At 38.5% G+C, this 288,358-nt stretch overlaps 2 long non-coding RNA genes across 2 annotated transcripts; both read left to right on the top strand.

Annotated features, from left to right (window-relative positions):
- The first annotated feature begins 89,663 nt into the window (after window positions 1-89,663).
- Window positions 89,664-90,409, top strand: LOC119772949. The gene is made up of 3 exons (XR_005279320.1): window positions 89,664-89,679; window positions 90,097-90,123; window positions 90,229-90,409. It is a non-coding gene; the product is annotated as an uncharacterized LOC119772949 (long non-coding RNA).
- A 20,703-nt stretch (window positions 90,410-111,112) lies between these two features.
- LOC119772947 lies at window positions 111,113-272,303 on the top strand. Its single transcript, XR_005279319.1, has 3 exons — window positions 111,113-111,547; window positions 188,450-188,534; window positions 272,187-272,303. It is a non-coding gene; the product is annotated as an uncharacterized LOC119772947 (long non-coding RNA).
- Window positions 272,304-288,358: the final 16,055 nt, after the last annotated feature.

Genomic DNA, 288,358 nt, shown 5'->3' with positions numbered 1-288,358 from the left:
GTGGGTTCCAAGGAAGGAGAATGAAACTGAGGTGTTGCTTATTCACAGAGTGGAGGAGGAGGAAGAAGTTAATGACTATTTGCCCTCAGTAACATCCTCTGTGCTGGACCTAAGCCATCTCACAAGCGAGCAACAGTCTCAGGTAACACCTCTTATTACTTCTGACATATTTCAAGAGTGTCCAGGTCGCACCACTCTGGTAGAGCACAGCATTGTTCTACAACCAGATGCTGCCATAAAGCGTATGAGTTACAGGATACCCGAACGCTTCCGGGTGGAGCTGAAGGAGGAGATGGACCTCATGCTGTCTCTAGGAATCATCCAACCTTCAACAAGTGAGTGGTGCAACCCTGTTGTGTTGGTTCCGAAAAAGGATGGCAAAATAAAATTTTGCATCGACTTCAGGTACCTCAACTCTATATCAAAATTTGACTCTTACCCAATGCCACGTATTGATGACCTCATTGAGCACCTGGGGGCAGCAAGATACTTAACAACTATTGATCTGTCTAAGGGGTACTGGCAGGTGCCTCTCACTAAACAGTCCCAGGAGCTGACAGCTTTTCGCACCCCCTGGGGATTGTTCGAGTTCACAGTCCTGCCATTCGGTCTCCATGGTGCCCCAGCAACATTTCAAAGACTAATGGATCAGGTACTCTCTGGGCTCTCAGCATTCACCTGTGCATACCTTGATGATGTTGTGGTTTTCAGTGCAACTTGGGAAGAGCATGTTCACCATCTAAAGGAGGTCCTGGATCGGCTGCGTTTAGCAGGCCTTACCATCAATCCAGCAAAGTGTGCTCTTGCCAGGACAGAAATGCAGTACCTGGGGTACACCATTGGAGGTGGTACTCTGAAACCTCAAGTTGATAAAATCAATGCGATAGCATCCTGTCCACTCCCACAAACCAGGAAACAGCTGCGGTCTTTTCTTGGCATGGCTGCATTCTACCACAGATTCATTCCTAGTTTTTCAGCTAGAGCAGCATTCCTAACAGACATGACGGGCTCCAGAAGTCCCAGTAAAATTCAGTGGACAGCAGAGGCTATTGCAGCATTTAAGGACATTAGCCAATCTCTGAGTAAGAATCCAGTTTTGCACTCACCTGATTTTGCAAAAGACTTTGTGTTGCAGACTGATGCTTCTGAAAGAGGCCTTGGGGCAGTGCTTCTGCAGGGACCACCGGAGGACCAACATCCAGTTGCCTACATCAGCCGCAAGCTGCTGCCAAGAGAGGGGCGCTATGCAACCGTGGAGAAGGAAGCCTTGGCTATTAAATGGGCCCTTGACTCATTCAAATATTATTTGCTAGGAAGAGAATTCACACTTCAGACTGATCACAGAGCCCTCCAGTGGCTAGAAAGAATGAAGGACACTAATGGGAGAATCACCAGATGGTACCTTGCTATGCAGCCATTTCGGTTTAAGGTTCACTACATCCCCGGCAAGGACAACACCACTGCTGATTACCTTTCTCGGAGCCAGAGGGAAGTTCAGGAAGTGGGGGAGTGTGTGATGGCCAAATCCATGGCCACACTCTGAAGTTGACAAAAGATGGGGGGGCCAGGGCTCAGCAAATTTGGATGCTGATTGGACTGCACCACTGGTCCTTGCTGGCGGGGGAATGTGTAGTTTCTTTCTTTAGATGAGTTTTTGCATTTAGGTGAATATTGGTATTTGGACTTTAATGGTTTTGATTTTCATTTTGTGAGTCTTTAGTTTAGTCAAACTTAGCTGTACTGTTATTTGTTTTGTTTGTAATTGTATTCTGTTTAGTTACCCCTATTGTGTCTAAATTGGTCTGATCAGCCAGTATATATACCCCTGTCTGTCATTTCTTTGTAGGTCAGTTATGTTTGTTTGTACAGCCAGTATGTTTACATTTTTGCCTGAGTTCAGTTTTGTTTCTTTGACCTCTTTTATGAGCTCAGTTTATCTTTTGTCATCTATTTTTGGGTTAAAATAAAAAAAAACTATTTTTCTAATTAATATCCTGTGACTCCTCCTGTTTTTTTTAACTCGGTCCATCACACATAACATACACAAAAAGAGGAAAGATGAAGTTATGAAATTCAACAAGACCACTTAACTGATATATTTGGGTTGAGAGTTTCCTGTCTAAATGACAGGCCTTTGGATTAAAATAATGTGAATTAGAATATAGAGGTTAGTTTTATATAACCCCAAAAAGTCGATAGCCTCCACCAGGTCAGTTTTCATTCTCTAATTTAAGCAGAGGTGACCACATTCCCTGGAATGTAGTTGTTTTTTAAGATGTTTCTTTTTTTGACAAAAATAAAAGCTTACTTAAATAGCTTTTAAAGTTAAAAACCCTGAATCAAGAGGCACTGTTCAAGCAGAATTTTGCTGCTGGTCTTAAGGGTAACTATGGTATAAGGTGTCAAGCTAAAGTCAAATTTGCAAAGAAGCCTGAAGAAAAGGGAAAGAGCTAAGCAAATTATGTATCACCATGTTTGCTGTCAGGTTTTATAAAGAGAGCTAAAAAAGACAAAAAAGACCTGCATACAACTGCACTATTTAAACCTGAAGATGGAAAAACAAGAGGAACATGAGCAGCCTTTTTCCCAGGCTGAAAGAGACATCTCTGACTTCCCGAGGTGTTATATCTCTTGTAATCAAATTAAGAAATGTGTTTACCTCTGCCAATTATAGAGTCCAACGGAATCCTATGTCCCACATGCTTTTGAGTCTATTTGGACTTAATGGTAAACTGTAAAGAGGTATCAAATCCTTGAATTATCCAAGCCTGTAGTTATTTATTTTGACATTCAGGAAAGGTATCCTTTGTGTTAGTAAGGGTGTTGTCAAGTAAATGAACAAGCTCTAAAAGAGTGGCTGTTAAGATAGAGACCAAGATTTTATTATTGCCCCTTAACAATTTATCCCTTCTCTTACATTTGGAGTTTTAACACAAGCTCTCCTAACGCCGGGAATTCATAAACATGTTGTGTGGCTTTATTAGAGTGGTAATTCATTGTGCATATTCAGAAAACAAATGTGCAATTATAGGTTGACCCTGTTTAACTCATATGTCTAATTTAACTTTTGAGACTGAAAGTTAGGCAAAAAAACTAATTTAGTTGAAATTCTGCCCTAAGAATCAATAAACTTCTTAAGAATATATAGATGTATATAGACACCTTCACAATGAAGTCTTTAGCAAAGGAAATAAGCTACTTTCATGCTTCATCAGCTCTTACTGGTTACTTGCCAGATCAAATCTCATTCCATAATCATCTGAAGTCTGATACTAATGATGCCAGAAGAAAAAATAATATTTAGTCTGGACGCTGTTAATGAAGGAAGGAGAATCAAAGCTATTTTAACTTTCAAGTGTTTAAAATGCAGTCAGAGAAAACATTGAGTAGGTCTAAAACCCCATATACAGTATGGGATTCCCTTCAATTCAATTTAGTTTATTTGTATATAAAACGCCAATTCAAAACCCTGCATGGACACATTTTTCAGCATCATCCCTGGACAGGATCATTTTAATTTTTGCAGTATTCCACAGATGAAATAAGGAAATTCTAGAAACCTCTTTGATATGGGATTTAATTTACTTGTCCTGATCCTTCAGGCAGGTCATTCAGCTCTGAAAGATTGAAACAGCAGATAACTGTTAGGAATTAATAGCATGGAGCAAAAGTACTCTTTATTTTGTTATTACTCTTGTTAGGATAATTATCATTGATGATGTGTGAGTTTATTACACCTTGGTATTGGCTGCCTGATGCATGGCAGAACTGATGCTTTCCACAATAGTTAATCTTATTAAGACTGTCTGGATATACAGTTCTTATCTTCATTCTGTGCGTGGTAAAGATTTGGAAATGGAATGAGAGCGGTGTCCTTCAGCTAAGAACAAAGTGTAATGTTTGGATAAGGCTGGAGCCATGGATGTCTATTCATCTGCTAACATTTATGATGTAAAATATGATGATGTGGCAGACTGGAGACGTATATAATGCCTTTTTAACTGTTAATCGGGGCTAATACTGAGAGGTGAGCCGAGAGGTGAGCAGCTGCCATTCTGTAAACTCTAAGCAACTTCTCTGATCTGAGTAAGATTACAATCCTATACGAATCTTTTGTCATGTCTCCTGGTTATTTAATACATATAAGTTATGAGGTGTTATTTAAATAGTTTGCCCTGAGTGATCTCTTTTTTGGGAAAAGAACCGGAGAGACAGAGCATCAAGGTTCAGCCTCTGTCACAAAAAAGCTTGATTTTGAAATAAAGATGACTTTTGGAAATCTCAGGGTTGTGGGAAATATCTATACGTACATCCTAGAATCAGGAATTTTAGAATGATAATAGTGTTTTTCGTTAATATCAAATGCGAGAACATTTGAAAGTAACTTTGCAGATGAATTTTTTTTTGTTTTTGTAATTCAAATTTTATTGATTTCTTGCATATTGTCAAAAAAAATACAAACATGAACAGTAATGAACAGAAAAAGGCTGGTGCACCCCCCCACCCCTCCCGATAAAGTGATTGTCTTTATCTTCTTATATTATACTTGCTTAAGACAAATCTGAATTTGCAAAAAAAAAAAAAAAAAACACAGGTATTTGGCTTCCTCTCTAGGTATCTCATCTGAAACAGAAGATATTATTCACCAAAATGTCTTGCACACCACGTGTAACAATCAAAGATTCAGGGAAAGAGTGGGCAGTGACAAAGAGGATCTAGTGTTAAATCTGAAGGCAGATCAATGCCCCACTGAATTTGATTATAAGGACCCCAAAAACCAAATACCAGAACATTTTACACCATTAACTGTCCACCCACCTGATGCAAAAATTATAGTTTAATTTAATCAGAGTAAATTCGCATTGACTTATAAAATCTCTAATGTAATGATGAATCCTAATCTCTCACAAACTTTTTGCTACTTTCTCAATTAGCCTTTTTGCCCCCTCAATAGTAATTTCTGCGCTAGTATGAATTTGAGAAGTGATTGTCGAGTGCTGGAGGATACATGGTTAAACATAATTAAAGTTTATCTTTAAAAATCATAAATAATAGAACCCAATTTAATAACACATATAATCTTATCATATTTGCTCTGACCATTCTGGTTGTCAAATGTTAGTCTGTTGAACAGTCCTTTTATAAACCTTTCAGTTGAAAGGCCCATTTTTGTCTGTTATTTTCTGATCAGGTCACAGAGGCATAAGGTTTAGAAGAAAATCCTCTCTCCCTTGCAACATTCTCAAGGTCATTCCCAGAGATCAGAAGCTCATCACCTGATTCCTTAATGGGGATGACCACAAGTCCTACACGGACTTCTAATGACATAATAGAGGTTTCATTCCCTATCATCTGTAAAGCCACCTTCCAGAGGAATGTTATGTAAATCAATTGTATCTTGTTAATTATCTCATGAATGCTAATAGGCGAGGGTCGAAATGTAGCTGGATTCGTACATGAGTAGTTCTCAGTTTCATCTGTGCTTTTCTTTGCTACAACAGATTGGAGTTACAACAGAACACTGACAAACAAGGGACTAGAATATTTACTGTAAGCATCTCAGTTTAATGCAGACTAAACCCCCAGAGCAAACAATCCATCTTCTTTGGTTGAGATGCATGCCCTCAGACTTACAGGGGTTTAAGTAGCTTTGCATCATGTTGTTTTTGTCTTAAGAGCAACTCCAGCTCTGTATAATCAATCCATCTTGCCGAAGGAGATTTACACAAACAGCGACAAATTAAGTGATTTAAAAGAAGAGATCAAACTTTTTTGATTATAAGGAATACAAAATGAAATGTGATGTAATCAATCAGTTATGTTTGGTTGAATATGCTGTGACGAAGATCAGGCTAGACGGAAAAAAAATGTAATCTGTAAATTTAAAGCTTGATTATGTTATATTTCTGTTACCAGATGATGTATATAGCTTTATGTTTATTTTGTTAATTCAATTATTTTGTAGGTTTTTAAAAGAAGCAGTAGTGACTAAACCTTGAAGATTTATATACTGTAGTCTTGCAGATGCCAGTGATCAAACCAGTTCTTTGGCATTGTTCAAAGCTTATGCAGAAATATCTCTCTGATGATAGTCACTTATGGACAGCTAGAATTACCTTAAATTGATTTCACCCTCCTAACAGTGCTCGACAAAGACAGGAAACTCTCTACCAGGATGTGGTAAAGCAGTTTTGAAGGGGGAAAAAAACAAATCACAGAATTCAGATTAACACCTGCTGATCTTTATCCATTGCTTTAGTCTGGAACTGTGATTGAAGCAGCTTTAAATGCAAATATGCAATTCAAGTCATTTTGACTCAACAAGTCCCCTTTAATGTTTGTTGTTTTTAAGACAAATAGATAATTAATTTTTTGTTAAAATCTCTTTCATAATGGGTAGTTGACCCTTTATGTTGATATAAAAAGTACCCAAACCTATGCTGAAATAAGCTGTTTTATATTTTCCAATATGCCAATATATATATATATATATATATATATATATATATATATATATATATATATATATATATATATATATATATATATATATATATATATATATATATATATATATATATATAATATAATATAATATATATGCCAATAAGGTGAAGACAAAAAAACTTGCAATTTAGATGTGACATCAAAAACCTTAATTTCAGTATGTGTGTATATATATATATATATATATATATATATATATATATATATATATATATATATATATATATATATATATATATATATATATATTCTATATATTTATATAAATATATTCTATATATATATAAATATATTTTATATTCATATATATATATATTCAATTCCTGGCCCAGGGTCTTTCTGCATGGAGTTTGCATGTTCTCCCTGACTGTGGCGAGAAGCGGGGTACACCCTGGACAGGTCGCCAGTCCATCGCAGGGCAACACAGAGACAAACAGCCATTCGCACAAACACTCACACCTAAGGAGAATTTAGAGAAGCCAACAGTCATGTTTTTGGACTGTGGGAGGAAGCCGGAGTACCCGAAGAAAAGGTACTCCGTATACAGCTGGAGATAGGCACTAGCACCCCTCGTGACCCCACTTGGGATAAAGAGTGTTGAAAAATGGATGGATGGATATATATATATATATATATATATATATATATATATATATATATATATATATATATATATATATATATATATATATATATATGTAGGGTATCCTTGCTGTTCCTTGAAATGCACTTTTGTGGTGCATTTCCAAGAATATTCCATAATTCCATGTTCCAAAATGTCTGATGTATTTCAAGGGATCTGCTGTAACCACTCCTCCAGTTTGGGGGTTACTGAACCAAGTGCCCCAATGACCACGGGCACCACTGATGCCTTGGCCTTACTCTTCTATCAGCCCCTGGTATTTCTCTAGTTTCTCATGTTCCTATTTCCTGATGTTGCAGTCAATTAGTATTTTTATGTCAACCACAACAGCTTTTCTGTGCTCTTTGTCCACCACCACAATGTCCGGTTGGTTAGCCATTATCATTATGTCTTTCTCTATCTGGAAGTCCCACAGGATCTTAGCCCCTTCATTCTCTACCATCTTTGGAGGTGTTTCTCACTTTTACTCTTGGGTTTTCAAACACATACTCTGCACAGATTTTCCTGTACACTATGCCAGCCACTTTGTAATGGTACTCCATGTAAGCTTTCCCTGCTAGTATCTTACAACACACAGTTATGTGCTGGATTGTCTAATGGGCTTCTTTGCACATTCTACAACTAGGGTTGTACCTCAGGTCAGAGGGGAGTTAACATTGACTTCCCCACTAGAGACTGGGTACCAAGCCCCAATAAGTGCAACCATGCTCAGTGAGCCAGCGACTGACTTGAAAAATAAGATCTATGCAAAAATGTCCATCAGGCAACCCTGAAGCCAACTACAGAGATTAAGTGAAGTTACATCAGAAAGTCTCCTAGCAGACGTGAATGAAGCTGTGTAAGCAATTCCTACACAATCCTACAATTCCTATATATATATTTTTTTTTTTTTTTCCAAAAGATCCAGCTCGTTAGCTCAAGTCATTTTGAGTGGCTTGCACGCAAGAGGCCTGGTTTCCCAGCTGGGGCCTAGGGGTTAGGTGCCAGTGTGGGTCCTTAGGCAAGACCCTTCACACTAATGCCTACCTCGTACAATGGTGAGATACAATGTTCAGGTCGCCTCTGACCTGAATATCTTTATTAATCAATAAGGTAATAATCTCGTCCATCCAAAGAATTGTCTTGCCCTATGATGATAGAGACAAAGAATAGGAGTCTTTTGGCCACCTTGATGACTTCAGCCTGATGAGCGAATTGGGCAGCTCATCTCTTCTCTTACCAAGGATGGTGTGTCAGCCAGATTCAGAACATCCTGAAGGTGTTGTACGTCTCATGATTTTCTTTTAGTGTCCCAACATTTTGCCTACATGATTATACATAACTTTTATGTGCTAAATTTGTCATTTTACTGGAATGCCTAAAATAATGTCACTAAATGTATTTGTAGTGTAACAGTTTTATTGCTATCAATTTATTGCTATCAATCACCCTGAAAATTGTTGGTAATGAGTAGAGGTCCTTTTTGTTAGCTTAATGGAACTTTTATAAAAATATTTGAGAGTTAAGTCATCATTTAGCAGGGGAAATATCCACAAGTCTTAAGGAATATTCATAAGGAATATTTTATTCCATATTGTTGTTAAAAAATGTATTACAGGAACAAGAAATCTTGATTGTTCAAATTTAACTAAGTTATACAATGAAGGGAATTAAATTTTAATATCAAACAGAAGATTAGTAAATCTGTATATTTTAAGAGTACTTTGGCAATGAAAAGTGATTAGCTGTATTACTGCCAGAGAGGTCCATGCTAAACAGCAAACAAAAAAATACTAAGTAAAGGCACTGAAAGTAAGTGAAGGAGATCAGTTAGAACAACATTGGGACTCACAACTGGCAAGAAGCAGTCTTCAGGTAAGCCTTAAAAAAGCTTAAGCATAATCGATAGGGACAGATAACTTTCTGGTTTACAAGCAGAAGAAGACTGACAGGCTGAAAGCGAGTGTAAGCAGGAAACCTGTGGGAGGATGCTGGCAGAGTATAGCATGCAGAATAAGGAGGAACAGCATAATGAACACACATTTAAGTAATCGTCTAGGAGATTTTCTGGCTGCACTCCTCAACTCAAGAAATAAGGAGCAGCTGGGGACTCATCAAAAAAGATGCAGCAGAGCTTGTGCAATCCAGGCATAATCAAAACGCAATGGCTATAGGTCTCATTGGCATTCATAATGCCTTTGTTCAAAGAAGAGGAAACTTGCAGAACTGTAGGATGTGTTGCATCATCTACTTATAGCAGTAGAGCCTTAATCACATACAGAATAATATGCCTTATATGGAATAAACAAGCAAAACCTATGCACAATGTAATTATAATTAACAGCATATATGATGATGTAGAATACAAATTTCGATGAAGCTATGTGTAGTGTAATTAGTTCAGAGAAAATAAAAAATTAAGTTTCTTTCTTTTAAGTTTCTTTAAAGGTTTAAGCTATGTTAAATAAAAGTATATAAAAATGGTTTATATATATATATAATTTACAGATTGTACACTTTATGTTTTTTAGTCTGTTGGCTGATGTTAAGGTCAGTCTCCTCTGAATAACCACACCTAAGAAAACCTAGGAGATCTAGAAGTAATGTTTTTTAATCAGAGGGCCAACTTTTGAGCGTCCCAAGACTGGGGTGCTGAAAGTCTAATAACTAGACTGGTTATTACGCTGCACTGCTTGGGTGCTTTGATCAGCACCCCGAGACAAAAAACCATCATCTGTTTGTGAAAGTTCAATGATTAATGAATGAATGTTTTTGGTAAAATTTTTGATTTATGCTCAATTTTGAAGCGTGGTCTGGGCTATGTTATTCCACTCCACAATGCAAGAAGAACAATCACGAGCTAGCTGTGTGTCTAGATACGGCAGAGGCGGTGAGGAAGTGGGGACAGGTTTGTCCTACAACCGAGGGACAGGAGGGCAAAAAAGAGCGGAGATCCAGGTGGAAAAAGGGTCCAAGCGTTCTCGCGCACCCCTCTCTTCTAGCTGGTCCAACTTCACAAGTCGTTTTTCGCAATGGAGGTCATACTACTGGACTTTGCACAGAACAGATATATTCATGGATGTGCCATAATTTTCTCTGACTGCGGACCAGTCCTCATTATTTTGGGGTAAAAGTAAAAAAAAAAAAAAAAAAAAAAACACATTGTTTAGAACTGTTAGAGTTGAACATTCAACTGAGGTATCATTAATTGTGCTCCAACCGTTTTATTTGCTTTATCTGCAAATATTTGTTTTATATGCTTTTATCCTGGTTTAATCTTTACTTTCTTTCACTCTGCTTTTACATTCCTTCTATTTTAATGTTGAATTTATGTAAAGCACTTTGAATTGTCTTTTTACTGAACTGTGCTATACAAATAATCTTGCCTTGCCTGTGCCCAGTTTACATTGCTGTAATATACTTTAGTGTCATGCATTGGACTTAGATACAATCCAAATTAAATGCCTGGCTTTTATCAGAGGGAAATCATTGGGATTACCATCTGTACCTAATAACCAAAACCCTCTTAAAATAAAACCCCCTGCTGCACAGCATGTCTTTAAAATCATCAGTTCATATAATAATCCAAACCTAGAAAGAGTGGGTTTGTTTCTTCATGTTTCCCAGTGGAATACTGTCCTGTCTGCAGAACACAACATCACACAATCCAATGGTTTTATAGAGATTTTAAAGGGGTGAGTAAATCAGAACAGAAGCTATTAAATGCATTTCGCCTCTTCAGGAGGTCCAAGCTGTAGGCAAAGGTTCGATTAAGTGAGTAACACCCATAAAAAAGCAAGTTCACTAAATAAAACTAATGAAAATGTCTTCTTACTTTACTTATCAAAATAGGGAACCAAGCGCCTTTCATTAAGTTTTATGTAATCTGTATATACATATATATATAAGAAGCTGTGTCCAAATCTTTGGTCTGTACTATATATATATATATATTATAGAAGTCAGCCTTCTGCTCTAAAATTTTTCTTTTTTTTTAAATAACACTTAGTTTATACTGGGAAGGTTTAAGGCAATTCTGATCCATTTATTGTTAAAATAGAACTCCTTGAGCAGACCATTTGTGGGAGACCATTCACTTATATTTGTAGTACCATTTTAAAAGAAACCTCAGCATTTGGATGTCAATTGTAACCTGACTGCAGGGAAAAAGAAAGAAGTAGATGCTTCCCTTGCAATGATACAGAAAAGCTATAAAAACTGATTTGGATATCCACATTCTAGAAACAGCTAGAATATAGGGAAGAATATGTTTTGACTCTAGTGGTGGTGATATTTTATATTGCTAGCTTATCTAACACACATTAACCTCACATATGTCACAATTTGCTGAATAATACTGTACTTATCCATCAGAGTCAAACCAAGGACGCTAATGTGTTAGCGAAGCTTACATTTACTGTAGATCTAACAACATGTGGGAAATGTGAAGCTCAACTCTGCTTTGACACATGAAATAAAACATGCTACACAAATCAGTTTTACAAAAGAAAAAAAAAAATATTTAAAATATGTCTTAAATGGACCCTGTCAGTAAGGAGTCTTACTAACTTGATTTCCTTGAAAGTGGAATCATGTGGTAATCATATCCTACAACCCATAACTTTATACCTGATATTTTCATTTTAAAATTTAGACTTATAGAAGGATGATATCAGATAATGCTTTAAGGTATAGTTCATGTTTTGGGACTTAAAATTGCGTGAAGCAGTTTAGGCCTGTAGCTGAGATGTATCAGTATTCCTACCATTGTAGGTACCAGATCTGCTCGGGCGGTCAGATTTGCTCAGGGCACTGCCCCTTATTCCGACGTCAATATATGACAACTGCACTCGGACAAACTGTATTGCACCCATTTGTTAAGGACCGAATCTCTTTTGGAGTCTCAAAATATTATTATCTGTACTTGCTATTATTTCACGTATCATTGGCGATCTAAAGTAGCCGAAAGTAGAAAACAATCATCCTGAGTCTTGAAGGAAAGTACTGCCTTCTAAGACTGAGCTCTGCAATTTAACAAGGTGACAAAAAAGTCTCAGCTTATTTTATTCTTTTTATTAAGATCTGAGGCATCTGCGGACTCGTCCCCGCTGCTCCAGGCGGCTCCGGCATTTCGGTGGCTGAAGGACTTCCTCGGGGCTGTCTCTACTCCTCCCTTGGTGGGGGTTGAACTCCCTGCATCTCTAGTTGCCATCTGGAGGATAAAGGTGAAAGCAGCAGGCAAACAAAAAAAAAAAACAACAAGGAGAAACCAAAACCCAGTTTCCAACACTCAGGTCCTTCCAAAAAATAGGCAAAGTAGGCAAATTAATTCCCCTTAAGATCCCTATTGATGCTGGTTTATGCTCAGAAACCAGGTCATCTGAATGTGTGTCACAGTTAACGCAGATATGCCCCTTTCACATACACTCTGGTGCACCTCAATCTACATCCGCTCTACACTTTGCGTATTTCCTGTTTGGTACCTTACCGGCTTGTTTGGTTTGTTTGACGGCCATCGTGGAAAACGAAGATGGACCAGCTAGAAGAGCGAGGTGGGCGAGAACACTGTGACCCTGTTTCCACCTGTATCCCCGCTCTTTTTCGCCCTCATATCCCTCAATTTTTGCACAAACTTGCAGCTTCCATTTTTCCTCTTCCTCACCGCTTCAGCCTTATCTAGACCCACCGCTAGTTCGTGATTGTCCCTCTTGCGTTGTGGAGTGAAATAACAGCACAGTCCACGCTTCAAAATTGGGCATAAATCAAAATTATCTGCATCATACCTGCGACACACTGCTGTGAGAGTAAAACCAGCCCTTTACCCAGGTAAAACAAATCCAGGTGCTTTAAATCCCAGGGCTTTCTGTAGAAAAGTTGCTAATTTATATTGAGACAAAAGAAACATCATCAGACAGTGGGTGGGATAATCCTTTGTAGCTATAACAGCATGGAAAAATATGTTTAGTTAGTGAGCATACTGCCACATTTGAACATGTCATTGTGGCCATGGACATTCAACAGACTTTACTTTCTATAAGGTTAGATGCAAAACAATTAACCACATGTTATAAAATCTGCTTATTTTCAGGCTGTATGATGATTGAAGAGTAAAATAGACCAGAGTCAAAGAGTTAAATTGATTTCCATGGTGAGGCAGGTGTAAAAAAAAAAGGGCAAGAGGAGGAACAGGGGCAGAGATAGATTTCAGTCCTTAGTCCTCAGTCCTCAGTGCATTGTTGACTCTGGTTAGATGACCCTTGAGAAATGAAGGATATGAAGGGAGGGTCACAGAGGGAAGATATGTTGGTGTGACAGCGAGAGACATAGCAACACATTTGATGTGGACCCCAGGTGTTATGTTTGGTTGTACTCACGGTGACGAATAACCTGTGGGCCACTGCAGTGCAGGTATTCTATGAACTCACATACAAGCCTCGGCAGCAGAGATGACACATAGGGTATGTGTGCACAAAGTGCATCACCACCAAGTGAAGGATTCCCAGCAACAAATACAGATTCAATGTCAAACATAAAGAAACTCGCTGATTAAAAAATAAAGTCTCTCACAATTAACTTTTATTTAATGATGACTGCAAAAACAGTCTCTAATAGAGAACTATAATGACATCTTTTTTTTAATAATTGTGTTTTAACATAGTACAGTAAAGGGAAGCCAAGACAGTCAGACATTCAATGCTACTGTTCAGTCCATTGGCTGAAATGCAAGTGAATGATCACTACCTAATCAGAAGGTGCAGGGATGCAAATGTCTTATCCACTGGTGTCCATCCATCCATCCATCCATCCATCTTCCTCCGCTTATCCGGGGTCGGGTCGCGGGGGCAGCAGCTTAAGAAGGGAGGCCCAGACTTCCCTCTCCCCAGCCACTTCTTCCAGCTCTTCAGGAGGAACCCCAAGGCGTTCCCAGGCCAGCCGAGAAACATAGTCTCTCCAGCATGTCCTGGGTCTTCCCCGGGGCCTCCCCCCGGTGGGACGTGCCCGGAACACCTCACCAGGGAGGCGTCCAGGAGGCATCCTAAACAGATGTCCAAGCCACCTCAACTGGCTCCTCTCGACGTGGAGGAGCAGCGGCTCTACTCTGAGTCCCTCCCGGATGACCGAGTTTCTCACCCTATCTCTAAGGGAGAGCCCAACCACCCTACGGAGGAAACCCATTTCGGCCGCTTGTATCCGCGATCTCGTTCTTTCGGTCATGACCCAGAGTTCATGACCATAGATGAGGGTAGGAACGTAGATCGACCGGTAAATCAAGAGCTTCGCTTTTTGACTCAGCTCTCTCTTCACCACGACGGACCGGTACAGTGCCCGCTTCACGGCAGACGCTGCACCAATCCGCCTGTCGATCTCCCGCTCCCTTCTTCCCTCATTCGTGAACAAGATCCCAAGATACTTAAACTCCTCCACTTGGGGCAGGACACCCCCCCTGACCCGGAGAAGGCACTCTACCCTTTTCCGGCTCAAGACCATGGTCTCGGATTTGGAGGCACTGATCCCCATCCCGGCCGCTTCACACTCGGCTGCGAACCGATCCAGCGAGAGCTGCAGATCACGACTTGATGAAGCCAACAGGACCACATCATCTGCAAAAAGCAGAGACGCAATCCTAAGGCCACCAAAACGGATCCCCTCAACACCTTGGCTGCGCCTAGAAATTCTGTCCATGAAGGTAATGAACAGAATCGGTGACAAAGGGCAGCCCTGGCGGAGTCCAACTCTCACTGGAAACGAGCCCGACTTACTGCCGGCAATGCGGACCAGACTCTGACACCGGTCATACAGGGACCTGACAGCCCGTATCAAAGGGCCCAGCACCCCGTACTCCCGGAGAACCCCCCACAGGGCCCCCCGAGGGACACGGTCGAACGCCTTCTCCAAGTCCACAAAGCACATGTAGACTGGTTGGGCGAACTCCCATGCACCCTCCAGGACCCTGCTGAGGGTGTAGAGCTGGTCCAGCGTTCCACGACCAGGACGGAAACCACACTGCTCTTCCTGAATCCGAGGTTCGACTATCCGACGGACCCTCCTCTCCAGCACCCCCCGAATAGACCTTGCCGGGGAGGCTTAAGAGTGTGACTCCCCTGTAATTGGAGCACACCCTCCGGTCCCCCTTTTTGAATAGGGGGACCACCACCCCAGTCTGCCAATCCAGGGGACTGCCCCCGATGTCCATGCAATGTTGAAGAGTTGTGTCAGCCAACACAACCCCACAACATCCAGGACCTTGAGGAACTCCGGGCGGATCTCATCCACCCCCGGGGCCCTGCCACCGAGGAGCTTTTTAACCACCTCGGCGACCTCGCCCACAGAGATTGGAGAGCCCAGCCCAGAGTCCCCAGGCCCAGCTTCCTCAATGGAAGACATGTTGGTGGGATTGAGGAGGTCTTCGAAGTATTCCGCCCACCGACCCACAACGTCCCGAGTCGAGGTCAGCAGCACACCATCCCCACTATAAACAGTGTTGGTGCTGCACCGCTTCCCCCTCCTGAGACGCCGGATGGCGGACCAGAATCGCTTCGGAGCCGTGCGGAAGTCTTTCTCCATGGCCTTTCCAAACTCCTCCCACACCCGAGTTTTTGCCTCAGCAACCATCCGAGCCGCATGACGCTTCACCCGCCGGTACCCATCAGCTGATTCCGGAGTCCCACAGGCCAAAAAGCATAGCTGTCTGGGGCTTTATGCCCCAGACAGCTTATCCACTGGTGTTAACATAAAAAGGCTGAGCTCAGGGACAATAGAAAAACCCAGCTCAGCCCACCACTCTAGAGTAGAAGAGAGTGCAATGTCACTTAAGAATCAGGGTATCAGAGCCTAGGCTGTGCATTAGGTGAAACTGGCTATTACTATGCCTGATCTCTACTCCTGCACAGGTTCACACTTCTTCCCCTTGTGAGTTAACCGTCCAAACCCCTAACCCCTAGAACTCTACGGACCCACCGGTGGGTCCAGCTGCTACGTGACCTTGTAATTTTATGGATAAATGTGCCAAAATGGCCTCTCCGCCTAAGAAATTTCTCACTAATACCATTCTAAAATAAATATGATTCATCTGATTGAGTCCAAATTTGGTATATTTTTACACAACATTTAGATTTAAAAGTCTGTACTACTTTGTGCTATAAATAATATTTTGGTAGTGTTTTGCAATGTTTATTTCAAAGAAAATTTTGGCGAGGTTCAAAAACTGCAAAATATTTTGTATTTTGTCCCTAATATTTCAGGCAGGGTCAAAGCTACAATGGTGCTGACACCAGAAAACCATTCTATGACATCTTACCTTTACAGACGTACCAAAAGTTTCTTCTTAAATCTAATAGCTGTGAGGCTATAAGTGATTTACTTTTGTGTGTTTTTGTCAGGCAGAAATTTATTTATACCCCCTTAGGGTGTAAGAGGCTAACTTTAATTGTCATACCATCTTTGTACCAGTCCCTCATGGTTCCACCAGCAGTTGGTGGGCCCCCAACTCCACTTGTCTGACATTTTACCCAGAGCTTTTTTAACATGGGAGACCCTACAGGGGGTATTTAGTAATTAGACCTGAAGGACACTGCCCCTTTTGTCATTCCAGCACTCCGAACCCTCAAGCACATGAAGCTTATTTTTCAAAAAGGGGCACAAAGTAAACTGAATACTTACAATTATACTCTAAATAGTTATGATGCACCTTTAAGTCACAGCTCAATAACCACGTATTGAGATGTAAGAAAAGAAATCATACTTGCAATGTTTTAAGACTATATTTCAAAGAGCTAAAGCAGAAAAAACTAAAACCTCTAAAATGTATGAAAACTACACAGTAATGAAAGGAGAAACACACACCCCTAACTAATGTGAGATGAAGCAAAGCATCCCAATGAAGACAAGTGCAATTACTTCATTTATTAAAATGATGGTTAATGGTTAATATTCTTCTTTTTAGGCAGCATACTATTTCACTGGGTTGGCAATATAATTCAAAAGATAAAGCAGCACGGTATAACAACTGTGGCCAAACTTAGTCATTAGATTCTAAATAGAGGGTATGTTGAATTGCTGCTCTTTTACAGAGGCATACTATTGTTTTCCATCTAGATAGTTTGTGTTTGCTTGAAAGCAGGAATTCCTCTTTTTTTCTCTTCTTTCAGAAGACTATGCACAGCTGTTGTATTGCGAGACAGTTATGCAAAAAACTGTCCAGAAAATGGTGACAAGGAAGAGAATCTAAGACACTCTATGACAGCCGCATCATTAGAAAGGCAGCACAAAAAGAGGCCATAAAATGCACTGCTGTGAAACTATTAAAGCCCCGGAAATATGATGGCGAGACACACAAGGGGAGGATTGGCCATTTTGAGGAAGCAATAATGTCAGAAAGAAAGAAAGAAAGAAAGAAAGAAAGAAAGAAAGAAAGAAAGAAAGAAAGAAAGAAAGAAAGAAAGAAAGAAAGAAAGAAAGAAAGAAAGAAAGAAAGAAAGAAAGAAAGAAAGAAAGAAAGAAAGAAAGAAAGAAAGAAAGAAAGAAAGAAAGAAAGAAACCTCCACAATCGATTTTTTTTTTATCTAAATTATACATTTTCAGATGCATTATATTCTAAAATTACTCTTGTTCTAACAGTACTCATGAAGAGCTTTACACAGTTAGGGTTTTGCTAATCATCAAGGTTATATTTTCTGCTCAAATAAATTGCCATTTTAGCTTGACCAAGGAAAAGATAAGTCCTTTTTCTTTCTTTTGTCATATTAAAATCCCAAAATAAAAGATTGCTTTGTAAACTTTCTCCAAATAATTACTCAATGTCACTTAGCAGTGTGAATAAATCCATCAATTGAAACCATTGTACAAAACAATAAAAAAGTATTTTCTTTTAGCAAACGAAAAAGACATATATCTTAAATGACCGAATTTATGATATATGCAACTTTAAATATATCTTTTAACTTCACCTTGTTTAAAGCCTTTACACATCTCTTATGTGCCTAGTTTTTGTTCACAGATGACACCATCGGTGTCCCTAGACTTTTCTCCTTTTCAAAAAAAGGAACCCTCAGCTCTGGCATGATGTACAATTTAAAAGAAAGGCATGTTTTATTAGGTGTTAAAAACACTGAGCCATACATGTATCAGCCTTTTATTGTCTTCAGATAACACTTGCAATCCTCCAGTCTTCCTGCGGAGGAGGCAGGAAGACTTGTTAACATTTTCAGAAATTTAAAGTTCTATTTCATTTTCTATGTGGCCACACAGCTCTATTTATCTGGTAAGCTTAACTCCAATCTCTCTCCCTCATCCATGTACCCCCTGCCTTGCTAAGACTGAAGACTGGTTAACTTTCTGAAGCTAAAATGTAACAAAGCAGAAAGGAAGCAAATCGGGTTTTATGCAAGACTGACTATTTGTTTCTCTCAATTGAAAGTTCTATCCCTCTCCTAAGGTAAAGACTTTGGATGTCATCTTCAATAGCACTTTCTCATTCACCTCCCACAAAACAAGAAAACATTCACCTTTTTGGTTCCTTTCTTTACCTATGCTCTGCTTCTGCTGTTACTATCCATAGCCTTGTCTCTTTCTATACTGATTTCAGCAACTCTCACTTTTCTGGTCCTACTCGGAAATCCCTCAATAAGCATCATTTGATACAGAATTCAGAGGCTTGTTTCATTACTGAAATCCCCTCCCTTCATCACATCAACCCAGTCATTCTTAGTGACTCCCTCTCAATTTCAGAATTCAGTTTAAAAAGGTCACTCATAATCTTGCTCCCTAATACCTCTCAGATTTCCTTTAGATCACTGAACACACCCGAATCCTTGGATTTTTTTTAAATTCATGCCCAACTGGTATTTGCAATCCATATACTTTACCTGTTTCCTGTTTAAATCAAAGCTAAAAACTGTACAATGTGTTCAAAATGAAAGTTTAAGAAAATTAATCTATAGTATTAGCATTAGGGTATTTGAATAAGTGCCCATAGCCAGAGCCTAAAGAAGTAATGTGTATTGATTTCAACAACAAAGTAATTGGATATCAAGTGTAGGGTTACATTCAGCTTCACCAGTAAAGATGTTGGATTTACCCAGGCTGTAACATTCCATTATAGCCCTGCCTACCACAACGCTTCATACTCATAAGTGACAGATATCTACTTAAAGGAATAGTACACCCAAAGCATGATTAGCCTTCATTTTCTACTCACCCCCATGCTGAACAACACTCTGGAGTACTTTTTTGATATCTCAAATGCATCTGGAGATCTGGGAGGCTTCTTGCTGTCTGCTGACATTCAAATAATGGAGGTCCATGGCGCCCGAGACAGAAAGGTCCATAAAAGTCCACAAAAAACGTGTCAATATTCCTCCATACTGCTCGTCCAATGTAATCCAAGTGTCCTGAGTGGGTAGCATCCAGAATTTCCTCGAAACGAAGTCATTTAGAATGTTTTTAGAGCATAAACAGTAGTGTATAGGATTTCCTAATAGCGCCCCCATGCGCGCTCACGATTCTACAGAAGCCGGCAGACCAAACCGGAAGAAAGTGCGCATTCAGTGTCTGGTCTGCCGATAATGCAAGCGTAGAAGAAGAAATGTGCTGTTTACCTGTGCAAAGAAAGAAACAACGAAAGAAAAATGTCTGAGGACTTCAGTGTTGAGGAAGAGCATGAGTTCTTTGCCGAGCTGAATGCGCTGGTTTGGTCTGCCGGCTTCCGTAGAATCGTGAGCGCGCATGGGGGCGCTATTAGGAAATCCTATACACTACTGTTTAGGCTCTAAAAACATTCTAAATGACTTCGTTTCGAGTAAATTCTGGATGCTACCCACTCAGGACACTTGGATTACATTGGACGACCAGTATGGAGGAATATTGACAAGTTTTTGTGGACTTTTGTGGACCTTTCTGTCTCGGGCGCCATAGACCTCCATTATTTGAATGTCAGCAGACAGCAAGAAGCCTCCCAGATCTCCAGATGCATTTGAGATATCAAAAAAGTACTCCAGAGTTTTGTTCAGCATGGGGGTGAGTAGAAAATGAAGGCTAATCATGTTTTGGGTGTACTATTCCTTTAAGGCTGGAGGAGGAGCAAACCCAATTTTAAACATAGTACTTTTCTGAGTATAAAATACAGAGCGGGTTTATCTCTATGAGGTTTTTGTGATTATTACCTTGTGATAGGTTTATTTTAATTAATTGGCATTGAATCTAGCCTTCCTCAATGCGGTTCTTTGAAAATGGCAGAGGGTTGTAAGAGAAAAAGGGTCTATAAAGTGTATGAGAACAAGAGAAAGGCCTAAGAAGAAAGAAACAAGACCAGAGTGTTTTTGGGAGATTCGTTCACACAATGGTGTACACTGAAAGCACAGGTCGGGCCTCCCACTGATGCCACGGTTGTGAAGTTTCTACTCGACAGGTTAAGTTTGGCATGTTATTTGGAGATATCCATTTCACATTACTGCTGGTCAAAAGCTATACCTCTTTCCAGGGAAGATAAATCTATTTATTTTGTAATTTGCATTGTTAGTACGGTAGTTATTCTGTGGCCACAGATGTTTAATAGGCGTACCCTCTTTACAAACATTTGCAAAAATCCTTCACAGTTTCTTTAAAATTTTGTGAAATTTACTGAAAAGAAGTACTTTGTCAAGATTGTCAACGCTACAACAAAATTACAATTTAGAAAAAGAAAAATATATTAAACTGAAAGAATAAATTTTAGAACCCAGTGATAAAGTTCGAATAATCTCTCAAAAATACTCTATGCCAAGCAGATCCTCTATTTGAAAGCTCCATGAGGCCTTGCTGCTTGTCATAGAAATCCAAACAGATTATAATGAGAAAAAAGATCTGGAGAAAGAACTGACTAAAAGTATCTCTAATATAAGAGGACTGTAAGCTGGTGGGTAACCTGAAAAACTAGAGTAATAATGTGTGGAACTCAGATTTGTTCTACACATCATTCATCTGGGAATCCTCTGATCAAATCTATTCTGGCAAAGGAGTGAGTTTCAGCAAAATCATTCAAGCTGATTAGGGAAAGTGTCAACTAATGCCTGCATACCAAAGTATACCCTGCCCTAAAATCAATACATTATAATGATGTCAGAAAGAAAATTAAGCTGACTTACAATTAACCATAGTTCAGGAAAAATCAGAAAGTCGGAAACAAATTATACTAATTTAATATCCTAAATACCGCAGTAAAAATACATTTCTCTGGAAAAACTCCAACATAAACTGTATATTTATATTAGATATTTTACAAAGTTCTTATAGAGGGGGGAAGTGCTGTGATCCAATGAATAAGTAAGTAATCATATTCCTGCAATGAAGCACACCAAGAATTAATTTAAACTTTCAGTCATCCATCAAAGTCAAAAGGGGGTATTATAGCATCTACCTTAGAAACCTTTACATCTGATTGGCTGCTTCTTACCGAAAAAGATAGGACAACATCTTCCTGGTTTTCTTTGACTCTGAAGTCAGCATTTAAATACTTTTCCAAAACAGGTTGCTATTTATTAACAGTATAGTGGGTAAGATATTCCAACACCTGTATCTATAGTTTTATCTCTAAAAAGTGACTATATTTTCAGTGGGCAGGGCTAATTAAGATTCTGCTGAAGTCTGTGGCAGGTCTCGCCATCCTAGACAACACCAAGTTCTCCTGTTAGATTATTAGATATATTTCAGACTGAACCAGGTATATAAAGGCTAGAGTTGGTCACCCAGTGTGCTGTACAAAAAATCTTTCTGAAAATCTTTTCAACTTTTTCAGAGAACATTTTTATTTATTTATTTATTTATTTTTTAAGATTGTATTTCTTTGAACATAAACCAGGGGAGAGTGTATACACAGTCTTGACTTTACAGTAAAAGAATACCAGAAGGAAAGTTCCAGAAGGAGAACATATTAAGCTGTTAAATTCATTGGGGAATAAAACAAAACAATAAAAAAATAAAATAAAAAAACTTTTGCCTGGAGTGTGTTGTGCCAACTCTCAATAAAAACAAGGTCTCTTGAACTTCAGTTCCTACCACCCCATTTCCCAGCTCTGTTGACTTAAATATGTGAATAATCTGTCGTTGTCTTTGCCCTTATGAGTAGCAGTTTCATTTACTCCTGTTCATTTGTCTAATTGGCCCAGCGGCTCATTAACGCTTATTGTTTCCACCTGGTCCCCTCCGCTATTTACAAGGTTCCTTTGCCTACCATCAGCGACAGATTATTTGAGCTGTTGTGTGAGATTAGCTCTAGTTTTAAGCAAGTATTCTGTGATTCTGATTCTGATCCATTTTCTACCTCTGGATATTCAAGTTTTGGCCTTGCCCTTGTCTGCTCGGTCAGTTTTATTTTTGCACTGAATTCCTGGATTCTGCTGGTTTACCAAACTTGGACTGTGTTACTGACTGTGTTAACCAAGATCAAACTTAGTTGTATGTTTAAACAAAGAATAAAACCTTTAAAAGTTATATTAACGGAAATAAATGTTTTCCTGCCACAAATCAAGTTGCTTAGGCCAACAAATATGACTGAACTTCTTGTTTTGATGTGTTTCAAAGTCAATTTCTGACTTCTCTCTGATCTTAATAGACATTAATCATGAAAAAATGAATGTACTATATTTTTTGTTTTATCTAATTATTATTATTATTATATTTAAAACATGCATTAGAAATGGTTTCTAATAAAAAAAAAATGGCAATGTGGTTCACATTACGGAGGCAAGATATAAAGGTAGACACATTTAACCAAGTTTAGTGATAAAATAGAGGCTGCAATTTTAGTAAAAAGCATTGTATTAAATCTATATAAGCAACAAAAGAATTGTATACTAAGTTTGATGGAAGTCAGAAGATCCAGTGGTACCAGACTATGGCAGCCTTGCTTCTGTCAGTTAGCCCCAGGGCAACTGTGGCTGTAATGAAGCTTGCCACTATAAGTGTGCAAGTGTGAATGGGTCAATGGGTGACTCAATGTAGTTTAGAGCACTTTTGTCAAGTCTCCTGACATTAAAATGCACTATTTACAGGCCGTTTACCGATGCGTATGTGTTTAAAATAATTAGATATAATTAGGAAAAGAGAATCTGGCCCCCATCAATGGAAGAGAGGCTGAGATATATATAAACTGGGAGCTTATCTGGTCATTTTTTTAAAACCTTTTTTCATCTTCAATAACAAAATTGCTAGCATATCAATTCTACATATGGGTTATTTTTTTCTCCTTGGGAAGAAATTACTCATTTTCACATAGGAAGCAAGTTAATATTTGCTTTTTAGGGCTATTCAAGGGTACAATCTGCCCATGTGTCATGTCTCGAAATGTTTTTAAACATCTTACTTTGGGAATTTATCCCATTTGTGCTCTGATATTTCTGAAACAACAACAAAAAAGTCCCCTGTTACAAACTGAGTGTGTACAGATGTTTTTGCCCTTGTTTTCCGCAAAACTTGCTGAAAAACAAATATTCACAGTTCAACTGTTGAAATCCCTTTCTGTAAATTAACCTAGATGAATATAGATACAATAATTATAGATGTATACATGTATTATCAATATGGTTTATTTTGGTATGCTAAATGAGGCAGCTCAGTAGAAAGATTTAGACTTTCCAATCCCAACATACCTTTTTACTGTATAAATGGCAACCATTTCAAAGATGAAATTCAAAGGAGTTTTTTCCAAGATCTTGAACAACACTAAAAACCAAAAGCTTGGCTCACTAAACAGCTTTTGCGGTTTAAGTTTTATTGATTGAGCAAACCATGGGTCACTCATTGAGGGATTCCTTCATACATTTGTTTTTCAAACAACACTAACCATTTTACAGAACATTGAGCAGATTAAGAAAAACTGATTGTTTGTTTTTGTTTTTTTTTTCTGTTATTTTTAAATAACTTTTGAAAATAGCCAGAAATCTATTCCCCCCCCATTTAGTCACAAACACACCATTTAAAATGCAGCTGCCACCTTTTTGTTATTAAATCTGCTAAAAACCACCTCAGCTTCTGTTTCTACATTTGGGTTTTACACATAGTTTATACATTTTTTAAAATAATGGCTAGGGATTCCATGCAGGTATGACATACAGTCCATGGGAGAGAACTAAATCACAAATTCATTCCAACCATTAGTAACAAAAAAAAAAAAAAACTGCCTAACAAATTTCTTAACAAATAGGCTAATTAAAATGTCTATTTTCTCAAGAAGTGAGAGAAATGGAAATAATAATAAATGTCTTCTTAAAATCTGACTGGGCCTAACAAAATTACCCAAAAAACAATTCATACCAGAGGTGAAAAAAAACAAAAACATGTAAAGCATTAAACACTTTACTTACCTTAGTAAAAAAGGTTGAAAAGGACACCTATTACAACCAGTCGATAATCTTCACTAACCAAAGACAACATGTTGATAAATCGTTAAATTGTGTTGTACATTAAAAGATCCCCCCAAAAAAAAGTAAAAAATAGACCACTGGACATTGATTTTTCGAAGTTTGAATACATTTCGCTTTCCATCCAGAAAACTTTCTTAATTCAAAATGTCTGCAGTAGCCTTGAGTTCCAGGCTTTATAGAGGAGCCCAACAAAAGTCTTGCTATTGCTTAGAAAACAGGTGCACCCATTTGTAATGGTGAGTCGTTGAGGTTGTTGTCTGCCTGCAAATTAACCCAAAACTGGCCCATACCTCACTAAAGAGGAGTCGTTAGGGTCTTTGTTTGCCTGGCTAAACAGGCGCAATGTTTTGACTATCTGCATGGTGATGGGGATTGAGATGATATTGGGAAGGAATCTAACTTTAACGCTGCGATATAAGTTCTCGAGAGCTGAAACCTGATTCCATACCCTCTGTTTTATGTTGGTTTTTCTCTCTTAACGTAAATGGCTTACTTTCCACCCCTTTCAAACCACCTGTCTTCTTTGTCCAAAATGTGAACGTTTTGGTCCTCAAGCAAATGTCCTTTGTCTTTAAGGTGTAGGAAGACAGCAGAGTCTTTTCCAGAGGAGGTAGACCGCCTGTGTTAAGCCATGCATCTGTGGAGAGGTCATTTGGTTTCTCCAATATAAAGGTCAGAGCATTCCTCACTGCACTGAACTGCATAGACCACTCCACTCATATTAGTTTTGGGGGGTTTTGTCCTTAGGGTGCAACAGCCTTTTTCTATGATTCTTTTTGGTTGGAATGTACTGGGATTTTGTGTTTGGAGAAAATCCTCTTTAGTTTTTTAGAGATTCCAGCAACATATCGGTTAGAGATGTTTTTGCATTTGATCTCCTCACCCTTATGTTCTGAAGAGCGTCTTTTGGTTTTCCACGCTTATTTGACTAAGGCCAATTTAGGGCATCCACGGGTTGGGAATTCATCTTTAATGTGTTTCTGTGTTGCTTCTCTTCTTTTTTAGTAGGGAGATGCTTGACCTGGTGTTGTAAGGTTCTGACGAGAGGAAGTTTGTGCTCCAGCGCATGGTGTGAGTCCAAAAGTTGGGTGAGCATGTAAGGAGATGGAAACCTCTTACCTCTTACCTAGTTACCCAGTCTAATTTTAAATCGTCAGTATACTGTAGTTGCTTCAATGAATAAAAATAAAAAAAAAGGCTTTTGCTGCTTCTCATCTGGGATAATTCTTGTAGTGAGAATCTTTACTGTTAATCTGCAACCACCCAGTTACATATCAAGCTGTCAGGTAGAGTAATGTTCATGGGTCATTGTTGATGTTTTGTTCTTGACTTTAGTGGTTTCTCTTCCCAAAGGTGTCTATAATCTAAAACAGAGTGGAGCCTCGGGCTCTCTCTGCCTCTGGGAAGCACATAATTCTCAAAAGGTCAAATAAGGCCTGAAAAAAACATTATGCAGCAGTTTTACAACATCAGCAAATGTGCAAACACATACTAATTCATGCCTTACAAATGCAAAGGCTTGCAGTGCTAAACTTCATTAGGCTTTCTGAACTATTTTGTCCATAAATTTACTTTCAAGCAGTGGGCCATTGAATTACCACTTACAAAATTTTAATGTGAATGGACTAAGAACATGATGATTTATTAAATGTAGAATATGGTCTAAAAACCAATAAAATGTTGCTTACCTTTAGCAGGCATGTTTTAGTTCTCATTTCAGTATAGTTTTGATTGCAAAATATACCTTACGATGCAACACAACGTCTTTTAATCCCCTCCACCTTTATTCCTGCACTGCTGATGTATCAGCTACAAGTCATACATCCAGAAAACAACAATTTAGAAAGGCCAGAAGGACTCCCATTCTCTACCAGTTGGGCCATACTTTTTCTTACCATATTAACCCTTTTTGCTTAATTGTATCAAAATCTTTTTTTTTAATACCTCATTTATGTTTAGTCCTTTTAGTCCTCAAACATCATAAGCAAAACAGATCATACGCAAACTGATTTTATTAAGAAAATGTAAATATCAGACAGGACAGTAAATAAACAAATGAAAAAAATCAGAAATAGAATATTAGCATGTTAAGAAAAGTCACACAGATCGCAATACAATTCAGTTGCAGGTGGTAACAACAAATTTATCTAGCTGCTTTTTAAAGATTCATATTTTTAAGAAATTGCCTGTTTAAAGACAGTTGCTGTATGGTTAAAGCCACATCCAAAAAGGTGAACTTTCTTACATTACCTATAATTATTTCTCCCTGCATAGAATAACACTTTTTGATCATTTATTATTGGGGCAAATAGCCTAGCTATGAGCTCAGTAAGTTAGACTTTATTCTCTTGCTTAAAAATTAGCTCTTGTTTTACACATAAAAAGAATGGAATATTAAGTGTCATTGCTTAAACTAGTGTTATACTAGTATAAGCAATGCTATACTTGATCTGAACAGTTTATGTTCAAATGAGATTTAACATAGAATGACTGAAAAAAAAGTGGTTGGGGGATAGGGGACAGCTCTGACAAATCCAAAAGGCTAATCCAAACAAGATCAAAATCAGGGCTACTTAACAATGCACTTATTTTGGGAATTATTATTTCAAGCGATCTAATTTTTTGTGTTTTTCCAGTGAAAAGGTTTTGGGATTTTCAGACTTGACTCAAACCTCACATTTGACACCCACATCTACTACTTCTGTAATGTATTCTTCCTCCACCTCAAAAACATTGCGAAACTCTGCCCATCCCTCTCCCAATCGGATGCTAAGAAGTTGATCCACACCGTTATCTCTTACAGGTTGGACTACTGTAATGCCCCGTTTGTCAGGATCCCTGGAAGAAGCCTGTAAAAGATGAGGAGGCGCAAATACGATCATATCACGCTGGTCTGGAAATCCCTCCACTGGTTACTCATTCAACACACAGTCCAGTACAAGATCTGTCTCCTCTCTCACCAGTGCCACTGCCTACATCAGAGAACTCCTCACCCCACACGCCTACTCCCAAAATCTCAGATTGACCACCACCTTCTGCTTCCACCATTCACAGACTAAACCTTTCCATATTGGAGTAAGGGCCTTCCAGGCAGTCACCCCACTACTCTGGATTGCCCTTCAACATCACCTAAGCACCTTAGCTTTATCAGTCTTTTATTGTCTGGTGTTTTATTTATTTTTTATATTTTGGAAAAGTGTTTAAATTCCTCTTATTGTAGCACTTTGAGAAATTCTTTAAAAAGTAAAGTGCATCACTGTGAAGGACCAAGCAGTAAGTCAGGCACAGCTGTATTTCCAAAAAATAGGGTTCTTTTATTTAAGCCAAAAAGATAAAATGTACCAAGTTCAGAAAGGATCCAGAAAAGAGGTCAAAGAAACAAAAACTACTCAAAAAACCAGTAACAGAACTAACTCACACAAACACCTCCTTTATTGATAGTGATGTTATGATATGAGCCAAGGCTTTGAGGAGTGTGTCAAGAAACGGTTGGGGCATTTCCTCGATGTGTGTGTCGAGGCATGATTCATTTAGGGGAGGGGCCAAATTGATTACATCCGAAGCCTCTCTACCATGATACCATGTGATTGCTTCAGGAAGTTTTGTGGTCAGTTGAGTGTAGAGTTTGGAGAGAATTTAAAGATAATTGAGAGGATAGGTATGGAGCCAGCAAGAAAGAGGAGGATGTCCTCCTGTATGTGGGAGCATTTCGACCTGATTACTCCCTCTAAGGTAAGCTAAACCTATTAAATCGAACCTATTCATTAGATTTTTTTTTTCAAAAGTTGTTTATTTTCATTGACTCCTAATGTATTTATAGGTGAAGTGTTTATTGTGTTCCAAGGAGTTGGGATACAAAAACAACACCTCCTCCATGCTGAGGCAATACTTTGCCCTGCAAGAGAATAAAGAGGCAACTGGAGCCACGCCCAGCAATGATAAGTTATTAGAATAGCATACATACACAACCAACATTTTTGTTTATTCTTTATTCGTTGAGTAAATGAATAGCTTGAACAAATAATGGGCACTGTATTTATTTCTTTTTAACCAGCCACAAGGAAGCAATAGCTGAATAAACTCCTGGCCAGCCTTGTAATGAATGATACACAACCCTTTTTTTTTTTTTTTTTTTTTATTTTCACAGATCAAAATAAAAACTCAGAATACACCAATAGAATAAAATAAAAAAAATGTGATGGAGTGTGACAGAAACCCTTTAGGGCTTATACCAAGGCCACACCCGTAAACCAACAAAATATCAGGCAGCTCACATTATGAAAGTCCTTTCAGAGAAAACAAAATAGACATTAGCATTCAGATTTCAGGGGGTCAAATTTTTGTAAAATCATACATCACTGTCTTTTTTGGATAACAGTATTTTTTTCAAAGACTTTCTACCATTTATTTCTGAAGATTCCAAATATTTTCCATATTCATTCCATAATTTTGCACCACGATGCCGAAAAGAAAATTGCACTTGAGTTTTAATACTTAACGGTAAATGAAAAGACAAAGCTTGTCTAGTATTATAAGAATGCACTTGGCAGTTCTTAACAAAATATTTCTTAAAAGTATCAGGAGACTGACCTTGTTTTATCATAAAAATAAAGGTACATGTTTGATAAATATTAATTTCAAAAATATTCAACAGCTGTAATTTGGAAAAAAGAGGAGGACTAGCTGCATCAACTTTAGAGAATGTTGCTAAGCGAACAAAAGCTTTTTGCAAAAGTAGTATTTTTTTAAGATAACTAGGAAATGTACTTGCCCAAACAATATTACAGTATGACAGGTATGGATAGATTAGATGGTGTTAATGCATTAGTGTCCTTGGACTCTACATATGGGAACACACAATGTTAAATTGTTTAGGAGAAAGCTGGCCGTGACTGAGTGGATGTGCTCTCTTCGTCCTCTGGCATGGGAGCTGGCTCGGAGCTCGTCTGCCTGGCTGTGTGTTACCAGCTGCTTTTTGTGTCTCTGCTTCTATCTCCTTGAACCCCAGTCGGCCTCAGCAGTTGGCCGCTCACACTGAGCCTGGTTCTGCTGGAGGTTTCATCCTGTTAAAAGGGAGTTTTTCCTCTCCACTGTCGCTAGCATGCTTAGTGTGAGGGATTGTATTTGAGTCGATGAGTCAATGCAATCAACTGGTTTTCCTTAGATAGTGTCAGGGTTTGGTTGAGGTTTGGAGGACCCAAATGCAGAGGCAGACAGGCTGAGGAGATTTCTGGGTAGTTTAATGGGGCAAAAACAGCAACAAAGGCAGGAATGCAAAAATCCAACTAATAATCAAGCAAACCAAAACAGTGGAGACATCTGGGGAAAACCAAACACGAGGAGCCAGGGAGAGACGAGGAACGTGGACAACAGCATGGGAGGACAGCAAAGACAAGGAACCAACAAAGAGTGAGAGCAGAGGGAGAGCATATATAGGAGAGAGAGACAAAGGGAGGGCTAATGAGCAGACAAGGAACAGGTGTGAGAGGAGACAACGAGGGAGCCAAGGGGAAAGGAACATACACACACAAGAGGGCAAAAGGGGACAACAGAAAAACATGAGAACTAATATAAATCTAGAAATACAACAAAACTGGAATTAAACCAATAAATCTAGAAAACAAGGAGCAAAGTAAAGAACAGCAGAACCAAGACCATGACAGTGCCCCCCACTTAAGGGCGGATCCCAGACGCCCTAAAATGTCCAGAAACAAAAAATAAAATAAAAAATAACCCACCCTGGGTGGGCGGAGGGGGAACCAGGAAGGAGGGCACGAAATACAAAACCGAACGCAGAGTCCAAACAAAAACCAAAACAACCCACCCAAGGTAGGCGAGGGCAAACAAAGTCTCTGGAGGACGGCCGTGGGGCCGGAGGCGAGGACGAAGGTGGGCCTCTGAAGGAGGAGGGTCTCTGGAGGTCGCCGACGCCGTCTCTGACGAAGGAGGAGGGTCTCTGGAGGTCGCCGACGCCGTCTCTGACGAAGGAGGAGGGTCTCTGGAGGTCGCCGACGCCGTCTCTGACGAAGGAGGAGGGTCTCTGGAGGTCGCCGACGCCGTCTCTGACGAAGGAGGAGGGTCTCTGGAGGTCGCCGACGCCGTCTCTGACGAAGGAGGAGGGTCTCTGGAGGTCGCCGACGCCGTCTCTGACGAAGGAGGAGGGTCTCTGGAGGTCGCCGACGCCGTCTCTGACGAAGGAGGAGGGTCTCTGGAGGTCGCCGACGCCGTCTCTGACGAAGGAGGAGGGTCTCTGGAGGTCGCCGACGCCGTCTCTGACGAAGGAGGAGGGTCTCTGGAGGTCGCCGACGCCGTCTCTGACGAAGGAGGAGGGTCTCTGGAGGTCGCCGACGCCGTCTCTGACGAAGGAGGAGGGTCTCTGGAGGTCGCCGACGCCGTCTCTGACGAAGGAGGGTCTCTGGAGGTCGCCGACGCCGTCTCTGACGAAGGAGGGTCTCTGGAGGTCGCCGACGCCGTCTCTGACGAAGGAGGAGGGTCTCTGGAGGTCGCCGACGCCGTCTCTGACGAAGGAGGAGGGTCTCTGGAGGTCGCCGACGCCGTCTCTGACGAAGGAGGAGGGTCTCTGGAGGTCGCCGACGCCGTCTCTGACGAAGGAGGAGGGTCTCTGGAGGTCGCCGACGCCGTCTCTGACGAAGGAGGAGGGTCTCTGGAGGTCGCCGACGCCGTCTCTGACGAAGGAGGAGGGTCTCTGGAGGTCGCCGACGCCGTCTCTGACGAAGGAGGAGGGTCTCTGGAGGTCGCCGACGCCGTCTCTGACGAAGGAGGAGGGTCTCTGGAGGTCGCCGACGCCGTCTCTGACGAAGGAGGAGGGTCTCTGGAGGTCGCCGACGCCGTCTCTGACGAAGGAGGAGGGTCTCTGGAGGTCGCCGACGCCGTCTCTGACGAAGGAGGAGGGTCTCTGGAGGTCGCCGACGCCGTCTCTGACGAAGGAGGAGGGTCTCTGGAGGTCGCCGACGCCGTCTCTGACGAAGGAGGAGGGTCTCTGGAGGTCGCCGACGCCGTCTCTGACGAAGGAGGAGGGTCTCTGGAGGTCGCCGACGCCGTCTCTGACGAAGGAGGAGGGTCTCTGGAGGTCGCCGACGCCGTCTCTGACGAAGGAGGAGGGTCTCTGGAGGTCGCCGACGCCGTCTCTGACGAAGGAGGAGGGTCTCTGGAGGTCGCCGACGCCGTCTCTGACGAAGGAGGAGGGTCTCTGGAGGTCGCCGACGCCGTCTCTGACGAAGGAGGAGGGTCTCTGGAGGTCGCCGACGCCGTCTCTGACGAAGGAGGAGGGTCTCTGGAGGTCGCCGACGCCGTCTCTGACGAAGGAGGAGGGTCTCTGGAGGTCGCCGACGCCGTCTCTGACGAAGGAGGAGGGTCTCTGGAGGTCGCCGACGCCGTCTCTGACGAAGGAGGAGGGTCTCTGGAGGTCGCCGACGCCGTCTCTGACGAAGGAGGAGGGTCTCTGGAGGTCGCCGACGCCGTCTCTGACGAAGGAGGAGGGTCTCTGGAGGTCGCCGACGCCGTCTCTGACGAAGGAGGAGGGTCTCTGGAGGTCGCCGACGCCGTCTCTGACGAAGGAGGAGGGTCTCTGGAGGTCGCCGACGCCGTCTCTGACGAAGGAGGAGGGTCTCTGGAGGTCGCCGACGCCGTCTCTGACGAAGGAGGAGGGTCTCTGGAGGTCGCCGACGCCGTCTCTGACGAAGGAGGAGGGTCTCTGGAGGTCGCCGACGCCGTCTCTGACGAAGGAGGAGGGTCTCTGGAGGTCGCCGACGCCGTCTCTGACGAAGGAGGAGGGTCTCTGGAGGTCGCCGACGCCGTCTCTGACGAAGGAGGAGGGTCTCTGGAGGTCGCCGACGCCGTCTCTGACGAAGGAGGAGGGTCTCTGGAGGTCGCCGACGCCGTCTCTGACGAAGGAGGAGGGTCTCTGGAGGTCGCCGACGCCGTCTCTGACGAAGGAGGAGGGTCTCTGGAGGTCGCCGACGCCGTCTCTGACGAAGGAGGAGGGTCTCTGGAGGTCGCCGACGCCGTCTCTGACGAAGAAGGAGGGTCTCTGGTGGTCGCCGGCGGCGACGCCGTCTCTGACGCAGCTGCAGGAACCTTGGGGGACCCCTTCTCAGACGCAGCTGCAGGAACCTTGGGGGACCCCTTCTCAGACGCAGCTGCAGGAACCTTGGGGGACCCCTTCTCAGACGCAGCTGCAGGAACCTTGGGGGACGCCGTCTCAGACGCAGCTGCAGGAACCTTGGGGGACGCCGACTGCGGCACAGGAACAGCCTCAGAGGGGGCTTGGAGCGCCCGCTGAGGGGCCGTGGAGGCTTGGAGCGCCCGCTGAGGGGCCGTGGAGGCTCGGAGCGCCCGCTGAGGGGCCGTGGAGGCTCGGAGCGCCCGCTGAGGGGCCGTGGAGGCTCGGAGCGCCCGCTGAGGGGCCGTGGAGGCTCGGAGCGCCCGCTGAGGGGCCGTGGAGGCTCGGAGCGCCCGCTGAGGGGCCGTGGAGGCTCGGAGCGCCCGCTGAGCTTTATTTTAGAGAGCCTTTTACTTGTGTGCTCAGGAATATCAGGATGACTCTGAGCGGGCTCAGGGGTCCCAGGCGCTAGGCTAAACGGCCCGCTAATCGCCACAGGAGCCTCTGGCGCTAGGTTAAACGGCCCGCTAATGGCCACAGGAGTCTCTGGCGCTAGGCAAAACGGCCCGCTAATGGGCTCAGGAGACTCTGGCGCTAGGCAAAACGGCCCGCTAATGGGCTCAGGAGTCTCTGGCGCTAGGCAAAACGGCCCGCTAATGGGCTCAGGAGTCTCTGGCGCTAGGCAAAACGGCCCGCTAATGGGCTCAGGCACTGGGGAAGCTGCCCCGCTAATGGGCTCAGGCACTGGGGAAGCTGCCCCGCTAATGGGCTCAGGCACTGGGGAAGCTGCCCCGCTAATGGGCTCAGGCACTGGGGAAGCTGCCCCGCTAATGGGCTCAGGCACTGGGGAAGCTGCCCCGCTAATGGGCTCAGGCACTGGGGAAGCTGCCCCGCTAATGGGCTCAGGCACTGGGGAAGCTGCCCCGCTAATGGGCTCAGGCACTGGGGAAGCTGCCCCGCTAATGGGCACTGGGGAAGCTGGAGCTAGGGAAACAGGACCGCTAATGGGGACTGGAGCTAGGGAAACAGGACCGCTAATGGGGACTGGAGCTAGGGAAACAGGACCGCTAACGGGGACTGGAGCTAGGGAAACAGGACCGCTAACGGGGACTGGAGCTAGGGAAACAGGACCGCTAAGGGGGACTGGAGCTAGGGAAACAGGACCGCTAAGGGGGACTGGAGCTAGGGAAACTGGACCGCTAAGGGGGACTGGAGCTAGGGAAACTGGACCGCTAAGGGGGACTGGAGCTAGGGAAACTGGACCGCTAAGGGGGACTGGAGCTAGGGAAACTGGCCCTCTAATGGGCTCTGGAGCTAGGGAAACTGGCCCTCTAATGGGCTCTGGAGCTAGGGAAACTGGCCCTCTAATGGGCTCTGGAGCTAGGGAAACTGGCCCTCTAATGGGCTCTGGAGCTAGGGAAACTGGCCCTCTAATGGGCTCTGGAGCTAGGGAAACTGGCCCTCTAATGGGCTCTGGAGCTAGGGAAACTGGCCCTCTAATGGGCTCTGGAGCTAGGGAAACTGGCCCTCTAATGGGCTCTGGAGCTAGGGAAACTGGCCCTCTAATGGGCTCTGGAGCTAGGGAAACTGGCCCTCTAATGGGCTCTGGAGCTAGGGAAACTGGCCCTCTAATGGGCTCTGGAGCTAGGGAAACTGGCCCTCTAATGGGCTCTGGAGCTAGGGAATCTGGCCCTCTACTGGGCACTGGAGCTAGGGAATCTGGCCCTCTACTGGGCACTGGAGCTAGGGAATCTGGCCCTCTACTGGGCACTGGGGCTAGGGAATCTGACCCTCTACTGGGCACTGGAGCTAGGGAATCTGGCCCTCTACTGGGCACTGGAGCTAGGGAATCTGGCCCTCTACTGGGCACTGGAGCTAGGGAATCTGGCCCTCTACTGGGCACTGGAGCTAGGGAATCTGGCCCTCTACTGGGCAATGGAGCTGATGGAAGTGGCAGGGAAAGGAAAAGATCTTCCCTCTCCCCATAAAAGAAGGTCCATAATTGAGACTCCTCAATATGGGGAGCACTGACTGTAGGGGGTGTAATAATGAGTTTCTTTAAGGATGGGGCTAGCTGTTGGTCATGGAGGTGACGACTGAGATTTAGGGAGAAACTGACCTGGTTATGAGGGGAGCTAAGACTGGCAGCTGGCTGACCCACCGGTGAAGGAGTGGTGGCGTGAGGCTGACCCGCCGGTGAAGGAGTGGTGGCGTGAGGCTGACCCGCCGGAGAAGGAGTGGTGGCGTGAGGCTGACCCGCCGGAGAAGGAGTGGTGGCGTCAGGCTGACCCGCCGGAGAAGGAGTGGTGGCGTCAGGCTGACCCGCCGGAGAAGGAGTGGTGGCGTCAGGCTGACCCGCCGGAGAGGGAGTGGAGGCGTCAGGCTGACCCGCCGGAGAGGGAGTGGAGGCGTCAGGCTGACCCGCCGGAGAGGGAGTGGATTTCTTCCCCCGGCGGCGCTTACGCCTGGAGGAGGCAGACGGCATGGGGGGACCAACAGCTGGTGAAGGTGGTGGAACTGGACCGGAGGCGATTGACTGCAGGGTAGGGAGGAGATGAAGAGATGGTTTGGGTGGTGGAGGTCTGCTGAGGAGCTGGGCGCTGGCTGCTTGGTAGTTCCACTCCAACTCTTCAAACAGTTCAGATAATACTGGGGGAGAAATGAGTGTGGAGTTTGAGAGGAGAATCTGTTTAAGTTGGCTAGTTGCACTCACCCTCTTCCAAGGAGGTGTAAGGTTGGATATTGAGTCCAGAGTATTGCCTAGATTGAGGAAAAAGTCCCTTAGGGTGTCCAGACTGGGCTCTGCTGGGTCCATTGTGGTTGGTTCCTAATGTCAGGGTTTGGTTGAGGTTTGGAGGACCCAAATGCAGAGGCAGACAGGCTGAGGAGATTTCTGGGTAGTTTAATGGGGCAAAAACAGCAACAAAGGCAGGAATGCAAAAATCCAACTAATAATCAAGCAAACCAAAACAGTGGAGACATCTGGGGAAAACCAAACACGAGGAGCCAGGGAGAGACGAGGAACGTGGACAACAGCATGGGAGGACAGCAAAGACAAGGAACCAACAAAGAGTGAGAGCAGAGGGAGAGCATATATAGGAGAGAGAGACAAAGGGAGGGCTAATGAGCAGACAAGGAACAGGTGTGAGAGGAGACAACGAGGGAGCCAAGGGGAAAGGAACATACACACACAAGAGGGCAAAAGGGGACAACAGAAAAACATGAGAACTAATATAAATCTAGAAATACAACAAAACTGGAATTAAACCAATAAATCTAGAAAACAAGGAGCAAAGTAAAGAACAGCAGAACCAAGACCATGACAGATAGAAAACTTTGTATCAATTTGACTGTATGATCTGGTTGAACTGTAAAGTGCCTTGAGATGACATGTGTTGTGAATTTGGCGCTATATAAATAAACTGAATTGAATTGAAAGAAAACCTGAGTTCTCAGGAGAGAAACCACTCAAAGAGGGGGCAAACGTTGGAGCTAAACACAAAAAGACGTCAGTGAACGTAAATATGAAGTTATAAAAAAACAGTAATACAGTTAGCTAGCAGTTTGCATTTATTAAGCCCTGAACACACCGAGCATGATTTTGCTTCCGACCCAACAGAAAACGGTGTCTAATGAGGTTGTGGTGAAGAGCATATCATATTATAAATTGCTCAGACTATCATACCCAGGAAAATCTAATAGGAGGATATTCTGGAAGTCAGGCCAAAAATCTTAATTCTCTTTTACCATGGCTTATCAACCAGCCACACCAGAGAGACCTCATGAATGGATGTCCATGCTGGTCATAGCAATCAGGACCTTCCGACTATCATAAGTGAAGTGGGCCTGACTGTAATTTCAGAATCAGATTCTGCAAACAGACTTTCTACAAAAAAAGAAAATTCTCTCTGAGTTTGCAGGAGTTTCTTGGATGGGCAAAGACTGAAACCAGACAGGGACAAAAGACAAAGGCCTAATGGTTAGGCCATCTAAACAGACTCATCCAACATACGCTTGACTAAGCTTTCCTGGACTTTGGAGATGCTTCATCTTTCTACAATGGAAATATACAGAGGTTGCAGGTCTGGCAAAGTTAGGGGAAAAGTGTTCAGCTATACAATTTGGTTTTTGATCATGTCATATTTTTAAGGTAAAACAAGCTTAAAGTGAGACAACAAGAAGCTAAAGGTGACCACATGGTACCCCATGCTGACATGTCTTGAGCTGTTGTTTATAAAGCTAAAACAAAATTATTTCACTGAGGGGTAAAACACTAGCATTATAATGATATTTAATGTGTTTCATCATATGGTGATTACGTTTGACTAACAAAGGATGAAAAGAGCCCTTTCAAATCAGTCCCTTAAAATCCCCAAAATAATAACATTTTCCAACTCATATCCTGAAAATCTAACACCCGATATTCAAGCTAGTTTAGGAGGACAATATAACTTATTATTTTCCTAGATTTTCAAAATATAGAAAATTGGACAAAAAAAAACAAAAAAAAAAAAACGTACAAAACGTAACTCAGATTATATAAAAATTTGATGTATTTGACTTCCAAATTAATCTGATTGCTTGCCCAAATTGTTGCAGGTCATTTGTGGTTTTTATAACTACATTTTATAATTTAACTCCACAGTAACAGTTAAAAATGTACTTCTGTTCCAAAAAAGGGTTGGACACCTCAATTTTAACATAAATCTTTTGCATAATAATCTGATACGACATGAGGTCCAAACCCACCTAAACAAAAGGGAGTGGACTCAAGACAAATTGCTAAAATCCATTAAAGAAAGGTGAAGCATGAAGCTAAATTCTTATAAATCCTTAAAAGTAAGGCTTTTAGCCAGACTGTTAAATCCTCCAAGACCTGTTAAGCATGGGCTAAAAGGTCAACAAATCCATAAACAAAGTTGTAGCATCTTTAAAACTGAAAGAATAGCATTTCTTTTTTTTCAGTTTGAAAGATAACCTTACCCTTTGTGAAGAAAAAAATAACTAAATAATTGCTTTAATTCAAAATCCAAATAAAACATTGTGATAACAGATGTAGTGAGGGTCAGCTTACCCTGATGTAACAGCATAAATCTGAAAACTGAACAGTACGGTCAGTTAAAGGTCAAACACAAGATAAACCTAAACAGAGTGAATGCTAAAAAGCTATGATGAGATAAGAGGAAGATGGAAAAGATCAAAGACCTCGATACCCAGGATGTAAATTAGAATACATTTCAAAAACAGAGTAAGGGCCCCAGTTTTGTAAATTTAAAGTTATTGCATTACAACTTTGTAAACTACAGATTAGTTCTACTTCATTACTCATCTGTCCTGTAACTGGATCCTGAAACATAATCACTGTCCAGATGAATGCTCATCCAAAGATGCTCTGTGGCAGCTGAAAAACTGCAAGCAGCTGACCCTCTTCTGCATGACCATAGTTGAATATGTTATATGCACATTGATCAAGGCATGATTTGGCCCAACAACAACAAAAAGACCCTAACCCTAACAAAAAGATTGGTTCACAGTAAAGATCAGTGAGACTGCCTTCCCACTAATGTGCTTGATGGGAAGGTCTAGGGCCAAAAAAAGGACAAATAACAGTCAACCCCATGCACCCTGGTGAATTTAAGTGTTTCACATTCAAATCAGCGCTACAAAGTAGTAAAGGGCACAAATAAGCCAAAAAAGATAGTTTTTACCCCCCGGTTGTCTTTTTAAGTAACACAATTAACAAATCTCAGCCAGTGTTATTCAGCTAGTCTGTTGAAACAAATTATATTTTAACTCTTCCTTCCCCCTTCTTTCAAAAAACCGACATAGAGGAGGAGGACTGTGCACCCGAACTCTTACATTATCGGAGGTGTCAAGTAATAAGTACAAATACTTCATTACTGTACTTAAGTACACGTTTTAGGTATCTGTACCTTACTCCATTACTTATTTTTCTTCCTACTTCTGACTTCTACTCATTACATTTTCACACAAGTATCTGTACTTTCTATTCCTTACATTTTAAAAACAAACATTACTCATTATTCTTGGCTTTGGTTTAATGTTCATAAATATTTATTTCACGTCATGTGCGCCATCCAATGCAGATCATTGGTGCCATCCACATCTAGTGAAAACTAATGTTATTGGATGAGTCATATCACTCATACACTCACTGGTTAGCTAAAGGAAATCATCAGAAGCAAACGGGTGTTCTTCAAACTGCAAATGCGAATTGTCTATGCCATGCTACAATGTCGGATTCAGAAAAAGATGTTGAAATGTCTGAAAGGTCGGACACATGTAACCCAGAGGTTAACAGAGCCACCAAAGGGTTAATAAAAACAACAATAAATGCTTAAAATAAAACGTCAATAAATTAGTGGTAAAATATATCTAAAGATATCTAAAAAGTTTTATTTCATTTTACTGTATATTATTTGATTAAAAAAACAAACAAACAAACAATTATTTACATTATTAAATGGTTGAAACCCATGTACATTTCTATTAGGAAGGGCATTTTGTTCTAAAGCCGTTGCGGGAATTCCCCATGTTGGTGAGACACACGCAAAGTGCTGCAGTAAAATTAGCAGAGGAGCAAGTGGAGAAATTGAGTCTAAACCTGAAAAGTACATTTTGGTACTCCAAAGAAGGTATTTTTGTTTTCACTCCAGAGAAGATATTTTTTTGTTTTCCGGTTTTGAGCTACTGGTGTTTTGCAAAGCAACCGGACTCTGTCTACTTTTAAGGCTAGGCTTAAAACTTTCCTTTTTTTTTTTTAAACTTTCCTTTTTGATAAAGCTTATAGTTAGGGTGGCTCAGGTTATCCTGAGCTATCTCTATAGTTATGCTGCTATAGGCTTAGACTTTTGGAGGATATAGGGACCCCCATTTCATCATTCTGCTTCATTCTCTCTCTGTTCTCCTATTCTGCAGAATCTGTTAGTTCAATCTCTAACCTTCTGCTCTCTCTGCTTTTCCTCAGAGTAGCTTTGCCTCGTCTGTTCCTGTTTGGCTGTGACGTCATCCTGGAAAGAAACATCAGCTGTGCTGCTTCCATCAACACCCTTGTTTATAGATGTTGGAGATCGGCCTGTTTTCCAGTGTGGTCCTGTTTCTCTGACCGTGACTGAGTGGATGTGCTCTCTTCGTCCTCTGGAATGGGAGCTGGCTCGGAGCTCGTCTGCCTGGCTGTTTGTTTCCTGGATGGGGCCGCCTTTTACAGTTGCTTTTTGTGTCTCTGCTTCCGTCTCCTTGAACCCCAGTCGGCCTCGGCAGATGGCCGCTCACACTGAGCCTGGTTCTGCTGGAGGTTTCTTCCTGTTAAAAGGGAGTTTTTCCTCTCCACTGTCGCTACAAGCATGCTTAGTGTGAGGGATTGTATTTGAGTCAATGAGTCAATGCAATCAACTGGTTTTCCTTAGACAGAAAACTTTGTATCAATTTGACTGTATGATCTGGTTGAACTGTAAAGTGCCTTGAGAATGACATGTGTTGTGAATTTGGCGCTATATAAATAAACTGAATTGAATTGAATTGAATTGAATTGTATTGATGGTTTGTGGAGTAAACGGGACTTGGCCAACTTAGGTTGGGATGAAGGATTGTTGATTAGACAATGGATTTGGAAATTGGAAGATTCAAGATGGCGAGCCACCCTATGGACACAGTGTGAACCGTGCATGAGCCAGGATTGCACCCCCTGCTGGATGTTTCATGGTTTACATCTGAACTGGTAGGATCTTTTCACCTTCCACCAAAACTAGTGGATCCAGGTGGATAACATTGGACTGATAATTCAGAGAAAAAGTAAAACAAGCAGAATCGGAAGGAAGAGACTTTATTCTGTGGAATACAGACTTGTTCAGCCTTTTGCTGAATATTTTGAGTTTTGTAACAGTTTGACTGTATTTTATTTTCTTTATTCATTGTTTGGTTCCAAATGCTAAAACAACATTTTGTCTAAATTCAATGATACCTATACGAAACTAAAAGAGTTGAGATAAATAGAACTAAACTCATTAATAAAAGAGTTAAATAGAGAAATACCTTGAACTACCTTGAACTGAAGATTAAAATAGCTAAAGGTTGCAACCTATATTGATAGGACCAAAAAGGAATTAAATATCCTAAAATTAAACTAAAGAGGTTTAATACAATAAGGGATTTATTCCACAATAAATGTTAAATGTAAGTCATTGTCTTTTGTCCATATGTTCAATAACAAGCCGGCATTTAAACTTTACTCCCTGGTCTGTGTCTCTTATTTATCTTAAGTTTTATCTTACTCCTCTTAATTGAGTCTAGGTTTCTGATCTTGGTCCACAGAACATACTTTTTCACTTTTACTTGAGTAAAGAAGTCAAATTGATACTTCAACTTTTAGCAGAGTGTTTTTAAACTGCAGTATCTATACTTCTTCTTAAGCAACAAAAGTGTCTACTTTTGACACCATTGCACATTATGCTTCTGGCCTTCTTCATTCCTACAAAGCCTTTTTTTCTTCCATATTGTGGTTTGTTGTTTAGCTTTTAATTACCAAGTGAGCAATGGAAAAACAAAATCAAATCCCTCATTTGTGCCTGCAGATCTGGCCAATAAATTAAATTTGAACTCTCAAAGGTATAGATGGCTGATTTACTTACATGTAAGTAGACGTTTTCAGTACAGAGTTGTCAAAACTACCTCACATGTATTTTTTATTTGTTAGAAGTGGTGTATAACAATTTCTTTCACAATTGTTATACACTTTCTAACTCTTTTGATGCAACACTGTGGTTTTGCCACATACATTTCAAACTGTCAAATACTCAGCTGATTTTGGACTGTATTTAAACATGTTATTTAGGTTGTCATAAAAAATCTGATAAAGCTTGCATATTCATAAGAATATAACTGTATACAAAAATAAAACGATTCCATGTTCAAACTGGCATCAGTTTGACTGTACTGCGACACTGACAATGACTGACTAATTCGTACATCACTTGTAAAACACTCTAACAGTCTATTTAGATTGTAGAGGGGTTTCGAGATTGCTAATGGGATATTTCCTCATCCACAGAAACTAAAAAGCTATTAAATAGTAATTTCATATTCAAAAACCTTAGGATAGACAAAAACATCTTTTTTTTTATTCGTGTCTCTTACAAAGCTTTGTTGGGTCTATTAGATTCTATTCTATTTCACATTTATTTTCTTTATTCATGGTCTTCACATGAACTAATATCCAACTCTGTGTCCCAAACTCACAATGCCTCAAAAACATCCCTTTAAAATTTTATTTTTTTTTTTCTAATTACATTTTTGGGAAACCTCTTAAATTTTAAATTTTCCCCTTTTTTTAAAAAAAATTTTCCCAAACAAAGGATTTTTTTTTAAAAAAAATTTAAAGAAGGGTTTTGCTCTGGTTTTTGGGAAACTGTTTTTGGGGAAATTTTGGCAAAGAAAAATTTTTAATTTTTTTGTGAGTTTTAAAATTTTTTTAAAAAACTTCCCAAATTTAATCTTTTTTTTATATACATTTTTCTTTTTAACGTCAGGGTTTTTTTTTCTCTTTAATTTTTTCCCTTTTTGAGTGTTAACGATTTTATTTCCATTTTGTGTTATTCTATTTTTTTTTTGGTTGTATTTGAGTTTTATTTTTTTAAATTCTGAAAACCTCACCCCGAAGAGTTTAAGACAATTGGAAAAAATTTTAAAATTGATACAATTACTTGGTCTTTGGGGGTTCAGACCTCGGCGGGAAAAAATTTGCACTGATTTTTGATAGTTTACTGTATGCATAAATTAGGAAAAAAGAATAGGGCTTTTTCCCCCCCCAAGGCCTGAAAAGGGTGGTGGAGTAAAAGAAAGATGAAGTTTGGGAGTGGGTTTTGGGGGATGCTGGTTAGCGCGGGGGAAAGCTGAGCTTTATGGTGAGACCCCAGTGGATTGCTTGAGCTGATACTAGAGCTTCACTCGGGGACCTGGAATTTAAAAAAAGTCCATTTTGGGGAAAACACAGGTTGGAAGAAAACCCTTTATAAATATGAGCAAGCATGAAGTGACATGGAAGGAAAAACCCCCCTTTGGGGAAAAAAAAAAACCTCGGGAGAACCAGGCTCAAAAGGGCCCCTTCTGAAAGGGAAAAGGCGGGTAAGAGGGGGGGAGAAATTGAAACCTGACTAATTTTTTAGCACGTTTGGTGGAGGGGGAGCCGGGAAAGGTGGGAAGAAACGGGGTTTTTAAAAAATGAAGTCAACCCCGTCAATTCCTGCCGCCTGCAAACAAGGAGCAGACAAAAGTTGTAGATCGGGGCCTTTAAGATGAATTTTTGGGGGGAGGGCGACTGGCTTTCGGGGAGGTGGGGCTCAAAGGTATTGGCTGTATCGTGGGTGGATTTTAGGAAAACAATCATTTTTTTCGGGCTGAATTCCCCCCTAGAACCCCATTTTTTTGTTTCCCTTTGGGTTCCCCTTTTTGTGTCAGACTCCTCCCCCTTCTAGATTTTTCAGTCCACACCTGCTCCTCACCTGCTAATTAGTCCTCCCATTTTTTGTTTCCCATATATACACCACCTCTTCAGTTACTATTTGCTGATTCCTCGTTGTTTCTTAGCTCGACATGTGTGTTTTCCCCGACGTCTCCTGGGTTTTGTTTTTTTCTGTAGTTTGTCAGAAACTTAGTCACTTTGTGTTTCTCTTTGAGTCTTACTTTCCTAATTACTGTCCTCTTCTGTGGTTTTGTTGCCCATTATTTATGAGAAAGTCTGTTTTCCCGACTTTGCTCTACACACACAGTCACATCTAACTCTAACCTCTTGCTCGTTCCCTTCATCTGCCTTGGCCCGTGGCTTACCTTTGGGCATAGAAAGACACACAAGTTTATTTATAACTATACTCATTAACTTTAATGCAGCTTTGAGTCTGCTCGAACCTGAACTTGTAGTAATATAGGAGTGCCCTATCTGCTTGATTTTAGGGTCTATATCAATAAATATTATTCGTTAGACATTCAGCATGTGAACAAATCAGTAACACTATATTGCCTAAAGAACAGGGTCCCTCAGCAATTTCAATGAATACAAGGCTTTTGGGTCACAAAAACTTGAAATCTTTAAACGTTTTAGTTCTTCTCATATTTTATTCAAATAATTTACAAACAAACTGTTAAAACTATTTAACATTTTTTGTACAACTTAATTGAAATCCAATAGGAAGCTTAGAGGGAAACATAAGAAATACAGAGAATCGCAAGGCTGCAATAAATGGATTTTATTCACACACCCTTAAACTACCACTTTGTGGAAGAATTTTTAACTCATTTGCAGAATTCAGTCCTTTTGAAGAAGCAACTTTCATCAATTAAAATCAGTGTTTTGTTTTACATTTTAAGATATCTTTCAATATAATTTGAGTAAATTTGAACAACAACGAAAGGATTTTCTAGGATGACATCTGCTTATTTACATCCTTTAGATAAATACATGACTTATAGACAGCTACATAAGATTAAAATCATCTAAATACAAGAAAGCTTAAGTCAGGAGAAGGAGGATAATTCCTGCACATTTTATACCAGTAAACTGAAGGCATGAGATAGAAAGTAAAACATATTAGTATTATTATGCACAAGTCTCTGTCAGTGATCCACAGTATGTCTGTGTGGGACAGATGTCACACATTTTAAGTTTTTAAGACAATGCAGTGTTTATTTGATTAACAATCTAATTTGATTTGACATATGTTTTTCCACATTTTTCTGCCTTATTCTGAAATGCATTAATCCAGCACTGTCAAAGCATCACACAAAATTTGAGGGTCGGGGTTTTTTTGTGGTTAGTTTAAAGGGGAAAATTTAAATACAAGAAAAGTAATAAAGGGGAACCCAGAAAAGAGGGGAAAGAGGCCCACCAGTGAAAAATGAGGTAGGAAAAAACAATTTAAAAATTTTATATTTAATAAAAGAAATAAAAAGAAAATCATCCTAAGGCAAAAATTTTTAAAAATTTAAAAGGGGAAAAAAAAAAAAAATTTTGGAGGGTTTTAAATTTTTTTTAAAAAATTAAATTTAAGGGTAAACCCCACCTACTCATTTTAAATTTTTTTTAGAACCTTATTTTTTCCCGAAAGGGATTTTCTTGTATCCATGCTCATCAATCTTCCCATCAACCTTAATCAGTTTTGCTGTCCCTGCTGAAAATACACATAGCCACAGAATTATGTATGTAAACACAAGGACTTAGTTTCCACTACTCAAAGCATTTTGAAGGCTATCTCATCTGACATAGCACCCCACAAAGCACTTAAAGTACTTATACAGCTAAGCAGTGGATCTTTGCAGCTGCTCCTCGGTTACAATGGCTCCTTGAATGTTTCTGATAAATGCTTTCTTTCCCAAATATGCTTGTGATGTCTAAAAGCCATGTTTTGGTAATTTTACAGATGAGCATGCCTGTGTAAATTCTCAGTCGGGTGGGTCATTTGGGAAAAAAAAAAAAGAAAGCTTAAATTGGGCATAGGGGCATCCTGCTAAGCACAACAAAAATAGATCAGGGGGCGGTTATTTGCATCTGCCTTGGAATGTGCTTGCAAGGATGGAGCCCCATGCTGCTTAAATAAGAACAAGAGATTGCTCTAGTGTGAGCTGAAAGAAGACTCCTAGATAGTTGTTGAAATGTCTTTTAAAAAACTGAGCAAAAGTTTAGTTGAAAGTCCTCCTGAAAAATCCCTTAATATATGTCACATTAAGCTAATACTTGGGTCACAATTACGCACCGTTGCGTTAAAAACAATTGTATTTACCTCCAGAGTAATCAAATGCTATTGATAAAGTTCAAAGGTTTACTCAGATTTTCTAGATGTTTATATGGGAAGGAAGAATTGCAAGTAGCAGTCTGTCTAACAGTAGATCTGAAGAAACCTCTAACTGAAAACACTGTAGTTGAACATTCTCACGAAGAGAATCCTCAGGGATGTTCATTGTGTTTTTGTTATATGAAACACAAAATCTGCTTAATTTACAGAAGTTTTAGAGCTGCTACCCCATACAGGTAAAGGCAAAAACAAAAAGTCTACATGATTGTCTGATTTGTAAAGAACAGGTACTGCTTTCCAGTCATTGCTAACTAGATTGGGGTGTGCAGGTGGCGCAGTGGTTAGTGCGCAGGACCCATGTATGGAGGCCCTAGTCCTTGACGCAGTTGACCCGGGTTTGAATACCGCCTGTGGTCCTTTGCCACATGTCTCTCCCCCTCTCTCATACCCCCTTTTCCTGTCAGCCAAAACGAGCCACTAGTGCTGTAAAAAAACTAAAAAAAAAGATATGTTGCTACTATTTGTATAATTATAATACAATGGAACTTTATTGATCTCATATTGGGGAAATGTACCTCTGCATGTAACCCATCCCCTTAGGGAGCAGTGGGCTGTCATTGTGGGACGCCCGGGGAGCAGTGTGGGGTTAAGGGTCTTACTCAGATACCCAGAGTGGCAGTCTATGGGAGTGGGGATCAAACTCAGAACCTCAGGATTCCAAGCTCTATGCCCTAACCACTAGGTCCCTACTCCCCCTTGTTTGATTTGTTCCACATCATTAGGTTTCTCTGGATCAGAGGATGCAAAATGGAAGCCCTTTAAAGTAGCAGGAGACAAGTAACCAAATTATTTTGGTGTATACCTACTTGGTCTGTCTGATATAAACAATCCAAATTTAGCCTATATTTTTTACAGGTCTGAGCGCTACATGTATTAAAGTTACTGTTACATTCAAAACAGCAATTATCAAACCACCGGTGGAAAACCGAAACTTTAACAAATTAATCCCTCAGAACAACAGGCCTGTCTTAAACATCCTGTTCATCTGTAAAATTATTGAAAGTAATTGCATTTTAACAGTTAAATAACTTCTAAACAATGAACAGCTGCGTTGATGTCTTCATATCAGGTTTATGCTGCATAAAGAAGCACAGTCCTGCCATTATTGGACCTCAGTGCGCTTTTGGGGGAAAGTTTATGACTTCCAAATTTTTTTTAAACTTCTTGAAAAAATGAGTTGGCCTTTCTGGTTTTCCAAAATGGGCTGGGTTTAAAAACCTACTGGAAGGAAAGGGGGGCTTCATTTGAATTTTTTTAAAATTTTTAGAAAACTTGCTACTTAAAATTTGGGTACCTGTTGGATTCCCCTTTGGGTAACTTAATCCTTCAATTTTTGGAACAGAGTTTTTTTTTTTCTTTTTCCCAAAAATTTAAATTTTCCCCTTTTGGGGGTTAATGAATTTTAATTTTTTGATTTAGCTTTTAAATTTAATTTTTTAGAAGTGAAGTTAAATCAGAGACCCCGAAAAAAAAAAAAACCCCTGCAGGTATTTTAAAGGCTCCATGATGGGGCCCCCCCAAACAACATTTAAAACGTTTTCCCATAACTTTTTTAGACGACACACAGCTTTACTCACCAAAATTTAGCAGGTGACTATTTAACCCACCCAAGGGGTTTTGGGTAGAAATTTCAGTATGGAGAAATTTAAAAATTTGGCTCAAAGCTTTTAGTTGCAAAAGTTGAAACCCCTGATTATGGCTAAAAACTTGGTTTTGATTATTTTACTTAGATTGAACCTTCGAGGCACAAAGGGAGTTAAATCAGCCTTTTACCACCTGCAGAACATTACTAGGATTTTAGTACTAATGTCCAAGTAGGATCTTGACAAATTCATGAATGGATTTAGTAGAATTGATTGCTGCAACAGTGTCTACATAGGTTTGCCTAAAACTTTCATCAGATAGCTGCAGCTGATCCAAAATGCTGCTGCCTGTTTTCTCACTGGAACTAAGAAAATAGAGCACATAAACTATTTTCTGAAGTCAGAGAAGCAGCATTTAGTTTCTATGCTCAACTGATCTGTTTCAAACTTTCTGAAGACCGTAAAAGTGCTGGAAACTTGAGTTCTTTTGAGTCAAAATTAAAAACCCAATTATTTAGAACTGTTCACTATTCATTAATTTAAGCTTGTGGTCCAACTGTTCTTTTTGTTTTACAGTACTAATGTTTTTATATCTACTTGCTTTTATTATGTTTTTTTCCCTCTATTTTATGTTTAAATTAATGCAAAGCACTTTGAATTGTCATTGTACCAAATTTTGCTATACAAATAAACGGGTTATGTCATTTTTAAATGTAATATACATTTCTAAGGCACTGCAAACATAAAAATAGACAATAATAAATGACTTAAATATGTATGATATATTACATTTCTGTCAGTTAATACCTGCAATTATTACACACTTTAAGCTAAAGTATGAAGGATTCAGAGACATTTCTTATGATGATACCACTTTATACTGTAGAAAAATGTAATACTTATATCAATATGTTTTGTTTGTTTGTGTTACATTAAAACTAACATCTGTTTTCAATTATAATCTTCTCAATGCAAAGATAATTTTATTTCTAAATTCTGTTCAGATAACTTCAGGCAGTAGGGGGTTAAAGCAAAAAACTTCCCCGTGATTTGCAGTATCTGCCTTTTATTTAAACAGTAATATGGGCTCACCATTATATTCAGCTTTTGTGCAATCCCATATCTCTTACGGACTGACTATCATCTGACTATCATTTGGTAAATCCCATACACCGAGCCATCACTCAGATCCCACAAGATCTGGCTATTGAGCTTATAAAGATGATTGTCTCAGTAAATTTTTTCTTCTACTATTTCTTCATATTTTGAAAAAAATTGTCTGCCTATGAATTGCCACGTGTCTCATTCAGATAATTATCATGGAGATGAGACAACTACCTCTCCTTCAGAGAGCTTGATTGTGACTCATATTTTGACTTTTGCAAGTCTGACTTTGATTGATGATAGCTTCTTTTCCTCATTACTCTAATCTGTCTGTGGTTGGTCAGTGGGATTTGATCTGAGAAGCCCCATCAGTAGATTAGCAGCAATCATATAAATGCTGCATACACCAGTGATTTTCTGCTCTGTCATTAGGCTGTGTTGAGTTTCCCTGCGTCATTGCAGACAGGGGGATATGGCCAGCCTTGGAGAGAAAGCTGCAAGCATTCTAGAATAATGCAATCATTTCATATCTGTAGCAAAGACTTTAAGGGTATATAAATAGTGTTTATGTGGTACATAATACCTGCAGTCACATCAAGTAACGGTCTGCCAGTTTTGCTGGTGTGTTCTCTTCCAAACTCTGTATAGAATATCAGATGTTCATTCTTTGTTTTTACCTCTGGCACTGAATTTAAACAATAAGCTCAAAGCCAAACGAGTTTGTCCTTTTATAATCATAATGGCATTATTTGCAAAGAAGCTTTAATTTAAGGTTACTAACTCAAAGTTGCATTTAACCAATAGCAGCCTAGATTAGTACTGCTAAATGTATTTGTTTTCATTTCATTTCGTGAGTTCTTTGTTTTGTGTAGTAAAACTTTAAAGCAGTGGCGGTTGGCCGATAGAGGGCGCAAGGGTGCGGCCCCACCCACCCAATTACCCTTATTAAGACAAAAAATTTTTTTTTATTATTATTATTAAATTTTAGATTACATTTTTAAACATTTCAAAATAGCTCAAGTCTGATTAAAAAGTGAAATGGTTCAGCTGTCGAAAGCCCAGAACAAAATGAGACGTCTGCCACAACTGGACAGTCCCCAAAGGCAAAAATTCCAAATAGGAAGGTCGAGGCAACATGAATTCACCTGATTTCTGCAATCCAGGTTGAAATTTCCTGCTTTCATTGTTTTTATCAGTTCTTCATTATGTATGTGACATTAAAGGAATAATACACCCAAAACATGATTAGCCTTCATTTTCTACTCACCCCCATGCTGAACAACACTCTGGAGTACTTTTTTGATATCTCAAATGCATCTGGAGATCTGGGAGGCTTCTTGCTGTCTGCTGACATTCAAATAATGGAGGTCTATTGTGCCCGAGACAGAAAGGTCCATAAAAGTCCACAAAAAACGTGTCAATATTCCTCCATACTGCTCGTCCAATGTATTCCAAGTGCCCTGAGTGGGTAGCATCCAGAATTTACTCGAAACGAAGTCATTTAGAATGTTTTTAGAGCATAAACAGTAGTGTATAGGATTTCCTGAAAGCGCGCGCCGGCGCGTTCATGACGCTACGGAAACCGCGGCAGACCAAGCCAGATGAAAGTGCGCATTCAGCTCGGCAAAGAACTCATGCTCTTCCTCAACACTGAAGTCCTCAGACATTTTTCTTTCGTTGTTTCTTTCTTTGCACAGGTAAACAGCACATTTCTTCTTCTACGCTTGCATTATTGGCAGAGCAGACGCTGAAGCGCACTTTCATCTGGTTTGCTCTGCCGGCTTCCGTAGCTTCATGAACGCGCCGGCGCGCGCTTTCAGTAAATCCTATACACTACTGTTTATGCTCTAAAAACATTCTAAATGACTTCGTTTCGAGTAAATTCTGGATGCTACCCACTCAGGACACTTGGAATACATTGGACGAGCAGTATGGAGGAATATTGAAACGTTTTTTGTGGACTTTTATGGACCTTTCTGCCTCGGGCGCCATGGACCTCCATTATTTGAATGTCAGCAGACAGCAAGAAGCCTCCCAGATCTCCAGATGCATTTGAGATATCAAAAAAGTACTCCAGAGTGTTGTTCAGCATGGGGGTGAGTAGAAAATGAAGGCTAATCATGTTTTGGGTGTACTATCCCTTTAAGCCAATTGTTACATTTTAGTCCTTATAAGGCTGTTTCACAATTTTTATATTTGTTTACAGCTATTTTCCAGCGTTCTATCTCCAAGCACTTCAAATGTCTCTGAAATTATCTGTAAATTTATATTGTCTACCTGCAGCCCTAATTCAGACACAATAACCCTGGTCAAATGTTGTCTTATTATTCTTCTCCCAAAACATATTCTCCAACTCAACCTTAGATCTAGAAAAACATGATTAATCTCCATGCCAAAATTCCAATCGACCTTTCATCTTCAATGTAATACGAAAAACAGTTGCCTCTCAGCGCTCCCATTTAATCTATAATGACCTCTTACAATTTTAGTCTGTCTTCCATCCCTTCTACTACACTGAAACTGCTCTCATAAAGATATTTAAGGACCTCCTAATGGCAGATATTTCTGATTTCATTTCTCTTCTCATTCTACTGTACCTGAGTTTTGTCCTCGCTACTTAGAAGCTTGTCCATGCCTTTGTCTCCCAGAAGACTGGTTGCGCCCAGGACATACCTTTAAACGATGAAACCTTTAAGGCCACGGCTCCCTGTGTATGGAACGCTCTACTGGACCAGACCCACTAGATGATGGATGTTTTTAGGAAAGTACTTACAATTTTTTATTCATAAAGGCATATTCTGCCAGTTTTCTTTTCTTTTTTTACATGCAGTTATTTGTCATTTGAATGTAAAATACATCACAAATAAAATGTATAATGGGTATTATTCAATTTGCATTACTGACAACCTCCTTGACAGTTTTTTTTTTTTCTGTGGAAGATTAATTTCTTTTTCGTTTTCTTGTTAAAACTACTCATTCTATATATCTGTTCACTTTCTAAGTCAGCTTGAATGGTATTCCAATGATGACGAGAGACGTTCTACTATTACCTTATGTGGTAATGGTGCAGTGTGGAGGAAAATGCAGGGTACTGACTCTTCAGACTTTGGGAAAGGCACCTCATGGTTGGGTGTGGCCTTTATGGATAAATTGCAAAACATTCAGTAGTTCTGGGCAATTTAATTTGTTCAAACAGCTATATAAGACTTCCTCTGCAATTTCAGCTTATATCAATGATTTTGTTAAAAATGACTGGATTACATTCTGTTAATACTTAAAGATGTTTTCTATGAGGTGCCCCCAGGGACATAAATCAGAATTAACTTGCATATACACATATTAAATTACACTCTTCCATATAATATACTGAAAACCTCACACAAACACTAGTAAAAAGCTCTCACATAAACTAGTGAAAACATTTACCTCTTATATAATCTACTCAAAAGCTCTCATACAAAGTAGTGAGAACTGTTCATATAAACTGGTGAAAAGCTTTACCTTTCATACACACTACTAGAAAGCTTTCATATACACTATTAAAAAGCTCTCATATACAGCTTTCCAGTAGTGTGTTTGAGAGCTTTCTAGTAGCGTGTATGAGAGCGTTCTAGTAGTGTATATGAGAGCTTTCTAATAGTGTATATGAGAGCGTTCTAGTAGTGTATATGAGAGCTTTCTAATAGTGTATATGAGAGCGTTCTAGTAGTGTATATGAGAGCTTTCTAATAGTGTATATGAGAGCGTTCTAATAGTGTATATGAGAGCTTTCTAATAGTGTATATGAGAGCATTCTAATAGTATATATGAGAGCGTTCTAATAGTGTATATGAGAGCTTTCTAATAGTGTATATGAGAGCGTTCTAATAGTGTATATGAGAGCTTTCTAATAGTGTATATGAGAGCGTTCTAATAGTGTATATGAGAGCTTTCTAATAGTGTATATGAGAGCGTTCTAATAGTGTATATGAGAGCTTTCTAATAGTGTGTATGAGAGCGTTCTAATAGTGTATATGAGAGCTTTCTAATAGTGTATATGAGAGCTTTCTAGTAGCGTGTATGAGAGCGTTCTAATAGTGTATATGAGAGCGTTCTAATAGTGTTTATGAGAGCGTTCTAATAGTGTATATGAGAGCATTCTAATAGTGTATATGAGAGCGTTCTAATAGTGTATATGAGAGCTTTCTAATAGTGTATATGAGAGCTTTCTAATAGTGTATATGAGAGCGTTCTAGTAGTGTATATGAGAGCTTTTTAATAGTGTATATGAAAGCTTTCTAGTAGTGTGTATGAAAGGTAAAGCTTTTCACCAGTTTATATGAACAGTTCTCACTACTTTGTATGAGAGCTTTTGAGTAGATTATATAAGAGGTCAATGTTTTCACTAGTTTATGTGAGAGCTTTTTACTAGTGTTTGTGTGAGGTTTTCAGTATATTATATGGAAGAGTGTAATTTAATATGTGTATATGCAAGTTAATTCTGATTTATGTCCCTGGGGGCACCTCATAGTTTTCTTCTTTCTGTACACTATCTGAAAAACATTTCTCCCCAGATTTGGACCAGGTGATCAAATGATGATCGAACAATTCTTATCTCTCTAGTCATACTCATTTATTTAAAGTACTTCAGTTCTTATCCACCCCTTTCTTAAAGGGGAACACAATTTTTTTTTTTTCATTGGCCCCTTGATTTTACGTTAATACATCATGTTCTACTCACCCTTAGTTTTGTGTAATTTGGAGCTTTTCTGAAGATATTCGGTTTTGTTATATCGAAGTAATGTCGTCCTATGGGCAACGAGTTGAAGGCACAAACTAAACTTTTCATAATGTATTCTTTATGGTACGCCAGCATTCATAACATGTAGGCGAATCACTGTCCCCCAGACATCCGCGGTTATATTTTTTATATAAATATTTCTTTAAAAACAAAGCGGAGTGTGTATGACGTCATCAGACTCACAGGCTCTTACCAGCAGTCTGCTTTGCAGCAATCTGGTTCTGAATTAGGGATGTAAGATATGACGATATTAGATAGTAAAGAATTAGTGTAGACAATCCACCAAAGTGAAGAGATGGAACAATCAATTAGGTCACATTCCTTCAATTGCAGTTTTGTGATGATCCACCTCACATGTTACATAGTCAACCTGACTGATCAACCATAGTCAATAACCAGTAGAGACGCACTGTCTTACCTGCCTCCTTGTTTTGTGTTTGTAGGAGTAGCCGCATGGAGAGCCATGACTGAGACCCAGACAAAGGACTCAAAACAAAACCCTGCTTCTATTATATGGAACTGGTGCGGCTTTTCCCAAAATGCACAAACAAAAGTAATTATCAACGTTTGTTCAGACAGGGTTCGAATGTCGGATGACAACAAATCCTTGAAAGGATTTTGTTGCTTTATTGTTCTGATAATGTGTGATGATGTAAAAATGTGCCGTTTACATACAATTCATATTTAATCAGAGATGGCAAAAGTACTCACTTTCCGTACTTGAGTAAAAGTACAGATACTTGTGTTAAAAAATACTCTGGTAAAAGTGGAAGTACTGATTAAACATCTTTACTCAAGTAAAAGTAACAAAGTACAGGCTTGTAAATTTACTTAAAGTATAAAAGTAAAAGTAGAAACCACTTTTTTCATGCCGTTGCCTACATTTTAAATGGATGTCTGCCAATAGGACTAGATCTCCGTTGTGTTCATTTTCAACCAAGCTGCAATGATTTGCCGCCAATGAATACCGCCGATTCTGTCGATTCATCTTGTAGTGGTGCGTCAAATGCAACTTAGATTCCCATCCAATTAGATTGAATTTGGTATTGATGACGTGAAAAATAATAACGGTAACTCCATTGAAATGATTCAAATCTAAAGCAACGAGCCAATTTTTAAAAATGTAAGCAGTAGAAAGTACAGATATTTGTGTAAAAATGTAAGGAGTAGAAGTAAAAAGTCGCCATAAAAATAAGTAGTAAAGTAAAGTAAAAATATCAGAAAAATTTACTTGAGTACAGTAACAAAGTATTTGTACTTCGTTACTTCCCATCTCTGTATTTAATCATAAGTAAAGTGTCATTACAGCTGATGTTTATTGCTTTGAATATTTTTTTAGATTGGAAAGGTAAAGCTAGGCCTTTAAAAAGTGGTATTGTCTTACTGTAAGCTATAACACTCCACCTTGAAAGTCAAAAAAGGAAGGAAAAGAAACACCAACTAAAAAGCATTTGAATGTCTACATTTGATTTGAAAAAATCACATTGAGAATTTTGGTAAATTAATCCGTTTTGAACCCCTCTCTTGACTTTATGAGGTAGAAAATAAGTATTGAAAAACTAAAATTTTTCCTGCTAAGAAAGTATTAGGCCAACAGCCATATCTTGCAAGTGGAAAGCTCCAACTCATTCTACCATACAATAGTGTTTACAAATCCGAAAGTGGTATGTAACCTAAAATATGATTCTATCAAGTTACCTAAAACTGCACTGAACCTTCAGTGACAAGATAGAGGACTGAATCACTTTCTGGCCACCAAAAATCATTATTATACTATTATTTTACCTGTAGATGGACAGGGGTGAGTGAGTCTAACATGGCATTATAAAACATGAGCCAAATGGTTTGGTTACACTTACCAAGAACTTGCAAATTAGTCTCAAAACTTCACACAAGATGGTGGTTAAACTAAAATTGTGATATAATAATAAAAAAAAATGTTATATGGCATTTTTGCCATATAGCCCATCTCTATTCTGAATACTGAGCAAAAGCTGAAGAATAAAGTCAATTTAGCCATGTCTGTGCCCTCCTAGATGTAGCACCTCTCTGGAATCCCACGAGTAAACAAGAAGTAAGTGTGTCTATAAGCAAATCCCTTTTGTCCCAAATACAGTGCAGGATCACATGCTTCTGTTGTCTTCATGAGGCAAACAGACTTCTAGTTTTATACTTTGCCAAAGGACAACTCTCCAAAGTTACTGTCCTGGTTAGACAGTCCTTGAATGTTCACAATCACTAAGATCTGGGGGCATTGATCATCTCGAGTGCAGCTACTGTACTTTAAAAAAATAGCATTTTAAAAGTAATCTTTACTTCAATCAGAAAGATCACTGCATTGTCAGATGATGTGGTGAAGAACAGTTGGTGCACTTTCAGCAAACTGCCTTTTTATTCACAGGTGTTAAATCCATTACTGATGCCACTGGTGATCCTCTAATCACAGGAGGTCTGCACTGTGTCCAAATGGATAATTAGCCCCCACCATTAACAGAAGTTTTAAATAGAACATGCTTAAAAAATAAAATAAAATTGCAGCAAACAACTGAGCAAGGAGAACAGCCAGAGTAAGGTAAAAACAAAACAGGGCGAGTACACCACATTATTTGTTGATGTTGTTAGTTGAACTTGAACCCATTAGAACCTCACACTGGTAGATATAGCAAAAAAGATTTTATTGTCAGCCAGATGGGGATCTTCAACTTAAAACAATTAGTTGAAACCTATTGTCGATTTGTAGGTAAAAGCTGAATACCAAAGAAATTACTGAACTAGTGGTTTTCTGTATGAGATGAATAAGCAAACTGATTGAAGGAAACCAGTCCTATACTGTCACTGTCATCTTAAATATTTCTTAGATGTTTGTGATTTTGAAAGAGTTTTCTAGAAACTGTGACATATCCAAAGTTGCTATGAACACTATAGGGATGTATTTGGAATTTAAATAACTCTTAGGCTTTAAATTCCGAAAAACTTGACCTGGAACTTATTAAAAAATATTCTGTACTTTGCAAGTATTTCCATATGAACTCGGCACCCCTATCACAGACAAGGAGAGAAGCAGAAAAAACAATTTTACATATATTATAAGCATGCAAACATGCTCAGTAGAAATTTTAAGCCCTAACAGACTATTTACTGAGAAGTTTACCAACTTCACGAGCAAAAGTCATAGATGGTAACTGTTACGGGGTGGTCCTTATTTAGCCACTCTGTTGCTGGCTGTTTCTTTGAGCATGTACACAAGTAAACCAATTAAAGGAATCAGGTAACTATGTTCATATAAACAGAGTAATCTCAATACTTGAGAGAAAGTTATCTTTGCTAATGTGATTTTTGGCAATCAGAAAACCTGATCTTTCCTATTTTGCCCATCAAAATTAGCATTTTTTTCTGATGGCTTCAAAAAAAAAAAGAAAGTTCAATCACATTTCTGTGTGCATGTTCCACGGCTCACTGTTTGCTTATTTGGTGTCTTTATGTTAGTTTTCTTGTTTATTATGCTTTTTACATTCTTGCCATATTTGTATATGCCTATAGGTTTAGGATCTTGCTGATGTCTATGTCATTTTTCACCCCTGGATTTTTTCTAAATTTCCCCTGCAGTTCCTTTTTGCTTCGTGACTCTGCCTGTGCTTTGTTTGATTTTCCTCTTTATTAAATGACACTGATGATCATCTCATGTTCTTGTCTGCTCTTACGTCAAGATCAAAACTCATACTACATGACAGTTAGCCAAATAAAGGCTTTGTTATGAGAATAAATAACCACTGTTTTTTGAAGAAGGGGAACATGTGTAATGGATTAGGATGGACCCAAAGACAACCCGCAAACAGGTCAGTGAAACTTTAACAGTCTGTATTAAAGTGAGAGGGTGACTCCTGGGAAGTGCAGTCAGGTTCAGCGACTGGCAGCTCCTACAGACAGAGTTGTGGTTAGTGACCAGTGGAGGCAGGCAGATGTGTGAGTAAGGAACTTGGTCACTGACCTGGCCACGGGAAGACTCGGTTGGGCACAGTCTGGTTACAGGAAAGGACGGAGTCCGTGCTGGGGTAATCCAAGGTTCTTTGTCCAGGTTCGGTCCGGGTCTTGACGACGGGGGGGGTCCGTTAATCCAGCTGAGGTATCCAAGGGAGAATCCAGGGGAGGTTCCAAGTCCAGATCCAGTTCCAAAATCCAAAAAGCAAAGACAGTTCAAAGGGCAGGCAATCTCCGTTACTCACAGGCAGGCTGGGTCAGAAACACGGGTAGACAGTCCAGATCACTGAGGCTGATGAGCAGGGCTCAGGCGGGCAGACAAAAATCCAGAAAGGGGTCAGGCTGGCTCAAAAACAGGGGCAAAAACAGGTTGAGGTTCAGACAGGCAGAGGGACGTACAGAAAAGGCTGGAAGTTCTCACCGTTAGGCTAGAGACGTTCTGGCACTGGAGGCTGGAGGGACGGAGCCTTTTAGCAGGAGGGGTGGAGTGAGAACAGGTGCACTGATTGCAATTAGCAGCTCCAGTGCCAGGAACGTTAAAACATGACCTGAAAAAACATCGGCAGAGGCGGATATTGAAACTTTTTTCAGTAGGTATGAAGGATTTAAAAAGAAACTGGACATTTGTGAGGCAGGAGAAGGGCAGAAATAAGAAATGGTCAAATGAAAATAAAGCCCTTGATGATTTTTTCCCTGTCTGGTGTAACAGTTATATATAGATGTCTGTATCAATACAAGCAAAAAGAAAACGGTGTGACCCTCTGGTTGAACAAGAAAACTCTCACACTTATGGTGCAACAATCAGTGGCCCCAGTGGGTCATTGAGTGGTGATGCGTGGCAGGCGCATGACATGTTATTGCCCCACCCATGAGTGGCTCCACATTTACTCTGACAGAGATGCATGTCCATTTTTCTTTTCTATTCGTGTTGGAGTATGTTTTGTGCAGCAAGCAGCAAAGAATTGAAATGCACCCAGAGAGAGAAAGCACCAAAGAGCAATTACCACGAATGGCTGCAAGGTGAGACGGGGAGCAAGAGGTTGAGTAGAAAGAAATCAAAGGGAGATAAACTGATAAAAACGAAACAAAAGAAAAACGAAGAAACTGAACAAATGGGTAGAGATGACAGGGTAAACCAGGAAGGAAAAAAAGAAAATAGAAATCAAGTTCAAAATCAAACTTAAAACAGACTTAATTTCAGGGAAAAGAAAAAAAGAGTTTGAAGCTACATTGGGAGAAGTAAATCCATCTGTCTGTTCCCTTCTATGGACAACAACTCTCACCCTCCTAAGTCCAGCTTTTCCCCTTTCCTCCCCCATCTCTTGTGATCTTCTGTATCTTCAGCATTATTTCCACTCCCCTGTCTTTTTTACTGTCCCTTTCCTTTCCCCTAGCTTGGTTCCCCTGATAAGGATGTGAGTCAGACCATGAAGAAGTCTGAATGAAAGGAGCCAGGATCAAAACTTTAGGGGATATTTTCTTTTTTATTTTGCCAAAGTGTAACTGCTAAGAATTGATTAGATTTTTTGTACAAGCAGACCCCAGAGAAAGATGAAAAAAGCAATAAAATATTCATTATGCTTATGATGTTCAATTTACAAGATTATTTGTTTTTTGTTTAGTTTTTTTTTCCTCTGGGAGGAGGTACTTTTTCTATTCATGTGATATAATGAGAAATGCCCGGTCAGATTCATTCATCTATAAGATATCTGCAAGCTACAGAAACACATACAAACACTACAGGCATCAATACTGGCATTTTGCCTGAGCTATTGGCCTTTGTGACAGATGTATTACGTTGAAATCAGTGCGGTCATGTATTAAATTTGTAAAATGTCATACAGAGGTCCCTGCAAAATAGGTTCAACCCTGCTGACTTTTGCTCTATCCTGATGTTTTCTCTCATCAATCCAATGGCCTCTAAACAGAGGTTGAGCAGAGTTTTTCCCTGTAACAGTAAGGGTAAGCGAATGCTTTCTCTCTCGTGCTCTCTCTCTCTCTCTCTTGCGCTCTCTCTTTATCTATATATCTATATATTTAGATAGATATATATACATATCTATCTGTATATATCTCCTGGTTCTTCTCTTCTTATCTTTGGTCTGAGATGCTGCCATAAACACAGTGAAGCTGATTCCTAACTACCTCTAGGTTTCAGAGTGAAGGATCTATCAACTCTTACCTTATATTTTCTAATATATTGTCAGAAGCTTGGAACCTTAGACCAAATATTCAAGCAGACAGATCTGGATGATTAATCAGGTGGTTTTCCTTCGATAGAAAACTTTGAACCAATCTCATTGTGTGATTGGTTAAATTGTCTCTCTAAAGCCGGGAATACACTGTGAGATTTTCGGGGCGATTTTCCAGTTGTACAAGAATCTTTCGATCGGGCCGACTTTCAGCCTGATAGTGTGTCGTGAGTCGTGTAGTGTACAGGGGGTAACGAGGGGCGATCAGCCTCTCACGACCACCTCCCGATCAGGAATCGTGAGGTCAGGAGAAAATCAAACATGTTTGATTTTGCCCAACTGTCATAGGCAAATCGCTCAGGGCGCATGCGCAAAAGATGTTTTTTGTTTTTATTCTTCCTCTCAGATGTAAAATGAGAGCATTGGGCCGAACATAAATCGTGAGCTGTGAACACTGTACAACCCTGTAAACCCTGTGGTTTAGTCGTACAGTGTGAGCAGTAGCTGTGTGCAACAATTGAAAAAAATGCCTTGAGATGACTGTGTTGTGAATTGGCGCTATATAAATAAACTGAACTGAACTGAATCCCAATTCCCAAATATAACTGAGGCTTTCATAGGAGCCAGTACCTACATAATTCTGGTATTAAATTACGTTAATGCCGATTAGAATATGACATTTTTTTAAAGTCAGATTTTTTCTGTATTACGTCTTAACAAAATACAATTATAAAAATACAATTATCTTTTTCTCATTGACTTTAAATTTACAGTCAGTGCACAAGTAGTTTACATACAAAATTACCTTCATACAGCAGAGTCTATTTTTTGTAAATCCGGTTATCTTCTCTTTGAAATAAATATATTCAAAGGTATAAAATTATTGTACTTGAAATGAACTGATATATTCCAAGGCTTTTAAGCCATTTTTTATCTGGAATACCAAAAGTGGTGAGGGCACTGTATGTGCAGCTGTCTTAGTAGGCCTTCTCAACTCTGCATTCTGGATCTTAAGTGGTTAGTACAGAACCTGCCTGCTAAATGTGTCATTTATCCAACAGCAATGAAGAGGGCATTTCTCTGTACTTTCCATGTCACTACTATCCGATGAAGCGGCTCAATAAAGTCATATGCACAAGGTTTTAAGGTTTTTAACCATTCTCCAATGAGCTTTGACCATTTTTATTTCGCTTACAAATTATATTATATTGCAGTTTTCTTGACCTTCTAACAAGAGATGTCAGGCTCAGAGCAGAAGTACTTGAGCACTACAGTTATACTGTAAGTTTGTGGTAAAAATCCTTGTCGAAAATGTCTAATCTGTTAACTAAAGGAATATTAATTTAAATGTTCTCATAAAATATTCTGCATCTAAGTACAAAGATTCTATCCTAAAGGGTATGCTCATTATTTTTAATTTGATTGAGCACACACCCTGTTGCTATTTAATGACAAGCATACACATGGGGTTCAGATAGTAACTTCAAACTAAAACCAAAAAAAAAAAGAAACAGTTTCCAAAAATGAAACTCTAAGCATAACAAAACTGACTTATTTAAGAGAGCTTGTTTTTCTTAGGATTAATATTATAAAATAAATAATAGTTCTACTGTGGTTTCATTGTTCTTATTTCATTAACGTAACCCCTCTGAGTTAAAATGTAGAGCTGTGAATCTCCCTTCTGCTCCTCTTTCATGTTGCCTCAAGAACTGCCACATATAAATGTCTACATCTTGTTCATTCTGTGAAGATAGCATTCCTAAATAAAATGCACATTTATCAGAAAGTTATTGGTTGTGTTTGACATCTGGGACTGGATTTCAGGCATGTAGTGAAATTTACAAGTGTGTATTTTTTGTGGCAACACTGTGGAAGCTGTAGTACATCAGAAACTACTCAAGGGAAGTTGCTTTAGCACAGGGGTTATACACCTACATAAGGAGTCTTTTTTTAAGCAAGCTAACACATTTTTAAACCTCTCTCTTATGATCTCTTGTAAAAATATGTCAACCATGCATTGCTAGCACAAACATACATTGATTTTTTTCAGTTTACAAGTTGTATCATGCCATGAAAACAAAACAAATTAATTTTATTAGGTGTTCTTTGTAAAACTTTCTCCACAGACCTTTATCAGTTTGTTGAGTTGCTTCTAGTAATTTGTTGCTACTGTAACAGAGGCAGAGAAGATCAAACTCTCTACAACACACCCATACAAGATATAAGCCAAATTGCTGCAAAAACTCTACTGTCCAGGTGAACACTAGACTCGTATTTCACCACCACACCCACTTTTTCTCCCATGATGATAACATTCAACTGTAATGAGACAGAGACTGGATCCAAATAAACCCAGACAAGTTAGTGACGTTTAGAAGATTTATTGAGAGGGTTAATCAGAAAGCGGGGCTGGATCTGTGTGGGCAAGCAGGCTGCAGGAAGACAGGCGGGCAGATTGAGGGAGGTTTACCAGTTTTATCCAGGACGGAGAGGCAGGCAGTTAGGCGGAGCTTTTCAGAGTCAGAGATCCAGAGAGAGGGAAGCAGGCAGGCTCGGAGTCAGGAGGCAGATCGGGTCAGAAACCGAAAGTCAGTCAGCTTCTTCTTTTGATGCTGGATTATTTGTAGCGGGTTGGCTTGAGATAATCTGGCACAGAGGACAGATCTGATGGGGTTTTTAAAGTGCTGGAAACAGGTGACTCCAGTCAGAGCTGATTGCAGATGAGTGGAGCAGAGCAGGTGCATGGACTGAGTGATCAGGCCAGAATCAGTGCAGAAACCATTACATCAACTTGTTTGTGAATCTGAAAACATCTCTTTTGTTTCATTAACATTCAGGATGAGATGATTGTTTCGATACCACAACACAAATGGTCCATTGGCTTTATGTTCTCATGTTCTTGTACATCTCTGTTATACCCAACAACTAATTGATTTAAATACTCTCCAGATTACAGTCAGTTAAAGGGACTCTGTCTTGTACTGACAGTCAGATGTCTACAGAGTAAAAATAAGTGGTGAGGGTATTGTCCCCTGTGTTGCTCCTGTGCTGCTGACTACTTGATTCAATCCCTTCAATCTAACAAACTGTGGTCTGTTTATCAGGAAGTCCAACCGTTTCGGATGTGATCAACCATTAAATGGCCATTTTTAGCAGTTATCAGTTCCATAGAATGGCCTCAGACTGTAGCTCCTCTACCTTCTGGTACAAACATCCCTAAAGTTTGTCCTCTAGGGCCACTGTCCTGCAGGTCTTAGATGTTTCCCTGCTCCAGCATAGCTGATTTACATTGATAGTTATTAACACGCTTTTGTTGAACTGCAATCATCAGAATCAGTTTTTAGAAACCTCTAAAGGCTGCAAGACAGCGGCTCTCGAGACAGACTTGGGGATGCCTGTCCAAGTAGGTTTCTTATGAAAAAAGTGTAATGTAAATCCATTTATTGTCCCACACAATGGCAGTGATACATGAATGTAATTTTTAAACTGCCAAATCCTCTAAAATCAGTATCCAATGATATACTGTAATTATTTTATTTTTATTTTACAGAAATTGACAACTCGTTTTCCTTTTAAATGCTATCAAATCTAATGTGGCAAAATATGAAAAAAAGAATCAGGCTTAACCACTTTTGTATGGTAATGTAAACTATGGAGAGTAAATTGCATCAACACATGTATCCTAAAGATTTTCCAATATATTTTAGTTATTTTCAACTATTTAAATTTGCAGGAAAAAATGTTGATATGAATGTTATCCAAATTAAAATCAGATCAAGTGTCATAAAACTCTAATTTTCTGCCTGTAATAAATAAACTGGTAACCAACATTTTAAAAAATTACTAAATGTCTCAAACTAAATTCAATACTTCATATGTCAAATTAATATTTACAGTGATTTTCAATTTGCAAATTGATGTCTGAACCATATTTTCTCCCTCGGGTTCAGTATTCCTTAACTAAACCTCTCAGCTGGTATTAACCTGTGTGTCTTTGAGAAACTCTTCTTCCTCTAGAGTTTCATCCAGTCAGAAGGGCTGCTGCTAAGCTGAGCTTGAGCTTTCCAGTTACTAAAGGTGAACACATGAAGGGACAGCAGCAGCAGTAGCACAATATTTAGTGAACTGAGAGCGCTGAGTGAGATTACTCAGGAGGAAATTTTGACACTAGCTGCGTTGAAGAATTATGACTAGAGGGATGACCAGGAGCTTCCCTTCACCCTGTTCTTACTCATTTCCTAAAATGTTCTATTGTGTTTGTGAAGGTGTAGTTGCTTTTTCTTCACGACACAAAGAGGGGATGGTCCTCACAGAATAATTCCTGTGCCTGTGGGAATACAAGAAAGAAAAACAACATGCTAGTATATTTCCCTCAATGTCAAACAAGGCTTTTTAATCCAATCAGCACCAAAACACGGTAACAAAAATGCACACATTCAATTCAGTGAAGCATGAAATAAGATGAAAGAGCATATTCATGGAAATCGATTTCTCTGTTGACCTTATAGTTTTATTAGATCTCACTGGACACATGGAGTTATTTCTTTCTTTCCTTGTATTGATGTATAGAACAGATATGACAGACACTGATTTAATTTCATCAGTGTTTCATCTAGTGTATCTTGGATGGATGGATGGATGGATGGATGGATGGATGGATGGATGGATGGATGGATGGATGGATGGATGGATGGATGGATGGATGGATGGATGGATGGATGGATGGATGGATGGATGGATGGATGGATGGATGGATGGATGGACGGACGGATGAAAGAACGGACAAATGGATGGACAGACAGAAGGACATATCATGCCCTTCTTATCTGTGGTACTTCACTGATCAGCCAAGCAAAATTGAAGGAAGGTTATGATGATGCCGCCTAGATCAAAGTTGAAAAACTGTAACACGATAGGTGGCAATGATGTAACACAGAATTGAAATCATCCTTCTTAGCCATGTCAGATTCCATGCAGAGTTAGATGAACCGACTTTTTGAGATTTGTTGATGGAGAGGATAAACATCTTTCTTGGTTGTCAAACTTAAGTCTGGTCAAGGCTTCTTTAAATCTTTCATCAGCTTCATGATCACTATTCCATTAGCAGCACTCAGCACTCCCACAATGCGTACTGCGGGAGGGTGTCATGATCAGGTCAGTAGGTTGCTGCCTTTTTGCCTTTGTGAGAGGCACCAGTACATCCAGAGATGTCCAGTAGACATCCAGTGGCTTGCATTTGGTTTCTTTTTACCAACTTTATATTCTTAATGTGACGGCTTTTTTTGCAATGATAGGATACAAGCAGAATGCCACCCATTTATATTTCTGATTTTCTTCTCTAATAATGTCAAAACAGACATTTTCTCTGTGTGATTCTAAAGGAAAAATCTGATGAAAACACCCTTTATTTTTCAGATATACACTGACTGGCTGACTGCTGTCAGTAAAAGGCAAATCTAACCTAACCACTCCCAGTGAAAACTCCCATTATTTTTAAATTAAGGATTTTTCCATTGTTAGCCTGTAGTATCTGAAACCTATCTATGATTCTGAAGGTCGGTCGTTAAAGGGGGGGATTGTTGTTAAAGGGGGGGATTGTCTAACCTGACAACAGTCAGATGCATCTCAAACCACCTATTTTCTTTATCCAGAATGTGAACATTCTGGTCCTCAAAAGAATGTCCTTTGTCCACAAGGTGTAGATGTACTCTGTAGTCTTGTCCAGAGGAGGCCGCTCTTGTGTGTTGGGCCATGCTTCTGTGGATAGGTTGTTTGGTTTCTCCAATATAAAGATCAGAGCATTCCTCGCTGCACTGAACAGCATGTTTCCAAGCAATACAAGGCCTTGTCTATATAAAGACTTAAACTCACTGCAGATCCAGACATTTGAATTGAGAAAGCTTCCTAGAGAGGTTGCAAAACATCTTCAAATCTTGGAAACCAAGTCCAGTGGATATTTTTTGAACTTTTACGGAATGACAATGACCTGGATGACTGAGAATCTTCATCAGCACTTTGAGAACAAAGTAACCAAATCCTGAGGAAGCGAGAATTAAAGACAGCTGATATAGAAAAGTATCTCAATTTCATGTAGTAGAAATATATGCTAAGCTTTTATATGTTAAAGCACACTATTATAATTCTCAACTGTTTTACTTTCTGTACTGTTTTCCAATTTAATAAAATGTTTTAAATTTGATTAAAAAAAAAACAGATCACATAACAGATAACAATTACAGTATAGTCCTAATCCTCTGTGCCTCATCACAGCAGTAACAGTCATAACACTCATCTTTGCCATTGTATAATAAAAAACTCCCCCTGAACCACTATCCCATAAGGGGGATTGCACTAGTGGCAGATGCAGTGACACAGTTGGGGGGGAAATGGCTGAACTGATGAGTTGGGAAACTTATCACACCTCTGCACAAAACCTTTTGACCTGAGGATGCCATTCAGGGCTTAACTCGGCTTGAGCTAAAACAAGATATTGAACTGCTCTGATCTTCTCTCTTCCTCCTCTTACAAGTGATTTTGTTTTCCCGGTATGAAAGCTTTTCATTAAAGAGGGATGACAGGTTGAAGGCAATGCTAAAAAAGTCAACATTCTGGTGTAAAAGAAAAATTTATATTTTGTCTCAACATATTAAATATGACTTATGAAGGATGTCATTTTGAATTGGAAATTTCATCCTCTCTTAAATAGCACTTTTAGAGTACAGGTGACAGCCTTTTAGTGAATGTGATTTAGACCTCTAGAAAGAGTGGCTATAGACCACAGGATTTATGCCATTGGCCTTGTGTATTCACTTTATATGACTGCTTAAAGGATAGAATTCAGTGCTGCACTTTGCACAAATGATTTATATGTCCTCTGTGATCAGAACTTTCAAAGCTCATAGTAAATTATGTACAATTTCTTTCCATTTCCTAAAAGAAGGGGGGCATTGTGAATTTTATCCACTGCAGGTGATGAATAAGTAAACAACATTGTTTTTCTTGGACAGTTTCATTTTTCTTCTCTATGATTATGCTGCCTATATATAATATTTAAAACTTGTCTTTGTTTACATGATTTTATTTCTGTAATAATGTATTGCACATGTATGCAGTATAGTTAAATTAAACAGTTTGATGACAGAGTAAAAAAAAAGCCAGACAAAAAGAAAGGCACTAAAAGATTGGTGTATGTAGCATGAGAAGAACACTGGAATGGATGACATAAAAAGCTTATAGCATGGTAATCGAAGGGTACACTCCAAAAAAACAAAAGACAAAAAGAAGAACTGGTGAGTGTATATATATATATATATATATATATATATATATATATATATATATATATATATATATATATATATATATATATATATATATATATATATATATATATATATATATATACATATATATATATATACATATATTTACAAATGCTCTTTTTCGGGTGAAAAATACATAAATAAAAATAAACGGGTACGCGGGGTCGGGCGGATATTTTTTTTAGTGCGGGCGGGTAGTTGGTGATTTTTTTTTTATGCGTGTGTGTGGTTATGGGCATCAGAAATGTTATATTAATCAGGCACTGGGGTCACCCTTGTTGTAGCTTAAAGCCCTGCCGGCAGTGTGGGCTTCCCTCCAAAAAGGCCACAGTCACTGCATGCACGTCTGCTGCAGTGTTAATGGCGCTGTTCTGGAGCGCAACGTACTATAGCCTATTACTTGATGTGTTAACGGGTCGGGTTAAATATCAACGGGTCGGGTCGGGTTCGGATTTGAATTGAAGATATCCGCGGGTGACGGGTCGGGTTCGGTAGTCATCCTAACGAATTCAGGCGGGTGCGGGTTGGTAAAACTCGACCTGTGTAGGACTCTACTCTACGGTATAACTTAAAGGAATAGTACACCCAAAACATGATTAGCCTTCATTTTCTACTCACCCCCATGCTGAACAACACTCTGGAGTACTTTTTTGATATCTCAAATGCATCTGGAGATCTGGGAGGCTTCTTGCTGTCTGCTGACATTCAAATAATGGAGGTCTATGGTGCCCGAGGCAGAAAGGTCCATAAAAGTCCACAAAAAACGTGTCAATATTCCTCCATACTGCTCGTCTAATGTATTCCAAGTGTCCTGAGTGGGTAGCGTCCATAATTTACTCGAAACAAAGTAATTTAGAATGTTTTTAGATCATAAACAGTAGTGTATAGGATTTCCTAAAAGAGTCTACGGAAACCGCGGCAGACCAAACCAGATGAAAGTGCGCATTCAGCTCGGCAAAGAACTCATGCTCTTCCTCAACACTGAAGTCCTCAGACATTTTTCTTTCGTTGTTTCTTTCTTTGCACAGGTAAACAGCACATTTCTTCTTCTACGCTTGCATTATCGGCAGAGCAGACGCACTTTCATCTGGTTTGGTCTGCCGCGGTTTCCGTAGACTCGTGAACGCGCTTTTAGGAAATCCTATACACTACTGTTTATGATCTAAAAACATTCTAATCTCCAGATGCATTTGAGATATCAAAAAAGTACTCCAGAGTGTTGTTCAGCATGGGGGTGAGTAGAAAATGAACAGTGTTGGGCAAGCTACTTGTCCATTGTAGTGAGCTAAGCTATCAGTTACTCAACAATAAATTAAGCTTCACTACACCAAAGCTACCACCTAAAGAATTATAGCAAGCTAAGTTACACTAATGTGTTAAAAGTAGCTTAACTACATCAGAAGCTAGTTAACGTTGTACCAACCTAATGTCAATTCAAAATGAGTCTGATGCACTGGTTAAAATATTTATTAAAGATCAGCCAATGACATAACACAGTGTAAACATTGCTTTATGATCAGCATATTAAAATAAAAACTAAAGTAATTACTAGTAGACAAACTAGTAAACAATCTGCTGTTATTAGAACCAAATTAAAGTTACTGTGTAGTGTTCTACACATGGAGACATGGCTATGAGTTTGCATTCAATGGACATCTCTAGGGAAAACAAAACCCTACAAAAGGCATCTTATTTCTTTAGGTTGTCCCTTAGAGAAAACTTCTTCAGACCTCAATTAAACAGTCGATTCAAGTAACAAATGAAACTGTTTACAAAAAAGGTGAAAAAATAAAGAAGCTAATTAAGAGATACATATATATATATATGTCTCACCATATAATTTAATTTCTACCTACATATTTATTGCTTGTATTTTTGGAGGCAATAATTAAATGCTTATTTATTTATTTATTTATTGAGCATTTATTTATTTATGTATTTATTTTATATACGGTAGAGCTGTTCCTCCATAAAAAATGTTATCTGTGCACAGCCTAAAAACAGATTTATGTAAACATCCTGTCAGGTAAACTAGGCCATGAAAATACAATATCGAAGTTTCACTACTGCTCTCTAATTACAGTATCTTAGTGGCACATATGGGAGAATTATCCTGCCATAATGCAAGAGCACATAACTTCAATTAGAGAAAAGAATTTCATCTTCTTGCTCTCAAAACTTATAATGCTCACACTCCAAACATGCGCTCTCTCTCAAATCTTTTCTCTTCTCCCTCAAATCTTTGTTTCTTCTCTCAGATTTAATGCTTCTTGCACAGATATTTTCTCCTCTCGCTTGCTTCCTTCTCTTCGCGCACAAACCGCGCTCTGTTTGAGTCTCAGATATGCTCGCAAACCTGTAGACTCTGCTCTCTACTGCAGTTGGATCGTCGCCTAGCAACCTTTCCAGCCAATAGAACGACAGCCTCGGAAAGGGTGCGCTTGTTTAACCCTACGGAGTGTGCCTGTGCTACTACGCCGCTTATAAGAGCGTCAGCTGAAACTGCTATTTACAGTAGTTTTGTGGCTGATTGTTGTTTAGAAATAGAAAACCTGGTTTCATTACTTAGTTTTGCCCTGGATTTTGTAGCGTTTGTGGACGCTACGTCGCTACTTGATCAAAACAATAACGTCGCTACAGGAAAGTTACTTGATAAATAAAGCAGCGACGCTACGCTCAAGCTACTGGAAAATGTAGTTAAACTAATAGCTTCGCTACATGTAGCGGCGCTACTGCCCATCACTGAAAATGAAGGCTAATCATGTTTTGGGTGTACTATTCCTTTAATACTAAAAAAATGCAAGGGAATATTTCTTCTCTGAGAGCATTAGCAAAATCATTGTGCCATCAACAATACAAAGTAAGTGGTCTTACTAATTCTCAATCATGGTGATATGTTTACATAAGGCCGTCCTATGTGCTCGTCAACATTTTCATTTACCGGTGGTGAGTTGGACAATGGAAAAACTGACAATCTTCTTCTGGAAAGTAAGCTTGTATGAGCGTGCACAAGGAGAAATGGGCTTGTAGATATGCTCTCACACACATTTAATAGGCGTTTTTATTTGGGAGTGGGTACACGGTTTTGCATGTGCTTTTTTTTCTTTAAAGTTGAGAGGCAGGTCTTCTTTAAAAAAAAAAAAGAGTAAATCCTCCACTATACCTTTAACAAACCCTCCTGTAGCTATAGCATCTGAACTCCACTATACTAGGACTTTCAGAAAATTAGCTAACTTCTTCACTGAGAAAACAATAACATATAACAGAAGCAGTATTTACATCCATATCAAATCCAAAAATCAAGTGTCTAACAACAATTGATCTTGTTAAAATTTCAGAATTTCCAGCCTAGCTAGCGAGACTGTGGGGCATATCTGTCTGGAAAGGAGCTGATAGAGTCTAGTTTCAAAGGTGTGCCTCACAGAATTGGCAGAAACAGGTTAGAACTAGTCCGACAATTACAGTGATGTGACGCAGGAACACTTTTAAAAGAAAACCCCTTACAGCAGACAGCTTTTGAAATGTAAAAGATATATCTTTCAGGGTTTTGGTTGAAGACCCAAATGCAGAGGCAGCGAGGCTGAGGTGATTTCTTTGTGTTTTAATGGTAACACAAACAATAGAGGCAAAATCCAAAAATCCAACTAAAAATGTACACAGACCAGAACCATGGAGACATCAGGGGAAAACAAGCACGGGGAGCCAGGGAGAGACAAGGTGAGAAGACAACAGCGACGACAGGACCAGCAACAACAAGGAACCAACCAAGAGTGAAAGGGAGAGTATATATAGCTGACTGAGACAAAGGCAGGGCTAACGAGCAAATAAGGAGCAGGTGTGAGAGGACGCAACAAGGAAGCCAAGGGAAAAGGAACACACACACACGAGGGCAACAGAGGACAACTAAGAAAAACCTGAGAACTAAAATACATCCAGAAAGTACAACAAAATAGGAATTAAACCAATAAAACTAAAAAACATGGAGCAAAGTAAAGCATAACAGAACCAAGACCATGACAATATCCTACTCAATGGGGATATTATAAAGGTCATCACTAAGACATCGCTCTGTCGCGGCTGCCATCTTGACTGTACTATTATAGAAAAGTTCTGTAGGTAATTCTGTCACTCTAGCAGAGCGTGCTCTGTTTGGTCTAGTCTGTTTTAGACCTGAAAGTCTGAACCTTACCATACTGACTTATGCCCTATGTAAGTCAGTCCGGCTGACCAGGCTACAGAATCTCAATAAATAAACTAGAAAACTTAGAAGAAATTGCTCACCAGCTAAGCTCTTCTTCCAACTGTCTTGATGTTTTACCAGTAGTTTTCCTCACTCCATTTTCTTAGAGCAATTGAAAAATATGGGTAGGCCTCTTGGGTACAAAGTGGACTGATTTAAATCCTACTTAAGGGACAGTGTCTATTTTTGTCAGTAGATAAAGACCACAACAATCACATGTGGTTTTCATGCCTTAACATCACTGCAATGTAATATAGTTTTCTTTTTCATCTGCAACACTGAATTGTCATGCTAGTAAAATGCACTGTATTGTTAACCTGCCTTGACTTTCCCCTCCTTATTATCTTGATTTTGCATTTTAGTCATCTAGATATTTCTAACTGTGAGGATCTCTCATGTGCATAGGCCCTTAATATATTTACACATGCTGTAAATTCAGTTTATTTTTTGAATACGGTTGACCTGAACTTCATTTCCATCTATGATATACTGTACAACTGCAGTTTGTTTTGATCTTTTCTTCAACTCAGTTTCGTTATCAAAAAGTAGTGTTTCGTCATGTTCAACTTTTTACTTATTTTAAAATATTCAAAGCTTACTTTATCCTGAAATATGACCATATGATATGGAAATCTTTAAAAGGACAGAAAAAAGCAATGACAGGAGTTTTTTTTTCTTGTTTTGTTGTTGTAGAAGTTCATAACTGAAAACCATGTTAGAACTAATAAACAGATTATCACAAAAAAATTATGTCAGCATAAATTAATAAAATTTAAATAGATAGGTCATAATAACTTCCTATCTTACCATTGTGTGTTGGTCTGTCAGTCTTGATAGCAGTATTTACATATAGACACATAGAAATGCTTAAATCCTATGTATTGCGTCACATTTATTTCAATATGCCCACGATCAAAATAAACATACTTGCATGTATGCTAAACCACTTCTGCGCATGGTTTATGTACCTACTTGCACGCCAGCTCCTGCCAGGCGTGATCTGTATCATGCTGGGAATCTCACCGCGCCCACGACTTTCTATCCAGCGGTCACACTCGAGGATGGGGGCGCTCTCGAAAGTGTCTCTGACCTGTTAGTCTGCCTTCAAAATGTCTACCTCAACTCCATTTATTTTCCTAAATTAGATGCACCTGTTTGAGGTCTTCAGCTGCCTACAGGCACCTGTCCACCCCATACAAATGTAATAATCAAACTATTAACATGATCAAAGAGCTGTCCAAATTGCCAAGCAGTTTGGCAAAAAATGGTCCACTGTTAGAGCAATCATTTGAAAATGGAAGAAGCTAAACATGACTGTCAATCTATGTGGGACTAGGGCTCCATGCAAGATCTGACTTCGTGAGGTCTCAATGATCCTAAGAAAGGTGAGAAATCTGCCCAGAACTACGCGAGAGGTACTGGTCAATGACCTGAAAAGAGCTGGGACCACTGTTTCCAAGTTTACTGTTGGTAATATACTAAGATGTCATGGTTTGAAAACATACATGGCACGGAAGGCTCCCTCTGCTTAAACCAGCACGTATCAAGGCATGTCTTACGTTTGCGAATGACCATTTGGATGATCCAGAGGAGTCATGTAAGAGTGGAAGTCATGTGGTCAAATGAGACTAAAACAGAACTTTTTGGTTATAATTCCACTAAAGACCTAAACCAATTGAGAATCTTTGGAGGGAGCTCAAACTGGGAAAAAGGAAGTCATCCAGCAAACTGGATTTTTCAGACCTTCTCTCCCTGGAAGGATCAACTGAGCTTCAAACTGAGCTGAGGATATTAACATTGACTTTCTTTAGATGTTCAAATACTTTTTTACAGCGATATCATTCATACAGTTAAAAAAAATAATACCTTGTGATGTTTTTTTTTTTTTTTTAGATTATGTCTCTCACAGTGGAAATGCACCTACAATGACAATTTTGGACCTCCTGTGAAGCTAATGTCATTAGATCAATGTCTCCCACCTGATATTTTACAAGTGGGAAAACTTACAAAATAGCAGAGTGCTCAAATTTTAATCACTGTTTGTGCAAGGCACATCTGAGCTTTATAGCCACAAAGTAAATCCAGAGAGCTCACTTCCAGGCTCATAGTGTCATAAGGAATTTTTAGACCAAGATTAGCCCTGAAATTTACAGCATACCATGAGGATCCCATTTTCATGTCTTTTAACGAAATGGGCATGTCATGTATTGGTTGGAATGCACCACCCCCTCACCCCGTATGATGGATCTAGACCCTGTTTATACTGGTCAACGGATTCTGGACTCATGCTACCCTGGCTGGAGTGATAGATATTTGGTGGACTGAGCCTGAAAACATTCTTAGGTACCATCTAATTGCTATCAGACTGTCAGGGTTAAGATCTGGAGAGCCGGATGCCGCCATGCTTTGGCTAGTTGCGAACAGGGAATGGACTTAAAGAGAGGTTTCACTACAATGCCATAAGCTCAGTTGCTTTCTGTGCGTCAATTCTGCACCTTCTTTGACATAATAGGTAAAGACCTTTTTCTTTCTGCCATCAATGTCTGGGTTATAATCCCTTTGACTCTACATTGTGTGCCTTATGAGTTACATGGGCACTCTTTTATAATGAGTACCATGAATTATATCACCGAATTATATCACTTCATTCATTCATTCCCTCCTTGACCTGTGTGTACCCTTTTGTTCTGGTTCCTGTTTTCGGTGATGAGTTATGTTTGGATTTATGCTTCATTTGCCACCATTATTAGATCAGTAAGAAACCATTTCAGTTTCTGTCGCTGCATTTGGGTCTTCTAAAAATATCCAAACAACCTGACAATTTCAGTGTTTACTTGTAAATCGTTTTCATATGCAATATTCAAACTTGCATACAAAAACAATTTAAATCTCAAGCCCAATGAGTGGCAATATTTGTCCCTGAGGGAGTTAAATGTAAGATGAAATTATTATTTTTTTCTTTTTTACATAGCAGTTTTCTCAAAGCCATTTGACAAATTTCCTTACACAATGTCTAGTATGCACAACTTTTGTTGGTAAACAAAATAGACCTTGTTAAAGCTTATGGAATTCTAAGGTTACTATTTGAAAAAAATTAATTAAGAAAAGGAAAACATTATAGGGGTATAAATTACCATTGTGTTCATTATTTCATCAATGTTAAATTTGAGTCAGATGTCAAGGTCAGCAACTCATACTGTATAAGGCAATAAATATAAATAACGCTCAGAAGAGGCTTCTTATATTTAACTTACACTGAGGTTAATGAAACAGATAACTAGCACTATCAAGTATAATGAATTTTATCAGGAATTCAAGGGCATGTTTGTCAGTTTTGATTCAGTGTGCTGGATGCAAATTACCTGACACTCACCACCTCACATCATTCATCTCAGCCCCCCCCTCAATGTCGCGCCTGGCATAACTTCAGCTGATATAAATTCATATCTGGTGTCATCCGCTCCATTCTTAAAATATTACCATAATTCACTGTGAAACGATGAAAGCTGTTACACCACAAATCACAGTGCACGTGTAAAAGCCCATTACCATAGCAATCATCTCCCACACACTCTCTTGTATTAGAATGTGAATGAAATTCATTTATTTAGGTGTTGATTTTCAGTGTGATTAAACATTCAGCATTGTTTTTCTTGCTGTTGCATATCTTTAAATCTGTACATTTTTAGGTGTTTAATAATTAAAACTAAGACAGTGTATTCTGGTTTTTGGAGCAGTTTTTGAACGCGGTCCTCTAAAACCCAGCAGAGAGCTAATGGAATTATACTAAATGTTAAAATAAACTGTATTTGACTTTCAGTGTGATGATCATCCTTTGTTTTTTAGAAGAAGAGCAAAACGTCTTAAACTACAAGAACTATACGTCTATTTTGGTTTTTAACCATTTTTGTATTTGCCATGGCCTGGATTATTGAAAACATTCACCAGCTCTCTTTCAAAAGGATATCTTAAGAGTAATTCTTAATTAAATGATTGACTTGAGCATCTTTTAGTATGAAAATAGCCAGTCCCAATGTTTGTATGACCTTCGGCCATTTGGGTGATTTGTGTGAGTGGTGAGGGGCCTATAAGTGTTCTAATAAGTATTGTTGTGTTAATTTGAAATATGTAAGCATGGTTGTTAAACTGATAAGAATTTTAGAAGGCCTGGACAAGACTGCACCAAAGAACAACAAAGGACAAGGAATTTGATTCAGAAAGACCATGGTAGGAACTGTTCATTAAATTCTCATCTGTTGAATTAGCAACCCTCTCTTTGTCTTTAAGGAAATTCATCAACACAATATCTCAATAAAATCCTAATTTGAATTGTACGTATTAAAACTTGTTATCACCAAGAAAACGATTCTCATAATCTGAAAATGAAGCTGAAATATCGACCTTTCACTCTGGTAAATTGACTATATATCCCTTAAACACATCACCAATTCATCTTTTTTGCCTTGTCCTCCTTCATTACATTTATTATCAGCTAATATCCAGTTAATTATTTAAAGGGAACATAAAGTTACAAACCATGAAAGTATATAGATTATTTACAAATAAGTAATAAGATCATGAAATGTAGTTCTTCAAGTTTTATAACTTTTATATCGTTGAGTTTTTCAGAGTAATGTTGGGATTGACATGTAAAAAAGATAGAAATGGGGAATTGGTTAGAGCAGGTCAATTCTCACAATACAAGAGAAATATATATATATATATATCTCAAAATGTTTGGGAGGCAAAAAGAGAGGGAAAAAATGTTAAGCTAGCTATGAAGAATGCTAAATTAAATGTGTTTTATTGATGGCAGAGAACACACTAAGGGGTTAAGGACAGTGGTAAGATTATTATAGAAAACCATGTAAAACATTTTGATATCAATTTCTTACAGTACATTAATCTCCTTTTGATACTGAAATTGAATTCAACAGACAGAAATGTCATGCCTCTTTTGTGACCCTCTAATAATTGGGTAATTAAACATACACGTTTTGTCTGAATACTTAAATTAATCAATTTAACTATGTCTGTTTCTTTCTATAGCATCTCTGGTGGCACATGTGATTATTTAAGAATTGGACCAGGGTAATCAACAGAAAAATTAAATCTTGCATTATTTTTCATGGAATAACATGGCAGAGAGGAACTGATCTGAATTATCCCACCGAGCAAAAATCTGTTAAAAAGACATTAAAAAGACCAAATTATTTATGTCCAAACAACATCTACATTTGGGTAACAAGTGAAAGGTGAAAAGAGGCAATTTTCAGATCCTTGAAAAGACGGTGGGGAAAAAAAACAGTTTATTGTCTACAATAGGAATAAAATGGGACAAAATCAGACCTAACAAACACAGCCCAACTTTCAACAACTGTTTTTGGACTAAATGAGGAATATATTGGACCGACCTGAATTAGCCTAAAAAACAATGCCTAGATCATGTCTGGTGTTTGGGGAGATAAGAAAATCGACCGTCTGGTTTGTGGATACTTATTCCAAATTTCACACAGGCCACAATGTACAGGTTAGTAGGAGCTACGGTCTTAATAAATTTGGCATATTTCAGAAGTTCCACTTGAGACCCAATCTGTTATAGATGCATTAGACATGTTAACTTTTGGTTATTTAGTTGTTTGTCACATAAACTTAAACAAAAAACAAGCAATCACTTTTGTAAGCAAGTAGATAAAAGTCTATTTTTAAGGCACCTTTTACAGACATTGAGCTTTACAAAACTACACAAATATACAATAAAATAAAAACAATTAAAACATCAGAGGAAAAAAATGAAACATAAACATCACAACAGAAGGAGGCTGAATAAAGACTCGCATCAGGTCTCCACTCTCTCCCAGGCAGTTAGCTCGTACCGGGGCTTAAATGCCAGGCGCACATCGATTTTGACGTAATGATAACGAAACAAATTAACAAGAAAATGTAAATAAACAGCAGAGTGGTAAAAACGTCTGCGGCTGAAAAATGCAGCACCCCAAAGTCTGGGTTTCAAAAAGGAAGGAGAAAGAGAAGAGAGGGAGAAGGCATCCAATACCATAACCCAGGTTTACTTAGTTAATCCACCTCAGTGTCGGAGGGGAATCATATGGAATCAGCTGGGTGCTGCCTTAAACTGAACATGATTGCCCCCCCCCCCCCCCCCCCCCCCCCTCCACCTCTCATTGACCGGTGAGCATCATTGTGTTCAGGGACAGGGCAGTTGGCATCAGTACAGAGTCTGTGGGATTTTCCCTCTTTATATATATTACTTTTTTACATAAAGATGTTGGTCAGCTGCTTAGAAAGCATTTAATAATCACATCAACTAAAATTATTTCCTACATTTACCCAAATTTGAATTGCAACAGTACATATCAAAGTGACTAACACGTGAGCAGAGCTGCAGACTTTGCTTTTAAGATGCTTGGATTTACCTATGGTAAATCAACAATCTTTTGTGCCTAATTTATTCCATTTCATTGCTACTCTCTGAGATCAGAGTTTGTTTGAAGCTGGCTAGACTCCAGACAAAATGATTAAACAGGCTGATAGTCATGAATAATAATCTAGATAACTTTACAGAGGGTTTAAATCAACAGTTTACTTTAGTGTTTAATGAACAGAGCTCTGTTTACCGATCCAGACTGGAGAATGAAGGGATGGTGTCTTAGGTTTGTATTAAAATAAAGGCACTATAAATAATCTGTGGTGCTAAAGGACATGCAAAACTGTAGTTTTGATGCTTGGCTAGGGCAATGAGCTTAAAATAGAATATAGGATTTAATCGCAGGACATCTTGGCAAGTCAGTGGTCTTATCCTATACTGCCCTATAGGTGGTGTTTGGAAATATAATGATAAAAACAAATAGTTTGACCTCCCTTGTTTTTCTTAGGGAATTGTTTTTATTTTATTTTTTTTTCTTTAGGAGGCAAATAACCAAGAAAAACAACCCCAATAATCTTGAATATAACCTTTTATGACATTTTTTTGATCCTGTCAGATGTATTTTGTGTTTTTTAATAAGTCACAGTAATTCATTTTATTAGAGTTAGACCATTTTCTCTTCCATACATGCTCCTCACTTGAGCTAAGTTGCACTAATTTAGTCTGTGTTAAGGTCAGCTTCATTCAATTTTTCAGCATTGCAAAAAGCAAGATTCTCTGGCCCTTTTATCCTGCACCATGCTATGAAAAGTAGACTCCAACAGTAATCAACTTAAAAATTAACTACTCATGATGCATACTGGAATTTTAATTAAAACACTTTACTAGACCAGCACACACACCTCCCGTTATATCTAATTCCCTCTTGGAAAGACATGCCTTACAGTGCAAGAGGAAACGAAGGAACATTTATTTATTTGCAATGAAGTAACAGCTGTTTATTCAATAATAATGTAAATCATTTTAGAGTGGAGAGCAATGAAAGTATAACCATTTGTTTGACAACTGTTAGGCAGAGGAAGCATGAAGCAATTTTGAAATGACAAAATTGTCAAATAAGATGAGCACTTTCTGTTTTTTTCAAAACATAAGTTCCAAGTGATATATATGATCCATTGATAAAGTAGACACAAATGGGAGAGGGGGCTTCTCTTTGAATGCCAGATTTTTTCTTCAGATTTGGAGGATAACAGCTAATATTTCATTTTAAAAATCAAAGATGTTCTAAATGCATTGTTTATTCATATAGTTGCCTGTAGATGACTTTAAAAGGCCCAAAAAAGCATGAAGTAGGACCTATGAAATTATGCAAAGCTTTGTTATTGTTATTTAATTGAAAGGCATCTCGAGAAAAAAGATCAAAGTTAGTGGTGTATTGTGATAAAATGCAAATCACATGGTAAATCAGATGATGTTTCTTACAGATAGTGTTCACTGACAGGAAAAGTAAGAAGCTGTGTGTTAAAAAGTCAACACATTAATGTCAAAATACAAAGAAAAAAGTAGCATCCAGCCTTTGTTCTGATGGAAAGTATGAGTCTTTGTAGCTGCTTGCTCATTAAAAACCTTTTTCTGTTGACATTTAGGGCAGCAAATTGCACAATAAATAAATCAGGCAAACAAAGGGAACATTCAAAAGCTGCCCTTTCAAATAAGAAAAAATGAATAAATACTATCTCAGATAATTTCAACAGTAATATGATGTAGGCAGAGCATATTTTACGTTATTTTCTATAGCATAGAGGAAAGAAGGTACCTCTCAAGCAATGGCTCACTTGGCTCATTTGGGTGGCATTGATGAGTCCGCTAAAAATGTTTTGAAGTTTTCATTTATCAGCATAGCTACAATGGAAAACTCTTTTTTATGTATATGTATATATGTATTCCTTGATTAGGTGTCCTTATCCAACTAAATAAATGTACAACTTGCTTTAGGAGTAAAAATTTTGAAAGAGCTCTTTTGGAGCCTCTCTGCTGCAAATAAATGTGTTCCATCTTGGAAAAGGCAGTGGAATTAGATCATATCCATTAATAAAAATAGCAGGTTCAAAGCAAGGATTAAATCCCACAGGCCTAGTAAAAGGTAGAGCACATGCACTGTGTGCAAAAAGCAATTTGCCATTCCACTCATTTTCTTCTCTTTTCTTCATGGACTACAAAGTCTCTCAGCACAGTGAAATTTATTGCTGCAGTACCCTGACTTGTATGATTTGTAACTGTTTGAGTTGGTAGGGATTAACCAGAATGCCTCATAAATCCTTCATATATGCAATGTTTCATTCAGGCCCCTTTCTCCTGTTTTCATATTCTTTGTACCCTGTTGTTATGTGTAAATTACCCCTTTTTGCTTATATTCAATCTTTAATCCAACATTCCTTTGCAAACAAAAAGTTTATCAAATGAATTTTGCTAATGTAATTTTGTCTTAAAGATTTGATAAAGGTTGTATCATGTTGCTAATTCATGGAGGTAGGTATTGATTTGGTTGGTTACCATGAAGACTAAGCTCATAAAAATGGATGAACATTGTTGTAGACCAAGGAACTACTATGAATTCAATACAGTTTAATTCAGTTTATTTAAGTAGCACCAATTAACAAATCATGTTATCTCAATGCACTTTACAGAGAATTCAACCAGATCACAAAATCAGATAGGTTTGTTTTCTATCCTAAGAAAATCAGCTGATTGCAAAAACTTAGGTTCTTACTTAAGTCTTTGTGCTTTTTGGCATCAAAAAATACCACAGAAAGTGCTCAGCATCGAGAGATGTTTGATCTACACCTTAAGGATTTTTATTTTAGATTTTTATCATATTGGTTTTTTATATATATAAAATAAGAATATCTCATTCACTGATTAATTAATTTGTTGTGAAACTGAAAAGAAATCACAGACTAAATCTAATGATGCATGTATCATTAGATATACCATGATGCATGGTATATCTGTATAGTCAGTTGGCTTGCAACTATACCCTGTGTAGCACCCAAATTTGTTTATTTAGATTTAGTGGTAAAAAAAAAATAAAAAATAAAAAAACAACAACAAAAAAAATATTTTTCAACTTTTTTTTTCGGAATTACTATTTTTTTAAAGCTCATTTGCATTATATCAAACCATAGCTTTGATTAATGCACTAATAAAAATCTACTTACTTCACTAAACCAAAGGTATTTTTTTATGGGTTTACATTTTTTCTGTCACATTTAATTATTTCAAAATCAAAATTTCAAAAAGTTAAGGTCAAATGCCCAAGGCTTTCTCCTCAACAAAACAGGTAATGGCAGTATTCAAAATAGTTATATAATTTTGCTACAAATATTACATCAATTGAAATGTTTTAGTGTCTTTTTAACAGCACACCATGACTTAAATTTGTCCATTTTGTGCACATCTCCTTCAGGAACTCTGGTGATTCCTGTACTAAAACATGTATCTTAGATCATATGGGTTAAACTAGGCAGACAGATGTAAAAAGTAAGAAAGGAACAGTAGGTCAGTAAGTATTAAGTGATAACTACTTAGGGAGGAAGTTAGTGTGGTATGTAATGGCTTGCAGTACTTTTAGAAATTAGGTATTTACCAGTTAATCTGGCATAAACCAGATTGATACGTGTAGTTCAACTTGAATTCTACACAGTATCCATCTGGAGAAAGTGTAAAAGGGAGGGAAATTTAGTAAAATTCTTCAAGCTAATTGGATACCTGCCTTCCAGCATTAGCAGCTGAGATGTATCTCATGGTTTTTTTCACAGCAAGCTTAGTTAACTGATAAAACAAACTCTAACAAAGTCTGGTCGGGAAGAACGTGGAATATCTTTCCTATACAAAAAGGCAAAAAGCGCTTCCTTTTGCTACTTTTTCAAATTAATATCAATGAATCATCTAATAGTAGCCAAGTAGCAGTAATTAGGTACACTACCGTTCAAAAGTTTGGGGTCACATTGAAATGTCCTTATTTTTGAAGGAAAAGCGCTGTACTTTTCAATGAAGATAACTCTAAACTAGTCTTAAATGCATTGCTAATGTGGTAAATGGCTATTCTAGCTGCAAATGTCTGGTTTTTGGTGCAATATCTACATAGGTTTATAGAGGCCCATTTCCAGCAACTATCACTCCAGTGTTCTAAGGGTACAATGTGTTTGCTTATTGGCTCAGAAGACTAATGACTGATTAGAAAACCCTTGTGCAATCATGTTTGCACATCTGAAAACAGTTTAGCTTGTTACAGAAGCTACAAAACTGACCTTCTTTTGAGCAGATTGAGTTTCTGGAGCCTCACATTTGTGGGGTCAATTAAACGCTCCAAATGGCCAGAAAAAGAGAATTTTTATCTGAAACTCGACAGTCTATTCTTGTTCTTAGAAATGAAGGCTATTCCATGTGAGAAATTGCTAAGAAATTGAAGATTTCCTACAACGGTGTGTACTACTCCCTTCAGAGGACAGCACAAACAGGCTCTAACCAGAGTAGAAAAAGAAGTGGGAGGCCGCATTGCACAACTGAGCAAGAAGATAAGTACATTAGAGTCTCTAGTTTGAGAAACAGACACCTCAGAGGTCCCCATCTTCATTATATAGTACCCGCAAAACACCAGTGTCAACATCTACAGTGAAGAGGCGGCTGCGGGATTCTGGGCTTCAGGGCAGAGTGGCAAAGAAAAAGCCATATCTGAGACTGGACAATAAAAGAAAATGATGGGAAAAAGAACACAGACATTGGACAGAGGAAGACTGAAAAAAGTGTTGTGGACGGATGAATCCGAGTTTGGATCACAAAAGGAACGTATGTGAGATGCAGAACAAATGAAAAGATGCTGGAAGAAGGCCCGACACCATATGTTAAGCATGATTGAGGTAATGTGATGGTCTGGGGTTCCTTTGGTGCAGGTAATGTGGGAGATTTGTACAGGGTAAAAGGGATTCTGAATAAGGAAGGCTATCACTCCATTTAGCAAGCCATGCCATACCCAGTGGACAGTACCCAGCTTGATTGGAGCCAATTTCATCTTACAACAGGACAATAACCATAAACACAGCCCCAAATTGTGAAATAACTATTTAGGGCAGAAGCAGGCAGCTGGTATTCTATCGGTAATGGAGTGGCCAGCGCAGTCACCAGATCTGAATCCCATTGAGCTGTTGTGGGAGCTGCTTGACCTTATGGTACGCAAGAAGTGCCCATCCAACCAATCCAACTTGTGGGAGCTGCTTCTGGAAGCATGGGGTGCAATTTCTCCAGATTACCTCAACAAATTAACAGCTAGAATGCCAAAGGTCTGCTGTAATTGCTGCAAATGGAGAATTCTTTGACGAAAGCGAAGTTTGATGTAGAAAAAAAAAATCTTATTTCGAATACAAAATCATCAATTTTAACCTTGTCGATGTCTTGACTCTATTTTCTATTCATTTCACAACTTACAGTGGTGAATAAGTGTGACTTTTCAGGAAAACACAAAATTGTTTGGTTGACCCCAACATTTTGAACGGTAGTGTATATCAGGTTACATTTTGTCATAAAAAGGGATAGATGGACCCAGTATTCCCAGACAGACATGCACAGGTGCAGACAGGCAGGTTCAGTGGTTGGGGGAAAGAGACAAGACTTGGTACCAGGATTACTGCAGAGCTTTAAACTGTACTCCACCTAAGAGCGAGGATTACAGGACTTTAAACAGGGACCGAAAGCAATCAGTGGGAAAGAGCCAGGACAAGATTAGGAGACGACAAGACAAACACCAAAATCTTTCAACACACTGGCCTCCTGGGATGGGGACACAAAACTTGGAGTAACTCAAACTAATGAAAAAACATACAACAATCAATGATCTGGCCTGATAAGTGGGCTGAGCCAATTATAAAGCAACAGAAACAGGTGGATAAGATAAGGAATTAGTTCTAGGTTGGAGTTCAATTCGACTTTGAGCTAATCATTTACTTAATTGGAGTCACTGGGACAATTGGGCTCATGTATCCTATGCTAATCAATTATCAATACATGTTCCACCTAAAACAGCTTCATACATCTAGGTGAAGTTACTCTGTTACCTCTGAGTCTGACCACAGAGTATGAGGTGTCATTGGATATTATTTAGATTAATTTAATTAATGGAATTTTTTGGACTCTACATGTAACTCCTGGAGCTTATTTTTTTTGTAAAATATCCAAGAATTTGTTTTAAATACCTGCTTTATAAAGTAGAATATTTTTAAACATAAAATTAGAGATTTTAACACAAGTTAATTGATGAAAGGCATTATGTCTGGTAGTAAAATTCAAATGGAACGAAATATGTCAAAACTATTAGGGCTCATAAATTTGCACCCTGAAGATACCAAGAATGTTATTGCTCACCGAACCTTAATGGAAAATAAAGCATGTTTGGAAACGGTTATATAAGTCACTTTTTTATAGCTTCAAATCCATCCAGAGTTACAACCATACAAAATTCTGATTATGGAAATGTGTTTAATACGCAGGCATTGCAAAAATAAAATAAATCCATGTCTGGAAGAGCAGTCCCTAAGATATCAATGTACAAGCTTGATACTTCTTAAGACAATAATGCCGTTTTGCCTTGTGTGACCTATTAAATGCATTAACTACAAGGTATTTTGAAATAAATGAAAAAAATCTGATGGCTTGCTGGTTTTTGCTATGCAGATGTTTTAGAACAATGAACTTAGAGATACACTTGTTCTAACATATTAATCTGGAAAGATTTATTATCTTATACAGACATAATAGAAAGTAAATCTTTCAAGAAAGAGTCAACAAAAGGCAATATTTAAGGCACTGGTTAATCTTTCAAAGAGTAGCTGTCCTTGTAAACTAATTCCATTTTAAGACTATGGAATGCTAAGAGGAATGAGAAAATAAGAATAAAAAACTGAGTTATATCTCTAACGGCTCAGTCCTCAGTTCTGATGCTATTAGGTTCATGACTGCACATAAAAGGCCAAAAATAAAGCTTTTAGGAATGACTGTCAAGACACACCCTCTTCTCTCAAGAAAGCATATAACATGGTCCGTGTTTACAAGCAGAATTAGCATGAGGCACAAGCCTTATGGAGATATGACTTTTGTAAAGATGTGAGACATTTCATACCAGTTGTTAATCATGGTGGCAGCTACAAAACAAGCCTATCACAACACTAAAAACAAGCCAATTATAAAAGTGGCTGGTTTTGTAGCCTCAAACCTTGTACAACACTGAGCATTTCTAATTATAGCCAAAGACATAAATTATGCCCAAAAATGAACATAAAGCTTTACAGTAATAGATTCCAAATTGTAATTGATTTACTTTGACATATTTATTTTTTTTTGTGATCGTTTAAGGTAGACCCCAGTAAACTACATAATTATAATCGTAGAACTGCAACATTTGAAGTTGGTTTAGGTTGCTTTAAATGTGTCATGGTTAATTGATGTTTGTTGAGGACCCAAATGCAGAGATAGAAGGCAGAAATCGGTTATTGCAGATTAAACACTGTGTAAGATGGTAAGAGAAGCATAAATAACTGACAGGGAACTCAGGAACCAAAACAAGGAGCCTCTTGTCACAAACATAGTTTGCATCTAATAATTTAGATAAACAGTCTTAGTTTTTGGAAATATAAAAGAATTATGCTCTAATTTGTCATTACCGATCTGTCATTATCATATTTAATTTGTCAAACCTCGTCTTCTCGACGTTCTTTTTCCTGTTTGGCGTGATTGCAAATGTGGACCTTTTCGTCTTCCATACAAACAGTTTCAATCTGGCTTCCGTCCTCTGTACAGTACTGAAACCGCACTCATCAAGATCTCTGATGACCTCCTTATGGCTTCTGACTCTGGACTACTTTCCATCCTCATTCTCCTGGACCTTACAGCAGCCTTCGACACCATCTCCCATGCCACTCTCCTCAGTTGACTATCATCCATCAGTATCAGCCGCACCTCTCTAACCTGGTTCACCTCATACCTCTCAGATAGGACACAGTTCATACAACTCAAATCTCATAAATCCATCTACTTCCCCGTTTCGGCTGGTGTGCCCCAAGGTTCTGTCCTGGGGCCCCTCCTGTTTATTATCGACATCCTCCCTCTTGGCTACATCCTCTGTAAGCATCATATCAAATTCCACTGCTACGCAGACGACACCCAGCTCTACCTTTCTACTCAACCATCTGCCTCACTCCCACCAATCTCCCTCACCCTCTGTCTCCAATAAACCCATTCTTGGTTCTCATCCAACTTCCTCAAACTGAATAGCTCTAAAACCGAAGTCCTCCTAGTAGGCACACCTCACACTCTCTCCAAAGCTAATAACTTCTTGATTACCATCAATGATTCAACTGTCCTCCCCTCCCCTCAGGTTAAGAGTGTCATGATGGGTTTCTGGATGCTAGCCTATATGCAGAACACAACTAAGAGACAGGGAAAAAGTTCAAAGGTTTCATTAAAGAAGAGGTGCAAAAACAGGTCAGGGGGGGTAATCAGGTCCAGGGCTGGTCACGGCTGGGTTACTGTCCTGGAGTTTGAGCAGAGCAGCAGAGGGGGAGAAAACCAGGAGGGTTCAGAGGCTGACGGCAGGCTGAGGGCTTGGTGGAGGCTTAGCTTGGCTAGAGCTTGTAGATCTCCAGGTTAGAGTTTCCCTTCCAGATTCTTCTGGGAGCAGGCTGGCTGATCTTTGACAGGTTAGGTTATCCAGGGTTCTTCTGAGGTCAGACAGACAGATTTCCACCAGAGAAACTCTTCAGGGGGTTTCTGGTTTCTGGCAGGTTCAACCTGGGAAACAGAGAAGACAAAACGGATCAGGTTCTGGTTCAGGTATCGTAGTCAGGCGACTAGACAGACAGGTTGGCTCAGGGTTTGTTGTACCGTAACTGACTAAACACTCTGGCACCGGAGTGAGGTTCCCAGCCCGCTTAAGTTCTGGTCTCCTGATGAGCAGATGAGGAACAGCTGGTGAAGTCAGCTCCAGCTTCAGGAGATCCAATGTGCCCTCTGGTGGAGGAAGGTAGACAGAACCCCAGATCCCAACAGTAACAAAAACCCCTAGGAAGGGATCCTCGACAGCACCCTCTCCTTCCAGTCCCACATTAACAACATCACCTGGTCTGCCTATTTCCATCTGCGTAACATCTCTCGTCTCCGTCCCTCCCTCACTCCCCAAACTACCGCCATTCTTGTTCACAGTCTCATCACTTCACGCATTGATTACTGTAATTCACTTCTTTTTGGCCTTCCAAACAAGTCCCTCCAGAAACTACAGCATCTAAAGATGGCAGAAACCTAGCCTAGTAAACTAGCCCCACCCACCAGCAGCCAAAATCATTTTTGCCTACGAGGGGCCTTTTCTCAACCAAAGCTCCAGGTCTTAGAACTGGCGGGCCAATCACAGCGCAGAGATGTGTTTTGAAGATTTGGATGCAAAGCGGGCGGGGTTTTGAGTGCGGAATGACAAAGCTGCATGACGCTAGAGAACGCACAACAAGGAAGATGGCAACAACTACTGAACAGTTCTCGTTTGACTCAGGTTTGGAATAAGTTTTGGAAGGATAACACTTGGGGTTTTTCGTTGAAACGTGAGAAGGAAGAGGCTCTACGCTCATTTATTTTTAAGAAGGACGTATTCGCCATTTTACAGACAGAAATACACAGAGACAGAAATGGTGTTTACACTCACCCACCAGCTTTCTGCCGCGCTTACTACCACAGTCAGTTGCGCTCATTGATCAGAGCGTTGGCCAATAGGCACAGACATGGTTTGATAGAAAACAGGTTGTTCCCATCATCAATATTCTGATGTCTCATTCATCAGGGCCTGACTAAATTACACATTTAATCTCATGTTTAGTCTGGTTTATCAGGCTAGCAGAAAACCATAAATAGGAAAAATTAAAGAACAAATTCAATGAATAATCCGAAATGCTGAAAAGCGATAACTAAAATAAACAGCCAGGTAGACTAAATGAAGAAGATTAACAGCAGAGAAGCAGATATGACAGAAAGCTGCTTTTCTTTAACTGCATTACAGACTTCACTAATGTACTGCAGGATATTCTGTGTTTGCATCAAACCCAAAGAAATAAGAGGTGAGGGAAAAAAATACTTTTGCTTGTAAAATAAATAGATTTTTTTTTTTTTTCAAAAAAAATTTTCCTTATTTGAACGGAAAGAGATTGACTTCATCTATGGATGAACATTTATTCACTATAGAGTTGTGTTCAGTCCAGTACGTCAGTTAGAAATTGTGCTGCTATGCTGATGGCCTTTTAAAACATTTCTTCTTTTCAACATATTGGATAGAATAGTATTGAATTGTCATCTTCACAAAAAAGTCTATTACCAAAGGCTCCAATGGCAATTGTTACCACTACATTTCTAAACTTTTGAATGCTGATGCCATTTCATTTCACCATAACAGACATTTATGTTGCGCCTTATACAATTTGTGACAGACTATAAACACATGTAATAAATGTAACATTAAATATTTTTTTCCTTTGTTCAGTGTCTCTCTTCTTGTATCACAGTTCAAATAGTTTGAGCCCTGGAGGGATACATACTGGAGAGAAAAAAAATGTATTCTGCAGTGGCATTTGTATGAACCTTTGATTAATGGGTGAATAGTCAGGTAGAGGATCCATTCTCTTTTCCCTTAAGCACAACTGCAAAATCAAAACAAGAATGTGTTTTATATCTCCCAATCTTTTTGTATGTTCTGTTTTAACATTGTTTTATGAATAAAACTATACTTTCATCATATATTAGTCATATAACTTGGAGTGAGTGAACCTACAGAGAAAAGGAATATTTGTGTTCATAAGCTTTAAAACAATTTTCTGAGTTGGAGAAGCCTTGACAGTAAACACAGATGATATACAGTTTTCCCAATACTAACAAAGTTAGGTCCTGTTGAAACAGTTTGATTTAAAATTTTATTTTTTAAAATCTTTTACTTTTGCAACTGATTACCTTGGCGAATTCTGAAAGAGGATATTGGCCAGACATTTGGTTTGAAACTCACAAGGGAGAACACTGCTTTTCAGTGCAAAGGAATGTGTTTTAAATTTTCAATGGCAAACTTAACAAAGCTCAAGAAAAATATTTTGATTGTGTCTTCATCTTTATTTGAAAAGGTCAAACGGGAGCTGTGTTTTGTAAAGAAAAAATACCTTGGCTTACAGTTTTAAGTGAAAATCATCACCTAGCATAGCCTTAAATGGCCTCAGTGGTCTCTTTGATATGCAGAAACACTGGACTGCAGCAGAAAGAGAGAAACATTCTTAGCAAGGAAGTGAGGACATAGTGTGACCTTTTAGCATAACCAATATTAAATGTGAAATCTTTTGAATGTTCCATGTTCTCCTGTTCTTTGTTTCAGCTTTGTTTTTGTGACTCTTGTTAAAACTATGTTAAATCCAAGGGGGGGTTCTGTGTGAGAACATCTGTGACTGATGATGAGATGAGCACTCATACCAGAGTCTAGCAGCAGTATGAAGTAAACTGCTTTAATAATAGGAATAAAAGGAAGCAGGCATTTGCACTCAATGGCAAAGAAATAACCATGAGGCTCTGCATTCAGGGTAAAATAATTAGAGAGAGAAAACACATATTTTTATATAGTTTAGATAGCATACTGAAATTAATTTAAATCCTAAGAGATTCAAAACTGTCCAGTGATTTAGAAATGCACACTATGTGCATATATATCCATGTATAATAAACAATATCATGGTATTTAGAGCAAATTCAAAAAACAGCAGGGATATAGCCACTTATTAAACTTTGGAGCAGTAATATTTTTAAGGCCGACAAGGTTTATTTATATAACACATTTCAGTATAAAGACAATTCAAAGTGCTTTACATCAATTAAACAATGAGGTGACTATCTTTTTTGCGGGCACTCAATTGACAGGCTAGAACATACCTTTTAACATCCTTATAGATTGAAGGCCACCAGAAATTTCATCAAAGGAGTGCAAGAGTTCGGGTTTTTTCCAGGATGAAAGGGGAATTTTGCCATGTGGGCATATTGAATGAGGCTGGACCTAATGAAAACAGAAACATAAACCTTGTTCAGAGGTTTATGTTTTTTTGAAGAGGCTGCTAGAGTTTGAAACTCAATGAGAAGGACCTCGCTGCAGCAAACAGAAAGGGGCGGGGACGGACCTTTCCGTCAGTCCCATACCTTATTTGGAAATGGGACTATTGCATTCCGGAAATGAAGGGGGCGCTATTTTCATAATCACTAGTATAAATGCCTTAAAGACGCGGGGTTAAGAGGAAAGGAAGAAGAAAGAAAGAAGTTTGAAAAGTTTTTGCACTGGTGTTCGGCACACGATCCATAATGCAAAACCCACAAAATCAACAAAAGGTAATTTTACCTTCTTAAAATTTTTTTCACATAGTAAATTAATACGCTTTTCTAGATTCAGTTTTTTAAGAAAACCTTCAATTTGTCCTTTTTAAAAGGTCCAGAGAAAAGGAGAGAAAGCGGAAAAAAGTTGATGAGAGGGCAAAATGTGAGGTAAGCTGTAGCTAAAATTCATCACTTTGTTGTTTTAAGTCATAGAATTTGTATTATGTCCATTCACAGTGTACTTTTGTTCTATGCTTATTTTTTTAAGTCTGAAAGAAAATCAAGATACAAGAATTAAAAGGGTTGAAGCAGTTTTGATGTTATTTGGACTTGCATTCATCTTTCACTTAGAACATATCTGTATTTTTACAGACTCTGTGTGCTGATGACCACACCTATGCCAAAGGAGCCATTGAGGTTAATTTTTTAAATTTACACATAACTAGTAATTTTGATTTGTGTATCTTTATGTGCAAATGAGACTAAAACCCTAAATGAACTTTTTTTTATATCATTAGAGATGAAAGGATAAGATACTGAGAGATATAAAGTATTAATTATTGTTTAATGCTCTTCACCATGCAGGTAGAAAGGATACCGCCAATCTTACAGGTAAGATTCATTCATAATCATATGTATCATTTATTCTTCCTGTATGACAGTCTTGCAATGCACCTGTTTTTTATTTTGTTTGTTTTTTTATTTTTTTATTTTCAGATGCGGAGGAGAGGAGAGTACCATCGTTACTACTGTGATGGCATACCTGGACTTTGCCCTGAGTGCCAACATTGAATTCAAAGAAAATATAAGTTGCTTTCCACAATCTGTCACATATTGTTAGTTTTTTTTGTGACATGCCATTTGAAATCGTTTCTGATAAAGAATATTTACCTTTTGACTTGTGCAGTCCTCCTTTTTCATAATGTGTTCTTTCAATATTATTTACATTTTTGAAAGTTCCTTTTGTTGTAGCTCAGTTGATTTACATCATTTAGTTTTCATAGAAATGGTGTCGTTTCCACAAAGTTACATTGTGGCTGTAATTTGTTGGAGAGACAGTAGAACCAATAAAGTAGTTGTAAATATATTGTAACAGCGTTGTTTAACAATTGGAAAATTTTAAATGCAAGCAAAGCTAATAACTTGCAATATACAATGTTTCCTATACATTTTTGGACAATGACTGGAATCAATACAAATTTTCTTTACAAACCTGACATACAGACAAGTTGTTTATGTTTTAACAGTTAGAATCAACTTGTTTTATGTAATAAAAAATAAGTTGCAGAAACATATTGTTCAGATACAAACATAAGATTAAACGAGCAAAGCGAAGGTGTAATCAGGGTGGAGGTGATGGAAGCTCAGGTGAGGAGCAGTTGCACACATCAAGCTGGACTTTATGAAGGGTGAAGGACTTGAGACCGGCGCCGTTAGGCTGGGAGGGAGGCACCTGAGCAGGTGATTGGCTGAGCAGGTGAGATGAAGACAGACTCTATTCAAAAAGGTTTTCATGTAGAAAAAAGATCATTCTCTCTGGTGGTTACCAGTACAGTGTCTACTGCCGGGATCAGAAAGTTGAAGATTATTGTCAAATGAACTTTCTAAGACCTACTTTCTGTGCGAGTCTTTCCAGGTTGAAGCTACATTTAAGGTTTTAATTAATCACTTTGGGTTTTGCTACAATTGGATATTCATGTTTTTGGAGTGCAGTTTATGAATTTATTGCAATTGATAAAATTAATATGGTATTTCTAAATGGAATAGTGGGACACCAGTCAGTTTACTAGTTGAGCTGGAGTCCTTATAGGAGACATTATGGTCAATAATGATAATAATTGAGCCAGGTCACCTGCAACCAAGTATATTCTATTTACCGAATGGCACTTGTTAAAAGTTCAAAAGTCCTTTGGTTTGTTTGTAAATTATATTCACAATGAGAATAATAAGAAAAAGTATTTGGCAAATAAACAACAAAAGTGCATCGTGAATGGACGTACTAAGTTGGCCAAAATTGTCGACTAAATGTTTTACAGACCAAACCTCTTTTCCATCTAGTTCTTATTAAATAAGCCAAAGGCTATTATATTTTAGATTTTAACTTATTTATTTTAAGAGTACCGTTCACAACATCCCTGTCGTCCCTGCTTTTTGCGGATGACGTAGTTCTGCTGGCTCCCTCCTGCCAAGACCTACAGCGTGCGCTGGGGCGGTTCGCAGCCGAGTGTGAAGCGGCCGGGATGAGAATCAGCTCCTCCAAATCCGAGGCCATGGTTCTCGACCGGAAAAAGGTGGCTTGTCCCCTTCGGGTTGGAGGGGAGTCCTTGCCTCAAGTGGAGGAGTTCAAGTATCTTGGAGTCCTGTTCACGAGTGAGGGAAGAATGGAGCGGGAGATCGATAGACGGATCGGTGCGGCTGCTGCAATAATGCGGACGCTGCACCGGTCTGTCCTGGTGAAGAGAGAGCTGAGCGAAAAGGCAAAGCTCTCAATTTACCGGTCGGTCTACGTTCCTACCCTCACCTATGGTCATGAAATTTGGATCATGACCGAAAGAACGAGATCCCGGATACAAGCGGCTGAAATGAGCTTTCTCCGCAGGGTGGCTGGGCTCTCCCTTAGAGATAGGGTGAGGAGCTCGGTCATTCGGGAGAGGCTCAGTGTAGAGCCGGTTCTCCTCCACATCGAGAGGAGTCAGTTGAGGTGGCTCGGACATCTTCTTCGGATGCCCCCTGGACGCCTCCCTCGGGAGGTGTTCCAGGCATGTCCCACCGGGAGGAGGCCCAGGGGACGACCCAGGACACGCTGGAGAGACTATGTCTCTCGGCTGGCCTGGGAGCGCCTAGGGCTTCCCCCAACAGAGCTGGAGGAGGTGTCTGCGGAGAGGGAAGTCTGGGAGTCTCTGCTTAGCCTGCTGCCCCCGCGACCCGGTTCCGGATAAAGCGGGAGACGACGAGTACGAGTACGTTCACAACATCAAAATATATTATTTGAACTTCAGCACCAGCATGTATTTGTTTATATCTGTTTTCTTAATCAGCGATGGACTGGGGATCTGTCCAGGGTCAGCAGCCTTCATGACCCCACTTGAGGATAATTCATAAAAATTAATGGATGGATAAATGTGCTCTTAATGTAATGTACATTTGTCTCCAAAATATTTATTTTATTTTATTTTTTATTACTTTTGTTAGAGTATATCTCTAGGGTGTAAGGATAGATAAATACATCTCCATAATGATTCCTTATTGTTGCTTATTTTAGATTGTTTGTTACTAAGATAATTTTAAATAAAGATTTCAAAATAAAAAAGGGACATACTACGTGACAGACATGCCACGTGACATATCACGTTTTGTAGCCATTTCTTTACTGTTTAATTAGTATTTTTAATGTTGAAAGTGTTCTTGGGTGTTTTGAAAGGCGTTGTCAAATAAAATACGTTATTATTATTATAATTATTATGAAACGGTCGGTACAGGAAATTCAATTTCAATTCAATTCAGTTTATTTATATAGCGCCAAATTCACAACACATGTCATCTCAAGGCACTTTACAGTTCAACCAGATCATACAGTCAAATTGATACAAACTTTTCTATCTAAGGAAAACCAGTTGATTGCATCGACTCAAATACAATCCCCCACACTAAGCATGCTTGTAGCGACAGTGGAGAGGAAAAACTCCCTTTTAACAGGAAGAAACCTCCAGCAGAACCAGGCTCAGTGTGAGCGGCCATCTGCCGAGGCCGACTGGGGTTCAAGGAGACAGAAGCAGAGATACAAAAAGCAGCTGTAAAAGGCGGCCCCGTCCAGGAAACACACAGCCAGGCAGACGAGCTCCAAGGCAGCTCCCATGCCAGAGGACGAAGAGAGCACATCCACTCAGTCACGGTCAGAGAAACAGGACCACACTGGAAAACAGGCCGATCTCCAACATCTATTAACAAGGGTGTTGATAGAAGCAGCACAGCTGATGTTTTTTCCAGGATGACGTCACAGCCAAACAGGAACAGACGAGGCAAAGCTACTCTGAGGAAAAGCAGAGAGAGCAGAAGGTTAGAGATTGAACTAACAGATTCTGCAGAATAGGAGAACAGAGAGAGAATGAAGCAGAATGATGAAATGGGGGTCCCTATGTCCTCCAAAAGTCTAAGCCTATAGCAGCATAACTATAGAGATAGCTCAGGATAACCTGAGCCACCCTAACTATAAGCTTTATCAAAAAGGAAAGTTTTAAGCCTAGCCTTAAAAGTAGACAGGGTGTCTGCCTCACGGACTAAAACTGGTAGTTGGTTCCACAGGAGAGGAGCCTGATAACTAAAAGATCTGCCTCCCATTCTACTTTTAGAAATTCTAGGAACCACTAGTAAACCTGCAGATTGAGAGCGAAGTGCTCTGTTAGGAACATAAGGAACAATCAGATCTCTGATATAAGATGGAGCTTGGCCATTTAAGGCTTTATATGTGAAATAGTGTCACTAGCGCCCCCGTCAGTTCCGGAATGAAATGGTCCCATTTCCATATAAGGTATGAGACTGACAGTGGTCCGTCCCCGCTCCTTTCTGTTTGCTGCAGCGAAGTGTACTTCAACGAAATAGCAAGGGGTATACTGGCTTGTTACCCTGTTTTGAATAGCAAAGCTTATGGGAAATGTAAGAAACTAACTCATTATAGCCAAATGCCTGTTTTAACTAAGAGATACAGTAGCAGCCATTCAAAATGGCTCTTCCTTGTTAAACGCCAGCCGAATGGCAGCCTACTCCCCTGCAACTCCCAGCAAAATGCACTCCAACTTCTAGCCACTGACCTCTTCCTGGGCGTGCATTTTGTTTTTTACTCTGACTCCCCATTTCACTGAATGACAGGGTCTGTCCAGGAGATAACACTTCTCTTTAAATCTTAATGTTCACAAATCATGACAGAAAGAATATTTTAGTACAAAGATTGATGTTTAAAAACGAATTATAGAGGTCCAGCCAAGGGCCCATCAAGGAAAGTGGGGACATTATGAGTTGCTACTACTGAAAACTGGGTAAAGGAAATTTGGAATTGAAGCTCACCCCCAAATCTTGCTTTAGCATACTAAAGGGCTCAACTTCTCAATAATCCAATCAGAAATGAGATTTGATCCTTATCAAATAAAAAACACATGGGGGATCGAGTGAAAACTAATTAACATTGTAACAGGAAGCCACAACGCCCTCCAGATTTTAACAGCATGAATGAAAATGAGAAGTTGCGAGAGGAGTTAGTTCAAGAACGGCAGTGGCTCCGGCTGTAGAGGGGGTAGACCCCGCAGGAGTAGTTCTGTTAAGCAGTTGCTGAAACATTTCCATCTGCTGATCTGAAAGTCTTTGCTGTGAAGCCTGGATTGACTGATCGTGGTGATGAAGTAATTCACATTCAGTGCAACAACCCAAGGGAGATTGTGCTGGGTCCGACAGCAAAATAATTCTTAAAGTTTTTCTTAGCAAAATAGAAGAAGATCCTGGAAGCAGAGAATTGTGGAAAATGAGTTTTCTGGTTGGTCTGAAGGGAGAAAACAGACTGATCAGAAAGGAGCTTTGGGAAGACAACCAATGACTGAATAATTTGCTTACTTGAGGGGTTAATTGGGGGGGTGACATGGATCTGTACGTAGCATGGATCTGACACAAATTGTATGACAAGAAAGAAAGGCCTCAGAAGAGGCAGATATATCCCAAAATGCATGGTGCAGAGAAATCTCCTCGCATTATGGGGTTGGCTGTCACAGCGGCCCGCTGTCGCCATAGGCTGTCGCTACCCGACAGGGCGACTAATAACAAAGATCGCAAGGGCACCGCGAGGTGGAGGAGGAGTTACGTGACGAACGGGGAGCAAAGAGCGAGATCTGTCCGAAAGGGTACGTTAACTGAATTCACCATAAAGTCCATTATATATCACCATAAAGTCCATTATATAGCCTCTGCTCTATATATAGAGAACATTTAATAGGCGCTCCCTCTTGGGAGCGGGTACAGGGTTGTCTATGTGCATTTTTTTTGTAGTGGATAAGGCGGGTCTTTTAAAAAATTGACGAAAATCCTCTACAATACCTCAAACTTGATGCTATAGGGTTGTAGCAGGTGACTTACTTGGAAAATGTACCATTCTGGAGCATTTTTACAATTTACTTAAATAACTTATAGTCCAGTATTGACTAGTAGTAATTAATCCTGTAGCAATGGCATGAAGTCAGCTTTGCCAGTCTTGCTTGAAAATTTCAAAAAACAAATCCATGTGTGAACATAGACCAGACATCCATCAATAAGCTCTGACTGCTGTCACCAAGCTTCAGTACACTGCATCTATCACCTTGACATGTTGCCATCAAAAAACAAAACAAAAAAACATTAAAGACCTCTCAATGTGATGCAGGATGTGCATGCTAAGGACAGAAACTCAACAGTAAAGAGGGGCCGACTGTTTAGCCCACACTGCAATTTACTTTTCATGTTGCCGTATTCAGGGTTTTTTTCATCTCTTTGTGCATTGCAAAATATTTGTGTCTGTTCACAAGTGTTTCAGGGCAACATGCTGGTCCCAGGTCATTAGTTTTACCTGTGGTCGATTCCTATTTTATTTTATCTCAATGGGTCACTTTATTGCTGATCTCCTTTTGACACAGTACTTGTTCGGTTGCTTTCTTTGGTCACATTTTCCTCTGTCAGCTATTTTCAGCGTCTGTTTTTAGTACTTTCTCCTTAATTATTTAACAGTGCATTTGTAAAAAGGTTTTATGCAACAGAAAGAGTCCAGAATCTTGGTAGTATATTTTTTACTGTGATGAATACATCTAACCCAGGGATACTGCTCTTGGTTCCTATTAGCACTCCAAAAGGAATCTAATTTGTTGAAAATGTATCTATTTTGAAGTAATGGTTGTGACCTTGAGGCTATCAACTTTTACCTATAAAGAATTATCTTATAATATAGTTCCTCATTCAGGAAAGAAAACAATGTGGTAGTTTTTCGCAAAAAGAAATCTATCTTTCATGAATGAGCTGCAAGGCTCAAATGTGGACTTTAGAGAGAATTGTGAAGGATGTGGGCTGGTAAGGGAGTAGGATTGCAGGTTCTGATTTTCTCTTTTACTAAGGAAAAACCTATTTTCTTAAAAAAAAAAACAGAAAAGTATAAAATACATTAATTGTAATAATGATAAAAATATATATATATATATATATATATATATATATATATATATATATATATATATATATATTAGTGCTGTCAATCGATTAAATTTTTTTAATAGCGATTAATCGCATCAATGCCTAAGTTAACTCGCGATTAATCGCATTTCAATCGCACATTTTTTTCCTGATTGAAAATCATTTAAATACTCTCGATGACATACAAAAAAATACATACAGGCTAGGTTTGTGGTTAAGGTTTTTTAAATGAGAACAGGTCACAGATACTGATTTATGCCATAGAAACATGGCAAGAAGATGGGGAGGCATGTAGCAAAAAATAACAAATATGTAGCCAAAAAAAAGCCCCTGAAAACAGGCTGATGTAAAAGACAGTCTTTACAGTTAATACAGTCTTTTGAACAAAGACAAGCATTTTACCCTACTGCTATAAAATAGGGTGACCATATTTTCATTTGGGAAAACCAGGACACCTTGGAGCAGGGCGGGGTTTGATTGAAAGAACAAATGTCTCATCATCGGGATTTGCTCCGTGATGAGAGGAAATGTTACTTGTTACTAGTTGTTTTAATGGTTATGGAGTCAGATATGTGGCGGTAATGTTTGGTTTATCTAAAGGTTTTTATCTGTCACTGTGTAAATGGGTTTGGCTGTAATTTAAGGACAGATTCTAATAAATCTGCAGAGTGGAAACTATAAATCTGATAGGAGTTTAATTTTTTTATTGTTGTTTTGCACAATATGCTTAACGAAGTATTTTTTGTTATTGAATATTAGAGATTTTGCAGATATATTTTGTAGATACATTGTTTAGATTTACTTATATATTTCTACCCCTTTTATAGAATAGAATAGAAAATCCCTTTATTTTCCCACAATGGGCAAATTTACAGCAGCAGAAAGATTATTGAAAATGGTCACACAAATGAGGACCTTAGAAAAATGTATAAGAATAACATAATAGGGAAGAGTTAAAATATAAAAAATAAAATTCTGTAAAGTGTTTTAACAATATAAAACTGGAGAATAAATAACCAATATGCAGCTATGGACATTTTTACAGGAATGGATATTTGAAAATAGCAGCAACATCAGAGATGTGCAGAATGACAGCAGCAGGTTATTTAACTGACTAAGGTTTCTATCATTACATTTGATTTTATTTGTTCCTGCTCCCGGTGGTTGGAACCTTTATTCCACTCTGGATTCTTGTGCGTGTAGTCTTTGTTCACTTTAACTTTTTAAAAAATAAATAAATAAACAAACAGTTTTGAAAACCTCGGTATTCATTCTTTTCCTGCTTTGTGTGTCAACTTTCACGGTTGCTAAGCAACAGAGCATACGGCGGTAAAACCCGCTGAAGGGAGGACCTGTTGGAATTTACAGCCAAAACTCTTCCGGCCTCCTTATTTTCAAGGACTTCGAAGGATCCAGTCTAGGTAGACCGCGTCCTTGGAGGATGCAGCCCAGGTTTTCGAACAGAGCCTCTGATTAAGAACAGGGCTGCCTGCACTGACGCGGCTCAGGGATTACATCACACGGAGCGTCGTGCGCAGTGAAATCAGGACATTTCCTCACTTTCTAAAAAAAACCCGGGACGCCCGGGACAGGACGTGAAATACGGATATGTCCCGGGAAATACGGACGTTTGGTCACCCTATATAAAATGCAGTAGAGTTAACATTAGATGTCAATTAACCAAGATAATAATGAACAATTTTCAATCAATACATCAAAATCAATAGACCAACATCACTAGATGGAGGTAGTCTATGCTCTAGAAAGTTACTTTTCAGCCTCTTAACAAAAATGAGAACACACACACAAGCACCCACCCACCCACACACACACACACACACACACACACGATACCGACCTGTGGCGTACACAGACGGCAAGAGTGCCGTAGCAGATTCCATTTCACCTCAGTAATCTGTTTTCTCAGCGTATTTCAGGTTGCTACTAGTTACCAGACACTCAACTTGTTTGTTGGTGGTGGGGGTTAAAGAAAAGGCACTAGCGCCACCCAGTGTATGAGCGTCTTTTTCCCTTGAGGAGCTCCGCTCTCGAAGCCTATGAGAAATGCATACACTGGGGGAAAATAGCCCCGCCTTCCCGCAGGCTGCAGCGTGATGTACTTGGAAAATTGTACCATAAAACCACATAGCGTTAATCTCGCGCTAAAAAAATTATCGCCATTAAAATGGCCTCGCGTTAACGCGATAATAACGCGATAATTTTGACAGCACTAATATATATATATATATATATATATATATATATATATATATAGCACTAATATATATATATATATATATATATATATATATATAGCACTAATATATATATATATATATATATATATATATATATATATATATATATATATATATATATATATATATATATATATATATATATATATATATATATATGTATATATATATGCCGCTGGGACTCAATGGCCTTTTCATCTGAGTGATTCATTGCAATGCTACACATTCAGGTAAATACTATAATGGATCCAGGGGGGACAGAACAACTGACTAGCTTTTAAAAAGCAAGACCACAATGCCTCTGTCACATATTTGTTGGACTAGTCTGTGTTGAAGCAGTGCTTTGTATATGGATGATCCTGCTTAAAAACATACTAATCTGGGGTTCAGAGTATAATCTAGTGAATGCCTATCAATCTCTATGTCTATTCATTTTTGCTGCAACATTTCACTTCACTTTCTTGTCTCTCCTTTTCATCTTCAGAGGACACCCTAAAGAGGAATAAATGAGTAATAGAGTTTCACTTAATTTTTCTATTTCAAATGACTCTTTGGGAAATAATTCAAAAATGGAAATACTTTGGCCTTTAAGGCTATGAAATGGAAACATGTTGCTTTCTATTCTAGCATGTATGTTTGCCTCCAAGAGAGAAATAGTTCCTTTTATGGAACAATGTCCTTATGGTTAGTATGCATGTAATTTTGGATGTATGATTTGTATACTTAACCTGTACTGTAATCGAATGTGTAAAACTCACAGTTTTTCTAGGCCTGGAAGGGGATTTTTCAATTTTGCTGTAATGTTATCTTCTATACATGGTGATGAATCCCCAAAGCTCTATGGACACTCTGAGTGTTCCAAGTTGTCAAATATTTATGAGCTAAATTAAGATGGAAATATGTAAGAATGTCCTCCTTTTGAGGCTGTAACAGCATTTATTATGAAAAGGTATATTTTTTCATTAGTGCAGACTGAGCTTTTACATAGTGTGGCAACCCCTGCTTTTTTGTTTTGTGTATTTCAGGCTCTGCCCACATTACAATGCTTTTGAGTTACAATGGAAAAAGAATGCTTTATTTTTACTGATCATGTATACCACAGCAGCACACAACACACAACTGCCTAATATGAAACACATTACATAGTGGAAAGATTAAAAAACATCTCAGTCTTTGTTGCCATGAACAAAAAACAAAACAAAAACAGAACACAATCTTCCAGAATTAGGAAACCACATGAGCACTGACTGGAATCAGTAAAAGTTCACACACTTAAAAAACAGAGAGTGATATATATAAGAAAAAAATCCAGTGTGGGTTTGATAGTCCGAAGTCATCTCAAGTAACAATTAAACCTGTTGGCTTATCTACATATATAAACTTGTCATTCTTAAAGTTTAAACACATGTAGATGATTTTCAAACAACACGGTGTAATAGTCGTGTGCCAGAGAAATTAAACAATTTTGAGCATTTCCACAAGTGTTTTTGTGTACCCACATCACATTTAAAGTTATAAATGGATCGTTATCTTTTGGATACAGCATTGTAGGAAAAAGGTGACAGTTTCTCAGGTGGTGCTTTGGACCACATAGGCCAAGTGTTCCTAGGTTGTTTAAATGACTTCTTACCCTTAAATCAACTTTTATCTGCTGAGAAACTTTATAGACACACGTTTTATGTCCCAGGGAATTTTTAAACAATATACTGCAAAATCATTAAAATCTGCTTTTGTGTTTAAATACAACTGTTTGGTGCCCTCCTAGTGTCAAACAGGGGTTACTATTGCAATTGGCTTACCCTGGGATGTGATGTAATTTAGGAGAACTAAAGTCAGGAGCTCCACCCGGGCAGCTGTGGTTAGTTTAGGGACAGATAATAAATAAAAGATTTTGCTATAGGGGAGAGGAAAATGAATCATGTTTTCTTTCTGTTTTAAAAGATAATAAAAATGAGTAAAGGAATTAAAACTGTATAAAAACGAATCAACATCATGTGCTCTATATTTGTGTCAGTCACTCACATGACCTACAAGCTATTAGAAGAAAAACCCCAAAAGATTCATTTTGTAAAATATAGAATGCATTGAAATTAGGTGACATTGATTGTGCCTTGGCTTTCTGGTATAAAATAATGACTTGACCTTCATTTTGTGCCATTGAGACTCAAGACAGGAAAGTTATACATTATTGTTTATCAAAAGTGTTGAGTTTGGATATCTTTTAACTGTCTCCACTAGAACCACTGTATGTGGTTGGAGGGAGCAGCCACACAGAATCTCACAACTCAAACCAGTACCACTTAGAGCTGATTACCTCCTACACAGAACCTTTCCTTTCTTCCCCCTCAGTTTTCCTTAACCCTGGTTAAGATGGTGGAGAAAGATCTGATCGCTTCTTCACAAAAAAAATGTGATGCTGCTCACCATTTTTTTTTTGGTTTCTGTTTGCCAGTGCGTCGCTGTAAAGCACAGCCGTGCCCATTCCCAGCCCTCAATCCCCCTTGCGGTTCTGTGATGATTTTCTAATAAATTTATATGAGCAACATAAGTTGTTCTTTAAGAAAAATAAATGCTCCTAATAAGCTGGGCAGCTGTATTTATCTCCAAATCACCAGTAGTCCATTTTACTCTTGTTTTGCACCCCTCACAGTTAAACAATCCATATACACTACAAATGGATTTGTCTGTTCATCCCATTTATTTTATTGTTTTTGACTGTAGTTAAGATAATTTGATCATTTATTTGGCAGCGGAAAACTGTATGTGCCCCTTTTCTCCATCTCATATGCTGAGTTGTGATAGTGATAAATCAAGTGATGTAATCATAGGTCATTGTTGTGATCTTTAGGTAGCACTTGAGTACATTCATACAAGACTAAATCCACTGGCTGTGCCTAGAAATATAACCTGTAAAGGTTATAAAAAGGACTGGTGATAAAGGGCAGCCCGGCATTATTTCAACATTCACTGGAAACAGTTCTTAATGCCTGCAAAGAAGACAAGTCCCCTGTTTTGCTTGTGAATGGATGGCCCCTAGTTAAGTGTCACTTACTCCATACTACTTTAGGTGCTGTCTGCCAGCCCAGGGGCACTGTCCCCAACAGCCATGCAATGTTGGAAAGGCATGTCAACTATGGCAACCAAACAGCATTCAGAGACCCAACATACCATCATATATACCCCATCTCCAAAGATCAGCCAGTGTGACATTTTTTTAACCACCTTAGTGACTTTAGCCAAGATTATGAACAAGTCCAAAACAGAACATCCAAAGATCCAATCCAACAATCCAATCTAACAATGTCCTCAGTCAAGGTCAGCAGCTCTCCACTCCCATAATAAAAGCGCTGCTTTCCCCTCACAGAGGTGTCAGAAAGTTTGCCAGAAACACTTTCAGGCTGACCAATAGTCTATATTAAGCTAGGCTTTCAAAACTTCTCCCAGACCCAACTTTCTGTCTCTGCAACCACCCCCGCAGCAGCACACTTGGCCTCAAGTAATTTTTTTGCTGCCCCATAAGCCACTCACGCCCGACAAAACTCCTTCCTCAGCTTGACCGCATCCCTTGTCACAGGTGTCCACCCCCAGGTTCAGGTGTTGTCTCTAGGACAGGTAATGAGGACCTTATGGCCACAGCTATGGGTGGCTGCATCTACTACAGAGGTAGACATGTCGCAACAGGTCCCAAGATATGACTGCAAAATCAATCATTGATCCCCAGTCTATGGTGTACTGGTACCAAGTCCACCCATGAACACTCTTACTCTTGTACATGGTGTTGATTATGAACACAGAAGTTTAAAAACAATCCACTGGGCTTTGTTTTCAACGTTTAAAGATGTTTTGCATCCCATCCAGGAAGCTTTTTTAATTCAAAAAGTCAGAAAGTTTTTTGGAATGACTATGACCTGGATGACTAGGAATCTTGACCAGCATAGTCCAATGCTAAAACACTGCACAAGTTCAGACCTAAGGGTCCATTCCTTCAAACCCTTCTAGATCATTACATCATTACTTTAAGCAAAGCACTACACTGCATTTAAATAGATTTTTTTTTTCTGTTTGAGAAAAATCTCAGTTAAAACTGCAGCACATAGAGCTGAATCTAAAATGCCCATTATGCTTCTAAGTAGCAAAAATGTCAATTTAAGTTGGCATATCAAAATATGAAATAAAATGTTGTAAGCATAGTGACATAGTAATTCTAAAAGGTATGTTAATTTATGTATGAGAAGATTTTTATTTGTTTTGAACCCAGAATGTAAGTCTTTGTGGAAGCCAATTAAGGACAGGGTCAAAACTAGATAAACCTGTTTTACTTTTTTTTTACTAACGTTTTCAAACGGATAAACAATACCATAAACTCTTTTTGCAATATCGCTATTATTGTAACTGCTATTTAGACATGAATCAGTATTAATGATATACATAGTATTGGCTTTAACCAATGAATTGATGTTATGTATTTTGTCTAATTTTGTAATATTAACTATAATGCTAGCTTAAAATTGAGAAATAAATAGGTTGGTAAATTATGCAAAAATTTAAGAGTGGATAATCTGAAAAACATCATATACAGCTTAATTTGTTCAACATGAAAGATTCCCTTATATTTCTATTCTAAAATTAAAGAAATCAATTGTGTTTAAAAAAGATAGATTTCTATATTTTAGAGCAAAAAACACTTATACAGTGCATAGGGAAACAAAAACACCTTAGCGGCAAAGGCTGCTCTTGGACAGTCATGCGTTTTGTTGATATTACAAAATGTGAAAGTTTAACTGTAAAGCAAGAAATGAAATATTGAGCACCTACATACGCTTTCCTTAAAGGAAAAAATAACTGACAGCATACCTCTAAGGCAGGTGAGAAATAAAGATAGATTTGCTCTTCTGTTCTCAAAGCAACACCATGTAACTTCTAGCCCCTAGGGGGCGCTAAGACATGTAACTTTAAGGTTCGCCCGTCTGAAGGCCACTGGCAACACTGCACTTAAATGAATCTCCCTGTTTTGGAATTTGATAGATGACCACTTGATCTGCAGAATAGGAAGACATTGAATTACTTATGAAGACAAGGCCACATTAATTACTTTAGATTAAATGTTATATCAGAAAACCAAAAACATGTCTAATCAGGTAAATGTTATATTTTGCTTTCTCAAAAAGACTTCCACCGTAGTTTGCTCTCGTTTAAAGGGAGCTCAGGCTGCTGTAAAGTAGAACGACCAAAAGGCTTGTTTGCTGCTGGATCGAACCCTCTGAAATTACATAGATTAGCTTTTGAAAATGGCAGGACATAGAGTATCAATACATGCCAAGTGCTGTATAATCACCTAAAGAAAACATTTAATATATCTCAAATTAGGCAAGACTCTTTGAAGTTGTTTAAATAGATTTGAAACCAAAACTTAAGCAGCTGAAGTCTATTAACTGTGACAATTACTGCCAGTCTTATGAGTTTAAATTCTTTTTCTTTTCATCCTATTTCCTGCTCTAGCTCTCCACAGGTGTTTTCTTAATCTCCAAACACCAAAGGCTTTTACAAAACCAGATATCTGTCAAAACTGGGAACGTAAGTCCAAAATTCAGGCAGACCGATCAGAGTAATTTCAAACAAAACGTTGATGAACTGCTCAAAAACTCAATGGCTCGTCAGCTTGAGCAGGATTGCTGGAGTCTCTGTAGAGATGGAAATTCAGGGTAGTGACCACAAAAATCTGAGGGGGAATAATAGTCAGCGTGTGAGTCACTAACCAGGTTAATAAGTTCAGTCCGAGTTTAGAGGAAGTAGTGGCACCCAGTGGGAGGATTTCATCATACCATGCAGCAGGAGCCGGCCAGAGAATGCCAGGGATGAAGTGGAGCTGACTGACAAGCAGGAGCCAGCAGATGCGGAAGGGCCAAGGTATCCAGAGGGAGAATTCTAAGTAAGGATAGAGAAGTTTTCCAGGCCAGAAGATCAGAGATCTGAAGAGGCACCAAAGGGAAACTCAAGCCAAGGTCAGGAGACAAATCCAAGGTTGTTAGCAGACAGAATACAAATAGAAGTCTGAAGACAGGTCAGGGAAAACAGATCAGAATAGGGGCAAACAAAACTCAGAAGTCCAGAGGCAGAAACTAGTCAGGATCAGGCAATCAGAAATACATTAGGTATGCTAGAAATCTCTCACACAAGGCTCAAATAATCTGGCACTGATGGCTGGGACCAAGCCTTTTAAAAAGAAACAGGAAAAGATGGATCTGATGAGTGTGAATAAAAAGTGGGTGGAACTAGACAGGTGTAAGAAATTAACCAATAATCCAATCATTAGTGCCAAGATCATTACAATATCAGCTTAAGGTGGGCATACGCTGTATGAATTCTTTGCTCTTTCAGTCTCATCTTGCATCCTGCATGGTGTTATATAAAGGGCCTAATGGGTTGTGATTAGCCACTCATGACCACGTCCCGATCTTAAGTCATATGCTTGGATGAGTAAAAACTTGAACAGTGGGTCATTTAACAGAGAGCAGCATTTAGAAGTGTCTCAACAGTCACTATTCAAATGAAGACAACAGTGCTTGCATGCAAACTCATCATAAATGACTTTAGAGGGGGTCCTTCTTGGTGCTTTGTGTTTATAAAAAATGTAATCGCTCCGTTCGTACACAAAATACTGTTTCACAGCAACTGCCAAAAGACTACCAAGATGTCATGGACCAAGTAGTAAGACAAAAGGGCACTGGAGGTCATTTAAAAAATAAGGGCTTTATTGACCCCAAAAAAATGAACAAAATCCAAAACAATGCAAAAATCAGCCGGCACATAAAAGAGCTCAACTGAATCTAACAATACTTAACTTTTAACTTAACAAAGCAAACTTAACCAAGGAAAACTGACTTAATACAATGACACATGTGGGCAACATATATATTGGTTTGGCCAAAGCCCCAACCAACCCACAGCTTTCACACAGCTCCATCCCTCTTGATATATGACTTGATACGTTCCCATATCATGGAAACAAGTGAAGTCCACTAATTCAGTGCGTGCCGCCATTCCGGGTGGATTAACAAAAAAGAACTTCAGCCACTAGATATTGGTGTCAACAGGGCATTCAAAGACAGATTGCTAACTGTGTGGGAGCAGTGGATGACAGAAGGCTAACACAGCAACACCGGGAGACAGCCGCGAACAACGTACACCACTATCTGCAAGTGGATCGTAAATGCCTGGGCTGATATATCAATCTCAACTGTGGTCTGAGCTTTCAGGAAGGCAGGAATTGTTACTGAACTGCCAGACAGCAGCGACATTGACTCAAATAATAACGACTTTGACAAGACGGAGCCGGGCATGTTGGATCCCGTATAAGCCCAACAGTTCAATTTGGGCACAGAAGAAGAAGAACTTGAGGCCTTTGTTGATGAAAAATTCACAGAGAAGTTGAAATTGATGTGTTTCTTTTATGTGTTTACAGCTGAAGAAGGTTGGTCATATTGTAAATACTGTAATATATTAAAAAAGTTCGACTTACTTATCTGACGGTTTTATTGACATCCTCTTTAGCGCAGCTGCATCTAGTGGATGCATAACACAACCCCAGCCACTACTGTAGCTTCTATTCTATTCTATTCTATTTTATTCTGCGCATTATAGTGCGGTGCACCTTATAAATAAAAGAAAATTTAAATACAGAATTCATTAAAGGTGCACCTTATAATCTGGTGCGCCTTATGGTGCAGAAAATACTTAAACTGCTTATAACTTTATATGAAGTATCAATGCAGTTCTGAAGTCAAAATGGTCCAAGGTGTCCCTTATAAAGTGACCAGTAAGAGTTTTTTTCCTAGCTTGTAAGTTATGTCATTGGTACAATTTATGATATGATGGTACATAGAGTAAAATCCCCATGTGCTTTTTAATTAACTTTCAGTTAGATTTACCCTTTCAGCAATCATTGTTGCAGTTGCACTATGGTTTAATGCTGAAATATGGCTTAAATTCAACATAGAATCGAGTGCATTTATAACTAAGACATTTCTAAAACAGTTAGATTGCCTTCAAATACACAGTGGTTGTTAAGAAACGCCACTAACCCACAATGTGTGTCTATAAATAAATGTTATCTGCAATGTGTAAATGGGTCTAAACAATGTAAAAGAGAGAATATACACCTAAAAGGAAACCACAGGACTCATGTGCAAGTCCCAACCTTTTTTTCTGGCAAGCTCAGGGCTGCAAAGCACAACAGCTTGACAGTGTTTACCTATATCTATGAGTTATATGCTCCTTATGGCTTGCCAGGAAATGCATGATGTAGTAAATACTTAGTGTATAACGATGTAATGTTGCAATGGACGGCTGACTTTTGACACCTATTAATGAGGTGAGTTTTAGTGTAGCATGTGGGCTTGTGTGAAGTTTAGCTTTACAAGATAAGGTGCAAGATTTGATCAATAGCAATGGGAGGAAGCTAAAATGCCTGAATGCACATTGTGAAACAAACCAGAGGAGGATGAACAATGAGAGTTAAAGGGACTATCTATTCTAACAGATGAGTCTAATGCACATAATAAATGGGGGATTTATGGCTAAATGGCGATTAGTTATAAAGCTAAGGTGACTGTAGGCTAATTCCTATTATAGTTTCCTATAAAGCTTATTGTTTTGCATTTGTGTGTTTTCATGTGCAGCAATGAAAGAATGTATTTGGAATGCTAATATGTGTGTGTGTATGTGGGGTAGGAGTGGGGTTAGTGAGGGTACTTGCCAACCTACTCTTTTCTGTGGGTTTTTTTGAGACTCTATACCGCATAGCATAATTCAAAGCAACTTATTCTGGCTGTTTAGCCTCCAGGTCCTAATGTAGTGTATCTGTCAAAGCTTGTTTTTAGCAGCACCTGTGCTGAAAAATCTCTGTAAGGTCAGCCGGTGAAGGTCCATCTGGTCAAGTCATGTGAAGTTGAGCTCTGATTTTGTTTTAGCTGTTTTAGATTGTGGAGAGAGCACAAGGAACAAGTTTTAATATGTATGTCCAGAGTAAGTCCAATTCCTATGTGTTCATTCTCATGTGGATCAAACAGTTAAAGTCAAAAGGACTGTTATTTTAGACCTTTTCAGGTGTGGATGAGTCTATATATATATATATATATATATATATATATATATATATATATTACGATAACATTCATTTTTTTCCATAATGTAATGGTAAAATTTGAGCATTCATATATTTTAGATTCATTGTACCCTAACTGAAATAATTCAGGTCTTTTATTGTCTTTATATGGATTATTTTGGCAAACTGCTCATGAAAACCCAAAATTCCTATCTCACAAAATTAGTATATGAAAAAGGTCTTTAAACGAGCAATGCACCTACAGTAATCATCAGAATAAACAAATTAACAACACTACAAAAGATTCCTGAGGCCTTTAAAACTCACAGCCTGGTTCATCTCTCAAAACCCCAATCAGGTCAGGTCGGCAGTGACCTGACTGCTGTCCAAAAGACCATTATTGACACCCTCAAGCAAGAGGTTATGACACATAAAGATATTTCTAAACAAATAGGCTGTTCCCAGAGTGCTGCATCAAGGCAAATCAGTGGGAAGTCTGTGGGAAAGAAAAAGTGTGGCAGAAAACGCTGCACAACGAGACAAGGTGACCAGACCCTGAGGAAGATTGTGAAGAAGGGCCCAGACCTTGAGGGAACTGCGCAAGCAGTAGACTGGATCTGGTGTAGAAACATCCAGAGCCACCGTACACAGATGTGTGCAGGAAATGGGCTACAGGTGCTGCATTCCCCAGGTAAAGCCACTTTTGAACCAGAAATAGAAGCAGAGGTGCCTGACCTGGGCTACAGAGAAAAACAACACTGGACTGTTGCTCAGTATCTCTGTTGTTCAGAGTCTGGAGGAAGACTGGGGAGAAGGAAAGTCCAGTGTCAAGTACCCACAGTCAGTTATTGTCTGGGGTGCCATGTCAGCTGCTGGTGTTTGTCCATTGTGTTTTATCAAGGGCAGGGCCAATGCAGCTAGCTATCAGGAGATTTTGGAGCACTTCATGCTTCCATCTGCTGGAAAGCGTTATGGAGATGAAGATTTCATTTTTCAGCACAGCCTGGCACCTGCTCACAGTGCCAAAACCACTGTAAATGGTTTCACCGACCCAGGTATCACTGTGCTCAATTAGCCTGCCAACTCTCCTGACCTGAACCCCATAGAGAATCTGTAGGATATTGTGAAAAGAAAGTTGAGAGACACAAGACCCAACACTCTTGATGAGCTAAAGGCAGCTATCGAAGCCTGCTGGGCCTCCATAACACCTCAGAAGTGCCACAGGCTGATTGCTGATTGATTCCCATCCTTCCTTCACTTATTGCTGTATGTGCTCTTTATTTTTTTAAAATTTGGTCTTCCTTAGTGTCATTCCTCAATACTTCCTTTCTGCATCTCTTTCTTCTTCCTTTTCTTGTTTGATTCCCTAGATCCCCTCAGACATCCTTTGTTTGTCCATGCTTTCCATACTTTACTTTTTATTTTTCCTACCTAATCTACCACATTTCTAACTCTTCCCATAATTTTTATTTATATTGTTTCTTTTTGAATCTTTTCTTGTTTTTCCCTCTGTACTCTTTCTCTAAATTTATATTGTTTTTCGAGGCTTTATTTGACCAAATGAACTTGGAAGTCTTATAAATAAAGTAGATTTACCAAGAAATGTCTTTCAAAAAAATACATTGAGGTAGCTCTTGTTGACCACTAGATGGAGGCAAAGGTGTTCCTATTGATTATTGGTATGTTTTGAATACACATTCATAGGTCATAGAAAGACTTTGGCAGTGCAATAATAATATTCATGGACATAAAAGCCTCAATATGAGCCAAGACTCCATACTAAAATAGACTAGAAACTAAAGGCCGCTCTGGTGGTTTTCGTTAGGAAAAGTATGAGATTTTCAGAAGAGGATGTGTTGAGTCCCTTTATTATTTTTTTTTAACATACTTTAATAATCCCAGAGGGAAATTACGTGCTTGTCTGTATTTCACCCATCCCCTAAGCGAGCAGCGGCCTGCGGCACCCGGGGAGCAGTGTGAGGTGAAGGGAGCCAGAGTGGCAGTGAACTCATAACCTCAGGATTCAAAGCCCTATGCCCTAAACACTAGGCAGCCACTCCCTTTATGCAATATATATAATATTTTTTCTAAAATTAAAGTGATAAATAAAGGTAACATACATATGTACAACAATGGAAAAAATAGGTAAATCTGTCTTAAAACAAAAAAAATGAAGAAAACGTGTTCTTAATAGATTTTTCCTGTGCCTATCTATCTATCTATCTATCTATCTATCTATCTATCTATCTATCTATCTATCTATCTATCTATCTATCTATCTATCTATCTATCTATCTATCTATCTATCTATCCATCCATCCATCCATCCATCCATCCATCCATCCATCCATCCATCCATCCATCCATCCATCCATCCATCCATCCATCCATCCATCTATCTATCTATCTATCTATCTATCTATCTATCTATCTATCTATCTATCTATCTATCTATCTATCTATCTATCTATCTATCTATCTATCTATCTATCCACATACATTTAAATGTATATGTGGAGCTCTGAACATAACAGTCATGTTGACAAAAATCAACATTCATCCCTTCTTTTATATTGAAGAGACAAATTTTCCTCTTCTTTTGTTGTGTTTTCATGGAAATAAACACACTTATGTGTAAATGAACAATAAAACAGTAATAATTGTATATATATATATATATATATATATATATATATATATATATATATATATATATATATATATATATATATATATATATATATATATATATATATATATATGTACAATATATATATATATATATGAACAATAAAACAGTAATAATTGTACATATATATATATATATATATATATATATATATATATATATATATATATATATATATATATATATATATATATATATATATATATTTTTTTTTTTTTTTTTTTTTTTTTTTTTTTTCTTAAAAGAAGCAAGAAATGAGGCTGGAACCGAGAGACTGTGAAGCGTGTCGGACTCTTGGATCCTTTTTCTACCCCCGCTTCCCTCTTTCTCTTTCTCTCTCCCTCCCTCCTTCCCTCTATCAGCTCCTGTGACAGAGTCCTTCACAGCCGTTTCTCTCCTCATCCCGTCAAAGCCGTCCCTCTCCGGTATTTAAACTTTCCTTCACGGAATCGGATCCGCTTTCATTTTAACTTCTTCAAAATGAGTTTATAAGCAGCATTGTATGCTTGAACTTTCGGAGGGGGTACGCTTTAGTTTGGTCTGTTTTCCGGGGCGCACGGCGTGTTTTTTTGCGCTCTCTGCCACCATGGATAAACCGCGTCCTGCGGATCCGTCCCACTCCTTCTGTGGGGCAAAATGAGGCAAACGAAGCAGAGACGCAGGTTGAGAGAGGCTGGGAGGTCTGTGCGTAACTCCACTGAAATAATAGATGAAACAAACTCCTTGATCTGAGAAGAGAATGTGGAGACAAGATAAGGAGGATCTGGCACCAATATGAGAGACACGCATGTAAGTGAACTCTTCATTTTTATTTATAAATCTGTCATAGAAAAAGGATGATATTGTGCGCTCTCTTTGGTTCTTGAGAGCGGCTGGAGGTCAACGCCGTTGTCTGAGATAAAAGAGGATCTATGTCTGTGTTTTTGTTTTCTGTTTATTTATTTTTGTTTAGTTTTTTTTTTCGCACGCAGTTACCGAGATCTGAAGTTAAGATGATCAAACTTGAAGGTTTGCATGAACAATAGAAACCAAGATTATCTGTGGTGCAACATCCCTCAGCATGCATCATTCCTGCAGAGGACTGCGCGTAATGTGTCAGCTACTCCGCACATTCACAGGTGGTTTAAACCAGAGTTCCTGTCTTTGTAGAAAAAACAAAAAAACAAGACGTTAAATCTACATGAAAAAGTGGGTTTTAGTAAGGTTTTGCGGATGAAACTGACAGAAATAACTAATAAGAAAATAACCCACCCCGAAAAAAAAAAAAAAAAAATCTATTAGTGGTGCATAATGCTCGCTTTTAAGTATTTCAATAAAACGTATTAAAATGGGCTCCAAAGCTGGGTGCGTTTGGGTTTCGTGCTCCACTCTGAGAGGGTGTGGCTGTTTCTATATCCTTGATGCGCTGAAGGTTGGCTGCGCCTTCCCCCAATCAGGGTGGGCTTTAAAAACAAATCCAACCCTGCGTGTTTGTGTTGGGGGGGGGTGCAGAAACATATATCTGTGTGAGTGTTTGTATTTGTGCGCGCGTTTATTCAATGAACCTTTATTAATCCACTTGTCCCTGTACAGGATTACAAGGGTCAGGACATTTTGGGACCTAGTTGTTCTTTATTTATTGATCTTATTTTTTTCTTCTTCTTTACGCCTTTCTGCTCCACAAGGGGCAGCATTTACACCCTTGAGCTGGAGACACTAGTGGGGTTCTTTATGCAACATTAGTTCGGGGGAGCTCTTGTTTTGTAACTCAGGTAGAATTTCTTACAGGCTAAAATATATTTCTCCTGTGTGATGGAATGTAGAGCCATGAGATGGTTGTGGCCATCTCATGGTCGGGGCCTTTGGCAAGACCCTCTTTTTGGCTCATCAAACATACTCTACATTTACAATGCCTAAAGCCCTTATAGGCTGATATCACAAAGTACCCAACATAACTGCACAAAAAAGGATATCAACACAATTTAAAAAAAATGGACATGGACAGCAGGGTTTGGTTTAACATGGGGACTACATGCCACATGGGAATAGGATGAATAGGAGGTAGTATGATGAGTAAGGAGCTGTCGACACATGCCACCTATTTAAGTAGTATCAACATATTCTCATTATCAGTGCGTATGAAATCGTACGAAAAGTCATGCACACTATTTCGTACGTGTTGGACGTTTTTCCTCAAAAAACCACATCAGTGCGCATGCGCTGGCAGACAGAAAAAAAAAGCGGATCCGCGGACGGACGTAAAAATGGGAAAAACAGTGCAATCATCACTTATTCATGTCTCTAACTACGTTGCTTGCTGTTTTATATCTTAGGGTTAGGGTCAGGGTTAGGGCTAATTGTAATTTATATTCTAGATTCGTAAATGGTGCGTCAGATGCGCATACAACGAATAAAATGTCCAAAACGTACGAAATTACGGTCCATAACTTTTTGTACGATTTCATACGCTTTCATAATGAGAATTGGTTGGTAGTATTGCTAATAATATGCTCCCTTTCAACTAAGTAACATTCACCTTTACCTGTAACCTCTGTCAGCGTGATTTTACACCCTTCCACAAAGTTTAGGGTGAAACAATGGTTTAAAGACCAAAACAGCAAATTTATTTGGTACTTAGAAAAAAATGTTCATGGAAACCCATCTATCATCTCCCTGTCAGTGTCACAGTGGGGCTTGCACCTCTCTCGAGCAGTCTATTGGTGCAAAGCGGGGTACACCTTGGACACGTCGCCAGTCAATCACGGGGCAACACAAGGACACACCTTAATTTTCAATTTTTTCAATTTAGAGATGCCAAATAACCTAACGGTCATGCTTTTTGGATAGTGGGAGGAAGCCAGAGTACCTTTAAAGAACCCGTTCATGCACATGGAGATAAAAAAAATTCTACGTTGAAAGACCCTAGGAAAGGAATTGAAACCAGGACCTTCCTGCAAGGCAAAAGCGTTATTGAAACTCTACCTCACAATGTTTAAAACCCAAAGTTATCCCGCTCCCAAAATCTTGGTGCATGATACCATAACAGGTACAAAGTTGAACAGTATATTGTTTAACAGCTGGGAAAAAAGGGTAAAATAGAATAACTCTTTAACTAATCAGTTGTGATAATTAGATTTTCCTTTAGCATCATTATGTAACTGAAGATGACTGCAACATTTTCTTATTGCGTGTTCTCTGTGCTACACAAAAGGTTTGACCTTATGTGCAAATAAGTAACACTACAAAAGTGAAGTGCATAACTGACAGAAATAATTCTTTTTAAGAGTTCTTTTGCCGCTTCCTGTTTGGATGCCAACCTGGGCATTTAGCCATATTTTCAGTCTGAGAAACCGGCACTACTGACGTGTGTTTAAGAAGCACAATTTACAACAACAACAAAAAAATGATAAAAATGTTCACATCTAATATAGAATTTAGCAGATTCAAATGTAAAAAAAAAAAGGCAGAAAGGCTCATAATGACAGAAACCTATTTATGAGAGGCTGGTGCTTCAGCACACTTTAAGTCTCCATTCCTCCAATTTAGCTTATCTCTCCTTTCTCATCTCCTCTCAGGGTCTCAGAGTTGAAATACATTTTCAATTCAGCGAGCTTTATTGCCATGACAGTGGAAAAAAATATAAGCGAAGCCTCTGCGTAGCTTTGCATGCTTTTGCGTTTGGCACAGTATCTGCCCTGTCGCGTTTTCACAGCTTTGCCTCCAATTGATTTATTCAGGTTGTCATCCTGCTTCAGAAGGCTGACGGTTTCATACCTGCTTGTCTTCCAAGGCTTTTACTCAATGTTTCTATTTCTATGTTCTATAGAGCTGTACTTTAGATACAAAAAAATGCTTTTAAGCTAAGACCAATTTTCTGGCACATTAACAAAAATGGATAAGATTTCTTTCAATATGGACATTTTATTCTCTTTTTAAGTGACAGAAGCTAAATGTTTTGGGAAAATAGCCTATACACCAACACGGATAAAAGCTAAGAATACAAGTGGATTTGTGATGGATGTTTGTGTCTGACTAATAAAATAAAACCAATTTTCCAAGATACAGAATTGGAGGATGGTGGGATTGGACCAACCTCTCAAAGAACAAGACCTTTGCTAATAAGATACTTCCCTTCCTCACAGGTTAAAAAATGCAATATTCCTTAAGATGTGTTCTCTATAAAATACCAAACATATCTTCTTAATGTGTCATCAGATTTCAATACATAATCCAAGTAGATGGTACTAATGTGTAAAAGATTGGTAGGAAACATTTGTTGTGCACAAAAAAGGCAAAACCTATGAGTATTATTGTATGAATATAAAAACTGAGGTAGAGCCGCTCTAACTCAGGGAATGAAATGGGATGGGATTAGATGGTCGAGGTTGTTGGGCTGGTGATCATGCATGTGAGCATCACAGAAAAACATCTGCAAACACACTTAGCATGGATGAATGTCAAAAAATGTTTATAAATCTACATTCAATTCAATTCAATTCAGTTTATTTATATAGCGCCAAATTCACAACACATGTCATCTCAAGGCACTTTACAGTTCAACCAGATCATACAGTCAAATTGATACAAAGTTTTCTATCTAAGGAAAACCAGTTGATTGCATTGACTCATTGACTCAAATACAATCCCCCACACTAAACATGCTTGTAGCGACAGTGGAGAGGAAAAACTCCCTTTTAACAGGAAGAAACCTCCAGCAGAACCAGGCTCAGTGTGAGCGGCCATCTGCCGAGGCCGACTGGGGTTCAAGGAGACAGAAGCAGAGATACATCTTTCTGTAAAGAGAACGTGTTCTATTTTGACACTGGCAATTAATTAATTAACTGATAATATAACCTCTGGAACCCACAAGGATCTTCATATCCTTTTTCCAAAGCAACAACTTACAAGTAAAGCTACACATATCTTGTAGATGAGCTGCTGTTTACAACAATTGAGTTGTAAAAACAGAGGTTGTTTTCCTGCAGTGAAGATGTGATGGTGCCATTTGTTTCTACCTTTTCCAATAGTAAAAAAATATGTCAGAAGAAGAACTTATGTCAAATGTTTTCTCATTCTCAAATATTCAATTCAATTTTCAGCTTGATTCAATTCAATTTATAATAATAAAAGTAATTGAACATCATTGATCTCAAAATGGAGAAATTCACTTCTGCATCTGAACCCATCCACTTGGGGAGCAGTGGGCTGCCAATGTGCGGTGCCTGGGGAGTAATAGTGGGTTAAGAGTCTTGCGCAGGGACCCAAAGCTTAGGCTGTTGGGATCGAACTGGATACTTGCATTCTTCTCTGCTCTAACCACTAGGCTACCACTTCCCCAATTCAAGAATCAGTTCAAATATCCTTTATTGATCCCAACTGGAAATTAAATGTATGAACACAAAGGATTTTTTCAAAAAGTTGTTGTAGATATTGATGGCTACAGGCAGGAAGGATCTTCTGTATCTCTCTGTCTTATCTGGAGAAACAATTTACAGAAGACAATCATTTTGCCACCAAAGTCTCCAACAAGTTAGGAAAACTAGATTTGCCGCTAGTCACTTTTTTGAAGAAAAAAGCTGCTAAATACAGGCTTATTGTTGGCAAGAATGCAGAGGCAGCCTCACTGTTGGCTTTGATACTGCTTGACCATCAGGGGGCGGGGCCTATGCTGAAGCCAACTGCATGACAACACAAGTACGAAACTTTTAAAGAGATCCAAAAACTGCAGAAACACAGCAATACTGAAACCCAGATTTAATTCTAGTGACTCACTGCCATCATAAATGTTGGGAGCCTTTTTGATATTGTAGCCAAGATTTATGAAATTTATGAGTTTAAAAGAGAATTGGGGAATTCTCCTTACACTCTTTCAGTCTCATTATCTGCTGCCTGTTTGTCAAGTAGTCTTTGATGGAGAAAATTGTTAATGCCTCCACCTGAGTCTTCTGGTTCTGACAAATAAATCAGGCTCAATTGTGTTAAATGCACTGGAGAAATCAAAGAACATGATTCTCACAGTGCTGTCTGCCTTGTGTAAATTACAGTGGGTTTTTTGAAGCGGGTGTCTAATGCCATCTTTAGCTCCAATTCCACAATGATAAGCAAACTGCAGGGGGTCTTGATAGCTGCTTGTTTCCTTTCTCAGCTATCAGGACCCCCTGCTGTTTGCCTGGAATCCAATATTATGAGCACATGCACAAAATATTTAAAGCAAAAAAAGGTAAACAGTTTTTTTAGAGATTCGCAACATTCTGGCTGTTTATCATAAACTGACAATTTTATTTTATCAGAAAAGTAAAATTCAGTCAATTTGTCCTTTAGGGATCGTACCTTATATTCACACTAATATACAGAGAACAACATTCTTATAAGTACAAGTAGCCACTGAGTAAGGAGTCATTAAAATTACTTATTTTCAGTGTTTCTAGTAAGGAAATATATTGTGTAAATAATACTTAAAGGAATAATGCACAAATACCGTTTACAGAAAGTAATGTAAACTGTGCTAATTAGGCCTAAAGCATTTACAGTAAAATGTTTTGCCTTAACCCAAAATACAGAGCTATGTGTATCCCTGTTCTCTTACAATGTAAAGTAATTATGTATGACTAATTACATGAAAATGCTAATTAAGGCAGACTGCACTATGGAGCAGTAGGTAGTAGTGCTACCTTGCAGCAAGCTACCTTATAGCTGTGCCTGTTTCAAATTTTTTTTTTTTACTTTGCCCTGTAGCAAGAAGGTTCTGGGTTCGATTCCTTCCAGTTTTTCTGCATGGAGTTTGGATGTTCTCCATGTGCATGCATGGGTTCTCTCTGGGTACTCTGTCTTACACTGTGATAGACTGGCGACCTGTCCAGGGTGTACCGGACCTCCCTCCCAGCTGGAGATACACACCAGCACCCCTCACAACCCCAGCAGGGATAAACTTACGGAAAATCGATGAAAGGATGTGCGCCAATTAAGGCTCCTTTATAGTTCAAATACATAACTGAGTGGTATAACACCCTTACCTGTTGTTATGTGAGAATCAGATCATCAAACTACTGCTTGGTTTTGTTGTAGAAGGACATTTATGTTTACCCCAATACACTTATTAAGGTTTACAGGATATCCGAAACTAGAGGGTATAATATTATAGGACAAGCTTTCCACAGATGATGATGTTATGAGCCCAGAACTTAGGACCCAATATTCGAGGCGAGATAGACTGTGGGAAATAGTTCAGAACAGATATGCTCAGAGATCCAGGGGTCCTAACCCGGTAAGGGGTTCCGAGCAGAACAGGTACAGGCTGGTCCAGTATTCCAGGAACCTCACAGAGTTCAGGCAGAATGTTCAGATAGGAGCAGGCAAGCTCAGTAGTTGAGAGGCAGAACAAGGCAGGATATCAGGAAAACTACAGTACATTAAATCTTGATATGACTATGAAACACTTTGAAAAGTATGGTACTTTAAAATTTGAGCATGGCCAGGAAAAGGAAACTAAAACCCTCTCTCAACTGACCACCAAGAACGTGAGCATGAAATAGGATATCTATGATGATTTCAAACATTAACAGTGATCTGGCACTTATAGGTGGGCCGAGCTGTATATAAAGCAGCAGGAGCAGGTGGATAAGATGAGTTATAATTTGTAACCGGGCAGAGTTAAACAGGTGAGTGAAATGAGCAATTACGCCAGCTATCAGGGTAATGATCATGACCGAGGATGTGAAACGAAATTGCAACGATTGGTTATGAAAAGAGTGAGTGGTGGAAAACATGGGTAAGACTTCTATAACAGGAACAATGACATGCTTGTACATCATTTCAAGAAAAAATGAAAAGGTCTTGCAAACTTAAAAATGAGACCCAAAAACCTATGCAAAGAACAAATGTGTCAATGAAGGAATGCTGCCGGAAATTAAGAGCAGTGGAGTAGAAAGAAAATACATAACTGATGCCCAAAGTGACCAAAAACACATGCAAATTAAAATACTAAAAATACTACAGGAAGAAAAAAACTGCAGGTTTAAAAAGGTTTCATATTGGATTAACAAATTGGATTGGATTGCATTAACATAATGCAAGTGCTTCAGACCAATCGGGGAAGACAGTCATCAACTCATATGGTACCAGACGCTTACGCTTCGTTCAGAGGCAGCAAAAGCAGCAAGTTTACATGCAAAGTGCATTAAGGCGCAACAAAAGGTCCTGCAGTGCGTTTTAAGCAGCAGGAGCAGCGCATCTGAGTGGCTGAAGCAGCGCCTCATAAGTTTCTGAGCATCTGATGCGTGCAATGCGCTTCAGGAGCCGCAGCTGCTGGAGTTGGAAAAATTGAACTTTTGCTGCTCGATTCACTAATCAGACCAATCAGAGCAGCTGATCTGGTAGCTGGCAAGCAGACAGACAGAGCTGCTGATGCCGATCGCTATGATCACTCCCCTAAAACAGTTTATTAACCCCTAAATTAACCTAAAATGTCGAAACCTTCAGATAAAATATGTTCGATTTATTATTCTGGAGCCTGCAGTTTGGATTACGTACATAAAAAATGCCTTCCAGCTGCTGCAAACAGTAGTGGAAAACTGTAAAAAGGCTCCGCCAGCAAAATAATATTTGAAATCAGGATCATAGTCTTGATGAAATGACTAACTGCACAGATAAAGTTTTCAGGTGGACTTTCTCACTTAAAAACATATTAAAACTACTTTTCCCCGACTGAAAATATAGCTGCCATTGAAAGGGATAGGGTAGCTACGCCCAACGCGCATCAGACCCACTTTTCAACCGCACAGCTAGAGCAGCAAAGATGCTTCTGCTGGCGTCAGAACTAACTAAAGTTGTACAAGCATCAATAATTGAAGCAGCATGCGCATTTTTGGTGCTTCTGCTGCTTGCGGTGTGAACGTAGCATTGGTAAAGGCATTAAATGAATGCTAAGAGAGTTTAAGTGTTTAAAAAAAAGAAATCTTACCTTTTTCAATCTTTGATCCACACAGTATGTCCTCTGGATGACATTTCATTTTTCTTTTCCTTTACACATTTTTGTGCTTGTGTGTTAGTATCATTTATGTTTTTTTGCAGTGGGCTTGGTGCATGTTTACACTTTGCCTCCCTTTATTTTTTTTTGTGATTGCTGCTTTTCTTAACTTGCAGCTGGTTTCGCTACATGTATCACGTTTCCTTGTTTGTTAATCTTAGTTATGTGTTTGTTAGTTTTATGTATGTGTTTGCCTGTGTAAATTTTTAATTTTCTAATCTAATATTTGAGTTTGCCAGTCTACTTATTTAGCCTGCAGTACCTTTTGAATTTGCTATGAAATCATGTATTTAGATGAATTTTGAGCCCCCTTGTCACCGTGAAGACTTGACTGATCTTGAGAAGGTTTGTACATCTTAAAACAGGTGCAAATGTGTTTATACGTGCAAAGCAGTTAAAAGACAGATCAAAGTGATTTATGTTTAAAATCCAGCTGACAGCAAGTGCAAACAATTTTCTATGTGTTTGCCTTCATCAATATGCAGATTATATTCTAATAACTAAGCCACACAAATTCATGGATGAAGGATCCAAAAATGTAAATATTTACCACATGGAAAACACATTTTTAAATCTAAAGCTCAAATGCAACTGCAGTTTTTGCACCCTTTTTTGTACTGCATTCAAAAATATTTGCTGTCGTTGTTGCCACAAATTAGCCATTCAGACAATATCAGAGGATGGGATACTGTGTGTGCATCTACACATATTTAAACTAAAAAATAAGAATAGTGGAATAATATTAAAGATAAATACACAGGTCAGCACACAATAATACTGCAGGATGGCAGGCAATAGTTATATAATGTAATTAAACAAAAATGAAGGAAAAAAACTTAAATATTTTAGTATGTCTATAAAACAATAGCATACTAAATGTGCCTGCAAAGAAGGGGTGAAAGTGAACATCACTTTGCAATGAGGAGTTTTTTCTTCTTTGATTTCATAGTACATAACTGTGCAAAAAGCACAATCTTTGCAGATCATCCACCACACGCCCAGTTATTTAACGCAGCGGTCCCCAACCACCGGGCCGCACAGAAGAAAATAAAAATAATAATAAAAAAAATATATATATATATATATATATTGGGGCTGGGGTGTATAAGTACGATCAAGTAAAATACAGTCCACCCCCTGGTCCGTGAAAATATTGTCTAACTTAAAGCGGTCCGTGGTACAAAAAAGGTTGGGGACCGCTGATTTAACGTACTGAAAGAAAAAATACATGTGCAGTTTAGCATCTCTTATTTGGAATCTTTGAAGATCCATCCGTTGCTTTTGGAGGTTTTTTTTCTATATTTGCCCAAAAGTAATCATCTCACTCAAAAGACAAGTTTTCGTTCCCCCTTAACGATCCCTCGTTCCACATATCTTAAGATAAGAAATAAGATATGTTATAGGTCAACTAAAGCCTATTGTGTAAACAGGATTAAGATGTTAAATAGTATATGAAAAATGTAGAGGGTGAGGCAATTCACTGATCCAAATCGATACATTGATTAAATGATTGACGAATCATCGTCAATGCAAAATGAAACATCAGCTCCAATTGTCATCTTTAAAATGTTCCTTTATTTTGAAATCTACAAGGTGTGAGACTACAGTGAACATAGGATGTAATAATATGATAATTTTCTTCCTAGTTAGAAGATGATGATTTTGATTTAAATGATTTATGTTAGTAAAACACTAAAATGGTCAAATCATATCTGGTTTTTAAAAACATTTTTTAAATGTTAGTATACATTTTTGTGTTAGATGGTTAGATATTTTTTCATCATATCTATTGCAGAGTTGTTAATTGAATCCAAAGCACAGTTTGCTCTCGGGTTTATGTTTTTTGCATATTTTTGAAATGGTTGTAATTCCCAAACACTATCATGATACAATGTTTTACCGCTTATACCGATTGTTTGGATGACAATACCATGATCGCCAATATTACAAAGTCTTTCCTGAAGTTAATCTATTGTTAATTGAATCCGATAGATTAACTTTCAAAAATATGCAAAAAACATAAACCTGAGAGCAGACTGTGCTTTTCTGTCAGATATTACTGTGTTGTTCTCCTTGATGTTTTATGAATTTATCTTGTAGAAAATCTATCTAATCTAATGTGAGGCATGCTAAGAAAAAAGTTACATTGCTGTATTCTGTTTCATACATGAATACGAGCCAAAGCTCATCCTCCACAAGATCGGAGACATTTGTTAATTCTTATATGCAAAATATTTTGGAGTTCTTAACTTGTTTTTGACTTATTGTCTTTCCAGCAAATACTTTGGTAATCTTCTGTAACTTTTTTATTCCACCATGCAGTAAAAGGTTCAGATCTCCTACTGCATAATTTAAGCTGAAAGAACAAAAGAGCAGATTTATCAGTCATCATACATTAGCTGGGTCTTATTTGAACATAGGACTCAGTCCAATGCCTTGGAGGAATTTATTACATTTGTAAAATCATAGCAATGTAGAAAGAGGGCTCTGCAAAGTTGGGCCTTTTTTTTCATTTAATTATTTCTAAGACAGTAAAAGTTTCAATTTGTGGAATGAGGATATGCCTTTTTTATTCGGATTTCTCACAGAGAAATCTCTTAAGTAATAAAAACACAATAATTTTAAATTGGCCTCAAAATCATTTATTGGTGCATATCCAGTTGGTTTACAATTCATTTGAGCCTGTTTACAGTAGATATTTCTAAAAACTCTTTTGGTGGATGTGCTTTTACAGAAACTAAAAGCGAGAAAACGACTATGAAATTGTTGTTCTTGGCCTTTATTCCTAACCAATGGGAACTTGCATGTAGGACATTTTTAAATCAGACCAGACATTATTAGATTGATTTTTTGATATCTAAGATAATAAGCCCAGATAAAGATCTCTTGTCATAATTGTTAACTGATGTTTTGATGTTTGAGAAATTAAGGTGATCTAATTGTGCAATTAGAGAGCCACAGAAATGGTGCCACCAAAATGTTAAGTAACACCACTTTTTTCCTAATATAATGAAAATAAGAGTGATTAAATACTTATCATTAAACTCTAACAGTGGGCCTGATCTAAAGCAAAACTATTTTTTGTTTGTATCTGCGCTTAAATCTTTTACTAAATATGGAGTTACAGTAATTACACCTTGGCAGAGATGGGAAGTAACGAAGTACAAATACTTGGTTACTGTACTCAAGTAGATTTTTCTGATATTTTTACTTTACTTTACTACTTATTTTTATGGCGACATTTTACTTCTACTCCTTACATTTTTACACAAATATCTGTACTTTCTACTCCTTACATTTTTAAAAATTGTCTCGTTACTTTAGTTTTGAATCCTTTCAATGGAGTTAACGTTATTATTTTTCACGTCATCAATACCAAATTCAATCTAATTGGATGGGAATCTACGTTGCATTTGACTCACCACTACAAGATGAATCGACAGATTCGGCGGTATTCATTCGCGGCAAATCATTGCAGCTTGGTGGCGGTGGCGTTAGCATAGTAGCATGGACGACGAGATGATTGAAAATGAACACAACGGAGATCTAGTCCTATTGGCAGACATCCATTGAAAATTTAGGCAACAGCATGAAAAAAAGTGGTTTCTACTTTTACTTTTATACTTTAAGTAAATTTACAAGCCTGTACTTTGTTACTTTTACTTGAGTAGAGAAGTTTAATCAGTACTTCCACTTTTACCAGAGTATTATTTAACACAAGTATCTGTACTTTTACTCACGTATTGAAAGTGAGTACTTTTGCCATCTCTGCACCTTGGCTCATGTATTGACATGAAAGGAAATGTAATGACAGTTCCAATCATCTATAAACAAATACATAAAATATACAGAGATGTAAGAAGCTGTACAAAAGGATTTCATTTTTTAAATGCCATATCAACATGTCTTTGGTTAATTATTCCATCCAAAGAAGGAAGAGAAAGCAAGACTTTTACCAGGTAACAAGAAGGCTGAAGATAGTGCAAAGAATTTCCCTATTTTTACTTCTAAGCTTTCAAAAATGTTATAGAACATGTTATGTTTGGAAACTATTGGCTGCTTTGATAGTTAAAGGTATAAATTAATGAGAAAATATGGAACGAATGTTATACTGTACATACAGAAACTGCTGTTTTAGTAATGCAAGGAGGGGCAACTTTGCTTATAAAAATATAAACAGATAAACATGTCAACTTAAGTGATATTTGCATTTAACATGTCTTAAAAGACACAAGGGAATGACTTTGCCACAGTTCATATTTGAAGTAATTAATAAGTGATCCTAAAAGGAAGGCTTGAATGTACAGTATATTGAATGTATATTAAATGTATATTGAAAACGATTTGGAATCATTGTGATGAATCATCCATCCGTTTTCCGTCACGCTTATCCCAAGCGGGATCGCGAACAGTGCTTTTGCCTATCTCCATCAGTCAATAGGCAAGAGGCGGGGTACACCCTGGACAGGTCACCAGTCCATCGCAGGGCAACACAGAGACAAACAAATAATTCAAGCAAACACTCACACCTAATGAGGATTTAGGATAGCCAGTTACCTAACAGTCATGTTTTTGGACTGTGGGAAGGAAGCTGGAGTACCCAGAGAGAACCCATGCATGCTCAGGGAAAACATGCAAACTCCATGCAGAAAGACCCCGGGCTGGGAATCAATCCTGGAACTTTCTTGCTGCCAGGCAGCAGTGCTACCCACTGTAACACTGAGCAGCCCTGTGTAATGAATCAATTATTAAAAATTATGATCAACTGCTTTAGTGATTTACTAATTGTTGAGTGGAGTAAAGAGACTAAGCATTCCATTAGCTATAAGAACAATCCACTGAGAGAACTAATAAAACTTTTTTTGTTTAATAAATATTAAAAAAAAATTTTTTTACTTCTTTATTACAGGTAGTAGTACAGTAAAATGGAGGATATTGCAACTCCAGCAAAAACAATGGCTAACAATAGGCTTGTTCACCATGTTTAATTCCCTTTTTTTTTAACACAAAGCTTTCCAGACTTTTTTGTGAGTGAACATAGAACTTTACTGGAAGCATTGCATTGTCTTTTCCATGTTTCTAACATCAATTCTTTCATGTAAGCTTGCAGACATGGTTGTCACGGCTGATGCGATAATGCAGCAGATAGGGATTTCCATTTGCCTGAATTGACTAACTCTCCTAGCCAAGTCCTAGAATTTTAAAGTGAAAATCAGTCATGTGAAATGACTGCAACATGCCCCATCTGTGTGAGCCTTTCAGTGATGTGCAATCGAACAGTCATTCTTTTGAGCTTTTACCTACATGGTGTGAGACAGACATCTTCAGTTAGCAGTCATCCTGTTCCATTTCTGCATCCATGGAATAGGAGAACTATTCCAAATGGTGGGCAAAGATGGACAAGATTTTGTTTTTGGCTATTATAGTGTGTTTGTTGTAATAACAGGTGTTTAATGTGATTTTTGCTTGTTTGTGTGAATATTTGTTGAGTAAAAGCCTTTACAATTTGGCATGCTACAGTGAAAATAAGTTACTTTGATCCTCTTTGCTGTATTTATTCGACATGTGGCCTTAACAACCTCATTTCACTTCTAAAAGATTTTTCTTTTCTAATTCTGTTTCAGAAATGTCAAACAACTTTGTATGCTCCTTTCCATTAAGTCCATTGCTTCTAGTTAAAAAAAAGGAGTTAGAGTGCTTTCATAGCAGAAAAAAACATGTCTTGTCTTAAAATGGGAAATCAATTGAAAATGGGACAACCACTTTGTAAGTGTCAAATATCAATTAAATTCAAGCATTAAGCTCACCCTCTGAGAAGTAATGTTTTATGACAGGCAGTCATGTATGTGTTGAAATATTGATCAATGAGCATTAGATGGAGGTCTTTTTAGCTTTCTAGGTAATGGATATTGAATAACTTGTCATGTCAAACTAGACTTGAAAAATACTAGCTTTCGGGTGAATATAAATATTAGAAGAAGTGGAGGTCACTTTCTTAGAATGTTACATAAATGTTATTTCGTCTACGATACTCTGAGTGATCTTACCTGAGTGATATCACCTTTAATGACTGTAATAAGTCTTAGGCTACATTCACACAGCAGCCTGAAGTGACCCAAATCTGATTTTGTTGCCCATATGCGACATGTATCTGATATTTCCATGGCAGTCTGAACAACACAGATGTGTTTTTTTCCAATGCCACCCAGGCCACTTGGCTATGTGGTCTGGAATCCGATACGAATCGATCTTTTAAATGCGACCTGTGTCTGAATGGCAAGGTCGCAGTCATCCGACCTAAGCGACATTAATATTCAACAAATGTCACTATTCTGTGTCTTGCAGCAGCAGACAAGCTCCAGCACTACCATCCATGTTTAATTACGTAAACACAGAGCGATGTGTTGTCATTGCGTCCTCTGCTTCGCATGCTGGAGAGTTAAGCTGTATGAATGCAGTTAACAAAGGAGATCAAATACAAGTTATATATATATCTATATATATCTATATATATATATATATATATATATATATATATATATATATATATATATATATATATATATATATATATATATATATATATCTATAGATATATAGATATATATATATATATATATATATTAGGGATGGAACAGTTCACAAAATCCATGGTCCGGTTCGGTTCACGGTTTCGTTGTCACGGTTTTCAGTTCGGTTCAATATATGTTGATTGTTAGGAAAATCTATTATGTCTTGTAAAGTACAATGTGTGTTGCACAATGCTTGCACACTGTTGCACTTTTATCCACAACTTTCTTTCCGCCGTCATCGTAGGTCACTCTAAATGCAAAGTGGTCCCATACAGCAGACCTATAAAGTGCTGCTGGCGTGTCTTCCAACTCCTGTTCTTTCCTACTCGCCATACCCACACAATTCTCCACAACTGATTTTTTTTCTGCTACGCTGCTTCGCTTCTTCTTCTTGTTTACTACTGGTGGTTGGCTTTGGTCGCAGTACCGCCACCGTCTGCTCTGGAGTGTACATGCTTCGCCTATGAGAAAAAGGAGCACACATGAACCTAACGAAACACACGCGAACCAAACCGAGGCAGTTGAACCGAACGGTTCGGACGGTTTTCATAAACCATTCCATCCCTAATATATATATATATATATATATATATATATATATATATATATATATATATATATATAGCACAGAGGGACTCATCATGGCTGCCACAGCACACACCACAGCAATAGAGGCCCAGATCTACTATACCAGACAAGACCCCAGGTGCAGACTGTGCAAGGAGGCCTCTGAGACAATCGAGCACATAACTGCAGGATTTAAGATTCTAGCAGGGCAAGCTTACATGGAACGCCATAACCAAGTGGCTAGAATAGTGTACAGCAACATCTGTGCAGAGTGTGGGCTGGAAACCCCAAGGACAAAGTGGGAAACACCTCCAAAGATGGTAGAGAATTACCAAGCCAAGATCCTGTGGGACTTCAAGATAATGACAGACTGAATGGTAATGGCAAACAACCGGACATTGTGGTGGTGGACAAAAAGCAGGAAAATCTCACACGACCTCAAAATGTACTAGTGTCCAAGTGAGGCATTGGGCAACTTAAAAGACATTCAGTGTGAACGCACGTCTATAGACATGGTTGATGCTTGTCAAACTGGGACTATACCCTACTGTAACAGAGTTACTGAAAACAAAGGTTAAAGAAATATATAGCAAAGCTCTCTATAAAACCCCAAACCTTTGAAGATGCAAACATTTACATGTTTCACACACATTTTTTACATCATGAAATAATGCATTTTTTTTACTCTGTGAGGTGCACTGTGCCTTTATGTTGTTACACAAAGGGTTGTGGGTAATGGTATAGTTCCTATGCACAGGTATGTATGCTGTTAATATCTGCTCCTGTTATGACCCTTTTTGTTACCTCTATGTGCAGTCATACTCCAACTCTCTTTTTTTCCTATTCAAATAAGTCACCAGTATATTTATATACTGTATTTGTCAGCTATTCACAGAATGCTTGAAATATAGGATTAGTGAATGGAAATACTTAGTTTTCTACACTGAATCAGTGTGTTTTACTTGTGAGGGTTTAACTACAGAGTTATGTAATTGTCAAAATGGGGATTCTGAGGACACCGTCTGTCAACGACCATAAGCTCTGTAAATCAATCTGGTGCTGGTTTCTTTCATAACTTTTTACAAACGTTCATTTGAAAATAGTCAACCTATAGTTTGTCATCAATTTGTTGTTGTTTTTTATGAATCTAACAATAGGATAGCTTTTCATTAAACTGGAACTTCCTTGTTATTTGTTTTAGAATGTCACTATTATGTTATCATGTCAGTCATGACATTCGTGTTTGATCTTACACTTTTTATTTAAAAAAAAGTAGAAAAAAAAGAGGAATTCTGAATACCGACAAATAAATAAAAGATGATGGATAGGTGTAGAGATTAGGAGGTAAAAACCCCAGACTGAATCAAAAAGAAGATAGCGACTCTTTTAATCCCTTATTAAACTTTGGTGTCCTTAGAGAAGATTATGTGTGACAGTCTCCTAATCTGGTCAGTGAAATCACAAGGTCAGACAAAGCAGGTATAATCCAGCTAAATCCCATTCCCAGAGTTTAAAGTATAATTTTCACTGTCCAGTGGTTTTACCAAGCCCATTTTTCATTTTCAGTACTCAATCTGTGTGGTTTAATACAATACGCCCATCAAACAGCTACTGGGGATAGAAAACACTGTTGCACATAGCTATTAATTAAGAAAAAAGGATTAATAATGTCATTTTTTTCTAAAGACCCACTGATTGGAATCTATTCTTGTTATTATAAATATTGAAATATTGTTTTATTTCTTACATAAATATTCTTTTGACTGGAACCTTGTTTTAAATATCACATTGTGTGGAGAATGTTTACAGTCAAATCGAACACTATTAAATCTGTTTTGTGTATTTTCTCCATTTCTGTAAAGAACACTTGTGGTTCTGTATCATTCTTAAGCTTTGTGATGATTGCTCCACTTCACTAAAAATAAAAAGTAAAAATGTTATTTGAGTATTTCTGATCATGTGTAAGAAAGATTTAAGCATAACCAGATGGAAATCGTTCCAGTTTTTAAAACAGCATAGTAATACAACATACAACAGTCAAAGAAAATAAATCATACTGAAAGTCAGTTGACATGTTTGTCAATGGCAGCAAAATAAATTTCAAGCATGATTGAAACTCCAGTGTAGCTTTCAGCTAAAAAGACTGCAAGGAAGTTATATTCTACGGTGTCCAGAATTTTGTATTTTGGTTCTTGTATTCTAAATTTTTCAAAACTTCACACGTTTGTTACATTTGTTGTTTAAGATGCTATAATAATTGCTCATCTTAGACATCTATCATTGCAGGTTATAGGCAAACGAGTAGTAGGATTTCAGACAAAAATTATTCATTATAATTTTTCTTTAAGTCTTTAAACGCCAAAGCTCAGTTTATAACAAGCAGATTATAATCTGCACTCAGTTTGTTTAAATTTTCTCAAACTTTATTTGTAAAATGTAGTTTAAATCAAGTTTAAGACATTGGAAAGATAGTCTAGACTGGTTTGCTGAATCCGGACAGCCTTTAGTTGTAAGGACATCTAATTTGATCTTTTTTTTTAATATGAAATACCAAAAGAACTTATGTAAAGTTAAGGTAACATTTCAAAACCATACCTTAAAAGTTTACTTATACAGGAGGGCTATAGGCCAAGATCAAACCCATGATCTTCAGGCACTGCTACTTGGATGGTCGCACTGGCTTTGGTTAACTGACACTTCAACAGTGATTCACATACTGTAGCTTAACAACAGAGTTGCAATTAGTTTAAGTCAAACTCAAAATGGCAGTAGAAATTTGCAGTATCAAAAGGGCTGAGTGTGTCAAACAGAAAATTAAGAAGACAAAAAATAAGAGGTTTTATATACAGTTAGATTTAAGGAATTTAGAGCTTAAACAATTTAATGTATCATGATTTTCTTTATTGAAAAAACATCACCTAATTTATTAATAGATTATCACTAACTGGGTATCCAGAGTCTAACACAATCCATTTGGTGAAAAACCAGCCCAGTCAGAGCAGTAATCATGCAAAGATTGTAAACAATATATAAACATTTTGCATTTCAGATGAAAAACTTTTTTTTTGTCAGTGCATAATTTCTGTCCAGAACTTTGGTTTTTGCTTCATCTGGAGTAAATTTAGTTTAAAGTCGTCTTTAAAGCGCCTTTTGCTATTTGATTAATAAATGATTAATGAAAAAAAAAAATCAACCGATTAATCAATTAGCAAAATAATCATTAGTTGCAGCACTTAAGAAATTAAAACAAATTTGGGTCATTACACAGTTTTCTTGTAGCAAAGTCATCTTGTTGGGCAGGTTGCAGAAGAACAGTTATTCTCTGGAGCAAGAGAACATTGCAATCTATAGCCCAGAATCATAGGGAACATTTTATGTACGTTTGCTACTGTGTTACAGTGAGGTAGAATTTAGCCATTTTATCTATTTAATTTGCAACGTAATATGTAAATGTGCATGGACAGTATTAACCAGCCACTGTTTTGTTAAAAGTGGAGTGCACAGCTAAATCTGAAGAAGAAGCTGCTTTGATCAGATGAGATAAATCTTTATTGTTTTGGCCTTCTTCCAGAATCCTGTGATTAACAAAGAAGTACCCCCATACTCCAACCTGACCACAACAGTTGTACGGTAAACCATGCTTTTTGCAACTTCATACTGTGAGGAGTAGTGCTTTCACCTCAAACCGGAAAGCTTATTAGAGTGGGTTATAACAGGAAGGGAGCAAATTTATTCAGGGAAATAATCCTGTCAGAGGCTGCAAAAGACTGTAACCCATCAAACATAAACTACCAAACATTAAGGTTTATAGATGTTGTTTTGAAATTGCTGCACATTATGCAGATTTTATCAAAATATGTTTTTTGCAGATCCACAGTCTCCATAAGTGTTTGAAAACACTTATATTCATTTTTAAATACTGCTGAAACAGCTGTCATGTATTTATTCATAAGCTAAGCAGCTTTTTAGACAGAAGGGCATACATTTAGTGCCATTTATCTGTAACGCAAGAAAATTGCTAATGTGCAGTGAAATAGCTTCTGTAGGTGCATACTTAACACTGACTTCAAAGAAAAGCCAGAAACAAATCTTAACATTAGTATTCTCCATTCGTTGAGTAATTCAGCTTTGGAATAACTTCATTATTTAGAATGAGTGAGTAAACAAGAGCAACACATTTGTATTCAAGTTTTATTGAGTTTTTTACCCACCTTAGCACTTCAATACTTTCCTATAAAGCAAAAGTGACCCAGCTTTTATTATAAAAAAACAAAGATTCATGAGGTTATGTAAATTAAATCTATACTTAAAATAGAAGAGAGAAAAAATGCAATAACAGACATGATAAATAGTGTAAGCAGGAGTTCAATCTGTATAACCCACACGGAAGGTAAAAAGACAATTAGAAGAATTTTATTGATATTATTTTAAGGATGGGGCACTCAGACCTTGGCAGAAAACATTAGCACTGAATTTTACTTTAATATTCATAAACAGGTGTGTCAAAATATGGATGTTCCCCCCAGACCTGAAACTGGTGGTGGAGTGGAGATAGATGTAGTTGGTTCAGTCCGTAGACTGCTGGTTGGTGAGACAATCTGCTTGAGCTGTATTGGTGGGATCCAGTAGACAGTGTGAGCTGATACTAGGGCTTCATTCTGGGACCCGGGAAGATAGATGTCTGTGCCATGAGCTCAGAACGTAGAGGCCAGAATTCAAGACGAGACAGACAATGGGATAATTCAAAGTGTTTTATCTGGATCTGCAGCGGCTCCGGCGGGGCACCGCCCATCATTTGAAACTCTGGTTTGAGAAAAACACAGGTAAGTGACCATGATAAACTGATGAAGGATGATTGTCCATGTAAGTCACTAACCTGGTTTGACAGTTCTAAGTCCACCTTCATAGAAGGCAGTAGGATCCAGCTGGAGGGCTGCTCATTTGATTTACTGCCCGGAGTGAACCAGATGCTGCAGTCCTGGAGGACAAGCATGAGTCTGAGCCAGGCCAGGGGGACAGATCAGAAAAGGAAGGCTCAGGGCTCCAGGAGTCCGTAGCCCAGTTAGGGATTCCGATCAGAACAGGAACAGGCTGGTTCAGGGTCCCTGGAGTCCAATAGAGAGTTCAGGTAGAACATTCTAATGGGAACAGGCAAGCTTAGTGGTAAAGAGGTGGAACAGGGCAGGATATCGCAAACACAACTGGCTCTCTCCACTGACCCTCGAGAATGTGAACATGAACTATGGCATCAGCAACAGCATCGATAATCTCAATGATCTGGCTCTGTTAACTGGGACAAAGCCGTACATAAAGAGGCAGGAGCAGGTGGATTAGATGAGTGGTAATTGGAAACCAGGCAGAGTTAGACAGGTGAATGAAATGAGCAATTAGGCAGCTCTCAGAGACAGATCGTGACATTTCAGCTTGGATAAACGCAGGTTTGTATGAACCTGTCCATGATGAGCAAGCATGAAGCAACAATGGAGAGGAAAAACTCCCCTTTGGGAAGAACCCTCTGGCAGAAACAGGCTCAACTTGGCCATCTTCTGCTGGACTGATTTAGATGTGACAGGGAATCAGCAGTCCGTGAGGAAATACACTTGATAGGGACGAGGTTGAAGAAGCACCATGAAAAAGCCAGACAGCTGAGCTACGATGTTGGAGACGGGGATGGAGGGGGTTGGAATCGAGGTCATCTGAGTCAAAGTTAGACATACAGGTGCTGGTCATAAAATTAGAATATCATGAAAAAGTAGATTGATTTCAGTAATTCCATTTAAAAAGTGAAACTTGTATATTATATTCATACATTACATACAAACTCATATATTTCAGATGTTTATTTTGTTTAATTTTGATGATTACAAATGACAACAAATGAAAATCTCAAATTCATCATATCAGAAAATTAGAATATTACTGAAGACCAATAAAAACAAAGGATTTATAGAAATGTTGGCCAGCTGAAAAGTATGAACATGAAAAGTATGAGCATGTACAGCACTCAGTATTTAGTTGGGCCTCCTTTGGCCTGTATTACTGCAGCAATGCGGCGTGGCATGGAGTCGATCAGTCTGTGGCACTGCTCAGGTGTTATGATAGCCCAGGTTGCTCTAATAGTGGCTTTTAGCTCTTCTGAATTGTTGGGTCTGGTGTATTGCATCTTCTTCTTCACAATACCCCATAGATTTTCTATGGGGTTAAGGTCAGGAGAGTTTGCTGGCCAATTAAGAACAGGGATACCATGGTCCTTCAACCAGGTACTGGTAGCTTTGGCACTGTGTGCAGGTGCCAAGTCCTGTTGGAAAATGAAATCTGCATCTCCAAAAAGTTGGTCAGCTGCAGGAAGCATGAAGTGCTCTAAAACTTCCTGGTATGTGGCTGCGTTGACCCTGGACCTCAGAAAACACAATGGACCAACACCAGCAGATGACATGGCACCCCAAACCATCACTGACTGTGGAAAATTTACACTGGACTTCAAGCAACGTGGATGAAGTGCCTCTCTTCTTTTCCTCCAGACTCTGGGACCTTGATTTCCAAAGGAAATGCAAAATTTACTTTCATCAGAGAACATGACTTTGGACCACTCACCAGCAGTCCAGTCCTGTTTCTCTTTAGCCCAGGCAAGACGCTTCTGACGCTGTCTGTTGTTCAAGAGTGGCTTGACACAAGGAATGCGACAGCAGAAACCCATGTCTTTCATACGTCTGTGTGTGGTGGTTCTTGAAGCACTCACTCCAGCTGCAGTCCACTCTTTGTGAATCTCCCCCACATTTTTGAATGGGTTTTGTTTCACAATCCTCTCCAGGGTGCGGTTATCTCTCTTGCTTGTACACTTTTTTCGACCACATCTTTTCCTTCCCTTCGCCTCTCTATTAATGTGCTTGGACACTGAGCTCTGTGAACAGCCAGCCTCTTTAGCGATGACCTTTTGTGTCTTGCCCTCCTTGTGCAAGGTGTCGATGGTCGTCTTTTGGACAACTGTCAAGTCAGCAGTCTTCCCCATGATTGCGTAGCCTATAGAACTAGACTGAAAGACCATTTAAAGGCTTTTGCAGGTGGTTTGAGTTAATTAGCTGATTAGAGTGTGGCACCAGGGGCCATCAATTTTGAACCTTTTCACAATATTCTAATTTTCTGATATGATGAATTTGAGATTTTCATTTGTTGTCATTTGTAATCATCAAAATTAAACAAAATAAACATCTGAAATATATGAGTTTGTATGTAATGTATGAATATAATATACAAGTTTCACTTTTTAAATGGAATTACTGAAATCAATCTACTTTTTCATGATATTCTAATTTTATGACCAGCACCTGTAATGCAACCACTGCTTGTGCTTTGGCTTGGTAGCAGGCTGAGTCTTGATTTAGAAGACCTTTTAAGATGAAATCTGGGTGCTGATTGGGCTTCGTGAAGGTGAGGTTCAAAGCTGATTGGCTTGCGTGAGCCTTTGATGTATGAGAGTAAGTAATTTTGTTTCTTCGGTTGAACTTCCACCTAGGCTTCATGATATACACTCACCGGCCACTTTATTAGGTACACCTGTCCAACTGCTCGTTTACACTTAATTTCTAAGCAGCTAATCACATGGCGGCAACTCAGTGCATTTAGGCATGTAGACATGGTCAAGACAATCTCCTGCAGTTCAAACCGAGCATCAGTATGGGGAAGAAAGGTGATTTGAGTGACTTTGAACGTGGCATGATTGTTGGTGCCAGAAGGGCTGGTCTGAATATTTCAGAAACTGCTGATCTACTGGGATTTTCACGCACAACCATCTCTAGGGTTTACAGAGAATGGTCCGAAAAAGAAAAAACATCCAGTGAGCGGCAGTTCTGTGGGTGGAAATGCCTTGTTGATGCCAGAGGTCAGAGGAGAATGGCCAGACTGGTTCGAGCTAATAGAAGGGCAACAGTGACTCAAATAACCACACGTTACAACCAAGGTGGGCAGAAGAGCATCTCTGAATGCACAGTACGTCGAACTTTGATGCAGATGGGCTACAGCAGCAGAAGACCACACCGGGTGCCACTCCTTTCAGCTAAGAACAGGAAACTGAGGCTACAATTTGCACAAGCTCATCGAAATTGGACAATAGAAGATTGGAAAAACGTTGCCTGGTCTGATTAGTCTCCATTTCTGCTGCTACATTCAGATGGTAGGGTCAGAATTTGGCGTCTACAACATGAAAGCATGGATCCATCCTGCCTTGTATCAACGGTTCAGGCTGGTGGTGGTGGTGTCATGGTGTGGGGAATATTTTCTTGGCACTCTTTGGGCCCCTTGGTACCAATTGAGCATCATTGCAATGCCACAGCCTACCTGAGTATTGTTGATGACCATGTCCATCCCTTTATGACCACAATGGACGCAACTTCTGATGGATACTTTCAGCAGGATAATGCACTAGTCATAAAGCTGGAATCATCTCAGACTGGTTTCTTGAACATGACAATGAGTTCACTGTACTCAAATGGCCTCCACAGTCACCAGATCTCAATCCAATAGAGCATCTTTGGGATGTGGTGGAACAGGAGATTCTCATCATGGATGTGCAGCCGACAAATCTGCGGCAACTGTGTGATGCCATCATGTCAATATGGACCAAACTCCCTGAGGAATGCTTCCAGCACCTTGTTGAATCTATGCCACGAAGAATTTAGGCAGTTCTGAAGGCAAAAGGGGGTCCAACCCATTACTAGCGTGGAGTACCTAATAAAGTGGCCGGTGAGTGTATAATTGAAAAGCATGAGGATAAACTTCTCATCACTATTTAAACAATTAAAATGGACAACAAAATTTGCATTGGCAAACCAACACAAACAAACTTACTTGTGATGTTGCTAATAACATCTGGAGAAACCAGATGTTATAAGCACCATCACGTCATATCGTATTTATTATTTGATTAACCTCAACCAACAGTTTGAGGTAGGATTTGATGTCATCCCTTCTGACCTCATTTGACTATGCTGTTCTCTCTAATACACTCTCTCTAATACAATTTCTCTCACCATGGAGCTGCCAACTACCACATTTGGCTTCGAGGCCGATGTTTTGCTAAGCATGGGAACAGGGAAAGGGTGCTGGTGACCCTTCGCACAGTATTTAGAAGAACAGAAGTGCCTGGGTTTAATGGGTTTAAAGCCTCAGGATCTGAGTCAAATGAATCCTGGGAATTTCTGTGCCTTATGTTTCTATTGCCCAGAAAGACTACTAAGCAAGTTTTTAAAAAAGCCCAATGACATGTGGTGAAACTGTGAATAAAACTGGACTCTTTAATCCAGCGGGTGGCATTAACTAACCTACATAAGTAGAAACAACACCACTGTAGCTGGACATACTCTGTTAGCTGCAAAACAAAAAGAAGAAAATATCTGGTGCACATGTGAAAGTATTTTGTGTGCACTTGAAAGTTTCTGAGGTCAGACTTATAAAGCTTGTGTATGCAGCAAACAGAGCCTAAAACTTATCAATGCTGACATCCATGCAATTGTTGTGATTAATAAGAAAAACATTTGCTTTAAAATATGCGTTCCTAATGCCTACTGCATACATAAGTTAGCAGATTTTGGAGAAAATGGAAATTGGCAAAACAGATGATGACTAAAATGGAGAACTCATTAAAGATCACATATTCCTCTCAGACATTTAATTTCCCTTAAAATGAAACTTTAATCAAAACTTTATCCTATCTAAAACTGTAGGGTGATATATGCTGTCACTGGTGAACTGACCTCTCACACAAATAAAAAAGGTTCATATAAAGGGTGAATACAAAATGAAAGTCTTAACATATTTAGATATTTTCTCACCATCATAATCCTAAACCCGTTGACCACTGAGGTGAGTCCTGCCACAGATCAAGTGTGACACCACTACATCTAGATACTGCTAAAACACCCATGTGTAATGGTGTGTGATGGTTGTGGTAACACAGATGTGTGCAATACACTTGTAATGGGAGAATTAGGAGGAGATGCATTTCCATGGATCACCAAGATTATCTGGGCCATTATAATGAGTGTTTTATGAGCGTATTAAACTCCCCTGACCATTGCTCTTGGATCTACGTGGTGAACAGTGTCGAGTATTGGAGAGACCGACCAGAGATCAGTAGGCACATGTAAAAAAACCTAGGGCTAGCTGGTCGCAAGGATGTCAAGGAACACAAATAATATATATTAATAAATTATAATCATAAAGAATGTTAAATATGGCAGAAAAAATGACAAGGTTTCAATCAGAAGTCAGTTTCATTTAAGATACAAAAAAATCCATGAAAGATTAGGAAAAGGAAAAGTTCGGTCAGCAAGGAATGATCATTTGATCATTATCTATACCTAAAACTAATACTTTTTGGTTGATTTAATAATTGTTGTTGATCTGCAATCAACAACAATTATTTAAGATTTGGAGAGAACTTCACTATGGAAATTCACGTGACCTATTATTAAATTGACAATGTCCAGTTGGATTTTGGATCAGGTAAAAGGTAAAAAAAAAAATTATTATTTCACTTCTCCAATTCATGATCCCCGACGGACGGGTTACTGTGGTCCTGGTCGTTGGAATGCCAACTTAAAGAGGGAGGATTTGCCATCGAAATTCTGGCGAGAGAAAAAACATGTAATGTATAGCCAACATTTTGAAGAAGAATGATTTCAAGATGACTTGGATAATACGGCGTTGTGACAAACACCATATACAGCACTGGGACTTGCTCAACAGCTGAAACCGCACCGTGACGTCACAAACGGTAGCTGGCAGTAATGTTCTTTGACAAACATGGATGTCTCTGGTAAAGTACATTCAAAAGAAATTACTCTTACTCAGTAAAACACTTACTGCATAACTTATTGAAATTTGATATTGAAATATTTTTTCAGTTTTACGGCACTAGTGGCTTGTTTTTATGGATAGTAGGCTGACAAGAAAGGGGGTATGAGAGACAACTTCACAAACGACTTGTAAAGTTTGACCAGCTAGAAGAGCGAGGTGCGCGAGAACACTGGAACCCTTTTTCTACTTGGATCCCCTCTCTTTTTCGCTCTCATGTCCCTCTGTTGTCGGACAAACTTGCCCCCACTTCCTCAACACCTTGGCCATATCTAGACCCACAGCGTACAGCGCAGACCATGCTTCAAAATTGAGCATAAATCATAAATTCTGCGTCAAGCTCATTGCGAAACACTGCTGCAGAGAGTATAACCAGCCCTTAAAACCTCCATACATGAGTCTTGTGCGCCAACCACAATAAATTAATATTTAAAATAATATTATAATAATATTATAAATTAATAGTTTGACTGATTGATTTTATTATTACAGACTCAAGGTCCAACAAAACAAAACAGATACACTAAGAATAAAAAGAATAAAAAGTAAGTTTAGGAATTTGAATATTGGATATGACTGGACTGGTATACCCAAAGCACCAATATTTTTGCCAATATTAAATCTTTACCTGCTTTCCAAGATATTCTGCTTTTTATTTCTGTGTATAATTACAGTTAAACATTCTGGGATTTCCTGGGAAACTGTTGTAATTTTTGCAAATTCCCTCACAGGTGTTTCACATAATTAACAGTTAATTAATTCTCTCCCTGAAACTACTTTGAGAAGCAAATCATTCTATGAAATTATCCATCAATCTGAGATATTGCATCCAACGATAAGCACAACACTGCCTGGATGTCCTTCTTACCCCAGGCTCACACCGACTCCGGTCTTACCGTTGCGGTGCGGTGGGTGCGGCGCCGCAGTGATTCCAAGTCATTAAAAAGACGTAAACCTCTCTCACTGGCTGCTGAGCTGTCCGGCTGCGGTTACCGAGACACTCCGGCGCTGCAGAAAATTCCGCAAGAAAGCTATCCTTGCGGCATGCCGGAGCCCTCCGCAACAAGCTCTCGCAAATATCCTTGTTTGGGCCGTGTTATCGCGTGAAGTTACGTGAACTCAAGTGAACTTCTGTTAAATCTCCGGACCTGTTGCCGGAGCCGCAGAGCCGCACCGCACCGTAGTCAAAAGGGCGGTGTGAGAGGGGGTGTGCGGGAGTTGCGGTCTCCGTCGGCTCGGTAACCGCACCGGAGCCAGTGTGAGCAAGGGGTTAATATGATCAGTTAATACATCAACCTCTGAAGGCGACTCTAGAATGTTTCATTTTATGTATTGTTGCTGCCAGATATATTTTTCCAACTCTTCACCTCACTCAACAACAGTTATTCATTTTTCATTATTTCTTTCATGACTGCAATTGCCATGGTAACCATTAACTAAGATTGATCTGCTGGCTCATTTAGATGCATTCGTGGCAGGCTTTACATGGACCATTATGGTTGAATGTGGGCATGAAGAGGTCCAAACATAAAGATTGAGCTTTGTTTTGTGCATGATCAATCTTTTATAAATCACGTTTTTTGGGGGGCCATACACTATTTTGGTTGCTTTACCTATGTAAATTGTCACTGTGAAACCTATACCATGTTTTATAAATAAGACACCTGGTGCAAAAAAATTTTTTATCTATTGTAGATGTGAGACTAGAGACACACCAATTTATATTTTTCCCCTCCAGTGCGATACAGATAAATGAGCTGAGCGTTTTGACCAATATCCGATACTGATCCGACACTATTGTTAAATGGATTAACCATATACCTTGCCATGTGAGGAAAGGATTCTTGATTGAGAAAAAAATTGTTAAAAAAGATAACAAATTAAGACATATAAATAATTACAGCTCTGCACATTGACATCAGGGTTGGAGTCATGACAGTGTACTCATTAAATGGTAATGCTGTGTATGATATCAATTAAAATATAAATGAATGGATCAGCATCAATTCTCTGATTTGTGATCCAGTCGATATCTAATTTGAGTCTTGGATCGGTGCATTTCTAATAGAGACTGGTGCACACAAGAAGTTTCCAATGAAACGGAATTCAATTTATGCTTACATACTAATAAAATAAGTGAAATTTGCAGTTTTTAGGTAAGGCAGAATGTCAGAGTGCCTGGCCAACTTAAAGGAATAGTAACCCCAAAACATGATTAGCTTTCATTTTCTACTCACCCCCATGCTGAACAATACTCTGGAGTACTTTTTTGATATCTCAAATGCATCTGGAGATCTGGGAGGCTTCTTGCTGTCTGCTGACATTCAAATAATGGAGGTCTATGGCGCCCGAGACAGAAAGGTCCATAAAAGTCCACAAAAAACGTGTCAATATTCCTCCATACTGCTCGTCCAATGTATTCCAAGTGTCCTGAGTGGGTAGCGTCCATAATTTACTCGGAACAAAGTCATTTAGAATGTTTTTAGAGCATAAACAGTAGTGTATAGGATTTCCTAAAAACGCGTTCACGAGTCTACGGAAACCGCGGCAGACCAAACCAGACGAAAGTGCGCATTCAGTGTCTGCTCTGCCGATAATGCAAGCGTAGAAGAAGAAATGTGCTGTTTACCTGTGCAAAGAAAGAAACAACGAAAGAAAAATGTCTGAGGACTTTAGTGTTGAGGAAGAGCATGAGTTCTTTGCCGAGCTGAATGCTCACTTTCGTCTGGTTTGGTCTGCCGCGGTTTCCGTAGACTCGTGAACGTGCTTTTAGGAAATCCTATACACTACTGTTTATGCTCTAAAAACATTCTAAATGACTTCGTTTCGGGTAAATTATGGACGCTACCCACTCAGGACACTTGGAATACATTGGACGAGCAGTATGGAGGAATATTGACACGTTTTTTGTGGACTTTTATGGACCTTTCTGTCTCGGTCACCATAGACCTCCATTATTTGAATGTCAGCAGACAGCAAGAAGCCTCCCAGATCTCCAGATGCATTTGAGATATCAAAAAAGTACTCCAGAGTGTTGTTCAGCATGGGGGTGAGTAGAAAAGGCTAATCATGTTTTGGGTGTACTATTCCTTTAAGGCTGTAATAAGTGGGTTCCATTTTCATATGGTGATTTATTTTGAAAACCTAATTAAAGTATATTCATACATATCCAACCTCTGATGCTGCAGGTACTTATTACTTAATGAGAAATGTTTTATTATTTAACTTGCCTGTTAAGAGCCAGAGCAAATGTTTGTGCAACAGATAACATACCTGGTAAGGTGACTCTGCAGAACTTGTTTCCTTTTGTTAATAATTCCACTCAGTCAGAAGTTATATTTTACTTTTACTTTTTTTGAAAGAGAAGAAGATCAATAACATTTCACATTCCTTTGTTCAGTTTGTGGGTTTCATGAAATAATGAACAATACAATAAAGTTAGGCTTAAAGCTATTCATAAGTTTGCCAAATATATGATAAAGTGATTTCTATTAAATCAAATACTAGGTAAGAAACAAGGCAGGTGTTTTTTAATACATTAAATAAAACAGACTAAATCCTTTTTAAGTTTTAGTCAACTAAAACCGACTAAAATTATTACATATAGTAATGAATAAAATGTGACTAAAACCGATAATAGTTTTTATCTTTAAGATTAAATCTATTGATGTAAAAAAAAAAAACACTTCCTCATAGATGATGTTTTGATTTAAAACCTATTGAACCTACTTTCTTTCTGACAAATTAAACATCTACAATTAGATATCTTTATTCTCACCCTCTGCGATGGACTGGCGGACCTGTCCAGGGTGTACCCCGCCTCTAACCCATAGACAGCTGAAGATAGGCACCAGCACCCCTTGTGACTCTGCTTGGGATAAGCGTGACAGAAAATGGATGGATATTCTCACCTTCCTATTCTTGGTAAAGTGATGCCTTTCTCTCATACTCACAACTCTGCCCCCTCTAACAATCCTGGCGGCATCTGAAAAGTTGTGCCTCAGACCAGGAGGTGATCCTTGGAAGAAAACTCATGAGAAAATGAAACTATTCAGATAAGTTTCTATCTAAATGCACCCTTGGATAAGTAATTGAAAAGGGGCTTATGCTTTCAATATGCTGTCATCCAGCTAAACAGGCTCTGCTCTAGGGCTGCTTTATGAAATTACTCTTAGCTCTGCATTTGGTAAGAAGTGCTGAGGCAAACACAAAGCTAGTGACCTCTTACCACACAGACAACAACTATCAATTGAAAGAGGTTTCCAAACAAAATGTAGCAACAAAAGTAGACTTTAACGTGTTCACATGTTTGAATTATTCAGAAATGAAACAATAAAGATAATTTAGATCAAATTGAATCAGAAACAGCAAAAATGGCCACCTTGTAAAAAAAAAAAAAAAAAAAAAAACAATCAGCATAGGCTCACACCCTGTTTAGATATATTGTTATATACATTTGATGATACCACTCAAACATTAGTGCTATGTTTTGATATCCTGACCTGACTTTGAAATTATGACAAAAATTATTCAGATTTTTTTATTTTCTAGACTGGATAATAGGCAGAAGTATATGATACCTATGCTGGATATTTTTTGAGAAAATCTCAGGCCACACTTTTTCATCCTATTGTTATACCTCCCCCCAGTCATTGGACATCATATGCAAGTGTGAGGTAAAGTGTGAATTACATCCCATATGGATCCTTGTGCATTTTTCCCTTGCTGCGCTTCATGGTCAACAGTTCATTCAATTCATGTGCTCCTGTGTGAGAGCAGTAGTATTACTATTTCCTTTCTGTTTGATCTCTTCTCAGCCTTCCTCTTTGTGATTGTCAATGAAAATGTTGGGGGACTTAGAGGGAAAAAGTCAGGAAGGAGAGTGTCGGTTAAAAAAAAAGCCTGTGAGATGTGTAGACAGAAAATGGTGGAGAAAAGCACATCAGTACGCCTAAAAGACCATATGCTTCAGTCAAGTCAAGGTCAGTGTCAATGATGTAAATCATAATGATGAATATGTATTCATTGCATCTTTTCCTTGAACTAAAACCATTTTAAATGGGTTCAATGGAAAAATTAAGCCTTACAAAAAGCATTGTCCTACGTCCAGAGAACGGTTGGAGGAGGACCATAAGTTTGGACAGACCTGCTCAGACAGTGTAGGGAGGTGTTTATTTGCTGTCAAAACTTTCACAATAGATGCGGACATGGCATGACAGGCTTGGTAAACAATATTCACCCCTGAGGAGTCAAACGTACAGTAACTACTATATAAAGCGAAACGCACACATGACAACAGCCATAGTTGACAGGTGTGAACGGGTGAAAAGCTTAAGGGTGATTAAAAAAGAAATTATATGAAAAATATACTATTTCTACTACTACCAAAACATAGGAACTAAGCAAACAAACAAAAAAACTAGAAAATAAAGGTTTTAAATAAACTAGAAAGCTAAATGTAAAAGAAAAATTAAAAACTATTAAAAAAAAGGGCATAGAAAAGAGAAAAGACATGGAAAAATCCAGATCGAAACAACAAGACAGCAAAACCTCTTGGGAAACAGGATGCAACAAAAACATAAAAATAGGGTTTGTGGGGTCTTCTTTCTCACTGACTAATAATGCAAGACTAAGCAGTAAATCAACATATCAAACCTTTTTCCTTCATTCTATATACGTATGGTTTCCAAATTATGGATTATACAAATTATAAACATAAATTTCCGAACAAAATGTAGTAGATAAGTATATTTAAATAAACTTTCAATTTAGTGCAGATGGAGGTGTTTTAATTTTTATGTTTGATGTTTTATATTTCTTTTAGAAATTATCAAAGGTATTTGGGGACTTAGGAACTTCTGAGTGTAGTACACTCAAACCCATGTGATACACCAGGAAAAACTCCCCCTCCCCCACATGTTGCTACTCTTTCCAAATCAACAAACTACGAGAAAACTACAACAACGTATAACTGGGAAAACCTCGTGACAGTCATATTGTGAGCATCAAAAGAGGGCCCACCAATAGCTATATTTTATTTAATAGATTTCTGCTGATTATTTTCTTACTAAATCGATAAATAATTAAAGAACAAAGGGTGTCTTAAAGAAAATATTGTACAGAATAAACCAAGTGAAGCCAAAACTATATCACTTGATGAGTCCTGGATGGAGCTTATTCACAGAAAAAAAAAGGTTTTAAAAAGAAGGTCTTAAATGAAAAAGTGTATTACAATTTTTACCATTTTGGCATACCGGTAATTACTGTCCTTTAGCCAATGGCATTTATTAATCTCTACATAATCCATTCAGGATTAATTCAGACATTGATTATTTCAATAATTGATTAATCGCAAAGAATTCAATTATTGTACCAGTCCTGGCTGTCATAGTGTGGAATCTCGTTATCCAATGTGTATTAAGGAGTATACCACGTAAAGTAAAACAGCATTTTACATAACTTGGGGAACAGAGAGGAATCTGATGCAGATGTTATGAAATAACTGTTTTGTAAGAGGATCTGCCCACAAAAATAATTCATACTAGAACTTAATCTTCAACTTGCACTTTCATCTTTTCTTTATGCTGGAAACAGTCTTTTTCTTGCTCATTTTGCACTCTTCTTCCAAATGTCATGCGTATTTCAATTCTTCCCCGCACTTTTTTCATTTGGACAGTTGCATCACTTTTTTAAATTCTTCCACTCATTCTACCTTTCCTCTTTTTTCTTTCTCAGTCTCTCCATCTTGAACTTTACTCTCAGCCTAGCTTGCAAAGTTAAATTTGCTTATTTTTATCCTATCAGGTTTCTTTCCTTAGGTCTGTTGCATTCTTTCAGTCTTCCTTTGGTGTGTTTCTGTGTTGTTCTGTAAGTAGTAATCCATCTATTAGTCCAGGGTTATTGTTGCTTGTTCTGAACTCATTATTATTTTCACCTGATTGATTTTAGTCATGGACTCACACGGTTTAGGTCCTTTCCTCCATTGCTTAATTTTAAACCATTCCTTTACCTTGCTTCTCTTCCTTTCCACTCCTCCAATGTTCTTGGGGCTTTAACTTAACCTTATCTTCCTGCTTTTATTTCATCCTGGCATAATTTTTCCTAGGTTCGACCTTCTTTTTTCCCCCGGATCAGTATTTCACCACTTTCTTTAGACTTCCTTACTTTACTTCTAATCAGTCTTGTTTGCCTTTCTAGGCACTGTCCATGCTCTCCTTCACTTTTTGACTTGTTTAGTATTTTATTCATTCTTCCTCTCCCCTCTGAGCTCTTAGGATCCAATACAGTAACCCCCCCCCCCCAAGACACAAACACACACACACGCCCCCACAAACACACACACATCCTATCTTTCCCAAGCTTTAGCAGTCTCTGGGTAGCATTGCTTTGAAGCTGATGTGCAGAACGGGATTTGTCTCTTCCACTATTGTTTGACAGTTTGACATACATGTATACACTCCAGCTACTATATATGCTGCCAAGAACAGTTTACCAGCTAAAATATGGTTTAGCTTGTCAGTTTATCCACTTCACACCACCTCACTATCTGCTTTGGTATTTTTTTGCACTTGATCTCACACAATCAGGGATACTCATTAAAGTGCGTATATTGCCTTAATGTGTGAAGAATGGCGTTAAGCCTGTAAGGTTAGAGTTCTCCCACTCGGAGGGCCGTGCTGACCATATGTAAGCCAACACCTTCTACTTATTAAGCCTTTAACTGTGATATTAAAACCTTAGCTTACCAGCTGGCTTTGTGTTACTTAGAAAGAGTGACAAGAAGCTATCAGAGTAGCAGATGGGAAAGAGATACTGGGGACTTGATTTATGCAAAAAAAGTCAAAATAAAAAAATGTGTTTCTCTTATTTAATTTCTATGCATTGTTTTAATTTTTTAATGACCAGTGATGAAATCAAGACTGGTGCTTTTGAGACCAAGACCTGTATAAAATGTCATCAAATACTTCAGGACAGTGTTATTTTTTACACCACGTAATGCAAACAATGTCAGATCAATGATTAAATATTATATTGAAATAACTTTTTCTAAACAAATAAATAATTAATTATTAATCAAATAAATGAATAAATAATAAAATAAAATAAATTCAGACACACCTAGATACACATTTTAAAACAATACACTTGTTTACCTTGCGCAAAGGTATATAATGAATTCTAGAACACACTAAGGGTAATAAATCTTATTTTATTTTATATGATTACAAACCTTAAAAGAACTAGTTATTACCTACATAAGTGCACAATAGTATCTGACTTAATGCCAGCCCTAAAAGTGAAAACTTTTTTAAAATGTATCCCCTTAAATACCATGTTTTTAGAGCGTTAGCACAAAAGAATTGCATACCCAAATGCCATTGGCCAGTAAAATTATATCATAAAGTAAGTTTTACAAAAGTTTAGCTATGTAGCTTTACATTTGTACAAAATTATCATTATTTTTCTTTTAAATAGAAAAGGGGCAATTTTAATGTTCTTAGTTGACCTCTCCAACTCACTACCCTTATAAAACAACTATGTAAAATTTTAGATCTCTCGTCCAAAGCATTGGGAAACTGTGACCTTTCTGCAAACGGTCTATCTGGGTCAGTTGATCCAGATTAGGACAAAAAGCGTTAAAGTGGATTATTTGAATTGGAAATTAACCCCTTTATGCCAGGATAAGAAGGTAGAAGTGAAAATTATGATGTCAAAATGAATCAGGCCGAGGTGGTGGGAGTTAAGGGGTCATCCCATTGTTTTCTGAATGCCCCTGGATGCCTCAGTCAGTCCCACAAGGTGGAAGCCAATGGAACGGCTAGGGACACTCTTAAGGGACTATCTCTCTTGTCTGGCCTGGAAACACCCCTGGCTTCCCCCAGAAGAGCTGGGTGAGGTGTCTGGGGGGAGGGAAGTCTTGAGCCAGATCTCAAACTAGTCCTTTAGCAGTACCCCTTAACTATCAAGCATCATTCCCAATGAAATCACACTGCATCTGTTAAGGGTGCCTTGTTTAAAAGGAGGGGGTATAAGTGGGACTGGGATGCCCTCTTCCCTCCAGGGAAAAGTATATCAGTTGTTGCTGTAGCAACACAGTTTTTCCTAACTTGTGATCTTCTATGTAAAGAAGCAAACCAATGGAACTTAAATTTGAATGATGGTTCCCTCCGCTATTAGTTTTCCATTACATATGTTGCCAGATTCCACCCAGCCTGAACTGACACAGACTCACTATTTAAGGGCTGAATGGTCCACTTGCCCTACACACTATGTGTTTTGATACATCCATTATTGTGGTGGACCCTCCGCAGGAACGATAAGCCAAGGGTTAGTGCTTAAGGGACGTGACCGGGTTTGGAATTGGGGCTGGGAGTCGGGAAGTGTTCTGAGACTCGGTCCAGGGTAAGCAGAAGTATGAGTTTAGTTGTCAATGACATTATACATTTTACCAATCAAATTTTATTGATTTGTCATGATTTAACTAATGTCTGACCCCAAAAAGCAGAAAAACCAATACAGAGAAAAACCAAGGGAAAGTTTTAACAGGTTTATCGAGGGGATTGTGAAGAATCCACTGTTGCTCTGAACACTGCTCAACCGGAACTGGAAAGTGAGGGGAAGACACTACGGTTAGTTCAGATTCTTGAACTTGAAGAGGAGAAATAGATTGTAGACTCAGGTCTCCAGATAAGTGGTTGACTCTTAACTCCAGTCGGTGTGGGGTGTTCCAGTGTTTGTCTCATTCGATGGAGGGCGGACAGGGTTTACCTAGAATGCGGTTGTTTTTAGGTGAACGGAGAAACTGACTGCCACTTAGATTTCCTGCAGTACTTGAACGGGTTGTTGTGGAGATGAATCCCTTGCTCAGTGTGAAGCTCAAACGATCTCTCGGAGGAAAGTAGATCCAAACCACCAGTTTAAATCCTCAGCTCAGTTTGAAGCTCAGATGAACCTTCCAGGGAGAGAAGGTCCAGAACATCCAGATTGCAGGTTGACTTCCTGCCGTGAGGCACACAAAATAACAAGACTCAGGTGGACAAAAACTCAGTTTGGCTCAGCAAGACTCAGCTTGGCTAGAGTACCCAAAACTGGCAAACACTCGAGGTAGTGGCAGTCAGCAGCTTAAGAGCACTCCGTTAATGAGGTAACCCTCCGCAGGTGTGTGAGGAGGCGTACCAGAACCAGGCGCCTCCTGGTGGAGGAAGGGAGACAAACACAAAATCACAAACCACACAGACAGGAATCCTAACATGATTAACAACTTGCTAAAGATTTTGAGCTGATAAAAATATTTTTTTAAAAGTTAGGTAAAATACATAGGTCAGGTGTTTGTCCCCCATTTTATTTTATTTTTTTTTTATCTAGCATATTAGATTAGAAAATCTAACCCCTAAATGCTTTTCATGACAATGAATGTTTTGCCAGTAATTGATGAGGTATAAATTCTCCTTTTAAATCTTCATAAAAAAAAAAAGAAATAAGCTAAGAATATTTTTTGTCAGCCATATTATAATGTTGATATCTTTTAGTGCTTATCCCTAAAACAATCTCAAAGTAATACAAAAAAAAAAGTTAAAAAACAAAAACAAAAAAACAGATACACCCTTTGCAGCATAAACTTGTGTAACTCTTCTGGAAAGGCTATCCACAAGGTTCAGGAGTATGTTTATGGAAACCTTTGACCATTCTTCCAGAAGTGCATTTGTGAGGCTTGGATGAGGTCTGGATTTCAGTCTGCTCTACAGTAATTCATCCCAAAGGTGTGCTATTGATTTAGGATCAGGACTGTCTGCAGTCCAGTCAATTCATCTACACCAGACTCTACCATCTATGTCTTAGACCTGGCTTTGTACACTGGCGCACAGTTATGTTGGAAGAGGAAGGGACAGCTCCAAAATGTTCCCACAAAGTTGGGAGCATGGAATTGTGCAAAATCTATTGGTACACTGAAGCATTCAAAATTCCTTTCACTGGAACTAAAGCGATAAGCCCAGATCCTGAAAACCACACTATAATGCCGCATTCACCAAACTTCACAGTTGGCACAATACAGTCAGAGAATTACCGTTCTCCTCGCAAATGCCAAACCCTGACTTGTCCATCAGATTTCCAAATGAAGAAGCGTGATTTGCCACTCCAGAGACGCTCTCATCAGTGCTATGGAGTCCATTGGTAGAGTGCGTAAAAACCACAGCTTCCAATGCTTTGCATTGCACTTGGTAATGTATGGCTTGGATGCAGCCACTTTATCATGGACACCCATTCCAAAAAGTTCTATGCACACTGTTCTAGAGCTAATCTGAAGGCGCATGAGGTGTTGAGGTTTTTAGTAATTGATTCTGCAGAAAGTTGGGGACCTCTTTGCACTATGCCTTTATCATGGCCTACCACTTGGTAGTTGAGTTGCTGTTGTTCCTAAACAACACCATGTTCTTATGATACAGCTGATGGTTGACTGGGGAAAGGATCAAGAAAATGTTACAACTGGATTTTTTCCACAGGTTGCATGTTGAGCCCCTGAGAGTGGCCCATTTTCACAAGTCTTTGTAACTATGGACTTCATGCTTAGGTGCTTGACTTTACACACTTTATTCCAATAATTTTTTAATTGATGAGCAAATACTTTTTTTCAATGTATGGTATGTTTTTGTTAACATTTAACAATAGCATATCAGAAGTCCTGTATTCACATCTCAATCAGCAGTTAAACCTTGCTTATACCAACTAGTTTGGAGGCAATCTTCAATCTGACTAAAGGGATAGCCATAGTTTTTACGCTTTGAGGTTTATTGTGGGATTTTTCCTTTGGATGCTTTTCCTGTCGTCTTACACAACAGCAGAGTTGAGTTAAACTGTATTGCAGAAACATAGAGTATAGTTTAACATAAAGGCATTTTGGGTTTTGGCAACCATTCCTGGATGGATTACATTTTAATAAGGCTTAAAATCTTAACATGTGGCAATGTAATCGCTTTAACGGAAATGTTGGATTAAGGGGTTTAGCTGTGTGTCGGTACATGGTCTTTTCTTAAATGTCTTGCAAACCAGATGAATCCCTATGAAATGTCCCCAGAACTGACTGTGTGTGCCAAGCAAAGCACCACTGGCTAAAAGTCTCACATGTCAAATCTCTGTTACGTTTGTCTCTCAGATGGTGCAATGCAAAGGCTGACAGAGTATCTGGAAGGGCTTAAGAAGATTTGAGCTTTTGCTTCAGATCTTTGGCAGCATGCTACAAGCAATTCTTTTCTTGTGTATGATGTGAGAAGACAATCTGGATATATCCTTGCCACCTTCTGTGATTCTTTTCCAGACATAATTAAAACGTATAAATCCTCTGGTTCACTGGATTTTTGCTCTTAAGTCGGCAGTATGAAAATAATCAATAAAAATAATATTTGATATAATGGAATATATTTTTGCTGCTTGCCATTTTCATAACTAAATGAATAAAGAGTGTGCCAACGTAATGAAACATTCCTGTAGCAAAACCCATTTAAACTATGAACAACTAATTTTCTCACCTGAAGTCAAAGGCTTACATTTTAAAACTGATTGAATTTATGCTAATTAACGTGAATTTAGTTTAGTTTATTTAGTTATTATTACCTGTCACATCCTAATAATTCCTTATTTTCTTTTCTTACTAGTTTCAGTAGTTTATACCCATAGAAAATATCTGCTGTATGTCTCTCTCAATTATATTTTTGAAAAAATATGATGGTAAAAGATTTTTAAATCTTTTAACATGGGGAACTGGTGTCTTAAAAAAAAAAAAATGGATTGTATCCACATTAACTTATATTTTGATCTGTAGGGTCACTTTTTTTCTTATTATCTTTCATTGGTTTTCTGCAATATTTCCTCAAGCTTTCTGTAGTTTTGAAAAAAGTTGACTGTACACATTTAATATCCTCCTATGAATAGGAGAAGAGTACTAAAGTAATCAAGTTGTAAAATCAAATTTAACAGTAAAACTTGCATAAAATATGAAATACTTCTGTAATTTCAGACTAACCAAGATCAAAACATTGTAGTATATGTTGGGATGGAGACAAAATCTGATGCAATGGAAAGGAAGGTTTAAGCTCAGTGCTTTGTTGTCGTCGTGGGTATTCGTTATTGTACAGGAGCGGCATAAAAAACGTAAGAAGCTGTTTCCACGGCGAACCATTTTGTAAGAATGTGGGGTGGGAGTAGCCTATACTTTCCCATGACTCTAAGAACAAATTCTAAGAATATAATTTTAATTTAGTTAAATGTGAAGCCTATATATGTCATTACAAATGTGTTTCGTGAAGAAAAAGCCAAATCATCTTGGAAACAAGTTGATTCAATTTCGTTCTTCTGGGCCCTCACTCTTACCTGGGTCTTGGAACCCTGACTCAGTTGTCCATCCATGTCGGCTGGCATGTAACTATAGCATTTCACTCTAATCAACCAGGGCTTGTGATGATTCTGCTAATTTCTTCACCTAAAAGTCTCAGAAGATTAAAGGGACAGTCTGCACATCCGTATCAAGTCCGAGTTGTCTACAACTAAAACTGACCCTGAAAAAAGTTCCCATTTCAGCAACAAAGCTACAAAAGCTTAGAAGAAATCACACATGTGCTAAGCATCTCCTCCTGCTGACAGTTTATTCACAGCTTTCCTTAAGACATCTGTTTTATTTCAATTAATAAACATGTCCCTGTGATGGTGTTTTCATCTAAGCCCTAAGAAAATCAATTATCAAACTCAGACAAGCTGCTGCTATGGATTTAAAGGCCTCTTTCAAACCTCCCATTTAACAGAAAAGTTATTGAAAAAGCTAAACACTCTCCTTACAATGACCAGCTGCTTTGATGTCATCCAGTCAGGCTTCTGTGCTCACCACAGTGCAGGGACTGCCCTTGCCAAAGGGTTTAATGACATCTGTAAAAATGTAGAAGAACCACAGTGCTGGTATTATTGGACCTTAGTGCAGCTTTTCACACTCTAGATCTTTTTTTCATTAGAGAAACTGGAAAAGTTGGTCAGCCTTTCTGGTTTAGGACTGGGCTGGTTTAAATCCTATTTTATACCAACAGAAATCCCTTCAGTGAATAACTGATTCATGGTAGTTTTGTTGTACAAAACAAAAAGCAAAAAAAAACTTGTTTTGAGATTAAAATGTGAAAGGGTTTCTTCTTGTTTTTTGTGCTTGTTTTTTTCATAAGATTTGAATTTTTAAAATATTTTTAATCTAATCTGACCTAATCTTTTTTTTCTCAGAGTAATACAATCTTAACCATTTTAACGAGACATTAAAATAGTAATGGAGAAGAGAAAAACAATACAGTTTATACAGATGAATGAAATCCATCCATCAATCCAATCTTCTCCTGCTTATTCCATCAGAGTCAGGGTGAGCCCGGTGCATATCTCTGGCAGTCTAGGAGTGCAAGGCGGGGTATAGCCTGGACAGCTCGCCAGCACAGACACACACACAACTTGGCACACAACTAAGGAAAATTTAGTGAAGCCAATTAACTCAACAGTCGCGTTTTAGGACTGTTGGAGAGAACCCATGCATGCACGGGGAGAACATGCACAGTCCATACAGAAAAACCCCAGGCCAGAAATTCAACTTGCAAGGCAAAAGTGCTACAAACTATGTCAACATACAGCTGGTCAATTATAAAATCATATATACAAAACACTGATAATCAGTTTGTGAGCTCAGGTCCTTCTATGTATGCAGTGATTAAAAAATGGATGTAGACATTTTTTTTTTAATTAGGCACTTTTCTTGAATGGAAAGGACTGTTGTGAATTACGAAAAGGCATTATATAGGTTCTTAGAATTTGTTTTTGTACCTCATTTTAAAATGTGATTTCTGTAGAAGCAAAAGCAATTAGAGAAAAACAATAAAACAGATGGTGACGAAAGAGAATGACTGTGTGAGAAAGCCAAGGGCAATAAATCAAGCACAAAGGCAATGAATAACACAACATTAGGAGAAAATTGAAACAGATGAAAGTAAAACCCTGAAGGTCTTTTGAAAGTTTATTTTTCTGAAAGAGAATATCTCCTTTCCTGAGCAAAAACACTGAATGTATCTTCTATTTCATATAGGCTTTGCCCAGTGGGTTTATCCTTAAAGGCATAGTGGCATATTCATAGAATGCGGCGTTGTAGTGCATAACCAATGATTTTAGGAAAGAAGAAAATTTTTAAATAGAATTTCTCCTATGTCTTAATAAGTCTTAAATATAATATTTATGTTTGGACTTGGCATCTAATTTGGACTGCATGAAACAAACTAGAAATCCACAGAGAAGACAATCTAATTTAATTTGTGTCATTTTAATCAAATATCCTGTACTGATTATACTAAAGCCAATATTTCAAGCGACTTCTTAAGTGGGACTCTGGGTGAGATTAGATTAGAAATCCGTAGTTAGTTTTTCATGTGTGAAAATCATGTGCCTTAGATTGTTTATGACCAGTTTGAAATATTCATCCATGAATCCATCTGCTGTAAAAAAAAAAAAAAAAGTTGCCCCGGTTACTGTGTTAGAGGCGGAGTATACCCTAGATAAGCCACCTGTCACAAGATTACAGAGAGAAAGGAAGAACAGCTGTGCACTTACTCACCTCTAGTGGCATATTAGTGACCAGTTAGGCTAATATGCATATTTGTAACAGTGGATGAAAGCTTAAGGCTGGTACACACATATTACTTTCCTTATCCTCTCTTTCATCTATAACAAAATATTCTATGTGGCAAGCCATACTGAATGTGTGTCGGATCAGTACGATATAAAGACAGCCTTTCCTCTTAATTTAAGGCTTTTTTCTAAATCTGCTTTACACTTTAAATGTCTGACTTCCTGTTTGGCTGCTGTGTTCTTTTAGAAGTTGACAGACTTTGCATTGTGTTCTGTCAGAACTAGACTTGCTCAGTATTTCTGTCAGGGTGGGACTTTCTGTCATGTTACAGTGTCATGTCAGTGGGGATTAACAAATTGATTAGATTGGTTTTGATTTGAAACAGGGAGTCTTTGTGTATAAGGAGTAAATGCCCGTAAATAGGGATGGGTATGATTAAAGATTTGTCAGTTCTACTCTTAATAATACTTTTTTTCAACGCTGTATTTTATTGATACCCAATTGATACTTTTTCAATAAGACGAAAGGCAAAAAGAGGATTAATGACTGTAATTGATGCACTTGTGTGAGGTGTTTTCTTAAAATTACAATTTTTTCAGCAAAGCTGTTACATAATGATGGCAGCATGTGTAATGATCTCAGAATGTAGGACCCAGAATTCGAGGCGAGACAGGCAGTGGGAAAGTTCAAAGCGTTTATTAACAGACAGGTGCGCGGGACTGCTCGTCTGCTGCGGGAGGGATCTCTGCAGAAATGGGAGAATACAGGTCAGCGACTCGATATGGAGCTTAACACGACTTGGAGCAAAGTCACTGACCTGATTCAAAGTTCAGTCAGTTCGCGGAGCTTTGACCGCAGTTGCGGCGGGCCACGCCCCCAGACTTCCTAGAGTGCGCGCAGCAGACGCCGAGCAGCAACAGAGTCCAGAAGGGAAATCCAAGGCCGAAGTCAGAAGACAGTTCCAGGTTCAGAAGCCGGTAGAATCCAGGATCAGACAGGACAAACAGAGCAGACAGGGGCAAGGCAAAAACTCTAAATCCTCAGGACAGAAAACTGGTCAATATCAGGAAAACAGGCAGAATTCCGATTGCTAGGGAACGTATCACAAAAACACAAGAATAACCTGGCGCTGATGGGAGGCGACACACAACTTAAATAGTAGAGGAACCAGGTGAAAATGATCGGCGATAATCAGCTGCAGAACCAATTAGACAGGAAAGCAAGGAGCAAAGGAAAAAAACAAACCATCAGCGCCGAGATCATGACAGCATGCATTGTCTGCATCTTTTTTCTTGATATGAAGCCAAACTTTGGACCTTTTTATTCATTCTGTTATTGTATTATGTTATGTCTTATTGTTGAATGACATTATTAGCCAACTCTTCAGCATGGACAGTTGCCATCGGCTGCCATTAGTCACTACAATACATCATCACTAAATGTACATATGTGCTCTTTCTTTGATCTAGGTTGTAGGAGAGAAATTTGCAAGACAGAACCAGATTGAAAACACTCTAAAATATAAATACTCCACATTTTTTGTTGAAGCGCCAGATCCCTGGGTCTTCAGAACAGGCTGGTTTGGGCTGTTTACTCAACCCAGATGAGTAGTGGGAGTTCTGGCTAATTGCAGTCAGTCAGTCTTTACCCAATAATTATTTAAACACACTAAATCATTTTAAGATGTTTTCAGAAAGTTCACCTGAAAGTGTCACCTATTTAGTCAGTTTGTTAAGTAACAGCCTGCTTTTAAATTGGTGTCAAAGCAGCTAGAGCCCCAGATTCAGGCCAGTGTGGGCTGCCTATTGAGCCACATTATGGAGTGTGATCTCCAGCTAACCGTAGCTGTATTGTCCGCCGGTCAGGCGGTCATATCCCTGTCAATTACAAAGAAATTTTAAGATTTTTTTTTAAGCAGGAAAGTTTACCCCAGGAGGGAAACAAGTCGGTGTATAGGACAGTGGTGAACATCACTGTCTCTGAGGAGGAGAATGACCTCATCCTGAATGCAGAAAAGAAAAAGGAATTAACTCTGGGCTTCAGGAAGATTCCTACCCCTGCACAGCCTCCTTCATCAGAGGGACTCAGGTGGAGAGGGCTGACAGCTACAGATCCCTGAGACTGTAGTTTCCATCTGACCTGAGCTGGACGCTGAACACCACACACAATAGTGAAAAAATCTGCTATTGCCCTCTAATACAGACCTACAGATTACTGATAGAGAGCATCCTCACTGTGGGCATCATTGTCTGGAATGAGGAGCACCACCCAGGCAAAGAGGAAGGCTCTGCAAAGAGCCATAAAGACAACAAAGAGGCACAAAACGTCCTACCTTGTACTCTATGCATGTGCAGAGCTGTCTGAGATGAACAGAAGGAATCATCAGTGACTCACTGCACCTAGCTCTCTCTGCTCAGACACAAACGCTGCACATACAGCCTAAGACACAGCGGAGCAGATCATATCCCCCCCACACACAACCTGCTTTTTCAATAGCTTCTTCCCCTCCGCAGTCAGACTGATAGCTAAACAGTAACTGCTGGATAACAACACATCTACAATTATGCCTACTTAAGCAATATGTTACCTGTGCAATATGTTTCTATGGGAATAAGTGACCCTCCGTAACCTTGTCTCTTTATTAATACATTTAATCATATTAATAACTCTGCACACCACCATTTTTGCACACCATGTTATACATTTCTATGTACCTAAACTGTGATTATTTTTATATATATTGTCACTTTAAAATACCTGACATGCTATATATGTATAGAGTCTCCATATCTGTCCTGTTACCATTTTATTTTTTCTTTATATATTTCTTATATACTCAACTCTTTATGTTGACCATGCAAACTTTGCAAAAGCATTCCTTTGTGGGTAGACTGTGGTCTACCACAAATGGCTAGCAATTATCTGGAATTTCAAAACTTTATCTGTATAGTCAGTTATTTGGCAGAGTTCCTCTGATAGAGCAGCCTGCCAGGCTAACCAGGCAGTAGTGGGAATCCTAAGAGAGAGCCGTCAAATTTGGGGATTGGGGATTACCTGCTGCCAGGATTCTTCTATAGTGACTGAAAGTGAATATAAACCGTTATATATACAAATAAGGTGTTTGTTTTAAATTAGTAATGATCTCATGGAGGACTCTGAATCTTCCTTGTAGAAGCAGGAAATATACATTCTACTAAGACTGGCTTTTTATGTAGACTTACTTTATTACAGTGGGTAGTACTACCGCCTTGCAGCAAGAAGGTTCTGGGTTTGATTCCTGCCCTTGGAACCTTCTTGGACGTCTGTTTGCATTTTCTCCCTGCACGTGCATGGGTTCTCTCCGGGTATTCCGGCTTCCTCCCACAGCCCAAAAACATGACTGTTAGGTTAATTGGTTTCTCTAAATTCCCCTTAGGTGGGAGTGTTTGAATGAATGGTTGTTTGTCCTGCGATGGACTGGCGACCTGTCCAGGGTGTCGCCTCTCACCCGTAGACAGCTGGAGATAGGTACTAGCACCCCTCACGACCCTGCTTGGGATAAGCATGATAGGAAATAGATGGATGGATGATTCAGGGCTGCAAGAGAGTTCAAGAGTTGGATGTTGGCTTTTGGGGATCCTTCCATTGTTACATCCACTGTATAAAGCTTCTACTTGATAAAAATATATCATCCTTTTTCAGACATGAGCTTTTAATTGATACATTTGGACTGAGACATGTTCTGCATATTCTGTAGGTTTCTGAGATTACCTTTTAATTATAATACAAGAAAATAGCTCTATATATTTGTTTTTGGTGGTTGGTTTTGAATGAATTATACAGTTAAGCAGCAACTCTGGCCAGATGCTAGTTGATTAAAAATAAAACGTCAAATATACTTTTTAAGCTGAGTGGTTTACTTTTAACAGGTTGGGGATTGCTGTAAAGGGAGAATCGTTTGTATGTTCTTATTATCGCCACCAGCTGGACTGATGCTTAGTGCGGTTTCTCTCAGGCTGATTGTTGCAGGGCTTCCAGAGTAATGGGAAAGCAGGCTGGTTTAAAGCAAGATTTAATTCTGGGACTTTCAGGGGAAAAGGGACTATAATGATCATTTCAACTGGTCTCACAAGCCAGAACATTTACTGCAAAGTAAGAGTATGAAAAATATCTTAATGTGCAGCCAGCAGTTGAGCGACTGGAAAAGTTATTTTTAAAATGTCTCAGATATTAAATGTGATGAAACTGGGATGTGAGTCAGCTCCTATAGGCCTGAGGCCAAGGCTTAAACCAAAAAGGTAAACTGCCCCCTCTGGGTTGGGAGAATTGCTAGAAGGACTTTGCATACAATTTGAGATCCCCCAGAATAACTAGGATGGCCGTGGGGAGCAGGATGCCTTGGGTTCCCTCCAGGACAAAGCAACTTGATCTCAGATAAGTAGTAGACAATGGTTTGATGAATGGATGTCGGCAAAAAGAGTTCAGATTAATTGGCTGCAGGGTCTTAGTATCTTATCTATTTTAGCTGATTAAAATAAAACGAGTATTCCTTAATGATAATGGAGGAGGGGGTGGCAATATTGATTTAAAATGTTCTTGTACTTATTTATCTCACAGTTATTATCTATACATATAGTCCATTTAAAAAAATGTAATCCAGTTTTTACTATCAACTTTCACTGACCATTTGGTTCACACATACTTTAGCTTCTGTTCTTTCCTTTCATCTATGTGTCGTCTTTCATCGTCTACTTTTTGCCCCATCCTTGCCAACCCTATAAATCCCTCATCTGTGAGGCTATAAGAGACAAAGTGCCAAAAGCTGACAGGCTATATCATTCATTTCATTCCTGTCTGTCTGTGATTTTTTGTTTTGCAGGCCTGCAGCTCATGAGGCAAAGTGAGTGATAAAAAGATTTATCTACACTTTGTTGCTTTCTTTTCACCTGTTTGTCTTTGGCTGGTGTAATTATCACTTTAACCTTCCTGTCTGCTTTGCATGTATTGCTTTACCTCACTTGGCAGCAATAACAGTGTTTTTTGTTTTTATTAAAACTGAATTGATGTCTATGTTTATTAAATCTACAAGGTTGTTTTAGTGACGTTTTGTTAGAAGTGTCTGTTAAAATAATAAACACTCAAATAGATAAGTAAAATGTTTGGCACCGACTGACAGGTCCCTCACTTAAACGAAAAAGTTTAAGACCTTACTCTGGGTTAACTCGACTGCATACAAGAAACCAGAACCAAACAATTAGAAGCAAAGTGCTTCTATGCTATTCATACTTCACTAATCTGGAACTAACTCTCAGAAAACTGCAAAATTTCTTGAACCCTAGCCTCCTTTTTTTCTTGTATGTATACAAACTTTTATGTTTAGTTGTCTTTAACTGTGCTATCTAAACAAGATTAGTTTAAGTTTGTTGTTCATCTTTATTTTGTTTTTCTTATCAATTATTTTGATATTTATTTTTCCTTAGCTTTCATATTCTTTTCCCTTTATGATTTGCTATTATGTACAGCACTTTGAATTGCCGTACTACTGAAATGTGCTATTTCAATAAACCCCTTGCATTGCGAAGTCTGACAGGACCATCATGCTGTCTATTTCTTTCCCTGAAAATCTTAGTTATTTATGTTTGTTGCATCTAATCTGCTTAGTTGAGCTACTTCAGTAGTCTGACTTTCCTGTTATATAAACATAATTTTCTTTCTCACTGAATCATGTTAATTATTCAACAATTTAATTGAGAACAAAAAACAAAATTTCATTCATAATATATAGATGGACCACAAAGAAAATAAAGCCACTTTCCCTGTATTTTGTTTTCAGAAATTACTTTTGAAAAACACAAACCTATGACTTATGTATAAAACCCAGCCTTTATTTTTAGCTGATTTTTGTGATTTTTTTTTTGCTCTCGTCTGTATTTACAGATACATGTATGTGTTGGCAGATTAGTTAGTGCATTCAGAAGACATGCCTTGAAATAAAATGAAAGGCATGCATTGCTTCTTCCTCCATTCGCTATCCATTGTTGATATTTAGTTTGGTTTGCTACTTTATGTTTAATTTCGGTTTACATTAAAACTTGTGTAGCACTTTTTGTGTCGTTTCAAATTTAAATAGAGTAAAGGAAAGCAGTAGTGAATCAAAGAATTATCCGATTCAGTTCATATTGGGAACTGTTAGAGGAAAAACTCTTTCGTTACATCTCTTATATTTACTATATTGGCATTTCTTTTTCTTCGTTAATAGCATCAGCTGTTTTGGAAAAGCTGTCAACCAGATTTAGAAACCATTCTCTGGAAGTGCATCTGTGAGGTCTTGGTCTCAGCAGTAATTCTTCGCCAAGATGTTCTATTGAGTTGAGGCCAGAATAATGCAGACCAGTAAAGCTCATTGATACCAAACTCCCTTATCCATGTCTTTATAAACTTTTCTTTGTAAAGAGGTGCGTGGTTTGTTTGAAGAGGTAGGGGCCATCTCTACACTGTTCCTAAAAACGTTGGCAGCATTGGATTGTCAAAAATCTCTTTATATAACGAAGGATTCAAAGTTCCTTTTACTGGAACTAAGGGTCCAAGCCCAGCCCATGATAAACAGACCCACAGCATAATCAGATCAGGTGGTGGACTGAAGGAGTGGAATATATTGACTTCACCCACTTTAGCCAGAAGGCTTGGCATTCTATCACATTACCACACTGTAGAGCTCCTGAAAGCATCCTATTTTTTTTCACAAAATGTTTTAGAAACAGTCTGTATGCCTAGGTGCTTAGTTACATACACCTGTGGCCATGGAAGGGATTGGAACATCGGATTATGTTTACTTGGATGAGTGAGCAAATTCTTTTGCTTAAGTCTACAGGAAAAAATGCTGCTTGCTCCCAAACTGCTCTGAGCTTAGACCTTACATTTGAGTGGTCCACAATTTTTTTTTAATAATGCCCGAAAACTTAACCAATACAAGAGCAGTTTAGTGTGATTGAATGCCAGATTTTGAATATAAAATTTAATTAAAATTTTCATGAAATATTTGGAAAATTTGAATTCAGAAATCCGGATTAATGTAAATTCTTTAAAAGGTTTGTGTATTTTGCTTTGCTCACATACCACCTGCACAGCTAAGACACTGTACTGTATCATGTCTGACAAAATCTTTCTCAATTCAGTTACGTCTAGACCCCCAGACTGGATTGTGCTGTAGAGCAAAATGTAATTTTTGTAAGTGATATTGCTTGAACTAAGCGCCTGAGTTAATCTCAGTGTTCAAGTGACATTCGGAGTTATCTCGTACATTATTCTGAATCCCTTAGTTTCAAATTATCACAGTGGCTGGGCTGGTATCAGTATGAAAATCACCACCAAGGAAATTGTGTCTGTATCAGCACTGACAATGATATATATGTCTTCATGTTTAGGGGTTTAGCAACTTTTCCTTTCCGCTGGACTTGCGACCCTCTTTCTTCCACGGTGTGGACAGGCTTATGCCCAGTGTAACTCTAAAACTTAAAGAATTGGTTTAAACTATATATGTAGGAATAATATAACTATGGGGAGTTTTGTTTGTTAAAAGGTGTGTAAATGCAAAACAAAAATCAAAGGTCAATGTCCTGTTTTGGTACATTCCAGTAAAATACTGTGGGTTACTGTTTTACATTTAGATGTATAAAATGCTCATATATCTTTAACTAAACTAAAAAGGTCTAAAAACCTGATTTTTTTCTGTTAAAATATTGCTCACTTAGTAACATAAAGAGTGAATTGATTTTTAAGAAACCTTAAAAAGAATTTTATTTGAGAATTATGAAGAGGAAGTTTTAGAAACTAAGTATGAGGTATGGCTGGGTAAAAAAAAAAGAAAAAAAAAAATATATATATATATCATGACAGACACCTGACCACTTCCACTAGCAAATATGTCTAATAAAAATATCTGTATTTCATTGAATTCTGTTTCAGAACTACACAGCATTCAGGGGGATGTAACAGAGGAAAGGATTTAGCTTTTCAACCTCTCACAGGTAAGCTAAGCAATGTCGGTAGTAATTTGTAGGCTAACAATATCAGTTCAGCTTTTTTTCCCCAAACCTTAAAGCAGTACTAAAAATCTTTTTACTTTGGTTGATTTTGACTCCCCCCAGTGAAATAAGAGCTGTATTGTTTTGTTTGAAGGAAGACAGCCTTTCCCATGAAGACCAGCATATTAAGCCCATAGCATAGTAAAATCCTGATCTTCTGGTCATCTGCAGTTTTATTGAACATTTCTTTCTCCAGTAGCTGTGTGAAAGATGAATTGCTATGTAATAAATCTAACTGTAGCGAAACAATGTCAAAAGACAAGGTTAAAAAATGGTAATGGCTTTTTCAAGTCAGAGCACTTGACCAAAGTGCATTACACTACATTCATTCATTCATCCATGAACGCACACTCTCACACACCAATGGTGGAAAGATACATTGTAGCCACAGCTGCCCTGGGGCTCACTGACAGATGCGAGGCTGCCGCACACTGGCGCTTTCGTGCCCACTGACCACCATCAGTAGGCAACGCAGGTGAAGTGTCTTGCTGAAGGACACAACAACAGGACTTGAACCAACAAAACCTCCAATGGCAGAGCAAACTCCTTCATCCAACGCCACTGTCACCTTTAGACTTTGATTTTCTATTGTATTTTTTTTGCATTGCTGCCTCATGACTCCCCCACAATCTCACTCCACTTGTCAGTGCTAATGAGCTAACAAGTTTAGAGCCTTGAAACAGATAAATATAATGTTATGTAATTTGACAGTAAACAAAACCGCAGATCCCAACAGGAAGTGTTGCACAGCCTGAATATCAAGCCTGCACAATTTACATGCATATACAGCGTCTCAGGTGAATTTAGGCGCATCGACTTCCGTCTTTATAATGAATCGGGAAAGAGGGAATTGATTTGTGCCATAAAGCAGTGTGGTAATAACAGAAGCTATAAAAATATTTCATGAAGGTTGCAAAGTTAGTAAGTGTTGGTTTAGTCCAAATAAGTAAAAAAGATTATTTTATAAAAATCAATATAAAATCAAATGAAAGACCTCCATATGAGCTTTTAAATATTTATTAAAAAAAAAACATTCATAGAATACACTAGCAAGTAGATTGTAAAATGTATTTATTTTTTCTGTTACATTGCTGCATCAACCTGCCTAACTTAAGGAGCAATAAGTAATAATTATGTACACTGTTTCAAATCAAATTTGAAATTAGAACATTACAAAAAATAGCTGTTGTTTTATTTGCCATTTCCACTCACATCAGTATACAGTGGTTTTATCAGCTGTAAAAGGAAAAAGATCTTGTCCAACATGGCAATCACTGCTGTTAGCGGTGAGTGTGTGAAGCCTCCAATCATCCATTTCCAACAACCAAGTGGCTCCCTTTTGTCAGTGTGGCTGACTGCTTCACTGCAGGGCTATGAGAAAGTGTCAGACTTGTTCTGTCACCTACACCTTCTGTCTATCCCCATGCAAGCGACTGTGCATGTCTCTAGTTGAGAGAAGGGCTCTCCCGTTTGCTCTGCATATATACGATTTTCTTTTCTTTCTTTTTTATCAAAAATACCTTCTTGATAGTAAATTCCTCACACATTTATTTGCCATTAAATGGTGCCACATTTTTAAGATTATTGGTTGTAAGAGTAAAGTTCAGTATATAGGTTTCATATGTGAAAATCTGCTACATTGGCTCTCTTAATTAAGAGTATATTCTGCTACTGGCTGTACCAGTGACACCTTATTGTCATTTATTTGACATTAAGGTGTTTTTGTTTATTTTACTCACTTTTGTATTAGTAGAACATACAAGCATTTAGGATAAGATCAGATCAAACTTTTCTTTATACCATGGGCGTAGGTTTGCATAGGGACCATAGGGACATGTCCCTACCAAAATTTTTAACCGACCTAATTGTCCCTACCAATAATTGGATGTGAGCAGCATGTTTATAATTTACAGCAGTAGTTGTTGTGGCAGTGGCTTTTTTTCCTCTCGCAGCTCCTCTGCCTGCTCTCTCCTGTCCCTTTCACGTAGCAGCGCATGGAACTGTGCTGCGTTGTTTAACTCCACTCTCATTGGTTGTTCTGCCTTAAGTTCCGCCTTCTCTCTCTCTGATTGGCTGTTTTCTAGTCCGGGTGTGCTTCGAGCACAAAATTTAACATTTATTCACACTAGAATGCCGCGGTTACTACATTTAATATTAGGCTGCAAAATTGGTGTCCCAATTAAAAAAAGGAATATCATGTACACTAAAAAACAAAAACCTTTTTTTTTTCTTTTATTAAACGAAATATTCTGAGTCAGCCAGGAGTTCTGAGGACTGCTGGGAAAATTGGCAAATAAAGGCTGTAAGCCATCAACATGTCTGATTCTTAGCCACAGCCAACCAAAAAGAAAATGTGAGGGTTTCCTTTTTACTGATATTTAGTTGCTATTACTGTTTTCATTTTTTGATGACTCTTTGAGGAGGTTCAGCTATACTTATTAGCAGGTGTTATTTCTCTTATAGAGTATAACAACAAGAAATGGCGCCTAAACATCTGCTAGGTTTTGTTTAAAAAGCATAATTAGGGTTCCATATAATAATAGTAATTTAATTGACTATTTATAGTTCTAGAAATAGGATAAAGACAAGAACAAACAGCGGAAGAATATTAACATTGATTTTATCTTACATAGATTTCCACTCGGTCTATAAGTAAATTAGTACAAACATTAATGTCTGGTAAAAATGCTTGAATCTGGCTGTTTATTTTGGATATTATTAAATTACAGATAAGATAGTGTTATATTGTCTTTTATAATTGTTAAAAGTGATTTTATAATTCTATAAACTTAGGCTCATTCTTAGTGTTGTGTTTGTAGATGATGCCACTAAAAAAGAAAACAGACATAAGGGGCTATTTAAACAGTCAGACAGTAAGCAATATAGGATGATGAGAAAAGGTTGTGTTACATTTAATCATTTACTATTAAAAAGAACCTTATATAATTATAGAAAACACAGATATCCAGTAATAATGATGCAGGGCAGCTTGTAGGTGAAGCAGCTGGCCCTTCAGTGCTTCAGGTGATGTCTAAATAAACCAGGTGAAACTAAAATATTTCCTTGAGAAGTTCTGGATGGAGAATATTGACAGACAAAAACATTTTTTTTTAAATCTTATATATTATATATATATATATTGTATTTTTAAAATTTTGGTATAATTACTGATCTAAGTGGGTTGCTCTGGGGAAAGGCACATTTTACATTTATATTACTGTATGTCTTAAAGTCTCTATACTCCAGTTAATGATGAATCACTTACTAAATTAGTTGACAAATATTGAAATAATCAATTAATACGGTTCATTTTTTCAGTCCCAGATAAAATAGATAAAATGGGCTACACAGAGTAACTACAGCCCAGATGTTCAACTTTATAGTGAAGTTATTATTTTAATGAATGTATTATTTTGCTTGATGCAGAGAGAGCATAGTAGGTAAAAATATAAGAGTGGGGTTTAACTCTGCACAATTCTATATCTTCAAAAGAAAATACTGTATTTACCTTCTCTCTTAGTCGTTCAAATGAAACCATGTTCAAAGTGGAAAACAGTCCTAATTCCACATTCATCAGAGCAGGTGATACTTCAAACATTGATAAACAGCATCTAATGAGTGTAGTGCTAATACAATTTTTATTAATGTGGCAAAATGCTGCTTTTCTCTGTTAGCAATGAATTCCCCTTATCAGTATGGATGCTCACATCATACATAAAAAAAGGACATGCATATTGTATAGCACCAATGACAACCCACCGATTGTCCCTACCAAAGTTCAAATCAAACCTACGCCCTTGCTTTATACCATCCCAAATAATTGCACTGCCACCATTAAAAACGTCCTGGCTATGGCTGAAGATATTATGGAAGTCATTTTGCCAAAAATCAAAATTATATTTCAATTTGATTTAGAATTTCTCAGCAAAACTGAATCCATATTGCAGATGTGAGAAATTTTCCAACCTTAGGTGCAGCTTTGTGCATGCTCAACCCAAAATGCGTTGCCTTACAAATCCTAAATGAAGGGTAACTAAACATGCTTTCAAACATCATAAATATAATTGCTTGTGGCAAAAAAAATTCCTATTTAAAAGAAAAGTAGATAACTACTTAAAACTGTAGACAGCTTAGGGGATTTTAATGACACCTAAACTGAAAATCCTGTGGAGCCTTTGATATATTATTGGATATATTGGTGTTCAGCCAGAAAACATGTGTATTAGCACACTAAGGTTACCCTAACAAAGCCTAATAGACCACCCCACTGTTCCACCTCTACAAAGCCTGAGTAAACTGGTCACTGTGACCCATTTTTTTAAATCTAGCTTAAGGAACTGCAGGACCACTATGACAGAGGCTTTTAGAGTCTTTGAAACTTCAACTGTTGAAAAACCAAGATATATCTTGATACACCGATAATTGGTCAATTGCTCTCTGACCAAGCCATCTAATACAGACTATTTTTGCACTACACACACATTACCTGTCTTTCTGAACAAAATTCATGTAAGGACTAGTAAATTTACTTGTAAAATTCACTAGCTCCTATAGATTGACAGTTTCATCAAGAAATGGCCCATGGCATCGGATTAGGGAAAAAAAGAGCATCATTTTGCGTTTTCTTATAGGTTTAGTCTTTAAAAAGCAAACATAAAAAGCTAATCCAGTGCCACTGTGTCTTCAGGAACTAAATACTACCAGAAGCCTCATTTTCAGTAATATCATAAGCCTTTAATCCTTTCCTCTTTGCACCTACATTCCCTTGATCTCCTGTTGATTCCAACTTTTACCGAATCGACATGATACTTTGATGTTTTCAGAAACTGACGGAATCACAAATGATTTTACATTAGTGCTTTGAACAGATCAGACTCATTTTAAATTTCTTCTCTGGGCCTAATTTCATATGTTTTGTTTTTTTTCCCCTCTGTGCTATTTTGTTCATCAAAGTGGCTTTGGGGATGTTCTCTCATCACTGCGCACTCACCTGTTCAAGCCACCATCTGTGTCCCAGTGTTGTGACCAACTTTTGGGTTTAATGGAGCTCGGCACAGAATGTGCTGCTCTACAGTGAGCCCACATGGATGCTCACGTTAGATCGTTTTGGTCCAAGGACACCTTTGATTGTGTTTTTCTCAGGTCATTTGTTTCTGTTGTGTCACTGAAGCAGCTAATTCAAACTGAGCAAGTGTTCAGAAACATGACACATAAATCACCATGGTAAGCAACAAAGACTTTGGGACCATCTGTACCTTCCTTTTTTTTCTGTTTAGCTGCTGTCTTCTTCGGAGGATAGGCTTTATGCGTTGTTTGCCTCAGTGTTCCTGCACTAACCACCTTCACACTGTGATGGCAGATAACGCTAATAACAATTTAACATGGGATAATTGGATCTGAGTTTGTTAGTTTTGCCTTCAACATGAACAAATGTTGCTCTACATGGCTCTTGACTTCCAATAGATGATAGATATCTTTGTGCTTTTAATCAACGATACTTCTGGAACTCAGGAGGTGTCCATCAGGCATGATTAAAAAAAGACTATAAATAGGAAGCTGTAGCAATGTGGCAGAAGGATTATTTCTGTTTCTATGAAGGAACCTTTTGCAAAGTACATTGGTCTTAAAAAAGCACTGTTTTTACTGGTCCAGTCAGATTCCCAATTTGATTATGTTGGAGAATCTGTAGAAAGTCAAAGATGATGGTAGCTGTAAGGAAGCCTTTTAAACACAGACATCCTCCAAAAAAAATCGCAAAAAAAAAACCTATGAACTAGAAGGATCAGCGTTCACCTTAACTCACCTTAATTAAGTAAGTAAGTAAGGAAGGAAGGAAGCAAGGAAGGAAGGATCAGCATTCACCTTAACTTAATACATAATAAACATTTTTTTATTGTTTCTTTTAACTCCTTATTTTCTTTATGATATTGTCGTTTTGAAATCTCTAAAAATAATTTCAATACTCTGTATTAGAGTCCTGCAACGGGTCGGGTACCTGCGGGTCCCCGACGGGTCACCCGCTAAAATGCTCTTTTGTGGGTGAAAAATACATAAATAAAAATAAACGGGTCGGGCGGATATTTTTTTACTGCGGGCGGGTAGTTGGTGATTTTTTTTTAATGCGTGTGTGTTGTTATGGACATCAGAAATGTTATATTAATCAGGCACTGGGGTCACCCTTGTTGTAGCTTGAAGCCCTGCCGGCAGTGTGGGCTTCCCTCCAAAAAGGCCACAGTCAGTGCATACACGTCTGCTGCAGTGTTAATGGCGCTGTTCTGCAGCGCAACGTACTATAGCCTATTACTTGATGTGTTAACGGGTCGGGTTGCGGGTTAAATCTCCACGGGTCGGGTCGGGTTCGGATTTGAATTGAAGATATCCGCGGGTGACGGGTCGGGTTCGGTTTTCATCCTAACGGGTTCGGGCGGGTGCGGGTTGGTAAAACTCAACCCGTGCAGGACTCTACTCTGTATTATAAAAAATGAGAATGATGAAATGCTCTATAAATGATTTTAAAAAAGAGCTACAGAACAAAAATAATATTTCAATCTTAGCTGACTGGTGAGTTTTTTTTTAGATAATGCTGTTGACACCCCATGAGGCCCCTGAGGGCCCCTTTGGTAGGTGAACTTAGGTGACCCCTGCTTTGGAATACTGTCTTTTGTTTTGTTTTGTTTTTTTGCATATGTGGCCAGTGATCACTTGCCAATGGGAATTGTTCCAAGAAGGGATGGATTGGAACTCAATTTATACATTTAATTAATTGATTAAACTCTAGATGCTGTTGTTTATTTTTTCAGGATGAAACTTTCCTGCTGGTGTAAAGTGATGTGTGTTTTATAGAGTAGAGAAGAAAATTATATCTACACCACCTTTTTCTTGTAATTTTATAAGCCGCCTCAATGAGTTACCTTATAAACTGAACTCCTTACAACTGAAAATGTTTTAGATTGTAATACCTTTTCTGACTAACAGATCATTTTTTCTCGACCAATTAAATTTAACTTTGAGGATAGATTTTTACAGATGTTTGTGTATAGAGGGAAAGGACACGGATGCGACCCACCAAATTACAAAGTAAGGTCCTGAATAGAAAGGAGAAGCAAATGGGAAAATGAAGTCAATAACACAAGTGATTAACTTTGAATGAGAACAGAATCAAAAGACACATGATTGGATAAGGAAAATGAATCTGTACAGGCAGCATGAAGAGAGGGAGACAAGAAAATGGAAATTAAGTGGTGTGTTGAGGAAAACATAAAGAAGAATGACTGATGTATAATTGTGGATGGTTGAAGTAATTGAATGATTCAAAACAGGAATCTTTGTTTTTACTAGTTCTTTAAAGGCATTTGTGCATTTTAGTAGTGATGTTTGGATTTATCAGTTTAAAAAAATCCCTAACACACAGGCTGCAATTGGTGTATTTCATTATGAGATATTAGTAAGGATGAAAAAATTTTGAAATAACTTTTCAAAGATTGGCATAGTATACAGGTGCTGGTCATAAAATTAGAATATCATGAAAAAGTAGATTGATTTCAGTAATTCCATTTAAAAAGTGAAACTTGTATATTATATTCATACATTACATACAAACTCATATATTTCAGATGTTTATTTTGTTTAATTTTGATGATTACAAATGACAACAAATGAAAATCTCAAATTCATCATATCAGAAAATTAGAATATTACTGAAGACCAATAAAAACAAAGGATTTATAGAAATGTTGGCCAACTGAAAAGTATGAACATGAAAAGTATGAGCATGTACAGCACTCAGTATTTAGTTGGGCCTCCTTTGGCCTGTATTACTGCAGCAATGCGGCGTGGCATGGAGTCGATCAGTCTGTGGCACTGCTCAGGTGTTATGATAGCCCAGGTTGCTCTAATAGTGGCTTTTAGCTCTTCTGAATTGTTGGGTCTGGTGTATTGCATCTTCTTCTTCACAATACCCCATAGATTTTCTATGGGGTTAAGGTCAGGAGAGTTTGCTGGCCAATTAAGAACAGGGATACCATGGTCCTTCAACCAGGTACTGGTAGCTTTGGCACTGTGTGCAGGTGCCAAGTCCTGTTGGAAAATGAAATCTGCATCTCCAAAAAGTTGGTCAGCTGCAGGAAGCATGAAGTGCTCTAAAACTTCCTGGTATGTGGCTGCGTTGACCCTGGACCTCAGAAAACACAATGGACCAACACCAGCAGATGACATGGCACCCCAAACCATCACTGACTGTGGAAACTTTACACTGGACTTCAAGCAACGTGGATGAAGTGCCTCTCTTCTTTTCCTCCAGACTCTGGGACCTTGATTTCCAAAGGAAATGCAAAATTTACTTTCATCAGAGAACATGACTTTGGACCACTCACCAGCAGTCCAGTCCTGTTTCTCTTTAGACGCTTCTGACGCTGTCTGTGGTTCAAGAGTGGCTTGACACAAGGAATGCGACAGCAGAAACCCATGTCTTTCATACGTCTGTGTGTGGTGGTTCTTGAAGCACTCACTCCAGCTGCAGTCCACTCTTTGTGAATCTCCCCCACATTTTTGAAGGGGTTTTGTTTCACAATCCTCTCCAGGGTGCGGTTATCTCTCTTGCTTGTACACTTTTTTCGACCACATCTTTTCCTTCCCTTCGCCTCTCTATTAATGTGCTTGGACACTGAGCTCTGTGAACAGCCAGCCTCTTTAGCGATGACCTTTTGTGTCTTGCCCTCCTTGTGCAAGGTGTCGATGGTCGTCTTTTGGACAACTGTCAAGTCAGCAGTCTTCCCCATGATTGTGTAGCCTATAGAACTAGACTGAAAGACCATTTAAAGGCTTTTGCAGGTGGTTTGAGTTAATTAGCTGATTAGAGTGTGGCACCAGGGGCCATCAATTTTGAACCTTTTCACAATATTCTAATTTTCTGATATGATGAATTTGAGATTTTCATTTGTTGTCATTTGTAATCATCAAAATTAAACAAAATAAACATCTGAAATATATGAGTTTGTATGTAATGTATGAATATAATATACAAGTTTCACTTTTTAAATGGAATTACTGAAATCAATCTACTTTTTCATGATATTCTAATTTTATGACCAGCACCTGTATAAAGCTGCAGAAGGAAGTAATCAAGCAAGAGTATAAGAGAATGGCTCAGGTGGACAAAATATCCAAAGAATAAAAGAGGAAAAATCACGTATTATGTTAACACAATACCGCTTTTTATTTTTTTTCTTCAAATGCCTCTTGAAATCATTTCATAAGAGCTTGGAAAATAAAAGACATGCTCTTAACAGAAAATGGAGAACACTTGCCATGGATCTATTTGGCTTATTAAATCCTAATTTTCAATAGTTATTTCAGGCTGCATTTTGTCCAGAGTTAATTCAGCACAAACTGAACTGAATTGCAAAACCAAATTAATAACACAATTTTAAATTAAAGGTACATGGAGGATTCGCAAATGTTTGAAAAACCCATCCTCTCCACTTAAAAAAAAAGCGCATATACACTCACTCCACTTTATTAGGTACACCTGTCCAACTGCTCGTTAACACTTAATTTCTAAGCAGCCAATCACATGGCGGCAACTCAGTGCATTTAGGCGTGTAGACATGGTCAAGACAATCTCCTGCAGTTCAAATCGAGCATCAGTATGGGGAAGAAAGGTGATTTGAGTGACTTTGAACATGGCATGATTGTTGGTGCCAGAAGGGCTGGTCTGAGTATTTCAGAAACTGCTGATCTACTGGGATTTTCACGCACAACCATCTCTAGGGTTTACAGTGAATGGTCAGAAAAAGAAAAAACATCCAGTGAGCGGCAGTTCTGTGGGCGGAAATTCCTTGTTGATACCAGAGGTCAGAGGAGAATGGCCAGACTGGTTCGAGCTGATAGAAGGGCAACAGTGACTCAAATAACCACCCGTTACAACCAAGGTGGGCAGAAGAGCATCTCTGAACGCACAGTACGTCAAACTTTGAGGCAGATGGGCTACAGCAGCAGAAGACCACAGCGGGTGCCACTCCTTTCAGCTAAGAACAGGAAACTGAGGCTACAATTTGCACAAGCTCATCGAAATTGGACAATAGAAGATTGGAAAAACGTTGCCTGGTCTGATGAGTCTTGATTTCTGCTGCGACATTCGGATGGTAGGGTCAGAATTTGGCGTCTACAACATGAAAGCATGGATCCATCCTGCCTTGTATCAACGGTTCAGGCTGGTGGTGGTGGTGTCATGGTGTGGGGAATATTTTCTTGGCACTCTTTGGGCCCCTTGGTACCAATTGAGCATCGTTGCAACGCCACAGCCTACCTGAGTATCGTTGCTGACCATGTCCATCCCTTTATGACCACAATGTACCCAACTTCTAATGGGTACTTTCAGCAGGATAATGCGCCATGTCATAAAGCTGGAATCATCTCAGACTGGTTTCTTGAACATGACAATGAGTTCACTGTACTCAAATGGCCTCCACAGTCACCAGATCTCAATCCAATAGAGCATCTTTGGGATGCGGTGGAACGGGAGATTCGCATCATGGATGTGCAGCCGACAAATCTGCGGCAACTGTGTGATGCCATCATGTCAATATGGACCAAACTCCCTGAGGAATGCTTCCAGCACCTTGTTGAATCTATGCCACCAAGAATTGAGGCAGTTCTGAAGGCAAAAGGGGGTCCAACCCGTTACTAGCATGGGGTACCTAATAAAGTGGCCGGTGAGTGTACAACGTGTGCGAGAGCATGCACAAGCCCATTTCTCTCGTGCACGCTCTGTTTAAAGCTACAGTGTGTAATTTTCAGCGACATCTAACGTCCAGACTGCAGAGTGCAGCAACATGAACATCTCCCCCCCACCGCTTCTCCCCCCCCAACAGTACGGCGAGCGTTACGGGACAAAATGTCTTCAACGACGTCCGCATCACCTACCTTCTCAAGTGATGAGGTTTGTTTACATAGATAATTTTACAGATAGTATTTCATTAGTCTGTGTAGGGTATAGATTTCATGTAGACTTAAGATAATAAATATCGAGCGTAATGGGCGATCTCGCAATCGCTAGTTTGTTGGCTCTGCGCTGCCGTAGCACAAAGATGTCTGCCTCCATGGCTGCGAGACCCGCTCCTATGTAATTATAAATAACGAATTCTAAGGCAACGCAAATATTAAGGTTAAGAGGCTGAGCTCGTAGATGATGATAAATAACATAGTTATGTATAATATATTACATTTCTGACTGTATATCCCTGTAATTATTACACACTGTAGCTTTAAAAGTTGCTGTTTGCATTGATCATACAAGCTTACTTTCCAAAAGAAGATTTAAAATTTTTCAACTATGTCAGAGCACATATGAGGACAACTATGAGGACGAGCACATAAGACAGCCCTACGTAAACATATTATTAGAAAGATTGACAACTAGGAGGACTACTTATTTTGATGATTCTCCTGGAAAAAGAACATCCTCCACTACATTTTTAAAGTTTTCTGTTGATTTAATTAAAAAGGTGGCAGAAAAGGAGTTTTTGTCTTTTTTTGGTCCTTATTTCCCACATAATTTCTTTCACACACTGTGTCTTCACTGGTTACCCAACCCACTTTCTTCAGCTAAATACTGCCAGTATCCTAGGTTTACCTCATGCATGCTCGGTGTGTAGGATTGTTGCGAAATCAATGACACTATGTGTAATTAAACTAAAAGTAATTAGCAATTAACCCCCAACACAAGGTTTTATCTAATATAATGGAAAAGTAGGGATTCTGAAAGAGGTAGCTAATGGAGATCTTGATTAAACAAACTAAGAAAGTAACATTTCAAAGCACAAAAATGTACCTTAATATGAATACAGTTCAGACTATTGTCCGTTGTTTAGGAATAAAGGTATTTTACCACACTTTAGAGGCCTTCATTGATTACCTAGTTTCTCTAGAGTCTGTGTTGATGGAGAAAATGTTTTTATTTCTCATCCCCTTGGGTGCAATATGGATTTCCTCGCCTGTAAATCCACTCCACTCTGACAGTTGAAGTTTCTTTTACTTTTATTGGTATTGTTTTTTTTCCTCCACATTATAGCAGATGCAGGATTTAATTAAAGCTTGCTCTTTAGTCTTTTTATTTCTCCTGCATCTTTGATATCCTCAATATATATATATTTTCTTATCACATTACAATAGCCTCACACTCTGGATAAAAAAAGAAAATCATTAATTTACGTATTTACATGTACTGTGAGAACAAGAAAACAAGAGATAACTTTTTGTTTGTCGATATACAAGTGAGGAAATAGTGACAAGAAAATATCCATTCACTAAACATCCTATAATTGAGAGTAGTAATTAAAAGGGTTAAAACAATTACAATAAGTCTGCAGTCTCTACCCATGGCACACAGTTGAGTATAGGAGGAGTAACAAAAAAAATCTAGAGATAACTGTTGGGGAACTAAAAGAAATATAGGTTTAGCGTCACTAGGCTTACACAAAAAATATGAAATACTTATGCATTGAAGTTACACAGCTCGTGCAACTACTGAGTATTTAAGACAATTTCAAGGACTTGCTCAAAAATATGGATGTATTGTTAAAGTGCGTGGCATCACAAACTTTTTGGAAAGCCAAGATAGTTTACATTAAAACCTGATGGCCCTAACATTTGATTGGACTTACTTCAAGTGTTCAGTTTGGGCTGTGATACAGAGTTCACTGCAAAAACGATCTAGAAATAAGTAAACATTTCTTAAGTTAAGTGTATTCACCCTTAATTTGAGTAGGTAAATGAGATAGTATGCCAATGGAATGAGTAATTTTACCCTTAAGATAAGATATTTAGATGATATGCACTTGAAATAAGGCAATGCAATTGTGTTTTCATTATTTTAAGTGTAAATTGTCTAGTTCCATTGGCAAAATGTCTCTTTTACCTCCTCAATTCAAGAACAAATACACTTATTTTAAGAAAAAATGACTTATCTAGATTTAGATTTTTTGCAGTGTGTTCACTGAAGCAGAGGACTTTTCATAATTTACAGGAAACTTATTTGCAACTCCAACAAAAGCCCTCCCACTGTATCACACTAGAAAAACGATCTAGAAATAAGTTTAAAAAATGTTTTAAATTAAGTGTATTTACCTTTAATTTGATTTGGTAAATGAGATAGTTTGCCAATGGAATGAGTATTTTTACTCTTAAAATAAGATATTTAGATAACATACACTTAAAATAAGACAGTGCAATTGCGTTTTTCTTATTTTAAGTGTAAATTGTCTTACTGGTTGGAGTTTGTGTTTTCTCCCTGTGCATGTACGAGATCACTCTGGGTACTCTTTCTTCCACCCCAAATCCAACAACATGACAATAGGTTAGTTGGTGACACTAAATAGGCTTTCTGTGTGCTTATGTTAATCCTGAAATGGTCTGGTGACCTGTCCAGGGTGTACCCCACCTTTAGTCAAGAGACTGTTGGACAGAGACTCCAGCTCTCCATAAAACTAACGGAAGTGGAAGATGGATTGACTTTACAACTTTGCAAACTGGTTGGTGGCTGCATAGAGTGCTTCAAGGCTAGCTAAAAGACATTTTCAGACAAATGGGTTAAAATCACTCACTTAGATGACTCCAGATTGACAGAGTTTATTCAGCTATTGCATTCCTCAAATGTTTATTTACACATGATATAAGATTATAGTTGCTGCAAAAGTTCCTGGTTTGGCTTTCCAATTTGCTATTAAAGAGATTAAAACTGCTGTAACCTTGTTTTTTAGTGTCATCATAGTTGTCTGACAGGTATTGCCCATTCATTGTAATAGTTTCACTCATGAATTTCAGGATAGACTAGCTTGTAATCAGAGTATTAACACATTGACATACCCACTGGTTCCTAAATGTTTTTCTTATTAATTTCCCCCACAATAATGAAAGGTTATAAAAAAAAAAAAGGTTTAAAAGGTTAAAAAGTACAAGTAGGATCCTGGAAAAAAAAGATTTAGAAATGCTATAACTTGCCTTGCTGAAATTGGCTAAATCAAAGACTCAAGAAAAAGGCATCCTTCAAAACACCTGAGTCTGCTTCATTGGAACCAATGAGGGAAGCAGTAAAGTCAAAGTCTCCCTGTCTCAAAGCAACTTCCTCTAGCGTTTTTCCAGCTGCCCTTGGGCTTTTTCCAAGATAAGAAATAAGGTTCTCCTTTGGATTAGTCCAGGGGGTCTGTGCTTCTCTTAGGATGAATTTTAAGAAGTACTGTTTCTGACCCAGCAACTTTGTTTTTTGTTTTTTTTTTCCTTATAATGCCGAGAATGCTCACCCAGTTTCACAGAACTATTGATCCCAATGCCCCAGGTCAGAACATTTATTAAACAGGTTTGCATTTGCAAAAATGCTTTTCCACTCAATACAGAAAAGTGTACCTGAGGAAGAAAAAGAAAGATACATGTTTAAACATGGAGTTGTTTTGCAAATGTATGACAGAAATCAAAAACCTACAAAGGCATAGTTTGCAGCAGTTGGCTTTCCATCTAAATTTAAATGCTGGAGATGAAGATCATTAATCAGGGACCTTCTGATCTTCAGGCACATGTTGAACATATATCCCATGGAACATAGTTGGTCTACAAAACACCTCAAAAATCTTATGTAATCTAGACTTAAATCGATCTAACCTGGGGATGAGGGGTTGTGGAAGGTAATTTAAAGAAGATACAGGAGCCAGTGGAATATGTAGTTTCAAAATTGCTTCCGGTTGACTAGTCCAAATTATAAATTGTCATTTTTTTTAAAGTGATTGTGAGAGACGCTGTTGTACAGAACACAATAATTAGCGACATCTATGAAGAACACAGACACTTTCCAAGACAAAAAAAATCCTCTATACAGCCATCCAGTGCAAAAAAAAATGTAAAAGTTGAAAAAGCATTGTGTCAGTACATCCAAGAATACTTATTATTTCTAGATTTTTTTCCCCCTCCATAGTGTGTAATAATGTTAGAACCATAAAATCAACATAATTTTCCGACTTCTATGCATAATTTTCTGCATAGGCAGTTTAAAACGCCACAATAACCCACTGTAAATAATTTGCCGAACAAGTGCAATAAATTAATACATTTGTATTCCCTCTGTTTACATCTAACATTGGTGTAACCTTATGCAGCTAGAATGACTCAGTTCCTCTTTGCTTAACCTCACAATAATAAATGATAAAATTGAGACGCCAAAGCCTTCGGTTTAATCTGTTGATTTTTTACCTTAAATGAGAAATAGGGAATATATTTACTGTAGAAGGAACCAAAATCCTTCTCATTTGTCTTCTGGACTGGAAGTAATATACCCCATGAGCAATCGATCCTCTCCATCAACAATGTCTTAGTCGAGCTTTGCTCCTTTCAAATCCAGAGGTACATTGCTGAACTACTTTTCTCACCACATCATATGTGAATTCCCAGGGTTGCCATAAGAGAGTGCAGCTTTTTGTTTTTTTATGTTGGCAAAGTAGCATGCAAACATGAAGATTGGCTAGAGAGGTGAACTATAAATAGTCTTAACAATACCTGAGAAGATATAGCATCTTTAAAAAATATTGGCAGACAAACTCACTGAGGCCGAATAATCTTAACTCATCCTTTTGAACTTAGCAGCGCAAGAGAGAAAGACAAAATAAAAACTATGACTTACATATATTGTTTGTCCTAACAATGTCAGAAACTACCTCTGTATGTGCAAATGGTTGATCTGTACCTCTGCTGTCTTTGTAGATAAATACAGACACTTAGACAATGAACCCCAAAATAGAGCTCTGTTAAATGACATTGATCAGTTTAGATTCTAGCAGATTCTACAGTGGCGTTTGATGGAGGAGTTTGCCCTCCCACTGAAGGGTTGTCAGTTCAAGCCTCTGGCTTTCAACGTCGTATCTTTGTGTAAGACACTTAACATATGTTCACTACTGATGGTGATCAGAGGGCCCTGTGGCGCCACTGTACGGCAGCCTTGCTTCTGTCAGTGAGCCCCAGGGCAGCTGTGGCTACAATGTAGCTTGCCACCATCAGTGTGTGAGTGTGTGTGTGAATGGCTGAATGTAGTATAGAGCGCTTTGGTCAATTCTCCTGACTATATAAATACATTTACCATTCATTATGATTTTTAGTGATGGACCAAAATTAAAATTCTTGGCTGAAACCAAAAATGAATAATTAGGAATCCAAGGCCAAAAGAAATTATTATGTTAAATATCAAAATCATCGCATTTCTGGATATGATATGTACAATCTCTACTAAGAAATTCATTATTTTTTAAACTCAAGGCATTTCAAAAAGTTATAAACTATTCAATAACAAAGGAACCAAAAATATTTAATTACCAATTATATTATTTTGTCATGCCCTTTACCTTTATCACTGGGAAAATTTCTTGCATTTTCAAACACATCCACCACATAAAGAGTGGGGATGTTTGGTCTCAGTTTTTCATGTCACATTCTCCTCATATTCATAATGTTGACCGAGACGTTTGACTTTCAATTGCATTTTGTGCCACTAACTTCAGTGCGCTGACTTGATGTACAGCTTTTAAACTTACAACCCCTTATTTAAAGCCGTCTGCCGCACACTCAACTCTGATAAACTTTGCTGCTCTATCTGGGCACTTCAGTGCTTTTCTTCAAGTGCTCCACAGGGTTTCTGGATGCTGGCTATGCTGTTCGCTTAAGATGTTCTTCTCCCGTGCTGAATGTGCAGTTTGTCGCATCATCACAAGTTTCTTCTGTATTGTTTCGTTCTTAAATGTAATTTTTAATGGATCCCTAATGCTTTTATCTGCCAACGGTTCATTACAAATATTTCTTCTGTTTAAACATTCTTAAGAATATGAGATCCTACAAAACACTGTATAAAAAAGATAATCAGCTCTAAGCATTTAAGCTAAAGGCTCTTGATTTTACAAGTAGATTTTTATGTATATTGTTATTTTGATTAATGCCATTTAAATAAACATGTAAACTTTTAATACATATTAAGCATTTCTACCCCTTTTTTACAGTACATCTTATCTTTCATAAAACATTCTTTTTTCAAAAATATGGAAAAACCTGCCTTACAATAATGTTACGTAAAAAAAAAATTTTTTTTAATGATCCAGAACAGGTTATTTTAATAGAATACTTCACATTTTGGCCCATAAATGGTTTCAGAGAATATACACAGCCATGTGTAATGAGGAAGTAAGTGAGTTCCTTCAGGCATGCCTTCAGATACCCAATCAAAATCTGGCAGTCCTGCATAAACCTATACTTCGACACCTAACTGACCACTGCAGGAAGAGTGGTTAATGAGAAAAAAGTGGGATGTGGTTGGAAATAATGAGGAGGAAGATTCAGGACTGAGTGGGGAAATAAATGGACTTTGGAAGAGCAGTGGAAGAAATCTAGGGGTCTAAGATGAATTTTTATGAGGAAGAAATAGAAATACAGTATAGGTTTAGGGAGCAGCGTGCATTGTGGCCTCAGCACAGCAGAAGTTAGGGATATGTGGTGAATTAGACCTACCAGAGTTTAATTGAAAAAGAAAACAGATTCTTAAACGCTGAATAAATCAATTATTAACTTTTACAACTATAAAGTTATTTGTTCTCAACCCAGTAAAACAGGATGTCCATTAGTTATATAAAAAAGCCTGTATAACTGTATTCACATCACATAATGTGCTCTATAGACATACATACTCATTGTGCAGCACTCGCTTAATTATTGTTACACCTTTTAACAATTTTTTTACCCTAAGCTTATAGCTAGCTACACTACAGAGCTGGAGATTTATTGCAACCTCCATCATGATATGTATGTGGTTGGAAAATAAATTTGGATCTAGGTCCAGTCTTATTTGAAGTAAAAAAGGTGATTTACATTTTTTTAGCCTCTGATTTTGAACATTGGAAGGTTTAGGTAAACAAATGTATCTGTTTAGCTAAATATTTAGATATTCAGCTATTTTCTGAGCTATAAGGACTGACATACAAATACTTCATGATAAGGGGGTGTATGTAAAGTAGAAAGTGAATGTTAGCATTGCCAATAAGTGTTCTTTTTACATGAATAAGATGTAAATGTAACACAGAGCACATATAAAATATAAAGGAAAATGTGTAATGATTCTTTATATAAAAAAGAGCTTCAGTAGGTTAAAAAAGACAGCAGAAGATGCAGAGTTCTTAAATACTGTAAGACCTTGAACAGAAATTCATCTGAGATGTTACTGCTTTATTTCTGGGTATACTTAGTCATTCAAATGAATGCTTTGCTGTCTGTCAGGTGTGGCTGGCACACAGGGTTTGGGTGAGAGGGCTTAACAAAAGAGATATTGGGCAGGCGGGGTGAGACGTCTGATGGGAGATGATGAGCTCTGGTTAGAGAATCAATGAAGGGGAACTAGTTTGACCTCTCACCTTGGCATATCACTGCAGCAGGCAGCCTCAAAGTCCCCGACTGTTGAAGCATAAAATCATTAAGTGGCTCTCTCTCTTCTGAAACTGTTGTGTATGTGTGTATATATGTGATTTTGTCTGAGAACCTTACTTTATGTAAGCCTCCCTTGACAATATAGTGTTTTTCCAACAAACCCACATGTATGAGGCTGTCAGAGTACATTTGTCTTTAAAACAGACATAAAAGCACACCCAATTGGACTTAGCGTGAAAATTAGGTGAGTACAAAATTGGATTTAGTACTTTTTTTATGTATTGGCATATATATGAACCATTTATAAAGAAAAAATGCTGGAAGTTGAACTTAGCTCCTAGTACAAATATACATACCTTTTCCATGTTATTAGAATTCTAATGCAATTTCAATTTGAACATGGGTAAGTTTTCTTTGGTCCTGGCCCTGTGCTGGCTAGGTGCTAACTTTAGCCTCCTGAAACATTAAGGGGTTTATACAAAAATATAAAGCTAAGAGATTTACCTACTACAGGTGGTCTGCCTATAATTGGGCTGGGCAATTAACTGCTTTTAAGTATAGTCACAATTTGACTAAATGTAATTTTCAAATCTCAGAGGTACTCAGATTTGGTCACATTGCATTTGGCAAGAAAAAGATGCCAACTTTCTTACTGCAGATTTTAACTGGCCGTAATATGCTTAAAGTAGGTTTGCTGACACACAGAGGGGGAAGAGATTTGCTTCTGCAAAAGAGACCCATGTATGCAAGTAGAAGTAAACAATTTTCCCATTCAGCAGTAACTGTACAGTCTTATGACAATGGACTCTGGGCAAGTGGGCTTTCAAGGCCATGGAAACAATCAAACCCTTGAGTAGAACATCTACATGCTTGTGTGAAATGCAAAGGAAAATAAAAGTAAAATTGCCATCTCGATATTGGTTAAAATGAATCATAATAATGACTTTGACATAATAGTATGACTTGTGAAAAATTACCTCCAATATCTAGCAAATTTCACAACATACATGCAGTCTTGGTTTTGTTGAAGCAGTCTTCCATCTATCCATCATACCACTAAGGACAGTGTAGGATTATCCCAGAACCGCCATAACTGCCATTAAATGATTCCCATGTTGTTATAGGCATTCAACATTTTGAGCAAATCTGACTTGAGCAATGAGCAGATTACAGGATTAAGTCTTCAGAAAGGTGGTCAGATTAGGTACATTTTCAGGAAGAGAAAAAGAAACTTCACTTTACAGACAGAATGGAAATCTAAAGCTGGCTAGGAACTGGCTAGGAACTAGGAACTGGGAAAGATCAAGCAGAGGAGAGGTTTTGATATGAGCTGAAATAGATTGTCCTTTTGACATATTCACCATATGATATCTACCCTTTTTTTTCAGAGAATTGCCTCATACCTCAACACAGGTTTAGTGCACACAAGTCAAAAAAGCATGCAGTCCCTATTGATTTATTTAGCAGGAATAATATTCTTGTGAAATCTTCTCATCAAGGCTCACATTTCCACGTGTTGATGTGCATCACAAAAAACTCCTGACTGATTCTGGACAAAAAAGGATAATTCCTTTAGTACACAAAGAGCCTAATCTTCAGAAGGTTTGCTAAACTTAAAACTCTGCAAACATTTTAATATTTCAGCAGAGAGCTTCTGCACACGTTTATTTTGGAGAGTGTCAATATCAATATGCAGATTAGAAAAAGTGGAGTAGCAGGAGGGAGGAGCAAGCGGGTCCTGGCCACAGCAAATGACTGGGAGATGCGGGCAGAGCTAAAGAAGCAGCTCAAATTCCCTGAGGAGATAGCCCACACTAGCCTGAGACCAGACATTGTTCTGTGGTCTAAAGGTACCAAGCGGGTGGTGACTATCCCCTGGGAGGAGAGGATGGAGGAGGCCTATGAGCGTAAGCTCAATAAATACCAAGCCCTCATCCTAAAGAGCCAGCAAAATGGATGGAAGAACTGGAATCTCCCAGTGGAGCTGGGCTGCAGAGGCTTTGCTGGACGGTCGCTTTGGAGAGCCCTTGGACTGCTGGGAATTAAAGTGCTGGCCAGGAAGCGGCTTGTAGCCAACGCCACCAAGCGGGCGGAGGAGGCATCTCGCTGGATTTGGATGCAGCGCGAGGTGTGCTGGCAGAACCGAAGCACTGAGTGAACGAAGAACTGAATACAGAGTTGGGTGGCATTCAGTGGGGGTGGGTCCAGGACGCGTGATCTCCGAGCCCCTCCGAGTTGTCATGGGCTTAAATCAACGAAACACCAGTGAAGGGGGTACCCATTTGACAACCTGCTGAACCTAACCAAATCCTATTCCAGTCACAGAGACCTAGTGGTGCCTTGAGGGAAGGAGAGAGAGAGAGAGAGCGATGCCACTGGCCCAAAAATGGTGCAGGGGCAAGTACCTCTAAAGGTGAGCCAGTTGCGGTATCCCTTATCGTATTTTGCATATTATAAACAAACGCAACATATGTGGGCCGAGAACATTTAAATATTTGAATTTATCAAGTGATTTTACAAATCTGAAAACACAACTAAAACCATTATTTTTTTTGCATCTTTTTCAGCAATTAAGCATTTAAGTGAGGTTAAAACTCATAGCCAAAATCTCTGTGGTCATTGTTGGCACAAAGGAGGCATTGGTATAATCACTGACAAAGGAGAGAGATCTGGGTATGTAACCATGTTTGGAAGATAAAAAATAACAATATATTTCCAATATTGTTATTTTTTGATCTTCCAAACATGGCTACATTTTTATGACTAAACAAAATGGAATATTAAAAGAAACCAAAGAAGATCCATCACAGCTGTAAAGGGAGGGCACCTGAAGAAGTGCATCTCTTGTGGTATGAGGGATTTTTTTTCTCCCATTAGGCTTTTAGCAGGCTCCACGCAATGTACAGTTATTTTTTATTAAACTTTCATGGGCCTACCTTGTTTTGAAATGTATTGGGCTAAGCAGCTATTTAGAGAAGTTGATGGAGATAGATGATAGATTCAGCTGTTTAGAATCTAATCTGAGTGTGGCTTTTTCTGTGTCGGCGGGGTATCAGTCAACTTTCCGAGGTTCTATGATGTTGTATATATATATATTTAACTAAATGGCATTTAACATCATCTTTCTTTGATGGCCACTCTCAATTTGTCAGTTTGAAGACTGGCATAACTTTGATGCAGATCATGCAATCTGTTCTTTCTAAAAGGGGGGAACTAATCTGGTTTGTGCTTCTTATCTTTTGTGCCTACAGTCTTTAATTTTGCTGAACATGCCGAAAATATTTCTGCACACTCAATTTAGTTTTCCTGATTTATAATCTTTTAATATTAGACTCTGACAGTTAAAACTACGGTGTGTTCAATTTCTCTTTAGGATCAATGCAATATTTTTGAATTCAGTTGAATTGAATGTCTATTTCAATTACTTAAATTAATTAACACAAAGGTATTTCATCAGATACAACACATCCTTATTTAATGGTCCGCTCTTGTCCCCAGACCCTAATTATTTTTGATAGCCTTTTGGGTAAGTTTAGATAAGAAAGAATGACTGAGGACTTCAAAGACTGAGCAATGTAGAGAGATGGTGTAAGGGGAATTTGCAAAGGTGCCCTCTGCATGCTCTGTGTCTCGACATTCCATCTTAACTGTGATCAAAAAACATTGGCTTCTAGATTCCATTTAGAACTTACTTTTAACTAAGTATTAAATTTTTTTATATAACCAATTATTGATAAAAGCAATCACTGGTATCATATGTTAATGTACCCTGATAGGACTTAAATACACTCATGTAAAAAAAAAAAGTTAAATCCTATCCTAAAAAAATACACTTATGTTACACATTAAAGAAAAGTACAATTAAAAGTGCTGTTTATCTCAGAAAAAAAACTTAAGACAAGCTACCTTTAATAGATATTGTTACAGTTTTAGATTGGAATATCTTTATTAGACTTGGACTTTCAGGACACTTTTATTGTCATTTTGTATACACAGAGTGTATACTAAACAAAATTTTGTTTTGCACAGTACAGTTTTGAACATTTTCATTTCATAAAGTGTAGCGATAAAAAAAAACATGGCGCAGAAATGCATTGATATGGAAGTTCAGAGCATTTCAAGGCAAATATATATAGTACGTTGAATGCTTCTTGTATTTTTCTTAGAAGGTTCCAATTGATACAGTATGAGATTACTTCAGCTGTTCTAGTGTTCAAATAATTAAATTTAGTCTCTTCTGTCCAAGTACTATCCATCCAAAATCCTGTATTTGTATTTTCTCTCTGAAAAAACTTTTGTCCTGTCTTTTTCTTTCTCAAAATGTAAAGGTTTTCTCGATGGACACTTTAGGCTTGTTCAGTTTCTTTTTGGTTCTACATTGATGCATAATCTTATCAAGAGTAACAAGAGCCTGCAGCAGATGTGCTGAAGACATTTTATGCTTGCTTTTGTTGACTTCTTATAATTTCTTTCAGTTTGCTTAAAGAAATAAATTTATTTTTGTGTCAAAGGTAGGTATGTTGGTAGTTCTTTTAAATCACCCGCGCTTCAAACCTAGACAGATTTCTGTACGAGAGAATGGGTGATTTTTTTACTTCTTTAGAGAGCTCTCTAAATTCTTTATTAGCTTCATAGGTTTGCCCAATCTTTGTATTGAAGGTTGCAGACAGCTTATTTTATTGCTCAATATGGTGTTCATTTTCACCAAAGAAGTTAGGGGCACTCTGAAATAAATGTCTCTTTCAAAGTGATGAGTAGTGTTTCTCAGTTTTTATCTGGGCTGTCCTCTTAATTAAAATGTTTTGACTTTGTTTTGAAATGCTATTAAATAACAATTTCTTCAAATGTGTTAGTAAAAGGGGGACATCTGTGAGTCGTAATTTTTTTTTCTTACTGCATGCAAAAATCCTAAATATTTCAAACAAAATTTTGCTCAAAACCTGCTTCATTAGAATTAACATTTGTCTCGACATGCTGTCAGTATCTGTGCACAAAATATGTGCTTTGTCTTGATCAAAGGCAATGCAAATACCTCCTGCAACCTCTGTGTCAAGTACGTGCTTGATATTCTTTACGGGTTAACATGTGAATAACGTAATGAAAAAAATCTGGACCGCAGCCGCAACAAAGGGAATACATGTGTTTGATCTTTTAGTGCTCTGGGGGTTAAACAAACACACTCACTTGCATTCATATCATGTGTTTTAATCACAAAAAGGACTCACCATTGACTATCATCCACCCATTTCAATGGACTTGGAACCTAAATCTAACCAGGAAACACTAAGGTACAAAAATTTGATGAAGTATAGAGTTAATAATCAGGTGGTGATTAAGTAATGAATAGTTCCTTGGTAAGTACTTGTATAATGCTTAGCTTTACTGTAGGACACACAAAAACTTCAGATAGTGGTCAGGTCTTTCCTGGGTAATGATTAGTTCCTTAGTAACTCATTGATATGATACTTGAATAAATGAAGTCCATCAAATAATAACTAGGAAATAATTTACTCAGTAAAGGAGTTTTTCTTAAGTTGACTTCAAAGATTTATGGTTTATGCAGAGAAGTTCTACTCTAATTTTGTGGTAACGAACAGAGGTGTCAAGTACTGTACTTAACACTTTTTAGGTATCTATACTTTACTCCATTACTTATTTTTCTTTCTACTTTTGACTTCTACTCAATACATTTTCATACAAGTATCTGTACTTTCTATTCCTTACCTTTCTAAAAGAAACGTTACTCGTTACTCTTGGCTTCGGCTTAATGTTTATAAATATTTATTTCATGTCATGTGTGCCATCCAATGCAGATCATTGGTGCCATACACATTTAGTGAAAACTAGTGCAATTGGATGAATAATATAACGCAAACACTGATTGGTTAGCTAAAGGAAATCGTCAGAAGCAAGAAGGTGTTCTTCAAACTGTAAATATTAATACACTATATTGCCAAAAGTATTTGCTCACCTGCCTTGACTCACATATGAGCTTAAGTGACATCCCGTTCCTAATCCATAGGGTTCAATATGACGTCGGTCCACCCTTTGCAGCTAGAACAGCTTCAACTCTTCTGGGAAGGCTGTCCACAAGGTTTAGGAGTGTGTTTATGGGAATTTTTGACCATTCTTCCAGAAGCGCATTTGTGAGGTCGCACACTGATGTTGGACGAGAAGGCCTGGCTCTCAGTCTCCGCTCTAATTCATCCCAAAGGTGTTCTATCGGGTTGAGGTCAGGACTCTGTGCAGGCCAGTCAAGTTCATCCACACCAGACTCTGTCATCCATGTCTTTATGGACCTTGCTTTGTGCACTGGTGCACAGTCATGTTGGAAGAGGAAGGGGCCAGCTCCAAACTGTTCCCACAAAGTTGGGAGCATGGAATTGTCCAAAATGTCTTGGTATGCTGAAGCATTCAGAGTTCCTTTCACTGGAACTAAGGGGCCAAGCCCAGCTCCTGAAAAACAACCTCACACCATAATCCCCCCTCCACCAAACTTTACACTTGGCACAATGCAGTCAGACAAGTACCGTTCTCCTGGCAACCGCCAAACCCAGACCCGTCCATCAGATTGCCAGATGGAGAAGCGCGATTCGTCACTCCAGAGAACGCATCTCCACTGCTCTAGAGTCCAGTGGCGGCGTGCTTTACACCACCGCATCCGACGCTTTGCATTGCACTTGGTGATGTATGGCTTGGATGCAGCTGCTCGACCATGGAAACCCATTCCATGAAGCTCTCTGCGCACTGTTCTTGAGCTAATCTGAAGGCCACATGAAGTTTGGAGGTCTGTAGTGATTGACTCTGCAGAAAGTTGGCGACCTCTTCGCACTATGCGCGTCAGCATCCGCTGACCCCGCTCCGTCAGTTTACGTGGCCTACCACTTCGTGGCTGAGTTGCTGTCGTTCCCAAACACTTCCATTTTCTTATAATACAGCTGACAGTTGACTGTGGAATATTTAGGAGCGAGGAAATTTCACGACTGGATTTGTTGCACAGGTGGCATCCTATCACAGTTCCACGCTGGAATTCACTGAGCTCCTGAGAGCGACCCATTCTTTCACAAATGTTTGTAAAAACAGTCTGCATGCCTAGGTGCTTGAATTTATACACCTGTGGCCATGGAAGTGATTGGAACACCTGATTCCAATAATTTGGATGGGTGAGCAAATACTTTTGGCAATATAGTGTATCTATGCCATGCTACAATGTCGGATTCAGAAAAAGATGTTGAAATGTCTGAAAGGTTGGACACAGGCGAGAGCGTATCGGGAGATAGATACGGAGACCAACAAGACCTCCCTCATCCTTGGCCCTATCTCAGAGAATATTTCGAAATAGTCAAAAAATTGAGCTTTCAATTCATATAGTGGCATCTGGCTGTTTTTTTTTAAAGGTTAGCTTATACTTTTATACTCGAAGTAGTTTTTGCAACACATACTTTTTCACTTTTACTTTAGTAAAGACGTCAAGTTGATACTTTAACTTTAACCAGTGTATTTAAACTGCAGTATCCATACTTCTACTTAAGTAACAAATGTGTGTACCTTTGACAGTACTGGTAATTAACCAGTAATCCCCCTAATAAGAACAAGTTACCTATCCTTTAGTTCCCTTTTAGTTCCTCTTTCGTCCACTTGGCAACTACCCCTTAGATCCTCATTATTTACTCAGTTTCTTTTGTAAATACATGTTACTTCATGATTAGTTACTTTGTGGTTGCCAGCTAACTAAGCAGTAGTCCAATAATAAGGATCAGCTGAGTGTGCTCCAGTAAAAAAAAAAAGAAATACCCCTTAGTTTCTTGTTAGTTCTCAAGGTATTCTCTAGTAGTTAATCAAATTTTGCGAACCCTATTCTAAAGTGTTCCCCCTAACCATTACCAGTGTTTAACCTGAACTAATTTTACTCCCCAAACACCAGACGTCATTTAGACGTTGGTTTTTAGGCTAAATCTGGTCGAGCCATCATATTGATTTATTCTAGTAATACTTTTTTGTTTCGTCAGTCTTATTTTGTCCCGCTTTAGTCAAATAAAAGACAGTGTACAGATGTTAAAAGATAGTTTTCAATGTATTTTCAATGAGCTGAAAATTACAGCTTTTCACCTTTCACTTTTCTACAAAATGTAGACGTTGTTTTGACGTAAATCATGTTGTCTTTTCAAAGTCTTTGTGCCCAATTTTTGCTGGGTGGGTACACCTTCATCCTAACCCTAATCTTAAAACACCACTTTTTTATGGGGACCATGTTTTCTTTTCCATCAAAAGCAGAAGGTCCTCACAGTGTAATACATTTAGGAAAAAGATGCCTTAGACTATAGCAAACTCAACAAAGTATTAAGTGCATATTATTTCCCAACCTTCAGCAACTCACTCAAACAAAAAGAGACAACTGCACACAGCTCACATGAGAGAGGGTACTACATTTATGCTGTCAGTAAAGCTCTATGAGCTCTATGAGTATGCAGGTTCTCAAAAAAAAAAAAAAATCAGTACATCCATTTGTTTTTTCACAAAAAAGTAACTTGCTTTTTGTTGTCAAACTGATTTCTACAGATGCATCAAGATGATGACAGGAATTACCAGACCCGCTGAGTCTCATCAGGAGAGAACCATTTCTTCAGAAACATCTAAATCAGAGGTACGATGCATTTTTTGTGTATTACAAGTAAAAGTCCCTTATATTTCATTTTACTTTACAAATAAAACTCTGGGAAATAGTACCAGGTGTTTGAATTTATTCCCCTTTGCTTTGCCTCATTAAGTTAAATTAGTAGAGAGCAATTTGCCTTACAAATCACACAGATCTTCTTGATTATTTATTTATTTGATATTTTAGAAGATCATTGTAACTGGAGAAGTGTATGTTTTATTTACAATCACCATCCATGCAGCCCTTGTCTAATATCCCTTAAATTACAACATCCCATTTTTAAAACACTTTGCTTTCAAAGATGAGGTGACAAATTTTATTCAGACCCGTTTTTTTGTAACATCCCAGATTGAAATCCACAGCAACTGAATGTTATTCACTTGTGTGTAATGCTTCCCAGTATATTATAAATTCAGCTGTTATTTCATTATCTTAAATACTAGTTGAGGAACATTAGTGAAATTGCATTATTAGGATCAAGAATACCAGCAGCCAAGTGAAAGATAAAGTCCTTAAGCCGTTAAAAGCATTTTTAGGTTTTTACACAACAACCCTGGGTTTGAATGGCTTTTTAGCCAACCAGATCAAGTAAGCTAGAGTTTAAGGCTTTGAAGCTGTAGCATTAAAACAGCGTAGCAGGCAGGGGTATTCAGCTTCAGTCTTCAGGGGCTGGTGTTATGCATGCCTTAGTTCTGTCCATGCCTGAGCACACCTGAATTCCAATTATGGCTATTTGAAAAGTGTTTGCTAAAATACAGTCGCCTGAATAAGGTTTATTAACAGCAGAAAAACACCTAAAAGTTGCAGGATATTGACTGCAGAATACTATTTTAAATAACCCTGCCCTGAATACATTTATAATCTGTGCGGTTTAGACATTTAGTATCAGCAAAATGAACTCTACAACTGGATATCATCTGCATGATAGCACATTTTAGTAGCAGTATTATGCTGTGTATGCATTTCTTTAGTAAGAAAAGAAAACTAGAAAGCTGCTCAGCTAATAAAAAGATGGACTGGCAGTTCTAGAATGAAACCTGTCAGGCTGTAAAACAATTTGAGCATCTTGTATTATTTACATACGTAACATACAGGTATCTTACGTACAGAAGTATAGTTTAAATAATTTATTACTAGGATTTATTTATTATAATGGCCCTGTCAGGTGGTCCAAATTTAAAGATAATTGTGACTAATTGACTAACTGATTTGGCAAGAAACATCAATCTCCCTGATGCATAATTCTAGTAGACACATTTCCAAAAAGACTTACAGCTGTTTCTGAAGAGAAATAAGAATACAGTACTTTTCAGATATTAACTGTGATATTTTTTTAAAGGAGAAAAGTTATAATTTAATTTAAAATACATTTTCTTCCTTTTAAAATTTTGCACCATTTTGTCTAATTTGATCACATATAAAGTACAATAGTATGCACTGAACCTTATAGTTCAATGCAATTATATTTAGGAAAAGTATACAGATTCTAAATACTTTTGTACTCTTTGTGGATTACTGAAGTGGTTGGATGTTTGCAGGTGATGTGTTCTGTTTTTAAAGCACATTTAAGATGAAAGTCCAAAAGTATCCCACCATACAGCATGTGTGCAGATACTCTGATGTGTCTCCCTGAGGGGATTGGGGTGTGAAGATTCGTATGTGAACCTGTTATGTTATCATGGCCAGCAGGATTAACCTCTCTTGGCATGAATTTGATCAGGTTGAAGCTCTGTGAAACCGAGAGATGTGAGTGACACTCCATTAATTCAGGTTAGGCATAGACCACACAACCTATTTATCACGGAACGCTTTTGCTGCAGTGGTAGAGTAGAGCCGCAGACTATTTTGATGAGCTAAGAATCCAGTTTTTTTCTAGATTTGGATTGTATTTATATCAGCCTTACATCACAAAGCTGGAGATAATTGTCTTTGTGACTTTATGTATACAGTCATATTTAATAAATTAGAACATTCATTACATACCTACCTTACAGAATTTACGTACCTTTGAAAAAAAATATATCAATCTTTAAGCTGTTAGTCAACATACTCATTAAGAAGACAACATATTATAATCTTAAGATTAGCTATGTTGTGCAACTATGATATATTTAATTTCAACTCCAATAGTGGTGGCAAAAATGTATTTTAATCAAATAATATGCCAACTGCAATATATTATTCTATGAACACACTTTAGCTGCCAATTATTCAGTCATGCAAGAATTTTTAGATCGAGTTTCCCCCTCATGATGTGTCCTGCGTCATCTAGTATACAGGGATTAACGTGGGGCCATCATTCTCTCACGACTGCGACCACACCGGTTCGTACAGTGTAAGAACATACGTCGTAAGCTGTGAACTTTTAAACCTTGCGGGTTTGTCGTACAGTTTGAGCTGTAGCCGAGTACAAAGATTGAAATAAATCATATGGTGTATGCTCGCCTTAACTGTGCAATGACATCAAATAAATTCACCACAGCTTCCATTCAAAATATAACAGTTTAATAACAAAAATCATTCAGCTCCAAGGCAAACGCATTTCAGTTAAAACGCTTGACTATAGCTCAACTAATCTTAGCTACAACGTACACAAAGAAGAAAGAAAAACATGGTTGAAAACCCTGATCAACAAAGTGGTTCAGTGATTTCACAGTTAAGCATGGGTTTTATGTTTGAGAACCAACGTTTATCTCGAAAAATGTGGAATGTGGTCAAATTAACTTCTAACTAATTTAGAGCATTTGGAATGTGTTCAAATTTACAATGCAAACATAAGACCTCAAAAATACATTATTTGGAAAAGTAATATTTTATTGAATATTGAATTTTTTTTTTTTACATTGCCTTGAAGCAAGAAGTTTAGGGTTCGATTCCCACGGAGTTTGCATGTTCTCCCTGGGCATGCTAGGGTTCTCTCGGGGTACTCCGGCTTCCTCCCACAGTCCAAAGACATGACTGTTAGGTTAATTGGTTTCTCTAAAATTGTCCTTAGGTGTGAGTGTGTGCGCAAATGGTTGTTTGTCTCTGTGTTGCCTTGCAATGGACTGGCGACCTGTCCAGGGTGTACCCTACCTCTCACCCACAGACAGCTGGAGATAGGCACCAGCACCCCTCCTGACCCAGCTTAGGATAAGCGGGATTGTCATGTTGGCTCTATGGAGCTAAACCCAAATGCAGAACACCACGGAAACTGAGTAAAAGTTTTCAACTGTTTATTGAATAAAGCACACAAAGGTTATTTTGAACTGATGCTGGAACGGGTCCGGGACTGGTATCAAAGGGTTCTCTGATGGTGGTTCAGACTGAGCGTTGGAGAGAGGGAACCAGAAGGGTCCAGAGACGGAGGGTTCGGCAGAGGGCTCAGCAGTGGCAGGGCTTGGCTTCAGACTAGGGAGGTTCAGACCTTGAGTTGATCTCCAAGTTATCTCCTGAGAACTGGCTTGCAGATTCAGACAGTGGATCTTCAGGTTTGGCTTCACAGAGCAGGCAGGCAGGTTTCTGACAATGAGCTCCTCCAGAGCTTCCAGGTTTCGATCAGGTCTTCCATAACTGGTCTAACACTCTGGCACTGAAGGGAAGTTCAGCCGCTGCTTATGAAGCTGGTCTCCTGATGAGATGATCAGCCACAGGTGTGCTGGTGGCTTCAGCTCAGGAGACCCAGGGGCGCCCTCAGCTGGAGAAAGGTGGCAGATCTCCAGATCCCAACAGTGATAGAAAATGGATGGATGGATGGATGGATGGATGGATGGATGGATGGATGATTTGCTTAATAGACAACCAAATAACCTTTCGTGGACTAATTCGTAACCCTAGGAAACGACTGTTTCGTCATATTTGACGTACCAAGCAGCTCACTTGTTAGCTTGTGTTACACAGCAGGAACCACATGAAAGAATCAAAAATCATCATCCCTAAATTTTTCCAGACCTCAAATTTTTATTGATCTCCATTTGGAAAAGGTAAGATTTTCTCCAATATTTAGCAGATTAGCATGGGATGCTCACAGCAGGGGAGATCCCTCTGCTCAAATGTTCCACACCTTATGTGCAGATACCAGATCTGCTCAGGTGTTCAGATCTACTTTTAATATATGTTTTATACTCATATAGTGCTACAGTATATGATTTGCTGAACGGTGCCACAGTGTTTGGTCCAGACAACAGTAATAACATATTGCAGCATCCATGTGGCAAGTTGGTAGCATCTGTACTGTTGGTGTGTCTAATAATAGTTGATCAATGACAAAAGTGAAAAGATATGTTTTAAGATGAAATAAGTAACTGCAAGACCATGGTATAAAGGCAGACCTGGCACATGCTATGGCTTGCCTTGCTTAATTGCTAACAGGTTAGCCTCTTTTAGCTTGATCACTTATCCAAGTTAAGCTACATGACTTAACTTTTTGTCAACAAAAGCCCTCCATTTTCTACAAGAGGAATTGCTGTTGTTTTCTGTTTCTAAAATCTCCACAAAAGTGATTTTTCTGTAGATGTTTGTCCTCTGCTGCCCTCAGATCTTATTAAAAAAGAAGCAATTTAACTCTGTCTTCAATTACTTTGTAATTACGCTCTTAGAACCCTGTACTTGACCCCAAGACTGAGAATGATTGTTTTCTACTTGCGGCTACTTTAGGTCACCAGAGAAAACATAAAATATATAATAGCAAAAATACGTAATGATAAGTTGAGACCCCAGATGAAACATGATTCTTATGAAATGGGTGAAATACAGTTCTTCTGAGTGGCGTTGCATCACTAATCAACTTAGAAAATGTTCTGAACTATTCAGCTGGGGAAAAAAATTAGCAGGAAATATTAAGCTTGATGGTGGAAGGAAACCCTTTCAGGTGGCATCTTGGTAGCCCCACCATCAATGCAGTCACTGTGATTGTAGTTGGCACAACATCCATTCATTAATTTTCCATCACGCTTACCCTGCTGGGGTTGCAAAGGGTTCTGGTGTCTACAGTGTATCTCCAGCTGTCAATGGGCGAGAGGCGGGGTACAGCCTGGACTTGCTTGCACAATATTAACAATCAGTTGATTTTTTTTTTTTAACAAAGTTATTTAGTTTTCTGTTTTACATTATAAAGTGGTTAATTGAGCACATAAAAACTGTTATTCATTGTAAACTTTTGGAGCTAATTTGGATTCATTTCGAAACTCTCACAACAAACATTGGTGCTTAAACGTTCATATTCACACTCATAAGTTTGTTTTTTTGCATCAGGTATTGGTTATTGGTTCCAGCTTTGTTTTGTTTGTTCCCCTTTACATTGTTTTTAAGTGGTGATCTATTATTATTTCATAACATTGTTTAATTTTTAATATTAGTTTGTTTTAATGTAACCAGCCAGGTCAATACATTTGATGTAGTTTAAGTTAAAGCATTTTGTCAATAGATTCTCCTCTTGTTGAGACAATTTGTTTGTTTTCCTTTCTGTTTAAGAATGCCAGGTTACAAAAAAATCAGTCCATCACCTACCACGCCAGACAGGTAGTTAAAGACAAAAAGCTAGCATAACCTCAGAGATGTTTGGCTATTTTTTCCTAATAATCCAGTGGTCTCCCAGCTTGGACATTTTGACCAAACTACCAATTCATCCTAAAATGTTTTCAAATGATTGTTTAGATTATATTTTTTTAGAACTAAATCAAATATATTGTTGGACAACAACAATATTTGCAGGAACTAATTAAATCTAACATGATATTGGGCTAACATGGTGATTGCTCAATACCTTTTTTGAATATGACCTTTTCTTCATCAACTTTGTCTCAGTTCTAGCTTTATCCTTCTTTGCAAATAACATTGTTGATGACCCAGCTTTTAATGTAATTGGAAATTACTAAAGGGGAAACTGCACAAGCCTTAAGGCAGAGTGATTCACTCCGCTTTTGACCTTGCAGAGCCGTTAGAATTCTTTATATGTACAAGCATTTATTCTTTCAGCCTTTGTTCCTTTAAACATAAATTATGTTTAATGTACTACTTTTTTATACACAAATAAATATCAAATACTGCCTTTCATTTGCAAACTGTTGAAACATTATTCACAAAGAAAAAAAAGTGAAATAAGGCTGTGCACTCAGCCTAACATGGAAAACATACTGGGCTTGACCTCAAAAAGACTTGCATGTATTAAAAACTAACTTATTTGCACATGCGAGTATAAATCTTTAAAGCAGGTGCCATTTGTGTTGCATGTATAGATTGTCCAAGCATCTGAACATTTTTGGACTATTAAAAATAAATTTAGTAGTACCATATAAATGGGGTAAAAAGACGTCAACATAGCAGCAGGACTGTTATCTTTATTAAATTAATTGCAAAGAAAAAAACACAATGACATCAGTTGAATATTTCAACATTTTTAGGAAAAAGTTAAACTTAATAAAAGCTACCAGAGCACAGACATCAGTTGGCGCATCAGCTCTATCTTGCAAGAGGGTTTTGTTTTTCCCCCTCAATGTTCTTTGATGAGTATAATAATAATAATAATTAACTTTCTGTATCTCACATTGGAGAAGTTCACCTCTGCATTTAACCCATCCCCTTGGGGAGCAGTGGGCTGCCATCACGTGGGGCCCTGGGAGTAGTGTGGAGTTAGGGTCTTGCTCAGGGACCCAGAGTGGCAGTCTGTGGGAGCGGAGCCCGAACTCAGAACCTTAGGATTCCATGCTCTATGCCCTAACAACTAGGATACCACTCCCAAGGTATCATACACAGTTATATTTTATTAATTCATTAATGCGCTATCTTGGTTTGCAATACTTTGGGTCAAAGGGCTGATGTAAGGAGCTGGTGGAGGTCTGAAAATCTGACAATGGCAGATTCTCTGTCAGAGGAGTAGGCAACTTTCAGTTCTTCCAGGTTTTATGACTGATATTTAATATTTAAAACTGAACTTTTTCTTTTTTCTTTATTTTTGATTGGAGTAAATTATTCTATAAAGCAGGCTATGAATAATCAGAATCATTATTATCAATGTTTCTATTTTTTAAATTATCATTCTGCTTATTACATCCAATGACTTAGAGCTTTGTCCCAGAAAGTAATGACAGATCATAATCTGTGTATTTTAAGATTGGTTTGGGACTTATTCCTAACTTAGTGTCAGTCCACTTTGCGATTCCTTTATAAATTCCGAACAAACATGCATTTATCTCTTGGACTCAGAACCCATCTCCTTCCAGAATAATATGAGGGATGAACCCATATTCTATTCTCTTACATTAAATTGAACAACTGAATTTCGCACTCTGGCATCTCAACATTTGTTAATGGATGAACCACAATTGTGGAGGTCCACAATCCTCTTTCTTACCTCTCTGCTTATTACTTGATTATTTTTCCCCTTTGTCACACACCAAAGCATGTATTTAGACCAATGTTCTAAATATACCAATGTGCCCATAATTTATAAAACACTTTGACAACCTTCAAGAAGCTTTCAAACTAATGTTGCTTCCCAGAAAGTTATAAGCATGCTTGTCCTAGTGTTTGTAAATGCCTGTCTATCCTTATGAAAGATCTGTAAATCTTTTGCTATATTTGCTGCATTTTATTGCAATAATTAAGTCAAGCTACAGGTTCTATGAGGGTCAATCTATGAACTTCATTCTAAGTACTTACCTACTGTTAAAAGTAAGGACATTGAAGGACAACGTGCGGATCACCTTTAAATTGAATTAGAACTATAGAGGTTAATTTAAACACTTTTAACTCAGTAATCAGAATTAATGCAATGAGTTCATCTGAAGGACTTTGTGTTAATTTTATAATGTTTTTAGTAAATATGGATTGATGTTATACATTAAATGAGGATTTTCCCAGGGGCTTATTTAGGATGCAATATTCAGAAGTGTTGGAACAGCCATTTGATATGAAGTGATTCCTTAACATTTTTTATATTGACAACATTAGCAAGATTTGTAATTTATTCAAACCTTCAAATAATGCTCTTTTGACAATATTACACTGACAGAAAGATGCAAGTCAGGCGGGCAAAATTATGTCTCTGCACATCCCTCAAAAGTATGTAATATAGTTGCAACCCAGATTAAATTCTATTAAAATGCATTGATCTGCCATTCCAAATATAGCTACTGCTAGCATCTCAATTCAAAATCTGATTACCTTATTATAGTTTTCAATTGGTTCAAAGTTTTTATTTTAGATTTTTTTTTTTTTTTTGTGCACGTCTTAAAGTATAACAGATACTGGATCTTGGGATAGTCGGACGGATCGCAGCGGGTGTAAAATTTTCCTTATTTTTTAACCCAAAACGTAACAGGTTTACTCCATGTATCCAACATAGAAACCTTATTTTTCTCTGACTCAGAACTTGGAATTTAGATGAAGTAAATCCATGATTGCTGTTTTAGTGTCATTACAGGTAAAGTTAGAGGTCTTCTTTAGTCTAAGCAAAATGACTGATTTGTCTGATTGGTACTCCTTAAATTTAGCTTATATAAAACATAAAATAAAAAAAAAGCACAACACAACTTGACTGCACCTGCTCTTCTGTTGGCATTTGTAGTCATTGATCATCCTACACCTCGTCTTTACTGTGATGGAACTAGGGATGCACAATATTGGGATTTTGGCCGATATCCGATTTGCCAATATTTTAAAACTCATGTAGCCGATAACCGATATCGATACCGATGTTAAAGCTGGACAAAAATAAGTAGTCATTGAAAATAGCAGTTTTGTTATCCATTTCTGACACTTTGAAAAATAATATACTCAAATATATTTTCATATGCTGATATCAGATTGATTTTTAATATTGCGGTATAGATCTATTTTACTTTCAAAATCTTGTGAAATTTCATCGTTCTGTTACAAACTCGCGTGATATTTTGCAAATTCTTGTGAGATTTTGTTAGTAAAATAGATCGATACCGCGTCAATATATCAACATATAAAAATATGGCAAAATTTCGTGGATTTTTGGGGGATTTCGTAGCATAACGATGACATATAGCAATATTTCATTAGTAAAAGAGATTGATATTGTGTTTTTAAATGGCAATATATCAGCATATGAAGATATTGTGATATTTTAATGTATCAATATTTTTTCCCTCGTCTTTAGAAGTTTTGAAGTCTGTAAAAAAAAAGTTTTTGAGGAAGAAGTAGTAGTATTTTTTTTTTTTTAGACTTTAGAAACTCAGAAAATGATCAAATATCGGGTTAAATATCGATGGGGCGGCCGATGTTCGATATTCAGTTTTAAGGCCGATACAGATAGGGGGCCGATTATATCGTGCATCCCTAGATGGAACAAGTGTAATTGATTTCAAACCTTAAATATTGATTTAAGAGAATATCTAGCGTTTTTATTTTAATCATCAAGGCTTTCCTTTTTTTGCTTTCAGACCATCCATTGTGAGACAAATAAACTGTACTTAAAGGGTTTTGCAAGGAAATAGTTTCACCCTGCTACAAACATTTGGATTACCTTTCTAAAAATATTGTAGTGATGGTTCAGGCTCTGTCACCCCAGACATGGTACAGTTTGTCTGGAGCAATCCTCTAATGCATTTAGAGGAGGTCACTTTGGCATCAAGGAGAAGGGGTCATTAAGATGGTAAAGCAATGCTCAAAGATGCATGTCCTGAAAAGAGCCGCTTTCAGATTGAAGATAATGCATTAATGAGATGAGAGTTGGCCTTTATCATACATTAGTATTTTCTTTAACCCAATATCCCCAGTACTGTTACCCTGTGCATGTAAACCTTTGACAAATTTCCTTCAATTTTTAACATTTGCACAGGTCCACAGAAAAAAATTCTAATTGCTAAAGATAGGCTAAAAAAGGAGCAGCTTTATTTATGGTTGTCATCACATTTGCGTGTAAATTGGGAAATTGCCAGCTACAGAGTCTGAGGGCTCTCCTAACTCTTTCATCTACAATGTTTGATGGGATGTGTGGCCATACTGCAGGTTGGCGTACCATATTCCCCTGGGAAGCGGCCTCCTTCACTCAGGCTTGGTTTAATCTCCTCTCTCACAGAAATGGGAAAAATCAAGAGATTCTGCAGGACGGTTGGCTCCTGGGGACTCATTACATAGTCAGGTGGCAAAGCTTCACAAATGCTCTCCTTGACATCCTGAAGTTCTTTCCACCGCATGTCTGTCAATTCTAAAAGCACCACTCTTTTTCTAACCAACATTCACTTCCAGTTGTCAGATTTCTACCATTCAAATAAACATCCTTATTGATAAGGATGTTTTTAGGTTGTCTTTACTTTTTAAAAGTATTTTTGCAGTTATGAACATGGCACTGAAAAAAAAGCTTTGATCACATAACCAGTGATGCAACTCAAAGGTGGTAATTGTTTTAAAAAATACTAGAAACTAGAAACAAAGAAGTATGCATTAAATGTATTAAAAACCTGCCAGTTAAGTTGAACATGCAAAGTCAATGAAATAGTATCCTTCAGTGTGGACGTTATAAATTAAAGTTCTTAATTTTGGTTTCAGCTTGATATTTACTTTGTTTAAAAAACTGGTTTAGGATGAGAAAACCTCCAAACATTTTTTACCGTCAGTACATGGGTGGGCAATTCAAGTTCCTTAAAGCGCCCACCCAATTTGAAGTAATCCTCGCCTATTTTGCATACCCTGATGGAAAAGCAAATAACTTTGGAACTGTAAGCCCACATTACATGTGTGATACATCATTTGAAAGCTAACACCTTCTAGTTTCTGAAAATAATGATGAAAACTTGAAAAGAGTTTCTCTGAAATAAACTTATACCCTGATGTGGAAAAACAAATGAAGGCTAAAACGACATTCAGCAAGAAATGTGAAAAAAGGATAAAGGAGCTTCAACTGGAGAAAGATACCCAGAAGGTTTTCATGAAAAAAATAACTGCAGATACCGAAAAAGTAAAAGCTTTATCCTTGAGGAACAAGGAACTTCAACATCAGTTGGAAAGTATGATAGAACAGATAATAGAACCAACAATGTTGAAAAGTCAGTCCAAGATTGCATAAAAGCAGGAGAAACGTTAAGGAAAAATAACAAGAATTTAGAAGAACAGGTAAAAAAGTTGACAAGATTTTTCATATCAAACTAAAGTGTCTAATAGCAACAAAGAAGCTGAAGAGTCGATCACAGAGTTGGAGAATATTAAAAAAAGTTTACTACAAATGATTAAGGATTTTGAACCTCAGACCTCTATAAGGTTTGCCACTTTCAAACGCATGCCAACAGAAGAAGATGGCGATACTGCGACTGTAACTGCAAACAAGGTTGAACAGGACTGTGAGTCACTAGAGCACACCCTTGATAAGGTAGTGCGAAATCTCCTCTTCGTGGAAGATGAACTGGCCAAAAAGGACAAGGGAATAGCAAATTTGGTGCAGATACATCAGCAAGAACTGCAAAAGCAGGCCGACAAGCTTACAAGCATGTACAGTATTGTAGCTCAGCTTGCTTTGTGGCCTTTTAGGATTCAAGATTAACAGCATTGCCAAGAAAGACAACCAGAGGACACAACAGATTGGGAGACAGATAGTGATGCAAAGGAGGAGTTGCAGGCACATACCATGTAAGGCATGCCCACAGAAAAAGATGGCAAGACTGCGACTCTAACTGCAAACCAGGTTAAAGGGGACTGTGAGCTTGTCACTCTGTGAATTTGATGGAAAAACATCACCAAGAAAAAGAGGACTTCAAAAAACACTACCAAATTCTGTGACTGGAACATCATACAAAATGATAAAATCTTTCTAAATCTGTCTAAGTCTAAGTCTCCAGAACTAAATATTTGAAACTTTTATAAGAGTTCTGCTTTTACTTTTTTTCTGGTAACTTGAACGGTTTAATATTTTCCTCAAATTAATTGAGTCAAAAAAAAAGTTGGGACAACTAAAGAAATTTGGGGGGATTAAAGAAATTAGAAGATTAATGTTTTGGATTCATCCTTTGTCCAACACATCTGGGACTATGAATGTTCATATCTCTTTAGCTGTTATGTAGCCTTGCTTTTTTTTAAACAGGTTCTAAATATGTGTTTGCCAGGCTTCAATGATTGAAATCTTATGCTGCTTAGATTCCAGTAAAATAATAATCCCTCTATTTTATTTCACGTCTTTAGAAATTGTCAAACTTTAACATTTACTTAACTATAGTATAAGAAGGCCAAGTTACACAATATAATATAATAAATTGTTCGCAAAAATAAATGGTTCAATAATTATAATTTGTTGGGTAGAAATTTAAGATGAAATCATAATTTCAAAGAATCAAATATGCATCAGGATTGCATTGTGCTGAAAGACCAGAGATTTATCAAAGTCAATGAACTACTCATGCTCAGTTGAGTTTAAAACAGTAAATTAAATAAATAAATAATAGTCAGATGTAGCCAATTTAAGATAAGATGTTATGTACAAATGATACTTAATGATACACCATTGTAACCCTCCCACCAAGTGATTGCTACAATGAAATTGCTTAAAGAATGGAGAACAAAACATTTACCAGTCTGACAAGACACAAAGGAACACAAAGAAATCTTTGTCAAAGAGAACCATATAACAATTACTGTATATGGAGGGCTTGTCTGCCAGGGCAATAAACATTGCATTTAGAAACCAGATAGCTTTTGAGCATATGCTTTATGGGGAATTGAGTTTAAGTTTGCATTTAAATCAACTGTCAAAACTTGTCGGAATAATGCCTCTCTTATTGGGAGTAGTCGCATTATCCTCTTTTTTTGCATCAGGAATACAAAACAAGACCAAAAATTCTTATAGTGCTCTTATAAATTTGAAAACATTGTTTTAACATTTATAAACAATTTAGAGCTACTGGATTAATATTTCTGAATGTTTTAATTAATTCTGAGTTTGAAATTGTTGTTAAAATTTGAGCCATCTATATTTTCTGCCACAAGGAAATTCCTTTTCTTTATCATTTTGCATAAATACAGACTTTCTTCATGTTCCCCATATTTCAATTACTTTACTGATCTTTAATGCAGTGAAATAGCCTTTATTTTATGTTCCTCCAAAATTGCCAAAGTAATACTTACTGATAGTGGCACATCGTGCATCAATATAAGAGAAAACGTTTCCACATCCTGCGGATGCTCTTTTGACCTAATCTCCTGGGGAAATTTCACTGAAAGAAAATAGAAAAGACAATTTTCATTTTCTATGTGTGGTTTGAAACATGTGAGTAATATTAATAAAAGACAGTTAAACATAGCTTTCAATATCTTTGTTCAAGTTGAGATCAAACAGGTTATATTTCCTTAAAAGCCCATTTTTTCTGGCCTAAACATGAGATAATGACTGGTTGTTTAAAAAAAGTCCTAAAAACGACGTACAGCACATTTCTACCAAGGATCAATTTTTTGCCTGCTCTTCTGAACAAATCAGCTACTATGTTCATGGTTTTCTCAGTGCTTTTTTTCTTGTCGATATGGCAAATTACCACGTCAATATTATTGATGAAAGAGAAAGTATTAATAGTTTTACTTGTCAATCATTTTCTCCTCTCTGGTTAGATGGATAAATCAATAGTGGTTTATCCATGTAACAACATATACTGTACCCAATGGAGCACCTGGGGATTTGTAAAATGACTTTAGGAATAAAACATAAACTTGAAATATTACACATATTACTCACTAGAACTAAGGCCATATGTGTCAGAACGGCAAGTGTGATTATAAGGTTTACCTTTTTCACTTCCCTTCAATCAACCAATCAAGCATTCTATAAATCTATATTTATTTAGCACTATTACACACTGTGAAGAAAACATGGTGCTTTACATGTATTATACTTAAAGTTAAAAGGGTGTTAAAGATCTCCCCGGTTCTTTTCCCTGAAAAAAGATCATTCAGGACAAACTCTTTAAATAACAACACAAAATGTGCGGTGCGCCCTTTGGTGCGGTGCGCCCTATGTGTGTTGTAACTGCGACTTTTGAGACCACCTCATTGAGGAGATGATGAAAGAGTGGCTGAATGTAAGGAGACCAGGTGGTTTTTTTTCCACTCATCACCATCGCTGTTAATATGTAACTCCATGCGTGCCCATCTCACAGCTGATGTGAAAAACATGGGGAAACAAATTAACCCTGTGCTCGCTGTTTAACATCTCGACTTCTCGACATCGGTGTGAACCGGACCAAGCAGGTGCAGCAGAAGCAGCGAGTTTACATGCAAAGTCAATGGTTGACGCGCGTATAGGTGCAGCAAAAGGTCCCGCAGCGCGTTTTGAGCAGCAGGCGCAGCGTGTCGGGAGCGTTTAAGCATCTGACGCACCGCCAACGCGCTGCTGCTGCTCGAGATGGAAAAATTTAAGTTTTGCTGCTGGACGCGCCGCATCAACCAATCAGAGAAGCTGATCTGGGAGCTGACAGTGAGACAGACACATCGCTCTGATGACATATGATATTAACGCAAATGAAAAAGGCTGGATGGATGAGGAGATGATGAAAGCGTGGCTGAGGCAGGTGTATGTGAGGAGACCAGGTGGTTTTTTCCATGCATCACCATCGCTGCGTGCCCATCTCACAGCCGATGTGAAAAAAAAAGGTGAATCAAATGAACACTGTGCTCGCCGTTATCCCGGGGGTCTGACAAAGGAACTTCAACCGCTTGACATCGGTGTGAAGCGGCCGTTCAAAGTAAGGCTGCGAGCTGCGTGGGAGCGATGGATGACAGACGGAGACCACAGTTTCAGGATAAGTGGAAGGCAGCGCCGGGCAAGTTACGCCACCGTTTGCGGATGGATTGTAGATGCTTGGACTAACGTGTCTGCTGGCACTGTTGTTCAAGCTTTCGCAAAAGCCGGTATTATTTCTGAGGAGCCGCGCTGCACGGAAAGTGACTCTGACAGCGAAGAAGGGGAAACTGGCATGTCTGATTTAGCGCAGCTGTTTTATTCAGAAACAGAGGATGATGACTTTGATGGGTTTGATTAATACTTTGTAATAAATACATTAATAAAGCACAATCATACTCAGTTTTGCTCCCGCTCTATTTTTCTACCTGAAAACTTAATTCAACAGCAGCCTCTGGGCCGGGTCTCCTCCGGTTTCACCGCGCGGCTGGCAGGTGTTTTTTCATCTAAATAATCTAAATCTTGCAGCTATATTTGCTGTGATCAGTGGGAATAAAGTAGTTTTAATATGTTTTTAAGTGAGAAAGTCCACCTGAAAACTTAATAATTGCAGTCAGTTCATCCAGATTATCTATTTCTGTCGGAGGCGCTCAGATCCCCACATTCCAGCGGTGCACCGACAGTAGAAATCCTTTCATCAGCAGCCATAGGCTGGGCAGCCTCCAGGTTCACCGCGGCTGCTGGCAGGTGTTTTTCATCTAAATAATTGAAACTGCAGGCACCAGGATACCGGTAATAAAAGCAAGCATATTCCGTTGGCAGGTTTCAGGATTTTAAGTTAATTTAGGAGTGACCACAGCGCTGTGTCATCTGCGATGTGTCTGACTCACGGCCAGCTCCCAGGTTTGATTAATACTTTGTAATAAATACATGAATAAAGCACAGTCATACTCAGTTTTGCCCCCGCTGTATTTTTAAATACGCAGTAGAGGTATTTAAAGGTAGTAGAGGACATGTACCTGTATATAAAAAACGCGCCCTATAGTCCGGTGCGCCTTATGTGTGTGTTAAATACAGAAATGGCACACATAACTGAGAGTGCGCCTTTTAGTACGGTGCGCCTTATGGTCGTGAAAACACGGTATATATTAAATAACCAGGAGATATAACAACAGATTCTGATAGAAATTGTAATCTTACTCAGATCAGAGAAATTGTTTAGAGTTTACAGACAGCAGCTGTTCCCCTCTGGGCTCATCACTCAGGAAGTGGCCCCCATTAACAGTTAAAATGGCATTTTATACATCTCCAGTCTGCCACATAGTCTCATTTTACATCATAGACATAAGCAGATGATTAGACATCCAGCCTTATCCAAATATTACACTCCGTTCTTAGCTGAAGGACACTGCTCTCATTCCGTTTCCAAATCATTGCCACATACAGAATGAAGATTAGAACTCTATACCCAGACAGAGAAACTGTCCTGATTAGATTAAAACATCAGTTCTGACATGCAACAGGCAGCCAATACCAAGGAGTAATAAACTAACATATCTTCAATGATAATTACCCTAACAAAAGCAAAAACACAGTCTTTAAGTTAAGATTAAAGAATAAATAAATTAATAAAAAATGTCAATACAGTTTAAGATAAAAACTGTTGGCTTAATGCTTGAGCTTGTTGTCATTAAAATCCAATGAAAAAAAGTATAAGTTCTTAAAAGTGAATTCAAATCTGCTTTGGTTACGGTAGACTTTATAAAAAGATCCACGGTTTAGGATGAAAAAGCATTACCACCTTTGTTAGTCACCTGCTGAGTCATGATTAAAAGTGTTTGATTTAGACTGGAACTGTCTTTCTAGGACTAGGGCAAATCCACAAAAAGTATTTGATTGTAAAGCAAAAGCTTCCAGTTCTAGGCCATTATTTTAATTCTCCCCCATATATACATCCAAAAAAAATCTGTGAAGACAGAGAACAAAATGGACAAAACTATTTTCTTAAGGATGCAAAATTAAAAAAAAACACATACACTCACCAGCCAATTTATAAGGTACACCTGTCCAACTGCTCGTTAACACTTCATATCTAAGCAGCCAATCACATGGCGGCAACTCAGTGCATTTAGGCATGTAGACATGGTCAAGACAATCTCCTGCAGTTCAAACCGAGCATCAGTATGGGGAAGAAAGGTGATTTGAGGGACTTTGAACGTGGCATGATTGTTGGTGCCAGAAGGGCTGGTCTGAGTATTTCAGAAACTGCTGATCTACTTGGATTTTTATGCACAACCATCTCTAGGGTTTACAGAGAATGGTCCGAAAAAGAAAAAACATCCAGTGAGCGGCAGTTCTGTGGGCGGAAATGCATGGTTGATGCCAGAGGTCAGAGGAGAATGGCCAGACTGGTTGGAGCTGATAGAAGGGCAACAGTGACTCAAATAACCACCCGTTACAACCAAGGTGGGCAGAAGAGCATCTCTGAACGCACAGTACGTCGAACTTTGAGGCAGATGGGCTACAGCAGCAGAAGACCACAGCGGGTGCCACTCCTTTCAGCTAAGAACAGGAAACTGAGGCTACAATTTGCACAAGCTCATCGAAATTGGACAATAGAAGATTGGAAAAACGTTGCCTGGTCTGATGAGTCTTGATTTTTGCTGCGACATTCGGATGGTGGGGTCAGAATTTGGTGTCTACAACATGAAAGCATGGATCCATCCTGCCTTGTATCAACGGTTCAGGCTGGTGGTGGTGGTGTCATGGTGTGGGGAATATTTTCTTGGCACTCTTTGGGCCCCTTGGTACCAATTGAGCATAGTTGCAATGCCACAGCCTACCTGAGTATTGTTGCTGACCATGTCCATCCCTTTATGACCACAATGTACCCAACTTCTGATGGCTACTTTCAGCAGGATAATGCGCCATGTCATTAAGCTGGAATCATTGCAGACTGGTTTCTTGAACATGACAATGAGTTCACTGTACTCAAATGGCCTCCACAGTCACCAGATCTCAATCCAATAGAGCATCTTTGGGATGTGGTGGAACGGGAGATTCGCATCATGGATGTGCAGCCGACAAATCTGCGGCAACTGTGTGATGCCATCATGTCAATATGGACCAAACTCCCTGAGGAATGCTTCCAGCACCTTGTTGAATCTATGCCACGAAGAATTTAGGCAGTTCTGAAGGCAAAAGGGAGTCCAACCCGTTACTAGCATGATGTACCTAATAAAGTGGCCGGTGAGTGTATGTCAGTGTATTATATTACTATATAGCAACATATTTAAATTAATGTGACAACATTTTAGTGCCAGTACTACTATATTAATGCAGATATTTTTTAAACATTATTTACTGCAAATAATTAGCATTAATATCATCACAATGGACTATATAGGCAAATGTTAGTATGTAAGCTTAGCAACAATCATTGTTAAGGTATGTTACATTTCATCCTGGAGAGACTCACACAGAGAAAATATGCTGGTGAAGATTTTCAGTCATCCAGGTCATAGTCGTTCCAAAAAAGTCAAGAAACAAAAACAATTCACTGGACTTTGTTTTCAAGAAGAGCGATCTCCTCGGGACAAGACTCTGCGGCACATCTACACCATATGGAAAAAGGTAATTCTATTGAGGACCAGTACGTTCACATTTTGGACAAAGAAGAGAGGTGGTTTGAGAGGGGGGTGAAGGAGGCTGTTAAGAAAGTAAAACCAACCTTAAACAGAAGGGATGGACAACCCCCATGCCCATACAAGGGAACCAAACACCTTGCTTGTTCAGCCAGGCCAACAGTTCCCTCTAACACCCCCCCTTTCAAAGGCATAGACAGATTTTGAGTATTGGAGGCTAACCTAAATGACTGCCCATTCCTAAGGGGCGGACCTGTTCGTCCTGTTCAATTTGCATGTTTCTAAGCAAAAACAAGGCTTTGTTTTTGGTTCACTCTATAAACTCTCAAACTCAACGCTATTTCTGACATTTTGAATTGAAAAACCTTCCTGGTTGGGAGGTAAAACGTCTTTAAACTTGGAAACGAAGTCCAGTAGATTGTTTTTTGAACTTTTTTGGATTGGCAGACAGAAAAAAAGTGCCAGTTAGTAAAGTTATATTCAATACAGCACGTCACCCCAATGCATTCCACAGCAACCACCCAACCAGGTAATACAGTCAGATTGCTCAAAAGTTTAATATCTGAGGAAAACTAGCTAATGGCATCAATACATTGACTCTTTAGCACTCCTTAAATCAAGCATGCTTGTAGCAATGGTGCAGGGGGGAAAAAAATCCCTTTTAACAAGAAGAAACCTTCAGAACAACTAGGTTCAGTGTGAGCAGCCATCTGCAGAGGCTCACTGAGGTTCAAGGGGACAGACGCAGACATACAGTACAGATAATGACATTAATTTAATTTTTAAAAAAAAAAGTTTTTTGGTGCTAAGACCCCAGCAGAAGACTTTGATGCTGAGGATCGATGTTCGTTTGGATGAACTTAGGAAACGGACTACTGTAGGAGATGGGGAGGAGGTGGGTGAAACTTTGCTGGCGTACCAGAATGATGCTAGGCCAGGAGTTAAATGAAGGGGTTCTTGAAAGATGATTGGCTTTGGAGAGGGTGCGGTCTCAATGACGACTGGATGCGATTGAACATTGGACGTCAAACGTTGTTCAAGTTAAGCTGATAAGAATCTTCCAAATATAATCTTCCATAAACTTCATTTGATGTACTTATTTATTTTTTTATTTCTCAGATTCTTATAAAGCAAACTGAGCTTTATGTTATGGGAAGATCCTCATGATGTAAGTGAAATCCAGTTTAGGGGTTAGAGGAAAATAGCCTCTTTACAATAAACTGTTGGAAGATGGATATAATCAATTAAGCTATTTATCAAATCACTTAAGCTACAATTGAAAATGTCTAGGAAGACCATTTAGGAGTGGCATTCATTTATAATGTAATGTCAATTTTTCAATAATATACAGATTGTGGGCATGGCGTTTAAATGAAAGTCTATACAGTTACTGATCTGAACTTGAGTTTTAACTAGTTTGTTGGTCTCAGTCTAAAGCAAAATGTCATATTAAATCCAGTTTAAAAGATAAGGAAAATCACTTTTGATTTAAATCAAGTTTTTTAGTAATTTAAATTTGTAATTTTATTCAGGATCCCCATTAGCTGTTGCCATGGCAAACAGCTAGTCTTCCTGGGGTCCACATTAGTCCACATTAGATAGTCAATATCTTTTACAAAAGTTCTAAATGTATTGGACAGCTGTTTCATTTTTCGAATAGGTTTTTGACCCGTGAAAGAAAGGGTGTTACAAAGTAGCTTATAGATCTTATTGCAGATTTTATAAAAAAAAAAAATTCAGAGCAAAACCCATTTTATCGATAAAAATTAATTGGGTTCTCTTATTCATTTTTTCAATTCAATTCAGTTTCAATTTAGCTTATATATATAGAGCGAATTCACAACTCATACCTTCTCAAGGCACTTTACAGAGAACATTCAACCAGATCAGTCTGTCAGATTGGTCATTGACCTGCAAAATACTCTCCTCCTAGACAAGCTTTTACCTAGGAATATTTCTTAGATTATACACCATGTTGTATCACATCTGTAAGCTTTGAGAGGTGGAGGTGCAAGACTCATGACTGTAAGGCTCCATGTTAAGGGGGTCCGGGGGTATCCTTCTCCTGAACATTTTAAAATTAAGTCTCTCTGATACACTATTTCCTACATTTTCAGCTGGAAAACTGTCTGTCTTTATTACAGCACTATTTTTTTATGATTATGGGAGGTATGTGTGCTTAAAGACATGAGATAATTTTTAGATACAATACTATGTTACGTAGGTTAATTCAAACAATCACAAAGTGTAACTTAAACTTATTGCTAAAAGTGAAACTTGATTGTTACATATACAACAAGTCAAACAATGGGAAACTGAAAAACAGTCCACAAATCGTTCATCACAAACCAACAGAGGAGAAAGTATAGCCAGGACTGCCAGGTACTGCTTGGTTGCTACAAATAGAATAAGTTGAACAACGACAAACTGAAGCAGACTTCAACACAATCTGCATACAAAAAGAGGGGAAAGTTCTAGGAATGCTTTCATTTCTGTGTATCTACTCTGTTAAGATTCCAAAAAAGTAAAAAAAAAAACATCCACTAGACTTTTGTTTCAAAGTTTGAAGACGTTTCACTTTCCACCCTGGAAGCTTTTTCAATTCAAAATGTCAGAAATACTGTTGAGTTTGAGGCTTTAGTGGAACAAAAACAAAGCCTTGTTTTGGCTTAGAAAACATGCAAATTGAACCAGACCAACGGGTAAGCCCCTTTGGAATGGGTGTGGTTTGGTTTCTTTGTTGGCCTGCAATACCCGATAGTCATCTATGTCTATGAAAAAAAAGTCCAGTAGATTGTTTTTTAACTTTTTGGAATGGCTTTGACCTGTATGACTGAGAATCTTCACCAGCATACTCTGTTAAAAATACAGCGGACACTTAAACTAATTCTGTAATGTGATTGTGACATTTTCATGTGTCTTTGTACATTGTGTAAATGTAAGCTGATGTGTTACACAAGAAGGTGTGTTGTGCCGAAGGGCAGTTATACCAGCTGCAGATATCCAAAGGGCAAAATAAGCACACTATTTATCCATAGACTATATCCATTTATCGATCTTTTGGAATTTAAAATCTCGATTGAAAGAACAAATCAAACATCGGGATTTGCTCCGTGATCAGAGGAAATGTTACTTGGCGCAGAACAGTTGTGAACATTTGAAGTTCAGTTTAATATAATAATACAACTCTGTGAATAGTTCCGTCTGAAATGAATGAAAATAGTTGTTTTAATGGTTATTGAGTCAGATATGTGGCGGTAATGTTTGGTTTATCTAAAGGTTTGTATCTGTTACTGTGTAAATGGGTTTGGCTGTAATTTAAGGACAGATTCTAATAGATCTGCAGGGTGGGAACTATAAATCTGATAGGAGTTTAATTTTTTTATTGTTGTTTTGCACAATATGCTTAACTAAGTATTTTTTGTTGTTGAATATTAGAGATTTTGCAGATATATTTTGTAGATACATTGTTTAGATTTACTTTTATATTTCTAACTCTTTTATAGAATAGAATAGAAAATCCCTTTATTGTCCCACAATGGGCAAATTTACAGCAGCAGAAATATTATTGAAAATGGTCACACAAATGTGGACCTTAGAAAAATGTATAAGAATAACATAATAGGGAAGAGTTAAAATATAAACAATAAAATTCTGTAAAGTATCTAACAATATAAAACTGGGGAATAAATAACCAATATGAAGCTATGGACATTTTTACAATAATGGATATTTGAAAATAGCAGCAACATCAGAGATGTGCAGAATGACAGCAGCAGGTTATTTAACTGACTAAGGTTTCTATCATTACATTTGATTTTATTTGTTCCTGCTCCCGGTGGTTGGAATCTTTATTCCACTCTGGATTCTTGTGAGTGTAGTCTTTGTTCACTTTAACTTTTTTTTAAATAAATAAATAAACAAACAGTTTTGAAAACCTTGGTATTCATTCTTTTCCTGCTTTGTGTCAACTTTCACGGTTGCTAAGCAACAGAGCATACGGCGGTAAAACCTGCCGAAGGGAGGACCTGTTCGAATTTACAGCCAAAACTCTTCCGGCCTCCTTATTTTCAAGGACTTCGAAGGATCCAGTCTAGGCAGACCGCGTCTTTGGAGGATGCGTCCTTGGTTTTCGAACAGAGCCTCTGATTAAGAGCAGGGCTGCCTGCACTGACACGGCTCAGGGATTACGTCACACGGAGCGTCGTGCGCAGTGAAATCAGGACATTTCCTCACTTTCTAAAAAAAACCCGGGACGCCCGGGACAGGACGTGAAATACGGATATGTCCCGGGAAATACGGACGTTTGGTCACCCTAGCTAATGTGTTCAGGAGGCCTAGGTTGCTTTGGAAACAGTGATGAGCCCATCTACATTGATGCCCGTATTATCTCTGTCAGATTTAGGCCAGTTAAGCACAAACTGCCACATTTCACATATAGTGTCTTAAAAAAGAGTGAGAAAGTGCCTACAAACTAAAGGATAAGACACCTAGATGATAGAATTGGAGCATTGACTCATGCCCTCTTACATTTGTACCTTGCTTACACAGAAAAGCATGGCTTCTTATGTCCTGAGATCCAACGATCAGCTGTTGCTCACTGATCCTTTTGCACGCACAGAACTAGGGAAGAAAGCCTTCAGCTACGCAGCTCCTTCTGCGTGGAATGTTTTACACAGAAACTAGAACTTGACTGAGTTTTTATCTTTAAATGCTTTGTATGACACTGTCTGGAGTGACAGGGAAGTATGTTAGAGTTGTGCTGGACATTTATGAGAGCTCTAAGACAGTGATGAGGTGAGCTTCATATGTGACATAAGAGTCAAAGGTGGAAGTCGGCCAGCATCAAGGATTGGCTTCCATCCCCCTCCGATTTGTTGTGTGATGGAAAGGTTTACAGATGAGGTTAGGTGGGAATCTCAATGGACATCTGAAGATGACATTGTGACCTGTGGTTACGGCAGGGAAAAGTTCAAAAGAAAACAAGGAACATAACTTTGGCGATTTATTATGGATACTATGAAATAAAATTAGAATGTCTTACTTTGAAAACGTTGTTCATAGTTCTGACAATTTTACCTTTTCCTCAAAAAACAGAAGACTGGAAAATTTTGGCTGCGGTATACTTTAGATGTCATCTTGCTTTCAAGTCCATTATTTTACCTGAACTTTGACTATTGCAAAAAGAGCATAGGAGTCACAATAAGCATAAGGATAATATACGTAAACAAGCATTTTGAAGCATCTTATATAGAAGCATCCTGTCATCCTGATTTAAAGTGCACGATGGCAGTTTGGATATGATCAGGCAAGTCAATAGGATACAACAAAGTGCAGAGACACAACAGAGTTGTACTAGACTCTGTTGACCTGGACTCTAAGGGTAGTAAAACAAACTTGGCTGATTACAAGACAACCCACCCTGCCATACCAAGAAACAGTGGATTTAGTATTTTAGATTTGCCATGCTGCTTTGAAGTAGATGAATGATTGCAAGGTGCCTGTCAGGGCTGTACACTTACGCTTATTTTCTAGGAGCATTAATATCCCTAGGTTAAACAATGCAGGAGCAAAGAAAAAAAAAATTGGGGGACTACGAATTTTCCTAAATAGCACAATTTAAAAATAATTAATAATAATAAGTAATTTTTTGTAAGACTGTATTTTTTTTAAAATGGGTCAAAAACAGCTAATTATGTGCCTGCTTAGCTCTTTGTAAAATAAAGTGGTCCTAAAACACAAGCCAAGGGCAGAGTTGGATCCAATATGATTTAAACCTGTGAACCTTGTCAGCAGTGCAGCTTAAATCTTCTAAACACAAAATGCTGGAGGCCTGTTCTGTTTATTGACATCACCCATTTAAAATAAAACATGAAAATATAGACCCCTTCTCTTTTTCTAAATAATAATTTATGCAGGTTTTTGTTATATGGCGTTTATTTTTCTCTAAGACTTGTAACAACAATGATGCCATATTAATTCAGATTTTTCTCCAATGAATTTTAATTTTTATTTAACCTATATTTTACCAGGAAGTCCCTTGAGTTCCTGAGGTCTTCACATCATGCTGTCGAGGTTACACTGGTATAGCCCACAGGATTTCACTTCAGCTATGCTGAGGTGAGAGCAGGATTGCTGCTGAAGGCTAGACTGTCCCAATTCAAACCTGTTCATTTCCAGCCTTAAATATTTTTGAGGTCTTTGAAGAAACTGGACTACATCGCAGGGTTCTCATCGAGGATTTTTATGATTGTGTGTGTGATGTGTTGGTGTATGTGGGTGTGGGCGGGTGATGTAGTCACAAAATTTGCATATTATAGGTATGTCAACCTTAGGAAGACAGAAAGTGGTTAAAAATACCTCCCAATACATTTAAAATCAAAATAAACTTTTTAAAACTCTCTACTGTTCCAGAACATTATTTTAAACCTGAACAGAAACTATGTCAGGTTCGACTTAAAAGCAGTTAACAGAGACTGTGTATGAATTAAATCCCGGGGAGGATCTATTTTAGTGCAACAGGTGAAAAGAAAATAAATTATGCAAAATATTATATTTACAGCCCATATTTTAATTCAGGGGAATTAGTGGGAGCTTTACGCGTGTGTGGCTCATGTTCATTGGGGAAACAGGAGAGTTTTCTGCTCTCTGACTGCAGAAAACTGGCTGCAGCTGCAGCGTTTTGGAGGAGGGAGGGGCTTGTTCACTCACTACTGGGTGAAAACAGTAAATCAGGCAATCAGTGCATGTGTTGTCACCAAAGTCTCCAACACAGTTGAAAACTCGACAAATTAATCTAGCAGAACTACAGAACCATCATCCCCTTCATCAAAAATTATTGAAAAAGTTGTGTTCCAACAGTTTTTAATGCCTCCTGTTAAATATGGAAGTTAGGTCTCCTGAAAGCGGCTGCGCCTCGGAACTTCCCTACCGGTTCTTTACCTGGGAGCAAGTTATTTACTACTCTTAACTCAAACCATTTAAAAAAGGACTATAAAACAGGAGTAAAGAGTAACAAAGTTTATTCCAGGTCAGGTCGTTACAGGACAGAGAACTTTCTTGAAGTTTGCACAGCTGTCGGCTCAAAAAACGTCAGCGAGCGTCCGGCAAAGATTGAGCAAAGATTCAGCCCCGAACAAGGTCAGCTCCTCCTTCTTATACCTCATCCATGTATTGCATCAGGTGGATGCTTAGCTGTCCGTATCAGAAACTGACAAGCCATCCATGCCTTGACCTTTACGCATCTTGCCTCTTTATCCCAGGATTACACATAGCTCTCCTTTATCAGTCCAGCTCCAAGATGTGCCCATATCCTGTGTTTATTTAAAGATACGAAGGCTGTCCTGATTAGATGACCTCCGTACACACAGTGACATCCACCATGTAATCTGGCTAACAGAATAACAATGCACAAGATGTATAAAGAATAAACCTAATGCTCCTTAACATTGACCAGCTGCTTTGATGTCTTCCAGTCAGGTTTCCGTTCCAACCATGGCACTGAGACTGCCCTTAATTAAGCTGTTCAGTGACCTACATAAAAAGTCCAACCATGGAAAAACCACTGTCCTGGTATTGTTGGACCTCAGTGCAAGGTTTGATACCATTGTTCACTTGATTTTATGAGTGGATCTGGAAAACTGGGTGAGCCTTTTTTGTACTGAACTGGACTGACTTAAATTCTGCTTGAAGACTAGGACTTCCATATATCAGTAAGGAACTTTAAATCAGAGATGACAAAAATCACATGCGGGGTTCCTCAAAGTTCCATTCTGGGGACCCTCCTATTCAACATCTACATGCTCCCATTAGCTTAGATTATACAACAAGATTAGTTACCATAACTATGCAGACGACACCCAGCTTTTATCACAATGTCACTAGGTAACTATGAACCTATCAAGCCCTTTTGCCACTTTCATTAGTGTACAATTATTGATTTATTATTAATCGTATGATTATTGTTGGCCAGATGCATAGAACGGATCAAAACATGGATGTGCCAAAATTTACTCCAAATTGAAATTAAACACAATGTTTGGATCTAGAGCTTGCTCTCAGCTTCAGCTATAACAGAACAAAACAGAATATGGGATAAAATCTTGACGTCATTATATTATGGACATAGACCTAAACCTTCAGAGGCACAGAAACACATTTACTAAGTGAGCATTTTATCACCTGAAGAACATCTGCAGGATTAGAGGACTAATATCCAAACAGGATCTAGAAAAAAACTGATCCATACATTTCTCTTTAATAAAATTGATTACTGCAACAGTGTGTTCATAAAGTACAGCACATCAGCATTAGTTTGAGATTATTAAGTGGACAAGTTTGTGGTCCATGTCATGATCGGTACACGAATGTGACCCAATTATGCAGAACACCACGACACAGGAAACAGATGAAAAGTTAACAGAGTTTATTGAATACAATCCAATGGTAGTATGTTCTGGTTCAGGTCCTGGGCAAACGGGTTCACCGGAGTCTGTGAGGAAGACAGTTAGATAGCTGGGCTTTTAGCGGTTTGTCCTTTGATAGTCTCTGGTTTGTACCTGTGGGTCCTTGAATGGATCTTGGAGAGGAAGGTTGTTGGAACTGGAGAGAGTCTGATTAGCTGAGTCCGTTAGCTGCTTCAGCGTCTTGCTTCTAGAAAGGTAGCAGACCTTGACTTTGGATTTCCAGCTCTTGGTCCAGAGCTGCAAGAGAATCCAGGGGAAGTCTTCAGGTTTGGCTCTGAGGGCAGGCTCGGCGGGTTAAGCTCTACCAGAGCTTCACGAAGGAAGATCAGGTTTTCCTGGAGAGACAGAGACAAGATTAGGATCCTGTCAGGATCTCAGAGCAAGCAAAGTTCTCAGAGGTTCTGGGCTTAGGTGCTAACCAACTGGCTCAACACTGCGGCGTTGAGGCAAGGTCTGAAGACAGCTTAAGTAGAGGGTCCTCCTGATGATGGTAACGAGCAGCAGCTGTGCAGAGGGCTCTGCTCAGGAGGATCCACGGCGGACTCTGCTGGAGAAGAGAGGTACTTCTCCAGCTTCCAACAGTACCCCCCCCCCCTCAACGACCGCCCCTTGGCGGTCCGGAGGAAGTAGATGGGCAGGAACGCTCATACTCCTCGATCAGGGAAGGATCGAGGATGTAAGAGCCGGGAACCCACTGACGGTCTTCAGGTCCGTAGCCCTCCCAGTCGACGAGGTACTGCCAGCCGCGACCTCGTCGACGGGAGTCCACGATGCGACGGACGGTAAAAGCCGGGTGGCCATCGACTTCCAGGGCGGGTGGTGGGGAGTCGGATGGCGGGCACAGAGGGCTAGAGACTACGGGCTTGACCTGAGAAACATGAAAGGTGGGGTGGATGCGAAGACTCGGAGGTAACTGGAGACGGACTGCGGAGGGACTGATGACCTGGGAAACCTTAAATGGACCGATGAATCTGGGAGACAGTTTCCGAGACATTCCCTTGAGGGGAATGTCGCGGGTGGACAGCCATACCTCCTGTCCGATGGCGTACTCGGGAGCGGGACGTCTCCTGGAGTCGGCAAAAAGTTTGGTGGTCTCTGATGATTTGTTGAGGGTGGTGATGGTTTCTTTCCAAATCCTTTGACAGCGACGGATGTGTTGGTTGATGGTCTTGACTGCTATCTCCTTTTCATCTGCGGGGAAAAGTGGTGGTTGGTATCCATGACTGACCTGAAATGGTGACTGGCCGGTGGAAGCTGATCTCTGGGAGTTATGGGCGTACTCGATCCAAGGTAGATACTGGCTCCAGTCGGTGGGGTTGTTGGAAGTTAGGCAGCGGAGGGTGGATTCTAGGTGCTGATTCATGCGCTCGGGTCTGACCGTTGGATTGTGGATGATAACCTGAAGTCAAGGCAGACTTACAGCCCAGAGCTGAACAGAAGGCTTTCCAAACTTGTGAAACGAATTGAGGACCACGGTCTGATAGGATTTCCTGGGGAATGCCATGTAATCTGAAGACGTGTTTCACGAGAAGCTGAGCAGTCTGGAACGACGAGGGGAGCTTCCTGAGAGGGACTAAATGACAGGACTTGGAAAAACGGTCAACGATGGTGAGTATAGTGGACATACCTCGAGAGATGGGGAGACCAGTGACGAAATCTATGGCAATGTGGGACCATGGACGTGAAGGAATCGGAAGGGGTTGTAACAGACCAGAGGGTGGCTGATGCGAGGCCTTGTTTCTAGCACAAATGGGGCAGGCCAGCACATATTCCTTTACGTCCCTGTGGAGAGTGGGCCACCAGAAGCGTCTGGTGATGAGAGCGATGGTTCTACTGACTCCAGGGTGGGCCGAGAATTTGGCAGTGTGCATCCATTGAATGAGCCTGGACCTGACGGAAGACGGAACATAAGTTCTGTTAGCCGGACCGTTACCTGGGTCGGGTTCCGTGGCCAGGGCGGAGTTAATAAGATCGGAGATCTCCCAGTTCACGACTCCCACAGTACAAGAGGCCGGGAGGACTGGCTCTGGTGTCTCGGGTTGATCGACGGAGTATAGGCGCGAGAGGGAGTCTGGTTTCACATTCTTAGATCCGGGTCTGTAGGAGATAACGAGATTAAATCTGGAGAAGAAAATGGACCACCTGGATTGACGAGGGTTGGCCTGTTTGGCAGACTGGATGCTAGCAAGGTTCTTGTGATCAGTCCAGACTAGAACCGGGTGCTCAGCTCCCTCTAACCAGTGTCTCCACTCCTCCAACGCCAATTAGATGGCTAATAGTTCTCGATCTCCAACGCCGTAGTTCTGTTCTGCTGATGAGAGTCTGCGAGAGAAAAAAGCACATGGATGAATCTTTTGATCTGAGTCGAGTCTCTGGGAAAGGACGGCTCCAACGCCAGAATCCGAAGCATCGACCTCCAGGATGAACTGTTTAGAAGGGTCGGGCTGAATTAACACTGGTGCTCTGGAAAACAAAGATTTCAGTTTGTCAAAAGCAGACTGAGCTTCGGGAGTCCATTGAAAATTCCTCTTAACTGAAGTTAAAGAGGTCAGAGGTTGAGCCGTCTGGCTATAATTTCTAATGAAACGACGGTAAAAATTGGCGAACCCCAAAAAACCTTTGAAGCTGTTTTCGATTTTCAGGAATCGGCCAGTCCAAAACCGCCTTTATCTTGTCCTCAGCAGGCTTAACCTGCCCGCCCTCGAGCACAAACCCCAAAAAGGTCACTGATGGTTGGTGGAACTCACACTTTTCTGCCTTGACGAATAACTTGTTCTCCAGTAGCCTCTGTAACACCAGGCGGACATGTTTCTTGTGCTCAGTTAAGTTCCGTGAATAAATGAGTATGTCGTCTATATAGACAAAGACAAACACATTTAAAAAGTCTCTGAGAACATCATTCACTAGTGCTTGAAAGCAGGCGGGGGCGTTTGTTAAACCAAAAGGCATTACCAGGTACTCGAACTGACCTAATGGTGTCTTGAAAGCAGTCTTCCATTCATCACCTTCTCTGATTCTGAGGAGATGATATGCGTTTCTCAGATCCAATTTGGTGAAGACTGTTGCCCCCTGAACAGGTTCAAAAGCAGAGGCTAGGAGAGGTAGAGGGTACTTATTCTTTATGGTGATTTGGTTCAACCCTCTATAGTCAATGCATGGTCTTAACTAGTGTTGCGCCGATGCCATTTTTTGGCCCCGATACCGATACCCGATACCTGGATGTGCAGTATCGGCCGATACCGATACCATAATAATGTAAAATAATTGCCATCATGGCTTTGTCAAGCTGCTGTCTACCTTTGTGAAGCAGGAAAAAATCTAATACAAAGTGAATCCAGTGGGACTTTTTATTGCCTACCTGAAATGCGTGACAATAATTGAAGAAACTTATGGCTCTCAAAATGGTATCGGTGCTCTATTTGTTGGTACTCGCCGATACCGATACCACCATTTTAGGGCAGTATCGGGGCCCCGTCCGATACTGGTATCGGTATTGGTGCAACACTAGTCTTAACGAACCATCCTTCTTGCCAACAAAAAAGAAACCAGCACCCAAAGGAGAAGAGGACGGGCGAATAATTCCAGCAGCTAAAGACTCGTTAATATACTTCTCCATTGTCTCTCGTTCTGGCTTGGAGATGTTATATAAACGGCTGCTGGGTAACGGTGCTCCAGGTAACAACTCAATAGCACAGTCATATGGTCTATGTGGTGGAAGGGACGTAGCACTGACCTTACTGAAAACCGGGGCCAAGTCATGGTACTCAAAGGGAACTGAAGATAGGTCAGGAGAGTCCATCTCTCCCCCACCCCTAGGAGGCCCCACCACGGGGGCTGCCGACCGAAGACGAGTCTCATGACATGACGTAGACCATGCTTCCACGTGACGTTCAGTCCAATTAATGCGTGGGTTGTGTTTCTCCAGCCATTCGAATCCAAGCACCAACGGGGAACATGCGGAGGGAATAACAAAAAATGTGATAGTTTCACGATGGTTACCTGAGAGGAGGAGCTCGAGGGGTTGGGTTTGATGAGTAACTTGGTGGAGATTTTTCCCATCAATGGCAGAGACACGGAGGGGTTGAGAAAGAGGAACAGTTTCAATCATCAATTGTTGAACGAGGTTAGAGTCTATGAGGTTCCGTTCACAGCCTGAGTCAATAAAGGCAGAAAAAGAGAGGTTCTGATTATTACAAAACAAGGTGGCAGGCAGCATCAATCGAGGAGATTTCTTAGAGTTGGTTTGGCCCGCCAGACTCCTCAGATCCTCTGGCGGGCCCTGCCTTTTGATTTTGCCGGGCAGGAAGCAATGAAATGTCCACTTTCACCACAATAGATGCAAAGTCTGCTCAAAAAACGTCTTTGTCTCTCCTCAGGAGTAAGCCGAGTGTGTGCGCTGCCGGTGTGGCGTTAGCACTGTTCATGAAATTAGCATAGCTCTGAAGCTTTTGATTGTTAGTTTCCACAAGACAGTATAACTCACGGAGAGTCTGAGCTTGTCCATAAATTTGTGCATCTTGCTCCTCCAATCGACGGCGGATGTGTTCTGCTGGGCCTTGTGTTTGGCCGCAGTGTTCTGTCATGATCGGTACACGAATGTGACCCAATTATGCAGAACACCACGACACAGGAAACAGATGAAAAGTTAACAGAGTTTATTGAATACAATCCAATGGTAGTATGTTCTGGTTCAGGTCCTGTGCAAACGGGTTCACCGGAGTCTGTGAGGAAGACAGTTAGTTAGCTGGGCTTTTAGCGGTTTGTCCTTTGATAGTCTCTGGTTTGTACCTGTGGGTCCTTGAATGGATCTTGGAGAGGAAGGTTGTTGGAACTGGAGAGAGTCTGATTAGCTGAGTCCGTTAGCTGCTTCAGCGTCTTGCTTCTAGAAAGGTAGCAGACCTTGACTTTGGATTTCCAGCTCTTGGTCCAGAGCTGCAAGAGAATCCAGGGGAAGTCTTCAGGTTTGGCTCTGAGGGCAGGCTCGGCGGGTTAAGCTCTACCAGAGCTTCACGAAGGAAGATCAGGTTTTCCTGGAGAGACAGAGACAAGATTAGGATCCTGTCAGGATCTCAGAGCAAGCAAAGTTCTCAGAGGTTCTGGGCTTAGGTGCTAACCAACTGGCTCAACACTGCGGCGTTGAGGCAAGGTCTGAAGACAGCTTAAGTAGAGGGTCCTCCTGATGATGGTAACGAGCAGCAGCTGTGCAGAGGGCTCTGCTCAGGAGGATCCACGGCGGACTCTGCTGGAGAAGAGAGGTACTTCTCCAGCTTCCAACAGTCCAGCTGTTTTATTTGTGTTACTACCTGCTTTTATTATGTTTATATCTTTATTTGCTTTTATTCGGCTTTCATTGTTCTTTTGTTTTATTGTCTATTTCATGTAGGATGCTTTAAATTGTCCTTGAACTGAATTTTGCTATACAAATAAACTTCACTTGCCCTACCTTGCCTTACCAATGGTAAATATTGCTTATTAAAAGTGTAGAGTAGAAGTGCCTAGTTTAACTGCATGTCCCTTTATAAACTCTATGTTGTGAGAGGGGAAGGGTTGAGGGACATGAACAAATGGATTAAGATCTGTCAGGATATTGATGAACTAATATGGCAGAGATATAGTGATTTACAAACAACATCTTAAAAAGAAGAGCCAGAATGAAGTTCCAAAACATTACACTAAGAACCAGAGAAAATAATTTTCATGCATGAGATTTTTAGCCTAGCTACATACAGTAGTTGTGTCATAATGTGATGAAAATACCACGCACGATAAAAGGACCAAAGTGCTTCTCAGTCTACTTTGTTCATTAGCTAAATCCCGCAAATTCACAACTACCTTGCTTTTCATGACTGACGCCAAATCTTTACGTTACTCTGTTTGGGTATCCAAGGCACCGGTAAGCCTGGTCAATTCCTGAAAGAAAGAAAGGAAAAAAATGCCTTATTGCGCTGGCTCCATTGAGTCAATTAAACAACTAAGTCATATTACAGATACGAGGAAGTACGTAAGGCTGTTTTCTGTGTGTAGGTAAGCCAGGTCCCTGCAATCAGTTAGTCCATCCAGTCAGTAATTAGCCTTCCATGGCAGCAGTGAAACATGGTGTTGAGGCCTCCTCATTGTGCATGCTGTGTGTATTTCTCAGATTACCACACAGCGCCTGCAATGTGGAGGCTAAGACATGCAGAGGCGTCTCAGAATCTTTTGCTGCATGGTTGCGAAAACAATACCATTTGCTGCTTTTCTGTTCAGAGCTCATGACTGTGGAAAAATGGTTAGATATTACTGAACAGTGTATTTACATGCATATGTGAGCACATTTGCAAACATATAGCTCTGTTGCAGATATATACATTCAAATGGAAATCTGAGATGCGTATCGCTATCCTGATTGAAAATTTCTGCCTTGTTCTCTAGTTATTTTACCATACGAATTTTTGTAGCTTTTTAATACCAGTAAATCATGCGGAAGTCAGAAGCATTTATCTTAGGTGGTGCAGAAAACCAAAACCTCTTTGAAACAAAAGTAACTGTGCTGCTTTCTGCAACATGATAATCTGTGTCAGATCCCAATAATATGGTGCAGTGATTCAAATCTTAATAAATTGTTGGGCGTGTACCAAGTTTCCCATGCTTATAGCTTCCAAAGGTTTCAGCTGAATTGAGAAGTGTACCTAGATGTCATGTCTAACACGTAAAATGTATCTATGCTTCCCTACTGTGTCCAAATAGTTGTCAGAAGTTTGTATGGGTATCTCTTGTGGGTATTCTTGCCACTCTTTTTGTTTATATCAATATTAAAAATATTGTATTTACCGAAATTAAGAAATTCAGTGTGATATTTTTAGGTCATATTTTCCAGCCCATATAAACAAATATTATTTTAATTTCTAAATATTACATTTAGGTTAAAAATATCCAGAAAATTTTTTTTTAATCCAAATACATTTTTAATGGTGTCCCCCAGAAGAAATTCCAATAGTATTAGAGTGAACATGCATTAATGATAATGTAAGAAAGTTTAATAAAAAATATTTCTAAACAGAAGTTTACAATGAGCATTACTTAACAGATAATTTTTTACAAAGTATATCATTGCATTGCTCTAACATGCAGGTTTATTTCTTTAAAGTAAGAATCTCACAAAAAACTTATGAGAGTTGTATTATTTAAGGTTCAATAATAACTTTTTGTTGATTTTTTTTTTTTATTCAAATCCATCAGACCCACTGATTACACCCTGTGGTTGCATTTCAGTGAATAACAGTTCATCACTATAATGACGATAAAAAATGTGTTTGTGTATAGTGTTTGGGATTCTGAGGAGGTTTTGGTGTGCTATGTCACTTAAGCAATGACTCAAACACTTTGTTTTTACACAGGGATCCTCTATATACAAATTAACATAGCAGTTTGAAATCTAACTGTAAAAATCATGTTCTCATATGTAAAAATGTCAGCAAGAACCCTTGTTCAATCTGAAAAACTCACACAGCAAAAACAATTAGGAGAAATGTACTGATACAATTACCTTGTCTTTGGCACTCAGACCTTGGCAGGAAACATAGTGCTTCATTTTGATAGATATGCATGAATAGGAGCAAAGAATAGGGCTGTTAACCCCTAGGCCTGGAATTGATGGTGGAGTGGAGATAGATGAAGTTGGTCAGTCTGCAGACTGCTGGTTAACAAGATGGTATGCTGAGCTTTATGGGGAGATCCATTGGATTGCGTGAGCTGATACTAGAGCTTCACTCAGGGACCTGGAAAATGGAAGTCTAGTTGAATAACACAGGTTGAGAGAACCTGTCCATGATGAGCATGCATGTGCATGAAGTGACAGTGGAGAGGAAAAACTCCCCGTTGGGAAGAAACCTCTGGCAGAACCAGGCTCAACATGGCAGTCTTCTGCCAGACCGATTGAGATGAGACAGGAAATGCATTAAGAGTTTGAGAGGAATGACACTCTGATGAAGCTTTAGCTACGATAGTGTAGGAGGGGCTGGAGGTGGGTTGAAACGGTGTCATCTGAATGAAGTCACACAGCGCATCCACAGCCTGCGCACAGGAGCAGACAGTGCGGATCGGAGGCCTATTAAGATTAATTTTGGATGCCAATCAGCTTTCGTGGAGGTATGGTTCAAAGCTGATTGGCTGTGTCGCAGACGGAGATAGGAGAGCAATCAGTTTCTTCAGTTGAACTTCCACCTAGGCTCCATTTTTAAGAAAGCTATTGTTAACAGGATATTGTGTCTGAAATCAAGATAATTGACAAAATGTTTTAAGTTAATATGTCTACCTTTTTGTTTTTGGAACTGTTTTAGTAGATGTAAAAAAGGAAAGGGAAAAGAGAAAGTATAGTATGAATTATTTATTAATATTATATAAATAAACTTTTGGCAGTTGGTTTTGGGCCATATTATTTTCCCAGAGAGTTTACCAGTGTTCTGTTAGTAACTGCTTACATTCTACCTTCTGCCATTGCCGACATTGCATGTGAGGTAATCAGTTCTGTTGTTGCTAAGCTCCAGACATAACAGCCAAATGCATTTGCACCAACACTGGTGATTTTAATCACCCCCCTACCCTCTGCTTCACTGTCAATGACAAACAGCATCTTGTCAGCTGCTGAACCCAGGAAAACAAAACTTTGGACTTATTTTATGCAAATTTCAAGGACATCACTGAAGTAGCTGCTTCTGTTGGGAAATCAGATCACAATCTTCTTTTCTCTGCTCAGAATATAAGTCATTTTATAAGAGACAATCTGCATTAAAAGAGCTTTAAGAAAATGGATACAGGAAGCTGAAGAAGCCCTGCACGGTTGTTTTGAGGCACCAGACTTGGATGAGGAGAGGACATCAATGCAATGACTAAGTGTGTGACTGACTTCATAAATGTCTGTGCAGATAACACAATCCTTACCAGAGCAATAAAATGCTTTTCAGTTAAAAAACATTGGATGACAAGTGCATCTGCAACAAAACAAGTGTTTGAGAAGGTTTATAGAGAGTTATACGTAGAATACAGAAGCAACTTAAGATCAAAATAAGTTAAAGTAATAAGTCATACAGGACATGGTGGCAAAGAAAATTCCACCAAAACAGTTTCAGAGATGTGTGGTCAGGTATGAAGAAGATCACAGGCTTCGAGCAGGAGGATGATCAGACAAGTTGATGTCTGGACAGAGCCAATGAACTGTATAGATTCTCCATCAGGTTCAATTCAGGAACAAGCTCAGCATCCCTCTTGCCCAGTCATATGGACGTCCTGCCATCCTCTCCCATTGACTCCTGCTTCTATGAGTTTGTTGTTAGCCAAATCAGAAGATTGTGCTGCTCCATCCACTTTTCACCTGTCTGTCACTAAAAGTCAAGTAAAGAGGCAACTGGAGAGAGTGAATGATAACAAGACAGCAGGCTATGATGGTGTGCAGAACAACCCTGCAGGATTCTACAGCACCTCTTCAACCTTAGCCTTACCAAAGAGAGAGTTTCAATGATGTGGAAGACCCCCTATCAGGACCCCCTTCAGTTTGCTAGATGCCATTATACACCCGCTTCAGTAAACCCATTGTCATTTAGCACAGTTCAGCCTGAAATTCCAAAAGGCTCAGGTGAAGGCATCAACAACAGTTAAGCTTGTCAGAGGCCACTAAATTTCTGTTGCTGAGGTGTGTAGGTTTGCTAAAACAATGTTGAAATCCATAATTTTATCTTGTCCCCTCCTGACCTGACCAGTGATCACATGTTTAGCAACATGTTGTCATTCAGCTGCTGTTGATTTAGGTGGTGTCCTAAAAATTATGTGGGCTACATTGATTACTGACAATCTTTTTGGGAAAAAAAACTGTTCTGATTCAGAGATACCTTTTCCATACCAATGTGGATGGTGCAGTTCTCCTTTCTACGAATCTGGACAAATTTATTAGTCCTCAAAAACCCTGACAGGTCACGATGCAGACCAGGAAATATTGCTTTAGTGTAACAAACCTCTCTGTATTACTCCTTCCAGACAATATGCTGATGAAGGTTCTCAGTCATCCAGGTCATAGTCATTCCGTTAACATTCAAAAAATGTCCACTGGACTTGGTTTTCAAGATTTGAAGACCTTTCGCCACCTCTCCAGGAAGCTTTCTCAATTCAAATGTCTGGATCCGCAGTGAGTTTGAGTCTTATAAGGACAAGGCCTTGTATTGCTTGGAAACATGCAATGGTAACCAATGAACCCTTAACAATCATAGACAGGTTTCAGGTATTACAGGAGACAATCCCACCCCTTAATGGCAATCCCCCCTTTAACGACCGACCCCTAGAATCATAGACAGGTTCAGATATTACAGGCTAACGATGGAACTAAACGACCCATTCATTGGTTACCATTGCATGTTTCCAAGCAATACAAGGCCTTGTCCATATAAGACTTCAAATCTTGAAAACCAAGTCCAGTGGATATTTTTTGAATTTTTACGGACATCCTTCCAGACAGTGTCTTTAAAAAATAAACATAAAGCAGAAAATCATGATAATCAAATTAGAATACCTTCAATAGGGGAAAAGGTTAATACAATTGAATGTGGTTTATTTAGCATCAGAACTCTTTCTTCAAAAAGTCTGTAAGTTAATCACTTGATTTTTGATGATCAAACTGATTAAACTTACAAAAACGTGGCTGCAAAAAGAGGATAAATGAGGCAACTCCCTCTACCTTTTTAAATATTCACATACCCACAAGTCCTTGGTGAGGAAGAGGAGTAGCAGCAATATTTCAGTCTGACTAACTGATTAGTCTAAAGCAAGTTACTAGTTAAAATTATTTTAAATATTTAACACTAAGTTTCCATTATGGGAACTGCAAACAAACCAAACATGTTCTGTTCGTGACATGAATCCTCCACCAGGTCCTTGTTCTGAATTTTTAGATCAGTTTTCAGAGTTCCTATCTGATTTTGTGTGATATACTGACAAGGTCATTATGTAGGGGGATTTCAACATCCATGCATACTTTGAAAGTGATAGCTTAAATGCAGCCTGTGATGTTATCTTAGACTCTATTGGTTTTATTCAAAATCTGAATAGTCCCACACATTCTTCTCTTCATACTTTGGACCTTGTGCTTACATATGGCATTGAATATGAAGAAACCACAGTATTCACTCATAGCCCTGTCCTCTCTGACCAATTCCCTGCATACTATCTTAGACAATGTTGCCCCTTTGAAAAATAAAAAAATAAATAAAAATAGAAATATGACTTGGTTTAATACAGAGCTGAAAGCAAAATGCTGGGAAACTGGATAGAAGATGGTGCTCTACATGCAGGAATTCTATCTTGTCTGGAAAAACAGTTTGCTGCTGCATAAGATGACACTTCATAAAGCAAGAGCAACATGTTTCTTCGGATTCACAGAGGAGAATAAGAAAAATCTTAGATTTCGTTTTTAAAACAGTTTTCAATCTCACCCAGAGCCATAGCTCTGTTGAACGGTCCATCACAACTGCTCTAAGATGTAATGATTGTATGGGATTCTTTATAAGTAAGATTTATTCTATTAAAAACTAGATCATTAGCTCCCCTCAAATATAACTGGTTTATCTCTGGAATGTAAGGCAGAATCTGAGGCAACATCTGAATTGGGTTTTTGATCCGGCTTAGCTTTCAGAGTTAGCAAACATATTATCTTTATCAAAGCATTTAATTTGTATATTAGATCCAGTTCCAAACAAGTAATTTAAGGAAGTATTGCCTCTGATTTCCACCTCAATTTTAGATATAATTAATCCACCTAACCCTAACCCATCCATGTTACAGGGATATGTACTTGAGACCTTTAAGGTAGATCTAATAAACATTTAGTTAAGGAACTTTCTCCTAATGTCGTCAATTATAGAGCTATTTCTAACATATTTATAAACCTATTACTAATCTTGGTTGCTCATCAAACCTTTTTGAGAAAATAATTGCTAAACAAGTGTGTGATCTCAGATAGTAAAGTAAAAAAAAACAACTTGGTGTCTTCCCATTAAGACCTGTCATTTAAATCCTGTGTGCTGGAAACCTACTTTCATCTCCAAAATAGTTAAAAAATGTGAAATATATTGTCCAGGGGGGATGCTCAGAAATTAGCACATGCGCTTGTTACTTCAAGGCTTGACTGTTGTAAATGTTTACTATCAGGAAGTCCTCAAAATGCTGCATTCAGATTTCAGAAGAAAATTAAAAGCATAGATCGTATTTCTTCTATCTTAGCTTCACTTCATTCGCTTACTGTTAAATCCAGAATATTATTTAAAATTCCAAAAAAGTTAAAAATTACTATGACCTGGATGACTGAGAATCTTCACCAGCATAATATAAAATCCTTCTCACATATTAAGCCCTAAATAACCAAGCCCCATCTGATGGCACAGATTAGTTTGGTCTTCATGTTCCTAACAGAGCACTCTGCGGGTTTATTAGTGATTAATAGAATTTCTAGGAGTACAATGGGAGGCAGATTTTTTAGTTATCAGGCTCCTCTCCTGTGGAACTAACTACCAGTTTTAGTCTATAAGGCAGTCTGTGATGATTGCTTGGTCGCTGGGTAAGTAGAGAGGTAAGTGGAGGTAGAGCGTTAACAGCCCAATCCAGCGGCGGAGAACTTCAGACCGGACATAGGTTTCTCCTTGACCTTAGTGTGGCTCTACCTTTCTACCTCATCCAGAATAGTTAGTTATCCTGAGCTATTTTCTGTATATGTGCTGCTATATGTTTAGGATGCTGGGTCATTCAGGGACTACCTTTCCTCATTCTTCTTTATTTTATCTCTATTCACCCATTCTGCAGTATTTTTCCAAGTCCCAACTTTATGCCTTCTCTTTTTTTCATCATAGTAGCTTCGTCTGGTCTTTTCCCGTTTTGCAGTGATTCCATCCTGGTTGCAATAATAGTTGTGCTGCTGCTATCAACATGTTAATTTTGGTGATTGGCCTATTTCCAGTGTAGTCCTTTTTCTTTTACTGTGAGGAGAAGAATTGGCTTGGAGCTTGCCTAACTGGTTGTGTCTTTCCTAGACGTGGCCACCTGTTGAGCTAGTTGACAGTTAACATTTGTATCTCTGCTTCTTTCTGTATGTCTGCTTCTATTAACGTACCGTAAACCCCAGTCGGCCTACAGTAAGCAGATGGACACTCATACTGAGCCTGGTTCTGCTGGAGGTTTCTTCCTGTTAACATATAGTTTTCCTCTTCACTGTCGCTACATGTATGCTTGGTGCGAGGAATTGATAAAGAGTCAATGACTAAATGAAAGCAAAAACCATCTAAAATGTATTTCAGGAGGAACATGTCTTGCAAATCAATGACTGGACGCAATCACCTGGTTTTCCCTATCAGTCTGACAGAATTAGATATCTAAAGTGCTTAAAGATTGCTTGCATATAAAGATACATATACATATACTTTTATGTATAAATAAATTCAATTGAACTGAATGAATTGAATATGATCAGGAACTGCTTTAAAATATGTCACTAGCCGTTTATCACTTATAATAAAATTTTATTTACACACTGGCGGAATGTTTCAGGTTTAATTTTAGAAAATTAAAAATTCTGATCAGTGCATTATAATTGCTTTTTGAAGCAAATAATTTCTAATATAACCAATAATAGTAGTACTTAAAAGTTTTAAAGTACTTTTATCGTTTTTTCATGGCTTTGATGTTTGAGTTGTAGCTTCATCAGTCCTGCATCCATAGCCAACATTGGATTGTGTGTAACAAATGTCCTTTTTCTATTGGAGCCCTTTCTACTCGAGTTCTTTGTCATCTATATACTACATTTTGTTATTTTTCAGTACAATTGAGTACCATCTCAATGTTTAAATTGTCAATAACTAACCCACCTGATATTCAAAAAAGTAATGTGATGTGTTTCATAGAGTAAAAAACACAATTACTCAGTGTATGACTTTTGTACCACTCAGTGAAAAAGTGTACATTTAACGGTTAAAAAGGATAGTTATTAAAATATGTATGCTATGACTAGTGACACTGCTACCTTTTCAATCAGATACCAACAGTCCCCTAAGCATTATTTTCTAGCAGGGCTGGGCACAGTTGGACACAACCTTGTCCAGCCAAGTTAAATAAGCAAGGCTATTTGAAAAATCTGGTATAGAAACAAAATATTTTAGGGATCATCTTCTTTTAGAGAAATGGATCCCTCTCATTGATGATGATGCATTTCCAATTCTAATGATTTACAGAAATGGTACATTGCACATTGAAGTAATGGGATGAAAACAAAAATCATAAAATGGCCTCTTATACCATGTGGGAGGGAAATTATACAACTACCGATGATAAGAAGGCTGATAAAAGCAATAAGTAGTTGGTGCTTTTTCTAGGATGAAGAGGAGGAAGCAGCTGTTGTTTAAAGCACACATCCGAAGAGGGATAGAAATAGCTAAAAAGGCTGCCAGGCTGTTTTTGGGAGGGGGTATTTTGCTTCAGTAATGAGTAATAAGTGACAGGCAGCAACGGGCTGACTTTCTCTTTCTCTAATGGATAAATGTATTTATTCTTTATTGGTCCATTATCAAAGTCGGTTCCTTTTTAGAAGTTGATGAACTCATTGAGTTAAACATGAATATTGGGACACTGATCTTGAGAGTGTGAAGGTAGGTATTATTCTTTTCTTTTTTGCACTTCTCTACTGTTCTAGGGTATTATTGCTAACCTGTTTCGAGAACTTTGTGGATTTAAAATATGCAAACTGAGTATAATGTTTCTGTGTCTTATTCCTGATGCCATTTTTTAGGCATTCTAAGAATTCCTAAAAAGGATGGATGATCTTTAAACAACTTAATCTTTTGAAAAGATGTGAGAGATCTGTGCATTTTGTTGTTTAGTAGCCAATGGAGTTCCCTCACCATTTATTGAAAAAAGCACTTTCTGCTCAAGCATGTCCAAATATATGTAGCGTCTTGATTTTTTTTTTAGGTTAATTGATTTATCATATAGTTTGTTTAGGTAATCCTTACATTATATAGTTCATATTGTATAGATTAAATAAATGTATAGATATAAAATCTAAATGGATCGGGACAGGGCTCACACAAAAATGAATTTGAGCAAGATGTTGCAATGAATACAAAACTGATGCAGAACAAACAGTCTGGTTATTGGACTTTTAAGCACCATATATATGTAAATACCATATATATGCTGCTTTAGACAGTTCTTGTCTCTTTTATATGTGCACAATTATGCTTAGGGGTTCAATACTGGTTCAGCATGTTTTAAGTGTTTAATGGCCTCCACACATCTGACCATTGATAATAAATAGGTGATCAGCAGGCCTCTTGCAGAGGCAAATTTAAAGCCTGTTTTGTAAAGATGGAAATGAAGTTTTGCTGACTTCTGTTTGCACTATGAACAATGCTATAACAATGCCTAAAATGTAGGCTTGCTAAACTTTAATTTTGTGTCAAAAAGAAGCAACTGATATATCAAGGATAAATAAAGAAAAAAGCCAGCAGTAATAAAATAATGTAACGAGAAATATCTTTTCTGAGTAATGAAAAAACCCGAAAAACAAAAAACCTATCATTAAAGACAAAAAATATCTGATGTCTTTCTTGAGAGGATTACAAAGGAACCATCAAAAAACAGTTGTTTTTTTTATCGCCACACCACCATGTCACGAACCAGACTATAACAACTGAGTACAACATTTACTGAAAGTTGAAATCATCCATATAGAGATCTGCCCATAATTCTCTTGAAAACTATAGGCAATGCTACGCAAAGCTAATGCTGCCAAGTAGCTATTGGCTGCCTGGCAGTGATGCCACAGCCTCTTCCAGCTTTAAACTCTTGTCTTTGGGTGTGCCCTCCTACCAGCAGAATCATAATACCATCAAAAAGCAGAGGGAAAGAAGAACTTGCAGATCAACAGACATTGGTGCACCTAACAGGGATTAAACAACTGCCTACTTTTTAACCCTGATCTCTAGGTTTTCACCTCAACCTATATCCAACTCGTGTAATTTCAAACATAGTTTTGTTTCAAACATTAAGAAAAAAAAGGTAATTCCATCTGCACTACAACGATACAAATCTTCAGCATGAAGTGTAGATAGAGCTTGCTTTATGTATTATATTTTTTTGTTTGTTTCTTTAGGTTGAAGCCAGTCCAGATGGCATAGCCTTCATAGAAAAACATTTATGACCTACACATTCACACATTTAAAAAAATACTCATGATAGCAGATTGTTATACCTTGGAACAAGGTACCAGGGCACCACATACCATATGCATGTAATCACATACACATACAGAATTTTACTATGAAATTATTCATATATTCAGAAACGACTGACTCAGGTTGTGGAAAAGCTCCTGGACTGATCCAACCCACGCTCTACTAGACACATCTAAACAAATATTTGGGGTGTAAATGAATGGCAGAGCAAACCTTACATAGGTTTCTAATGCCTTCTTTACTAACAGAAAGACATTCTCAATATTTAAAAAATCTTAGTTCTTGTTTCTTTGAAGATTTGTCTGAAGACTGTTATCTGCAGAAAGCCCTCTTTAGCTGACAAAAAAAGAAGCTATTTGTAATAAACATATTTTGGTAACTCCTTCTTGTCCTCTCTTCATATTGTTACTCTGTAAGTGGATTCTGAAGTGGTGGTCCTTCACTATTTAATGTTTTCAATTTTTTCCAAAACAGCACAGATATATGAAAGCTGCTGTTAAGGAGAGACATTACATGACATGCTTAAAAAAACAAAACTACAGTTTTAAAATAAATGCCAGAATAAGTTTAAAGCATCATCAGAATGTAATCACTTCACTGCAATACCTCTGCTTAATACTAATAATAATATATGTGATAAGCTATTTTCATTTGCATGTCCTATTTTCTGTCATTCTGTTCGGCTAACACACTTACGATCCAAGTTCTTTCTAAGTTGTGCGCAATTGCACACTGCTCACATGTTTGGATAAGAAAATCTACAGTATACAGCGAATAAAATAAAGCACATCTGTAAATTAAGATACAACTATGAAATTTCGAAAAAATAAATATTTCCTGCCTCACCACTTGCTTCACTATGCCATCAAGCTCACATGTTCTATCTGTATCAATGCACGTTACGCATAGAGACAAGGTCAAGCAGCGTATGCGGCATGATTGAACGGTAGAGCGAAGATAATTTCACTCGCAGTCAAGTAGCTAGAATAAGAGCTGCGTTACTACCAGAAGTATGCTCGATGTAAGCATTGTCTCAGGTGAGAGGAGCGAGTGAAGGGCTCGTCGGAGGCTCTGTTAGGCTTTGCTCCTGGTCTGTCTGCCGCCAGAGTGCGTTCCATGGCGATTCCTGATCGGGGCTGCCGGCCAGCCTTGGAGGCATGGTTCCAAGCTGGCCTGGGATGAAAAAGGCAGCTGGGGGGCTTGTTGTCGATTGGACTACTCTCGAGTCGCACTGCTCCTCTGCTGTGAGATGGAATTGTACAGTATATGATGATGAAAATGTATTTTTCCATGAATTGTAATAACAAGCAGTATGTAGGAACACAATTGAAGAAGACTTTTTCTACTAGGCATACATATCAAATGCATTGCAATGTCTGGAATAGTACAGTTTATGATATAGAAATCAAAACAATGATCTTTAACTTTACAGAATTACAGACTCATAATCCAACATAATTAAAGTTAAAATACAAAAAGAACATTGTGATACATTATTTTATTATTATTATGTTTCATTAGTATTACACGAATCACACCCACTTTATTAAATAAACAACATTTTGCTGTTCTGGTGCGTGATCTAGCTACTCTTTAATACCAGTTTCTGTCATGATGGGCACTAGAGAGTCAAGCCCAAGATGCAGAATACACACGCAGACACTGGAAAAAGTCCAAAGAGTTTATTTAAGGGCACAAGCACATGAATAACCGTTCAGGCTGGGGACTGATTCACTGGGGTCTGTGCAGGGAAAGGGAGATGGCTGGATATGAGCTTCCAGCTCACAGCAGGGAACAACAGGGGATTACTCAGAGGATTCTTCTGGTTGAGCTTCCAGCTCACTGCAGGAAACAACGGGGAAAAGTCTACATGGGAACCTCTAGGGAAACTCCACAGAGAAGTCGTCAGGTTTCAACCATGTAGGAATCTTGGGTTGGCTCACCAGGGCAGATTAGCTGGTTAGGCTTATCCAGAGCTTCAGGCTTGAGACTGGTTTTCTGAGATGCAGCTCCTCCAGAGCTGCAGACCAGAGACTGGGTTCCAGTGAGGGTGCTCTTCCTGGGCTTCGCGAGGAGACAGGAGGTTAAGCTCATCCAGAGCTTCACGAGGAGACAGTTGGTTGAGCTCATCCAGAGCTTCACGAGGAGACAGGATTCCTGTGAGGCACAGATAAAGAGATATTAGAACCTGGTCTCAACCTAGGAACAACCAAGACTCAGTCAAATAGCAGAAGGTTCAGGAAGCTAACCAACTAAGATCAACACTGCGGCGTGGGATCCAGGTCTGAAGGCAGCTTAAATACTGTGGTCCTCCTGATTAGTAGATCAACCACAGGTATGTGAGAGGCTCAGTTCAGGAGGACCCACGGCGCACTCTGCTGGAGGCAGAGGGTAATCTCCAGAACCTGACAGTGACTCCAGCCCTAAGGGAAAGACAAAGAGAGCAGAAGAGGATCCTCGGCGCCCTCTGGTGGGCAAGCCTGAGGATCCCAACAGTTTCATTTATCACTATCCAATAAGTTTTTATAATAAAAAATAATAAAATAAATATTTTTATTTGGATTAAAATGGTTATTAAAATGTCATTGTCTTCTGACTAAAATGGGGTGGTGTTTGGTTATTTAATGTGTTGTAAGAGAAAAAAATGCCTGTTATCTAAATTACCAGTTGAATATTTTGTCAGCAAATAACCATTTAAATCACAAATTACATATTTATTCTTGTAAAGATTTACTTAACAAAATAAATAATTAGTTTGCAGCTAAATATTTATTTCACAAACACAATATTTAGTTTGCAAACAAAATATTTATTTCACAAACTAAATTATGTTTTTGAAAACATTTTTTTACTGGAAATCTGAATATATATTTTGGAACTTTGATATTTAAAATTGTATGAATGGCATAGTGAAAATATGACCTGGAAAAACAAACCCTTTTTGTGTATCTTATAACAAGGTAAATAACACAAAATATTGCTCTTATTTTGTGACTTGGGTACTTTTCAAAGCCATAAAAGCCCATTGAAAAAGTTCAGCTAGAGATGCATCAATAAATGGTCCAACCAGAAGAAAGAAATGCGGCAGCCCAAATGATTTACCAGTCTAGACTTTAAGAACAATGAAACTCAGTGGTTTCTAACAGCCCTGCTATCCAACATGCACAGTTTAAAATACAAATGTTCACTACGCAACGCAATGTTTCATGTGTCTTTTATTTTTTTTTCTTTCTACTAAACTCAAGTACATAATGTAGTAAAAACATAAACAGAGGTCAAAGAGAACACTGTCAAATATCGTGGCTGCAGCACGTAGATGTGAGGAGCTAAAGGAGTTCTAGCAGTATGTGGATGTTTGTGCCACATTTCAAGCATCCATTGCTGATTGTGAAAAAAAGATTTAGTTTAATGATTCCATAAAAACAGCAACCAGAAAGCTCTTAAAGTAACAAATTTGAAAAACCATCGGAGAAGTGAGGAGAGGTGTAAGAACTAAAAACATTGTCAGATTTATTAATATATTTAATAAGATTTTTCATTTATGAATATCATTATGAAATGCTATAACTATTATACATTAGTAGAAAAACAAAAAAATGTGTCATCAAAGTTACATGGAGAGACAAAGAGTTACAGGAATTTATACTGTAGCAGAAGCTTCACCACATATCACCATCCATCCATCCATCCATCCATCCATCCATCCATCCATCCATCCATCCATCCATCCATCCATCCATCCATCCATCCATCCATCTTCCTCCGCTTATCTGGCGTCGGGCAGCAGCTTAAGAAGGGAGGCTCAGACTTCCCTCTCCCTAGCCACGTCTTCTAGCCTCTCAGGAGGAACCCCAAGGCGTCCCAGGCCAGCCAAAAAACATAGTCTCTCCAGCGTGTCCTGGGTCTTCCCCGGGGCCTCCCCCCGGTGGGACGTGCCCGGAACGCCTCACCAGGGAGGCGTCCAGGAGGCATCCTAACCAGATGCCCGAGCCACCTCAACTGGCTCCTCTCGGCGTGGAGGGGCAGCGGCTCTACTCCGAGTCCCTCCCGGTTGACCGGGCTTCTCATCCTATCTCTAAGGGAGAGCCAAGCCACGGAGGAAACCTATTTCGGCCGCTTGTATCCCCGATCTCGTTCTTTCGGACCATAGATGAGGGTAGGAACGTAGATAAACTGGTAAATCGAGAGCTTCGCTTTTTGACTCAGCTCTCTTCACCACGACAGACCTGTACAGCGCCCGCTTGACGGCAGACGCTGCGCCAATCCGCCTGTCAATCTCCAGCTCCCTTCTTCCCTCATCCGTGAACAAGATCCCAAGATACTTAAACTCCTCCACTTGGGGCAGGACATCCCCCCTGACCCGGAGAAGTCTCTCTACCCTTTTCCGGCTCAAGACCATGGCCTCGGATTTGGAGGCACTGATCCCCATCCCGGCCGCTTCACACTCGGCTGCGAACCGATCCAGCGAGAGTTGCAGATCATGACCTGATGGACCCGATGTCCACGCAATGTTGCAGAGTCGTGTCAACCAACACAACCCTACAACATCCAGGACCTTGAGGAACTCCAGGCAGATCTCATCCACCCCCGGGGGCCTGCCACCAAGGAGCTTTTTAACCACCTCGGCGACCTCGCCCACAGAGATTGGAGAGCCCAGCCCAGAGTCCCCAGGCCCAGCTTCCTCAATGGAAGGCATGTTGGTGGGATTGAGGAGGTCTTAGAAGTATTCCACCCACCGACCAACAACGTCCCGAGTCGAGGTCAGCAAGACACCATCCCCACTATAAACAGTGTTGGTGCTGCACCGCTTCCCCCTCCACCACATATGCAATTTGTAAAATGTGAATCTCTCAATGTGAACAAGAAGTTTTTTCTGAAAGGTGTCTTATTTCTTCCAGAGCAGGACCGTCTCCCTGGCTAAAAATTGACTATTAGATATAGCATACTGAATATCTCATGAACAAAAAGTTATATCTATTTGTTTTTATCTTAGGTGGGCAAAATCGCTCAAATCGAAAGTCAAGTAATTGAAATTGCAGCTTCAATTTCTTAATATTTTGATAAAACAAGTAACTTGCTCGTAAACTGCATTTATGAAATATATTTATATATATGCACATACAGATGTTGTTCACATTAGTCCTCAGTGAACTCCTGGGCCTTGTATGTGAAAACACATGAAAAGTTACAGGGAACATTGGTTCTGATATAGTCTGAGCTAAGACTGGTGGAAACAAACTGAAAAATGAATACTTACAAGGAAATGATCTTTAAAGGAAGGCAGAGTCCTTTTTAACTCTGAAATGTGGTAAACAATGAACAACAGTTGAAAGGTAATCAGTGACATGGGCCCTGTGTGAGAGCAAGTTAGCAACCTCGACAAACGAAGAGCCTGTAAAGAGAAAATAATTCAAAAATAGAACAGCGTGACAAAACAAAAGCAAAGAACCTTAGAACCAAAATAAACTCCAACAGATGCAACACAGAAAGATACAACATTATGGAAATGAGAACAACTAAACCTCACAAAACCATATCAAGACCCACAAACCATGACAGTATAATCTTATTTTAGATTGTGTTTTCAATGTTTATTCTCAGAGCAACACAAGAGCTGTGAGAAGTTCAAGGAAGCAAAAAAGTTTTCTTTTTTTTTCTGTTGGTGTTTTTCGTTCCCCTGAACATTTGTCACGAAAGTAATGCCAAAAGTAATGCCATGGTAAAGTCAATGACGTTTTTTTTAGCCTTTCCTTACAATGGGGATAGTGTTAGAGTTCACACAATGAATTGCTGTGTTTCGAAGTATGTTGGTTTTTCTCTGCCCCAGTTAACCTAAATAATATAGTGTTTGTATCATGACCTATTGTTCAGAGCTAAATAACAACAGAAAGAAAATTCTATCTGTTAATCTTTGGTTCCTCTATCGCTCAATTTCTCTAAGGTGAAATTGTAGAGAAGCATAATGAAGGTTAGGGTAAAAACAAGGGGGACCCTATTGATCTATTGTTAAAGAAAAAAAAGAGTAAGGAAAGTAAACAGTACGGGCTGTGAAGTGAGAACGCATTCAAAATGGTGCTTTGTATCCGCTGTGAAGTTAAGCAATATATAACTGTTTTAGAATAAAAAAATAGTTTGAAATAATCGGTTTTCTCTCTTTTATTTTTAACCAAGCTGCTCTATGATATGGTTGAGCTTGATTTTCTTGTATCTAGTTCTAGTCTATTTTTGTTTTGTTTTTGTTTTTTTTCCACCATTGCCCTGACGAAGGCTGTTCAGGCCAAAATGAATGGGATGGGATGTTTTAATCACATTAGCCATGTAGCAATAAAAGCATTTTAATAACATTCAAGACCTCTTCTAAATTACCTGACAACTTTGATGTGTTTTCACTTTATTGTCATCATCTCGGCACCATTATGTAAGGACACGTTAAAATGTGTATATATACAAATGCTATATATATATATATATATATATATATATATGAAGTTGATTTTTTTTGTTTTATTGCACACATGCTTCTTGGCAAAAATCTTTAACCATTTTATGATAGCTTATTTCCTTTCTAACTGAACCACATGAGGGATGAGTTTGTCATTCAAGGATCAGTGTAGCCACTGAAAAATTGCCAAATAGTCTTTGTAAATGCCAAACAACGTATTCTGCTATATAACTGTGGATTTGTTTTGTTTTTTACCCGATTGGATGACACAAGTTATGATAAATTATTGGCATTAGTTATGATATATTGGCATTTTTAACAGTTAACTTGAAAAATCAGTACCACATAATCCATTTTTAGACAATTTCAGAGTTTCTTCAAAGACAGGCTTACATTGGAAGGCAACAAGACTTTTGCATAGTTTTTTTTTACTTTATCGACAACTATCCAGGAGTGTTTGTCAATTCTCTTGACTTGCACCAAATTTTTGGGCTGATGTTTTGATATTTTCCTTCAGATTTGTTATTTATTATGTAAAATACTCCAGTCTCATATGCCGGAAACAACCTGCACAATATGATTCTGACAGCACACTATTCCTTGCATGTTCACTTTTAATCTTGTTTTCGTGCTAGACTCATTTTACTGATGATTAAAATGGCTTTCCTGTTTTGTACCAAAACACATCCTACTTTGACAGAGAACGTCTTCATGAATGACATAAAATCTAGACTTTTCCATGCTGTTGTATCTTCTGGTGTCTAGAAACTGAAGATGTAAATAACATCAGAAACTCACAAAGACATTCTCTTGCCAGCCTGTATATTTGAAGTATTTTTCGTAACTATAGCCGTATTATTTTAATTAAACAGTAAGTCATTTCAAAAAGGTTTAAAAACAAACATTTGCCCAAAGATTCCTCAATTTAGAGCTAGTGAGGGAGAAGTTCCAAGCTTTAAGCTATTTGGGAAGAGTTATTCTGCACACTGGAACTCAGCCTACTGATTAGACTCTCCTAAACAATAAGTCATTATTACTGCCATTGTTGGCCTGGCACACTGCTGCATGTTTCTATCACCTGGAGGAAGGTTTAAATTGGTTTGAAACTGACTGGACATCTGGCTCAAGGCTGGGCCATATGTTTTTGAAAGGTGAAACCTCAAACCTAAGGCCTTTCTCTTTCTTTAGAGTTGTTTTGTCTATTTTGATCTAATTGGTTTTTAACTCCTCTTTTAAATCAATCCATCCTCTCTGTCCGAAAAAGAAACATTTAGGTTACCAAAACAGTGTCCCCTTCCTTGGTGTGTAGATGCAAGACTGAGTCTTGCCCCTAAGGTGTTGAGCCATATATGTACAGAGGCTTCCCCAATATAGAGGAATGGGCATTCCTTATTGCTCTGAACTGCAAACACCATTCTGCTCAGTTTGTGTTAAGGTATTCTATCCTTGGCATAACAACACTTATGTCTATGGCATGTTTTTGTTCTGAAGTACAACATCAAGTAATGATTTTGAATTCTCTCTTTGCTTGTAATAATAATTAAACCTTTAGTTTGAACAAATCTCCTGCTGTGGCCAAAGATCAATGTTACATGTTATTAACTGAGACTGCTTAAGACATTTTTTGATTTAAAGTCTTATTGGGTGACTAAAACATGTCCTTAATATATAAAAATATATTATATATGATGTTGATGTGTCATGTGTCCTTGTATATATCTGCTGTGAGCCCTGTAAGCTTACACTGAACATTGTCAGTTATTCTTCTTATCTCCGACTAGTGTAGCTCTTAGACATTCATTCAGTTTGAAAACCCAAATTGAAATCTTACACTAAAGCAACTGACTTTACTTCATTTTGCCACCTCCTCTTTTTAAAGACTAATAAGCAAAGTAAGAGAAGTGCAGGTAATTTCTGACTATAAATGTAAAAATGGTGCATTTAAGCAGACACCTGCATTAATGTTTTAACATGAAAGTAAAATTAGCACCTGTGTGAAAGATTTTTTTAGCTGCTCGTAGATATGTTTACTTCCTTCTCCACATAATCTTGCTCCCTTTTTAGCATTTTTTCTTTTCATATTGCACAATTTCTTCTCTCTCCGCTTCCTTCTCTTCATCTTCTCTTCCCACCTCCCTTTTTTCGTCTCCTTCCTGTCACTCTCTGTGGCATTGAATACGGAATCAGTCTGAGACAGAGGGTGCGTGGGGTCTCCCTGGGGGGGCAGAAAGCCACATACAAAGTGAACACGCATAAATGTGCACAAACATATGTCAGAGCAAGAAAACCCTCTGTCTCCATATGAAGACATGCATCCACAAGAGGATGCATGCTGGGATGATTTTCAGCTTTGATAAATTTCAGCTTTAATTTCCCTTATCGGTGATCCGCTGCCTCGGATGGCTTTTTCAAACATGAGCAGAGCCGTGGGGACGCTCAGGAGACAGGGTTAATGGAAACCACACATGTATGCAAAAAAGCCTTCACACACACACAGGAAGAGCACCGCTTACAGTCATTTTTGTGTTTTATGATAATATTGTGTGGACATTAATAACACTCAATATGTTTTACCTAATATCCTTCTTTTGATTTTCTGTGATACACCAAGTCAAAGAAGAAAATCAGCTTTGAAATGGAGGGTAAATGACAAAGAAAGATCATTTCTTTGAAATTTCACCTTAATCCAGCTAGAGATGGATGGATGGATATTTTCCTTTTCCCCTATTTAAAAATACTTTTACAGTAGTTGTAGCTCTGCCATATTATAAATAGATCATCTGTTAATATAAATATTGAAACCATTTCATTGTAGCACATGGTGTATATTTAAAGGCTCTGTCCTGTTGGAAAATGAACCTCTGCTTTGGTATTTTGCAGCCTCTAATGGGGATTCTTCCAGTATTGCCATGCATTTAGATTCATCTTTTCAATCAGCTTTTACAGGCTCTTCTTTTCCTGGTAAAAGAAGGACCATAATGCCTCCACCTTTTTTGGAATTTAACTACGCATACCCTATTGATACACAGTAAAAAAAATGGGTGTTGAAAATTCAGAGCCAACCTACAGTATTTTACTCTACTTATAGTACTACAACTATATGTAAATCTGCTCAAGTGTTGGAGTTCATAGTATACAATCTGACAGCTCTGCAGATTAATTTTTACTCTATAAAGTGTTTATTACCCACCAGTCTCTGAGAACTCTTCCAGATTTTAACACCAAAATGAGTAATATTATCTCTGAAAAGTTGACACTGTTTATAGAGTAAATTGTACACTAATTTGAAGTGGAACCAAAATTAACACTTGTTTTTATTACTGTGCATTGCTGCTGTTCATCTATTCACTTCTTTTAGTAGCTGTAAAAGCCTTTATTGGCATTATGACAATGAAACTTACCAAGGACAGTACTTTCTTTGGATATACCCAGACTGATGCATCACCTACAGAACTCTGTGTAGAAAGAGAGATATGGAAAACGTTACACACATATATAATATATAAATAATATATATATAAAACTACAAAAAGAACTTCCATAAAGTACTTATAATGCCAGTGAAATCCTACCTAAAATCCAGAATGAACAAAAAATATATATCTTAACGCTAATGTGTTAAAATATTTAAAGAAACATTTTTTTATAAGCAGTAATATACGAGGAAACATTTGCTTCTTGTTTGAATAGATAGAAACAGAGGATATATTTAAAGGATTATGTTCCCTATCGTCTGGGTCTTTATCCAAAAACATAAAGTAGGATAATGAATATTTATTCTGGATATAATAAAGGGATCCCTTTGGAAATTTAAGGACGTTTTGTATCACCTCTCGTGAGCTGGGTGAAATAAAATCCTGAAAGTTAGACAAAGGCATTTTTTATTCTTGGCCGATCGTGTTGTTCAGCCACATATAGTTTTGAAATATAGCAAGCAGAGACAGCCAAGCAGTGAGCTACTGAGTGCAGACACTGAGCTAGGCGCACACTAAGACAGATTTGTGTGCAAGCAGAGAAGCTGCAGTTTGTCAGAGTTTAGTATACATCAGACATGTATTTTTTTTTTTATGAACGTATGTGAGATTTAAACGCTGCAGACTAGTCTCACTGCAGATTAATAACTTTGCCCTTAAGTTAGTGGGGGGAAAAAAACAGGCCTTATCTAGAACAACATACAACCTCTTAATCTTTTACTAGTACAGAGTCCTGGACTGCCCCGGTTTACTTTCACCCCTGGTTGTAGTCCCCTCTGCTCAAAGCACATTTTTCCATTTAAAAAAAAAACTAAAGAAATAGAAATTTTTGAAAACCTTTTGAAGAAAGACAAAAAAATTATGTAGTATGACAAAATGCGAAAAAACATCAACAGGTATCAATACTTTTACAAGCCTTTTAAGTAGCTCTTTCTGTACAGTACCTCCTCTGTTATAAAGCTTGCATGTAACACAGCAGATCTTTCTCCTACCCCTGGCAAATCCTTAAAATTTCAGAGAAAATTGTGCTCAAAAGTCAGTTCTTCAGGTCCTAAAATCATTATGTTCAATAATCTCTTGTGTGATATGATCTAAAACTGTAAAGAGCCACAAAGTGGGTCTTTTCACCCTCTTTCATTGTTAGCAGACCTGCTGTGACTTAGAGACACATGACCCAGGGGTTTTAAATGTTATCTACGCAGAAGTATTTCTTCTTACCTTTTAGTTTCTCCAAGATTGGTTTTCCTAAAAAATAAAACCACTCTTTTTGCTAGAAGACACAAAATCTTTACTCTTTTACTTTTCCCCTGTTTTCTTTCTGCTATGTCATTTATTTAGATAAATTAGAGAATTCATGCTTCACACTGCAACTAGGGTCAAAAATACACTTAATTACTTTACACGGACGAGGGGTAATCAATATGGCCCAAGACTACAGAGTAGTTCAATAACTGTTGAATGCATTGTAGATATATTTATAAAAGTTAAATTGGGAGGAAATTCAAAACAAATATTAATAGCTACAAAAAAAATCCATAGTAGATATTATTTAGGAAGGGAATAATTAATGACCTTGTGAATACAAGGGAGGAGCAAACAGACAGGACAAACCATGATATCTGTTGAAAGCTTTTGTAATTAAAAAGTAATTATGCCTTTTAGAACAAATTACTATGTGGTGGTTCCCGACTGATGGCCTATAATGGGTGTCTCATTACTGAGGCTTCACACAAGAAACATCCAATGTTGGGCAAAACCGATGACCCCCCCTAAACACTGCAACCTCATGGTAGCAAAACATACTGATGGAAATGGTTAGAGAAATTCTACAATGGATGCTTCACTGAGGACTGTCGAAGCCATTACAAAGAAGGGGAAAGATTATTATAAAGCAACCCAAGTAGAGAAGTGAAAATAATGATCGAATATATATACATATACATATATATATATATATATATATATATATATATATATATATACAGCTTCATTCTTTAGGAATTAAACTTTAGCCTTTTCAAAATACAATCAAGTCAGCGTTAAGATACCAAGGTTTATATTATCATCACAAATGATGACTCTAGTGTCCACCGGTAATATAATTTAAATACATCTCTGCATGTATCTAACAATTTGCATTGAATTCTAGGATATACGTTAAGACTTAATTTAATCTGCTTGGCCATGGAAGCCCATACCATAAAGCTCTCCGTTTTTGAGATATTGTGAAAAACTCATCTGGAGTTATTATTTTAGCTGTAAATAAGCTGAGTATAAGGATCGTAACATTCAGTAACATTTTTGATATATCAGCTTACAGCAGTTTGCATTTGGATTCAATTTCTAGTAACTTGCAGGAAACCAACTCTCAGGTGCCAGGCCTAAAGTATCTTGGTTTCCATCTAAGTGCTTTTGGTAGTACAAGGAACACTGTCAAAACCAATAAAAAAACTATTATCCAGCCTTCCTAAACAGGAAAAAAACAATATCCTACAGTTCAAAGCCACACAACAAAAAGCTAATCTCTCACTCTGTCAGTTGCAATATGCAGTCAACTATTTTAAGGTGTGATTGCGTCATATATCAACATCGGTTGACTTAATCAGTCAAGCTAATTAATCTGTTGAGACTCCCCATACAGTTTATAATCCAAAATGTGCCACAATTATGTCACCTCATTGTCAGCTGGTCTGTATTTTTTGCATCACTCAGATGTATCCCTCATATTTATCTGACATTTTGATTGAGTTACGGGAGAGGCTTTAAAAGAGTGGGCGATGAAAAAAGGAATGCTGAGTGAACCATGGCTGTAAAGATTTGGGTGAGGGTGCCTGGCAAGTCCCATCAACATTATTAGAAAACATTTTAAAACAATCTGTGTGATATTTTCTAAAAAAAATAAATAAAATCCATCAGAAAACAAATGTAGGCCAGGGGAATACAGAATAACTGCAGTTGCTGTTAATTAATGATAAGTGACCAGAGAGATCAGTCAGCACAGCAGAAAGCTACAAAAGATAAGAATTGAAGGTCCTGTGTGTATTATTTACTGTATTTCCAATCCCTTTGGTCAAAAGGAAAAAAATGGCTTCAAGCATTATGTGTTGGCTCTTTCTGTAAAGGAGAGAAGGTAACACAGATAAGATATGGCAGTAAACAAAAAAATGACAGTGGGGGATATGGCAGGACAATTTTAGGGACTTACGGGAAGATGAAAGCAAAACGGAACGTGAAGACCAAACGAAAAGGAAAGAGGAGGATTCAAGGACAGGGAGAGATTAATGGCATTAAAGGAGAGAGCTTGAAATTAAACACAACAAGGAGAGACGGCAGTAAGATTTAGAGGTGTTAGAGACAAACAATAAATTACTGAATGAAGGCAGAGGAGTACAAGGAAAGGGAGAGGGGTTACTCAAGTAGCACTATTTAAAATTGTTCTGAAATCTTATAATCCAACCTTACAGCATAATAAAATTCTAGCAGCACTGATACAAACCAAAACCCATTATAGTTTGGAGTGAGAATCTCATGGTATGATAACCTTGAGTAAATGTAATTTGAAGTTTATACCAATTGCTTAGGTAGTCAGTTCAAGAAGTTTGTCAGATATAACACTCAATGTTTGAGTATTTTGTGATGGATCAATGAGAACTTTACTTCTCCCAAAATATCCCTTTCTTCTTTGAATTAATTGATTGACTAAATTAATCAGACTGTAAAAAAAAATTCAGAGCTCAGCCTGTGGTGACACCCATGGATTCCTGAGGAAACATTATTTGCCTCTGTTGTCCTGACCCAAACAGGACATCAGAGGCAGGTTGTTAGAGAGAAGCAGAGATTTTGCTCTATTATCTCAAAGATAGATGTTCATGGGGGGTTATAAAATTAGTGGGAACTATGTTTTAATCAATGAAAAAAATAGAGAATCTTCCTTTTAAAGCTAATCTATGTGGTCACCTGGAAGGTGTATGTATGAAACAAGTTTCCCTTTCATGCAAGCATTTCAATTTCACTAAATTAGAGTATTGTGAGATTATTGTTAGCATTACAGTAGGTCATTGCCGTTTCAGGTTTCTTGTAGGATGAAGTAAAACGGATTCAATCATTTTGCCTCATTAGTGGTTGATGTCAGGTTAAGTGTGTCATGATGGGTTCTAGAGTTAAGCCCAAAATGCAGAACACACACGGAGGGACTGGGTAAAAGTTCAAAAGAGTTTATTGAAGCACAACATGAAAGATGAAACTGGAACTGGTTCAGGCAGAGGAGCAGGTTCACTGGAGATTGTAGGTTAGCAGAGTTCATGAGCAAGCTAAGCATCTAGATTCATACTAGCTTGGCTGGTCTTGATCTGAGCTTCCAGCTCACTGCAGAGAACAACAGGGGATAAGCACAAAGGATTCTTCTGGCTGAGCTTCCAGCTCACTGCAGAGAACAACAGGGGAAAAACACGAGGGATTCTTCAGGCTGAGCTTCCAGCTCTTACCAGGGAACAACGGGGGAAAATCCACATAGGATTCTTGAAGCTGATTCCACGTAGGAACCTCCAGGGAAACTCCACATAGAAGTCTTAGGTTATATCCACGTAGGAATCTTCGGGTTGGCTCACTAGGGCAGATTAGCAGGTTAGGCTCTCCTAGAGCTTCAGGCTTGAGACTGGTTTCCTGTGATGCAGCTCTTCCAGAGCTTCAGACCAGAGACAGGGTTCCAGAGGGGTAGCTCTTCCTGAGCATCAGACCAGAGACAGGTTTCCTGTGAGGCACAGACAAAGGAGAGATTAGAATCTGAATCTCACACTAGAGACAACCAAGATTCAATCAAAAACAGAGACTCTGGAAGCTAACCAACTAAGATCAACACTGCGGCGTGGAAGCAAGGTCAGGCAGGAGCTTATAAAGGAGAGGTCTTCTGATGAGAGGATTAGCAACAGGTGTGCAGGAAGATTCCAGCCCTAGGGGAAAAATACACAGAACAGAAGAGGATCCTCGGCGCCCTCTGGTGGGCAAGCCTGAGGATCCCAACAAAGTGGAGGTTTTGAGGACCCAAATGCAGAGTTAGGGAGGCAGAGGCAGGAATCCAAAAATCCAACTTAAAATGCTAAACAAACCAGAACCATGGAGACATAAGGGAGAACAAGCAACAGGAGCCAGGGAAAGACGAGGAAAGACGAGAAACTAGCACTGAAGAACTGCACAGGGAGAGTATTTATAGTTGACTGAACCAAGACAGGACTAACGAGCTAATTGGGGGCAGGTGTGAGCAGAGGCTTCTAGAAAGGAGCTAGGGAAAAGGGGACTAACACAAGAGGGAAACAAAGAAAAACCTAAGAACTCAAATATGTCCAGAAAACACAACAAAATAGGAATTAAACCAATAAAACTAGAAAACAAAGAGAAACTTGAATCAACATAAAACTGAAAACTCAAAGACAACTTAACAGAACCAAGACCATGACAGCTGAACCATCCAACATTTCTTAGATATTTGCAAATGTCTGGCATAGGCCATAATCAAATGTTGTATGCTCTATTGTTAATTTTATGGGAAATACGTAGATGTATTTCTTAGAGCATTATGTCCTACAATGCCAATGAATCAAAAAACTAATGTGCATGATTGAGTGGAGTGGTCGTTAAGATGACGACTTCTTTAGTTTTTATGCTGTGGCTGTCATTGTTTTTTAAAAAACAAAATGCGTTTTAAGATAGATGTATTTATTTAGGAAAATCATAGAAATCATCTTTTTAGCTAGCCTACCAGCATTATGCAACAAAATCTGGGCAAAATTTTTTTCTGTTGCTCTTTATAATATAGAGACAAAGAAAACTCATTTTAAGTTTTTTCCACAGTTTGATAAAAATTTGGTAAAACAAACATAGATCATCATTCTTACTATTTTTTACAATTATTTTTTACAATAAAAAAGAGAATAAAATAAAAGTGCCTGTCCACCCTCTGTACATTTTAAGTCATTAAAGCCACTAATATTTTCAATCGTACAGCTCAAGCTGTGTGACAAAACCGTATCGGTTAAAAAGTTCATAGCTCACAATGCATGTTCTTACACTGATTCGATCTAACTGCTCACAATTTAAGTCCAAAAACCTCACATCGGTCTCAGCTCCGACAGATGGCGCTGGTTGGACTCGGCAATCTGGAATAAGAAAAATTCCCTTGTTTGTATATGCTCAATATTTGAGGTTTAGGTAAATGTGGTTGTAGACGCTTTTAGCTCTGCTTCAACTGCAGGATTTGCTCATAAACACTTAATGAGGGCTGACTGAATTTCAGCTATGTTTGATTCTATTACGACCTTACGACTCTTGATTTGGAGATAATCGGGAGAGGCTAATAGCCCCTTTGTTAATCCAAATATTAAAAAAATCTAAATTTCAAATATCCAAAAAACATTCTTGTGCGACTGGAGAATCGCCCCGAAAAAGGCAAAAACTCGTACAGCATATGCCCGCCTTCACTCCTACAGTTATGCGCAATAAAAAAAGGGATATCTGTGCAAAAGGTTTTTGGACAAAACCTAAAGTGGCACTACAGTAAGTGCTGTTGTAAAGGTACAGCACTTTTAATGGTACAGATGCTCACACTACTGTCTGCTAAACAGCTGGATGCTTCCAAAGCGGCAAACAGCCCGATCCGATTGACTTGTTAATATTAACTTATTTGGCTTCTAGTCTTAATATATGAAGAAAAAAAACGAACATCCAAAATAGGTAGTGTTCTGCACAAAATGCTTTGTTTTTTTCAAATTCCCTGGATATTTATTCTATGTTACTGTACCAGCTTTTTGCACTTATTTACCATATTTTCATAATAATATGAATACCTTGTGGCTTAGCCAAGAATGAATGGGAAAACATGTAAAGGGTAAACTTGAAAGATGGGGCTAAATTATCTTCTAGTCTGGACAAATAACTTACTCCTGACAGCAAAAGTACTGCCTTTCAAGATTTTTACCTTTTGTTTCTTGCATGACCTTTTCCAAACATCTGTCTCCCTGTCACTTCTATTCCCTCTATATTCACTCTAGGGTTGGAGGAACCTACACAGACTGTACACGCTGAATCACACTACAGATCTGTGCATTTTAAATGTAGACATGAAATATTTTAAAGCTAGATCTCTATGAGTCTATTGTCAACGCTCTTATAAATGAGACATCTGGCCGCCTTTTGTTTGTGTTGTTTGTGCTTCCTGTCGTACTGTGGTGAAAACAAAGGTCACAGTGGATTAAAAAATAGCTTTTAGACAAAAGCAGAATTGCTTTTTTTTACAAATAATTCAGTCTTTTAGATATAGCTGATGTCTGTGCAAAATGGTTTTGTTCCATTCTTCTTTGTTTCCTAGGCATAATTCTGTATTATATTACAGGTAAACAAGATTTTCATTTGTTTAAAAAGAATTGCGTACTTTATTATTTTATAAAAAACATCCAGCTAACCAAAAAGTAAAAATAAATTATTGGTCTATTTATATATGTATTGATATTAGGTCAAATATATAGTATATAAAAATGTGGTTATTGACTACTAAGCAGTAGTAGGAATTACCTGACTGTGAATCCTTTGCTAGCAATGTACCTTCATTGGCTTGCATTCATCACAATGGCCATCAACTATTACACTAGCAGATGCAACGGCTTCAATTCCAACATTGAATGTTTAATCAGTCACTTTAGCATCTCAGTTAAGGTTTTGTGCCAAGCCGACTGCTTCAGCATTTGGACAATTTCTCACTGAGATTTTAGCTTCCAGACTGATTGAACCTTCGTCTGGATTCAGAAATGTTTTTATGGAACCAGTAACAATGGGAAAAACAGTTGTCTGTTTGTTAAAGAGGCTGAAATTGGGCTGTAAATCACAAGAGTTACACAAGAGATGAGCTTTACCTTAGGAAAGCGGTTAGAGTTGTTTTCTACAGGTCAACTCAAACCCTGGCTCTGTTCCTCGACCTACGGAGGAAGGCTCACTCATGTGCCAGGCCTGAGCAACAGGCTGAACAGCAGATATTTAACTCCAGATAAATCAGAATTGTCAATATCTGACACAGCATGCAGTCAATTTCACTGATGTGTGTCCAAACGGGTAATAGCATGGTGAAACCTCAGTGTTGTGTGCCATGAATTTCTCTCCTTTTGAATCAACGGCAAAAACAATAGATATCTGTAGTTCTACATTTCCAGTTTATATATAAGAAGCATTTTCAGATATATGAAGTTGTATGTTGACGTGTTTTGCAGCTGTACAAATGACACATGGCTGTGAAAAAAAGGCTGTGAATTTATTCTCAACACGTCTTCACTGTGTTTTATATCAATCCCACTTCAGCCATATAGTAATGCTCCTCTGCATGCTTTGAATTTTAAATCAGCTGTAGAATTACCCAATATTTTTCAATCACCTCTTCTTTTTCTACATTTTTTTTCAGTCATTCATAAAATGTAAAACGGTGGGTTATATTTATTTCCCGTCATTGTCACCATATGAAGTCTGATCCACCTAAAATGTGTGAGCTATGCTTGATAAACACACACAGTTTCCTTTCACTTTACAATATGGCTTTCCTCCAGCCGCTGTCTTTCTCCTTCCCTTGTCCTCTCTCTAATACACACACACACAAACACAAGCTTCTCACAAATACTATGCATGAATGCGTTCTTTTCTGTCAAAAACTGATTCACATTCACAGTACTTTTAACTTCATATTTACCTATGTTGAGGAATACATCCCAAATCTCCCTGACACATGCATTTTTATATGCACAGCCGCGTTGAAAAGCTGGAACGAGGGTCTGGGAGAATATTATCTGCATTGGTCAAGCCTGCAGTCAACTGTGAGATACAGATGCTGGTGAAAATGTGCAATAAAAGGTCTGACAAAGAGCATTATCTGTGTTGATTTGATATATATGGAGAACACACATACAGACACTCTATTGCAGTGCAAACTTGATGGATTTTTTATTTTTTTTATCAGGACCCACTTATTGGAAGCAATTACATGGGCCATGCTGGTTTTTAATGGAGAAGTAATGGACATTAAGACATGTGTGGTGGGAAAGACTGTTGTGGGGATAGAGATAATGGAAAAGAATTAAAAAAGAGATGAAGACAAAGGGAAGGGAAACAGACAGAGAGAGGAATAATGAACTGATTTGTATTTTTTTCTGTCGGCATAGCATGCCAGTCTAGAAAGCTCAGTATGTTATTAACTGGTCAAGTCGCTCAAGATACATACGCAACCCAAAACTGGAGAAAAAAAACAGCTAAATTATTGGATATAAAAATATACTTTTCTTAGCTTGCAGAAATTTTTTGCATGGCGGGAAATATTCCTGCATCAATTCAATTTACTTGCATACATTTGAAATGCTTGATTGCCAAATGTTAGTTAAGTAATTCAATTCCAACATTTTTTTCTAATGTGAGTTCAATTAATAGCAGAGATTTATAACATCTACTTTTTTGCCAATGAAATTCTTCAAATATTATTCATGCATATACAGTACATTTGTATATATGTCCACTTAATGTTATTTAAAATTAACTACTTTTGCATCCAGGTTGGTGTCCAGACTTAGCTAGTTTACCTATAGCACTAAAGATGAAGTCAAACTTGCTAGCAATGTTGTGAGATCCCTTACCTTGTGACAATATATTTAACATTTTTATAAACAAATGTTTTATGGCTTAATTATAAACCTTTTTTTATGAACGACAGTCCAGACAACAAGAAACAATGAAGGTTTTTTGTTAGTCTTAGTTTCGCAGCCATGGAGACCCAGCATCCTTTCTATAACCTTTGGAGTCCAGTTTATGTACCAAAGGGGGAAGCACAGCTGTTCCATGTCCAGCTGAGAGATTTAATCTTTAGGAAAGAATAGAATAATCCCTCAGTGGGGAGATCCATGTGGCCCAACAGCAAGTGAGTAGCAAATGGAAGCATACGCCTAGAGAATGAATGTTCAGAGCAAAAGCCATTGTAATGTTAAGCTCTATAAAGAGGTGTCCGGGGCATATTTAACTAATGTAGTCAACTTTGTGCGAAGGAGCAGGAGGATTGATCCTTCCTGGATTTCTGAACCTCTCACTGAGGAAGAAATTTATTCATGAAGCCTTATTAGGCACTACACAACACGTGAGTGCAGAAATGTAATGTAGAGTGGCTTGATTCAGATCGGCAATGTGGGGGTATATGGCCAAGTGGTTAAAGCAGTGCGCTTGTGCTCTTAGAAGGTTGCAAGTACCTGGTTGGATCCCCACAGCCTCCACCCTGGGTTCCTGAGCAAGACCCTTAACCCAACACTGCTCCCTTGGCGCCGCACAATGGCAGCCCATTGCTCCCGAGGGGATGGGTGAAAATGCAGAGAGGGAGTTTCCCCACTGTGGGACAATAAAGGGATTTACATTTATAATAACTACATCTGCTCATATGAAATATGGCATGTCAAGACAAGTCTCATTCAACATAATTAAAATCTACCTTTGAGCTGCAACATCTGCAGCTCAAAGATACATTTGTGGTTTCTGGTACCAACAGACAAACTGGTCCTTATTCAGCTCAGACACAATCCAGGATCGATAACTGAATTTTAAGTGAGCCCAAAGAAACTAACAGGTTGCAAGTGTTTGAGCCTGATGATGATAATTGGTCATATTGGCGAAGGGAGTGACAGGTTGTTAACTGCAGTGCCATACTAATGAAACGCCTTCTGCAGATTGCTTCGAGTGCCTCATGTTTATACAGCTGTAAAGCTGAAGAGGATTGGCCTTGTCGCCGTTTTACTGAAGCGGTTTTGATTGGTAAGTTCTATGAACTTTAAATTGGCATGTACTGACCAAAAGTGGTACATTTGATTGAAGAGAAATTCTTTTTTTTCATTATCATGTTACATTTTTATATAGCAGTGTTTTATTTGGAATATGATAAATACAAATAAACTAGATATTTATATAAAAATTGGAAGCTTTATTGGAAACACTTGATTGGCTTAGTTTCCTCTGCCTTGACATCCCTGACTAGTCTCTGAAGGTGTAGCCTGCAGTAGAGTCAAATTCAGATTAATGAAAGTATCTTCATGAATGATAGGGAATACAAACAGAGGAAAGATATTCCTACAGCAAAGACATGCATGTCGTTGCGGTGTACTGGAGTATGTGTTTGCAATTGGCCATGTGTGAGTCCCATCTGTTTTCCAGCTTCTCGCACTTACCATTTCCTCCAGTCTGCTCTCGGCTGCAATCAATCTTCATTCCCATATGATGCCACACAAAAAAATGATTGCAAAATCCATCAGCCCACATTGTCTTTGCTTTTCTCTTAGGTTATTTTGACATTTGGTACTCTATACTTAGATATGACTTTAGATTTCTAAAATCGTGCAATACACACAAAAAAAAAAACTAATATTCTCAGCTTTCTAGTTTTTAGATCAAATTTTTAACTTGTCAAAATTGTCAGACAGACATTTAAAAAGATAGCAGCATTGACTTTTTATGCTGCACACGGCCAGGCTCAGATTAGATGGCGTAATTCTGATATCTTTCAAGATTAAACTAAGTCGTTTCTGGTAAAGACATTTCAACCAGAACACCAATAGTGACCAACAGGACCTGTGGTTTGTGCTTTTAGGATAAAAACTTTATTATGTGCCAAGTAAGATGCTAATTGTGGTTTAATAAAACTGAAATCAGGGTCTCAAAAAATGATTATGATATATACTTTAATAGCTTTTTTTTTCAAATAGACTCTAGCTAATGCGAAAGTCTGTCTTTCTGTAAAGCATTTAGATAATCAAGGTTCTAAATTACACAACTGGAGTATTGTAATAATTCTTATGGGACATATCAGGGAGAGACTTACTATCCTAAAGTAAATTTGCTGTGTGTTTTCCCAGTGCCTGGTCAAGCTAAAGATTGTGGCACAGTCTGCACCTACATACTGAAGAAATGATCACTAAGTGAGTCACCATGAGAGTAATGCAGTGAGTAGCTGCTAACAGCTGGTTCCAGTGATTGAACCCTTAAAAAATAGCTATGGACAAAGTTAGTCCTTATTAACTGTTTGAAGGTCAAAAGAAGTATCTTGTTGATTTCTAAATGTGGTTGAAAGAGTGGGTGCAAGCACCATGCAGAATAAATACATGATTTCATGGCAAATGAAATAGTCTTGCAAGTTCAGAAGTTAGAGTATCAAACTCAAAACACAAATAAGAAACACATTGAAAGGTAAAGTAAAGAAAGTAGCAAAAGCAACTGCAAGTTAAGCAAAGCTAAAATTACAATAGTACTATAAATATAATAATATAATACAAAATAAATAATGTATTTAAATGGTATTTGCACCCCTCTGCCACTGTGGGGTTCATATAGTTCACCAACCAAATGGACTTTGTTTAAAATTAAGGTGTACTTTATTTTGCTTAGAGTCAGATCTTGTAACACATTTTCTTTGCAAGATAAAGACAAGGGATTGTTAGTCTTTAAATGACAAAACATATTTGCATAAAGATTTGGTCGTTGGAGAGATTTGACATTTTATTATTATTTACTTTTTACAAATATAAAAGGCAACCTTATCATTAAGTCTCCATGTCTTTGCACTCAACTTTTTTCTCCACGTAAATGGTTAAGATTGAGTTTTGTGTGGTTTTAACTATTAGCCATTAAAAATCTTCAAATTGTATTTAAGCATATTAATTATAAAATGTAATGTCTGTCCATAAGCTGCTTGAGTTAAGTTTGTGACCAGATTTGTTTAGAGTTTACCAACTCCAGTCCAAGGGAACTGCTTGCCTGTAACAAACACACATCATACAATTGATTGAAGTACCTCTTCAGGCTGCTATTGAAGTTTGAGAAGGCCTTATGAACCGTTTATCTGACTCACCTGTGTTGCAGAGATGCATCTAAATTCTGCAGCACAGTAGCTCTCAAGGACGGGAGTTGAAGGCCACTTATGTTTGGACTTAAATAAGTTTGTAAGATTCAGGCAAATGAACAAGAAATCCCATTTGAGCCCTAAACATCAATTGTATTAATCGCACATTGGTAAGAATCACAGTGAGAACAAAGGTTTTTAATTTTATGTGTTTCCCAAAGTATTCCATATTTATCTAAAAATCTTAATGCATATTTTATTTTGGCGGAGCACCTGGGGAACAAAACAGGTTTAATTTAAATAAAGTGTTTAATAATTTAAGCCATTTAACATTTAAATGTTCAGCCCAACTTTCTAGCTGCAATGTAATTATACTTTTGTTTTATTTTCTCAGCATTGCTGCAGCCTGTCATCTCTTCTGCTCTGTTTTTACCTAAAAAAGGCAAAGTACACCCATCCCTAATCTACAGTATTAAACTCTTTTAACATGTATCTGTGGTTGTTTTTAAAGCTTAGTAAGGGGCGTCATGCCTCAGTGTTAGTAAATGCCTGTGACACCGACTTGGATCTGTAGCATGGAGTACCATTGATTAAATAGCTGCTGTGTTCAGAGGAGTGCATTCAAAACATGTCAGCATGTAAAAGTCATTCTCAAGTATCTCCTATTGGATTTAAATCTCTGACAATCAATGCTAATGAGTCTTCAGCAGGAACTCCAATGGTGTTGATCAAGGTCACACAGACAACTTAGACCATGGTGGTTGTTAGCTATACCTGCAACAAAATAGCACCGGCTTTAGGCACAATCTGAATACCTTGTATCGACAAGGTCACTTAAGCCGCGTTGGAAGTGTGACCTGCCTTTGATGTGCATCTGAATTGTGCAGGCAGAAAGGGAGGAGCTAGGATAAGCAGTATGCTCTATTAGTCAGTTCATGGGAGAGTACTGTAATCCTTTGGGTGTGGAGTGACTCTCTCACACAGTGAAATAATATGAGTGACTGTTTCTCAAGAGGACTTACAAAAGACCAGTCATAGGTGCACCTGAAAACGCAATCACAGACTTCAAAAAAGACAAAGAAAGTACTGCTTTATGACAAGGCTTGCCTTATACTACAGAGAAAATGGCCCTTCCAAGGTACATGCCAGACTGATGGCAGCCCACTTCCCTGCAACTCCCGGAAGAATCCCCTCCAACTTCCAGCCACTGGACGTGCATTTTTTTTTTACTCTGACTCCACCCTTTCACGAAATTACAAGGTCTGGCAAAGAGATGACACTTCTCTTTAGATCTCAATGTCCACGAATAAGGACAGAAAGAATATTTTAGAACAAAGATTGATGTTTAAAAAGGAACTGTAGGGGACCAGCCAAGGACCCATCAAGGAAAATGGAGAAATTTTGAATCGCTACTACTGTAGATGTCTAATAAATAGTTCATAGATAATTAATATTTAAATAATTTATAACTCATTCATAACTGTTTGTCATGCGATCAACATATTATGCATGCCAAGAAAATGTGTTTGCAAATGTTTTTTTCTGCTTTCAAGTTAATAACTTCTTCTGAAATGTTGAATATAAACAACCCCAAATGCAATATATAGTTTAGCAGTTCAGGCTATTTAGCCTTTTGTCATGATCTCGGCGCTGATGGTTTGGTTTTTTCCTTTGCTCCTTGCTTTCCTGTCTAATTGGTTCTGCGGCTGATTATTGCCGATCATTTCCACCTGGTTCCTCTACTATTTAAGTTGTGTGTTTGCCTCCCATCAGCGCCGGGTTATTCTTGTGTTTTTGAGATACGTTCCGCAGCAATCTGTAGTCTGCCTGTTTCCCTGATAGTGACCAGTTTCTGCCCTGAGGATTTCGAGTTTTTTGCCTTGCCCCTGTCTGCTCTGTTTGTCCTGTCTGATCCTGGATTATACCGGCTTCTGAACCTGGAACTGTCGTCTGACCTCGGCCTTGGATTTCCCCTCTGGACTCTGTTGCTGCTCGGCGTCTGCTGCGCGCTCTCTAGGACCTCTGGGGGCGTCTCCCGCCGCAACTGCGGTCAAGCCTCAGCAAACGGACTGAACTTTGAATCAGGTCAGTGACTTTGCTCCTAGTCGTGTTTAGCTCCATATCCAGTCACTGATCTGTATTCTCCCATTTCTGCAGAGAGCCGCCCCGCAGCAGACGAGCAGCCCCGCGCACCTGTTTTTGTTAAATAAACGCTTTGAACTTTCCCATTGCCTGTCTCGCCTCGAATTCTGGGACCTACATTCTGAGATCATTACACCTTTATCAATGAATGATGGCTTCACACATATCTTTGCGATCAATGTTGCCAAGTATTGGTTTTAGGTAAATTCACAACAATAGTCAGATTTTATTTCATTTTTTGGAAGCCAAAGTATAATTTATGTAGCTGTACCCCCCTGTTCATCTCTGCAACTCATACAATTTTCATGAATTAAATTGAATAAGGGGTGTCAGTGGCAAAAGAAGAATGTAAATGGAAGAATAAATCACACTAAAGAAATCACAAGACACAAAACCCCACAAAAAAATCAGAATTTGAAAACAGGAATTAATTAGAATTGAATTTGAAGTAAAGGAAAACCTCCTCAAAGATACTCATAAATATGATGGATTCATTTAAAATTATGAGTCTATACTTTTATCCAATCTAGCTAGTACAGCCTCAGAATTGAACAGCTAATGTGTAAAATCAAATAACCTATTAGAGAAAATGTGCTTGCTGCATTGATTCTTCATCCATTAAAACTGTCAATATCACATGAAGGTACCTGTTCAAACGCCTGGTGTGTTAAGAAAGCAGGTTAACAAGGATGCACTAAAAGATTGACATTATTTAGTGATTAAAGTGAATAAAACAAAAGATTGATGAGTTAAATTAGATGGCCTACAACCATGATGCTCTGTATTATAAGGCCTTGTAGTTTTATTATTATCACTTGCAACTGCAGTGGTATGGTGATAATGAAACTTTTAGGAGAGGGAAACACAATTTAAGCATTTATTGTGATGAATTACCTCCTTGTGAGGAACTGCAAAGTATTTCCATATGTAGGTTTATTATACATTGAAAAAAAAACTAAACAGCAGAGGCGACCGGTTAGATTGTGTTTAACCGAAATATCAATATTCTTCCTTAAACCTATGGCAGCTGTGTGCAGTTCAAACATATTCAATGAATGTAAAATGAATTTGGAATCTATATTACACTTGCTGAATTTAAATGAAATACCTGTTTTCCATATTTACTTTCAAACTCACATTTTACTTTCACCCCAGCAGCATTTCATGTAGCCCAGTGGTGTTTTCTTTATTTCTGTGTGTACATTTCACCCCTTTCTCAATACTGAATCGGATTACAGCGATTGATGCAGTTTAAAAACTGTCATATATCACGGCATTTAAATTCTTTTTCTCTGTAAAATATTTCTCAAAGTGGTTCTGCAGATTATAACTTCAAGAAATGTTACTGCTAGTTGTGTTCTCACTCATTGTGTAGTATAGTTCAGGCACAGTGCGGACACTCTGTCCTGTTATGAGACTCAGAGATGGACCTTCACCTGTAGAAAAAACAAAACAAAACAATTCATAAAAAAAAAATAAAACCTTTTTTTTTTAACTACCTCTTTTGTCCAAAAAGGTAAACAGTTAAGACTATACTTAAAAATTATACAGAATACATATATCAACTTTAAAAACCTATCCTTTTTAACTTGCCTTAAAAGCCTGTAACTTTTAATACGTACGTATTTCCCCAGGTTTATTAAGGCTAAAATGTTTATTTGAAGATATATATCCATAATCTTTTTACTGCAGATGAATAAAAATGCGCTTTTTTATTATTATTCTTTCCACCACTGTCGCTTTGACACTTGTTATTTTAATTCAGGGTACAGTTGATGGCTGCTTTTGATGGTACAGTAGCTCCTTGTAACAACAGACAGGCACAAGGCAGCTTCCCTGCAGGGATCTAAGCAGATGTTTGACTTTACTCCTTTTAGCTACTGACTGAAAAAGGCAAAGAACCTGACAAGGTGGTTGAATAATAACAGAGATTTGCTACAGTCTCTAGTGTTTTTAATGTTTTAACATTGCAATACTGATAAGTTGGTGTTAAAAATTAGAAAAGATAGAAATTGAACTTCATTAATCTCAAAATACCGTAGACAGCTTGAGATAGGCACCAGCACCCCTTGTGAGCCTACTTGGGATAAGAGTGACGGAAAATGGATGAATGGATGGATTTCTCAATGGTGAAATCAACTCTCTCTCTGCATTTAATCTATCCCCTTGGGGAGCAGTGGGGTGCCATTGTGCGGTGCCCGCGGAGCACAAGAGCATAAGGCCGTTGCTCTAACCACTAGGCCAACACTCTGCATAATTGAAAATGATTTCAAACATATTACTTTCAGGCATCCTGCAGTTGACTATTAATAGTTTATACTTGCAGCAGTAGCAAAGTAACACTGTTTTTATAAGATAAGAGTTGAAGATAACAGTAAAAGTCTTGATAATGTTCCAATACAAAAATATATATAGGTATATGTTATGTGCTTCGGGCACATTATGATTTTTGTCTATTTCTTTTCTTTGTTTTTTTACAGACTTTAGTTGAAGGATCTTTCGTTAATATATTTTGGGAGTTGAATAATTCCTTTGGTCAGTTAATTACGTTAATTTGTGGTGCTGTTGTCCGCCTATAAATAGGCTGGCTTTCGGCATGTTGGGGCGTTCCTTTCCATCTTCGCCTGGACGCCGCTTTTCACCTGCTTCCACTTGTTCCACCGTGCGCGGTGCGCGCTTGTCTGGTCGCTGCAGCACGCAGCGGACGTTCCAGCCTGCCATGCGGTATTTTTGTTAGCCGTTGCTTACTTTTTTTCTTGTGGTTTTGGCCTGGTGGGACCGGTTGTCCTATTTTCGATTTTTCTTTTGCTTAGGTTATTTTTGTACTTTAGTCCGGTACCAGTAGGGGCTTCGACGGCCCTGTATAGGGTTGGCCCCCTGCTGTACCGTTTTGTTCTGTTTGATCGGCCTGCCAGGTCCAACTTTCTGTTGTTACTTTTGGGTTCTTATTTTTTGATTCCTTTAGGGCACGGGATCTGAGGGCCTCTAACTTTATTTTCTTGGCAGAAAATCAGAAGAAGCTGGGCAAAGAAAACTAAAGAGGAGAGAATTTATAAATACAATTTTTTTTGAACCCTCATCTTTTTGTCTCGTGTCCTCAAATATGTTGTGCCCTTGGTGGACGTAACATATTTATGGGGGCTTGTTTAAACAAAGTTTGCCTTTAGAAACAGGTCGTGTCCTACGGTTGGTTCATGTTTGTTGGCGGTTATGCTGGTTTTGTGTGCATTTTTGCGCAGCTGACGCACGTTGCGCTGGTTAATTAGAGCATTCGGTTCTGGTGGTGTTGTAGCTTTGTTTGTGCAGGAGTGTTCCTGATTTAGTTTGGCTTGATTCCAGGGGTAGACATGGAGTTTGACCTGGATGAGTTTGTTCGAGAGCCTACATTGGATACTTTGCGTAAATGCACAAAGGATCAGTTGCTGTTAATAGCCGAGCATTTCAAGGTTACCGTAGATAAACGTGTTAAAAGAGGAACAGTTGAAGCTGAGTTGTTAGAAGCACTGGTTCAGATAGGAATTTTTCCTGCTACAATTTTACCAAAAAGTCCTGTTGGATCGCCATCGAAAGCTTCGTTGAAAGATGACCCGGTGCGTTTGAAGGAACTGGAAGTTGAATTGGGTCGGCTTGCTTTGAGAGAGAAGGAGCTGCATCTTGAACAGCGACGATTGGAGATACAAGCCGAACTGCGTTTGAAAGAACTCGAGCTTGGTGCTGAGTCTTCACAACCCAAATCAAATGATTTTGACGTGAGTAAAAATGTTCGCCTGGTTCCTCCATTTAATGAGCGGGATGTTGATAAATACTTCACATTATTTGAAAGAGTGTCACTCACACTTAAGTGGCCTAAAAATGTGTGGACTTTGTTGTTACAGTGTGCATTAAGTGGCAAAGCGCAAGAGGCATATGCGTCTCTTTCTGTGGCTGATAGCCTTGATTTTGAAAAAGTTAAAGGTGCTGTTTTGAGGGCATATGAACTAGTACCAGAAGCTTATCGTCAAAAATTTCGTAAGTTAAAAAAACGCTACAATCAAACTTATGTGGATTTTGTTAGAGATAAAGAAATTCTCTTTGATCGTTGGTGCGCTTCTAAAAATGTTGCCGATTTTGCGCAGCTTATTTTATTGGAAGACTTTAAAAACAGTTTGCCTGAGAAAGTTACCACCTACTTGAATGAAAATAAAGTCTCAAATGTGTCAAAAGCTGCGGTGCTCGTTGATGAGTACATGTTAATGCACAAAAGTAATTTTGAGCGCTCACATGTCTTTAGTAAATTTGACAACTCTGAAAGTAACGGGAAGGAGTGTGCCAAAACTGTCTCACTTGTCGAATCTGATGTACCTGCTGCGCTCGGTGGCGTTGAAGGCAAATCGGATAACAGGTTGGAATTAAAAACTAATGTAACGTGCTTTTATTGTAAAAAGAGAGGACACATTGTGGCCAATTGCCCGGTTTTACAGAAAAAGAACACTAAGCCAGTCGCTCTAATTAAAACTGTAAAAGGCGATACTCATTCACTTTCAACACAGCCTTGCGAGTATGCTGATTTTAAGCCTTTCGTTATGGATGGGTTTGTTTCTTTGTCTCTAACTGGTGAAAAGATCCCTGTAAAAATATTGCGAGACACTGCTGCCTCTCAATCTTTTATTATGGAGGGAATCTCGCCGTTGAATAGTGACACTGCGATTGGTTCTGATGTGCCAGTGCGTGGCTTTGGCATGCAAGACATCTGCGTTCCTCTGCACAAAATCATGATCCAGTCTGAGCTGTGGTCTGGTGACGCTGTGGTTGGGGTGCGTCCTAGTTTTCCAGTAGCGGGCGTCTCCGTGATCATGGGCAACGACTTGGCTGGGGGTCGAGTGTTGGTTACCCCGGATGTTACACCTGTTCCGGTGTTGAGCGACTGTCCAGATGCGCTCGCTCGTAAATTCCCAGATGTTTTCACGTCGTGCGCAGTTACGCGTGCAGCACTTAAACGTCAATGAGAAGAAAATAATGATGAGTTTGACTTGGGTGAAAGTTTTTTGTTCAACGCTGAATCCGAACATGTTCCATTAAAGAAAACTGTGGAGGATGACATGTTGGATGTAAATACACTGTCATGGTCTAGACAGCAGTTGATCGAGCTCCAAAAAAATGATAACAGTTTGGAGTCATTGTTTGGCGATGCATTAACTGATAAGTCTGACTCCATTTCTACTGGCTATTTTTGGGATGATGGTCTTCTGATGCGTAAATGGACCCCTTTGAATGTGTCTCCTGTTGAAGAGTGGAGTGTGGTGAAGCAGATTGTTGTTCCATCTCCATATCGTTCAGAAATTTTGCGGTTGGCACATGATAATCCATTAGCGGGTCACCTTGGCATAAGAAGGACCTATGATCGCATTTTGCGTCATTTCTTTTGGTCAGGATTAAAGAGCGATGTCGTGCGCTACTGTAATTCGTGTAACTTTTGTCAAATATCTGGAAAGCCAAATCAGAGGATTTCTCCTGCTCCTTTGTATCCCATCCCAGCCATCGCTGAACCATTTGAAAGAGTATTAGTTGACTGTGTAGGTCCGTTGCCTCGAACCAAAGCGGGGAATAAGTTCTTGGTGACAGTGATGTGCACCTCTACTCGTTTTCCAGAGGTTTTTCCGGTGCGTAAAATAACTACGCCCGTAGTGGTTAAAACATTAACAAAGTTTTTTTCATTGTTTGGTTTACCTCGGGTTGTACAGACTGACCAAGGGTCTAACTTTATGTCTAAAGTTTTTGCACAGGTTTTACGTCAATTTGACATAAAGCACTGTCATTCCAGCGCTTATCACCCGGAGAGTCAGGGCGCACTCGAGCGTTTCCATCAAACTTTAAAAACAATGCTTCGCACCTACTGTTTGGAGTTTGAAAAAGACTGGGATGAAGGTGTACATTTACAACTGTTTGCTATTCGGGAGGTGGTTCAGGAGTCTCTGGGGTTTAGCCCGTCGGACTTGGTTTTTGCTCACACTGTTCGCGGTCCTTTAAGGCTGTTAAAAGAGAAGTGGTTGTGTGAAAAATCTGACCAAAATTTATTGGACTATGTTAGTAATTTCCGGCTGAAGTTGAGCCGTGCGTGTGAGATAGCTAAAGAGAATCTTAAAACTGCACAGGCTAAAATGAAGTCCTTGTTTGACAGAAAGGCGGTTTTGAGAGTTTTTCAGCCTGGGGAGAAAGTGTTAGCGTTACTTCAGGTTCCTGGTTCCAGCTTGCAAGCGCGCTACAGTGGGCCTTATACAATCACGAGAAAGGTTGGAGATCGTGATTATCTGATCTCTACTCCTGATCGGAGGCGGACTTCACGCTTATGTCATGTTAACATGCTGAAGCCGTACATCAAGCATGCGCCCACTCTACATAAATCTGTCAGTTGTGTTTCCAGTGAACGAGATGACGCATGTGTCGGGGCAGCTGCAGATGCACGGGAGGAGCTGTCCGGTGCTGAACCTGAAGGTGACGTTTTATCCCCGGCTGTCACTGAAGGGAGGGTTCCAAATTCAGAGATATTGGAGAACTTGCCTCTCTTGTTGTCCCACCTTGACTTTTCCAAACAGGCTGATGTAATTAATTTGATCCAGTCTTATAGGTCGCTGTTTGCAGATATTCCCACTCGGACTCGTGTGCTCAGCCATGACATTGATGTTGGTGATTCCAAGCCTATTAAACAACACCCGTACAGAGTGAACCCAGACAAACGGTGCCGTTTGAAGACGCAGGTGGAGTACATGGTGGAACATGGACTTGCTGTTGCCAGCAGTAGTGCGTGGAGTTCACCATGCCTCCTGACTATTAAAGCCAATGGGGAGGACCGTTTCTGTACGGACTTCAGGAAGGTAAATGGGGTGACTAGGCCGGATTGTTATCCACTCCCTCGTATGGAGGATTCCAATCATTTAACATCTCTATACAACATGTTCGTGGTAAAGACAACGTAGTGGCCGACGCACTCTAATGACTCTAGTCCCGCTTTCCTTTTTTCTCTGAATGGGTTGAGTTTTTTTTTTTCAAACCCCATTCAGAGTCTTTGGGTGGGGGTGTTATGTGCTTCGGGCACATTATGATTTTTGTCTATTTCTTTTCTTTGTTTTTTTACAGACTTTAGTTGAAGGATCCTTCGTTAATATATTTTGGGAATTGAATAATTCCTTTGGTCAGTTAATTACGTTAATTTGTGGTGCTGTTGTCCGCCTATAAATAGGCTGACTTTCGGCATGTTGGGGCGTTCCTTTCCATCTTCGCCTGGACGCCGCTTTTCACCTGCTTCCACTTGTTCCACCGTGCGCGGTGCGCGTTTGTCTGGTCGCTGCGGCCCGCAGCGGACGTTCTAGCCTGCCATGCGGTATTTTGGTTAGCCGTTGCTTACTTTTTTTCTTGTGGTTTTGGCCTGGTGGGACCGGTTGTCCTATTTTCGATTTTTCTTTTGCTTAGGTTATTTTTGTGCTTTAGTCCGGTACCAGTAGGGGCTTCGACGGCCCTGTATAGGGTTGGCCCCCTGCTGTACCGTTTTGTTCTGTTTGATCGGCCTGCCAGGTCCAACTTTCTGTTGTTACTTTTGGGTTCTTATTTTTTGATTCCTTTGGGGCACGGGATCTGAGGGCCTCTAACTTTATTTTCTTCGCAGAAAATCAGAAGAAGCTGGGCAAAGAAAACTAAAGAGGAGAGAATTTATAAATAAAAATTTTTTTGAACCCTCATCTCTTTGTCTCGTGTCCTCAAATATGTTGTGCCCTTGGTGGACGTAACAGTATATTATTAGCATTAGCGTTTACCATGGTTAGCAAAGCTAACATTACTAATAAAAGCCTCACTATACATAACTCAGAAATGTAGTCTGACAGAAATGGGAAATTATAAAAAAAGTTGTTACAGTATATAAATCCAGTATAACCAATGCATTTAGAAAAAAGTAAAACACTGCATTGCTACTGTACTCTGTTCGCCCTTACTGGTATCTCCTGAAACCCTTTCTCTCCAAACGATATGGAAACGTGTCCCTCAAAGGTTTTTATTTTAAATGTATTTCTAACTCTTTGCACTTTCTCTTACTTCTTATGTTGTAGTTATTTTGGGGTTAATTTTACATCTACTTTATTCATTGTTTTGGAAGTTTTTCTTTGTTTTTTTTCCTTAATCCTATCAATTCTTGTCATGTTAAAGTATCATAATTTAGTAATACTTATTTCATTCCTGTCCTTATCATTAGTTGTTTTTTTCATGTGAGGTTAGTATCCAGTTTTCTTTTTATGATTATCAACAAAGAAAGTTTATTCTGCTCTCATAAAAGATGTCTGCTTCCATTTGATTTTTTTAATTTGTTTTGTTTTCTGTTGGTAATAATTTTATCTGCCATTTGGACACATGCAAGTGAACTTTAGCAGCTCCCTGAAGGTCTATTTTGCAAGTCTGAAACTAGGACAGATCAACGTGACGAGTTCAGGCATTCTCTGTACCTCAGATGCTAGGCCATCACAGTGAAAACTCAGAGGTGAGAGTCTGACTCCTGGGACAGATTAATGGTCCATAACCTTCTGGATATAGAAGAAAATGACAAATATGCCCCTGATTATGCTCTTGACCCTATGCACCTCCCACTGAATGTTGGCATGGGGTCTGAATGGATGTCATTGGCACAGCTCTTGTTATCAGTGATGATTGGCGACTTAAAGGTGGGATCAGTTTGACCTCTGAGAGTATGGGGTCAGTGATGAAATCTGAAATGTCTGCTTTCGAGGTGGTCAAAATTGCTGCATTGCTGTGCTGCACAGGTTTTAATTTCTATGGTGATAAAAGTAGTAGTTTTTTTCTGTTGTTTTTCAAATTAATACTACGGTAATAGTCTTGTACAGAGCCACATAAAAGTTTCACAGCATTAAACTCTTACACACTTTGTCAAAATGTATTTGCAAACTATACTGTATTAATTCAGCTTTTTTTTTTTACGTTCAGATTAAGACTTAACTATTTTGTATAAAAAGCATCAGTATTAAAAATTATAATCATTTCATTAATTCCATTAGATCCACTTTTTCTGTATAGCGCCAATTCACAATACTCAACATGTCAAGTCAATTGCCAGAGACAATTAATTAGTGTAGTATGACCTAAGAACTTAATTTGTTTAAATTCATAAGTCTGACAAAATGGTCATTATTTTCAAGAAGGCTTTTATTGCACACTTAACACAAGAAACGAGAGGAATGTATAATGAAAATGTATTTTTTTATCAGAATATCGAGAGTAAGTTAAAATACTATATTGCCTATACAAAGAAATTAACTTTATTAGACTGATTTGCTTTAAAATGTCGGAGAATGAAGATTCAGCTTTTTTAAAAGATGAATAACACATTTTCTAATGATACTGCCACCTGTGGCCAAAACACAGAAATGCAACACCCTTCTGCTCGTTCTGTTTTTTTTTTTTACCTTATGTTTGTCGGCATTGGTCTCTTAGTTAAGCTGGATACCAGTCGCTTCTGAATGTCAACAAAATCTATCTTGAATATTAGCTTGTATTGTTTGCTAGGTTGGATTCATATAGGATGGACGCACTTTATCTCACATCAACAGAACACTGCAGGTACTTTCAATTCGAAGTACATTTAGGGAAAATAGGCTACAGACTTATAGTTGCTTCGGCTCTAAACTACTGAGGTGTTAATCTGCTCATCAAATGATGCATTAATTGTAAAGCATCTAATGAAAAGGTTAACAGTGGTTTTCAGAAAAAATTACATAATGGTCAAATGCCTGTACTAACTGTATATATATACACCGTATTTTTACGACTATAAGGCGCACATAAACGTCTTTTTTTCCCCTCAAAATGTGCGGTGCACCCTTTGGTGCGGTGCGCCCTATGTGTGTTGTAACTGCGACTTTTGAGACCACCTCATTGAGGAGATGATGAAAGAGTGGCTGAATGTAAGGAGACCAGGTGTTTTTTTTTTCCACTCATCACCATCGCTGTTAATATGTGACTCCATGCGTGCCCATCTCACAGCTGATGTGAAAAACATGGTGAAACAAATGAATGCTGTGCTCGCTGTTCAACCGCTTGACATCGGTGTGAACCGGACGCAGCAGAAGCAGGGAGTTTACATGCAAAGTCAATGTTTGACGCGCGTATAGGCACAGCAAAAGGTTCCGCAGCGCGTTTTGAGCAGCAGGCGCAGCGCGTCGGGAGCGTTTATCTGACGCGCCGCCATCGCGCTGCTGCTGCTCGAGATGGAAAAATTGAAGTTTTGCTGGTGGCAGCGCCGCATCAACCAATCAGAGAAGCTGATCTGGGAGCTAACAGCAAGACAGACACATCGCTCTGATGACAAACGATATTAAGGCAAATGAAAAGGGCTGGATGGATGAGGAGATGATGAAAGCGTGGCTGAGGCAGGTGTATGTGAGGAGACTAGGTGGTTTTTTCCACGCATCACCATCGCTGTTAATCTGTGACTCCATGCGTGCCCATCTCACAGCTGATGTGAAAAACACGGTGAAACAAATAAACAATGTGCTCGCCGTTATCCCAGGAGGTCTGACAAAGGAACTTCAACCGCTCGACATCGGTGTGAACCGGCCGTTCAAAGTAAGGCTGCGAGTGGCGTGGGAGCGATGGATGACAGACGGAGACCACAGTTTCACGAAAAGTGGAAGGCAGCGCCGGGCAAGTTACGCCACCGTTTGCGGATGGATTGTAGATGCTTGGACTAACGTGTCTGCTGGCACTGTTGTTCAAGCTTTCGCAAAAGCCGGCATCATTTCTGAGGAGCCGCGCGGCACGGAAAGTGACTATGACAGCGAAGAAGGGGAAATTGGCATGTCTGATTTAGCGCAGCTGTTTGATTCAGAAACAGAGGATGATGACTTTGATGGATTTGATTAATAATTTGTAATAAATACATGAATAAAGCACAATCTTACTCAGTTTTGCTCCTGCTCTATTTTTCTACCTGAAAACTTAATTCAACAGCAGCCTCTTGGCCGGGTCTCCTCCGGTTTCACCGCGCGGCTGGCAGGTGTTTTTTCATCTAAATAATCTAAATCTTGCAGCTATATTTGCTGTGATCAGTGGGAATAAAGTAGTTTTAATATGTTTTAAGTGAGAAAGTCCACCTGAAAACTTAATAATTGCAGTCAGTTCATCCAGATTATCATCCTGCCTATACTATTAATGTGGGAGACGCTCAGACCCCCACATACCAGCGGTGCACCGACAGTAGAAATCCCTTCAACAGCAGCCTCTAGGCAGGGTAGCCTCCGGGTTCACCGAGGTGGCTGGCAGGTGTTTTTCATCTAAATAATTTAAACTGCAGGCACCAGGATACCGGTAATAAAAGCGAACATATTCCGTCGGCAGGTTTCAGGATTTTAAGTTAATTTAGGAGTCATCACAGCGCTTTGTCATCTGCGATGTGTCTGTCTCACGGCCAGCTCCCAGGTTTGATTAATACTTTGTAATAAATACATGAATAAAGCACAATCATACTCAGTTTTGCTCCCACTGTATTTTTAAATACGCAGTAGAGGTATTTACAGGTACTAGAGGACATGTACCTGTATATAAAACCCGCGCCCTATAGTCCGGTGCGCCTTATGTGTGTGTTAAATACAGAAATGGCACACATGACTGAGATTGCGCCTTTTAGTACGGTGCGCCTTATGGTCGTGAAAATACGGTAGCACTTTTTCATGTCAGGAGACTTCACTAAAGTGCTTTATACATTCAGTCATTCACCCATTCAAACACACTGACCTTCTGGCCTGGGCTAGAATCGACAACCCTTTAGACTCTTTCTGTCACCCCAAATGTCTCTTTAACTGAAAAAGACCTAACATCATCTAAAGGTCTCTCTCTGGAAATGTAAAGTCATGGTTTAAAGATATTTTTTTGGGTATTTAAAAAAAAACAACTCTTGAGTTCCAGAGATATTTTGAAGTATACATTGGAGAGATCTAGAAATACTGTAAGAACATTGGAGAGTCAGGTGTAACAAAACAGCCCTATTACTGGTAATCTTGCAGCGGTGTCCAAAGTCAGGCCTAAGTGGCTGGGGTCCTGCCCTGTTTGGGAAGTACCTCCATTTTTAGTCAGATGCTGTTAGATATTTTTATAAAACAGCTTGGGCTTGTTATCCAGGTTCTTCTAAGCTCATCAGTGACCCACACAGGTGGCGTACGCATGGGGAATGGGAATGGACTTTTTCCTGCTAATATGATTTACTGTTATTATGACTTCTTATCCTAACGTACTGCTAATCTGAAGCTGCCTTTGGGGATATACATATGTGCCTTCATACTTGCTCTTTATGGCAGTCTTTTAAAAAAAATCCCAGTAATGCTGATAACATTAAAGAAAAAGGTCTAGAATTAGAGAAGTATCAGGATCTTATGTATGTGTGAAGGGAAAAAATCTTAATGGGTGAATCTCTATTCTGAAAACCTATCTTGCTGGAAGAATAAAAGATTTCCATTTAAGCAAGGACAATGCAGACAAATTCTAAACAAGTGGATGAAACCTGTGTGTCAACCTAATTTGGCATGCATCTCAGTCAGTGTGTCCTGACTATTCAGAGGTAGTCATTGTGTCCTTCACTCTCTTTGCTCACTGTCTCTAACACCAATCTCTTAATTATGCCATTGAACACTTTATCACTTTGTTGACTCATCCCTCTGACGAACACCCAAGTCTGGGTTTATATGCCTCCATCAGAAAAAAATACATTTTTCTGCTTTTTCATATAGTTTTTTCAAATGGAGAGACAGATGGAGAAATAAATAATTGGAAGAGTGCAGATGCCGATATCAAGGATTCAGAATAAATCAAACATTCTTACAAAGGTAAAGGCTGTGGTATACTGTACTATGAGAGTTCTAACCTTAGCAAACACAGCATGAATACTTTTAAAAATGTTTTAAGAGTGGAATTATAGCAAACTAACATCTAGACTCAAAAGATAATCTTGCGTTACATGAAGGTATTTATTAACAGTCTGGCTCTTTATAATATTGTGGCCATGATCCTTTCATAACGCTACATATGTGACTGAACAACAAAAATTCGTTCTTTACTAGTCAGCTTTTATCTCATTTTTTGTATATCTCTGAATATTTCATGCATTTGGTTCCATCTGCCTTTACAGTAAATCTCCTAAGATAAGATCCAAGAGTGTAACCAACAATTTAAGGAAGTCACATAGCTACTAAACAGAGTCATTCTAGCTTACTATACTCTCAAAATGACTACAAATGTACTCTCTATGCCATACAAGTTTGGTAAGAAGCATTTCTGAATATAAAAAGCCAATATACAACCAGATAGGCTATGAATACAGCTCTGCTGAAGTCTAAAGCTGGAACAGATTATAAAATTGCATACCAAGCTTAAGCATCTCATGGGGCACTTTCTATATGAAAATGAAAGGAGTATGTCACAGCTGCAACCCTACAAAGATGCAGGCATCCAACTAAACTGAGAGGCCAGGCAGAAGTAATCAATAAAAGAGCTGAGAGGCCCACAGTAACTCCAGAGGAGCTGCAAAGAATGACAGAAAGCCAATCTTAAAAGAAAGCTTAAGACCTGTTTGCAGTTTCCCACAAGCCATGCAGGGGACACAGCAAACATGTGGACAAAAAGTTTAACTCTGTCTTGTAAATGTAAAAGGCTGTGGGCAGAAAAGCTGCAGTATATGACTTGGCTCTTAACATATCTTGGCTTTATGGAAAATTTGTCAAAAGAAGCCATCATTTAATGACTACAGAAAGGAGACTTAGGTGAGAAGTCACCACTACACATCACCCTAGACATGGCATCCTGGCCATGAATCAATGTGGTAGCAGCATTATGCTGCAGGGGTTCATTTCTACAGCAAAGACATGGAGGTTGTATAATTTATAAGAATGAGGCTTGGGGTCAAATACAGAAAAAAAATCTGTTGAAAATCAATTTAATTTCTGCCAAAGTCTTAGAAATTGAATCTCCAACATGCATTAGTTTCCACAAAGTGCTTTTATTTTGATTATCCCTCTGGAAGGTGTCCTCAGATTAAAGGGAAAGGATAATTATCAACAACAAAGTAATGATAAGTCTATAAGTTATGAATAGACATCTAAGAACAAGAAGTTATGTCACTCAGGGATATGGAAGCCAAAGGACTGGATTAGAGGGAAAAAACATCTAAATCTTCTACTAAATCTTCATAAACAGAAATTTCACCCAGCTCTAGCCAGAGCAGCAGTCAAAGCATATTAACGCATTAGAGTGTCCCAGTCAAAGCCCACAACTAAATCCAACAGAGAATCAGTGAAAAGACTTAAAAGATGAGCAACTTTCCACCTGCTCTGATTGAACTTCAGCCATTTATTTTAAAAAATCTAAAAATTTTATTGCAGAGCTGGTAGAGATTTACTAATAAAGACTTGCAGCTGACTTTGTTGTATAATGTTCTATTAAGTGTTAACTGAGGTATGATAAATAAATATTCATGCCACACTTTTCAGATTTCTAAGTACAATAAAGGACAAAACCATGTGTACCTTTCCTTTCATTCCACATTCCTGACTAATTTTGTAAAAACAATTAAAAGCCCACAATATGGTGCACTAAATTGTATGGCTGTAACTTAAAACGGCTTTGACAAATAGTGTTTAGAATCACTCTAAAGTAACTTCAGTCTTCATGAAATCCCGATCATAAAGTATTTCAGCAGTTTTTCAGTGTATATTTATGTCTTAAGTTTTTGTTTTTCTCCTAAAGCATATAGGAGCAGATCTTCTAGAAATTCAAAAGCCTATCCTGCTAACAAAGACTCCATTTGAAGCTTTGTTTCTCTCTTTGAGAAACGAGCAGCTGACAGCTTGAGGAGAAGCACAATTAAGTGAGAAAGAGGCACGTCTAAAACCAGCACTTTCATGACGCACTTTAAAAGCTTAAAAAAAAACTTTAAACTCTGCTCAAACATTGTCAAAACAAGGTAGATGTTGTACAGAATAAAGCAAAGCTGAGTGCAAAAATAAAAAAGTAAAAAACAAAATAAAAGTATATTTATCATTGGTTGTTAAGGCAAATATTAGCAAATAATATTTTTAATGTTCTGGGGCATAGTATAAGTGATAAAATACTGGCCATCTGCATGATTTAAGAAAGAAAAAAAATAATTTCTGAAATTTATTCTAGATTGTATGGTTTTCGTAATTTCCCTGCTTTCTCTATAATTGAGTGTCTTGTCTAAAATGTTCTATTTGGTGAATTGTTCTTGCGTTAAAGTCGGAAAAAAGCTAAATTCTACTCTATCTATCTATCATCTATCTATCTATCTATCTATCTATCTATCTATCTATCTATCTATCTATCTATCTATCTATCTATAATAGATAGACAGAATATAGCTAAGTTGTTTTTTTTCTTTTAAGTTTACTTTTATTTTGGCATACTTTGTTGCCATATACAGTACAACTTTGTACATAGTATATTTGGCCTTGGGTTCATTTTTGCAAGCAGATAGGACAACACGAACATTTCCTTTCATTGTATCATCTTGACAATCGTTTTTGTCTCATTGCCTACTAATAATAATGCTCATTTTGTAGTTTTTTTATTTTCTCATTAAATGTACTCTGATGTATTAAGTTATTTTAACCTTTAAAATCCTTTTTCTCCCAGTGCAGTGGGAGTAAACAAAAAATTATGATATGTACTTACTTAACTATTTTTGTCTTTGTTTCAGGCTAAATTGTTAGACGTTTCAGTACAAACTGACAGAAGAGCCTAAGGGGTGTTTGGAACTTCATATACACAATATACCTGGGTGAGTACCTCATAGGATACACAATATAAAATAGCCATCTCTTTTCTTTTCTTTTTTTGTGCTTAGTGGCATATGTAAAATCCTGCGTCATAGAAATGGCACAGGATTTTATGGAAAGTTAAAGAGAAAAAGTGTCTATGAAGTGAATGAGAAGAAAAGAAAGGCCTCAGAAGAGGCAGATATATCCAATAATGCTTTGCGTGGAGAGCTCGCCTCGCAAAGCATTATGGGATTTGCTGTCACAGTGGCCTGCTGTCGCCATAGGCTGCTGCTACCCGACAGTGGCGACTAATAAACAAAATGGTGCAGGTACCGCGCAGTTGAGGAGAAGTTAGGTGACCAATGGAGCAAAAAAGCAGTGATCTGTCAGTCATCTGTCCGAACGGTCAGTTTAATGAGTTCACTATCAAGTGATAGTCCCCACTCTATGTGGTGATTGAGTGATTTAGTGGTTAGAGCGGGCGTTTGGACACATTAAGCTTGTATGAGCTATGAGAACAGCAACTTTTAAACAGAGCGTGCACGAGGAGAAATGGGCTCCTGGATGCTCTCCCAAATGTTTAATTGGCTTTCCATCTCGGGAGCAGGTACAGGGTTGTGCATGTGCAATTTTTTTTAAAGTGGAGAAGGCAGGTCTTTTAAAATCTTCACTATACTATAAATGTAAATAACAGATTTTAAATCCTCCACTATACCTTTAATGTCTGGTCAAGGAGGAGACAAATTCAGAATGGACATCAAGCATCTAAATCCCCTCCAGTTTTAACACCATCAAAGTGCTTCTTCCTTCTGGTATTTTCTCTGCTTGTGCTCAGCTTCATTTTAGACTTTTATGTACACTAAAGCGATTGAACATGCTAATTTTTTCTTTATTCAGAGTGATACTCTGACAGTGGGGAAGACGGCATAAAAATCTACAGAAAAAAAATGGCTGATTTTTTTGAACCACAAAAATTTTATCTTTTTTTAAGAGTACCTTATTTTTATTGGGCCGTTAGTTTGCACAGAAAAAAACTGTATATGGTCCACTTGCATGAAATCTTTCTAACAGGAAAATTATTAATTGTTCACCACCAGCACGAAATTTTTAAGACTGAAGGTGACGTTTAGACAGTAGAGGTCTGCTTTAGTCTTGTACCCCGTTGTGTAACTTGTGACATACTGAATCCATGCAGTACTACTAATCCAAAATCATGAATGTATGAATGATGTGAGACACTGAAAAAGTTGTTTTTATGGGTCTAAACAAAGACCATCTGCATTCAGTATTTGGTGGCACCATCTGTCCCTAAGCACACCAACAGATAAACCAAATCGGGCAGACATGCAGTCGGTGCAACACAGTCACATCATTCCACACACACAAGCTGAGATTGTTAATTATGTCAGGCCAGCGGATGCCTGGTTTTCCCTCTTCTCCTGCCATGTTCGCCTCTATGTCCTCTCCTTACCCTCTGCATCTCTATTTAAAGAGACCAACACACACACACCCACACACACATTCTCTTTTTCTGTCTTAGATTGGCCTTTTTTTTTTACTTTAAGGCTGTCTTTCCCTCTGAAAAATTTACAGCTTCCATCCAGTGATGGCTTCACTGAAATTAGCTCACTTCATGCTTCTCTACTCGAATGCACTCTTGTCCTTCTGTCTAGTGGGCTGTGCTTATAAGTAATGAAGAGTTTATGGTGTTTTCCCCGGGCTTTCTCAGGTTCATTTTATCGATGAGCTCATTTGACGTAAATACAGGTACCTATTTTAAGGCATCATATTTGTTGTGCCCTTAATGACCTAAACGCTAGTAGCCAAACACCTGATGATTGATGTTGTGGCGCAGTGGACTTCAATAATGGCTTTTTCAGTTGCCAGACAAATAATGACTTTGGTTCATTTCTTTTACATTTTCAGTTTGTGCCTCATGGCTGTACATTAAAGTAAAAATTTCAGCGGGAAAAAAAACAAAAACAAAAGTTGTTTTTTAGTAAATGAATACTAAAGCAATGTAATGGTGATAAAAACAATATTATTAGCCATGTTATTGATTTTCTTTGGCTGTTCCCCTACAGTTTGTTACAGTCAATTCAACTCAGGAAGCATGTTACTGCATGTAAGATGTTGTAAAGAGCCCCAGATTTTAAGATATATGCTTTAAGCTGTTTTATGTCTTAAAGAGTCTTATTTGAAGAAAAACATTTTTTTTTTGTCTTGTTTATCATGTTAAGTGGAAGTGTTTGAATTCAAACAGATTGCTCTCATGCATCAGTTAAGCCTCCACCGTGCTTAAGTCCTTCATCTGGCAGCATTTTGGGAACTCAGCACAAAAAAGAAAAGTAATGTTGGCAGAGTATAAGAAAAAAAAGGTTTTGTTTTTAAGCCTTATAAGATTAGCACAACTGGAAAACGCTTGCTGCTAACAGTGCCAGAGTTGTCATCTGTTCTGTTGCTCCCTTTTAAACAAGCGTTAACCGCCTTTTATTTTCTACTTTAAAAAAAAAAAAAGTTTTCAACAATTTCCAAAACTGAACTAAATTATTCAGAATTAAACTGATATTTATTTTGATATTTGTAAAACATTAGATAGCTTCTTAAGAGCTTTTTGTCATTGGGCCAAATTAAAGTTATATGGGCTTACAAACCACAATATTAAGATGGACTCAAACCTCACTTTTTGATTACTGATTCTTTAAAACAAAGATTTTTTTTTACCAAACTTGTTGCTAAAATCTGGTTGCCTTTATCGATCGAATACTCTGTTCTATCTCATCTGGTGTGCTTGATGCATTTGATGTCTCTTTTGTCCTTGTGTTAATACATGCCTCACAATAAACCTTCTCTCAGGTCAAGATTTATCTTAATAGTTTATTGGTTCACCTTTAAATATCTTATTATATACATGACATTAAAAGGTGAACCATACAAATATTTTACATCATGACCTTGGACACAATTTACAAAGTTCCTTCTTTTTTTTAAGAAGCTCTTTGGCAATGTTTCGATCTTTTTCTTTAGTTAAACATCTCCTGTGTATACTATAGGAGAAATAAAAAAAAATAAATAAATAAGTGGACATTTTTACAAAAGTCCCTTCAGACAGATTCCTCAATACAATTTGTCTACTTTTCTTTCTCTGAAACAATGCAGTTATGTCTCTGGGGATGAGACAGAGTTTCACGGATAGAGGGATTGGAAGAGCAGATATACTATCCGGAGGCAAGCAGGCAGGCAGGCCGGCTGGAAGACAAACAAAGCTGCTTAAGTCCACTGAGGCGCAGAACATAAACTTACAGAAGAACAACTGAAACCATCTAAGCCAAAAAAGGATATTCAGAACAAGCATCTGGCATAAGATGAAGAAACCAAGAACTTTTGGATGCTGTGTCACAAATATATGATTGATAAACATTCACGTCTTTCTTTTTACATTTTCAAATACTTGTTAAAAGGGGGGCAGCTTTCTTTCGTTTAAATTAGTTAAACTACGAGTAGAGTAGAAGTCCAATAACAGATAGATCAGGCATCTCAAACTGGTTCCAGAAAGGGCCGTTTGGCTGCAGGTTGCAGACTGAGTCATCTCATCAAGTAGTCGAATCTTAACATGATTACTTAATGAGATGAATGGAGTCTGGTGTGCTATTGCTTGGTTGGAAAGAAAACCTGCAGCCACACGGCCCTTTCTGGTACCAGTTTAAAACCCCTTGAGATAGATAGATAGATCCAGTTGTCTTTGGGCCAGGATTGTGTCTCACAGAGTTTGCTGGTTGTAGGGACAGTAGTTGTAGGTGCATTTTAACATGTAAAAAATCTATTGGACGATGCCCTTGTCTTGAAAGGTTCAGGAAGAGTTCTAAGAAGAGAGTGAAACATCACCATTCTGTATTACTGGCTGTACTCCATTTGTCTTCCGGTGGGAAAATTGGGGCTCAAGGTAGAAAGAGGTTATACAGATCTTATCACTGAAAGAGAAAGTTGCCACTGCCATCATGTGTCTAAATATGGGGCTCTGATTTGCCTCCTTGCCACTCTTCAATGCTTCAATTTTATAACGCTGTTCTTCAGTATTTTAAGGGGGTCAAGAAAGACCTTCCTCCTTGTTTTTGATAAACCACTTCTACCAAACAATCTACCGGAGCTTCTTGATGTTGTCCAGAGGAGTTGATCTCCAATGGACACTGCTCCTACCTGGCTGGGTGTCCCTCCCAGGCACCCCCGCCTCTTACAGCTTACTGCCCAACATCCAGATTTGTGTTTGTCTGTTTTGTGTGAATGTCTCAGAGGGGCAATATAATAAAGTGTAGATTTTGAAGTTAGATTTGCTTTTTATTTCCTTGATAGTCAATGGGTTCCTTTAAGGAAGGAGGGGCAAGTGTATTTAAATAGCCCATTTTAGGACAACACAAACTGTTGCACATGAAAAAGAAACAAACCTACAGATAAACGTACATTGCAGTGGCATAAGGGTTTAATCAACTAATTAATGAACATTAATATTTAGCTAATAAAATAAGTAATTATAATGATATGAATATTGAAAATATATTGGACTAAAATGATTGAAAATATTACTACAAGCTTTAATCATGTTTAAATATCATAGTCAAAGACCGCTCAACCCAAGTTTTTAATCTTGATTTAAAGCAAATTCTGGTTTCAGAACAGTTTTTTGGAAGTTTGTTTCAGATTAGTAGAGTGTTAGAACTAAAAGCTGATTTGTCACCTTTAGTTCTGGTTCTACGAAGCAGAACTAAAGGTTGGGCCAGGTGACCTGAGAGGTCTAGGCGGCTATTACTGTACAGACCACAAGTATGTAACGTATTTTGGTCCTAAACCATTCCGTGACTTATTAACTTCTAGAAGTAATCTTACAGTACTTATAGTAGGTACTTATAGTAACTTCTGAGGTTGTTTGATCTTATGGTTTAGTATCTTAAGCTCTTCGTAATTCATTGCATTCTCATGTAGAGTCTACTATCAGTCCCCTTACTCTCATTAGTTCTTCTCAGTCTTGTACCATTACTATTCTCTATAATTTATTGAGTTGACAGCATTGACTCCCCTCTGTCTTCAGGTCTAAAACAGACTTATGATAGTCAGTCAGTTTAAAGGTTTACTCTCAGCCAGAAGGTGAGATCTAGCAGTTCATATTTCCATATTTTTATTTTTTATTCTTTAATGAGGTATTCATCTCAGATCCTTTTGACAGGTTGCTCTGACCCCATCGTACCTGTGAAAGCTTTGACCTCCTAGATGATTAAAACTTCACTTTCTTTTATTTTGTCATTACTCTTACTCAGTTTTTTTTAGAAAGACGACCCCCAGATGAGCTGAAATGAATTGCTGTTTCTTAAAATATAACAGGAGAAAAACCTGTGTGGTAATACAGAGTGAAAATAGTTTATAATGTTTGCCCCAGTTAATAAGTAGCCTCTTGAGAACTTTTTTCTTCAAACTGTAACTCACCCCATGTTTTGTTTCTTATATCAAATCTGGCTAACTGATATTTTAAAACTGTTTCTTGATTTTTTTTGTTCTTCCTCTTCTTTTGTATTTAGCTATTAGAAAATTGAGAACTATTTTTTCTCCTCAGATAATACTTACCCTAATTTATCTTTAACTGTCTAGCTAGAGCTGCAGTATGTTTTTTTAGTGGAAAAAAAGCAAAAAAGTTTTGAGTTCATGACTTCTAAAATGTTGAATTGATTGTAGAGATCAAAACTAGATTGGCAGTGATAGAATCACAGACATTTCAGATGAGTTGCTTGATTTCTGTCTTTCCTTTCTGCACTTCATCTCATGCTGATGTGCGATGAGACACGGTGTCCTTTGTGCATCTGGCTGTGATAACTATGGCCCTTTATCGACTCTAAATACACACATATATATTCTCTCCAAGGGAGAGCGAGAAAAAGGGCACATCTCTCTACTTAATTAGTCTCTTGCCTCCAGGTATAGCCAAGCTTTTATTTTCCTACGTCTCCCTTTAGCCCCTGCTTTCCTTAGCTTGAAGACAGAGGTTAGACCACCGTGTTTACGTCCCATTTTTTTTCAGCCACAGTCTTGCTCAACAAACACATTTACAGAGCAATGCTCATGTGCATCCAACGTCTTTGATCCGAAAGGACCCAAATCAATTTGTTTTGTCGGAGCAGTGAAGATACAGGTTTAATTACCTCTACACTGTGACCCGAGGGATCGGACATATTTAGCTGTGTAAATCTCTCAGATAAAATAAATGTGAGGTAGTGAATTACACCCAGGGACAAACACACTGCTTTAAAAGAAATTACCTCTGTCTTATTGCTCTCTCCCCTGAAAGCTGCTGATTTACTTAAGAATTAGCAGTTTGACTTTTGCTAACTCCATCTGGATGAACAAAAATGATGTAATTGGGCGTATTGGATATATTATACTTATTATAGGCTATAAACTGAAGGGTGATGCAAAAAATACAATGGAAAACACTGCAGTGTTGATGAAACCATATTCTTCTTTTCAGAGAGATTTGCTCTTTTTTCCCCATTTGCTTTAACCTTAACAAAAAGGATTCTTATATATAATTAATATTTTATATAATTTACCTTTAAACATTTTGATCCAACCTTAAATCTTTGTAAATGATCCAAGAGTAAAGACAGTGATGAGAAAGAAAAGGCTTGATAGATAAGATCATGTTTGCATTACAGTTATTTATAAAAGTAGAGCAGCATTTAACTTGTAATCCACCACTTTCTATTCCTCTTAAGATAACAATACGATATAACACATAATACTTTTTCTAATAAAAATCATCTTTGTCTATTCAAACTCAGAAATACAAAAGAGACTTTAGATGTGTGCCTATTCGTGACTATTTGAAGAATTTCAGAAATGGCTAAGAGAAAAAAGTTAGTAGCCTTGATTTTTTTATTTAGTCATTTAAACAATAAAACTCCTTTAAAAGCTCATCTAAACTGGTTCTGAATAAAATAACTAGTGAGCAACATTGAACCAATTAGCAGAATTGTTCCTAGTTAATATTGTTACTTTCTTTATTTAGTAAGTTAAAAACAAAACAGTAGTCGGCCCTTATAAATATATCCATTCATCCATCCATCCATCCATCCATCCATCCATCCATCCATCCATCCATCCATCCATCCATCCATCCATCCATCCATCCATCCATCCATCCATCCATCCATCCATCCATCCATCCATCCATCATGTTGGAAGGACATACAGTATCCAAACAGACCATGCATTCCTGTGGAGAATAAATAGAAGGATCCCAGCTGAAATTTGCATGCAGAACCTTCTAGTTGCATGGAACAGTGTTATTAACATAAGAACTGTGCAGCCTGCATAAATTAAAATTTATGACAAATTTTATGAAATACCATTTGTTAATGATTATAATATCAACAACAAACAGCCTTTATATCCTAATTGTAGTTCTGAAATATTTCAACCTATTATCACTTCTCATTCTAGTGATTTATTTATTTATTTATCTCCAAGGTCTTTAAAAAGTCATTAAAAAAAAATCACATTGAATATGCAAATTGGTACACTTACAGTTTGTAAATGGCCTTTATCTGGTGGAAAAAATATGGCATTAAATCTTAAAAAGATTTTAACTAAAGCTTAACATGTTATAATGATTTTTCTTTCATTAATTCTGATAAAAAAAAAAAAGAAGAGATGGAGGCTGATATTAAGTTTACTTAGTCTCTTACAAGAGAGGTGATGGTTGGGGTTTTCAGTCTCTGCTGAATATTACAGAACAGCTGTTTATACTGTAGCAGCCATTCAAAATGTCCCTCCTTAGCCAAACACCAGCCAAATAGCAGCCAACTTCCCTCCAACTCCCAGCGAAATCCCCTCCAACTTCCAGCCACTTGAGTCACCCCCTCTTGCATATTTTCTTACTCTGACTTTTCACTGAGTTACAGCGTCTGACCAGGAGATGATGCTTCTCTTTAGATCTTAAAGTCCACAAATCATGGCAGAAAGAATATTTTAGTTCAAATGTTTATGTTTAAACAGAAATTGTAGGGGAAGAGGCAAGGACCAGCCGAGGACTAGCCAAGAGTCCATCAAGGAAAGTGGGGACATTTTGAATGGCTACTAGTGTAGGACACTGTTTCATGCACACTTTATTTAGTATATTTTAAGTTATTTTGTGCAGTATGTTTTAAATTTGATGCAAATTGCAATGCAGTGAATTGCTATGGAGTAGATCCGTCAATGCATTGAGGGGCATTCTTTTGTGTTAAAGCGTTGCTTAAACAAAAATGGGGATGAATAGAATTGATTAAAAAAAAGGTAAAAATACTACTGGAAACATCACTATAATATTACAGTTTTTAAAATGATATGCCTATCTTTTTTTTTTATTGGGCTTTTTGAGCTTATGATTTCAGCTTCACCTTGTTTTGCAATGCAGTTTGCACATGTAAGTTACTAGAACTGAGAGTATTTCTCATTGTAGCAATAAATAAACAGGTTTTTTTTTAATCAAGCAAGCATTTGTCTATTCCATTTAAGGAATAAATGGGATAAAAATTATTTTTGAATAACTATGATCAATCATGCGACAGACACACTTAATTTGCATTGGACAAAAACATGGGAAAAAAAACCATACAGGTGACAGTGGGGCTGGTGACTATCTCCAGCAGTCTAAATAAATATAAATGAGGGACTGCATGATTAAATTCCTGTTTAAAGCTTAAGTTTAAAGATATGAAAAGAACTGCAATAGGAAAAGGGGAAATGGAAGATAAATAATTTTAAACCTGCACAATCTGGCTTCGGTTTTGGTAATCTGCAAAACCAAAAATGTCAGAGGACTTAGGAGGGTTAAACCTAAAGTGTCTAAAGTTACTGTTGCAGCAGCAGGAGATAGTGCTCACATCAGTCTTGCCAAAGAGGTAATTTACCTGCTTGTTTAAGTCCTACAGTAGTAACTACTTCTGTGCCTGAGTGCCAATTAAAGCCACAAGGTGGTTGATTTTTTTTACCACAGGTCATCAGGGATTCCTTTTCAAGGAGCTCACTATGTGGCTATGAGTACAGCTTGCTGATAATTATTATTATAATAAACTCAACTACAAAATAACAGTGTTGTAGGTGTGTAATGTAGTGCTTTTTAATATACCAGCTACAAACTTTAATGTCATCGCTATGCATCCCGTAAAAATGGGCATTTTGTAGGGTTTTCATTTACATTCTGTTAGGTTTTTGTAATTTCTTGTCTAACATGGCAGATGTCATGTAAGAATTGTGGAAAGTGAAATAAAGTGAGATTTTTTTTTTATAAATGTTTGCATCTTAGATAAAAAAGAATAAATAATTCGCTTCTCTAGATGCAGGGTTCTTAATTTCCTTTGCACTCTTAATATTTAGTTGATGACTTGATATGATTTTTTATTACCGGTACATTTTGCTGTGATATGAATGAGAAAAGGCCAAGGCTCTGCTCTGTTGGAACAACAGTGAAGCACGGCAGTAAAGCGAGATGGTGACACACTGTTAACAAAAAGCTATGAGGGCAAATACTGTAGCAAACACAATGAAACTGCACCAGCTAGTCATAAACAATAACGCCATGATGAGCTGTCCAACAGGGTTTGCAGAGATTTACATTGTACTGTAGAGGAATCCATTGGAAACAGTCACAAAAAATATTCTTATCTGTTTTCTTGACTTGATCGTAAAACAAAGGACAAACAAAACTGTAGAGGTGAAACGAGACCAAAGAAAAGCAAAAGTAGAGGTTATTTATTTATACACAATCTAAGCATCTGTGAAAAAAATCCCCTTATCCTTTCTGTATCTACATAGAAGACTGATCATCAGAACAAAGTGAACATGTGCATGAAATAGTTGCTGGTTTTAGCAATGGTTAGCTCTATAGACTTGTGCACAGTGTTGTGCCTGAACGCGTTCATTGAACGAAAGTTCATGAACTCGTTCATATTTTGGGCGAACGTGAACTGAACGTACTGCATTATTGCCTGATGAACGTTTTTGTGAACTCGTTCATTCTGGTGTCTGTGAACGGCACGCTCTCTCAGTTCAACTTCGTTCAATAGGTTGCCAGATTTCTATAAAGTCCTCCAGGCGAAACCCCGGCTAAATCACACCGTAAACAGGCCTTAATATGTAGCGGGAAAAACACCCAATCTGGCAACACCAGCTACCAGTGTCGTAGCCTACAGCCGCGTGCGTCATCAAAACAAAATGCAGCGTGGAAGATACAGCAGCATGGAGGCGACTTAAAACAGGTTTATGACCAGGTGGTCGGTGAGGATGATGGCAACAAGTTTGCCCGCCGGCTTTCAGTAAAAAAATCCGCACTTCAGTAACCTTAAATTCCTACCTCAGCCTGGTCCCTCAGTTTGTGTTAGTAAAATCTTCTTGAGCGGAGGTCTTCAACAGGGGATCCGCGACCCCTAGGGGGTCTACGGAGGTACTGCATGAGGGTCTGCATGGTTAGTTGTTATTTTTATATTCCCCCCCCGCATTTTTTTTCCCCACTAATTGAAATGTCTTTAAATACTCATTAACATGAAATCAACACACTGTAGTAAACAGATAAATGGAGACAGAAGATGTCTTTCAGTCATCAATGCTCACATTCAGCGACACACAGGAGCTCTTTCAAGCTGGACACTGTTTCCTTCACAACAACCAGGAATCAGAATCAGAAAAACTTTAATAATCCCAGGGAGAAATTAATTTCTTTACATTACTCCATCTGTAATAGAGTGACTATAGGACACAATTTCATACAATATATATAAATAGGGGGTCCCCGCTCCATCTCGCCATCAGTTTGGGGTCCTTGGTCTGGAAAACATAGAAGACCCTTGTTCTTGAGGGTTTTACTATCCATGTAACTTGTTTGTTAAACCTGCCTGGTATAATTTTCCAGGATTCCAGTATTCCTTTTTAGTATGTATTGAAATGGAATTTCAAATGGAAAAAATTATTAAAATAAAAAAAAAAACATTTGCACCTTAAAGACTACTTTCCTATTTTTCTTTTAATAATTCCTCATAAAAAAGACCATTCAAGCAGCACATTTTTCCTGATGTTTTTGAGAATATACTTTAGGGGGGAAAGCTGCAGCTGCTACTAGTGTGAAGTGAATGGACAGCAACAAAGCATTAAAGCAGCAATGGGGAAATGCTGTCCCCTCAATGCTAATGTAAACCCTGGTTGGATAAGGATTCAAAACTGGATATGAAGATGAAATCTGACGCACAGTTTCAGGGTTACAACTGATAAAATAATTGCTGCCTGTGGTTCTACAGTAGGCTATGGTGTAATTGAGCAATATATGAAAAAAAAAAAAAAAAAAAAAAAGAACTATGAACTAGTTCGTTTTTTGGAATTGTGAACTATGAACTGAACTAGTTCATTTTAAAATGTGTGAACTGAACTTTGAACTGGTTCACGTAGAAAGAGAACTTTCCCAACACTGCTTGTGCAGCTCTGATCTGTTCTTTGATTCTAAAATACTGTATTGTTTTATTTGGGATCTATCAATAATCAGGATATTTGTGTGGATAGTACCTTATGTCTGTTTACTGGACCTATATATATTTAGTCTATTATCAGAGACTTTACAAAACACGTATCCAAATTCAACAAATGGTGCAATACCAACAGTATACATGACGGCAGTTTGGTACAAAATGGCGAAGGTGGTATAACCAAAGGGAATAAAGAAGAAATTGAAGAATTTAACAAAGGTACTTTCATCTCAAGGGGCTTATTCTTTCAATAGCAATACATAAATGTTTCTCTGAATTCCTTACTTAATCAAAACTGTCTTCTCTTAACCAATATGTTTTATATATACAGCTGTAGCTATTCAAAATTTCCCCACTTTCCTTTATGGGCCATTGGCTGGTCCTTGGATGCACCCCTACAGTTCCTTTTTAAATATCAATATTTGTATTAAAATGTTCTTTCTGTCCTGATTTGTAGACATTAAGATCTAAAGAGAAAGCTAATCTTCTGGTCAGACCCTGTAATTCAGTGAAAAAATGAAGTCAGAGTAAAAACATATGCAAGAGGGGGCCAGTGGCTGGAAGATGGAGGGAATTTTGCTCGGAGTTGGAGGGAAGTGGGCTGCCATTTGGCTGGTATTTGACAGGGAAGGACCATTTTGAAATCTATCTATCTATAGATCTAGATAGATAGATAGATAGATAGATAGATAGATAGATAGATAGATAGATAGATAGATAGATAGATAGATAGATAGATAGATAGATAGATAGATAGATAGATAGATAGATAGATAGATAGATAGATAGATAGATAGATAGATAGATAGATAGATAGATAGATAGATAGATAGATAGAAGGACGGACGGACGGACGGACAGAGCTTCAAATATTATGGTTCATTGTTGCCTCCCTATCAAGTAAAAAAAAGAAAAGGCTGTGTTATTATGATATATAAGTCACTTTTTGAAGACTAATTTTTGTTTAAATGTTTTCCTTTGTCAGGAGTTTGTATCTCACTTGCGGTGTAACTTTTCCCATTGTGCCACGCAAATGTGGGCTTCAACCCCCCCCAAAAAAACAATCCAACAGTGAAATCACAGACTATGATAGTAATACTTATGTGAAACATCCAACTGACAACTAGAATGGCTCCAGTGATAACCGCTTATTAAATCAATTTAGGTTGTGAATGACAGGATGTTAGAGCAGAAGCTATTGAATTGTAAGATCTTCACACCTTTATTTAATGTTTAGTAAACATCACACATTGGATGTCTAAATAAAATGATTTACACACATACAGAATGAATTATTTCCCCATCCAAGCTGCCCATCAAGCATCCAGCAGTTTCATAATGACATGCTAACAAGGTACTGACGACAGAAGAAAAAAAAACCCTAACAAGCCTTGCAATTAAAATGATTGAAGATTATTCTCCTCCTCTCCAGCCCTGCTTCTGTCTCACTCCTCCCAGGGGGCGTCCAGTCGTTTTGTCAGTCCCGCTTACTTTAAGTAGTTTTTATAATGCAAGCACCCACATGGAGAAAGTGCTAGTACGGATGTGAGTGCTGCATGAGAGAAGAGTGTGCTCCCTTTGTTTAATCTCCAATAATGTTCTTGTTTAAGAGTGGAGGGCTGTGTCAGAAAGCTGAAGAAAACTCCCAAGAGGCCTACCCACACAAACAAACACACACACCCGCTATGCAGATAGCCTTGCACGCTGTCCTCCTACTCTTTCCGTTCACTCTTCCTCAGAGTTTTTTTTTTTTTTCTGTGATAATGCAAATGGACAGGGTCCATCAGGCTGAGTGGGAGAAGTAGAGGACAGGAGGAGAGGGAGAAAAAGCAATGACGGTTGTGTTCAAGTGGGATGAATGGCTGTTCTGTCTTCTTGCTGTTAGCATAAATTATCGAGAGCATCTTGACTGTCCACTATCAAATCAATACAAGATGTGATTTACCTACTCAGCACCTAATGTGAAATACTATGAAGCCCTTGCACTACGGTTCAGTGTCCAGATATTAACCTTTGTTGCCAACATGCTGCAGGCAAAATAAGAAACTCAAGCTGATAAAACCTATGCCATTTGCAGAAGTAAGGTCATAACAAAAATATTTATACCTTTGCAATCTTAAAATATGGTGTATTTTACTACTGCCTAGTGGGCATTTACCAGTCTGAGAGAGAAGCATTGGTGGCTGCTGGTCTCTGAAACAGGGGAGCATGAATGGCGTTAACTTAATCTGAAATGAAAGAAATGTACAAATAAAGCATTAACAAGATGCAAACGGTTTCTTGGGGTTTGGTAATTTATTTACGATTTTGTGTGTAAATAAATAAATTAGTGGGTGAAAATAGCTGTTATGAATTTCTCTGAAATAACTCTACAAACTACGGCAAGAGGTTGGCATAAGATGACTGACTAACAAAATGACTAGTTTTTCCTCTCTTGTCTGAGTGTCATGAGAAAAACCCCTCTTGTTAGCCTCTGATTTGTGTGTGTGTGTGTGTGTTAGGGGTGGAACGGTTTGCAAAATTCACGGTTCGGCTCGGTTCACGGTGTCGTGGTCACGGTTTTCGGTTCGGTTCGGTATATGTTTATTGTTACACCGAAAAATAAAAAAATTTATAAAAACTATGAAAATTTATGAAAAAATAAATATTTATGAAATTAATTAAAAAATCCAAAAAAATTAATGAATTGTAATTATTTTTAATGATTCGTGGAAACCATGAATCATTTCCGCATGTTTTGCTGCTTTGAAATTAATCATCTCGCGCATGCCCTCTACGATCTCCAAGGAACTCAGAGCGGAGCGGACGGGAGCCACAGTGGGGGCTGTAGGCTTTTCTTTGTGCAGGTGGTCTGGAGCTCTGACAGAGTATGTGGGATTTCGGGGTTAGCATGACATGTTGGTCGTGTTGCTGTTAGCATAAACAAAAGGTGTTGCACAATGCTTGCACACTGTTGCACTTTTATCCACAACTTTCTTTCCGCCGTCATCGTAGGTCACTCTGAATGCAAAGTGGTCCCATACAGCAGACCTATAAAGTGCGGCCTGGCGCGTCTTCCAACTCCTGTTCTTTCCCACTCGCCATACCCACACAATTCTCCAAAACAACTAATTTTTTTTCTGCTAACCCCGGCTACGCTTCTTCGCTTCTTCGTCTTCTGGTTTACTACTGGTGGTTGGCTTTGGTCGCAGTACCGCCACCTTCTGCTCTGGAGTGTAATCGCTTCGCCTATGAGAAAAAGAAGCAGCGCATGAACCGAACGCAACACGCGTGAACCGAACCGAGACAGTCGAACTGAACGGTTCAGACGGTTTCATAAACCGTTCCATCCCTAGTGTGTGTGTGTGTGTATTCTACCAATCAGCATTGAGCAGCCAGCTTCATAAGATACTCAGCCTCACTGGGACTGATTTTTGCTTCTTATCCAATCAGGGACCTGCTTTCTAGCTGGTTGCTTCAATGCACAGAGGTTTAAGCTTTAACAGAAATTTCACATACTGTAGAGGCTGACAGTCAGTATCCTGCTGCTCCAAAGGAGAGATCCTCTCCAAGAGCGTTCTCAACAGCTGATTATTGTGCAACGTATTCTTTCTTTCATGAAGTTTAAAAAATTCACATTTCACCAAATATTTTACTAAATTTAGAGGGGAGGTTTAGCCTCCCTTGTAGCATATTCAATGTGAAATCACCAGTGGTAATCCCTGATCAGTGTTTATTCTTACACACCTCAAAATGTGTGTGGCCCTTTCAACTCTGACAAGCTCTGCTCCGCAACTCTGCTCTGCAGTCACTGTTTCTGTGCATGCTAGGTGTTGTCTCAGAGAAAGAAGGAGTTGAGCGAGCGCAGGGTGCACCGATTTCACAGTTAAAGTAATAAGCCGAGATCAGGCCAAGCGTGTGCAGAGACCCAGACCTAAATCCTGTTAAGAATCATTGGAAGGAGCATGAAACATGCTCAGGAAAGGACAGTCTTCAAACCGGAGACAACTAGAGCAGTTTGCCAGAATACCTGCTGAGAGGAGAAGAAGTCTCATTGATGGTTTTAGGAATTGTTTAATTGCAGTGATTGCCTCATAAGGTTGTGAAACATAATATAAAGTTAAGGATACCACCCTTTCTGTCCAGGCTCGTTTCAAATGTTTTTTTTATTTTTTTTTATCATTCTGTTGAAGGATAGTTGAAAAACAAATTATGAATTTCATTTGTTCATATTTATAGATTTGTTATCTATTTCTTGTCAGAAACTCATTTCTATGATCATATTGAGTTATTTTTTTGTTAAACAAGGGCTACCAGCAATTTTATCCCCATGTACAGAGAATTACTTTGAAAAGCATTTTAACATGTTGCTTACACTGTTAGTCCGAGTCATTTAATCACATAAAGCTTTCATATAACAGCGCTGCCCTCTGGTCTCATCACTTGCTTTCCACCAATGGCCAGACACATACTGTAATAGAGAGGGAGCGCTGTGTAGCCCGCAGATCTCTCCCCAATGAAATGTGACATTTAATCCTTTTTGGGAAGAAGTAGTGCTCTAATGCTGCTTCTTCTTTTATCTTACAATACCTGGT

This window comes from Cyprinodon tularosa, unplaced genomic scaffold, assembly GCF_016077235.1.
Source record: "Cyprinodon tularosa strain WSP-4 unplaced genomic scaffold, ASM1607723v1 ctg734, whole genome shotgun sequence".
In the NCBI taxonomy this organism is placed as follows: Eukaryota; Metazoa; Chordata; class Actinopteri; order Cyprinodontiformes; family Cyprinodontidae; genus Cyprinodon; species Cyprinodon tularosa.
The sequence above is the reverse complement of the archived record's forward strand: the minus strand, read 5'-3'. Positions and strand labels throughout refer to the sequence as shown.